Here is a 288,358-nt window from a genome sequence, read left to right as displayed (position 1 = left end):
TGGGAGCCTGTGTCATTTTGCTGTACACTTCTTCACTAATAACATTTACAGCTGCCCCAGTTTCCACTAGGAATTCAGCCGACACTCCATTTCCTTGGAGCAATAAGACTGGGCAGTGTTCTTTGGGGTTCGGGTTCCCCAGCGTATACAGATACCCTTTTCTTTGGTTCTTCCACCGGGGAGTGTTTGGAACTGCATCTTCTGCTTGGTTCGTCTTCAGACGAGTAGCTGGAGCCACTGTCTGATGCAGATTGCTCTACCAGATACCCCACATAGAATTTTGGCCATCGCTGTGGACGTGAGCCGGATGAGTGATGCGAGCGCCATTCCTGCGTGAATTTATCCTGAAAACGTCCTTCATCTTTGTGTCGTCCATGTGGAGGCTCACATGGCGCTGTCGCTTCCAGCTGGATTCTGCTTGTCTTTTCCTTTGGTTGTGGTGTCACAGGATTCACTCCTTCACCCCCTGCCTGTCTCCGGGACATGCAACATATCACCTTGAAATGATTCTCTCCCCCACATGCTGAACATTGATGACCCAAAGCAGGGCACGTGCCCTCATGGGGGAACTCATATCCGCACTGAAAGCAGAATGAGTCGTTGGTGTCATGTTATCAGCATTTATAACACGCACAGTCACCGAAGGGTATCATGGCGCAAGGACAACACACAGAAAACTGATGAGTAGCAGCGGTCTAGAAAAGCAGGGTTTTCAGAAGACGCCAGAATTGGAAGGGATTATCAACACGTCTAAGGGCCACAGGTAGCTCATTCCACAATTCGGCGGCAGCAATAGAGAAGGCTCATCCACCAATCCTAGAAAAATGGAATAGTCACAAGGAGAGCGTGACCTGGGACATAAGGTAGAACATTTTCACGAAGGTAGTCAGCTCCTTGACCGTAGAAGGCTCTGTGTACCAAGCAGAGGGACATAAAGTCAATCCTCTTGGTAACAGAGAGCCAGTGTAGGGAGTGAAGAACTGGGCTAATGGGAGCATTATAGGAGGGTGGATGTAGCCACACTGGCAGCAAAATTCTGGAAACGCTGCAACCGGCTTATCAACCCCAGAGGTTGGGCCAAAAACAGGGCATTACAATAGTCAATCCGACGAAATACAGCCAAAGTGGCAGACACAGACGGGCAGGTAGTTAGGGCAGAATCCCCCAAAGTACCGTAATAGGAAGTGGCCGGTTTTACAAACAGCACTCACTTGAGTAGACATAGAAAGTGAGACAGACAAATAGACTCCGAGATTTTTCACCAGAGATACTGGAGCAGGAACAGAACCCAGAGCAGTGGGCCATAGAGATTAGTACCAAAGTGCAGTATCAGTTGAGGACCCTACCACCAGGGCCTCTGTCTTGTCCCCGTTGAGCATTAGTCAATTTCTAACCATCCACTCCCCCACGTCCGCCATGCAATCATGCAAGCATACCGACACCTCAGGCTGGTCAAGGTCTAGATGGACCACAATTGGTTCCATGTGTTAATATCCCCGCAAAAATATCGCAATACAAAAATACTGCCATATTTTTGCAGCGATATTGAGGCATAGACCCTGCGGGGGACACCCCCTCAATCCCCGCATTATTTTTAAATGTGCGGGGAACACCCAGCAACCCACGCTCACAAAAATTATCCCCCCCAAAAATATCGCCTATGGCGAGACAGACAACCATATATACAGCAATATTTTTGGTGGGGATAATATGTAGGGATACCCCAGAATCTGGGTATCATCGGCATAAGAATAGCACCGGAAGCCGTGGGAGCGGATGAGACACATCAAAGGCTGAACGTAGATGTTAAACAACATCGGGACCAGGTGGATCCCTGGGGAACACTACAGAAAAGTATTAGAGAAGAAGAGCCAGATGGAGGAAGCAAAAGAGATTGGGCCGTGTCTGTAAGAAAATGGGAAAACCAGGCCAGGACAGGGCCGGAGAGACCGACAGACACCAAGCGGGACAAAAGGGTGGAGTGGTCAGCAGTACGAAAGCTGCAGAAAGATCTAACAGTCATCACAACGTGTAAATACCCAAAGGTATATACAGACTCTCATTACATTCAATTGTTTTACTATGCAAACAACAATCTATTTTCACAAAGATCAATTTTAATTGATCATCACAATTCTTTATTTTATTTTTATAAAATACATAACATACAAAAACAATGTGTGCAACGTGTCATATCATTTAACAAATATATGGCTAAATCAACGATATAACAATATATTTTAATCATATCAACACACACAACATACTATGTTCAACCATTCTGACTCATCCACACCAAACTCATTCATTCCCATTCAACTGCTTCCATACCGTGCAAAGACTGCAATAAGAACAATTTACTCAGAAATGGGTCACACAATTTGACCTCAAGTGCAAAAATCTTTTTTGTAACCATGAATGCACCAGTAATTTACAATCACGGCATGTATCACTTTATGGTTTTGATACAATAATTATCCAGAAGCGTTGTATAACTGTCCAAATTGTTGATCAAATGGAATTTAAACTAGTCAGATGTTGACTCGAGTTTCAGCTGAGTATTCAGCGTGGTTTTCATACCGCAGCCATCATCAGGACATACATAGAATACATTTCTGATCACATATGTGTGTGTTCACAGTTTTGACCAGAGCCTGTCTGCATTGTCTGTGTCCTCTAATTCTTGAATATTCAGCTGTCAATGGGTGAGATCCCAACCGTGCCAGTATTGAAATTGATGGCCCTCCCAGCAAAAAGTATGCTTTTTGTTTCTAATGAGGCAGTCTCCCCAATTGGCGACTTTGTAGTCCTTGGCCACATCTGTATTCTGCTCCGTATCAACCGCAGATCAATCTCTTCTAGTGTTTGGCCGTTCCAGAAAAGGAAAGTTCATTTCACATCCTTTCCCATCATATATGTCTCCGTGTCTTTGCATATGAACAAGCTGATATTAATCTCTGTGAGTACGGAAGTGTTGTTTTTCTTACTCCTGCATCCCCTTGGTAATGCGACACCACGCTTTGGTACACCTACTCCCGAGGTGCAAAACTGCGGCCACAAACAGTGAAAGAGATTGGGCCCTGTGTGTAAGAAAAGAGGAAAACCAGGCCAGGACAGGGCCAGAGAGATCGGCAGACAACATGCGGGACAAAAGAGTGGAGTGGTCAGCAGTACTTAATTAGTGTCACAACCCTCGCCCAAAACCCCCTCTGGCAAACCCATTGGCCAGGTGGAGTCAGGCCTCGGGCCTCTAGAGCCTGGTATCCTCTTCAAAAGCCCTCATGGGGCCAGTCCTGGCGCCTATGGCGGCAGGCTCATACACCATAAAAAACAATGTGCTTGGGAACTACTTTATTGTCTTGTCAGCCAACATGGAGGCATCCACATAGCTTGGCTCCTAAGAACCAAGCTATGCGGTTTAGTGTTTTGGGTGTGGTAGCCTAGGCACTACTTTACCTGGACTATTTTGTTGGGGCTACTTAAACCACACCCGAGCAAGACAACACGCTTCACGTTACTTTGCAGCTTGCAACGTGATGCTCACCGTGTCCAGCTATTCCCTCGAACCTCGGAGAAGCAGAACCTGCAAGGAGACAAAAGGAACATCATTAGCAGCAGCATCTTACCTGCAGTCTTCATCTTTAAACACTTGCACCTACTGAGAACAGCTTCCTCGAATCTGCACACCTCCCAGATAGAACGACCTGAAAGAGGACGATAGAGGCAACATTAAAGAAAGCAGTAGAGACATTTACAAATTACGAACTGTTCAAAAGGCTTACCTGGCTAGTCGCCTCTCGGCTGGCACCACTCCAGCTGACACCACTCCGGACATTCCACTCGCACTGAAGAGCACCACGACCTACAAGGAAGGAAAACACAGGTTAGCAGCGCTGCGCATAGTGCTTACTTACCGCATCCTAGCGCTTTAATGCGCCATCATTTACCAGCGGGGCTCAACGAAGCCAGTTTGCCACGCTGAAGCTCTGCATACCTAAGGGAGACAAAAGAGACATTTTAAACAAAGAAAGGCATGCAGGGTAGCAACAAAACTAAAGACCAGCAATAAAACCTACCTGAACAATATGAAACGGGCCGGCGTCAGTGAAGTAACTGGACTGCACTCGCCCATGAAAGACAAATTGCCCCTGCAAGGAAGGCAGGACGGAGAGCACACCTAATTCTACCACAAGGTGAGGAGAGGACGCCAGGGGGACTGAAATCATACAGGGGTGGAGGGAGGATACTTACCCCAGTAGATCAGTCTTGAACACAGTCCTCCTGTATTTTCAGTCAGAACCTTCCCCGCAGACCACATCAGGGCAAAGCTGAGAAGCATACCAGCGAGTAACCCGGCTGGGTGGCGTCCCCGTGGATACCAGGTGAGCGTAACAGAAAGCTGCCGAAAGATCTAACAGTATCAGAGCTCCCACTCCACCCCGATCAACCAACATTGTGAGATCGTCGACCACAGATACCAGGACACTCTCGGTCCCCCTGAAAGACCAAAGAAATATCGAGGCTTAGTACCACACAATGAAATATGCCAATCACAGGTCGAAAGATACAAGTATCTTTATTTCTGTAAAGATTCAAAGCAAAACAGAGAGCTATCTGGCTCCCAACACCTTGCAGTGTGTACCAGCAAACACAGTGAGGGGCGAGAGTGCTGGACATCTTAATGTGGGTTCTTTTATACATTATTTCAAACATTGTCCAGCCCCTCTCTAAACTAATAATTTACATGCTAGGGTTCATGCCCCGTTCACATGACGAATATGACAATATTGTTTAACATATTTAACAAGATTGCTTGTCCATGAAGATAAAATGGCAGTGTTGGGTCTCTTGCTCATAGTAAGCTTAGCTTCAAGAAAGAACACAATATATTACAACCAAAGCACATGGTTTGAGTTTGCTCTACATTGTTCCGTTGTTTATATGAGGATGAGGCTTGAGAGCGCAAACAACACTTGGATTGCAATTCATATGAGTCACAAGGTTTCTTTGTACAGAACAAACATTCTACTCTCGCAGCCGAAATGTTGACGTAACTCAAAGGTCATTCGGCTCGGCTGTAGTTGAAAACACAGTCCACCATTTTAGGACACAAAGCAAGAGTTAAAATCAAAATGGGGGATAGTTCTTAAAATGGCGGTGAAGTCGATTCGAATCGGAGGATTTCAAACGTGGTTTTCTGCACAACGTGAAAGGGATTAGGCCAATATTCATAACAAGGCGGTATTATACAAATACAGTTTAACAAACCCTCCTTCTGGCCTAAGCCAAGAGCATTACCCAAACATTCCCTTTATTCAAAAACCCACGCCTCAATGTCCGTACATCCTGAATCACATTCTTCAGCAATATCAATCATCATGAGTTCCTTGATGGCAATATCCTCCATTACCAAAGCATTAGTAGTTTTTTTGGGCGTATGTACCTTAGGTCCCAGTGTACCTATCATTTGTACACAACATCCTTCTAACATCGAACATATGTCAGGGATACATTGTACACAGCAACAACAAAACAGTAGAATGCCAAGAACTATCGTTAAGACTGCAGAGATTCTCCAACCCCATGTTCGCAACAAGTCCCAAAACCAAGCACTAAGATCACAGTTTCCCTCAAGGACATGTACTTCAGTACTCAAGGTATGTAGATTTTGTATTGCCTTGAACATGGTAGGGGAGGAGTCAGGTGCAAAAACACAATATGCGGATCCCACCAATTTACATACCCCACCACGCTCAGCTAGGATGACGTCTAACACCATCCTGTTTTGGAGGGCCACTAATCTAATTGCCTTCTGCTCCAGCGTCATGTTGTACATAATATCAGTGGTCCTATTGATGGTCTTTTCCAGTACCCTTGCTAGTCTTCTAATATCCTCAGAATTCATTATTTGTCCCCAAAATGGCACAAAGGATTTTGCAATATAAAAGGTCTGTCCTCAGTGGTTAGATTTTCAATGTTAGTACAACCCTCGAATGTACCCATTGACTGAGAACCTTCACTTTGTACACAGAAAGAAACAAAATTGGGGCTATGATTAATAGTATAGGAAGGAGGCATGGCATTCCGGTTGCCTACAGGAGCCATCTTGAAAGAGATCAGTGATTGAAAAGGTCTAGAGAGTCTATCAGAAGGCCTAATAAAAGCAAATTAAGTTTGCTCCTATTCGCAAAGAGACAACATCCCAGAGGTGTTAGGACTCACTTTTCAAATTCATTTAGATTAGTCCTATCGAATTTCCAGAAATACTATTATTCCAACGACCAAAGAATAGTGCCCTAAGCGAGGCATAGCATGCCATAGTTAAAGGAAGAGGATGAATATACCAGCACAGTCCCTATTCCCCATGTTGTGGCAAGTGTGAACACACCCAGCAATTTGTTTTGTTCAGAATTGCATGGGTCGCATTCATGATCATTAAGAGAGTGTTATTATGATAACCATGTCTATGTTGGGAGTCTTGAGAAGGGAGAGTGTGCAGATGCACGAAAGGTGGAGACACAGTGGGGATTATTTCAGTGGGTAACAAAGCCTCAAGTGGATGCACTTTTTCTATGTACGAGCACCCAAGCGTAAATATAACTATTAAACAGACCAGTATTATCGTTAAAAAAACAGTGGGTCCTCATTGACCATGATCTTCGATTAACACTTTCTTTATCAGCCACAAGACCAATAGCTTGCTCCGCACAAGTGGATTTAGGAAGGGACATTGTTTCTCAGAGTCCGTTTAGAAACCTCTCTGTTAGGCTCTTTTAGTTCATCCGTCGGTGGCTCCTGACCATGTGGCCTATCATGCTTGAAGGTAACTTTGCCGGTCCCTGCCTCTTATTTATTTGTCAGCGAAAGAGTGACAAGGGACTGGCTCAACACTGATTCTTTGTGGGCACAGCTAATGCTGTGCTGTATGTTCGGTGTCTCGGAGGCAGATCGTACCTCAAGACTCCAAGTACGGTGTTATCTGTGAACAGAGTGTTGTCGCTTCCTGAGGGAAGTGATGAAGCGGAAGCAAGATTGCTCACTGATGAAGAAATGTCCAAAGAAGAACTTGAAGGCAAAGCAGCAGTCTCCCCAGGCCTCACAGACTCAGGAAGGATTTCCATAGACAAAACACGCTCGTGGTGAGCATCAAAGTGAACAATCACCTTCTCTTCCCCTTTGCCGTTGGGCAGAGGAAAAGGTATCTTCTTGATGTGCGTTGTGTATATCCAGTGTTGTTTCCCTTCCACTCGTACAGCAGTCTGTGTGACCAAGAGGACTTGGTGCGGTCCTCTCCAGTGAGGTGCGAGACAGGAGGCTCTTTCAAACGATTTAATGAGCACCCAATCGCCAGGTCGGAGTCGATTACCTCGATCCTCGTATTTTACTGGGAGGGCTTCTCGCACCTTTTGATAAATCAATTTCAAGTTTTGAGTTAACTGGTCACAGTACTCAGAAAGGAGCATATGCTCTACATCTTGTAGCTAGCAGCTTGGGTTTAGGTACATTCCAAATATTGGCTGGTCTCCCCATGATTATCTCATAAGGAGAGAGCTCTGTCTTTGACTGTGTGGTCATCCGCCTGGACAGTAAAGCCATCGGTAAGGCATCTGGCCATTTCAAATTGCTGTTTGCACAAATTTTGGCCATCTTATTTTTCAGTATGCCGTTATGGCATTCTACAAGTCCGGCACTCTGAGCGTGTCTGGCCGAATGGAACCGTTTATCGATCTGTAATCCTCCGCCTTAAAATGTGGACCATTGTCCGACCAAATGACTCTCGACAAACCAAACCTAGGAAAATATTCCTTGAAATGGTTTTTGCCGTCGTCATTGCTGTGGCATCTTTTAGAGGAAAAGCTTCGACCCATTTACTGAAAGCGCAAATAACTACTAGAACATACTAACAATTCTGACAATGCTCCATTTCAATAAAGTCCTAGTGTACAACCTCAAAAGGCATAGAGGGGGACCAAAACTACCCTTCGGTTCAGTGTACCTTTCCCAACATTATGCTGTAAGCATACCATGCAATTTTGGACAAAACGCTCAGCAGTTTTCAGATATTTACATTAACCCAGGCAGGTTCTAACCATTTACAAATCTTTCTTGCACATATTTGAGTTGGACCATGAGCAATCGTAACCATAGCGGTGACATAAGCATCAGGCAGCATCCATTTTTGTTTTCCATTATCTATCCAACAACCTTCATCGTCTAAACTTGCTGAACCCTCAGTCCACTGTTTAAGTTCGTCTGGAGTGGCATCAGCCTGAATGTCTTTTATGTAACCACTTCCTAAGTCTATCACACAAGTGTTACTGACCTCTTTCGTTTTATGCATTTTGGAATGCAAATCGGTGGCAGTCTGTTTCAGCAAAAGAGTTTCCTTTCCCCACATCATCTGCTTCTTTCTAGTGAGCTGTGCTGTGCACTTCATTATTGCTAACTGAGTAAGAAGCGCAAGTGCTGAAAGTAGTCGAACTATCAAAGAACCATGTAGTATCTTAGTTCCATGCGAGGTCAAGAAACCTCTCTCTGCCCATAATCAACCGAAGTTGTGAACCACCCCAAAGGCATACTGACTGTCCGTAAATATATTCACACTAAGCCCTTTGGAAAGTTCACAAGCTCGAGTCAATGCAATAATCTCTGCGGCCTGCGCAGAGTTATGTGGAATTCTTTTGGTTTCCACAATAGTGCTTAATGTAGTGATTGCGTAAGCAGCAGTGGATGTACCATCGGAAGTTTGAAGCAGGAGCCATCGCAAAACAGCTCCACTTTTGGATCTTTTAACGGTGTATCACTTAAATCAATTCTGCCCTTAGTTTCTTGTTCTGTAGTATAGAGGCAGTCATGCACAATTTCACAATTTTTGTCAATTTCTTGCGGAAGAGGCAGGATTTAATGAGCAAAATCTCTTAATTTGGATATGTGGTGCAAATACAATCAGCTTGTATCTTGTTAGTCGTGCTGATGTGAGATGTTGTGTCTGCGTTCTGTTTAATAGAACATCTACAGAGTAAGGTACCATCACGGTTAAGGAGTGACCCAGAAACATACCCTCACTTTGTCTTACAGATGCAGCAGCAACAGCTCTCAAACATTGGTTTTATCATTATTGAAAAGTTAGGGGTCCACTGTCTACAGTATGAAGCCATGCCTATCAAGGCTCTGACCTCTTTCTGTGTATTTCAGATAGACATGCTAGAGATGCTTCGTATCCATTCAGGTGTCAGTCTTCTCCCCTCCTTTGACAGTATTGAAACTTTTTCAATGAAGCCTTACGCACATGTTCCGCTAAATGTATAAGCAGCTACACGGTGCCATCCTTGCAAACAACTTCAGCTAAAAGAAGATCATCAACATACTGCAACAACGTGCAGGTGGAAGGCAACTCAAGCATATCAAGCTGTTCCTTCAATCCTCTACTATAAATGCTTGGACTCTCAGTGTACCTTTGTGGCACACAAGCAAATGTAAACGAGTGTCCTCCTAGGTGAACGCGAACAAATATTTACTGTCAACATGTACAGGAATACTAAAGAAAGTGTTCTTTAGATCCACAACACTAAAATGAGTAGCTGAAGCCGGAATCATTGTCAATATAGTATTTCCATCAGGCATCAGGCACAATTGGGAAGTGTGGAGTAACAATCTCATTGATAGCGCGCAAATCAATAATGAAATGGAAAGGAATTGCATTATCCCCTTTCTTATACACCGGTAGAATCGGGCTATTGCACAAACTTCCTGCAATTTCCTCAATTACTCCTCGATGTACAAAATCAGAAACTATACTCTTTAAAGCTTGTTCACCGTCAACTAAAATCTTATATTGCGGAATAGAGGGTAGTTTAACATCTGTTTCAACACAATTTTAACAGGCGCAATTTGTAAAATACCATAGTCATTATCATGAACCACCCATAAACATGCCGGAACCTTTTCCAAATCAGTCGGTAAAGGCCCAGTCAAGAATTGTGAAGCAGGAGTTTGTTGAGGTGAAATCTTTAAATGCACTCCATCTGGAGAACAGTAAATTACAGTATTCAATACTTTCAACAGATTCAACCCACCAAATTCTCAACACAATTCATCATCAAAAGAAATGGACATGCATCAGTGAATGGTCCCAGTGAAATTGGTACCGGCTGAGAGACCGGACTAACCACTGGCATACCAGAGACCCCTACAGAAATGTTGTTCTGCCCTGACAGTCGAATATCTGGAACCCGCGAATGATCAACGGAACACTTCTGGGCTGCTGTATTTATCAAAAATAGATGTTTCCTATTCCCCACTTTCATCTCAACGTAGGACCCTTTCTGATCGACGGGAATAGGTACTAGTTCCAGACTCTGCTTCGGCTGTCCTAATGGAACAGTACATCATCAAATGCAAGATCCTCAGAAAAATAAACAGTCGAAGTATTATCAAAAATGTTCTCATTATTAGCATTATGCTGCTGACTATCCTGTGAAAATGACTGTTGATTCTGAGCGAACTGACTTCTACCAGCACCCCCTATCCCAGGACGGCCTCTGGATCATCTACCCATGGTACTACACATGTTATTCGATCGCTGCGGAAGGATCGGGCATTGTGCTCGCCAATGCCCTTCCTGTCTGCAATAGGCACATAGATTCATGTGTACAGGACCCATTTGCGCATTACTCTGTGGTGCGAATTGACATCTAAACTGTGTATTCCCACCTCTGGTTCCTCTTACTATGTGCTGCAACAATACTTTGTCTTCAAGTCTCCCTTCTTCTTCTCTATCTTCCCTTCTTCAGTATTAACCCTATTCTCATAATACTGAGCCATATGCAATACTTCGGATTGCGATTTTGCTTGCCAGGTGCTTTCGAAAGTCATAATTTGTGATTAGATATCAGGCAACAATCCATGCACAAATCTTTCCTGACTCGGTACTTAAGTCATGACCACTGAAATCTGAAAACACTTGTTCAAACCAATAAAACAATTTGGTAGCACCTTCAGATTTCCCCGGGATGCAAGCTGTAAGCTTGTCCCAAACTATCCTTCTCTTTGGAACCAAAATTTCAATTTAGGTGTGGCTGAATTGTATAAACAATTTCTGATTGATAAGGTCAACACAGCCAAACACCAAACGATAATCATTCAGCAGAGATATGACAAAGTTTCAGCTGTCCCTGCGTTGACTTTTTATCGGCAGAAAGCCACACCAATTCTATTATATGCTGAAGCCAGACCCATCTTGACCAAAGAGTTCTGGTCCTTGTTAGAGGGTAAATTCTGGCGTGGAGCTCTCAACTTACCAAACTGCACTCCGCTTCCATTAATACGCTATGAAATTGGTCTTATTTTGTCATACAGTAGTTACACCAAGCACATAATAGCGGTATTTAGAAGGTGCATATTGGCTATTGGTATGAGTTCTGTTTTGGGTTTTCTGGCAGATTACGTGTTTTCGTCAAATGACTCAATTCATAAGTAAATGGCGATCTCATGTGGTTCAGGCGATGGCTTGGATAGATGTTTCTTTAACAGTTTTGCTTTAAATTCCAATGCAAGTAAAAACTAGACTGTTTGCCATGCACTGGGCTAATACGTGTGAACAGTGCGCAAAATATTGTGACTGTGATCCAGAAGTGTATTGATCCAAAAAACACAGTATACCAGAAGCCTATTTGATACAATCTCTGTCTACTGCTCATAGAAATAACTTTCTACAGCTAAGACTAAATCTGTGGCCCACAAGACAGGTCCTGATGTGCAGAAAGATCATTAATGAATCCTTGTATCTATGTCGCTTTTGCCTAGAGTATACAAAAAGAGAAGATTTACAGCATCTACTGACTGAGTGCAAGGCACTATTACCGCAGCGCAAACAGCACTTTAAAGCAATTCTTGATCAATATGAAGTCAAAACTTCTACTACTTTGTGGCAAATGATCTACTCTGGCTATTCTGTTAAAGTGAGAATTCTAGCCTTGGTGCTGTTGTATGGTCTCAAACTTCGGGAGAATACTGGGACACTTGCTGAAGAAGCTTAAACGTTGTCATGAAGGATTCAAATCTTTGCTTACTTTCTTTTCTTTTTCTTTCTTTTATATATAGGTGAATGTATATATACTGTGTTATTTACAGTGTTTGTAATCATAATTGATAATAACTATTATCTATTAATATTGTAAAGTTTAGTTTTTCAGCTACATCAATAAAAAAAATAGTAACTATTCTGTCTGGAAGTGTCAATATCACCTGCGGCGGTTTCTCACCAGCATTCCTTTCTCCATCTATCCATACCAGGTTAACCCATGTGTCAGCCAGCCCTGCCTGATCATCTACAGTTCTAATCTGCTTCCATAAATCAGCAGGTAGGATCACAGGGGACATCAAATCTATACCCCCCATCGTGAAAACTGATGAATGCAAGACAGATTCAATTTCTTTATAAAATCCTGTTGGATTTTTCCTAATATCTAGAATCGTCTGTCTGATGGTATTCACTTCCTGTCTAGAAAATGGGACATGAACAAACTGGGAGACATAATGAGCTTCAATAGTAGTGGCTGCTACGCCTGTTGCGGTATTAGCTGGAATTTCTACTTTAGGAACAAATGTTGGAGGAACCTCCCTCATTGGCAATTGAGAAGTAGGCAATTCTGAATGTTCATTAAGCAACACAGCTAAATCAAGTGACAAAGTAGTCAAAGAAGTATCGGGCGAAAATGCTCTCTTATAAATGACCATCAAATTCTGTGGGACAACAAACCTTTTTCTTCATAAACTCATCCTGCAGATACTATACCATTACCTGTAACCCTTTCCTTTGCATAGACGGAGCATACTGACTAACCATGTCATGCACTTCAATGGGAGAAATTGAAACATCTGAAATCCATCTAAGAGCGTCTCTTATGCAAATGTGCATTTCTTCACTCATTGGTTTCAATGAAGGAAGAAATCGCTTCTGTACATATGAGGCTTCCAATCTATTACAATCTATTTCATCATTCCGTAAATGATCTAACTCCCTCTTAAACTCAAATACCCTCTCAACATGCTCATGTACTTTCTCCGCAGTGTCCCTTGAGCGAGCTAGTACATTCAAATCCCTCAACCCCTGTGGCACATTCATGTCCGTCAAACCACTCCAAATATCAGCCAAATGCATTTCTATCCCTTCTATCAAAATATTCTTTTAAGGAATACTTCCTTGGTCAGAAATCACAGTTAAGACATCTATTTTTCACCTTCTTCTATATATTTATTAGCCCATACAGACAATTCTCTTTTCCTAGCTTTAGATACTGTAAGACGAGTCACTATTCTTGAATCGACACTTGCCCTTCAATCGCTACAAGTGGAGCAGAACTACTTGGAAAAGAAAGTTCAGACAAATCTTGTTCAATAGACAGTGGAAACACTACCGTTGGCGGTAAAGATGAAATTAAGGGAACAGCAAATGTCGGTAAGGATGAGCATGCAGAAGGGGAGCCAACAACAGGAAGAGGAGCAACAACTGGAGGAGGAGCAACAAAAGGAGGAAAAGGAACAACAAAGGGAGGAGGTGCAACAGCGTGAAGAGGTAAAACAACAGGGAGAGTCACATAAGGAGGTGGTGCAGTGGCAACAGTCCTACGCTCATTCAATAGATTATAGATCAGCTCGTCTGAGGTATGAAAATCCTGAGATGGATATATTTTCAGTACTCCAAGTTGAAAAGCTCTATCAATGCTTCTAATAGAATTACAACTGTTTCTGTTGATCATACAGTAATGCTTTTTCACTATTAGACATATGGCGACGTGCGTGTTTCTCTTCACTCTTAAATTGCTGCATAGCTTCCTTTCTCCAATCCTTAATTACATCAAATTCTGCTGGCCTAGCTTTTTGCTTCAACAATATAGACTCTAAATATTCTATACGGGAAATTTCAAAACTACCATGGACTGGCCACTGAAATGTGGAAGCATGTCTAGTTTGTCTGTGCCAAATATCGTTAAATACAATACTATTTAGGCCCTACTTACAGGACATTAAACAAGCCGGTGAGCCAACGGGTGGTGCCGGTTGGCCACGTCCCAAAGATTGTCTGTCTCTGCGGAATAAACTCCTGAAAGATGCAGACAATTTCCCAGGCATGTCAGATTACTGGTATTACCTGGCGTCGTTTGTACTCATGAGGACAAATCTGCAACCAATATCAGGATTCTTAGGACTCAGGGAACGACTCACCTGATTTCAAAGCCTAAGGAGGTCCGATCGGATTATAAAGGATACTCGTGATTGGCGATTTTGGCAAAGAGCCCGCCTCGATATAGGGACCCTCGCCAAAATGCCCTTCAAACCGCTTACTCACCGTCCAGGGATTGGATCGTGCAGTACTGTCGAGGTGTCGCGTCTCATACAAAGGGGCCCCCTTTTTCCGCTCTCCGATCCCGGTTCGATAGCCGCGTCTTCTTTTCAGCGAGGTGACATCAATCTTGAGGGTGCCTATTCGGGTGCCATCTGAAAGACCAAAGAGATATTGAGGCTTAGTACCACAAAATGAATCACGGGTCGAAATATACAAGTATCTTTATTTCTCTACAGATTCAAAGCAAAAGAGATAGCATATCTGGCTCCCAACACCCTGCAGTGTGTACCAGCAGACACAGTCAGGGGTGAGAGTGCTGGTCATCTTAATGCAGGTTCTTTTATACATTATTTCAAACATTGTCCAGCCCCTCTCTAAACTAATAATTTACATGCTAGGGTTCGTGCCCAGTTCACATGACGAATATGACAATATTGTTTAACATATTTAACAAGTTTGCTTGTCCATGAAGATACAATGGCAGTGTTGGGTCTCTGACTCATAGTAAGCCTAGTTTCAAGAAAGAACACAATATATTACAACCAAAGCACACGGTTTGAGTTTGCTCTACATTTTTTCGTTGTTTATATGAGGATGAGGCATGTGAGCGCAGACAAGACTTGGATTGCAGTTCATACGAGTCACAAGGCTTCTTTGCACAGAACAAACATTCTGCTCTCAGCAGCCAAAATGTTTACGTAACTCAAAGGTCATTCGGCTCGGCTGTAGTTGAAAACACAGTCCACCATTTTAGTACACAAAGCAAGAGTTAAAATGGTGGATAGTTCTTCAAATGTCAGCAAAGTCGATTCTGATTGGAGCATTTCAAATGCGGTTTTCTGCACAACGCGAATGGGCTTAGGCCAATATTCATAACAAAGCAGTATTATACGAATACAGTATAACACCCCGACCCTGTCGGAAACCAGACTGGAAGGGGTCCAAAAAAAAAATTACAAGACTCAAGGAATGAAGATAGAAGAGGAGATACAAGTGATTCTAATAGTTTCATGAGAAACGGGAGAGGGAAAATAAGACGATATTTAGGCAGAATAGTTGCATCAAGTGATGTTTTTGTTCAAAAGAGGGATGACAGTGGCCTGTTTAAGTACTTTGGGAATAGAGCCCTGTTGACAGAAGGAATTAACCGCTGTTGTAACCCAAGGAACAATGTCCGGCAAGATGTCCTTAAGTACGGTAAGGTGAATCGGATCGGAGGGGGAAGCCGATTGGGAAGCCGATTTCAGTTGGCTAACTGCCCTAAGGACTTCCTCTGGGGGAAAAACAGGGAAATGCGACCACACCTGGTGTGTTGATGTGTCGATGATGTCACTACCTGGTGGATGGCTTCCGATGGAGTGGTGGGCACTGTTATGTTGCTCCTGGCCTCGACCTGGAGATCCAGTGCTTTGTCAGACCTGGCTAGCCGTAGAAACTCATCTAGGAACTGCTGTTTTTGAAGAAGACACTTGCGAAAACACAGAGGACTCACATCCCGCAATGATTTGGGATCGCAGGGCTTCGCAATGTTTCATGCAGACTCTCAAGTGCATTAGAAAAGTGTCCATGGTTCACCTTTAATTTATCTAGTCATGTGAAACTTATGGCACTCATAGTCCACATTAGTGTGTGGGGTGAAATATTCAGTGAGCGCCGCCTTCAGACCAGCATAGCTCCATGAGGCGGCTGGCCCAGCCATCATGCTAGCAATACCGGACGGCTACCAACTCCTAAGAGTTGACAGACCTCACACCAAAGGAGGTGGCCTAGCCATTATCCACAAATCCTCTCTACCCATCAAATTAGCCACTAACGTACTATTTCAATCATGTGAACTCCTTACCGCTAAACTTCACCTCTCGTGCAACCGCACCCTCACCATGCACGTCATCTATAGACCCCCAGGACTACTAGGATCCTTTGAAGATGACCTAACCAGTATCCTAACCAATAACACTAAAGACCATGCTCAAATCCTTCTACTGGGAGACTTTAACTTGGGCTTCAATGACTGTAACGACAAACACGCCCTATCCGTCGCTACAATCTTGAATGACCATGCCCTAACTCAAAAAGTCTGCTCCCCCACTCACGTCAAAGGTAGGACCTTAGACTGGGTTGCTGATCGGAACTGCAACATTAGCATCATCAACATTCTGCCACAATCTTGGACCGACCACTACTTAATTGTATTCAACGCCTCTCTTGACCTCATCCGACCCAAACCTATACTCATGGCCCCGCCTCTCCCCACCAGAAGTAAAAAAGATATCACAGCAGAAAGACTCCTACCTCACCTTCTCCCCACACTCGACAATCTAGACACTACTAGAGACCCTACTCTGCTTGCGGAAATATACAACAACACGATGACTAAGGCACTAGATTTGATTGCTCCCACCAAAACTCGCAAAAGTAAACAACTCTGTCACCTGAACAACTGGTTCACACCACAGCTGAAAGACCTCAGAATCCAAAAAAGAAAGCTACAATCAATCTGGCAACACTCACCCACGGTGGAGAACAAAATCAAATTAGCCACATTTGCCAAACAGTACAAAAAGGAAATTATAACCACCAAAAGGAACACCTTTAACAACAGAATATTTAAAGCTAAATCAGACACCAAGGAACTATTCTCTATCCTCCGGGAAATGGAATCACCCATACCCCCGACTGATAACTTCCCAAAAAACAAACTCTGGTGCACTAACATACAAAATGCCCTCGCGGGCAAAATTAGCCTGCTCCAAACAAAAATCGCAAATAAAAAAGCCGCCCTGCTCCTGCAAACCGAACCCATACCTCACTCAGAGCCGCCCTTAAACCAGCCTAACACCCCTCACCCATTCAGCTTCAGACAAGTAACCACACTAGAGACAGAAAAAATCATACTATCTTTAAAACCATCCAATTGCAAAGGAGACAACTGCCCTCCCCAAATCATAAAAGATGCAGCTAGAGACCTAGCCCCCTTCATCTCCAAACTCATCAATGCATCCTTGAAGTCAAACCTAGTGCCCAATAACCTAAAACACTCCTGGGTGCTCCCCCTCCTAAAAAAACAAACACTTGACCCTGCTATACCGACAAACTACAGACCCATCACCACCGTCCCATTTTTGCTTAAAATCATTGACAGAGCAGCGTATCTGCAAATACAGGACTACTTAGAAGCCAACAATTTACTAGGCTCTCGGCAATCAGGCTTCCGTCCCCTTCATGGAACTGAGACAGCCCTGATTGACCTCAAGACCCAAATTGACGAGCTGAAGGACAATGGCAAATCAGCTATGCTACTCCTCCTTGACCTCTCTGCGGCCTTCGACTTGGTAGATCATGCAGTTTTATGCAATCACCTCAGTTCTGCCGCTCATTTTTCAAGTGATGCCATAGCCTGGGTACATTCCTTCCTAGCAAACCGGACAATGAGAGTATTTTCCCCCCTAGCAGCTGCTGATCCCACACATGTTTCATGCGGTGTCCCCCAAGGATCATGTGTATCTCCAACGTTGTATAACATCTTCACTAAGCCTCTGTTCGACAAGTTGGATAGACTGGGTGTCATCTACACTAATTACGCTGATGACACGCAGATCCTTATTCCTCTCTCAGGCAACTTCTTGGCGGACACAGCCTTAGTGAACAAGATATATCTCCTCATTCAGGCATGGATGGCAACTCACGGCCTCTGCCTGAACGACGACAAAACTGAGCTATTGATCCTCGGCTCAGAGCTGGCCATCAAAAAATTGGACCCTAATTATGCCTCATTTAACATAGACAATAATATCATTAAAGTGATGCCTGCAGTTAAGACTCTCGGGGTCTATCTTGACTCAGCGCTCAACTTCAAGAAACAAACTAACTCACTAGCATCCTCCACTGCATACACCTGTAAACTGATCCGAGCATGCAGACCATTCCTAACGGAAGCTAGTTGCATTACCCTAGCGAACGCACTCATCATATCCAAGCTGGATTACTGCAATGCCCTATACACTGGCTCTAACAAATACATCCATGACAAGCTCCAAACGCTCCAAAACAATGCTATCAGAGCAGCCTTAAACATTCCTAACAGAGTTCATATCTCCACCGCTAGGAAAAATATTCACTGGCTAAAAATCAAAGACAGGATTGCGCTCAAGACCTTATCCCTTACCTCCAAATGCCTCAACAACATAGCGCCCCCCTACCTGGTAAACAGAATCAACAAGAGAATCTCAAACCGACCCACCAGAATGACGAATTCCTACACATTAGTGGTGCCCAGATATAAAAAGAGCACAGCGGGCGGCTCCAGCTTCCCGGTCATAGCTGCTCAAACCTGGAACAAACTCCCCTTTGACCTCAGAATAGACCAACCCTACACTAGCTTCAGGCGTAAAGCCCTCACCTGGATTCGATCCCTCGACACTTAGCCCGTCCACCTTACCGCCACTTTTCCCAGAGACTGCGGATGTGCATAACCAGATTACAGGTCGCTAGACTACCTGCTCTATCTACATTTCTGTATTTTGTACTGCCTGTATATGCTTTCCTCTCATCTGTACAACCTTTTCTTGTATTGTAACTAAGTTCTCAAGTATCCTTGTACTGCCTGCGCCCAGTTACCCTCGCGGGTTTGGTTTCTCTGCGCTATACCAAATAAACAAACAAACAAACATAGGAGTGTGTGACATCTGCCAGGAGCTCATCAACGATGTCCCTCACGTTAGGCCTGATGGCCAGCGATAGCAGACTGTGCTTTTTGTCATCATCCATTGGGCATAGGGCCCTTATATATATATATATATATATATATATATATATATCAAAATCTTTGCTACATCTGGGCCCCAGATGGCTGGTCTCCTTAACATCAAAATGGCCAGGTAGTTGCATTGCCAGATTATCTTGCAATCCCGGTGGTAGGCTTCCCTACGTGTGGCAAGTGCACTGGTGGGCACCACAATGTCATTGTGCTCCGACATGATGATGTGGGCTCCCTAGCCTGTCCACATAATTGTGTGTGGTCCTGAAACACTTGCCAGCAAGCACTCACCAGTTGGTAGGCTGCCCACCTCCCAGGCGTGACGGCAGGGCTGTCTCAGTGGAGCGGGGTCATGGCCCCCTTTACTGTTATTCAGTGCTGGTATTAGGTATGGGAGGCAGACAGGCCTCCTCACTCCCAGCGGCACTCCAGCACTCTTTCATGTGCCTCTGAACCACTCACTGTAGTGCCATACCTTTCTGCACACAGTTCCTTACAATATCATGAAATGCCACTCACACGCTCACCCATGCTGCTTCCACTGGCCCGCCTTACAGCATTAGGCTGCTGCATCACGTTGCTACAGAGACTGCCGGCAGGACACGATTGGGTCTCCTGCCGTTCATCGCCAGTGATGGGGCTCACTTGCACGAGACTCCGTTATGCGTCAGCCTTCCCTGTACCCAAACGGCACCCAGTTAAATGAGGCAAGGACTCACAGAGGATCGCTCGAACACGTCTTTATTCATTATCTTCTCAAAACTTTCTAACACCTCCTTTTCCACCCACTCTGCTCCCCGTGCCTTCCGGCTCCCTGCACGCCCCACGTGATCCAAGTCACATGGTCCTTGCAACACTAGAGGGATCATGGACCATGGTGCTTGGCTCAGATCCAGTGGTAGAGCCAGGGAGGTGGCAGAGGGTTGGCCCACCCTTCCCTGCTCTCCCCTTGGTGCCCAGTGCGCCTCCAGCCTCCCACTGGTGCCCTATCATCCCCTCCTGGAACCAAAAGCTTCCTCCACCACTGCTGACAGCCTTCAGCTTTCTTTAATATCTAAGGTTAGTCTCTCTTGTCATCGTTGATGTATCAGGACTTCATTGCCCTCTTTTAAACTAGACTGCTTCTTGTGCCTTCATTCATCCATGTAGGATTTTGCTTTTCTTTTGCCATCTGGGGATCGGCTCCTAATTCATGCTCCCAGGGACTGCTACATTGTCCTGACATGAGTGCAGCCGGGCTTCTATGCATGTTTTACTCATCGATGCTGAAATATTGAGCAGTATTCTGTAAAGGGCTCCGTGCACCGAGATACTTCCTACCTCAGAGTGTTGGATCATTTCTTAATGGTGGCCATGTAGCATTCGACTATTCCATTTGCCTGGGGCCACAGTGGTGTTATATTTTGATGCACAGAGCCCATGTAGTTTGCCCAATTCCAGACATAATTTCTGTTGAAGGTCAGGTTGTTATTTGACTATATTTATTTCAGGGTTCCACATTCACTAAATATGTCATCCAAGGGAGCTACTGCAGAGGAGTAATCCCTGGATGACATTATACATATTCCCAGGAATCGAGAGTATTCACCAAACATGACAAGGATGCATTCCCTGAGAGTAGTGGCCCATAAAAGTCAGGATCTTCTGTCATACCCATTGAGACACACCACTAATGATTACTAAAACACAATGAGGCTCTCCAGAAAACTACACTCCTTCTCATCCTTCTTTTTCTTGCATCTCAGTAAGCATGGAAAGGAGGGTGCTCAGTGATGCTCTAGCTCTAACGCAGAGAGGAAGATATGAGGAGAGAGTGTGAGAGGAAGTGACTGAAAGAAAGACCCAGGCCCATGATAAGCTAGGTACAGCTAAAGTTGTTTGAATCCTTTGATCCTTTTTTTAGATCGAGCTTCAAGAACATGGTAGTTTTGTTCGACAAATGATCATATCTTCAATATAGGGCCTTGGTTGTCATTATCGTTCTTTGCTCTTTTTGTTAACCTTATGTCTATGCATAGGTGTAGTCATCCTGCTGCATTCGGCATTACAACTAGTGTTGATATCCAGAGTGCTTCTTTGATGATGTCATGATTTAGGACGGATGACAGTTCTTCTTACACTGCTTTTTGTAGTTGTGCCCTATTTTCCATGGTTCCTGTAGGCAGGCCTTTCAACTTTCATAATATTGTGGTTGTTTGTCTTTTAGTTTTCCTAATCCCTGGAAATTCAAATTATCGTGTCAATCAGGAATGTCTATGGATATCCTTATACGAGTGGATGGTCTCTGGTGATGTCTCTGTGCTGAAGGTTTGGCATTCTTCCATGTGTCTGCAGTGCGGCCAGGTGTGGCATTCGTACTGTGCTCTTGCTCTGGAGTGTGGGTGATTGTGTGGGTTTCTGCCTCTAAAGATGGCCTGGAAGTGGTTTTGTCTCCCATATGTGTTGATGACTTCCAAAACAATGCTGTCACGTCACATCGCAAAACTAAAGAGGCGATGACTGGAATATTTAGAATGAATCTTAACCTCTGGCACTGCTCTGGGTAACCGTCCAGACCACCGTTCTTCTGCTGCCAAGTCATTACAAAAGGGGAAAGACCATATGTAAAAGTGGCAGTCCAGCCCGAACTGCTAGGTCACATCCCTTCTGCACGAGACCACAAGCATCCCCAGACATGTTTCAGCCTAGTTGAGTGTCATCAGTGAGGAGTAGCTTGGGTCTCTAGGCCTGGCAGGCACGGGGCCCACGTCAGAGGTGATGGCTGGAAGGTTTAGAATGAATCTTAACCTCTGGCATCGCTCTCCTGCAGTAACATCTTTTGTTTACAGGTTACCTAGCGCCCCACCAGAGCAGCTGGTCTGGGATGGTGAGGTGATGTCAGTGGGTCAGTTCCTGGTCTGGAGTATTTATAATACTGAGCATTCCCGGGCCAGGGAATAAAAACGGGGGCTACATGTGGCCAAGTCTCTGTCCAGTCTCCACGTACCAAAGTCCTATATTTAAGCAACCTTAGCGGTGTGATTGTTGGGGAACAGTCGTTGCTTAGCAGTGACCCTCCTAGGACACCTTGTGCAGGTTATAAGGAAATCTTGTGTTGCGTCCAGGTCCCTCTGCGAGCTTGTGCAGGCTGAAAGGGGCGGGTCTGTTCATGTTTTGAAATATGATATGATATGATGGGTCATTTATAACGCCCCTGTACACAAGTGTTTCCAGAAGCGACAAGACAAGGGGGGAGGACAGAAGGAGGACACAAACAACCATCTTACTAGGCCTTGTGTCATTCAGATCGCGCAAGTGCAGGGAAACTGGCGCAATCTTTCACATTACATGTCAAATGGTACCTCTGGGAGGTATTCCTGCTCCCACTAGCTGGGAGACAATAAGGGCCTGATTCACAAAACGTTTTCCTATGGGATTGCACCATTATAAAACACTACCATGAATCAGGCCCTACGTTTACTGGAAAAGCTGGGATTTTTGGAGTAATAAAATGGCTGCAGACACGAAACACATTTTTAAAAAGTGAACACACACCCTGAAGCGTGTGTTCACTAACAATCTCTGGTGTAAAATAGTGAGAGATTGAAAGTCTACTTTTCAAGTTTGAACACTTCACTAGAGCCAACTCAGCCTTTCATCCTTCCCTCCTCAATAGAGTACCATGAAAACTGCAAATAATAACTAATACATATTACAGCGCTTAGAAACAGATAAAGCAGTATATAAAAACCTGACATCATTATAAGGCAGAATGCCTGGATTTACTCTTCATTTTGCATAAATGAATCTGTCTGGTTATGGCTGTGAGCAATGCCATTTCTAACTGAATAATATTGATAGTGGTAGTTGCAATTTAAGTTGGGGGACACTTCACGAAGCCTAAATTGGCAATACTTTGATCTGTTCTGAATAGATGCAACATAACAAAAACCTTTTGACAACAATATTGCTCTTCTAGTGGGTGTTCAAGAATTGTTGCCATTGTAAGAAACCACCCATCCCACACACCTAATTCACGATCCCAGAGCACAACAGCCTTACTGCCTCCGCCATGTTGCAATCGGCATTGGTACGTTTGATTGTTATGAGTGGAAGAATCAAGACAGGGGTACGCACCCTCTGGCTTTCTAGATGTTTTTGACTACAACTCCTATCAACCCTTCCTAGAAACATGAGGGCTCATGGGAGTCATAGTCCGAGATGACTGGTTTGCAGACCTGTAGGCTACAATATGAATTGCGTTCCTTAAACTCCGAAAATTGTATAGAAGTAAGTTAGCCACCCAGGTGGCGGCAGATACGAACCCCTCTCATGGGTCATTTCACAGAAAGTCAACTTTATAGTCTTTCACTTTGAGTCTTGGGAGGATAGCTCAGGGGCAACGTGCTTGCCTTGAAAGCAAGATAACCCAGAGCAACACAAGTTCGATTCCCAGGTTCGCGTGTTATAAATAACCTGTCATATAAAACTTCTGGTAAAAGCATCCATACCTTGCATAGGGTTTTCAGATTTGTATTTTGACTTCAGGACATTCTAGAGAAGACATTTGCCTCCAGCTGCCAGGTTTAAACTGTCATATGTTCCCTGCTTTCAGGAGTATTTGTGGTCTCTTAGATCAGACAGCAATTTCTATTGTTCCTTCTGCCAATGAACTTTAAAATGCCCGGTGGTATTTTTTTTACCAATCGTTTCACTCTGCACCATCTGATGAAGAGGTCTGTGGGACTTTGAAAGCTAATGCATTGTTCCATCTCTGCATAGTATTTCCAGTTAGTCCAATAAAAGGTATTAACACCGCCATCTTGTGTGAATTTAAAACTGGACTAAATGTCACCAGACCATTCTATGTAACCCAAAGCTCAATGACTGAGCCTTTGGCACATCAGGGAAACCGCTTGAGAGAAAGCAGGGCCCAGCTTGAAGAACGCAGGGCCACTTCAAATTCTGTCATCAACTAAAGACCGTCCTCTGCCCTTAATCCTTCTAGGATTCTCGCTTTGACACAAAGGTGCTGGAAAAGGAGCCTGCATTTTGGGCTTGGTTTTTGTATAAAAACACTGGCTGCTGTGTTTCCGTTTACACTCTATTCGAAGCAGTAACAGGAAGATGCATACATGGGAGGGGTGGGGGGACATAAGGAGGGTACCGGGTGCTACCTCCTTGCTAATGAAAAACAAAAGACAGCATTGCTGTAATCAAGGATTTTTCTTGCAATATTCTGAATGAAGCATTTGGACGTAGAGTGCCTGCTCATAGCTAATTATAATTTGTTTCTTATATAGCGCTTTAATGATGGCCTATTTTCATACATTACTATTATTACCCAATCAAAATTGGTACTCATTTATCAGCCTCAGAAGGATGAAAGGTTGAGTTGGTCTTGACGGGATTTGAACCTGTGACCTGCAGATCAAACACAGAGCACAGCAGCAACTGTTTTACCCGCTGAGCCATTTTACCAGCTTAAACCTCTGAAAGTTACCTCCATTCAGCGATCCCGGTCGTGGGATACAGGATCTACCAGCGACCAGCCCACAAGTGCCTATAGTAATGCCCGCTCCTGCGGAGGAGCTGGACTCCATCCCCTACACCCACCCTCACAACTCACGACACCAGAACTGGGAAGCGTCTAACATTTAGCCGTGAAAGTGTCCTGGTTTATCTATGTTCACTAATCCCATTCACTTCCATACGAATTGTTTCTCGATACTCTGCAGTGGCTGCAAGCAGTGTATGCAACATGGGTAATTCCTGAACAACCCCATTTCCATCCAGGATGGGGCAGACAAGCCTCCTCCTTTTCCCCTGGTGTTTCAACCTTTGCTTGCCCCCAACCTGGCCGACCTACTACACCCCTAAACTGACCGCTTTCATCTCTATGCTGAGGGCATATTTTATGTTGGCGACCAACCCACTCTGGATAACAACATTACAGAAAGTTGGATTACAGATCAAAATTGGACGAGCTCCTACAAGCTCAGCTTCAATGCTAACAAAACAGAAATCATCAATCTTGCACCTTCACCAATCTCTCCCACCCTATTCGCACAGCCCTCTTAGCCGCGGCAGCGCACCGGCTCCAACCCTCTAAGCAACAAACGTAGACGTTCTACTGATTCCAATGTCTCCGACTTGCACAAGTTCAATTCACTCCAGCTCTCTTCTCCAACAATATTTCCTAACAAGACATGTCCCAGGTCTAGGAATGAACCTAAAAGTCGTCTTAGTTTGAGTGTAAGTCCAGGGGCAACTTCACCAGTGCCATGGCTAGTAACTCAGCCTACACAAATACCAGACCAGTTAACCAAAACCAAAGCAAATAGGGCTGACAGGCCCATAATCAACAAAGACCACCTCTCCTGAGCCCTGAAGTCTTTACAGTGCCTACTGGTAAAACAGAGGATGTACCTCAAAAGACTGTGCGCAAGTCATAAACATCTGTGGACCAAATGTCCAGAATGCATCAAAAATCTCCTCACTGACTGCCGACCCATGAGGACGGTAAGATCAAACAAGACCGTGACGCTACAAACTAGCATACCAACAAAAACATCAAGGACTGGCGCAAGACTTCTGTCGGTTCAAGGTCCATGGCTCCAGAAGAAAGTCCCTCAGGGCCTCAGTGAGAACAGGAACCTCCCAAGTCGCTGAAAAGCAAGCTGCTGGTGTGAACCTTGCCCCAGGTGCAGGTGTTTCCACGTCCGCCTGCAGGCGGGTGGTGTTAAACCCGCCAGGCCAGACCTGGCAAGAGTGACACCTCCCGCCTGCAGAACTCGAGATCCGCCGGTATGGAAACAACAGTGGCAGCGGGTTTACCGCCACCGTTATTTCAGGACCGCCAGACTCGTAATGAGGCCCATTGAGTGTTAGCCACACTAGGAGCTCCGAGCAAGCACACCTCATCTCCCTCTTCCACAGCCTACTGCAATAGCGAGTCTGATTAGTCAGCATCCCGAGAGATGCAGTGTGTCAGATCGCCCACATGTGTGTGAAACATGCGTTCACATGCTTACACCGGAGAACAGTAGGAATGCACCCAGCTTCTTCTTGTGTATGTGACGCCAACGTCCACACAGTGTCAATGGCTTCTCTCAGAATTGTCTATTTTCAAGCGCCTGTTTCTTTCCATGTTACCGGAAAGCAGAAAGCTGGTGTTTTACAGGCATAAAAGCACATGTTTAAAGTGTCAAACCTCAGTGTGCACCATGTAGCCTGCAGACGACGTGTGCGCTCTTTCATCTGTTATTACAAGTTGGTAGGCACGCCACTCTCCACAATCAACAACGTGACCTTTTATCTGCTCTTGCGTCGTGGTGCAGGTGTTACTGTTCTCCCCCTGAACCTCCACAGGGTTGCTGGTGGCTGCAACTCGCACAGCCAAAAGGCAAGAGAAGGGGTTCAGCCAGGTACTGCATGTGCCCTGTGGCAGCCGTAACACCACGTGTTCAATCTGTGCCCACACATTGACCTGAACACAAACACTGGTACTGGCTCGTCGGGGCATGGGCAGGCGCAGCCAATGGAAATGCTACAACCTTGATGAAAATGGATGAGCTGAGCCAATGCTCCTCTTTTCACAGGGCCGACCTGTTGACTTGGAGCCAATCAGCCCCCAGCCATCAAGGTTGCTGTACCATGGCAGAGACTGCGGAAATGCTGAGTCTGACTGATAGTGAAAGTAAAGTTTCCAAGAAGATTGTGGTGGCCTCAAGGAGCACAGGACACTGGATTGTGGTTGAGACGTTTATTTATACAGACAGGGCCTGGGTCCACAGTTCAGTCTCAATGGATCAGTATAGTTGATTTCACTGCACAGAGAGAAACAAATAAATAAATAATAACAAATGAGGTAGCCGTTCCATGAGGGGTGTTGGTGCACCTCCGGAGATACTGGACATGCCCTTGTGGCATGGCACAGGTATTGAGGGGGACCTGTGGCCTAATTCCCACCATGCTGGAAGCGCATTCAGCAGATTCTGAGTTCTGCATGAAGACCTTGGCATTGATGCAGCATCCTCTAAGCGTGTGACAGGCGTGGGGCTGATGATTTCACAGAAGGAGCCCAGGCTTTAAGACAACTCCCAAGATAGCAAGGTTCATTGGCACCATTGGTCGAGTTTGGCATCTCTGGGACACCGTCAAGCCTTGACCCTTGGTGGGCGTTATGGGTTGAACGCCAAGAGCATATGACCCTCTGGGTAATGCGCATACAATGTGTGGGGATGCAGAATAACTCCAACACCAAATAATCGAACCAGCTCAGGAAGATGGCAAAGGTTGCTGTTTTAATATCAATTATCTAAAACAGGGAGGTTTCGACGGACATCAACGGACATTCGCTGGAGCTCTCAATATATTTCACATAAAAACAGCCTTTTATACAAAAAAACATCAGAAGTGACGTCATACACGTGGCAAATGAGAAAAACCAATGAGGGGTTGTGATAGGCTCAAGGGGAACATCTAAGTATACTTTCTATAAGGGGTGAGTTTGTGATTGGCTATATACTGTCAGGTGGACAAGGTATGCCTACCTCTGAAACATGTCATCTTCAACACTATTAAAAACACAGTATATCATTGGCTCTCAAACTATAAGGCACTTCATTATACATCCCTCTATAATTGGTTGGCATGCTTGTGCTTTGTCTGGAACTTTCGGTTCACTTAGCAGCACCTAAGCTCAGACCCAGGTGCTAGGAGGTGGACTTGACTTTACCTCCCCACCCAATTAGCCCAACATCTCTCATCACCCATGCCTTCTGCCATGAAGATTGTCTTTGAACTTGGCCTTGCAAAGTATTCTTGTCTCTGGGAATATAAGGGAGTGTGAGCACTCACTACCGCTGTTCTCGGAATACAAGCTCAACTCTATTTCCATCCTTGCCTCACATGAATGGAGACCACGATTTGGTCCATTTTGCAGCATTTAAATGTCTTAAATGAATAAAACTTGACAAGCTTAGTGTTCCTTGTTTGCACCTTAGCAAGGGATGATTCAGCTTCTCACGTTCAACACCTCGAGAGAATTGATAACAGAACTTGGCTGCTTCAGCTTTGATACCAGGCCAGACAGTCTTGACCTGTGTGTCCATGATCCCAGCTTAGTCTAACTGCAATACAGTTTTCGGCCCTTCTTTCCCTGGGTCCGGGCTCACTAAAATTCATGACACCAATGCCCAGTTTATATATAATGGCAGCTTTGTATGCAGTCTATTCACTGCATATAGCCAGCTTCTATGATCACTTAGTCTACTTGCGTTACAGCTTCTGTACAGTCATTGAGAGACGACATTTGCTTCAGTACGTCACACATGTGCAATCTTCTTCTCGCATATGAGCGTTTACTCGATTCTTAACTTCGTCATCAGTTTCTGTAAAATAGATAAGTTCTTATCAGTCAGTATCCTGAGAGCATCACGCTTGTCTTCTTGTGACATCACTGGCTCCTCTTTCACTCTTTCTTATATTCGTTCAGGGAGTTCCTCCCTCAGATCATCATCTCTTCGGGGATATATTTGATAAGGTTTTCTCAGTCTGTGTCTTCTTTCAAATACTTGCTGTGGTATGGTCACAACAGCTGGTGTCAAGCATGGCACAATCTCAGGCTTCCAACATACAGGAGGTAGAGGGGCGGGACTTCCTGCAGAGGCATGCAGCTGCTCCTCTACAGCATTGAAATGTATTTCGATGCCACTGGAGAGATGAATGACGAGGTAAAGAGGTTCACGCTGTTATATTCTGCTGGCCCTGCAGTGCACAACACTTTTAAGACCCTTCACGCAATCGATACATCTTAAGCTGCTGCAATGGATGCTTCCAATGGGTATTTCAGTCCAATGGTTAATGTTGACTACGAAAATGTCATTCTTAGAGATGCAAAACAAAAGGAAGATGAAACGCTTGATGCATTTAATGTAAGACTTTGTCACGTCTGTGCTAGATAATAGAGTATAAAGTTCGGGCCCAGGTCACACAGGGTTGTTTCTCTGTCAAGCTGAGGAAACAAATTTTACATGAACTTGGCACCGCTCTAGCACAGATCTTGGAACTAGGGAGACTGCATGAACCAGAGGAATTAGAATGTACGCCACCCTAAAAGTAGTCAAGATGGAAGAGGCATTTGCCTTGAGTAAACAATGGGCCAAAGGGTAGTACACCAAAGAGTGAGATGAACTCTGACAACGCACCGATTTGTCTTTCCTGTGGAAGTACATTGCCTTACACAGGTGATTGCCCAGCAAAACGACACAAATGCAGCAGGTGTGGGCAAAGGAATCATTTTGCAAGGGTGTGTCATGCGCAATTACCAGTTCTACAACATAGAGGATGACCAAAGCCATGTCAACAATTCCGGAATAGGAAACAGAAGGTGGTACAGGTGGATCCTGCAGGACAGGAAAAGGACAAGAAAGGAGGTGTGCAAGAAGATAGTGAGGTTTTATTCATCTCGAGTGAGCTGGATTCATGGGATGGACTCCCCAGTGCTTATTGGCAGGGGTGCATCTGTCAGTGTGATGGCTGCATCCCATTACAAGGCGCTAAGCAGACCTGGGGGGCACTCAAGTGTGCATATTCTCATTCTGGGCACTAACCCTCTTCTTTAAGATGGAGTATTTGTGACGACAGTGCGACATGAGGATTGACATATCCAAGTGCATTTTTATGTATCTGCTGAGGATAACCTACTTGGCTGTGCCGGCACGGAAACACTCAAACTCATGAACTTTGCATTGGGGGTCTACGTGGAGGATGTCCAGGCTCTGATTGAGAGGTTTGGCTGTGTGTTTACAGGCATTGAATGCATGAAGGGTGATCATGTTTGCTTGCACATGGATGAGAGGGTTCAGCCATGCCCATAAAGCTCAGAAGGTTTCCATTTCACCTGAGTGCAAATGTGGAAGGAGAACTTGGGAAGCTGAAGGAATGGCACATAATTGTACGGGTTGATGGCCCCACCCAGTGGGTGTTCCCAATTGTGGTTGCACGTAAACCAAAGCTACCTGACTCTGTGTGAATCTGTGTGGATATGCGTGAACCCAATATGGTGATCAAATGCAAAGAAAAATCACCCAGACGATTGACAATGGTGTTTCAAACTTGCAAAGGCCAGCATTCTTTTCAAAGTTGGATGTAAGGGCTGGATACAATAAGCTGGTTTCTCACCAGCAGTCAAGATATGTGACGACATTCACGACACACAACGGGATGTATCATTACATATGCTTGAGCTTTGGGGTATCCTCTTTAGTGGATGTTTTTCAGAATGCAATTAGAGATGCCCTTGCTGACATACAGGGCCCTATAAGCATAAGTGATGATATGCTGGGCTATGCGAGGAGTGAAGTTCAACACTCAGAAAACTTGGAGAAAGTGTTGGATCCGGTCACTAGGGTTTACACTCCACAAAGAGAATTATGTGTTCTTGCAGAGAAAGTTGGAATTTTGTGTGTGCATTTTTCAGGAAGATGGTATCTGTATGCACAAGAAAGTGGCTGACATTCAGAATGCCCAAGCACCAGTGAATGTGTCTGAGGTAAGGAGTTGTCTGGGCATGGTCCCATACTGTGGACATTTTATTAAAGAACTTGCGACCGTATTGTACCCCTTGAGGAATCTTATGAAGAAGGAAACACAGCGGAAGTGGACCCCACTTGAAGAAAGTTCTTTTATGGACATAAAAGTTGTGCTTACTGCTGATGGAACCATGGAATTTTTCTTACCGTGATCACTGCTCAGAATTGGTGGTGGATGCTAGTCCATTTGGCCTGGGGTCAGTTTTGTTGAAGTCTGTCGCTGGGGGCAGAGTGAGACCAGCTGTATATGCCAGCAGAGTGCTCTGCCACAAAGCAGCAGTATTCTCAAATAGAGCTGGACGCTCTGGAGATTCTGTGGGGTTGTCACCACTATCATCTGAACACACATTTCTCCTTCACATCATGTCGGGGCGGCTACACGGCCCCCGATAATTGAGAAGTGGCTATTGGCGTTACAAGTGTATGATGTAACCCTGTCATATCACCCAGCTGGGGATAATGTTACAGATCACTTGTGAGGGCATCCTTCCCCACGTTGCCAGGAATCAGCAGTTAAGGAATGCAACAGTGAGGTCTATGGATGCCGAGGGACAGAACCGGCTGTTCCAAAGACCATGACAATAGGGGAAATCCTAGAAATGTCGGGGGGGGGGGTGAATGTTTTGGAATAATCAGAAAAGCGATCATGAATGGGGAGTGCAAAGAAGTACTCACCCATTTGGATACGCTTACTCAACAAGCAAGTGTTGCCCGTGAGCTACTATGGAAGGTCAAACACGAGCTGACAGTAGCTTCAAATGGTCTGTTGCTGAGAGGGTTGCGAATGGTCATTCCAAGAAAGCTTGTCCCGAAGATGATTAAACTCGCTCATCATGGGCATCAGGGAACAGCAAAGACAAAGGCTTGTATTCAACTGAAGGTTTGGGTTCCTGTCCTCGAAGAGAAGGTGGAGGAGTATTTCAAAATCTGTGTGTGGTGCCAGGCTGCATCCCCCTCTTCAATACTGCCTCATCGCAATGTAGGAAGGCAATCTCTACTGCAATACTTCATTGATAGCCTTGGTCACTCCTGGGGGCAAGTCCGTCCAGCAGCTGAGGCCTTGGAAGGCAAGGGAATCCATGCTGTGCTGCAACCCAGTAACTGCACCCCTGTGCTTGAATCATTTGGCCACAGGCGGCACTCCATGACCCGGTGGAAACTTTACCATTTCTTCACACATACTCACCCCATGCGAGGACGGAGGTCCGAACTGCAGCATTAAACTCTGAGGGGTAGGATAACAATGCTAGACTGGTCATCATTTAAACTGATTTTTCCTAACTAAGCATAAGCGCTTAAGGATCCTTGCACCGTGGTGAGACCCTCCATGAGTGTGCCAAAGATGCACACGCGGTGCGTGATCTGTCCGCTTCCCTCTTCATCACCAACCTTCAGTGACCTTCAAGGGTGGAATTATTTTGGTGCCATAGCCAGAACTAACTACTACCAGCTAACATCCCTTATTCTTTTCTTCCAAATACAGGTGGAAAATGCTTTCCCTACTCTAATCAAATCTCAATTACTATTGTGTAAAATTGACGCATCCTTTGTCCTGGGTGCCATGCCAAAGAAAATCCCAAAGACATATTATCTGTAAATGTTATGAAATACTCTTGATAACACCGTTTGTCCTTTCATGATTCAATGTCTCGAAGGGTTACCCGCTCTGCGACCTTATAGATAGTGCTTGGAATGGAAAAAGTCCAAGACAGGCACGTGCTCTGGCAAAGCACCTGCACAACGCTACCTGTGCTCTTCTGCTGCAGCAGGACAGAGCAAGGATACTTTTTCTTTTTGATAAGACTGAAGCACAGAGGCAAGATGCCAGCTGTACAAACGGCACTTTCGCCTTCATCCTACAGTCGTCACCAATTTAAAGATGAGTGCATAAATTCGAGAACCCAGACATTCCATGGCCTGTGAATGTATTCTATAGTCTAGCGCTATGTTTTCGAGCAAATGTATGTCACCTTATGGGACTTTTCCATCGCAGGCTTTCATTGGTGAGGACACCTCCATCTGCTTCTTTCAGTCTTCTGTAGGTTTCCACAAAAAACATATATATATATATATATATATCCCCTTTCTCCCCACCGTGTACACGGTGCCGTCCTGAGCCGCACTCCTGGAGTTGTATGCCAAAATTCAAGTAAGTGTTTGTGTTCTCACAAAACTGGCTGCAACATCTTGCGATTAATAAATATCTTCTTTATTAGTTACAAAAATTAAAATTCCATGTGGAAACCTCCAGCCCTCGCCCAGCAGCACAAAGGAAAAACCCCGGTGATGACGCATTCGCTACGGCTTGTAGCTTGATCACATGAATTCTACTCGATTAGGCACAGCTTTTGAATCTTTTCCCACTAAGAAGCATATATTACATGGCCACAGTAGTGGCCATGTAGTTATGGTTAAGTTGCTGTTTCCATCGGAAGAGCACTTTTTGGCTGGCTTATAACTTCGCTCCCCCTGGACGAATCATCACCAAACTTTGCAAGAAAAGGATATGGCCCACTCTGAATTCTTTTGCAAAGTTTGGTGAGGATTCGTCCAGGGGGGGAAAAGCTATAAGGGGGGTCCCAAAACTTTTTTTTCCCCCATAGACTGAATGGGTAAACATTTTTGCTTGCTCCTACAGCCCAAACCGCTGGACGGATTTTCACCAAATTTGGACCAGGAGCAGCGGCTTGGTCCCGAAAGCGTGCTTTTGCAAATTTGGTGAAAATCCGTCCAGTAGATTTTTAAAAAATGACCAAAAAGTAGGTAAAAAAAATTAGTGATATCTGTGTTCGCTTCGCGGACACACTTCCCTGTTTGATCCGCGGACAGTGGGCCTCATTACACGGTAGGCAGTGAGCCATGGCGCTATTAGCGCCATGGCTCATGCCGGTAAAATACCGGCACCGCCTTGGCGGAAAGGGGATTTACCGCCCCATCCCAAGGTTGGAGGGGCGGTAAATCCCCCTTCCGCCATTGCCCTTCCCCATTCCCATTTCTGCCCCATAGGGCTCAATGGGAATGGGGAAGGCGCTAATTACGGCACCGCAATTTTGCGGTGCCGTAATTAGCTCCGAGGTCCCTTAGCGGGTTGGTATTTAACGCCTGCAAAAAGCAGGCGTTAAAACTCCAACCCGCTAAGGGACCTCGTAGTAAGGCGGCAGGGATTTACCGGTACCGGTATTTTACCGGTGCCGGTAAATCCCTACCGCCTACCGTGTAATGAGGCCCAGTGTCCTGATTGGCCAATCCGCTTGCGTGATGTCTGCAGGCATGCGATGTGTTCGCTGATTGGATGGTGTTAAGCGTGAAGCGCGTCAGATTTTCGGTAGCGCCCGCCATCTTGGATTCGTGGACGTCCGCGGACAGCGCAGTGAAAGTTTGTTCTAAATGTGTATTTAGTAGAGTGTGTTGGTGTGTAGGAGTGTTTGGGGAGGATGGAAGGGTATGAGATAGGTTAAATGTTGTGCTTTTTTATGTGGTAGAGGTTCTTTTTGTGTTTGATTTGTCTGCGGACATCACGGGTGTTCTGAAATGTTCTAAATAAACTGAATGGGGGGTGTTCTGAGGACTCAATATGTGTCCGTTTTGTTCGCAAGTAAGCTGAAACTGTTCTAAGAACACTTGCGGTGTCCTGAAATGTTCGCAAATAAACAAAATGGGGGTGTTCTGGGGACGCTGTCCGTATTGTTCTGTGGCAAGTTGAACGTTTTCTAAGAACACTCGGGGTGTCCTGAAATGTTCGCAAATAAACAAAATTGGGGTGTTCTGGGACGCTGTCCGTATTGTTCTGTGGCAAGTTGAATGTGTTCTAAGAACACTCGGGGAGTCCTGAAATGTTCGCAAATAAACAAAATGGGGGTGTTCTGATGACGCTGTCTGTATTGTTCGTTGTCAAGTTGAAAGTGTTCTAAGAACTCTCGCGTTGTCCTGAAATGTTTGCAGGGGGTGTCCTGAAGACGCTGTTCGTATTGTTCGATGGCAAGTTGAAAGTGTTCTAAGAACACTCGGGGTGTCCTGAAATGTTCGCAAATAAACAAAATGGGGGTGTTCTGAGGACGCTGTCCGTATTGTTCGTTGTTAAGTTGAAAGTGTTCTAGGAACTCTTGCGTTGTCCTGAAATGTTCATACGTAAACAAAATGGGGGTGTGTTCCAAGAACACACGCGTTGACCTGAAGTGTTCTAAGAACTCTCGCGGTGTCCTGAAATGTTCATAGGTGTGTCCTGAAGACGCTCTAAGAACACTCGGGGTGTCCTGAAATGTTCGCAAATAAACAAAATGGGGGTGTTCTGGGGACAATGTCCGTATTGTTCTGTGGCAAGTTGAATGTGTTCTAAGAACACTCGGGGTGTCCTGAAATGTTTGCAAATAAACAAAATGGGGGTGTTCTGATGACGCTGTCCGTATTGTTCGTTGTCAAGTTGAAAGTGTTCTAAGAACTCTCGCGTTGTCCTGAAATGTTCGTAGGGGGTGTCCTGAAGACGCTGTCCGTATTGTTGGATGGCAAGTTGAAAGTGTTCTAAGAACTGTTTCGGTGTCCTGAAATGTTCGCAAATAAACAAAATGGGGGTGTGTTCTAAGAACACACGCGTTGTCCTGAAATGTTCGTAGGGGGTGTCCTGAAGATGCTGTCCGTATTGTTTGATGGAAAGTTGAAAGTGTTCTAAGAACACTCGGGGTGTCCTGAAATGTTCGCAAATAAACAAAATGGGGGTGTTCTGAGGATGCTGTCCATATTGTTCGTTGTCAAGTTGAAAGTGTTCTAAGAACTCTTGCGTTGTCCTGAAATGTTCGTAGGGGGTGTTCTGAAGACGCTGTCTGTATTGTTCGCTGGCAAATTGAAAGTGTTCTAAGAACACTGGTAATGTCAGCGGACATTAAAAGTTTGCATAGGCCATAGTTCAAATGTTTTACTCTATGGGTGTGATATGCTGCGGTGGTTGTGGCCAGGGCATAGCGTGTTGGGTGCATGGCCATTTGGCCATGCACCCAACACTCTATGCCCTGGCCACAACCACCGCAGCATATCACACTTTTTTTTTTTTTTAAATGTATTTTATTTTATAACCACACAGTGCAACAGAACATAAATAGAACAAATCAAGCCACAACAAAGGCCAAACAACAGATATGAAAAAGAAAAGAAAGAAAAAACAGAACAGAATTAACTTAACAATCCCCTTCCCTCCCCCCTATGAGCCTGTAGGGTGTCCACCATCATTGTCCGTTCCGTGTGGTGGGGTTCCGTCGCTCTCAGATCCAGCCGAGGTCGACCCCGTACTAAACAGTTCCGCCAATAGCACCTTCCATGCCGTGAGGGAGCTCACCTCTTCCTCCCCTCCCACCCTGCTGGCCTCCCACCATGCTGTCGTCTCGGCAGCAGCCCATTTCTGGAGGTCACGCCACCATACCTCCACCCGTGGCCTCTGGCAATTCTTCCATCCCATGGCTATTCTGCGTTTGGCAAGTGTGTAAGCCAAATCTTTAAGCTTCTCCACGTGCCGAAGCTTGCGCGCCCTGGGGTACCCCCCAAGCAAACAGGCCCAGGCCGAATCTATCTTAAGTACAATGCCCCTCCCTGCCAGCTTCTGCGCCACTTCACTCCAGTAGGTTGCAATCACTGGGCAGGCCCAGAACATGTGAATCATATCAGCGTTCTCTGTGTTACACTTGGGACACGCCTGGCGCCCAGCGTCTCGAAATCTGGAAATTCTCAGGGGGGTCATGTATGCCCTATGCGTGATATATAGTTGTATCTGTTTAAACCTGGCATTCCTCGATACTTTTTTGTGGTACCCCAGGGCGCGCTCCCACTGCCCATCCGCCATCGGGGCCCCCATCTCTGTTTCCCATTCCAACCTCAGGTACCCCAAATCCTTCCCAACCTTTGCCATCAGCATCTCGTACAGCCTGGAGACCTCGTGCCCGCCCTCGGATGCGTCATACATAATCTCCAGCGACGCATCCGGCTCGTCAGCCAATACGGTCTCGGGCCAAGTGCTCCGGACCTCCCTGACCACTCTATGGAACGTCATGTATTGCCCCGCATGCAGCCCCGCCTCCGCCTCCAGATCTGCGAACTCCGCCAAGGCCCCATCCTGCCAAATGTCCCCCAAAGTGACCAGCCCCACTGCCTCCCAGTATGTTCGCAGGATGGCCCTAAGCTGTCCGTCTTCCCCTGCCAAGGCCACCAGCGGCAGCTGCGGCATGCACGGCAGGGGATCCCCCATCATCCGGCAGGCTCTTCGCCACATGTTCCTGCCCAACGCTAGCATCTTAGGACGCCCCCTCATCCATGTGCTGGATACCCAAATAATCTCTCGCAGGTAGAAGGGGGAGCAGTCCTTTCCCAACAGTCTATGTTCCGGGGTTTCGTCGTCCGAAAGCCACTTGGCCACGTACTGCAGCTGCGCTGCCACGTAGTAGGCCTCAAAGTTCGGCAGCCTCACGCCGCCTTTCTCATAAGCCTTCTGCAATTTCCACAATGCGACCCTGTTACGCGTGCCCTGCCATAAGAAATCTCTACATGCCCCATGTAGTCTAACAAAAAACCCCTTGGGTATCATGTGTGGAATGTTATTGAAATAATGCAGCAGCCTAGGTAGCACGACCATTTTAAGCATAGCACCCCGGCCCATCATCGCTAAGGGTAGTTTCTCCCAAAACCTCATGCATTTCTCGATCCTCCCCACTGCCAATTCTGTATTGTGCCTGTGTTCCTCCCCGGTCGTGTGATATACGTCTATGCCTAGGTACCGAAAGGTGCTTGTCGCCCATGGGATTGGCAATACTGGCAACCTCTCAGCCGGTATCCCCACATAGCCGCCCAGCGGGAACAGGGTGGATTTCCGAGGGTTGACCGCTATACCAGAAAGCCAAGCAAACCTCTCCATCACCTCCAAGACATATTGCAGGTTCTCTTCAGGGTATTGGAGGTACAACAGCATATCGTCGGCATACAGGGATATCAGATGGCTCTCCCCCCCCACCTCTATGCCCACCGGGTCATACTGTTGCCGGAGGTAAATTGCCAAGGGCTCAAGGGCCAGGATGTACAACATTGGGGACCAAGGACATCCCTGCCTGGTGCCTCTACCTAACTGCCACCTATCCGACACTACTGCCCCCGTACGAACTCTGGCTAGAGGCGCGCTATATAATAATTCGGCCCACCTCCTGTACCCTGGCCCCATTCCGAAGTGATCCAGTGCCGCCAACAGCCACGGCCAACGAACAGAGTCGAACGCCTTGACCGCATCCAGCGCCACTATCGCCATTTCGCCGTCTTTGCTACATCCCCATTCGACCACTCTGTGTAGGCTTCTATGGTTGTGGGTAATGTTCCTGTCCGGGACATAGCCCGTCTGGTCAGGGTGAATCAGCTTGCCTATCACTCTCCTCATTCTAGCCGCCAAGACAGCTGTTAGGATCTTGCTGTCCTGGTTCAGCATTGACAAGGGTCGATAGGAGCCGCAACCGTGTCCCGGTGTATTGTGCTTGGGGAGTGGCACTATGACCGCTTCCCTGAGTGATTCTGGTAGCTGTCCCAGCTCAAACGCCTCATTAAACATGTCCAGCATGGGTGGGAGTACCTCCTCCCCATACGCCTTATAAAACTCGCTGGGGAACCCGTCCGCCCCCGGGGCCTTGCAAGTGGGCAGCTGTCGCACTATTTCTCTGAGCTCTTCCAGAGTGATCGGAGCATCCATCTCCTCTCGCTCTTCATCGCTGATTCTGGGCAGGCCTATATCCCCGAGTACTTCCTCATCTCCTCTCGGCTCCCCCCTTCCCGATCTTCATACAGTGTTTGGTAGTATTCTGCAAATGCCCCATTTACCCCTTCTTGCGTATCGATCCCCGCACCCCCTTCAGTGATGACCGATCGGATCGGAGCCCTAGGGGTTTCGCTCTTATATAGCCAAGCGAGGAGCCTGCCTGTCTTGTCCCCACCCGCATGCAACCTCTCAATGTACTTCGTATAATTCAGGTTACAAAGTCTGTCCCAATGCCCAGTGCACCGCTGCTGCAGCTCAGTAACTACTTCCACATCGGTCCCACCCTTCTCCAATTCTTTTTCCAGCTCGATCTCGGCCTCTCGCAGGTCGGTCAGGATTCCGCCCATTAATCCCTTAGACTTCGCGATAGCAACTCCCCTCATCACCACCTTAAAAGCCTCCCACAAAGTACCAGCCGATTTGACACTCCCTGTGTTCGACTCAAAGTACGCGACTATCTCCTCCCTCATGTCCTCCTTGAATACCGGATCCCGTAGCGCTTCCGCCTGAAGGCGCCATGTTGGAATCCGTGCACGTGGGGGGCGCAGCCGCCAATGCATGATTAGGGGCGAGTGGTCCGAGAGGACCCTCGCCCTGTAGTCAATCTGTTCACACTCCGTAAGAATGTCTGGAGTGGCAAAAAAGTAGTCGAGCCTCGTGTGCAGTTGGTGCGGAGCCGAATAGTGCGAATACTGCCTCCCACCCGGGTGTCTCGCTCTCCACACGTCTACCAGGCCTAGATCCACTAGCAGCGACTGCAACACCTTGGCCGCTGGGCTGGGCCTAACCATTTTGTCATCCGACCTGTCCTCCCTGGGGTTAAGCACACAATTAAAGTCTCCAACCCAGATTACTGTGCTCCCCATCCCTTCACCGAGTCTCGCGCACAGTGTCTTGAAGTAAGTCGCTGTGTCCTGGTTGGGCGCATAAGTGTTTATGATACAGACAACTCTACCTTCCACAATCCCCCGAACCATAGCCAGCCGCCCGTCCGACTCCACAACCTCCCCCAAGAGCTTGAACGGGACATGTGGTGCAACCCAAACCAGCACACCCCTGGCATACGCAGAGAATGTGGATCCAACCACTGTCCCCCTCCATTTTCTCCGCACCATTTCAAGTTTATCCCGTGTCAAATGCGTCTCCTGTAACAAGGCCACGTCTATCCTCTGCCTCTTCAAATACAACATGACCTTATTACGCTTCAGGTAGCTATTCAACCCTCTAACATTCCATGTCAATACCTTAAGGTCTCCCATGATTTATCCGTAGCTCCCACTTCCCCCTCTGGTCTGATCGCCTCCCCCCAGTCCCGACTACATCCCTTCTCAGTTTCTTCCCCAGGCTCACATAACAACTAACACCCCCCACCCCCCTAACCCAACCAACCGCCCAGCTCCATCCCTGGATCTCAGGCATCCCCGTGTTCGGTTCTCTACGGAGCCCCCGCAGAGAACCCGACAGGGTGTCACACCCCACACAGTGACTAACCTAACCACACATTGGGGTACGAATAAAACGGCCCTCGGATGCCCCCTACACATGTATATCCGCGCTCGCGGACCATGTTCGCAACAGTTAAAAAATGCATCCCCATCACAAAGTGGCAAAGACTATATTCCAGTCCAAATGTTCAAAGTCCGCCAGGCCCACTGTTTCACTTAACTCTCCCTGCTCCGTCCGCCATCTGCTCATCAGGCTCCTGAGGGCAGTTCTGCGCATCGAGCCATTCCATGGCCTCCTCAGGGGTGTCGAAAAACAGCGTCTTAGCCTTGAAGAAGACCTTAAGTTTGGCTGGGTAGAGTAACATATACTTGAAACCGGCCGTCCGCAGGCGCCTTTTGACCGCCCCAAAGTTCATCCGACTGCGCTGCACTTGTAGAGTGTAGTCGGGGTAAGCAGAGATGGTTGCCTCCCCTCGCCGTATGGTGCCCCCTTTACGAAAATGTTCCAGAATCTTCTCCCGGTCTTTGTAGTTGAGGATCTTGGCGATCACGGGCCTGGGCGGATTACCCGGCGGTGGCCTTCTGATCAGGGCCCTGTGTGCCCTCTCCACTGCAAATCCCTGCGTTAGGGCACCTCCGGTGATCTCCTGCAGCAGCAAAGTCTCAATAAAATCTGTGGGATTCTGGCCCTCAGCTCCCTCCGGTAGGCCCACAATCCGGATGTTGTTTCTGCGGGCCCGACCTTCTGCCTCTTCAGCCCTGCTTTCCAGGTTGCCTACCCTCTGCACCAGGGCATGGATCTCTCGTTTGTGCGCGGTGCATTCCGCCACAGTCGGGCCCATCTCCTTCTCCAGGGTCTCTGTGCGCTCGGCCAGGGTTCGCACATCTTGCCTCAGGAGGTTCACGTCTTCCTGTACCGCCCCGACCTGAAGTTCCATCGCAGTTTTCAGTTCGGCCACCGCAAGTTGGAGTTTGGTCTCCAATGTCGCCTTCAGATCTGCGATCGCTGCCAGGACCTCCTGGTTCGTTCCTCCTGCGGCCATCTCCTTGGGCTGGGCCTTTTCTTTGCTCCTGGTCCCCTCGGTGCCAGGCGATGTCTTGGCAAATTCGTCGAGCGTGGGCTGTTTATTCTTCGCCCTCAGGAGCTTGCTCGTCATATCTTCGATCAGGAGCGTCCCTTCGATCTCGCTTAGGCCCCAGGCCTGGGGGCACTAAGTCCCCCCGTCGCCACACAGTTTCGGCTACCTCCAGTCAAGCTTGCTTTCGCTGGATCGCGCTGAACGTGAACTGAGGGAATCGCCTCCAGAATCCGGTCCCCGATCCTTTGTCCCAACATCAAGCGACGGCAGCCATTTTGTCTGCCGGCGAAGCTCCGGCCCAAAAACTTCACGCGGCTCCTGAGTACACAAGCGCTGCACAATCCCGTATGAGAATGCATCCACATGTGCAGCCGAGCTTCGCATTTACAGTCATCACCGTCTATGCCACATCGTAGCGGCCGTTGCGCGGATTCAGCCGGATAATGTTCGGATCAGCGGGAGCTCCCGTTCAGGCACGTCCTTTCACATGGCGTCCAAGCCACGCCCCCCCCGCATATCACACTTATAGTTGCTTATAACTTTGGGTCAAAAACAAATTTATAAGGAACAAAGTTATAAGATACTATCAATGTGATATGCTGCAATGGTTGTGGCCATGGCATAGAGTGTGTAATATACTTACTGTTTGGTTTAGTAACTGGAGTACATGTATTTCTTGTTAATTTCTGTGATAAATGAAACTAGCATGTTAGTATTAGTATTTTGTAATGACTTATTACATTGTATAATCAACATTTTTCTTTTTGGACCCTCATATTTAGTAGATTACAAACCAGAGTACTGTTTGCTCAGTTTCTGTGTTTGTTGCTAAAATCATTGGGTCTGTGGGAGAAAAAAAAATCCATGTTGGATTAAAAAAAAATATTCACACAATAGAAGACTCAGGTTGATCGATTCAAAAACCTTCCAAACTGGATTCTGAAAATTAAGGAAAATTATGAGAAAGATCAGAACAGAAGAGAAACACGGGAGATTTGAAACACTATCCTTTTTTAAAAAAAACAAAGGAATATCAGTACACAATAGAAATATATCTATCTGTACCTCCTTTTTATACCCTGTGGATAGAGAAACCGAATAAAATCATTTATTCATCTATGAAGCAGTCTTTTTAAAGTAATTCCAAGTATTTCTCTAGAGGACGAACTAAAAATAAAAAATTAAACATTTTGTGAAAATATCCCTACAGAATCGATCAACCTGAGTCTTCTATTGTGTGAATACGTAAGGGTACACTCAGGCTTGAGACCCTTTTCTTGGTCCTTTTGTGTCAAGGGATTAAAAAAAAAAAACTTTTTCTGTTATGCTACTGTTTGTTTGTTTGTTTTCAGTGTTCATTTGTTGTTTCTGGCTAATGCTTTGTACATTGGGTTGTTGCATTTTTTTTGGAGTAGTAACATATTATTTATTTGTTTGGATATTATGAAATTTTGGAGCAGATAGATACCAGTAGGCGTATTCTAACTGTCTATTTTTTTTTATATATTTTAGTGGTATTGATTTATCTGTTTGGATATTGTTAAATTTTGGGACAGTTAGATACCAATTGGCATATTCTAACTGTCTATTTTTTGCTCTAATTTAGTGGTATTCATTTATCTGATTAATTGTTGTAGAATCTTTGGGCAGTTAGATAGCTTTTGGAATATTCCAACAGTTTATATTTTTTACTACATGTTTAGTCATCAAATTTTGGTTTTAAGAACATTAAATAAGCGTTTGTAATATTTGCTGGTAATCTCTGCTTTAGAGTAATGGTACTATCATTACATTCAAACCAGCCACATTTCTTTTTTATATATGCAGTGTAGTGCCCTGAATTGGTTGTGGCTCCTGCGTGGTAGATTATACCTATTGTTGTGAAGGTTTTCTTACCAAGTGATATTTGACCATGTGTGAATCCTGTCAGCTTGGAGTTGTTTTTGGTACCATCTGCATTGTAACGTAGAAGCATTAGTATTACGTATTTGCTATGTGTTTGTATTACTAATGTGGAGCGACTATCTGAATTGCAGGTAGAACATAATCTACCATGGTTTGCATTTTGTACAAGTTGCTGAAATGGAATGGATTCACAATTAGGTATTGATATATATACGAAGTGTTCATTGGGGATTTCTTCTTGTGTCACATTGTTGCAGAGAGTGCATGTATGTTTCCACATGTATGAAATCTGGCCGATTTCATTTATAGGTATGTTTTTGTTTTCCAGTACTTGTAGTAAGTAAATTAGAAATTCTTGTGGATCTTCCTGTGAGTTTATAGTGAATTTCACCATTCCAGCACAGTAGTCCAAGTGTTGGCTTATTCCATAAACACTATACGTGTTGTCAGGATTGTTTGCTGCATTTCTGTGAAGTACTAACATTTGCAAACACAATGGGTCTGTACTGTGTAAATAAATGTTCTCAACAATTGGTTGTAATTGAAATAGAATATTCATTGCTACATTTGCGTAGAAACTTACACCAACTATATTTGAGAGTTTAAATGGACCAGGTAGTTCTGTATCTGACTGCTTTTTTTGGAGTTTGTCTTCTTTCTTTGAAGAAGTTCCTGGTTTACTTTCCCTAATTGATTCTTTTTTGCTTGTGGTACTTGATGAAGTATTACTTTCTTTTACTCTCTTTGGAGGATTTGCAGTGACATCCTGTTGCTTTTCTGTTTGATTTATTTTTCTTTTATAATGTTTTACTTTTTGTGGAACAGAATATGTGTTTAGATGGGGAGTGTATAGTGAGCAAAGTCTATTATATTCTAAAATGCAAGGAATATCAGCGTTTATCTTACTTGCATCAAAGTTGATTAGAAATAGACCGTCAAGTGTATGTAAGCGTGATAGTGCTACGTAGCTCATGCCTTCTTTAAAGACTGTGTTACCAATATCTATCATTGCTTTTTCTAGGGTAAGACCTTGTGATTTATGAATCGTGACTGCGTATGCAAGAGTTAGAGAAAATTGTTCTCTGCCTACATACATATCTTTGAAGAGAAGGAATCTAGCTGTTGAGCGACCTATCCTTTTTCCTTCTGAAAGTTTGTGAAAGAGTATATTGACATACTGAATTTTGTTGTTGCGTGGGTATGTTTGAAAGCCAACAACTGTACCCAGTGCTCCATTAACTAGTCCTTGGTCCACGTCAAGGTTACGTTTAAGCATTACTCTGCAATTTAAGGATAATTTCAATATCTTTTCTAAGCCTGCTGTGTTTGAGATTGATTTTCCTAAACTATTTAGTCTTGTTGTGGCTTGGTCACACATGGGTAGTGTCATACCATGTACATCCAGTTTGTCTGTGGTGCTAATTTCCATTATTGGTTGCATTTCTTTACTTAACATTATTTCATTGAATTTGAAACAGCTTCCAAGAGTTGGCATTAAGGCCATACAATTGACATTTTTGTGGGCTAATTGTTCCATAACATCTGTAGCACATGCATTATCGCCATAAAGTGCATTAATTTGACGGGTTTTCAATATTGTTTCTGCTTCTTTAGAGAGTATACCAATTCTGATACTTTTTAAGATGTTGGCATAAATGAGATCTGCAGATGGACGCATGTTTTCTGTTAATTCTCTGTATTGGAAATGTTGCCAAAGGTTGACATTTCCAATGCTGCCAACAGTTATACGGCAGAGTTTGTGTCCTAATGTTTTAAAAATAGGCTCACCTTTTACTGGTGTCAATTGAAGAAGATCTCCGAAAACAATAATGTGTTTTCCTGCAAAGAGCTCTTCATAGTTTGTTTTCTGTACTTCTTGTAATCTGAGGTGAAACAAAGCCAACACTAGGTTGGAGACCATGCTCACTTCATCTATTAGTAGCATTTTCATTTGTTTCAATACTCTGCGTAGTTCCATTGCAGCTTCTGCAGAAAGATTGTAATAGTCTAATTTGTTCTGGTTTTCTACTGGCAATAGTAGTAATCGGTGTAAAGTAACACCACCTATGTTTTAGGCCGCTAAGCCTGTGGGGGCAGTGACAACAGCTGACAGTTTGTTGTTTGCCAATTGTTGAAGGAATTTACTGATGATTTTGATTAGGAATGTTTTGCCAGAACCAGCTTCACCACTGACGTACAGTAGTATAGGTTTATGATTATGGCAGGAACATTCTTTATTTTCATGTTGTACACCATGTGCAATTTGTTTTGTTATTTCTTCAAAAATGTTATGTTGTTTGTTGTTTAGTTTTGATTGTAGTATAGTTAAGTCTTCTTTATCTTCATACTGACACATGGTGTTTTCTACTTCTATCATAGCTAATTCTGCCTCATTTATTATTAGTGGTTCTCCCAGTGGTTCTTGGCTTCCTGTTACAGAAGGTTGACTACTGTCAGGAGTGTCTTTATCTAGTTCGGCCTGGAGTTCTTCCTCGTGTTGCTGTTCATTGTGCAACATTGTTTTGTAGTGTGTAAAGTTTACATCAGTTATAGTGCTTTCGTTTGCTTTGAAAGCATCTTCATATGAGTCATAGTATTCTAGTATTTCTTCTTCTTTTCTCCATGGTTTAAAGACTTGTAGAAGGGACATGTAATGTATTTCTTTATGTTGAGGAGTCTTCAATGACAATTTGATATGATTAATTAAATTTGGTTTAGTGAGTTTAACTAAGCTGCCTTAACAGTTTGTCACTCTGTATTTACCTTTTGTTTCATCAGGTTTTATATTATTTTTGTATGTGTAGTTTTGGGCTATGTGGCATAGATACATGGTTTCCAAAGTATTACTTCTGTTTGGGTAGTATGTGTCCAATAAATCGTGTTTTAAAATGTCTTGACTGTTGGGATCATGTTTGGCTATTGTTTCTATATCTTCGTATGTTTTTAGAACTCTTTTTCTAGATTTAGCTGGACCAAGACATAGCCATACTATATTTTCAGATTTACCATACAATGCAGTACCAGTTAAACGATCAGCTGCTTCATATGTTCCACATTCTCTATGGGAGAGCATTTTTATGCCCAAGCTGTATAATATCTGAGACACTTTTATCTGATGACAGGTCATTCCAGAGGTCTTGGAGCTCTGTCTTTTCTGCTTTGGTTAAGTATGCTGTGACATATCATGCAACTGCAGTAGAATTGTCTGCAATGTACTGCACATCTATGTTTGCATTCCAAAGTGGGCAATGATTGCATTATAATCATTGATATATTTTTCTTCTTCTTTTCTTTTTATGTAATATGTATTTTTAGGTGACTTACCTTTAACACTATGTCTAACTGAAGACATGAGGTTGTTCACTTGACCTGTATTTGTAACTGGTCTAGGGAAACCAAATCGGCATTTGGTGTAGTATTTCCCTTTGTTTTTGTATTTGCGACAATATTTGCCACATCTATGTCTTTGAAATTGTAAATTGTGTGCATCACTATTTGTGGATTCTGTGGAATTTCACAAGTGACATATTTTTCAATAAACTCTAAAACAGTGGCATCACTGTCTTGACCAAATTTAGGAGCATCTTTAATCCATAAAAGCATGTGTATATGTGGTGCTCCTCTGGCTTGGTATTCTTTTCTCCAAAAGAAGTGTTGCACTTCTCCAAGGGGAGGAATAGTTTTATTACAAATAAAATGTGGCATAGCAATGAAGCGATGGTAAAAATATCTTGAAACATTAACAGGATCCAAAGAACAAAGTTCTCCTGGTGTTAGCATATCTATGTTTGTTTTGTTTTTATTTGATATGCGTAGGAAATCATGTAAATCTTCCCATGCATATTCTGCACAACTTAATGTAACAAACCAAATGGTTGGGCCAAGGTTTCTGATCACACAACGTACATCTCTGTGACGTCGAAACCAGTACTTTTTGGTACCACAGATATTTGCTAATAGATTTGTAATATTTGATTGTAAAACCTCATCCTTTTGTTGCACTTTTTGTAATAATTGTGTAGCTGTCATATTTTGAAAGTGGGATCCTGATTTTAATATGTGTGCAACTCCGTAACATAAAGTTGCTAGTTCACTTTCAAAGAGTAGGTGGAATATGTATTCCACATTTTGTCTAAATCTGGGATCTTCAGAATACATCCGTAATGAGCGGTATTCTGAAGCTGATATTTGAATAGGTCTACCATCATACCTTCCTCCTTTGCCAGTAGGAAAGAGTAGAGAAAAAGCATGTGCTTCTATACTTTTTCCCATATGCTGATTGGTGATCCTTTTGTTTGACGCATTTGGTATGTTTTCAGTGCATCTTCTATGGTGCCATTAGAGTGCAAAGGGTGATTGTATAATGGTCTTAAGTATTTGATATTGTAGCAGGATCTAGGAGCTCAAATTGACCAGCTTCTTGTGTTTCTTGAATTATTTCAGTTGCATCTTTCAAGTTTTCTTCAATATTAATTTCTTTGTAATATTCATTATTCTCTTTAAGATATTGTAAGGCTTGTCTAACTTTATGTAAATCTACCAGCTGTTGCCATATTTTTTTGTCCTTTGTAGGTACTCCATTTACTAAGATAATTAAAGATTGCTGCATTGGACGTTGCACTCCTAGAGTATGCACATTTTCTTTTAGATCTAATGGTAAATAAACTACTTTTCCACTAATGCCTTTTACCAATTCAGAGGGAGGTAATTTTACTGTTTTTGGTTGAAGGCGTATTATTGCTTGAAATGGGTGTACTGTTTGAATTATGATGCTCTCATATAAGTTAAGTTGTTGTAGGGGTTTTGGTAGTGGGTATAATTCCAAATTATTTGTGATAGCATGTGAAGGAGTTTGGTTGTTGTCAAATTTTGTAGTGCAGTAACTGCAAAGTATTAAGGGGGCACTTATTTCGTATTTGTTTTCTGCTAGAAGGTAGAGAGCTAATTCAAACCATTTAGAATCTTCATTGTCTTCTATTTTATATGACAGGTCTACAGTTTTCGTGTTACGTTTATAAAAAGTTCTGTGGCAACATACACATACATGGTTTGGTACTTCAGCTGATGTACTTTTAAATTTTAGTATTTCTTTTTTGAATGTGTTTAGCAAAAGGTTGCCATGTGTAGAATTGTTGCTAATTTGGTTCAAAGCTATTTCATTCTGTAAATGGCTTTCACTTCCAAAATATTTTTTCTGGATATAGTCAATTTCTTGAAGTAGGTCTTTTGCTGTACCATGTAGAAGAATGTTATTTAAATTTGCTAGTGCTAAAGCAGGACTTTTAGCATAGTACAGTTTATAGACTAGATTTCTTATAGCTGAATGATGTGTTGATATTCTTTTGATATCATGGAAGGTGGTTTCACAAGTAGGTCCTGTAATGCAGGCCAATGAATGTCCTTGTAGTCCTGTGTATTTGCGCACTGGACAGGTATCCATATTTTGCAGTAGTTTAATTTTGATTTTGTCTCTGCATTTTACATATTGATTGAGGAATTGGCGTAAAGACTTGAAAAATTGTTTCGGAATGTTACATATTGACGTGCATGGCCATTTGTACACGAGACGTTCTGATTCAGTTGAATAGAGGGGTAATTCTAAGTTTTCAGGACATATTTTTGTAAGGAGTACTTCTTGTTCCATTATGGTATTATTAACTTTTTCAAAACCTCGACCACTGCTATGTATGGCAATTGTATTTGTTTGTTTTTGTTTGTACGCTTCTTCATTAAAGTATGGTTCTGTGCTCGTAGTGTGACTCCATTCACCTCCGCAGATACTTAAGAAGTTCTTTCTGTTGACATTTCGTTTATTGAGAAGTCTTTTTTGTAATTTGTTATTAGTTTTGTTAGTGGTTTCATTTTGTTTAACACTAAAATGAATAACTTTTTTTTAGAAGAATTGCACTATCAAAGCTTCTAAAATTAATTTCCTACGATAGGTTTTAAGCATTGAACCTGATTTCTCTCCTGTTTTTATAAGATTTTGAAGGACTTTGTGACGGAACATTTTGGCTAAAATACTTTTCTTGGTATGCTTACTTTGCACTATATTAAAATTTAAAGAAGTAGTTTATCTGTAGTGATCGCTGATTTTCTGTTAATTGTTTTTTGGTTTGTTTTACATTTTGATAGAGAAGGCAAAGTTTTTGTACTTGAAACTTCGTGTGTCTCACTAAATGACTTTATTAGCTGTTTTGTTTGAACTTTTTTTACACATTCTGCTAGAGATGGATGGTTATGTTGGACACTTTTATTTTCCTTTGCTCTACTTCTGTATTGCTTTCTACGGACTTGACTTTTGGTAGGCAATCTTTAGGGTCTGTTGAAAAAAATAAAGAAGGTATGGGTTGGGGTGTTCTGCAATGTATGTGTGCTGTGTGCATGAGTGTTTGAGTAAGATGATGTATGTAATGGTGTCTGATTTTGCATTGGGAACTACAACTAGTAGGGATGTGTATTCTTCAATTAACATGTTACTAAACTCAGGTTCAGATGAAAGAAAAAAATAAGCTAGTGGTGTGGAGAAGTACAAATAGTAAATCTAATGTATACAATAAAAACAGTTGTTTGTTCTATAATATGAAAATTCTACTGGTTGAGTTGGGTAATTTGTGTGTCCAAAAGTAGGAATTTGTACACCATTCTGGCTGTAAATCGCTGTTTAAGACATGGGGCTTTTTGGACAGAATGGTGCACAATCTCTATTTTTAGGCACATAAATAGCATGAATTAACTTTACAGTATGTTTGAGTAATAATACAAATATTATGGTGATATTCTACTTACTTTTTTCTAAAATGAGCAGTTTAATTCTTAGTTCTTCTTTGTTCTTGAAATTCGGCTGCTTCTTTTCAGGAGAATGGTCTTCACTGCAATTGTAAAAGAAACAAATTAGTAATTTTGTTTGTATATAGCATTGTTTTTAATTTAGATATTGATTTTTTTAATTTAAATCCTCAGCGCCTTCCTTAAAACCATTAAAACTATCTTAATCACATAAGATACGTCGCACCAGTTCAATACATATGAAATGTTCTTAATGAACAAATTGTATTGCAATGAGTAACTGTAACAAACAACATATCTCTAGTATATCTTGTGAAATTCATAATGTACCACTGAATACCACCATTTCTGTAACTAAGCTGTTCTAGGTAATAGTGCCTTAATGTCATATTTAAATTAAAGTAATCAAATAAATAAATAAATAAATAAATATAATTGTATAAGTATTATTTTTTAAGATTAGAACATAGAGTGTGCATGCATGCAATTTTGTTTCAATATATGTAGTCTATACATTTAATTTAAAAAATGTTAGTTTAACATGATTTGATAGTGTGTGTATGAAGAAAGTAAATAGTATAAAGGTTTATAAGTGATAGTTGATTTTAGGAAATTGGAAAAAAAACAGTAGATTAATTTTACAGATTACACAAGCTAAAAGTCAGTTTGAAAATGTGTTCATGTACTGTACAGAAAATATGCATACCTGTTGTTTGTGTTCATGCATATGGATATGCATAGAGCTGCAAGTAGAAATCCTGGAGACTTGTACAGTATTTCTTTTAGATGCTGCTTGCCAATGATATGACACTTGTACTCAGAGAGATTCACAGTACATTTGCAGTGCTGGTCTATGATGATGCAGTTAGATGTAGAGGTCTTGAATGTGATTGGTGCATGGTCATGTGATTTCTTAGCTACATCCAATGAGGGAATGGCGCAGAGAGTGAAGTGGAAATGGAAGAAGGGCTGTTCATGTTACGATATGTTCGAGGACATGACGGTAGTTCGCGGACATCAGGAGTTACAATCAGGGATTTTTGGGTTCAGAAGTCATGCAAATGAGAATGAGCAGTGAAAGGGACTGGTCAGGAAAGTTTAGTGGGTGTGTTGTGCCAGGAGAGAGTTTCTCACATACTCTTTTTGCTGAGAGAACAAGAGATAGCTATGGCTGTTTGTTTCAGAAAACAGATTGTTTGGATTTTGGGAGATTCGTGGATACATTGGTTGAAGGTGCATGCAGAAAGCTGTGGAGTAGCTGTAGATCTTGGATTTCCACATGTGGAAGTACACTGGCATGGAGTACGTGGAATGAAGTGGTTGGACTTGCTACCTCTCTGTGCTACTTTAGAAACAAAGCAACATCCAGACATGATTGTAATTCATTGTGGAGGGAACAGTTTAGGACATTTGTCTGGAATTTCTTTGCAATTTGCTATGAAAGAAGGACTTGGGAAAGTCATGGACATGTTTCCTAATTCTCAAGTAATATTTTCACGGATTGCACAGAGACAAATGTGGCTTTGTTCTAATAAAAACCTATAAAATTCAGTAAAAAAAATGTGTTACAGGGACGTTATGGTTAAGTTGCACTAATAAAAACCTATGAAATTCAATTCAAAAACTTTGTTAAAGGGACGTTATGGTTAAGTTGCGCTACTAAAAACCTATGAAATTCAGTCAAAAAACTTTGTTAAAGGGATGTTATGGTTAAGTTGCGCTACTAAACACCTATGAAATTCAATGAAAAAACGTTGTCAAAGGGACGTTATGGTTACAGTTAAAACAGAAAAAACCTCAGATATTCCTCAGTTATGGTAAGCTAAGCAACCATAACTCGCGCCACCACCGTGCACTGCTAAGACTAACACCCAGGACATCAAAGATGACATGACAAATGTCATTGATAACATAACTGATGACATCACATGTCTGGCTCACTCTTTTTTCTTTTGCTGACATACCTAGGCCACATGGTTTTCTTCAGTAACAGTCAGAAACTAAACATTGTATTTTATTTGTAGACGTATCCTTCAAGTAGGTTCTTACAGTAATTCCCTTAGAGTCCAGTCACATCATTTGAAACATATACATACGGGAAGACACAAGCTTGAAAGACAGCAATCCTTTTTGTGCATAAAGATAATCAATAGACTTATGAGCACTTTCTGATAGTTCTGTTGTTTTTTTTATGGCTGTACTTTCCCTGTATATGGTCATATTTGTATACATTGTACTCACACTACTTTCCTTAGGGTCCAATCACATCAAGTGATACATATACCTAGGGTAAATAGCAGCTTTGAAACAGAGCAATCATTTATTTGCATGAAAATAATCAGTTAAGTTATGAATTGTTTCTGCTACTACTTGTGCTTTTTTGCTAACTTCGCTTTCCCTGTATATACCCGTATTGGTATGTGTTCTTGTGTCTTTGTGTTTTGTCTATAGTAATGCAATTATGTAACACATGTTTTTATTAGCTACTTATTACATATTTCACAGTACACAAAAATCTATTAAGAAAACAATTATCATTTAATTATTCAACATATTAACATTACGAATATTATACCTTCATCTTGTACGCTGCACACAATGTTATGTTTCTGTATGAGTAGCTTAGTATATTAGATAGAACCCCATAATAGAATGCTATTTATATCAATGCATCGTTCAATGCACTAATTAGGGTATGATATTTATTGCAATGATCCTTGACACTTGTTTCACAACATTATAATAAGAATCCCTTGTACACATATTTCATGAAAAGTACATACACATGTGATTTCATCAGTGATGTCATCAATGACATTTGTGATGTCATCTTTGATGTCCTTGGTGTTAGTCTTAGCAGTGCACGGTGGTGGCGCGAGTTATGGTTGCTTAGCTTACCATAACTGGCGAATTTCAAGGGTTTTTCGGTTTTACTTGGAACCATAACGTCCCTTTGACAATGTTTTTTCACTGAATTTCATAGGTTTTTAGTAGCGCAACTTAACCATAACGTCCTTTTAACAAAGTTTTTTCACTGAATATATATATATATATATATAGAGATATATATATATATATATATATATATATATATATATTACAGGGCCTGCAGTAGCGGCCCTGTCGGTATGGTTAAGTTGCTCAACCCATAGGAAGAGCACCTTTTCGGTGGCTTAAAACCTCACCCCCTCAGCACCCCCCCTGACAAATCCTAACCAAACCTTGCACCCTAGGAATGATTCTGCGAAGTTTGGTACATTTTCGTCAGGGGGAGGAGTTATAGAGGGGGTCCTAAAATTTGTGGAAATCCTCATAGACGCAATGGAAAAAAATGTTGCTCCCGCCTACAGCCCAAACCGCTCGATGGATATTCACCGAATCTGCGCCATGAGCGGCGGCCTGGTCCTAGAAACGTGCTGTTGTACATTTGGTGTAAATCCGTCCGGTAGTTTTTTTAACAAAACGGCCAAAAAGTAGGTCAAATAAATTATTGATATCTGGGTCCTGTCTGCGGACTCACTTCCCTATTGCAGGGTCGGACTGGGACAGGAAATAGGCCCGGTCACCCAAAAAAAGTGGCCCATCCTCGCCTCAAAAAAGTGGGCCACTCCTCGCCTCACGACCCTTGACCTCTGACATCACCGGAAGTTATGTAATTTGACCCCCCGCCAAGTGATATCCCGCGAAGCGATGAAACATGACCTTTCACCCCTTGACAAAACAGGAAGTGGCATCAAATAGCATTGTTCTTAAGTACACTAAATGACTGGGAATCCAAGCAGACGTCAAAGCCAAATGATAATATTTTCTTGTATAGCACTTACGCTTAAGCTCTTTTTTTATAGAGCAAATATGCATACAATATCACCCAACCTGTGTTGGTACTCATTTATCGACCTAAGAAGGATGAAAGGCTTTTTGAAGAAAAAAAAAGAATTTGGAAAAAAAATAAAGAAATTTCAATTCTTTTTTCTTCCAAACTGGCCCAGGCATGGCCAGAAACCAGCCCTCACTTCCCAGGGACGATTTCGGCCCGGCCACGGGCCGAAAGGCCGAAGTGCCAATCCGACCCTGCCCTATTGGGTCCACGGACACGCCTGTGGACCAATCAGGGCCCGGCGTGATGTCCGGGGACATCTGACCCGCCTGCTGATTGGATGGTGAAAAATGTGAGCTACATCAGACATTTTGAAACGGTCGCCATGTTGGATTCACAGACAGCCGCCGTTGTTCGCGGACATCGCAGTCAAAACATATAAGAAATACAACATTGCACTTGTCAAACTAATGAAACAATCTCCGAGGAGGAGGGAGGTGATTAGGATGGCACATGGCCATAAAAAGCCAAAAAAACAGTGTTTTTCCATATCCCAAGTCCGGATGTTCGGGGACAGTCCTGTGATGTTCATGGACATCCATCCTTTTTCTGAATTACATGGTTGGTGAAAAGCAGTAATTTGGATGGCTTATAATGTTGGCACCACTCAAAGGAACTGCATGAAATGTTGCAATATCATTCTAGACTAGACCCTGAATGGTGCTGTTTTGCCAAGAAGGATCAAAATTCGAGGGGGAGTGGGGCAAGATATTCAATAGCCTTATACATTTGGTGCCATTTGATGAAAAAGCACAACGATTGTCAGTGGGAGTTTGTCAAGAGAGGGAAATGTTAGAGGGGGGTCTCAACGTTCTTAGATGGTCTATAACTTTGTTGCCATTTGACAAATGTGCACAAATATTTTCAGAAAGATGATAGACCCAACCTTGAATGTTTGGCAAAGTCTGAATGGGTTTGTCAAGTGGGAGCTACGTTATGTGACTATTGTATGTACATATATTTTGCCACTTAAAAAAAAATAAAACATGGACCCATTTGCAGCAAACCCGTGCAAGGAGCAATGGCAAGGACCTGAGCATGGTTTTGCAAATGCGTCCATGTTTTATTTTTAGAAAAGTGTCATAACGTAGATACAAAAAATAGTTATATACTTTTGGTGACTGAGGTATAGCCGGTGGCCATGGGCAGTGGACAGATTGTCCGATCATGGCCAAGTGCCATGGCCCGGACAAGCTGGCTACTGCCTATGACCATGAGGGACCAGCAATGGGGTTAAAGTGGGCATGGCCACAAGGGACCAGCTATGGAATCAGGTTTTTCAAAATCGGGATAGGTTTGAATGAGGAAAGAATTTCTGCTCATGGCTACAGCCCAATGTGCTGGGCAGGATTGCAGCAAAAATTTGCGAGGAGCATTAGCAAGGACCTCATAGCATGGTTTTGTAAATCTGTCATGTGTTTTATTTTTTCTGAAGTGTCAACATGTAATTTTATAAATTGTGATATAACTTTGGTGCATGGACAGTGGGCCTGGCCCTTGGCAAGGACAAATGCCTACTCTAGTTTACTTATTGGGGCATGCAGCATCGCCAAAGCCCTAGGTTTAAATGAGAGAGAAAAATCTGCTTGCCGCTGCAGCCCGAAGTGCTGGACGGGATTTCAGCAAACATGCACAAGGAGCATCAGCAAGGACTAAAGGCACGCCCCTGCACGCTGACATCAGAAAAAATACATCCCGCTAGGGAAAAAGACCCAAAGCACACTTTCAAGGATAACAAGTATTTATATCTACAAAATACTAGTGCATCAGCAAAGAACTTTGCTGCCGCCGAAAGTTCTGTTCTCCGTAGGCATGTGCAGCACATTATAAGCACAAACAGCATTTCTGATGACATCATACCATACAGTGCAATTCTACCATCCCTATAGGATGGGCACTACACATGCAGGGTCTGCTCCATATGGGATACCAGGCCATTGGTCCATCTTCATCTGTCCATCTTCATCCAAGTGGGCCCAGCGGGGCTCATCATTCGCAGTGACGTTGGCCTAACAATTAATAGACTACTAACACAAACAATGTTATTTTATTGTAGTAACTGTGCACCGGGCAGATAGAGATAAGTTCGGAGGGAGGGCTGAGGCCACACTAACTCGCATGCTCCACTCATTTCCCAGACAGCCCAGCAACTCTCAAGGTCCTCCACCTCGTTTTTGGCTATAATTTGTTGCCACCCTGCACCTCGCTGCACAAATCACATGACCCATTTGTGAAGGCGCGATGGCCTTGTCCTCTGATCTTAGCAATTGATCGAGGGGTGTAAACATCTTATGTTCGGTGGTCTGGGTTTGGACGATACAGTGGCATGGAGGGGTCTCAGGATAAAAGCATGGCAGAACTGTATTTTATGTGGGGTGACGGTTGTTGGAGGCAGTAGGGCCTTGCTATCTTTCCCGTGGGATGGTACTGCCAAGAGGCGTAGCGATCCCTTCTCATGACCTTGGAGGGCGCATTCTTCCCCGGGCGCGAGGGCCTGTAACCTTTAGAACAGTGGAGGATCTCATAGACTTTGTGAGACCTGGCTGGGGTGGGGCTGATGTTGGCATTCATGCAAGGGATCTAATACTGACACACATAATGGTGTTCGCTGCACTGGGGCCTAGGTCCCGAGATGGCTGCCGTTATGTAAGGTGGAGTTCACACCCAACTACCACTTAACAATCTTCTACAAATCTTTTGCATTTTCTTTTCCCTTACAAAACAGTGCACACAGTGCTCTATAAATGCACATATGCATTGTGCAGTGGGAGAAGTGCATAAATAGAAGGAGCAGTATGGATGGGCAAGTGCTCATGTGAACCAAGGAGGGAAATGCCAAGGGATGCCAAGGTGGGACGCCACTGGGTAACTACTGGAGCAGAGGAGTCACAAAGGTGGGCTGCATCTTAACCGTTACATCCCTTTAACAACGTTTTTTCTGTCAATATAGTAGGCTTTTATAAGTCAAAATGTTTCATGGTGTTAAATCACTGTATATAAGTTATTAATAATTCCTCTTTTCATATATATGAAAGAACTATAAACCTCCTTTAAAAACATATTTTTTGCAACACATACTTATGTCTGTCGTTATCAGCAGTGCATGCTGGGGATGTAAATCATTGTTGAATTGCCTACAATATAAGGCTCCACCCCAGCCAAACAAAACCACCCCTATTATTCACTGCACCTGCCCTGCATCCTAGCTCAGTGTCCACCATACCCTAATAATGTAACCAATGGCCAGTTCTCATGCCTTGTAGCCATGGCAAGTCTCCAAATCCATGGGGCATAGGCTTGGACTGTGCTGCATTCCCCAATAAGCAAATCAGAGTACACATTTATGTTTGCCGAGGGCCAGGCCCACTACCCAGACACCAAATTTATATCAATAGTTTTTCTACTTACATTCTGACACATTGGAAAAATAAAACACAAGACATATTTCCAAAAACATGCTTTCAGGTCCTTGCTAATGCTTGTCGCGCAGGTTTGTTATATTTTAGTTCACCACTTCAGGGTGTAACCACAAGCAGAATATTTTTTCCCATTCAAACCTACTGCTTCGGCCATGCCGCATGCCCCAATAACCAAATTACAGTACACATTTCTCCTGGATGACGGCCAGGCTCTTTCCAAGACATCAACGTTATATCGCTGTGTTGTGTACTTACATTTTACACTTTTCAAAAAAATAAAACACAGGAAATATTTGGAAATCCATGCTGTCAAGTTCTTGCTGACCCTCCTCGGGCATATTTGCTGCAATCCCATCCAGCAGTTCAACCTGTACCCACGAGCAGATTTATTTTCCCATTCAAACATATCCCAATTCCAAAAAACGTTACCACATAGCCTGTCCCTTGTGGCCATGCCCACTTCAATCCCATTGCTGGTCCCTCGTGGTCATGGCCAGTAGCCAGATTGTTTGGGTCATGGCCTAAGGCGATGCCCCAGACAATCTGGCCACTGGCCATGGCCACCGGCTATACCTCTGTCACCAATGTTATATCACTATCATTTGTACTTACATTATGACACTTTGCAAAAAGTAAAACACGGACACATTTGCAAAACCATGCGTTAAGGTCCTCACCAAGGCTCCTTACACGAGTTTGCTGCAAATCCAACCATGTTTTATTTTTTCAAAAGTGTCAAAATGCACGTACACACAATAGTCATATAACGTAGCCCCCACTTGACAAAATCCATTCAGATTTTACACAAACATTCAAGGTTGGGTCTATAATCTTTCTGAAAATGTTTGTCTACATTTGTTTAACGGCAACAGAGTTAAAAGCCAGCTAAAAATGTTGAGACCCCCTCTAATTTTGCACCTCTTGACTAAATCCCACCAAACATTGCAAAAACATTCATATCTATGTATACAATCGTTTTGCAAACTGACGGTTCAAATGGCACCACATTTATTAGCCTTTAAAATATTTTACGACCCCCCCTCTAATTTTGTACCCTCTTGACAAAACAGCACAACACTTTGCAGAACCATTCAGAGTCAGATCAAAAATAAAATTCCATAATTTCAAGCAGTTTCATTGAGTGGCAACAAAGTTATAAGCCATCCAAACAATGATTTTCACCAACCGTGTAATGCACAAGTAAGCATAGATGCCTCAGAGTTTTTTGACTTTTTATGTCCATATTCCATCCCATGCCCAATAGCCCTCAAGTCCACAGAAATTGTTTCTTTAATTTGGCAAGTGCAATGTTGTGTTAATATGTTCTTACTGTGTTGTTCTCGGACAACGGGCGCTGTCCGCGAATCCAACATGGTGAGTGATTCTAAAAAATAGGACACACCTCACGCTTTTGACCATCCAATCAGCGGGCGCGTCCGATGTCCGCAGACATCACGCCATCCCATGGACCAATCGGAGGCCCGTCCGCAGACCAAACAGGGAAGTGAGTCTGGGGACCAGACCCAGATATCACACATTTTTGTATCTACTTTTTGATCGTTTTAAAAAAAAAACTACTGGATGGAGTTTTGCAACACATTTACAATTTCGGGACCAAGCCGCCGCCCCTGACTCAAATTTGGTTAAAATCATTAAGCGGTTTGGGCTGTAGGCATGAGCAAAATGTTTTTTCTATTGCGTCTATGGGAAAAACCACCCATTTTGGGGCCCCCCTGTAACATTGGCCCCCTCTGCACGAAACCCTCACAAAACCTCACCAAATTCGCTAAATCAATCTGACAGGCCATATACTTTTGTTGCAAAGTTTGGTGAGGATTCATCCAGGAGGGGGCAAAGTTATAAGCCGCCCAAAAAGTGCTCTTCCTATGGGTTGAGCAACTTAACCATAACTACAGGGCTGCTACTGCAGGCCATGTAATAAATATATATATAATTCTCTTAGGGTGTCTGTGCAGTGGCAACAGAGCATGTGCGCAACTAGTCTTATCCTGATGTCCTGCTAAAATTCGGTGCAGCGTTCTGAACACCGATGCAGTGACTCATTTTAAGGACATTCTGTCCTCCCATTAAACCCCTTTGGCACTCTGAATGAGTATGTATATATTGCAAGTGTTCAATTTACAAACATTTTAATGTTAGTGTGAGTGTTGTGAAAAATGAAATGATCTCCATGCCCAGTGTTGATTATGTAATTAGCGATTAAATCATTCAACCCTTCTATCATATATATATCTGTGAAATATAAAGCTCTGTATGTTATGTTCCCAAAATGCTCTTTGATTTTATGCAAAACACCCAGAAACCTTCAATGTATTCTTTTGAACCATTACCATTTCTCAAAGAGAAATAGGAGTACAATAGGCATGTACCAAGCTGTACACCTTGGAATGATAACTATGTATTAGAAGATCATTTATCTGGCTATCCTAGGTTTTGATAATCTGATGAACATTGTAAAATGTTAAAAATACTCGTTTACAATATTAGTACAATAAAATAATGTTCTTTTTTGCTTTCTTAGTAGCTGATTTTGCACACACAAAAAGAGACCCCCACCATCAAGATATATGTTTTTATTTTTCCTCTGGCTGCACAGCTGTCAGCAACAGCTGTAGTGTCTCTAGCAGACGAGCACCTGACAATGCGACTCTCTCCGGAGATAGAGGAAGAGATACAGTGAAAGAGGGACTGCGAGATAAAGAGCACAGAGCAAGAGGGAGAGAGTGATACAGAGGGTGGTAGATTGACATACAACATGCCGGGCACAGCTCGGGCTTCTTTACTTCTGTGCGCAAAAGTGACGTATTCCTCCGAACACCTTCTATCCTCATGCAGGCAATGGGCCTCATTACACGGATGGCGGTAATGGTTAACGGCCACCGTTAATGGTAACGGTGACCGTTAACCATTACCGCCTTACTACGAGGTCCCTTAGCGGGTTGGTGCTTTAACGCCTGCTTTTTGCAGGCGTTAAAAACCAACCCGCTAAGGGCCCTCGGAGCTAATTACGGCACCGCAAAATTGCGGTGGCGTAATTAACGCCTTCCCCATTCCCATAGAGCCCTATGGGGCAGAAATGGGAATGGGGAAGGGCAATGGCGGAAGGGGGATTTACCGCCCCTCCAACCTTGGAATGGGGCGGTAAATCCCCTTACCGCCAAGGCGGTGCCAGTATTTTACCGGCATGAGCCATGGCGCTAATAGCGTCATGGCTCACCGCCTACCGTGTAATGAGGCCCAATTGTCTGTTTCACAGTAAGAGGTTGTGCGCATGCGAATTCAGCCGGCAGGGGTTTCAATGCCAACTTGATGTCAGCCAACAGGACACTAACAAGCAATGGGCCGCTTTCTTCACCGTCGAGCTCACCATCTCTAGAAAACAACACGAAGCCAGAAACCTGGACATCACCAGGTTTCAAACAAAGAGCCACATAAAAGTCAAGATCAGGAAGGAGATCTTCTCCACCAACGCACCGGGAATGTGGAACAACAGTGTGTTGCCGTCAGGCCTTGACTCTGATGACATTCGCCTGATCCCCTCTCCTAGAGTTCAGGAAAGGGCTGAAGACGCAGCACGTCACAGAACACCGTGCAGACGAATGTGTTTGTTTATTTATTGGAACACTTGTATACCGCGCCACATGCCCGCAGGCCTCAGGGCGCACCTCCCCGATAATCTTCAGAACCTCCCCCTCTGTACCCGGACCACCTGCCTGTGACCCACTGCCCCTCTCTTTATATCCCTCTCACTGAACTCCCAATAGCCTGGTCCTCTAATATCCATATTTGTGCATTGCAATACTACGTCCCCTTGTTTAAAGCGTTCCATTGCTTCCCAGAGAGTCTTGCCCCGTATAAAACTCAACACATAGAAGCATGCACACAGTGCAGCCACCATCGCTGGGCCTGAGCTTCTAGGGATGGATACGAGAGGGTAGCTGCATGCACACACCTGTACTCACTGCAGCGGACACGCCTACAAGAGGGCGCTCCCGCTAGAATAGACAATCTGTCACTGGGACTCTAAGTCGTGGTAATATTGTATTCTAGTTGTCATTTCTATAGCGCCTTTAACCATTATTATAGCCGGTATATATTGCCCATGTATGCTAGGTGGCACACAGTTCACATGCGTGTCAAGAATGTTCCTGCATCTCATAGCTGCTGATTATTTGAGGGATTAGTAACTGGTGGGGGCTGTGGGGAGGAGGTGGCTGCCTCGCAGCCAATGAGGAGGCTCAAAACGGGGGCATTACCAGCGGTAATCCCTCTGCTCCGAGCAGCCTTATGGCTGGAGTCCGCCATGTTCACCCGCCGGGGAATGAGGTAAGAGGTGTCCCACTTCCCCTCTGCTCTCCCTCCTCCACCATCCACAGAATTCCCTCCCCACCCCCCATCCCAACTTACCTTCATTGAAGTCCATTTCGGGAGCGGACGCGCTGGGAACACTTCTGTCCCAAGCGCATGCGCTCCGATCTGTGACAGGCCATCAGGGAAAGGAAGAAGGGACTATGTGTAGTCTCCTTTCCATGGCGGCCAGTTTTTTTGTTTACTTTTTTAATGGGTGCCATGGAAAGAGAAAAGCGACTTTGTTTTCCCTTCCCCAGGCAGCCATTTTTTAAAACATTTTTTTTTTCTGTTCCGAAACGCCAGAGCATTTCGGAACAGAAAATAATTACTTTTAGTACGCTGGTCTTATAGCAATAGGCCCCTCCCAGCAGGGGCAGTACCACTTCATGTAATGCCCCAGGGCCTTTGTTAAGGCCCTCGTTTCGCTCGGGCCTGTAACTATATCCCCCGGGGCATTACCTGAAGTGGTGAGGCCCCCCCTGCTCGGAGCCTAGCTGGACCTACCCTGCCAGTCTAGTAGTTCAGCAAGCCTGGATTTGGAACTTGCTGATGGATTATAATGCTTTATTAAATTGCCCCGAGCTGGTAAAATGTACGCATACCTGTTTCAAATACTGTTGCTCAAATGTGCAATGATTGCTCATGTTGCAGGCCGAATGGCGTGCCAGTGTGCGCGCGCTCATCTGTGTCCCGGGATATGGAGATGAAGGTGAACAATCCCAGGTGGTCTGCGGGGTCTTCCCTCCAAAGGAAGGCTATGCCTAGAAGTCCCAAAGCTTGGAAAGAAACACACTCTGGATCAATATAGATCTAAATATGCTCTCAGAATCTGGAAACGAGGTGCACAAGAGGGGGGACTGGCCCCGTACCCTCTGCACTCGCAGAAAAACCTCAAAATTCATCTCATCTTGTATGAGTGTCAGTGGCTCGGGTGAGCCGTCCTCTTGTGTGATTGGTCGCAGTAAAGCAATAGCACGAACATGGAGTTGCTTTGCTAGTCGTACCTACTAACTTTATCTGCAAAAACATTGGTGTTCTAAGACCCCCCAACTGAGTAGGATATAGTCACTATCCCGTGACCCATTCTCCATTAGTATTTTGTTTTTTGTAATATATATAGCCAAATGTTACATGTTACATTTCTGATTGTGCACTTTCTTTTGGTTTCTTTGAGATTCATCGATTACAAATGGACTGGCCTAAAGACTTGCCTAACAACTGGCCTAACAACTGAACAGCCATGGAAGTGATGTTGCAGGGCACAGCTGATCTGTGGAATGCTGTCAGGCCTCAGAGATGGGCATGAACAGCCCCCCCACCCCCACGAGAAAGTACACAGTGATGGCTGCTGGCTCAAGTCCTAAGGCTGCTTTAGGCTGCCTCGCAGAAACAGCCTGCCAGTTACGAAATGTACCTTCGTTCCCCCTGTTCGGCAAAATGACCTGTTTGTTGTGATATGTGTTATGATACGTGCTGTTAATGGGTGGAGAATAAGATTTAGCTGTTCCTTGCACATAAGGATGAGCCAGGCTTGGGAGGGGCAGAACCGATTGCTGCCCTCCCAAGCACTGGTGTGTGTTAGCATTACAGCGCTTTTCACCCCACTTCTGGTCTCTTGTGTCTTATGTGTGTCTGAGTGCCGAGTGCCTGGAATGCACGTGGGGAGCAGGACGAGCCTGTAACACCAAGTATCTTTTAATGTCATTATTATAGAATATTGACCCATTGAGGGGGGTCTCTTTGCAAAGAGATGAAGAAGGTTGTGCAGCAGATGGGATCAGCTATGGCTGGGGTAAGCAGGAAGGGGCTTGGAAAAGGCCAAAAGGTCAGCAGTTTTCCTCTTCCGAGTGAAGAGGAGTTTTCAAACTCAAGATGGAGGACAACAAAACATCCACCTGAGCAAGGCTTTGAAGGGAGATCCCAGCGCAGGAGGGATCAGAGGCTCTGGACCCTCTGATATTGCACAGGAACCCATGTGCCCAGCTCCACCTCCTCACCCCTAAAACACTACCCCAGGAGATAACAAGGTGCAAGGAAGGCGAGTGGGCTAGGGACATCTGGGCGGGACAGGAGTGGGCTTCTTCCCTCAATCCAGGCAGGGAGGGCTGGGACAGATAACTGCGCAGTGGGATGCCTGTGGGGCTGGAAAAGCAGTGACGAGTAATCAGTCACTGGATTTTCCCAGAGCAGTACCCAATGCCCAGGTGCCCAGACTCTTCCACAAACCCGCAAGCTCACCAAGGCGGATGGTCTAGAGCATGGCCAACACTTGTGGAGGGACTCTAGCAAAGAGCAGACTGGACTAGGACAGTGACACGTGAACTTATCTGCGGGGATGAGTCACGGAGACGAGCTTGGGCGAGAGACCAATGATGAGTGACATTGCAAGGCAGAGGACATGGGCATGAGGCATTCTCTGTAGGCAGCGGTTCATGCAGGCGGGCTTCGTCTTCTGATGAGAGCTGAGCTGGAGTGCAGAAGAATGAGACATGGTTGGGTCTGGTCAGGGGTCTTGCTAGGTCTGTAAACGATCTGGGGCTACGCTAATGTCAGTACTGTCAGGACTGGGGGCTAGCTAGCCTTTTTGGGTGTAGCTTCTACCCGGGACTACAACCAAAAGACCCAGGGCTATAGCCCTCTCAGCCCCCACGCCCCTAGCAAAGCCTCTGGGTCTGGCACACTGTAATGAGCGCAGAGGCCTTTGGAGCAGAGGTCTGCAGGAGACCCTGGCCGATTCCTGACCAGGGAGCTCATCCGGCGGGTTTTTAGTGATGGGCCGGGTGCTTATGCTGGAAGAGAGCAGTTTGTTGATGACACAAAGTTTGATTACAGAGAACTCTTAATTGTGCTTCTTTTGTGACTTGGACCCAAAGGAGGACAGAGAGGGGTGGCTTGTAACACATTCTGAAGCCCGCTGAAACCGGGCCATGTGTGTTTAAAGTCTCCGTCACTGGTGGGTGAGCGGGTGAGCACCCAGAGTGAGATGCTGCTGCTGTAGTGAAGTGCAGGAGTGATCAGAGTTGACAATGCAAACTTAATGTGCTGGGAACTGTTTGTGGTGGAAGAAGCAGAAACCGATGTCTGGTGTGATGTGGGGAGTGATGGGAGGATGCCAAGCTTCTTGCCAGTGGGCGATGGAGTAGAACAAGGCCGGATGCAGGTTGGTCACATGGCAGAAACATCTTAAAATCTGTATTACCTAAAGGCAAGAGAAACTTACCAATTATGGGCGACGAGAAAAAAACGTGAACCTGGGAAGCATGTTCTTACGTGGGTGTATGCATGCATGTATGTACGAACGAATACGTGTATGTATGCATGTATGTATGTTTATATGCATGTATGTATGCATGTATGCATGCGTGTATGCATGCATGTATGCATGTGTCTAGGGGGGTTATAAAGAACAGCACTATCAGGGGAGTGATGGAGCTCTCTGCCTATGGTGTGGGGGGCGTATTCGTATCGCACGCAACTTGTAGCTGTCTGAAACAGACCGAATGGCCTCCAGTGAGACGGCAGCACGCAACTTCTCATTGATACGCCCCGGTTAGATATGGATACAGTACATTTTTTGCAAATGTATCAAAGACCTTGCGTGCAGTATTTTATCGGCAGCTGCAGGGCGTAAAGGGGTATTTGCAGGCTTTTAAAGGGCCATCATCAAAAGAGGGTTTTGGGGGGATTTTGTAAAACACATAGAGAGCCCCGTCGTGCTGTAAACTGCAGGGCTCCGCTTTTAAGAAGCAGTGAAAGGGGGATTTTATTTAAGCACACTGGCATTCCGCAAACGGCCGGGCGACGTGCCCTGGAACCACTGGCGTAACAGGGGGCCCCCGCAGCCCCCGCGGTGCACGGGGCCCCGCGACCACATGTCCTGGGAGGGGACCCCACTTGGAGGCCAAAAAAAAAAAAGTTTTCCATTTTCTTTTTTTAAATGTTTCTTTTTGAATTCACTTTGCATTTATAAAGAAATAATTTCTGTAACAAAAATAATGTCTTTATGAAGGCAGAGTGAATACAAAAAGAAACATACTTTTTGAAGTCCGGGGGCTAGCCCACCCCATAACGTGAAGACCCTAGGCTGTGATGGGGTGGGGGAAGCCCTATGACTTCAAAAATAAATTGTTTATTTTTTAAGTCACTCTGCCTTCATTAAGAAATTATTTCCGTTATGGTTCAGTCCTTAACAGAAATCATTTCTTTATGAAGTCAGACTGACTTCAAAAAGGAACCATTTATTTTTGAAGTAGTATGGCTCCTCTCAACCCTATGGCATTTGCGTGTGTGAGTGTATGGTGAAAGAGTGCACACAAATGTTTGGGTGGCTGGGTATGCGTGTGTTCGTGTGGCTGCCTGGGTGTGCCTGTATGGTGAAAGGGTGCACACTTAAATGTATAGGTGGCTGCCTGTGTGAGTGTATGGTGAAAGGGTGCATACTAATGTATGGGTGGCTGGGTGTGTGTGTACATACGGTGAAAGGATGCACACTTAAATGTATGGGTGACTGCCTGGGTGTGCCTGTATGGTGCAAGAGTGCACACTTAAATGTATGGATGGCTGGGTGTGCATGTGTATATATGAATGGTGTGTGTGCTTGTGTTCAGGGGCGCAACGAAACCTACATTTCAGGGAGGCTGATCCTTCAAATGTTGGGAGAGGCGCTAACATCACATGTGGTGGGGAGGAGCAAACTGTGCATTATTTGTGTGGGGGCATCTAACTTCTTTATGCATTTCAATTACACTATTCTAGTGCAGTTTCAATGTTACATGCAGTTAACTCTCTCCTTTAGGTCTGAAAGCACCCACTTATGGGCTGCTGCGAGAATGAGCGGTCTCCTGTTCCCTCTCAACTCTTCCAATTACTCCCCTGGCATGCAAGTACTAAACCCACATCACAATTTCAAGTGCCTAAAGAATGTGTCATGTGAATGCAGGTACTAACAGTGAAATGCTGTACATTAGTAATTGCTGGGCAGGGCCATTGTTAACAGCGAAATCCCGGTGCCGTTTAACATCTGTGTCCTTTTCTGTCCGGCAACTGCCCTGTAGGTCAGCCAGGTCAAGTCAACATAGCCCACAATTTCAGTGTGGGGGGGGAGTGCTGAAGCCCAGTCAGCTCAATGGTGTTGCTCCACTACTTGTGCTTAATGCCTTGATTAATTATTGGTAATCTTCTGTACACCTAGCCCTGTTCTTCCTCATCCCAGTACTTGTGAATGAGGCAGTACTTGTGTATGAGGCAAGATGCCTCATACACAAGTACTGGGATGAGGTAGAGGTACATGAAGGTAATGCCTGACTTAGCTACCTGCTCAGGATAGCTCAGGGGCAATGTGCTTGCCTTGGAAGCAAGACGACAAGGAACACCAAATGTTTGATTCCCGGGTCTGCGCTTAGAAACCTCTGGGTATTAAGCGCGTTATAAATATCCTATCATATCATATCAATCTCAATTACTCCTAGTCCCACTCTTCCTATCCCAGTACTTACCTATGAAGCAAGGAGCCTCATACCTAAGCATTGGGACAAAGAAGAGGGACGTGGAGGTAATTCTGGGCCAATGAGCTGATTTTGGAAGTTGGGGTAGGGAATGGGAGAGATAGGGGATGTGTGGGTTGTGGGATTGTGTAATAAATCATAATGGTCATCCATGTCCATGCTAAACAGGCATGATATGTGGTAATGGGGCTAGAGAGGCATTTTGGTGCAGCCAGTCTAGTCATTCCTCAGTTTGGCATGACTTTTTTAACTGGGCATTTCTGATAAAGCAGTCCCGCTAAACGTAATTACCTGGCTAGACTGGCATTTGGGATCTGCCAGTCTAGCCGTTTCTTACTGCGGCACTGTATATTTTTCTGGGCATCTTTGATAAAATTATATGATATGATAACCCATATATAACGCACCTGTACACAAGTGTTTTTAGGGAAGGAAAACAGAGGGAGGACAAGACAAATGATCTTACTAAGCCTTGTGTAATTTAGATTGTGAAAGTGCGAGAACGACAAGTTCAAGGGCAAAAAGGAGGAGGGGGAGTACAAGGGAGATGGGAGGGGAAAACACAGCAGCAATGCTCTAAGTAAGTGCAGCCAGGGTAGCACGTCTCTGGGTAGTGCAAGGAGAACAAGGAACTGTAGGGTTACAGTTACAGCCCCTAACTGTGTGGTAAGCCGGGAGGAAGTGCAAGGGTAACTGATCAAGAAAGAGCCTGGACTCAGTGAGAATCAAAGTAGCCAAGTAACCAGTTGGTACAGCAGACAGATAGGTCAGGTAGTCAGCAGGGGAGGGAGAGAGAGAAAGCAGAGGTCAACAGGAACATTTTGAGCTGCTTCCGGAACTTCAGGTTGTCCGGCTGAAGTTTGGGAGGGGCAGGGATGCCATTCCAGAGGGAGGCACCTGCAGAGGAGAGAGATCTACTCCCCACTCTCTGCCTGGAGAAGCATCTAACCCTTAGGGCTCGAGAAGAAAGGTATTTTGGAAGAGAGCGTTGGATGTATTGTGTATCCCAGCCCCAGAAAGCCTTGTGCACAATGCAAAGGGTCTTGAACTTGATCCTTGCAGCCACCGGGAGCCAGTGGAGAGATTTCATGGCTGGAGAGAAATGATCCGTGGGCTTGAGGCCAAGGATAAGTCTCGCAGTCCTGATCTGGATTAGTTGCAGAGGGCGGAGAGTAGAGGAAGGCAGATTGAGAAAGTGGCTGTTGCAGTAGTCCAGCCTAGAGAGAACCAGGGCTCTGGAGACAGTAAGCTTCTGGGGGAAAGTGAGAAAGGGAAGAGTTCCTTTGAGGAGGTGCAGCTGGTAGTGGGACCTCTTGGCGACGTCCGAGATTTGAGGAGAGAAAGAGAGAGTGAAGTTGAAGATGACACCAGGAATGAGCGAGAGAGGAAAGTAGACTGAGGGGAGCCTGAAGGAAAGCTTAGTGTCATCCGCATAACACTAAAAGTTAGAGGAGAAGGTGGAGATCAGGTGGGCTGAAGAGGCCAAGTAGAGGTTTAAAAACCAGGGTGAGAGGACATAGCCATGGGGAACGCCACAAGTAGAGAGAGGTGGTGGAGTGAAAGGGACCACGTTGGACCTGGGAGGGGAGGTCCAAGAGGAAGGAGGTCAGCCACTCCAGGGCATGATCCATGATGCCCAGGTTATCACAGAGTGAATTGATCAAGATGATGTGGTTGACCATGTTGAAAGCAGAGGAAAGTTCAAGGAGGATGAGGACAGAAGGAATGCTGGAATCAAGGTTAGAAATCAGCTCTTCACAGTTGTTCAGGAGAGCAGTTTCTGTGTCTCTGGCAGCTCTTAAGATAGAGTGGTGGTCATGGAGACAACCAACAGATTCAGTGGGGAGAGTAAGCTGGGAGCTTTTCCAAGAGTTTGGGAGAGGGGAAAGTTCCAGTGGCAAAAGAATGATTGCTGAAATTGGCAAAGGCTGCAGCAAGGGTGTCAATATGGTCTCTGATGGTTCTGGAGGAGCGGGCAAGCACCTGTTTTGACGACACCTCCATAGATGGGACTTGTCTAGAAACCTCATCAGGTGTTAGAGAGAAAGATGAGAAAGGAGGAGGACAGGGAGAGATGGCCAAAGGGGGGCCGAGGGAGAGGAAGAGGAGATAGTGGACAAGATGGCCTGTGTTTTAGTGGAGAAGCAAGAGGCCAAAGCCGTGTAGAGGGCCTGTTGAGGGAACAGGAGAGGTAGAGACCACAAAAGGATTGACCAGTTCCTTGCAGATTTTAAAGAGTTTGGCTGTGTTGTTAGAGGCAGCAGAGACGCAGGCTTGAATATGTGCTCTCTTCTTGATGAATCTAATTGCTTCGAATGGCATTTTGGGGCAACCAGTCTATGTATGTCTAAATGTCGCCTGGCATGCTTTACTGTAATGTTATTACGTGTCTACACTGGTCTACATTGTGCAGCCTGTTGGACATGTTTTCATTGTGGCATGGCATTTTTAATAGCAAAGCATTCATGTTCCTGTGCACTGTTGGTGACTTGCATGTATTGGATTGCCGTTAACCTACAAAACAATTGCAAACACTGTGGCTTTTTAGCCAATTTTTCTCAGAAAGTGTTCGTACGTATTGAGCAAGCGTGGTAATCTAGGCCGGCCCAGTGTGTGGCATGACCCGTGATTTGTTGCAGAGTTGGGGGGGCCCCCTCAGCATGGCTCGCAGGGGGGCCCCCAAATCTTTTGTTACGCCACTGCCTGGAACCTTCATTATCCGGGCAGCTCGCCAAGTAAGGGCGCCTGAAAGGGACACCACTGAGCCATGGTTGGGGGAAAGCGGGCTCCATTTACTGTAAGCGCCGGCCGCTGGTTTTGCAACTCTAGACCTGAACGCGCCTCACAGCGCCACTTCCGCATTTGCAAGCAGCATATTTTAAACCTGGGGTTTGTACTTCTTAGCGTCGCAGCTGCTATTTTTGGGTCATTTTGTGGTCGTGTCTGCTGGGAGATAAGGCCGTGAGGTGAAACTTTCTCATCCGAGAGCGCAGCTAGAGAACAAGCATTGGCAAAGCCAGCTCTTCTGGCTTTTATATTGGCATGGGATAGGCATTTGCCAGGCACTGCCTTAATGGTGCTGCCTGACCATAAAATGGCAACAGCTGGAAAATGATGTGATTACCTGTTCATGTGATAGCACTGCCTGAAAAACAGGGCCTTATAATACCTAGGCATGAGCCAAACTGTTGGCTTTGTTGATGGTTCTTTTTAAGAGGACTTCAGTGCAAGGAACCACTAGAAAACAAGTGGCTGAATACCCATTCTTTTTACGCCAATAGAGAATATACAGCTACAATGAAGCCATTACTTCACAGGCTTAGAAATAACACTGGCAGGTCAAAGTTTGCCAAAGCAAGCCAGAATTGAAAAGGGTGAATTGAAAACCTACTTCTTCGCGTGATGACCTGCTGAGGTTCAATGCCCGCACACCACCTTTGGTAGCTCCCACATCTGAGTGAGCAGGAGGGAGTGAATGTGTGAGTGGGTGTGCGAGTCAGCGATGTCTTTGTGTGAAGTGCGTATGCATGATATAAATGAGTGGCAGTACTTGCGAGTGCGTACGTGAATTACTGAGTGAATGAATGTGTGAATCTGCTAGTGTGCGAGCGAGTAGGTGCATGTGTGTGGGTGGGTTTGCGTGTGTTTGTGTGTGCATGTCTGTGTGCGTGAGAGATAGAGAGAGAGAGAGAGAGAGAGAGAGAGAGAGGGGGAGAGAGAGAGAGAGAGAGAGAGAGAGAGAGAGGGAGAATAGGCCCGGCTCCAGGAATTTTCATCTGGGTGGGCCAGGATTGTGATCAGGGGGGCCCACATTCCATTGGGCGTGGGTCTAGGTATACCCTAAACAAAGTGTTGGCATTGATCCTGATTTCCCAGATCAGTGATCCAGGCAAAACATTTTTTCCCAGATCTGCAAAAATACATTTGCACCCCTCTATAAATAACTGTACAAAAAGAGAAGCAAGGAAAATAGTATTGCCACATCAATCTACCGATCTTCCCTTCCCATATGCTCTCCCCTTTCTGTTATATCTGATCCTCCTTCACCTTTCACCGTCCAGTCACCTTCCTTCGGCTGACCTAACCACTGTTCCCATTACTGTTACTCCTCCCCCCACCTATTCACACGAGCACCCAGCATGCCTTTCCTGGCCTGGCTTGGGAAAATTGAGGGTGATGCCTCCTCCTCCTCCTCCTCTGAGAGTGCTGAGCAGTGAGGCCCCCAGTCTTTGTACCATCTCAGATGGTGTCCGCCCAACAATACCTTCCAGAACATTGTGGCTTCTCCCAGCAGGCCCCAGAGGAGATGCTTGTGGTCCCTCCATCTTGTTGTGAAAGATAGACACCCTCACCCAGAATACTGAAGCAAGGAATAGGAGATTTGTTTCCTAATAAATTACATTTTTTTTTCAAATTTCTTTAAATTACAAGAACAGAGCATCCCATGTCCAATCAATACAGGCAGTCTTGTTCATCTTAACAATATTTCGAACACAACAACATATCCTCCAATAACATACACATATATACAATACTCCCTTCAACCACCCATTCCACAACCTCACCCTCCCTCCTTTCCAACTGAGCCCCTCGAGTAGTCCCATTCTGAATGTCTCCCATCAATGCTTCATGTTCAAAATTACATTTTAAACACAAAATGTTCTTGTTTGTTGCATTTTTACAGCATATTTTAATTGAGTTGAGAGTGCAAGAGAGTGCTAGCGCTCTAAGGGCTGCATCAGGAGGCAGACAGTGCTGGTTGACGGGTTTGCGGCCTCCTGGTATCTCTCCTGGTGGGGCGTGCCCCTGCACATCATTGTCTGGAACATACTGTTTACATATTGGTTATCATATGCAATTGTCCATAATGATCTTTGTTTGATGTGTTTACTTTGATTTGCTGTTGAATGACACAATTGTGTTCAATAAATGTGGCCTGGATATTTTCAAAGTTAGATGTGTGTGTCTCCTAATCCCTGTGCTGCCCATTTATTAAACCATGAGTGAGGTGTTTTGGAATAGCTCATAATGTGAACTGAATTACTTCTAGGGGCACTTAATTTTAATAGGTAAGGCATAGTGAAATTTAAAAATATGCCCAGGATCACATATGTTGGTCAAGTGGTAAAGCCATCATTTGAGCCAAGCCTGACATTTAGATACTTGAGCACACATCTTCCGAGCTCAAGTTGGAACAAACATGTGTTGAAGTTTGGCTTTGAATACCTAAAATAATACTAAATTATATACAGATTACTTTAAAATATTCACAAGTCACATGATAAACCAACCTGACAATGTATTCATCATTGTAGAAACATGTTGTAGAAAAGATTAAGGGGGGCATTTTGTTTTGAATCTTAAATTGCACAGATCAGAATTCTCCTGTTTGCACTTTTTGGCAAAAGGGGCCATTCATTAATTTTAATTGTTTCCACCAAGTACTGAAAAAGTAAAGAGTTAAACACTGGTGAAAATTGCATTTGCTCTTTACTTTACCACTATGTGTCTGAAAAAGTGTAAATCACTTCCACAATTAACGATTGTGGGAGCCATCCACAATGGATTCCTATGGACTCTACCCACATTTTCCAGGTGTAAAATTCAGGCAGGTCCCATAGGAATCTGTTGGTTTTTCGCCAATGTAAAAATACATGCTGGTGGAATACCAATCTGATTTGGTAGGGGGACCTTGTTAAGTCCGATCTGCTCTCCAACTTTACCTGTCATATCATATAAAATCCTGCAGCTCATAAAAAGTGGAGCTACATACATTTAGTGCCACTTCTTCCTCTCCGCTTGACCTGGAAAATAATCTCCTATGACTGTAGCTTTATTTTCCCCATCCTGAATGGAAGCCCACAAGTGCCAGCATAGCAATTAATGAGAACAAAAAATCTCAAACAGACACAAAGTGAAATGAAATGCATGACAAGGTTACTGTTTCACACAGCTTGTTCTGTAACCCCTTACTTACTAATCACCCAACAATCACACTTAAATAGCTTCCTAAAGCCCTATATAATTGTTTTAAGTGCCACAGCAATGGTCTCTGCCTGTTTACCTTTTCTCATCTGTAATCACTTCCTGTTGTAAATAATCTGCCTCTGAGACGTGTTAAAAAGATAAGATCTCTTGGACAGGGCCCTGGCTGTTTGTATTTGAGGGGAGAGAGTAGTGCAGGGGAGCAGGGGGGATGGGGGGGCATGGGCATTTGTCCCTTGTCCAAATGTTAAATCCACCTCTTATTGCACTCTTTAGAAAATATTTAAATAATGCTTTTTAGTTATGAAAGATGTACATATTTTATACTTAGCCCGCAACATTATAGAAAACGCTCTTCTTTTTGTTATTTTACGGGTGTTCATGTTTCACTTTCTGGCACTGCCTAAACACCCAGCACCCAAGATTTACACAACACACATGACATATTCTGTTTGCATACAAACTCTGTAAAGTTACTCAAACAGAATGTGGTTATCAAGTTAGTACTTATCAATTGGAATCATGAAACTTTCTATCAGAGTAGACTAGGCTTCCAAACAAAGATACATTCTATTTAGGTCAGAGCCCCACTGGTTAGTATGCATGAGACGATCTGAAACTGGTCAATACTTGCGCGGAGTCCCGTGGTGAGTCCCAGTCTGCCCAGAATCACTGCCGAGAGGATCGTCTGCAACGTTGTTTTTGATTTGTGTTTGGTTGCTGACTGGCCCTTTAACTCAGAGACTCTTGTCAGAGACTCCACCTTAAAAGGTGTTCACGGGTGCAGAGCGCCGCGCGGAGTCCCGTGGTGAGTCCCAGTCTGCCACAGTCCGCCACGCAGCAAGGAGCAGTGACGAAAGGTTCATGGCAGCTGTCGGTCCACAGACGCATCAAAAGACCTTACATGAACGCAGAATCAACCATATGGATAAATCGACTGCTGCGTCAGCTGATGTAAGTGGAGGAACCCAGTTACAGGGAACAAAACGTAGTCCACTGAAATTGAACTGGTGTGTGCCCGCCTTAGCGAATTTAGCAAAAGTGCGTGTGCACATGAACGATTTCTTGAGTGAACAGGCTTCAAGACTTGAAAACCCGACATCAATGTCGGCCGAAACTGCAATTAGAAAAAAAATCAGTGTTGCAGTACAGGCCGAAAGATCAAAGCTAGAACGAGATGATAATGGCATAAAAGATACTACCATTGCCCCCTTAAATCTTGAAAAAGCAATTGAAGAGGATACAGCCTCCTTTCAATCCCCCTTTGACGTTACAGATTTGGAACTATTAGAAATACAAGTTCCATCCGGATCAATTGATCACAATGAGCTTGTTTTCGTTCCCACTCTACCATCGGTGAACTTCAAAACAAAAACGTCAGATTTATGTCCAATGCAAGGAGCAACTACCGAAGATATGATATCTGTTCATCATCAAAGACAAATTGAACTAGACCGAAAGATACATTCAGAACGAAGTCGGATATTAACCAAGGCGTTGCCGGGAATAGTCGCTTCTATGATAGACACGCGGCCCGAAAACTTTTCAATGAAAACAAACAAGTTGCAAATGGGTAATCAGCCATTAAATAGAAGCCGCAGTGCTGGTGCCGTCAGAAACAATACACACTCCTTTCTGGATACCTCTTTGGTTACAAGAATTCAGCAACAAAACATAGTCAGTACCATTTCGACTCAAACAGACTTAATAACTAACAAAGGGCACATGACAAAGGATGCAAAACGGCTCCCACAAGTAGATGTGACCTGGCGGACGACAAAAATGCAGAACTCCATCATGCCAGCTGCGAGAATGCAAGGAGTGGATCTCAATGGTCGGGAGGCACGTTTGACTGAGCGACTTCATGCCGATTACCAAATAATTAAGGAAAAACTGATCAATAATTTTGCCTACTTCCCATTGGAAAAGACACTACTACAAGGGAAACAGACCTCTGTTGAAAGAAATATAGCAAATTCGTCTGATCTCTCAATGCAACTCATTAATTGCGAAAGGACAAGTACACCACACTTGAAAGGCACGACTCCATCCATTAACCTCTTTACACCAAATGTGAAAATAGGGTAATCAAATTCCCACAAAGGGATCGGCCACTCAAGATGTGACAAAGGAATACCAAAATAACATTATGATGACTTTGGATAATCACAATCAACAATTTGCAAAAAGCTCACAAACACAAGAGACCTAGCTTGATCTTCCCAACGAAGCAGATATATCTGTAGCAGCAGGGATCCAAATTCACAATAATGTGCTAGCAGCAACATCATTAGCACTTATTCCTTTTGTGAAACTCTATGAAACTTTAAATGAATCACTAAACGGTCAAGGAGCCTAGTTATCCACTTTAAACACAAAAATGCAACATATAGAACAAACAAATGATGCTCTACAGAAAAGACTAGACAAAGAAGCTGAACTTACAACACAATGCCAATACCGTTTAGGAGACCTGGCAATAAATAGAACATGCCGACAATGCAGTCCTAATGAATGCAGTATTAGAATGCATGAAATGGCTCAGACACAAGGAGAAGTTCAGACTGGACAAAGTAACAGAAACGCCAATAGTGATACCAGGCAGTCTAAACATAGACTTGACGAACCAAGAGCCCCACGCAAACACACAAAAGGCAGCTAATTAAATGATTATTGACAAGCTACCAGAAAAGAAATCGGCTGATGTGGAAAAGTCTGCCAAAGGAACTGCCGAAAAATCATCACTTCCAGAAAAAGTGTGCACCATAACAAATGGACAAAGGGTTAGGATGTGTTCAGTGACTCAAACCAATGGAAACGCTAGGCAAAATAGTAACAAGGAAGCTGACCCCCAAAAAGAAACGGAAAAGAATACAAATTCCAGACATCCAACTGAGGAAGTTAACAACCCAAAGACGAACACTTTTGGAATTTTCTTTGGGACAGCAAAAACTCTGAAGCGTAATGAGAAATCATCCAGAGTCACAACAACAGAAATCAATCGAAAGCTCTCCAAATGTGATCAAAAGAGAAATACTACAAAGACTAAACTATTTGTTAGGAACTTATCAACTCCACAAAAGTTAGGACTATTTAAATGAACCCAAGGACAAAAAAACAGTAGAGCTGCCATAGACATTTACAAATCCTGATCACAAGACACAAGAAAGAGACAAATCCTCTAAAAAGTATACATCAAATCCAAACAAAAGGCTGAGGCTGGACTCAGATGATCACAAAAATGTCTCGCAAGATGTGTTGGTGGACCTATGCGACTTGTCGACATATTCCATCGACTCAGAGAACAACACGTCAGCAATAATTTGCCCAAATCTGGAAATGAGGACTAGCAAAAGTAAAAATCCCGTCCAGAAAATGCATAAAAGTAGCAAACAATTGATACATCAGGCCTCACCCTTATCTGAAAAAAAGACAACTCAGTTCAAGTCATACAACCAAAATGGAACCTGTTTTGGTACTAGTCCAATCATACCAAGATCTTCAGTTACAAAAGATAGTGCTTTGAATAAAATACGCTTGAGTTTAAACCCTAAAATTTCGACAGAACAACGGCAAATCAACCCGCAACAAAATTCATAAATCAGCCAGTGCGGACCGTGGAAAACTGCCCTACCAATTGGAAGATACTAGTAGAGAATATTTTCCCGGATGGTAGCGATGTGAACCTTAATAGAAGAAACGTGATGCGGTTACTGCACAATATTCCATCTTTACGTACAATCACTTCTGAAGACATAGTGATTGTAGAATATATAACAGAAGACACCTCAGACAAAGTGTTTCTTCACATCAGGTCACATGCTGTAGAAAAAACTATTCTGGCAGCGAAGGATGAGCTTCTAACGTATGGCTTCGACCTATACGTTGCGAAGGATCCACAAAAATCTTGAGGTGAAAGTCTGACACCCTCAAGCGAAAACAAATCAACAAATGAAATAAGACGTGAAACCTTGAGGCGATTGTTCAATATAAATTCAGCAGAGACAACAGAAGAACCTCAGCATTCAGGCCGAACTGCCACTAAAAAAGACCTTTGGACATGAAAGCGCTCATCAGGCTTAACTAGCACAGGTCAGCAGAGAGGTCGTGTGTGGATTGATCTCATGGAACACAAAAGGCTTCCAGCACTTGTTACAAGATTTTCCCCTACCATTGACAAACAATTTCGCAGTATGCCTACAAGAAACATGGCTTCGGGAGACACCGGTAAAAGATGGCTACTCAATCTTGCTAAATGTAGCAAGGAAAAACAGGCATGGACGCCCTTTTTCGGGTCCGCTGACAATGGTAAACAATGTTTATGGATGCAATATAATACAAACACACATCCCTAATCTCTTCGTACAAGGAACTGTGCTACAAATGCAAGACATCCATTTCGATCAATTAAAACATCTGCTTTTGACCAACACATATTGGAATCCTCTAATGATTTCAACAACTTGATACACAAACTCAATAATTTCAATAATTGATCTTTGTCTGACAACACTTATGAACCTTGAAGTAATAATCTGTGGAGATCTGAATTTTTCTTGGTTTGAGAACACAAAGGAAAACACAAACACAGGCTCAATGACGTCTGACCAGAAAGTTTCAAGAGGTGATATTTGGATGCAAGCTCCGAAAGCCTGAAATTATGAGATGTTAAAGGCAATGTCAAAGGAGATATCTGGCCAGATACACGTGGCACCGATATAAGAGTCACGAAATACTAGTATATATCTGGATACAAACTTCAATGTGGCCAAAAATAAAAAATCTCAAGATCCACAGAACACCTAGCAGTGACCATGATCCACTGGAACTTACATGGTCTATAACTGGAGTTTCTATAGGAGCGAAACATAGCTGTCGGATAGAGATCAATCAAGGATCAAACAGATTAAGAATAAATGATTTCCAAATGAAAATGTTAAGACAAAACAAAAAAGATGGGTCTCAGTCCCCAACCACTAAACTAAATTATGCACCATTACTTTTGCAATTCAAAACAAAAATTGTTCAGAGGAATATCTATTCATAAACAAAGAAGTACGACTTTAGTGCGTCAGTATATCAAGAAAAAAAAGGATTTCACAAAGATATAAGACAGCTGAAAAAGACGCTGGGGAGAAACTGTGAACGTGCCATCAAACAGCGAAAGCTGAGATATCGAAACTGGCTTAAATCCTTTCGATTACTAAGAGATCAAGAACGTGCAGAACATATTTTGAAAATTATATCTCAACATAGAACAAGAGAAATCTGGAGAATCCTAAATAACGGCACGTAAAATCAAAACGCACGACTTTCTAATGGAATAACCAATTTGGTATGGGAACAACACTTCGGGAAAGTATTTAATCATACAAGAACCTTGCAGGGGCAAGCAACCTTGTTGAGCACATAGACGTGGGATGTATGCAAATCAGCTGAAGATATCGCACTCGCGATTTAACAACTAAAAAATTCCCAAGCGGCAGGACCTGATGGCCTAACAAATGTTATGCTGAAGGCCAAAAAAGAGTTATGGGCAAAATTCATCTAAGACCTCTTTTTGTTAATATAAACATGAAAGCAGATTCCTCATTCCTGGCAAACAGCAATAATAGTCCCGATATTTAAGAAGGGCAATAGGGATGATCCTACCAACTATCGCCCTATTGCCCTTCTGGATATCATCAGTAAGATTTTTGCCACCTTTCTGCAATGCAAATTGACAATATGGGCGAGTGACAGTGGTTTGATGGACAGTCGGCAAACAGGTTTTAGTAAAGGAGTGGGTACCGAGGTAGATTTAATAATATTAAATTTGCTAAAGCTTGAAGCAATCAAAAGGAAAAATAATCTGTTTATAGCTTTTATTGACATGCCGCAAGCATTCAACACCGTCAACCGGGAAAAACTTTGGGGAAAGTTATTGGCATGGTCATGTCTGCCATCAATATTCCATCCATTGATGGCGTTGCATAAAAAGATGACAATTACAGTCAGAACTAATGAAAAAGGTGATCTAACAAATGAAGTGGAGACAACCAAGGGAGTAAAACAGGGATGCCCCTCGGTGGCGCTACTCTTCAAACTATTAATCTCAGACGTCTCAGTAGCACTAAAAGAGGTTCACTGTTTTCCGCCAAAGTTAAAAGGCCAGCCGATTAGCTGGACCATATATGCAGATGAGATTGTGCTGGTAGATTCAACACAGTTCGGTCTACAAAGGCTTTTAACAAGGCTTAGAATAAACCTGAAGGAGTATGATCTGGTGATAAATGGCAGAAAGTCAAAGAGCCTCTCAATTGGTGCAACAAGACGAAAAAGAAAAGACAAACATTTCAAGTGGACAGTTGCTGGTGAAATAATAGAGACAGTTCCTGCAATTCGATACCTGGGTGGTCAAATTAACAATTCGATAAGAGAACGGGATTGGATAACAGAACTAAAACCGCGAATGACGACATTATCACTGCAAGCAACAAGGCTGCATGCTGAATATGGAAAATGTATGTTAATTCCAATAAGGACCTTCTATATACAGAAAGTCATTCCCTCAATCACATTTGGCACAGAGGCAGTATGGAACCTTGACTACTGAATTTGGTCATCTCTAGAGGGACAGTTTTGGAGAAGAGTACCGAGAGTGCCTTCCAATATTTCCACAGTAATGATAAGACATGAACCTGGTCTCGATCCACTGTATAGGATCGTGCAATGGAAATCAATCTCTGTCTTACGAAAATGCATTTATCTGATATAGCTCCTGCCTATCAGATATTAGCACCATCCTTCAAATACCCGCATTCGGGGATTTTGTTGACCTGGGCTAACAAAATAAAGAAGATCTTCAAATGCACTGACATAGAATAGCAAACTGTCATGTCCACCCCACAATTGGCGAAAAAAAAAAAAATCTGAATGCGGAATTGGATAAAGAACCATGAATTATGCAACACTTTGGCGACATCACTGTATACTGGTGTGGCAGCAAACAGTCTCGATCTTATGCCGAAATACCTTAATAGATTTCCATCGAGATTCCATCGTAATCATTTTTTGAGGTTTCAGCTAAATCTGTATAAAACAAAAGAGATGTTGTGGATCACACAAAACAAAGAAACAAATGACAATCAGTGTATATTCTACAAGAAGGCAATTGAGACATCGAAACATCTGATAACTGAATGCCATGAATTAGTCAATGAACGAGCACTTTATTTGGGGAAATTTGCACCCCTTAATGACCACATGGAAAACTGGTGGTTCAAGATGTTGTCAGGAAACAATGTATCTCAAACTTGTGCAGTGGTTGATTTCTTAGAAAAGATCTTGGTGACCAAAGATACCATTGTTTAATAAATTAATCAATGGCAATTGACTTGGGACCCTTTGGTTTGGTGCCGGGGCTCATCTATAAATTGTAAAATTCAGTGAGACTATAAAGATGGTACTCAGACAATGAATACGTTATAGAACTGAAAAGGATTGTTCACCAATTTGTAGTTAAAGTTTGTATGAGCTAAATGATACAAATTAAAATACTTGCTAAAATAGCCTTATCATTTTCAGGTAGGGCCTTGTTGGAACAGCTCAGTGAGGTGCAGCTTGATTCCCTAGGCGTAGCAAGCAAGACACCCACATCTGGGCATATACACATTTACTTAGGGAGACAAACGAAAGCCAACATGCATTGGCAAAGCCAACAGCTTGGGCTTTTGATTCGGCATGGATAGGCATTTGCCAGGCACTGCCATAAGGGTACCACCTGGCCATAAGATGGAAACAGCTGGAAAATGGTGGCAGTAACTGGGCATATGAAGGCATTGCCTGGCAAATGTCTGCTAATACCTATACGCAAGCCAAAACTGCTGGCTTTGTAATTGCTTGTTTAAGACAGGACTTCAGTGCAAGTCACAGAGGCATTGACAAATATATTGCTTATAAAATCAACTGGCTAAAGACACACATTAAGAGAATTGTACTACACCAGAAGCTCATTTACAGAGGCAATTAAGTACTTAAACACTCAAAAGAATGCTTAGTTGTAACACGGGCAGGCCCCATACAGAAACACGTTTGGTGTTACTTTGGGATAGAGCTTGCTCAAAGAGTTCTAGAAAGGTTAGGTTTTGGTGACGAGGCATTAACATAGACATGGCTAGTCGTTAGGTGGGTAAATGACCAGACACACCCATAGGATGTGTGTTTCTCCTCACATTTTATTACCAGACCTATCTGTGTTCCACAGCATGCGTCCTGGCTGTACCTAATAGTTTAAAAGTCTCTGAATCAATTGGAACCAGCATCATTGGTCTGGCCAACCTTACATACCATTGTTTGCATATCAGCCTTATTTATTTATTTATTTTGCTTTTTTAAAGCGCTCACACACAGCCAGTGAGCATCGAGGCGCTGTTACAGGAATTTTTTTTTTTTTTTTTGTTAGTTGTGCAATTGTTTTTTTTTTTGTCTTGGCCCTTTCACTAATGTCAGAAGCCCGTCCCAAACTGCTAGACCCCAGGGACTAAAAATTCATATGGTTGCTTGTGTTCCAGTGCAGATGAAATACAGCACAGCAATTGAGAATGAACTGCACCTTTTGGTGGCAGCACCAAAAGTAATTTGCTACGGGCTTGTCCCCTTCTCTAATCGTGCATACATACTACAGAATTATGGCATGGAATGTTGCACAAAGCAACGGTAGTGGCAATGTTTAATTCAAAGCCTTGCCTTTATCACTTTTTGATTTCACTACACTCTCCCCTCCAGAATTACATTTTTGTTACTACCGTCCATATCTTTTCACTTAAACTCAAGTAGTTAACACAGCAGAATATATACTTTGAATGTAATTTGTAAGGGCCTCCAGTCAGCTGACGCACGTTCTGCAGAAATCTGTTCAAGCAACTTTACCTGTCATTTATTGTTTGATATGGTTAACCATTTGATTAAGCATGATGTGAAAAACCCCCATGTTCCCACAAAAAATAAACATACTTTAAATTACAGAAACCAAAATTGTGATTTAAGTTTTGAGAAAATAGTTGTAGGCAGCCTGCTTGAATAAGTGTGCTACCTCACTTAAAGGTGTGAATGGCCCTCCATCTCCCTGGTCATTTGTACTTTTATGGCTGTGGGGCATAAATCATTGTCTAGGGCAGGAAATCAAATCCTGGCCAGGCCTCCTGCAATACTGTCACGATTGTCGGTTATGTCTTCTTCTTCTGATGAGATGACAAGTTCTCCCCCTCCCCCCAACTCCTCACCTTCCTCTTTCTGCTTAATCCTTCCGTCCTTATGTCGTGGAGGCTTCTCTTTTTTCTTGTGAAGATAAGGACGCCCTCGATAGGATGCCACCGTGCCACTAAGATAGGGGCAACGGGGGTTATCCTACCGAGAACGCCTCACAGGGGGAAAAAAGCCGGAAGGCACAAAAAACCCCTAGACGTAGTATTGCAGGTGTAGGATCCCAGAAGATGAGTTAGCTGAAGAGAGTGCAATCCGATGAGCAGGCACCGAATCTGGAATAAGGTAGATCCAACGGACTCAGGGGATAATCACAGGCAGTCCAGTAGGCAGGCAAAAGGTCTGGCAACAGGAATGTTCAATGAGATACTAAGGATGGTCACAGGCAGTCCAGTAGGCAGGCAAAAGGTCTGGCAACAGGCAGGATCAAGTAGATACCGGGGAAAAACACAGGCAGTCCGGTAGGCAGGCAGGGGTCTGGCAACCGGTAGATACAACTTGGAAAAAAGGGGAAAAAATAAGCAAGGATAAAAGGAAGGAAAAGGAAAATAAGGAGAAAAAGGCTAGACAAGGACGAGACCAAGCACTGGGCAGGGTGGAAAGCAGCTGAGTGGAAAACAGCGAAACTAAATGCAGAAAGTCAAGAATAACACCGGGAGATGGAGCGGCAGCAACACAGGAGGAAACCCGGAAACGTTGCAACGCGTATGCGACCCGGAAGTGAGGATCTTTATACTTCCGGGTCACGGATGCGTACAACGACTAGAGCGGTAAACGGAAGATGAGGAGCGGAGTGCTACGGCGGACAGAACCGCCAGCGATTCCACTTCCGCCAACCCTGCCGCGGCATGACAGTATGCCCCCTCCTATGGAGACCTCCCCCCGGTTTCCCCGGATGAGAGCGAAAAAACTTGCGGACCAACAGTGGGGCATGTACCTGAGAGGCTGGTTCCCAAGAGTTTTCCGACCAGTGATACCCCTTCCACCGTATAAGGAATTCCAATCTTCCCAGGCGATACCGGGAGTCACAGATTTGGGCTACCTCAAATTCCTCCTGGGTCGAAGTAGCAGGCAAGGGGGTTTTCTTCCTTTTGCGAGACCAGATGTCTGCTAGAAAAGGTTTGAGTTGTGAGGCATGAAACACTGGGTGGACTCTTTGAAGGCTTTTGGGTAATTTTAGACGAAAGGCCACCGGGTTGATGACTTGTGTAACTTCGTATGGGCCCAGAAATTTAGGGGAGAGTTTGGAAGGGTGTGCCCATCGTGGTAGAAACCTTGTGGACAACATGACCTGAGATCCTACCCCCCAGTCAGGCACCGCTTTTCGATGTTTGTCGGCCTGGTCCTTATATCTCATTTGAGCCTTGCTAAGATTGTGTTTAGCCTGTAGGTGGACGTCTTTCAACAAGGCGAGAGTGGAGTCAACCGTGGGTAAAGAGGTAGAGACATTAGAGACCGGTAGTATAGCCCGGGGATGGTAGCCATAGTTACAGAAAAAAGGGGTGAAACCGAGAGTAGATTGGAAAGAGTTATTGTAGGAGAACTCTGCCAGGGGTAATAGAGAAACCCAGTTGTCCTGTTGAAGGTTCACATAACATCGTAGGTACTGTTCTAGGGTGGCATTTAAACGTTCCGTCTGTCCGTTTGACTGAGGGTGGAAACCTGATGTTAGAGCTCTCTCTATACTCAAACGGTTGCAGAGATGTTTCCAGAAACGAGAAGTGTACTGACTACCTCGATCTGAGATGATCTTCTTTGGTATTCCATGGAGACGAAAGACATCTTTGATGAATGTCTCGGTCATGGCTGCTGCTGTTGGTACCCCTGGTAATGGGGAGAAGTGAGCCATTTTTGTGAAGTAATCGATCACCACCATGATGCATGTGCTTCCTTCAGAAGGAGGTAAGTCCACGATGAAATCAGTAGATACAACTTCCCAAGGACTGTCGGGAACAGGATTAGGCCTCAAAAGGCCCAAAGGTCTTAGACGAGAACTCTTGCTGCGAAGACAGGTCACACAGGATTGTACGTAACTGGCCACGTCTTGGTGCATCACTGGCCAATAATAGTGCCTCTGTAGAAATTCCAATGTGCCCTTAATACCTCGATGACCCGCCCACTTGGAGTCGTGACACCATTTTAATGCCAATCTCTGAAATTCTGAAGTGGGTAAATATAATTTTCCTTTCACAAAGTAGAGTCCTTCCTTGACTTCATAGACGAGGTCTTGTGGGTGATTCTCCGACTCAAAACCCCCCTTTGAAGCTTCTTTCACTTGTCTCAAGAAAGTGGACAGAACACCTATTCTCCTCGTCAAGGGGAACATAAGATCCGGCGTCCTGTCGGATTCGGTCACATAGTCTCCTCTGCGAGACAAAGCATCCGCGACTATATTCTGTGGCCCTGGGATGTAGGTAATGTTGAAATCGAACTGGGCAAAGAAGTGAGCCCAGCGGGCCTGTCTTGTGTTGTAGCACTCGAATTGTCGCAGAACTTGTAGATTTCTGTGATCTGTTCTGATGGAGAATGGGTGTTTACCTCCTTGTAGGAGATGACGCCACTCTAAACAGGCTGACTTCATGGCCAATAATTCACGCTCTATGACTGAGTAGTTCCTTTGGCTGTCATTTAGTGTCTTGGAGAAATAGGAGACCGGATGTTCCTCACCTTGATGTTCCTGCAAAAGAACTGCCCCCATAGCTGATGAAGATGCATCTGTCTCGACGATGAAAGGCCGGTCTTGATCTGGCTGCTGAAGGATGGGGGCGGTACAGAAGGCTTCCTTGAGATCGTGAAAGCTATCCTCAGCTTCGCTGGACCAAAAGAATGGTTTGGAGCTCTTCTTAAGTAGCGTGGTGATAGGTACAATCCGGTGGGAAAAGTTGGATGTAAATTTCCGGTAAAAGTTTGTCAGACCTAAAAATCTTTGTACCTCCTTGATGGATTTAGGTGAAGGCCATTCCAAAATGGCAGAAACTTTGCGGGGATCCATGGCGACACCCTGACTTGATAATATGAAACCCAAATATGGGATTGATCTTGCAGAAAAAACACACTTGTCTATTTTGACTGAGAGGTGATTTTCTCTTAGTCTCTGGAAGACCTCTTTGACATGGGCAACATGTTCCTCCGGAGTTCTTGAATAAACCAGTATGTCATCGAGATAGACAATCGTGGTCTGACACAGCAGGTCCGAAAAAAGCCGGTCCATAAAGCGCTGGAACACAGATGGGGCATTTACAAGCCCAAAGGGCATCACTTGGTACTCGTACAACCCATAAGGGGTCCTAAACGCGGTCTTCCATTCATCCCCTTGATGGATTCGGAGGAGATGGTATGCGTTCCGAAGATCCAATTTTGTGAAGATTGTGGCGCCATGAACAGCTTGAATAATTTCGGTGATAAGAGGCATGGGATATCTGTCCTTTATGGTCACCTTGTTTAGACCCCTGTAGTCAATACAGGGTCTCAGTTCTTGTGTGTCCTTCTTCGGGATGAAAAACAGTGAAGCTCCAGCTGGTGACTTTGAAGGTCTTATAAGTCCGTTGGCCAGGTTGTTATCCAAATATTCCCGGAGGAAGTGTTTTTCTCTGAGGGATAAAGGGAACATCCTACCAAACGGTACCAGTGCATCAGGAACAAGATCCAGACAACAGTCTTCTGGTCTGTGTGGAGGAAGATCACTAGGCGTCTTTTCTGTTACCACCTCTGTATATTCTTGTAGATGGCGTGGAAGACAATGGATGAGTCTGGAGTCGTAAACATTGGTAGTTTGTACTGTCTCAAACTTAGGTTCCGGCAGACATTCGGATCTACAAAAGGTGGACCGAAAACAGAGTACGTTCTTTGCCCAATCAATGTGAGGGTTGTGCTTTCGTAGCCAGCTTATCCCTAGTATGATAGGAAAATGGGCTGCTCGGATTATGTCAAACGAGATCCTTTCGGTATGTTGCTGGATACATAGTTGTAATTCCTCAGTGGTATGCGTGATCATGCCGGAAATCAAAGGTTCCCCATCCACTCCTTCGACTTTCTGATCCTCCTGTTTGGCCAGACGAGTTATACCCTTTTGCTTAGCCCACAAGGTATCTATGAAGTTGCCGGCTGCACCACAGTCTAGTAAAGCCTGAGTTGGGACTTCGGTCCTGCCTACAGTAAGTGTGACTGACAGAACCATCAACCTAGAATCCTCTAGTAAACCAGAAGAGGCTATTGACAAAGTTGCATAAGGACTAGGAATGGCCCCTCGGGAGTGCGTCCCCATACTCACTGAGGGCGCTCGTTTCCCGAACGCCTCGGAGGAACGTTAGGACAGTTCCGTAACAGATGGTCAGAGGCTCCACAATACATGCACATGTTGCCATCCCGTCGTCTCTTCCGTTCTTCAGGGGTGAGTGGTGCACGAGCAGTACCGATCTGCATTGGTTCTTCTTTGCCTTGGCGTGAAGGTGGTTGAGAAGATGGTATCTGGGCTTCTAAGGGAGGGAGACTGTAGAGTTTGTTCTTCTTTCTTTCTGACCGTCGTTCCGAGAGTCGGAAATCGATCCGAAGAGTGGCCGTGATGAGATCTGAAAAGGAGGATGGACGGTCGATACGAGCTAGTTCGTCCTTGAGTTCCTCTCTCAACCCTCGACGGAAGATGGCATATTGGGCTTGTTCCTGCCAGCCAGCTTCGGCGGCTATCTGTTTGAACGTAGTGATATAGGAGAGAAGATCTGTGTTTCCCTGGCGGATATCTAAGAGGTCCTCCGAGGCCATAAAAGTACTTTCTGTGCGTAGAAATGTTTGCTGCAGCAGGGTCTTGAAATCATTGTAGTTCTGCAGCACAGGATCTGGCTGATTAACCAAAGGGGTGGCCCATGCCAGGGCATTACCCGTCATATGGGTAATCATGAATCCTACTTTGACATCTGATGTGAAGGTCTGCGGACGGAAGGAAAAGTGAAGATGGCAGGCATCTAAGAACTCCTTGACTCGTTTCGGTGATCCATCAAACTTGCCTGAAACCAAAGGGTATGAAGGTAGGTCTGCAGAGGGTCGCTCCCGTTCATTCATTCTTAGTTGCAATGCTGCGTTGGTTGTCTTGAGATTCTGGACCTCCAAATTAAGGTTTTGGACTGCGGCAACTAGTTCCTGAACTTGTTGGGGGGTAGCCATCCCAGTTTCTTGTTGGCGTTGCAAACTGTCACGATTGTCGGTTATGTCTTCTTCTTCTGATGAGATGACAAGTTCTCCCCCTTCCCCCAACTCCTCACCTTCCTCTTTCTGCTTAATCCTTCCGTCCTTATGTCGTGGAGGCTTCTCTTTTTTCTTGTGAAGATAAGGACGCCCTCGATAGGATGCCACCGTGCCACTAAGATAGGGGCAACGGGGGTTATCCTACCGAGAACGCCTCACAGGGGGAAAAAAGCCGGAAGGCACAAAAAACCCCTAGACGTAGTATTGCAGGTGTAGGATCCCAGAAGATGAGTTAGCTGAAGAGAGTGCAATCCGATGAGCAGGCACCGAATCTGGAATAAGGTAGATCCAACGGACTCAGGGGATAATCACAGGCAGTCCAGTAGGCAGGCAAAAGGTCTGGCAACAGGTATGTTCAATGAGATACTAAGGATGGTCACAGGCAGTCCAGTAGGCAGGCAAAAGGTCTGGCAACAGGCAGGATCAAGTAGATACCGGGGAAAAACACAGGCAGTCCGGTAGGCAGGCAGGGGTCTGGCAACCGGTAGATACAACTTGGAAAAAAGGGGAAAAAATAAGCAAGGATAAAAGGAAGGAAAAGGAAAATAAGGAGAAAAAGGCTAGACAAGGACGAGACCAAGCACTGGGCAGGGTGGAAAGCAGCTGAGTGGAAAACAGCGAAACTAAATGCAGAAAGTCAAGAATAACACCGGGAGATGGAGCGGCAGCAACACAGGAGGAAACCCGGAAACGTTGCAACGCGTATGCGACCCGGAAGTGAGGATCTTTATACTTCCGGGTCACGGATGCGTACAACGACTAGAGCGGTAAACGGAAGATGAGGAGCAGAGTGCTACGGCGGACAGAACCGCCAGCGATTCCACTTCCGCCAACCCTGCCGCGGCATGACAGTATGCCCCCTCCTATGGAGACCTCCCCCCGGTTTCCCCGGATGAGAGCGAAAAAACTTGCGGACCAACAGTGGGGCATGTACCTGAGAGGCTGGTTCCCAAGAGTTTTCCGACCAGTGATACCCCTTCCACCGTATAAGGAATTCCAATCTTCCCAGGCGATACCGGGAGTCACAGATTTGGGCTACCTCAAATTCCTCCTGGGTCGAAGTAGCAGGCAAGGGGGTTTTCTTCCTTTTGCGAGACCAGATGTCTGCTAGAAAAGGTTTGAGTTGTGAGGCATGAAACACTGGGTGGACTCTTTGAAGGCTTTTGGGTAATTTTAGACGAAAGGCCACCGGGTTGATGACTTGTGTAACTTCGTATGGGCCCAGAAATTTAGGGGAGAGTTTGGAAGGGTGTGCCCATCGTGGTAGAAACCTTGTGGACAACATGACCTGAGATCCTACCCCCCAGTCAGGCACCGCTTTTCGATGTTTGTCGGCCTGGTCCTTATATCTCATTTGAGCCTTGCTAAGATTGTGTTTAGCCTGTAGGTGGACGTCTTTCAACAAGGCGAGAGTGGAGTCAACCGTGGGTAAAGAGGTAGAGACATTAGAGACCGGTAGTATAGCCCGGGGATGGTAGCCATAGTTACAGAAAAAAGGGGTGAAACCGAGAGTAGATTGGAAAGAGTTATTGTAGGAGAACTCTGCCAGGGGTAATAGAGAAACCCAGTTGTCCTGTTGAAGGTTCACATAACATCGTAGGTACTGTTCTAGGGTGGCATTTAAACGTTCCGTCTGTCCGTTTGACTGAGGGTGGAAACCTGATGTTAGAGCTCTCTCTATACTCAAACGGTTGCAGAGATGTTTCCAGAAACGAGAAGTGTACTGACTACCTCGATCTGAGATGATCTTCTTTGGTATTCCATGGAGACGAAAGACATCTTTGATGAATGTCTCGGTCATGGCTGCTGCTGTTGGTACCCCTGGTAATGGGGAGAAGTGAGCCATTTTTGTGAAGTAATCGATCACCACCATGATGCATGTGCTTCCTTCAGAAGGAGGTAAGTCCACGATGAAATCAGTAGATACAACTTCCCAAGGACTGTCGGGAACAGGATTAGGCCTCAAAAGGCCCAAAGGTCTTAGACGAGAACTCTTGCTGCGAAGACAGGTCACACAGGATTGTACGTAACTGGCCACGTCTTGGTGCATCACTGGCCAATAATAGTGCCTCTGTAGAAATTCCAATGTGCCCTTAATACCTCGATGACCCGCCCACTTGGAGTCGTGACACCATTTTAATGCCAATCTCTGAAATTCTGAAGTGGGTAAATATAATTTTCCTTTCACAAAGTAGAGTCCTTCCTTGACTTCATAGACGAGGTCTTGTGGGTGATTCTCCGACTCAAAACCCCCCTTTGAAGCTTCTTTCACTTGTCTCAAGAAAGTGGACAGAACACCTATTCTCCTCGTCAAGGGGAACATAAGATCCGGCGTCCTGTCGGATTCGGTCACATAGTCTCCTCTGCGAGACAAAGCATCCGCGACTATATTCTGTGGCCCTGGGATGTAGGTAATGTTGAAATCGAACTGGGCAAAGAAGTGAGCCCAGCGGGCCTGTCTTGTGTTGTAGCACTCGAATTGTCGCAGAACTTGTAGATTTCTGTGATCTGTTCTGATGGAGAATGGGTGTTTACCTCCTTGTAGGAGATGACGCCACTCTAAACAGGCTGACTTCATGGCCAATAATTCACGCTCTATGACTGAGTAGTTCCTTTGGCTGTCATTTAGTGTCTTGGAGAAATAGGAGACCGGATGTTCCTCACCTTGATGTTCCTGCAAAAGAACTGCCCCCATAGCTGATGAAGATGCATCTGTCTCGACGATGAAAGGCCGGTCTTGATCTGGCTGCTGAAGGATGGGGGCGGTACAGAAGGCTTCCTTGAGATCGTGAAAGCTATCCTCAGCTTCGCTGGACCAAAAGAATGGTTTGGAGCTCTTCTTAAGTAGCGTGGTGATAGGTACAATCCGGTGGGAAAAGTTGGATGTAAATTTCCGGTAAAAGTTTGTCAGACCTAAAAATCTTTGTACCTCCTTGATGGATTTAGGTGAAGGCCATTCCAAAATGGCAGAAACTTTGCGGGGATCCATGGCGACACCCTGACTTGATAATATGAAACCCAAATATGGGATTGATCTTGCAGAAAAAACACACTTGTCTATTTTGACTGAGAGGTGATTTTCTCTTAGTCTCTGGAAGACCTCTTTGACATGGGCAACATGTTCCTCCGGAGTTCTTGAATAAACCAGTATGTCATCGAGATAGACAATCGTGGTCTGACACAGCAGGTCCGAAAAAAGCCGGTCCATAAAGCGCTGGAACACAGATGGGGCATTCACAAGCCCAAAGGGCATCACTTGGTACTCGTACAACCCATAAGGGGTCCTAAACGCGGTCTTCCATTCATCCCCTTGATGGATTCGGAGGAGATGGTATGCGTTCCGAAGATCCAATTTTGTGAAGATTGTGGCGCCATGAACAGCTTGAATAATTTCGGTGATAAGAGGCATGGGATATCTGTCCTTTATGGTCACCTTGTTTAGACCCCTGTAGTCAATACAGGGTCTCAGTTCTTGTGTGTCCTTCTTCGGGATGAAAAACAGTGAAGCTCCAGCTGGTGACTTTGAAGGTCTTATAAGTCCGTTGGCCAGGTTGTTATCCAAATATTCCCGGAGGAAGTGTTTTTCTCTGAGGGATAAAGGGAACATCCTACCAAACGGTACCAGTGCATCAGGAACAAGATCCAGACAACAGTCTTCTGGTCTGTGTGGAGGAAGATCACTAGGCGTCTTTTCTGTTACCACCTCTGTATATTCTTGTAGATGGCGTGGAAGACAATGGATGAGTCTGGAGTCGTAAACATTGGTAGTTTGTACTGTCTCAAACTTAGGTTCCGGCAGACATTCGGATCTACAAAAGGTGGACCGAAAACAGAGTACGTTCTTTGCCCAATCAATGTGAGGGTTGTGCTTTCGTAGCCAGCTTATCCCTAGAATGATAGGAAAATGGGCTGCTCGGATTATGTCAAACGAGATCCTTTCGGTATGTTGCTGGATACATAGTTGTAATTCCTCAGTGGTATGCGTGATCATGCCGGAAATCAAAGGTTCCCCATCCACTCCTTCGACTTTCTGATCCTCCTGTTTGGCCAGACGAGTTATACCCTTTTGCTTAGCCCACAAGGTATCTATGAAGTTGCCGGCTGCACCACAGTCTAGTAAAGCCTGAGTTGGGACTTCGGTCCTGCCTACAGTAAGTGTGACTGACAGAACCATCAACCTAGAATCCTCTAGTAAACCAGAAGAGGCTATTGACAAAGTTGCATAAGGACTAGGAATGGCCCCTCGGGAGTGCGTCCCCATACTCACTGAGGGCGCTCGTTTCCCGAACGCCTCGGAGGAACGTTAGGACAGTTCCGTAACAGATGGTCAGAGGCTCCACAATACATGCACATGTTGCCATCCCGTCGTCTCTTCCGTTCTTCAGGGGTGAGTGGTGCACGAGCAGTACCGATCTGCATTGGTTCTTCTTTGCCTTGGCGTGAAGGTGGTTGAGAAGATGGTATCTGGGCTTCTAAGGGAGGGAGACTGTAGAGTTTGTTCTTCTTTCTTTCTGACCGTCGTTCCGAGAGTCGGAAATCGATCCGAAGAGTGGCCGTGATGAGATCTGAAAAGGAGGATGGACGGTCGATACGAGCTAGTTCGTCCTTGAGTTCCTCTCTCAACCCTCGACGGAAGATGGCATATTGGGCTTGTTCCTGCCAGCCAGCTTCGGCGGCTATCTGTTTGAACGTAGTGATATAGGAGAGAAGATCTGTGTTTCCCTGGCGGATATCTAAGAGGTCCTCCGAGGCCATAAAAGTACTTTCTGTGCGTAGAAATGTTTGCTGCAGCAGGGTCTTGAAATCATTGTAGTTCTGCAGCACAGGATCTGGCTGATTAACCAAAGGGGTGGCCCATGCCAGGGCATTACCCGTCATATGGGTAATCATGAATCCTACTTTGACATGATCTGATGTGAAGGTCTGCGGACGGAAGGAAAAGTGAAGATGGCAGGCATCTAAGAACTCCTTGACTCGTTTCGGTGATCCATCAAACTTGCCTGAAACCAAAGGGTATGTAGGTAGGTCTGCAGAGGGTCGCTCCCGTTCATTCATTCTTAGTTGCAATGCTGCGTTGGTTGTCTTGAGATTCTGGACCTCCAAATTAAGGTTTTGGACTGCGGCAACTAGTTCCTGAACTTGTTGGGGGGTAGCCATCCCAGTTTCTTGTTGGCGTTGCAAACTGTCACGATTGTCGGTTATGTCTTCTTCTTCTGATGAGATGACAAGTTCTCCCCCTCCCCCCCAACTCCTCACCTTCCTCTTTCTGCTTAATCCTTCCGTCCTTATGTCGTGGAGGCTTCTCTTTTTTCTTGTGAAGATAAGGACGCCCTCGATAGGATGCCACTGTGCCACTAAGATAGGGGCAACGGGGGTTATCCTACCGAGAACGCCTCACAGGGGGAAAAAAGCCGGAAGGCACAAAAAACCCCTAGACGTAGTATTGCAGGTGTAGGATCCCAGAAGATGAGTTAGCTGAAGAGAGTGCAATCCGATGAGCAGGCACCGAATCTGGAATAAGGTAGATCCAACGGACTCAGGGGATAATCACAGGCAGTCCAGTAGGCAGGCAAAAGGTCTGGCAACAGGTATGTTCAATGAGATACTAAGGATCGTCACAGGCAGTCCAGTAGGCAGGCAAAAGGTCTGGCAACAGGCAGGATCAAGTAGATACCGGGGAAAAACACAGGCAGTCCGGTAGGCAGGCAGGGGTCTGGCAACCGGTAGATACAACTTGGAAAAAAGGGGAAAAAATAAGCAAGGATAAAAGGAAGGAAAAGGAAAATAAGGAGAAAAAGGCTAGACAAGGACGAGACCAAGCACTGGGCAGGGTGGAAAGCAGCTGAGTGGAAAACAGCGAAACTAAATGCAGAAAGTCAAGAATAACACCGGGAGATGGAGCGGCAGCAACACAGGAGGAAACCCGGAAACGTTGCAACGCGTATGTGACCCGGAAGTGAGGATCTTTATACTTCCGGGTCACGGATGCGTACAACGACTAGAGCGGTAAACGGAAGATGAGGAGCGGAGTGCTACGGCGGACAGAACCGCCAGCGATTCCACTTCCGCCAACCCTGCCGCGGCATGACAAATACAGCCTCTCAGAATGATGTTTCTGGGGTTGCTGCTGAATGTTTACAGTGACATACACCCCCACTCCCTTGGTTACCAGTTGTGTATACCACCACTGACATGGCCTTCTTTCTAGGGGGGCCAGAGATTGGCTCTGGGGTAGGGGGGGGGGCTGGCCTCCATTCCCCCGCTGATGGAATGAAGGAATGCATGAGTTGGTGAGTGAATAGAAATTTGTGAGTGAATGTGGTAATGTGTAAGTCAGTAAATGTGTGTGTGTTTGAGTCAGTATGTGAATGGGTGAATGGGAGTTAATGAGTGAATATTTCATTGAGTACAAGAATCTGAATCAGTAAATGGATAAGTGTGTGATCAAGCGGGCACTGGAGTGCTAACCTATGCAGAGAGTGAGTGAGGTAATGCATGATTGTTTAGTGACTGACTAAATGTTTGTGAGAGAAAGGGAATGAGTACAGTGAAGCGTTGATCAGTGAAAGAATAAATGTATGAGTGAGCAAATGAGTGAGCAAATAAATAGTTGATTGAGGGAATGCGCGAGTGACTTTGAACAAATGAATGAGTACACCTGAAACAGAATGTTTACGCAGCGCAGTGTGAACTGCTGAGTGAGTGGGTGAGATAGTGAGTGGGTTTTGTCGTAGCAACCCCCGTCCACAGATCCGCCTCTCGGCCCATTGATGCCCTCTCAGGGCAGCTCTGTTGCTTCTGGGATATGTTTCCTTTCCTTCATAATTCGTGCCTGCGGATCACTGGGAACTCAGCACAGTGAATTAACCCTTGGGGGGGAGGTGGGGAGGGTGAGTGGCAGAGAGAGATGGACCCCAGGACGTCAATTTGCAAGATTTCTCTTTACTTTCTGGTGCTTGTAATTTAACTTTAAATGTGCAAATCTTTATATGACTTTAAATGTAAAACTTTGCAGAAATTCTCCATCTATGGCGTATGGAGTCGTGCCCACCTGTTGTAGAATTTCTGTTCGCACAGGGGTTTACTGACGAACACCTTACACCAGAACAACCAATGAACCGTACAAATGATGTCAATGGCTCTGTTTTTAGACTCGGCCGGGAATAGGCCCCCAGTCTGCCTCGTACACCCCAGCCTTTCAGAGGGACCGATCTACTGTGCGAGGCTCCCAAGTTCTCTACAGGCCAGTGTGCGTGTGGGGAAGGATAACACCAGCCTGTAGCCTGTAGGGCTTCTTGCCACTTAGAAAAGGTGAGGCATTAATGCCTGTACAGCTCCCTGTGCAGTGCTGATTCACTTTACAAAGATTGTAACCAAACCTCTGTGCACAAGACTCTGACCCGTATTATGGAAAGTTTCCTATACAATAATTTCCTGTTGATTTTCTTATAAGGATCTTATCACAATCATGTAAGATCTTGCATGAATCCTGCTTCAGACATAGATTTTAGAAGAATTCAATAAGTGTTTCACTTTCTTATAAGTTCTATGCAAAACAAAGGGGGTTCTGGCAGTCTCTCTACCGGCACAAACACAGCCCATTGACCTGTTCTTGGGTGGATGGCCCCTGGGAGTCTCAACCAAGTCTTTAGCTCAATGTCCCTTTCACAGAGGAGAAATATCCCTGCATATCAGTCTTTGTCCTGCCCAGGAGCAGTCCAGCACCGAAATGCTAGGCAATTCTCCTCTGAACAAGAGTACCAACAGCAACACCATACACGTGTTTCAGCCTTGTTGGGCATCATCAGTGAGGTGGAGCTGTGCCTCCCTGAGAACAGTAAGCAAGGGGTCCACGTCTGGATTCCCCTGGTAATTTAGGGTGAGACCCAAAATTACTTAATATGCAAAAGTTCTTATGCAGTTCATATTATTGTTCCCCAAACCCCACTAATGTCTCTCAAGTTCTTATAAGTTGCTTGTAAGCATTAAGGAAGGCATTTTTTTTAGGGTGTTGCACTTGTGAAAAATATGAACCATCGCAACATATGAAAATGATATTGCCAACAAGTAAGTTCACCCCCCGCCCCCTGTGGCCAACTTAATAAGTGTAGGAAAGTGCTTTATTTCAGTCATTGTTGCGGAAGTGGCAAAAGAAATAGAAAACAATTTCACTACAATTTTCACCCTGTGACGTAAGACCTTATCAGCAGTCGCATTTGTGCTGAATCAACTTCTGGAGCACCGTTGGTCCAGGGATGAATATCTGTTTCTAAACCATCAATCAGCCCCACACCTCTAGTACACCAGAAGGGATCCAAACAGATTGGAAACACAAGCAAATAATAAACCTCCTTGTCCAATTTTGGTAACGTGGACAGAACGGCAGGCTTATCTCTGCAAGGCCGTGGATCATTGGTTAGTTGCAACACAGCAAAAATACAATTATTACCCAATAATAAAAGGGACTGTGCACTGAGGGATTTTTATAAAAAATATCTACTTTATTATTATTACAACAGACAGTTCTGCACTGTGGAGGGTTTTGACCCATGTGGAATCATTAGACGGGGTAAATGTGGGGATTAAGCTGTCGCTGCCCATCATTTTACCCCAGAACAAAAATAAATCATTGGAGTGGGTAAAGATGGGGATGCGCTGTCGCCGCCCATCATTTCATCCCAGAATCCAGGAGAGCTGCGCAGTTGTGCGCACACCAAAATGGTTGCCTAACTTGCCACCCACCAGTGTAAAGAAAGGTCTTTGTTAACAAAATCCACTGTTACTGATGTCAAAAAGTTGCTGAAATCGTGACTCATTGGACCACTTTAAAGATTCAACCCTTTTGTGGGGTTCCACATAACCATCTTACTGTAAGGAGCCCCATCAAAACAATGTTAAGCAAGGATTTACTACTATGTAAGAACCATTCCTGTTTAGAATGCATTAATCCAAGAAAGATCCCAAAATTGCATGCAGTACCAACAAAATCCTCAAGGCGGCACTGGCGGTCTAAACTCTGACAGGAGAGCTGTCTTGCAAAACTGTCTAGTGCAAAGAAAGGGGTCTCATTTAATCAAAAGTTCAAAGGGGTTGCCTGTCCTGAGAACTCTTGACACTTCAGAACTCAACACAAGAAGCCAGGAAATCACAGGGTTCTGTTAATTAAATGCAAAGTGGCTCCCTGGCCTCCTGATATCAGCTTCCCAGAGACCACACAATGGCCCCTCTCCTCTGAAAGGAATATGTTGATTTTTACTGTTTCCTGTCAACAAAGGCCTGCCTGCCCGGAGGACACATGTGACTGAACCACCCAAGTCTTGGAGGCGGACTCCAACACTCTGAGAACTGAATTGAAAGTAAAATATATATTTTACAAAAACACTGATAACTCTTTGTAATCAAATGACAGAAATGTATAACTTTGAGAGACTTAATTTAAAAAATGTACCTTTAATTCAAGCCCAAACTCCAAATTGTGGGATATTCTGGGACAAAACCCTGCTGTTTATTAATATTACAGACTCCCTGTTTCAGCTAGACAAACGAAAATGCATTGGTATGTGGGTAGATATGTGAGGAACAGTTGTATAAAATTTAATGAAGATCCAATGTTGTTTAGCACATTAAAAAGTGCTAAAAGTTGCCATTTTTGAATGCAAGCTCTTAGAAACAGCAGATTTGGGACAGAGTATACCTCATGTGATATGTGACATGGGTATGTAATTTCAAACAACTGTGTAACTGTGAAATATGTATTTTGATCATATATAGATTTGGGTGCACAGATGACAGGGGAGTTTTTTCAAGAGATCATAAATGGCTGACATCACTCTGACACAACTTAGCTCCCCCAATCAGGGGAGAAATGAAAGCTGGACCAATGATAAGTGGAGAGGGGCTGGCTAGTGATGCTGCTCACACACACCCATTTTAAAAACACATAAAAGCAGAGAGACAGGACAGATAGGGACCTTCATTTTCCACTTGCAGCTGGAAGCTCTGCCAAAATTCCATACTTTACCTCCATCATTCTCCAGAGAAAGCTGTGCAGAAAGACCCAGAGAAAGCAGAGCAGTATCCAAAACCAGAGAGAGCTGAACCGGAGTCCAGTCCAAAACCTGACCAGATCCGTGGCGAGGCATATTTCTAAATATAGTGTGAGTACATAGTAGAACTGTGCAGAACCAATCTCTTAGTTAAAATAATATAATTCAATTCTATTTTAATCTAAGTAGAACTGCCTCCTAACTGCCACCTGTCATTTGTAAAGCTGTCACCTGTCATTTTCTAGTTGCAAGCTGCACTTGTCTTTTTGAACTTTAAAATTTCAAATCTGAAAAACGACCTTTATTCAATCGCTCATATCTCCGCGACCGTTTGTGCTAGAGACTTGCAGTAACTTTCATCTGGAAGCTGAGATCCTAGGCTTTCAGAGGACCCCAAAACGATATTGAAAATTTCTCCACTTGCAAAAAGATAGCTGCTTTTGCTTTCCTCTGAAAAAAAATCGTTTGCCTCATAAAAACTATCCCTGCATCACTGCTAGAGTGAGCCTGAGCTAATATTAACTTGATTTCACTCACCCTGAACCTCCTAGAGGGAATTAAAAGCAATTTAGCATATTTTTCACTTAATTGCCAGCACATATAAAAGCATTTGGGCCTGTGTTTTCAACGTCTGTAGTCTAAGTTGCTTGGTGAACTGAATCACATTTGATTGCATTTCTGAGAACTGTGTGCCTTCCTTCCATTTCCTTGCATTGCATAAAAGGGGGGGGTAAATTGTCCAAGAAAGTGATTACATTGTCTTTTGCTGAAATCCTATCAAGTTATTTTCTGTACTGCATTTCATTCCACATTGCATCCATTGGAAACCATAAAAGTACTGTTGCTATCTTATCCATTTCATGTCAACTCCTTAGTGATTATAAAGAAGTGTGCTAGTGCCAGACTATCCATTATTGATTACATATCAGATTAAGTGTGATATCCAATTATTAATTTATTATAAAGTGTGATAGATATATATTGCTTTACTTCTCAAATAAGCCTTTTAACTTGCAAAACAGAACTACTTCTTGGCTCAGTGGGGTCAGGGGGATTCTGAGAGAGGGGTGTTATATAGGGGTAGTCATCCAGAACGCATGAACTGGACATAAAGTTATATCAATAAGGGTTTTCATTCAGTATTATAGACTAGGCGTTGACTTAGCCGTAGTGTTGAATTGAATCCTCTTACAGCACACTATAAAATACAACCCACCCTGTAAAGGAACAAAGAGTACAGACAGTTTTACGAAGGAAAGGGATGCACTCTGGATACTGACAGGAGGGTAGTCAGTAAAGCAATCAGTCTTAACTGTTCAAAGTTATCTGGTTTCAGAGCAAGGGGTTGTAAAAGTCATTAGGGGCCTTCGGAGAAGGACTGGGGGACAGAACCACAATGTACCGGGTGCTTGAGATGATCTTGATGCTTGACAGCGTCAAGTTGATTCCAAGACACTTTTCAGCTCCTGCAACAGAGTTCAAGATGGGAGACAGCTGTGGGTATCAGCTGGCAGGCAGTTCGGCAAGCAAGGCTGGACAGGCGGATGCAGGCTGGCCTATACGGCGGCTCGGGATCAAGAATCGTCTCTGTGCTGGTAGGCAGATCTGGATCGCTGGTCGAAGCATCTCAGATGGCTTAAGTGACTGCAGCATGACAACAGTCCATGGTGCTGCCAGTCACAGTTCAAGGGCATCTACTGGCTCGAAAATGTCCTTAAAAGATGGATGTTGGTTGATGCTTGGTGTGGCACTCCGCCTAGCTTCTTCGCAGGGCTTGAGCCATCCTTTAATGCTGACGGCCCAAAGCTGAGGACAGTGTTTGCAAGCAACGGCCTTGTCCTTTGTTCAGAAACTCTCTGGGACTTCCCACCTAGGAAGCTTGCTGGCAGAACCTAGCAGGGCACGCTGTGTGATGGCTGGTTACCGGTTCTGTAGCTGCTGGACGGGTCCTCTGAGTCCGGTATCTCCCTCTGTTCCCTGGGAGATGTTCATGGGAGGGATTTTGTTCCCCTCTTGGAAATCCTGGCCTTCCTTCACTGGCGGAAGCTGTAAGGCAGACTGGGCCCAAATTAGTCCTTCTTCTTACTCCTTTTGAAGTCGTCGGATGATCTGCTAAGTGAGGGCCTCAGCCCTCTTTTAAAGCCAAATGGGCCCCAGTGATTGGTGCAGGCTACGCCTACCTTAATGAACTAATCCTGGGTCCCCACCAACATTCTTCTGTTATGCTTGAGGTCAAAAGCAGAGTGCTTTGCAACAGGAAAGGTAATGGGTGACAACATGTACTACTAAGTCCCACCCATCTTCCTTTCTGTGGCGAGAACAGACTTTCTGCCTCCATCAATTCACATACTTCTTCCCTCTGAAAGGGGGTCTCCCTGCAGGGGTTGCCTACTGTAAACAGTTGTACCAGACATGCCATTCACTGCCCTTCACACAGCGGGGTGGGAGCCAGCTTCAAGTTTACACATTGGGCCTCATTACAACTCTGGCGCTAAACCATGGTTCTATTAGCACCATGGTCCATGGCGGAATGGGGAATTACCATCCCATTCCGAGGTTGGTGGGGCGGTAATTCCCCATGCCGCCATGGCCCTTCCCCATTCCCATTTTTGCCCCATAGAGCTCAATGGGATTGGGGAAGGCGCTAATTACGGTACCGCAAATTGCGGTACTGTAATTAGCACCAAGGTCCCTTTGCGGGTCCCTACATTAACGGCTGGTAAAACCAGCCGTTAAGGTCGGGTCCCGCAAAGGGACCTCGTAATTAGGCGCTAAGTGTTTAACGGCACCGCAGCCTTTTACGGCACCGTTAAACACTTAGCGCCTGGGTCATAATGAGGCCCATTGAGTATCAAAGAGGTGTTGGTGTTCCCTGTCCCTTGTGTTCAGTGAACAAGCCCCTTCACAGACCTGCTTCAATTAACTCTCATCTGTATGCGCTGCCACCACACAGAACTACAATAGAATAGGGCGGATCCATGGAGCCTTTGATAGTTTAATTAGGCTGGCCATGGCTAGAGGAAGGTGTTACCTTCCCCCTTCTTGAGATGTTTTGAGGTACCCGTGGCTGTCACATTTCAGCTGAACATGACAGGGAGGACTGCGCCTGTAGGCTGTGACCCCCGGAGTACACTTGACTATGCGTTTGTTGTGCGGCGAGCATAGGAAAATGTGTGTGGATTAGCTCACACATTTTCTTAGGTTGATCTCCCATCATTCTATTTTTTACAAAATTTCAAAAGAGCCCAGCGGATGGTCGAATTCCTCCCACCATTAACCCACTGTGATATCTTCAAAGACATTATGTTGCAGATATACATAAGATCATTGCTTCTAAATTCTTCTTAATGCTGCAGACTCAATGCCGTCTGCGCAGGTGCAGAATGTTATTGAAATGCTGTTTTCAAGTGTTTGCAGGAATGGCCGATTCAGGAGGAGGTGAGAGATGAAATGCGGAAGTTCAAATGTACTTCAATGTCCTATTTCCATGTTTAACCAGATCCAGGGCGGGGCTTGGCGAGTGTCACATATAAACGCCATGTGTATCTGTGCAGCCACATCTCATGTATAACCAGGCCAGGTAACGTGTTTCAGACTAAACCCGGATCATGAAAAGGTGCAATGCATGCAGCAACTGGGCAGAGGCAGGGTGCATAAGGCAGTGGGGACTATTTAGAATATTAGAGTAAACTTAACAACAAAGCAGATCTGCTGTATTCATCTTCTGCTCCCTGCACCCAGTTCCATTTACTGATGCATGTATAGATGTGCCACATTGCTTCCATTTTCTAAGTAAAGTTTAAAATTGGTTCAAATATTTCCATGTCAGTAGGGTGTGCCCAGGTTCGCTCACATCAAGCTGCACTATTGACCATACACTAGTGCGACTGACCTACTCATGAGTCAATGATGGAATAAGAACATGCAGCGATGAGTACTGTCACTGCTACCTTCCACATGTCATTTTGCCATCTAAGGTGCACTGATGTCTTCTGTAGTCTATTAGGCCTCTAAGATTACAGTGATGCTTGCCAGAGTCATCTCCACATCTAGGGTTGCAGTGATGCTTGCCAGAGTCATCCCAGCATCTAAGGATAGAGTGATCCTTGCCAGAGTCATCTCAGCATCTAAGGTTAGAGTGATCCTTGCCAGAGTCATCTCAGCATCTAAGGTCAGTGTGATGCTTGCCAGAGTCAACACAGCATCTAAGGTTAGAGTCATGCTTGCCGGAGTCAACTCGGCATATACGGTTAGAGTGATGCTTGCCGGAGTCAACTGAGCATGTAAGGCACAGTCATGCTTACCAGAGTCCAGTCAGCATGTAAGGTACAGCCATGCTTACCAGAGTCAACTCAGCATCTAAGGTAAGAGTGATGCTTGCCAGAGTCATCCCAGCATCTAAGGATAGAGTGATCCTTGCCAGAGTCAACAGAGCATCTAAGGTTACAATGATGCTTGCCAGAGTCAACTCAGCATCTAAGGAACAGACATGCTTACCAGAGTCAATCCAGCAACAAATGTATCGTCATGCTTTCCAGAGTCAACTCAGCATCTACGGTTAGAGTGATGCTTGCCAGAGTCAACTCAGCATCTCAGGTAAGAGTGATGCTTGCCGGAGTCAACTCAGCATCTAAGGTAAGATTGATGCTTGCCAGAGTCAACTCAGCATCTAAGGTAAGATTGATGCTTGCCGGAGTCAACTCAGCATCTAAGGTAAGATTGATGCTTGCCGGAGTCAACTCAGCATCTAAGGTAAAGTCATGCTTACCAGAGTCAATTCAGCATCTAAGACACAGTCATGCTTGCTAGAGTCAACTCAGCATCTAAGGTAAGAGTGATGCTTGCCAGAGTCAACTTTACATCTAAGGTTGCAGTCATGCTTGCCAGAGTCAACTCTGCATATAAGGTAAGAGTGAGGCTTGCCAGAGTCTACTCAGCATGTACGGTTAGAGTATTGCCTCCCAGAATCAACTCAGCATCGAAGGTAAGAGTGATGCTTGCCAGAGTCTACTCATCATTTAAGGTTGCAGTGGTGCTTGCTAGAGTCAACCCAGCATCTAAGGTACAGTCATGCTTTCCAGAGTCAACTCAACATCTAACAAACAGTCATGCTTATCAGAGTCAACTCAGCATCTAAGGTTACAGTGGTGCTTGCTAGAGTCAGCTCAGCATCTAAGGTACTGTCATACTTTACAAGAGTCAATTCATCATCTAAGGTTGCAGTCATGCTTGCCAGAGTCAACTCAGCATCTAAGGTACAGTCATGCTTGCCAGAGTCAATTCATCATCTAAGGTTGCAGTCATGCTTGCCAGAGACAACTCAGCATCTAAGGTACAGTCATGCTTGCCAGAGTCAACTCAGCATCCAAGGTTAGAGTGATGTCGCCCTGAGTCAATTCATCATCTAATGTTGCAGTCATGCTTACCTGAGTCCACTCAGCATCTAATGTGCAGTCTTGCTGGCCAGAGTCAACTCCTCAGGATCTAATGCACAGTCATGCTTGCCAGAGCCAACTCAGCATCTAAGGTTAGAGTGATGCTTGCCAGAGCCAACTCAGCATCTAAGGTTAGGGTGTTGCTTGCCAGAGCCAACTCAGCATCTAAGGTTAGAGTGATGCTTGCCAGAGCCAACTCAGCATCTAAGGTTAGAGTCATGCTTGCCAGAGCCAACTCAGCATCTAAGGTTAGAGTCATGCTTGCCAGAGTCAACTCAGCATCTACGGTTACAGTGGTGCTTGCCAGAGTCCACTCAGCATCTACGGTTACAGTGGTGCTTGCCAGAGTCAATTTGGCAATAAGCTTCTAGTGCTTTGCCGTTCTTCTCCTGAGTCTGTATTCCTTTTTGAGAGCATACATTGACATTATGAAGAAGGCTACATAGTGCCCAGATGATTCCCAGGCGGAGCTTTTACCTCGAGGAAAAGACATCTATGTAATGATGGTGATGCAGAATGTGGTGTCAGCAGGAAATTACCTGGTAACACAGCCAGGGCTCTCTCTGGTCCAGGGCTCTCTCTGGTCCAGAGCTCTCTCTGGTCCAAGGCTCTGTCTGGTCCAGGGCTCTCTCTCGTCCAGAGCTCTCTCTGGTCCAGGACTCTCTCTGGTCCAGGGCTCTCTCTGGTCCTGGTCTCTCTCCGTACCAAAGCTCTCTCTGGTCCAGAGCTCTCTCTGGTCCAGAGCGCTCTCTGGTCCAAGGCTCTCTCTGGTCCAGGGCTCTCTCTGGTCCAGAGCTCTCTCTGGTCCAGGACTCTCTCTGGTCCAGGGCTCTCTCTGGTCCTGGGGTCTCTCTGTACCAAAGCTCTCTCTGGTCCAGAGCTCTCTCTGGTCCAAGGTTCTCTCTGACCCAGGGCTCTCTCTGGTTCAGGGCTCCCTGTGACCCAGGGCACTCTCTGGTCCAGGGCTCTCTCTGGTCCAGGGCTCTCTCTGGTCCCGGGCTCTCTCTGGTCCAGAGCTCTCTCTGGTCCCTGGCTCTCTCTGTTCCAGAGCTCTCTCTGGTCCAGTGCTCTCTCTGGTCCCGGGCTCTCTCTGGTCCAGAGCTCTCTCTGGTCCCTGGCTCACTCTGGTCCAGGGATCTCTCTGGTCCAGGGCTCTCTCTGGTCCAGGGCTGTTTCTGACCCAGGGCTCTCTCTGGTCCAGCACTCTCTCTGGTCCCGGGCTCTCTCTGGTCCAGAGCTCTCTCTGGTCCCTGGCTCTCCCTGGTCCAGGACTCTCTCTGGTTCAGGGCTCTTTCTGGTCCAGCGCTCTCTCTGGTCTCATACCCTCTCTGGTCCAGGGCTCTCTCTGGTCCAGGGCTCTCTCTGTTCCAGGTGGTTTTTTAGCAGATCTATAGGCGGAGACAGGGCTCAGAATCGTTCTTGACTCTTGCATGGTAGCGGTGGCTAAGAACTCAAGGTCCAAGTTCAACAGACTGAGGGACACCACATACAGTTTAACGTAATATTATCAGATAAATTAAGAGCAACGTGCAGTCAGAGTTACCATGGTTTGAAAACCAACAACTCCAAAATGGCTGACTACGAATATAGCCTAGGCGGGGTATGTGAGGTGGTTCGATGTTAAACTATCATTTTTAGAGAATCACAAATGATGAGAGACTTGGATCATAAGATCTCAAGCAAGGCTAAGATAATGCAAGTCCCCACTGCGGTGAGAAACACAGTCAGGTTGGTCCAACAGCCAGGGGGAAATAAGGCAAGACGAGGAAGCTGCTAAGACAAACCCACCCAGTCCCACCCAGACAAATGTTCGGAAACATCTGTGCCACCTCTGCTGCGAAACACCACCTTTGCCCTCCCCGATTGTCTAGAAGTGGTGACTCTCATTTTGTCTTCTCCTTGCAAGGAGAGTTGGGCACTCGCCTCCAGCTTAAGGGTGTTTTTGAAGGACAGCCCAAAAGTATGTGAGAAAGTGACATCACCCCCAAATGCATTACAGCAACAGCAATTTCAACTTGTGTTTATTTATTAATCTGTTCACAGTATGAACACATCAGGTGTTAATCAGGGACGCATGTTGGGTTAAAACGATGTCCGGCGTTTGCGGCCATTTTGTAGGCTCTGAGGTGGTAGACCACAGTTGCACTCTGTCAATTTCTTAGGAACCTGAGCAACGTTCTCAGTTCTGGGTCTTAACGTTCAGTCTCCCTGGGCTATCCCCACTCTCTTTCCCTTCAGGGAAACGCCGGGGGTCCTTTTGGCTGATGTCCCTCCTGCCATCTTTAAGAAGGTATCTTTTCTTCAACACTTCTTCTAAGAACATCTCAATCGTGTAATTCTTCTTTGACCCCTCATTTTAGGACATGTAAAATCGGTTCCCTTTGCTTCTTTATTGTCCCTGAACTAAAAAGACGATAAACCTGATTATGTGAGCCAGCGAAAGGCTCTCAGGTGGTTCCAACGGTGCCAGATAATTTCACCACTCAGGCCGTCCTACACCCAATCCTCACTCTGCTTTCATGGTGTGTTGCCCTCTGCCAGCCTGGTTGCCTAATACCTGCAGGGAACTGTGCCCCCTATAATGGGGTATTCTGCTTCCAGGTCATCTAAGCTCTAACTGTCTCTTCCATGCACCCAGATCCTAGCGGTCGCACGCAGAAGAAATCTGTCCAGTCCGTTTACCCTCAGAATGTCACTCAGAATGTGGACTACCTCCATTTGAAAGTGCCGAAGAACCACCCAATTGTTCATTGTTCTGAGCTGTATTAGAGATCTCAGACACTTAATTTCATTTGCAGAGAAAGAAGTGAGCTGACAATGCGAGATGGGTCCTAGCGCACCCTGGCAATGACTCCCTTTGCCCATGTCTGCATCAATTGTGGATACGTAATTTCTGATCTGAAAATTAAAATGTTATTGTACGTGGCAATGTGTCACGTCTTGGATCTGCCTCTAATTGTGCTTGGAAACCATTGTCTTCCTACAGCACCTAATCGGCCGTAAGAATATCGGGCCACCTCAGTGAGAATTCTGACTCACCTCACAAAGCCGCTCCAGAGCCAGACTTAATGAAAGTACGCCTGCTTGTTGTGGCCTTTGCTTGGCTGTGAAACTGGCCTGCACCCCCAGTGCCGCATCCTCTTCTGTTTTAGTGCGCAGGACAGCAGTATTGAATATCAAGTTGGTCGTCAACCTAGGGTCTGAAGGTTGGTGGAAATTAGGAGTAAAATGGTGAAGACGCCATCCCTCGTATCACCAAGCCCCCATGGAAGCACACTTTCCAAAAAGGACTCCACATGGGAGATGGTATGTTCTCCGATGAAGGGAGGCTGGTTGCATACCTCATAATGCCCTGACTATGATTTCACACATGTATGGCTCTCATTCAGGGGTAGCCATATCAGCCAGTTTTAGGCATATTCTCAGGAAGATAGTGGTCCTTTATGCATCCATAGGAGACATGTTACCAACCACAAGCTGGTCACAACAGACAGATTGCCCAAGGAATCCATCCTCTCAATAGTTCCACCAAAACATTTGACTACCAAACTTCCTCTAGCTATTCGATGGCTAGACTTTCTCCAGACATTTGATGACCAAACTCCTTGAGAAATCCGATAGCCAGACTTCCTCCTGACATCCGATAACCAGGCTTCCTCCAGAGATCCGATGAATAGACTTTCTCAAGACATCCGATAACCAGGTTTCCTCCAGAGATCCGATTACTAGACGTCCTCCAGACATCTGATGACCAGACTTCCTCCAGACATCTGATGACCAGACTTCCTCCACATCTCCGACAACCATACTTCCTCCAGATATCCGATGGCCAGAATTTCTCCAGATACGCAATGACCATGCTTCTTCTAGATATCTGATGAGCAGCCTTCCCCTAGACATCCGATGACCAAACTTCCTTCAGATATCTGAGGACAGAAATCCGATAACCAAGCCTCGTCCAGACATCTGATGAATAGATTTCCTCCAGACATCCAATGACCAGACTTCCTCCAGACATCCGATGACCAGACTTTCTCCAGATATGCAATGACCAAGCTTCTTCCAGACATCCGGTGACCAGAATTCCTTCAGATATCTGGTGACCAGGCTTCCTTCAGATATCTGATGACCAGACTTCCTCCAGATATCCGATGACTAAACTTCCTCCAGAAATCCGATGACTAAACTTCCTCCAGAAATCCGATAACTAGACTTCCTCCAGAAATCTGATAACTAGACTTCCTCCAGACATCCAATGACTAGATTTCCTCCAGACATCCAATGACCAGATTTCCTCCAGACATCTGTTGACAAGACTTCTTACACCATATCGACGATTCCCAAGAAGCAGAATGGAAGTCCACTTGCAGAGGCCCTGTAGCGTGTCTGCACTGCGATCGGAAGCACCTGGCTGGATCTGAGACTCTGGAGGGGATCTTTCAGGGAAGCATCTGTCTCAGGAATGGTGCCACCAGGGAGCAATGATCCTCAGAGCTTAAGGGAAGGTCTTTCAGGTCTACTGTTCTTGAGACCCGCTTCCAGCGCAGAGAGCAAAGGAACCAAGCTGCAGGATTTCTGTGTCTCCCATGTAAAAAAAGTCTTGTGGGGAGTATTGACACACCTACAAACATAGAGATAGGCTGTGTTTGGGGAATTGTTCTAGTCCCATGAGTGAGTGAGTCAAAATATGTAGTTAGGCACTCCCCTGCAGTTCATCATGGTTGCAGTGTCAGTCAGGTCAAGGAAGTGTGCCTTCAGTTTTTTCTCCTCATCCAATTTTGTTCTGCTTACCTTGTAGTCTCTCAGTCACAAACGAAACAAAACAGAGAGGTCATGTTTTGCTTTATAGCAAATCTATTGACTCTTTGAAATGTTCTGTATAATTTTATTTCATCCCACCCCCGACACACATTCGCTCTGCAGCTCAGGTTGAAGACTTGTTGGCCATGCAGCCTGCAAATCGTACATTTGTGCCAACTCAACTTTTGTTGCAAAAAAAGGAAAAGAGAAGAGTGATACATCAGCAGACTATGTGCTTTCAAGATGGCCCAAAGCAGGGCATTCTAACCCTGTATCTGCCCTTGGCATATTACAGTATAATTGTCTGTAGCAGGGGTGTTTAACCTTTGGCTCTCTAGATATTTTGGACTACAACTGCCATCAGCACTAGCCAGAATATTCGATAGTGAGGGACCATGGGAGTAGTAGTCCTAAGAGAGCCTCAGGTTGCAGATGCATGCCTGGTTTATGTGGTCTGGTGTATGCTATGTGTCTCGTTGCACCAGGCAAACCTTAAAAGAAGTCCATGGTAAAACATACTTATAATGATTGCAATGTTTAGTTCTTGCATAGTGCTTCATGCTGGACTCTTCCCTCTTCGAAGCTCTGTAATAGTAGGTGCTATTATTAGTACCCCAATTAACAGTACTCAGTTTATTAACCCTGGAAGCCTGAAAGGCTGAGTGAGCCCTGCCAGGGACTTGAACTTGTGAAATGCTGACTGACTTGATGTGAGCGGCGAGCACCTGACCTGTGAGCTGTCCACTCAGGTACAGGCTTAAGCCAATCGCCTTAGCTGCTGGCAATGGTTTGGAAATATTTCCACCTGGGGAAAGCTGGCACCTGGGCCTGTGGGAGGGGCAGGTGGAGTTTGTGATCTGTGGAGGAAGTAAATTTAAAGATTAGGCGATACGACCAAAACTGAGGATGGTGAGAACTTTCTGGGGGAGGGGTTGAGGCATCGGCATCGGTTCTCTGCATGCATTCGCCTTCTATTTGCCGAATGGAAGAGATCATGTGAGATATGTGGTGAATGTACGCATGTACTTGACCGCACGCAATACCGAGTCACACAACACCATTAGCCAAACCCAAGGAATTTAGGTCAAGGCCAACCTTGCTAATAAGGTACCGCAGAAATTTGTGCAACCACAGAAATAAATCCTCTCAGAACCATAAACAACAGCAATATGATAAAAAGTGAAGCTGGCGGCCATCTTGTATTGTAGCGACTGCCTTGAAATTTGTCTCACTTTAAGGATCCCTGAAGCAGTTGGACGTGGTCTACTGTGGCGGGAATCTAGTGGCTTCTTGAGCACAGTTTCTGTGGAGTAGACACAGCAGACATTGGGACATCAATGGTTAAATCTCTATATGAGTGGATAAATGAATAAGAGCGTTCATGATGTGCCTTTTTCAGAGCATCCAGTCTGCGGACATCAGCACTCAAACAGAGGGTGAGCAAGGCACGTAAAGAGACATTTTTTAAGGCAGGGCGAAAAGAGGTCAGCACAGGAGCACCCTGGATATATGGGGTAAGCTTTTCCAAAGCAACCCCTGATGTTGGTTGTGGATAAGTGCGTGGCAGATAATCCAGGACAGTACGTCCTATCTGCATGCGTCCCTGGTGTAGGTGGCAGCCGGGCCGGAATAGCAGAGTTTCAAGGTGCTTGGGCAAGAAGGCAGGGTGAGTGATGGGAAATGGGTAGGGGAGGAGGTAAAGGGACTTGGAGTGATGGGCAGAGGTCTTGGGGTACCGGTAGTTCCGTTTATGGTCCCTCAGAATTGGAAAGACAAGAGTCAGGAGATGGGGAGCTACTGAGGGTCCCCCTGATTAGTGACCAGGGGACAAGGAGGTGGTCTGGGGGAGGGGGGAGAGGATTGCTCAGAGGGGTTGTTGTGCAATATTCCTGGGGAAAGAAGAGAACTGCAGTGAGCTGATTGCGAACAGGCTCTGTAGGATCCTTCCACAGTAGGGAACCCTACAGTCTGAAACTTCTAACTGGGCATATGGACAACTAGGGGATTGGCTTGAGCTGATAAATAGTTCATGTATCGAAGGGGTAAACCTTTTGGCGAGGAAGAGAATCTATCCTCTTATTGGCCACGAGCAATGCAGCAATCTTCGAAGGCAAGAACCATGATCTCACCTTCGTAGGCCGACCACCAGCCTGACGGTTGCATTCAGAGGCACTTCTAGTCTGTGAAGGGTCCTGGGATACAACCCCTTGCAATAATCTAATGTCACGGGGAATTATTCAGAGCACCCAGCATGAAAAACATATCCTTCTTCTGCAGGCACAGAAATAAAGGCTTCAAACACTGAAGAACTTAATGTTGCGACTACGTGAGAGGACATCAAATGTCTCCCGGCAGTGCTACTGCCAGAAAGCATGGTGGGACCATTTGAGCAGATCATCTCTTCCTGGAGCAGATCTCAGAGTTCAAGTCTCATCCAAGTAAATCTGGTGTTAAAATGGAGCCAATTATGATTCAGCCAGTCCCCATTAGCATGGAAGCAATGGCCCAAATTACTGACCTGGTCATTTAAGACTGGGCATCATCGTCCGTGCAAGGATGGGTGTCCAGGCAAAATGAGGGAATCACACAGAGGAGCGGACAGATAAACACCTTAAATGAAATAGGTGCTAGGGGGATCCCTGCGGTAGCTCACATGCAATAGATTCCCACTGGGGGCAGTAAGGGATCACGCGTAAAGGCACACATAATAGGTGATGGTGGGAACCCTGTGGTAGCTCACATGCAATAGATTCCCACTGGGGGCAGTAAGGGATCACGCATACAGGCTGCACTCTGGTTTCGGAGAAAAGTCCAGAACCACTTAATTTCAACATCATTCACTCCTGCAACCTCTGCCAAATGAGAGAGCAAGACGTCAAAGTGTATGGTATCGAAGGCCACAGAGAGGTCTAATAATCCCAGGAGAGAAGCATGGTCCCTATTGGCTGCGGCCAGAACACTACCCATAACACTGATCACAGCAGACTCTGTCCCCTGAGGAGGTTTCAACCCAGACTGCGCAGGACTCAGGAGAAGGTGCACTCCCCACCCTGCCTGAGATTAGGTGATCTGCTCCCCACTGTCTTCTCCCCTGGTCACCTGTAGATCCCTAGCTGCCAATTGTCCACCCTCTGCCTTCCCTGGAAGCTCCCCACTCACTTTTCCTCTGCCTCCCTCGCTGTGTTCTCCCCCATATGATTGTAACGCGCTCCACTGCTTCCCGAAGCTAGATTTGTGCTCAATAAATACCTTATTAATAAATAATAATAAAAGGTGTCTTTCTCGATGGTGCTGAAATGCCCACCTGACCATCCCTCCAGGAGTTTTGCTAAGGAGTTACAGACTGGCGATAAGTTGGTATTCACTGAGCATCTCAGAAACCAACAGACATTTTTGAGCAATGGATTAATTATGCATCCCTCAAAACATAAACACTCCCTTCATTTAGGGAGCAATTCAGCATATCAATGGCAAAATGTCTATATGCCCAGCAGAGGCCTGAACAGTCCATGTAGTCATAGGATCTTTAGCGGATCCTGAGGGATTGTTGGCCTTGATTCATCCCAGGAATTGTCTTCCAAAATCTGGGGAGAAGGAAACGTTGGAAGGTGAGCCGCCTATGGAGATAGAAACTAATGAAGGGTTTGGTAGAGGTGAGACTTAGCAGTCGTGTCAATGCTCCTTATTTCTACGACCTTATCCCTGAAGACGGAATACAGTTTGTTGCACAGCTCAAGGGAGGGGAAGGGGGAGGGGGATTTTCAAGGCACTCCGTTGAGGATAAACTCTGGGAGTGATGGTGGTGTGCCCAGAGCTTTGCCTTGGCTTCCAGATCTCCTGGTGACTAGAGCTGTTCCTGTGATTTCTCTACATCTTTAAGGTCCTCCTACACTAATGTTTTCCCTCACGTAGTTCGGATGAGCGTCAGGTGCTGACGTCACTTTCTACAGAGCCCAACCAGGTTTCATACCATTTAGAAGGCCAGATAAGTTGCTGATTAAATCAGGAGAAAAATCTCTATACATAAAACTCTTAGGTTATCAGTGTTAGATTACCCTCTGTTATCCAAATGGTAAAATACACCTCTGTGTGCCCTTTCACTTTAACAACAGCTATCATTTTAACAAACAGAATGAGCACGGTTCTGTGCGGTCACCTTCACCTTCCACTATTGCAAACTTTTGGAGTAATTTCAAGTTACTTCTTTCTACCCCCAATTCTCTTCACACAGTGCACGGCAGTTCCAGTGTCAATGAATAGTTAATTACCTGCTCAACGTTTCAGTCTATAAAGATGGAAACGCTGTAGAACAAATGCCTCCTGACGAGCTGACGAATGACTCCTCACGATTTAAAACCAAAAGTAGGTGCTGTAATTATGCTACTACACAATCTTATGCCATCACTGGGACTCTGCAATGCAACAATGTTGACAATTACAGGTATACAAAGACACACCATGGAGGCCTGTGTGAGCAATGGAACTTAGATACTGTTCTTAAACTGTGCATACCTCTCATTCTATCTGATACAAATATGCTTTTCAAAATCAAAAGAGGACAGTTTCCTATACGTTTAGCCTTTTCAATGACCATTAATAAGTCACAGGAAACCTGTATTCAGTCACGGGCAACTATATGTTGCTCTCTCAAGAGTGTAATCATTTGGTTCATTAAGTGTTGTATCTGAGAAGAACGAGATTGTTAATTGTGTTTACAATAAAACATATGAGTGAATAAATAAATAAAAATGTGATGATATTTAATTGATAACCTTTAAGATATGCTAGAACGCTGTATGTTATGCCGGATACAGCTAGTAATGTATATTGCATTTAAGGATGGCTAACCATTTCATTCTTGGTTTTATGGGATTGACTGGAGGAAGCAGGCAGAAAGATAGGGAGTGGTCATACCAAGCTTGGGGAGACAAATTAAGGTCCATGACATCCATCATATGCTCTTTGATGTGGGTGGGGGTATTAAGGTATTAGGCATTGATTAATGATTTAGAATCCTATAGAAGTTTAGACTGCAAGATGCTTCCAGTCAATGAAGATGAATTAAAAACACCCCTCCCCATCCTCTGTGGTCTCCCTATCCTGATCGATCAATAACCACCAAGAAGTATATGCTCTGTTCTACCCATCACAGCTTCTGACATCCGCAATTCAGCCAGAACCAATATGTTCAGCTCGTAATCGTAGATTCCCATCATAATATCACTGAAATGTTATGTGGAGGTCCTGCAAATAATACATCTACACTTTTTAGGGGTTGACAAATTACTGGCCTTTTAGAAGATTTTGTCAAAGCCCAGGTCCCAAACGTCTCAAAGTGCCATATGCATTAATAAAGTTTCTAATATACGTAACCAGACACTGGCTTGTAGCCGGGGAGGGATATATGTCACTTAGATGGGGAGCAAGGGATTCATAGCTGCACCCTGTCTATCTGTAGAGCCTGTGCTCACCTAGAGTGATACAAATACATTTTTTGACGTTTGTACTGGATAATGTACTTATTCTTCTTGATCTTTCAGCTGCCTTTCACACTCTTCACCCTCCGACTCATCTGTCCTCTCTTGGTTCTTCCGGTTTGGTCTTGAAAGGGTTTCACTCATATCTCTAGTATTGATCCGATTCTGTCTCCTGGGCTGAGCAACGTTCCTCTCCTTGCCCACTACTCTATGGTGTTCCCCAGGGTTCTGTTTTTGGGCCCTTCTCTCTCTACATGATCCCTCTGTCTACCATGATCAGACCATTTCATCTTTCTTGTCACTTCAATGCCAAAGACTCTCTTACTTCTCCTCGCTTTCTGATTTCCTTCCCTCTGTTCTCTCCTCCTAAACACCTAGCCATTCAATTCTGGATGTCCTTCAACTTTCCGCTTCAACATTCGGTATTTTCCACTTCCGCTCCCTCTCCTCCCTGTTCCTTTACAGCTCACATCCAGAGACATCATTTCATCAAAATGCCAGGGGTAGCAGAAGTGACATCACACGACCCTTGACTGATGACACCACAGGAAGGGATGCTGTCAAACTAGAAATTATATCGTGCCTCCTATTGCTATGAATATATGTATATTGGCCTACGCCAAGCTGCTAACAAGCTGCTTATAAACTACATGTGAATAAACTCGCATTGCAAGGTCCTGACCTTAGAAACCATGTAAACTGTCATTTTGGGTCAAGCCGCCATTTTAGGTTTTCTTGCTCTATAAAGTCACCATGTGAGCTAAAATGGTAGCCTATGTTATTCAGAACAGAACTCGATTGTCATGACCTCTGTACAGCTAATGTATAACTTGCCTGCAGGCCACTTGTTAGGGTCATGAGCTGAGACCTTGTCCTTCTGCTGACCTGTGTGCAATAGATTACCTGTATCACCGAAACTGATCTACAATTGAATGAGAACACCTGCTTAACTATATTGTATAAACTAAGTCCCGCATTGTAATGTTAGGCCTAGAGCATACATTATTACCATTTCTTCTTGTTAATGTATAAACCTAAGATGAACTAGATTTGACCTGGCAAGGGACCCTAGAGCAGTAACTTATTTATGGAATGGTTAACCTGCAGAAAGGCTGGACAACAGGCTGGAGAAATGTATAAAAGCCTGACTGTTTCAATGAATATTTGCACTCACTGAGCACACCGAACCACGCCGGAGTTCGCTGTGTTGTACTGAGGGTCGATAGCTATCTGAATTTTGTTCTGTTCTTTTGTAACTGGATTCAGTATAAAATAAAGTACTTTGTATGTTCCTTTGTAACCTGTGTTTGGTGTGTTTCATTTTTGGTTACCCTGCCTCATATTATTTCCTTGTTTTCACAGTTGGCGCCTGGAATAGGGACCCTCAAGATTGATGCCGGATTTTTGAAGGTTGACGCACGCTATCGGACCGGGATCGGACGGTGTGACATAACGGGCCCGACTGAACGAGACGCAACACCTCAACAGCGCTGCACGATCCGTTCCCTAGACGATAGCTGTGTGGTCTGAGACGGCATCTTGACGAGGGTCCATTTTTTGAGGCGGGCATATTTGCCGAAATCACCATACACAAGGTAACATTTGTTAGGTAAGTCCTTTGTAAACCGATCGGTCCTCCTTAGGTTTGGTCAGGTGAGTCGTTACCCGACTCTTAATTCAACCCTGACAATTTGAATTTGGCGCATTGTATCTGCAGACACAATTATTGACCAGGTAACACCGAGTATTTGAGAAATGCCTGGGAAATTGTCTAGCTGCTTTAGGGCATTATTCCGCAGCGATAGACAATCTTTGGAATTTAGCCGTCCGGCACCACAGGAGGGGTCACCGGCAAGTACTATGTACTGTAAGCATGGCATTGGAAGTGTAGTATTTAATACAATTTGGCACAGACAAACCAGACATGCCTCCGAACTTCAGTGGCCAGTCAATGGTAGTTTTGAGATCCCTCGTATTGAATATTTAGAGTCAGTCTTGTTAAAAAAGAAGGCCAGACCTGCAGCATTTGATGTTTTGCAAAATAGGAAAAGAGAAGCGTTGCAGCAGCTTAAAAGTAGGGAAAAACATGTGCGCCGTCATAAAACAAATGCTGAAAAGGCGTTGTTATATGATCAGGACAAACAGTCTGAGTCGGTTAGGAATATGGACAGGGCTTTCTCACTCGGTATTCAGAAAATCTATCCTTCTAAAGATCTTCATGTTTCTGATGAGTTTATCGACAAATTGTTAAATGAACGAAGGCCTGGTGCCTCTGCACCACCTCTGTATGTTCCTCTTCCTCCTGCTGTACCTCTTCCTGCTGTTATTCCTGCTCTTCCTGCTCAACCTGTTGTTCCTATTCCTCCGGTTGTTGTTCCTCCACCTGCTCCTCTGCCTCTTCCCATTGCACCAGTAATAGTACCTCCATTGAATTTGCCTGCACCCTCACTCCCAAGTAGTTCTGTACCGCTTGTAGTTGATCAGGGTGCGGGGTCGAGGATTGTTACTCGTAATACTGTTCCTACAGAAAAGAAACAGGATTTGTTTGCATGGGCTAAGCATTGTATGGAGAGAGATGATCGAGCTAATGTTCTTGCCACACTTTCTAATATGGATAATTTTCCTGAGAAAAATGTTTTCATTGAAGGTTTAGGGATTCATTTATGTGTAATGTGGGGTAAATTAAATAATTCAGACCTCCCACAAGGGTTGAGGGACCTGAATACTTTAGCGTTTTTAAGAGACACTGTGGAGAAGGTACATGAGCATGTTGAGAGGATATTTGAGTATAGAAAGGAGTTGGAAAGGTTACGGAATGAGGATGACGAAGAAGAAAGTATGTATGAACAGAAACAATTTCTTCGGTGTCGTAAATCGACATCTGAGGAGGCGCGAATTTGTACAAAAGATGCGATTAGATGGATTTCAGACATATTGATAACTCCAGTTGAGGTATATGACACATACAGGAAAGTGATACAGGTGATGGTAGAGTACCTGCAGGATGAATGTTTAAAGAGAAAGGTTAGTTGTCCCACAGAGTTATTGAGCATTTATAAGAGAGCTTTTTCACTTGACACTTCTTCAACTGCTTTAGCGCTCGACTTAGCTCTGTTGCTTATTAAGCGTTCGGAGTTGCCTACATCTCAGTTGCCTATGAGAGAGGTTCCTCCGACATTTGTCCCAAAGGTTGAGATTCCTGCTAATGCTGCAGCAGGTACACCTGCTGTGGACATTCCTGCACATTATGTATCGCAGTTTGTTCACGTCCCGTTTTCACGACAGAATGTGAATACTATTAGACAAACTATTCCTGACATTAGGAAAAATCCGACAGGGTTCTATAAAGAGATAGAGTCCGTTTTGCAGTCCTCAGTGTTTACCCTAGGCGACATTGATTTGTTATTCCCTGTACTCCTGCCTGTAGATTTGTGGAAACAAGTTAGAACTATAGACGATGTACCAGGGTTGGGAGATACATGGGCTAACATAGTTAGGCTTGATGGGGAAAGGCCAGCTGGTGAGAGACCACCTCAGGTGATACTAACTTTGCCTGACAGAATCATTGCAAAACTGAAAACTATAATCCCCGAAAAGAGAATTATTTGGGACAAGCTTACGGCCTGGGTCCAAGGAAAATCTGAGGGTGCTACCGAGTTCTTTAATCGGTTCGAACAGGTATTCTCGGATTTCAGTGGACAAGACTTAGGCACAGAGTCTGGGAAAAGATTATTTGTGGACAAATTTGTACGTGGATTGCTGCGTGACATCCAGTCACAAATGATGTCTTCTGAGAGCGCTTGGCAGGCGAAATCCCAATCAGAAGTACTGCACATGGCTCAGTACTACGAGAACCGTGTCAATAATGAAAAAGATAGAGTCGAGAAGAGAAAAGGTGATTTGAAGACTAAAGTATTGTCACAGAAAATTGTTAGAGGCCCCAGAGGGGGTAGTTCGCAGATTAGAGGTCAGTATGTTCCACAAGGGAATGTGCCCTTGGGTCATGTGAATATTAACCAGTGTGCCTATTGTCGCCAGGAGGGTCATTGGCGTGCACAATGCCCCGTCCTTCGACAGAGGTTGAATAACACATTTGGAAATATGGGTAGACGATCCAGAGGTCGCCCGGGTGTAGGGGGCCCTGGTAGAGGCCAGTTTTCGCAGGATCCCCAACAACCTTTTTCACAGGATAATCAGACTTCGAGTGTGGATACTAGAAACATATTTGATCATCCTTCTGCTGCATATCTATCTGAAGAGCTTCCTTTTGATGATATTTTGTTTCGTTAGGATTGCCCGAAGCAGGGTTTGGAACCTACACCTATTCCCGTTAATCAGAAAGGTCCCTACGTTGAAATGGTAGTGGGAAATAGGAAACATCAATTTTTGATAGACACTGGAGCACAGAAGTGCTCCATTGATCATTCTCGGGTTCCAAACATTCCACTGTCAGGGCAAACCAATGTTTCTGTAGGGTTTTCTGGAACACCAGTTGTTTGTCCGGTTTCTTCACCGGTACCTATTTCTTTGGTTCCCTTTACGGACCACTGTCCATTTCTCTTGACTTCGAATTGTGGAGAGAATTTGCTGGGGTTGAATCTGTTGAAGGAATTAAATGCGGTAATTCATTGTTCTTCTGATGGAGTGCGTGTGACGATTTCACCACAGCAATGTTCTGTTTCGCAATTCTTGACTAGACCTTTTCCGCCAGAATTCAGTAATGTACCAGAGTGTTTGTGGGCAGTTGATGACAATGATGTCGGTGTTTTGCAGATTGAGCCTGTTAAAATAGTTTTGAAACATGGAATTAAGCTGCCCCGTATTCCACAGTATAAGATCTCAGTTGAAGGCGAGCGAGCTTTGAAGAGCATTGTTTCCGATTTTGTGCATCGTGGGGTGATTGAGGAGATTGCAGGAAGTTTGTGCAATAGTCCGATTTTACACGTGTACAAAAAAGGTGATAATGCAATTCCATTTCGTTTTATAATTGATTTACGTGGCATTAATAAAGTCGTCGCTCCGCAATTTCCAATTGTGCCTGATGTGACGACAATATTAACCATGATTCCAGCTACGGCTACTCACTTCAGTGTTGTGGACCTAAAGAATGCTTTCTTCAGCATTCCTATACATGAGGATAGTAGATACTTGTTCGCGTTCACCTTAGGGGGGCGCTCATTCACATTTACTCGTGCACCTCAAGGTTATACTGAGAGTCCTAGTATTTATAGTAGGGCTTTGAAAGAGCAGCTTGATACCCTTGGATTGCCCCCTACTTGTATGTTGCTTCAATATGTTGATGATTTGCTTTTAGCCACTGACTCTGAGAGCTTTTGTAAAGAGGGCATTGTGTTGTTGCTCATCCATCTAGCTAAGCATGGTCACAAAGCTTTGCTTAAAAAGTTTCAATATTGTTGCCAGGAGGTCGCCTATTTAGGCTATCTCCTGTCAAAGGAGGGAAGAAGATTGACACCTGAAAGAATAAAACACATTTCTGGCATGTCTGTCCCAAATACACAAAAGGAAGTTAGAGCCTTGATAGGTATGGCTGCTTACTGTAGGTTATGGATCCTAAACTTCTCACTAGTGATAAAACCGATGTTGGCCTTGACGAAGAAGGGTATTTCTTCGCCATTGCCATGGAATACGGAGCATCAACATTCATTCGAGTTGCTCAAGACTGCATTATGTTCGGCGCCAGTTTTGGGCACACCGAACTATGAGAAGGCCTTTGTGTTGTTTGTGCATGAATGTGATGGATGTGCTTTGGCTGTATTAACTCAGGAACATGGAGGGAAGAATAGGCCATGCGGTTACTACTCTTCCGCCCTTGATCCTGTTGCATGCGCTTTGCCAAGATGTTTGCGCGCTGTCGCTGCTGCTGCTGCGTCTGTAAAACAGAGTGAGGGAATGGTACTAGGCCATGATTTAACCCTGAGGGTGCCTCACTCTGTAGATATTCTATTGAACAAAACCCAAACGCAACACCTCACTTCCGCACGACTGACAAGATATGAATTAATCTTGTTTGCTCCCCACATTCAAATTAGGAGGTGCTGCGTTCTTAATCCAGCTGAACTCCTACCTTTCCCGCAAAATACTGTTTGCGGTGACAAAGAGTCACATGACTGCCTGTATACTACTGAACAAGATACAAAAGGCAGAGTTGATTTGAGGGACACTCCTTTGGATAACCCACAAGGGGAGCTGTTTTGTGATGGGTCCTGCTTCAAACTACTGGATGGTACATCCACTGCTGCTTATGCAGTCACTACATTGAGTACGGTTGTGGAGACCAAGAGAATTACGCATAACTCTGCGCAGGCCGCAGAGATTATAGCATTGACTCGAGCTTGTGAGCTTTCCGAAGGGCTAACAGTAAACATATATACTGATAGCCAGTATGCCTTTGGGGTGGCTCACAACTTTGGGAGACTTCGGTCAGAGAGAGGGTTTTTAACTTCGCATGGCACCAAGATCCAACATGGCTCCCTGATAGTACAATTGCTTTCAGCGCTTGCGCTCCCTAGTCAGTTAGCAATCATTAAGTGCACAGCACATCGCAAGATTATAGATGATGTAGGGAAAGGGAATGCTTTCGCTGATCAAATAGCTAGACAAACTGCCTCTGATCTCTTCACGGAGATGTATGTTTCAAGGGAGACTGTAGATGCCTATGCAATGGATGAGGGTGTTGGGTCTGTACGGGATATCCAAGCCGATGCCACATTAGAAGAATCCAAGAGGTGGGCTGAGGGCTTGGGGAAACTCGATGATGATGGGTGTTGGGTGGACATGGTTGAAGGCAAATGGTTGCTTCCTAATGCCTATATAGTAATGATGGTTACCATGGCACACGGTCCCACACATGTGTGCGCTCAACAGATCACGAGAATGTTAGAGAAAGTCTGGGTAAATGATAAGATTTCAAAAATTGCCCAGCATTATGTCCAAAATTGCATGATTTGCCTACAACACAATGTGGGAAAGGGGACAGCAACTCCAAGAGGTAGCTTTGGGCCTCCTTCTGTCCCGTTTGAAGTGATTCACTTTGACTTTATTGAAATGGAGCGATGTAACCATCTAAAATATGTCCTTGTGGTCATTTGCGCCTTTAGTAAGTGGGTCGAGGCTTTCCCTGTTAAAGACGCTACAGCCATGACCACTGCAAAGACCATGTTAAAGGAATTCTTCCCACGGTTCGGTTTGCCGAGAGTTATCTGGTCGGATAAAGGTCCGCATTTTATCGCTGCTGTAATTCTACAGATATGTACGCCATTGCAAATTGACAAACGATTCCATTCGGCCAGACATGCTCAGAGCGCCGGATTAGTGGAAAGACACAATGGTATCATAAAAAACAAGCTCGCTAAGACGTGTGCCGGCACCAAACTAAAATGGCCAGACGCCTTACCGATCATGTTACTTTCAATGCGGACAACCCCTCAAACTAAGACTGGGCTCTCTCCCTTTGAGGTGGTAATGGGGAGACCTGCTAATATTTGGGGTTTGCCTAAAAGCTGCGCATTGCGCGATGTAGAAAATGTACTTCTCTCCGACTACTGTAACCAGTTAACTAAAAACCTGTATTTCATTTATCACCAGGTGTTTTCAGCTTTACCTGTACGGTTCACGGGCCCAGGACACGATATACAGCCTGGAAGTTGGGTCCTAGTGAAGGCCTACGAAAGGTATTCCTGTCTCGCTCCTCGTTGGAAGGGACACTACCAGGTGCTGTTGGTCACTCGGACAGCAGTGCGGGTGGCTGGAAAGAAACACTGGATCCACACGACGCATGCCAAGAAACTTCCTCACCCGACGCCACACGTTACAGAAGAAGCAGAACCCCTCGCTGATGCTACAGTCCCTGATCTTGGAGTAGCAAACAGCTCTGTGAGTGCGTCGGAGAATTTCTCTGAGCCCGTGGAGCTTGGGGAACAGTCCATTTCGTCTCTGCACTCTTTTGAAAAATCACTTCCGGAAAATACTGTTTCAAGCTCTGCGACTTCCGTCGCCTCCGATACGTCGCTTCCCTCAGGAAGTGACGACACCTTATATTCGGACCAAACAATCTTGGGTACCACCAGGTACAACCTTCGACGAAGAAAATAGAACTACGGCACGGGTTTTTCCGTGCATTTGAGAAAGAGAAGTGATCGAAAGTTTTCCTTTGTATAAGAATGTTTCTGTTCAACAAAAGGGAAAAAAAGGGATTCTGCTGGCTAGGGTTGGGAAGGACTAAGAAATCGCGCGACCGTAGCGTCGCCAGCAACGAACATTGGGGTCGTCGATTGAGGAACTACAATGCCTGCCACCTCCACTGCTGCTCCCCACACTGGACTTGTGAATAAGGGGGTGACCAACTTGGACAATGAACAATGTGCCTGGGCCCCGAAAACGTACTGCTGTGTTTTGATAACGATAATTGTTATTTTTGCAATTACTGCTGTAGGACTTTGGTACTTTGAAGAAATCTATCCTCTAAAACCTTTACCACCGACCGAGATTGTACCGACTGCTTTGACTCCCTCTGTACACCTTCACACTCTGTCGCCTAGAGACTCCCAACATAGACAAAAGTATCATAATAACACTCTTATGATAGTGATGAATGCAACGCATGCCATTTTTAATAAGAGTAATTGTTGGATTTGCACTCATTTACCGCAACATGGGAACAAGGGACTGGGATGGTATATTCACCCTTTACCTTTAACGACTGCTTACTATGCCTCTCTTAGAGCACTATTCTTTGGCCGTTGGAATGATAGCATCTCAGGGAACTTTGATGGAACTAATTTGAATGATTTCAAGAAACGTGAATTAACTCCCCTGGGATGCTCGCTTTTTGCAAATAAAAGTAAACCTAATGTCGCTTCTATTAGGCCGTCTGATAAACTGTCTCTTCCTTTTCAAACTTTAATTTCCCTTAAAATGGCTCCAATAGGCAATAAGGACGCTGTGCCTCCTTCTTACTCTATAAATCATAGCCCTGACTCGGTCCCCTTTTGTGTACAAAGAAATGGCACTCGGCCAATGGGAGATTTTGAAGGTTGTATGAACATTGTAAATTTGACTGGAGAAAACAGGCCTCTGTATGTAGGGGGGCCTGTTTATTTTGTTTGTGGTAGAATAGCATTTCCCTGATTGCCCAAGGATTGGCAGGGAACCTGTTATTTAGGAATCCTGTTACCCGGGGTATTTGTAGCTAGTACATTGGAGGTTTCTAAGGCTCGCCCACGGCGGGACAAGAATGGAGATACCCCTGGGCAAGTATTGGGAGATATAGCAAAATCAGTTGTGCCCTTTTGGGGACAAATAACAAACTCTGAGAAGATTAGGGGATTAGCAAGGGTACTGGAGAGAACGATCAACCGGACCACGGACATACTCTACAATATGACACTAGAACAAAAAGCAATAAGATTGGTAGCACTCCAAAATCGGATGGCATTAGATGTCATTCTGGCAGAATGAGGTGGAGTATGCAAATTAGTGGGGTCCGCTTGCTGTGTTTTCGTTCCAGATTGCTCGCCGACAATTTTTAAGGCAATACAGAATCTGCACATTCTTAGTTCAGAAGTGCATGTTCCCGAGGGAAATTGGGATCTTAGCGCTTGGTTCTGGGACTTCTTGCGGTCTTGTGGTTGCAAAGTGCTTTCAGTCTTGCTGATTATTTTGGGAATTCTGCTATTTCTTTGTTGTTGTATCCAATGTCTACCAAGTATATGTTCAATGCTAGGGGGATGTTGCGCTCAGGCGATAGGTACAATAGGACATAAAGTGTATGCCCCGGATAAAACCTCTAAGGAGTATGTACTGAAAGAGATCTTAGTAAAAGATCTAATGGCGATAGATATTTCTGACAGCTATTCAGGGTGTATGGACGATGACACATGGAGTTATTTGCAGGGAGATCAGAAGTAGTTTAGCACTTGGCATAGGCCAAAAGGAGGGTTTGTCAAACTAGAAATTATATTGTGCCTCCTATTGCTATGAATATATGTATATTGGCCTACGCCAAGCTGCTAACAAGCTGCTTATAAACTACATGTGAATAAACTCGCATTGCAAGGTCCTGACCTTAGAAACCATGTAAACTGTCATTTTGGGTCAAGCCACCATTTTAGGTTTTCTTGCTCTATAAAGTCACCATGTGAGCTAAAATGGTAGCCTATGTTATTCAGAACAGAACTCGATTGTCATGATCTCTGTACAGCTAATGTATAACTTACCTGCAGGCCAATGTTAGGGTCATGAGCTGAGACCTTGTCCTTCTGCTGACCTGTGTGCAATGGATTACCTGTATCACCGAAACTGATCTATAATTGAATGAGAACACCTGCTTAACTATATTGTATAAACTAAGTCCCGCATTGTAATGTTAGGCCTAGAGCATACATTATTACCATTTCTTCTTGTTAATGTATAAACCTAAGATGAACTAGATTTAACCTGGCAAGGGACCCTAGAGCAGTAACTTATTTATGGAATTGTTAACCTGCAGAAAGGCTGGACACCAGGCTGGAGAAATGTATAAAAGCCTGACTGTTTCAATGAATATTTGCACTCACTGAGCACACCGAACCACGCCGGAGTTTGCTGTGTTGTACTGAGGGTCGATAGCTATCTGAATTTTGTTCTGTTCTTTTGTAACTGGATTCAGTATACAATAAAGTACTTTGTATGTTCCTTTGTAACCTGTGTTTGGTGTGTTTCCTTTTTGGTTACCCTGCCTCATATTATTTCCTTGTTTTCACAATGCCATTTGACCCCGCCCCAAGTGACATCTCGGAAAGTGATTGCACACAACCTTTCACCCCTTGACAAAACAGGAAGTGGCATCACATAGCATTGTTCCTCAGTACACTAAGAAAAATATGGCTACGCTATCACTGTAATATGCAGTGCTTAAAGTGGGCCGGGGCCTGCCGGGCCCCGGCAGTCTCCAAAAAGTGGGACTGAGCCGGGGCCCTGCCGGGGCCCCCGTCCTACAGCAACATTGGCGGGAATCGCGGGATGCATTATCCCGTCGCGGCCGCAACCGCGACGGGAGATGCGCCTGCAATGAAGTCAGGCAAGCTGACAGAAGTGGCAACCAGCCACAGCGACGCTGTGACTGGCTGCCACTTCCGTCAGTCATAGTAACTGCACCTGGTGACCCCTCGCGCAAGAGGTCACCAGAGGCAGTTACTGTCCCTTTGTTTCCCCAGGTCGCCGAGGCGTCTTTGACCCTCGGCGAACCTGGGGATTCCTCGACATATTTCGAGGTTTATAAAAGATGGCTTGAAAAGTACACATTTCAAGCCATTTTTTATAAAGCTTTGCCGACGGACAATTTTGTCCGTAGTCAAAGCTTTATAAAAGATGGCTTGAATTGTGTACTTTCAAAGCCATCTTTTATAAACCTGAAATGTTTAAAAAAGATGGCCTGAAAACTAGGCAAACCGTAGGGTATGCACGCAAATATATATAAATGTTATATATTTGTGTGCGTACCTTACTATGGTTTGTGTACTTTGCAAGCCATCTTTTATAAACGTAGAAATATGTTACATATTTCTATGTTTAGAAAAGATGGCTTGCAAAGTACACAAACCATAGTAAGGTACGCACACAAATATATAACATTTATATATATTTGTGTGTATACCCTACGATTTGCGTACTTTTTAGGCCACGCCCCTCCCACAAGCCACGCCCCCAAATGAGGGCCCCCCTCGATTTCTTACCCCACTTAAAGCCCTGGTAATATGATATACATTTTTAAAAAAGCAATATTTGGTGGCAGTTCCCGCGAATTGTCAGGCACCGCCTAAGTGCAGGTGTGACCCATGGAACTAATAGAATGGCAGAACAGACACAAGTGAACTTTGTATCTATAGCAAGCTATGTCATGACAGACAGGAAACTCTATTTAAATTGTGTGTTAAATGTATTAATCCATATTTTATGAAAATCAATGTTATGAAGGAAAGAACATTGACTTGGAAATGGCTCAGTGCAAGATCCAGTCCCTCGCTCGGGACGTTAGATATCCTTGAGAGATATGATGTGCCTTGCAGGTCAGAATGTGCAACCCCTGGAAGATAGCTCAAGGTGTTAATGTTCCTCCTGCTGCAGCGACCAGTGTGTAACATTCAGAACATAGTGCTTTCCACTAAAGCAACAAACGAGATGAGGTTCCACTCACCCTTGCAATCTACACCCACCCCCACAAAAGAAATGAGATTACACACTCAAGCCTGGGGCTCAAACATTTGAAATCATTTGAAAACGCCTGCTTTCAGAAAGGTGAAAGACACGTTTCAACGGAGCAAAGTTTGTCCTGCCGTCAGCACTTTGCAGTAGCCAGCGAGCTGTCAATGCATCCAAAAGCTTCTTATGTGGTTCATAGCCTGCAAGCATAATGTCGGCCAAGCTAGAGACTGCAGCATAGGTGTCGCGAGGAGGGGAGCCTCAGGTTGGCAACAAAGCATTGAGTGTTTCTGATCTGGGATTGTATATCGCTCTACGGGAAGCACTGGGGGCCAGACAAGCTCACGGCCCTTCCTTCTTTTGCACCCCTGTGTGCCCAGCTTGGGAAGCGTCGAAGTGTTTGGCAAGAGCATCCTTTGTGCCCGTGCAATGGGTGCTGCCAGTTTGTTTTTACTGTAAATGCCCGTTTTTGTATAGAGTGGTTAATGCTGACTCGCCTTCAATCCCATGCCCTCTAGAAAGCGCCCAGAGGATTCCCGAACTAGCCGCGAGCGCTGGCGGGCTCCTAGTCACGACACCCGCTACGCCACTGCCCGCTGCCGGCACCCTCCGAGCATCCTTTTTTAAAAACATTTTAATATTGGGGTCGCAGGCCGACCACATGGGTCGCGGCTAGCGGCCACAGGGGTCGCTGCTGTGACCCCTGGCGACCCGATATGACGTCCCTGCTCACATCGCCAAAACCACCCGCATCTATCACTTCCACGTGTATGGTCTTCGACACGCCCGTCCCTGTCTTTCATTTCACGCCACCAAACGTATCCCCCCTCCTTCATTACTGCTCTGCACTTCTAATTAGCCTTCCTTCCCCTCATCTGACACCTCTGTGCCCTACATATCACTCTGCAACGAGCCTTCTCACCCTTCTACCCTGTCACTCCTCCATCGCTTCCTCCCTTTGTTCTGCTCCCTTCTTGCCGTTTGATGTGCTACTGTGCTTGTATCATCTTTGAATGTTTGCACGATCTTGTCCGTCTTATGTATGTTTCCAGGTCTCTGCCTTCGCTCTCAATCTCTGCGCCACCTTTCTGTTCCTAGACCTGTGTGCGCCCTCTCTCGCTCTCCTTCTTCTGCTCTGCTCGCTCCGAAACCGTGGAATTCTCTGCCCTTGGTCCCCACTCTTCCTCCTGATTCCGCATCTTTCCAACCCGTCTAAAGAAACATGTTCTTCCCCTTCTGTCTGACCCCTAATTCTCCTGTTCTCCTCATCCTTGTCAAGCAAAGTGTATTGTCATGTTACCTTTATAGTTGTACCGTTGTTTAGCAGTGTCTGTGAAGCGCTTTGAAGAATGCACTCTATAAATACCAAGTATCAATGTCCCCCTGGCTTAGACAAGCCTTGAATTGATGCTAGTTTCAGCTGGACCGACCCTGGAAGGGATGACGAGCCGGCTACACTAGGGTATTGCCAAAGTGCGATGGCGGACCAACAGATTCAGAGGATAATGAATACATAAACACATAGATTTAAATGAAACTGATCAGAATAATTCATTCTGAAAAATACTCAAAAAAGGTGTGCTTTCGAGAGACATCACAAGGAAAGCCCTCGTCAGCAACTACCCCACTTTCTCCCTCCCAAATTCCTCGCCATTGCATACTTAACCAATGCAACAGGCCGCGGCTTGCATTAACTGAGTGGGTGATGGTGTCCCCGAACACCTTTTCCCAACTGCCTGCACACCTGAGTAGACATTCAGGGGCTCCTAGGCCTTTGGCAGTGTGCTTCAGGGTGGCAAAGATGCCGGGCGCGTCACAGTACCAGTGGGTGCCCATATTGGTGGCAGTGATTAGGCAATAAAGGATGGGGATTGCCATAAAGACTACATGGTCAACTTCAGAACTTTTGGGGATTCCACCCCTACTCTCTGCCAGCCCAGGTATCTCTGGAACCCGTGACCCCAAGGGCCCTAGCGAGTCGGGGATACATGCTTGCCTCCTAAGGGGCCCTAGAAATAAAGATACAGACACCAGGGTGATACATATCTGTTATTAAATTTATAGTGTGTGTGTGTGTTCATTTCTCTGTGTGTAGGTGTTTGATGTGGAATAGTCCATCCGGCCCACTATTGGGATGCATGGAATGTGTAAGAAAGAAAAGAGAAAACAAAAGACAAAGGAATAGATCCCCCCTGCACAAGAATGGGCTGGGCAGGGGAGCAAGGAATCCTGGGGGGGGGGGGATTTGAAAGTAAGAACAATTGAAGAGACAGAAACAAGTGAAAGAAGTAGTCACAGGAGAAAAGAAGACCTACCCAGCAGAGAAGGAGAAAAATACTTATCTCAGGGCCTCTGCCTCGAGGGGCACCCCAGGCATCTGGGTGTGGTTCGGGGTGTGAGGCCAGCTCTCAGAAAGCAAGTCAGGGGGCAGAGCTGCTTGGCAGGAGCAACTCAGGCCGCACCGGGGCCGTGTCGGATGAAGGCCCACGCAGGGGCCAGGCTGGACATGGCCAGGAATCACAACAGGCCCGTGCCGCGTGCATGGAGCAGCCGGCCCGAAAAAGAAGAGCCGAGCCAGGCTGCCCGTCCGGGGCCCAGTCGGTCTGCCTTGTAGCCAGCGAGACGGGCCATTATTGAAAGTCCTAGCGGGACGTGTACTGTTTAGATATATATTTTTGTAGTTTTAATTAATGGTATTATATATATATGTATAGATGTATTGTTTGTTGGAGAAAGATATGTTTTAGTAAATTGAAATAAAAAGTTAATGTATTAATGAATCTAATTAAAATGGTATTAAAGTATTTGGGAAAGGTTTCTGGATTGGAGTTGATACATGTTCAACTGTGTATAGATGAAAAGTGACGGGAAAACAGACTGTACAATACAATACAATAGGTCCCTTCTTTGTTGGATATATTTAATTAATAAATGTTCAGTAGGGAGAAGTAGAATGGGGAATTATATGGAAAGAGAGTGTTATGTAGGATAAACGTTAAGCGAGTGTCGGTTGTTGTAGTGAATAGATAGCTGGTGGTGGGGGGAGGTAGCCCGGCGTGAGATAGCAGAATAGTAAGGCGGCCAGCCTGAGGCCACCTGGGGACATGGGACCACCCGCAGAGGCCATCCTCTGGCCTCACACTCTGTGTGGGTGGTATCTGAGTTTAGGTAGGGGGGTCTGGTGTGTCAGATTTACCCTAAGGGTCCCGAGACCCCTCCAAGGAAGGGTGATCCGACGTACCAGGTCCCTATTTAGATGGTGTTCACACCAGGGAATCCTAGAACATAGAAAAGAGAAAGGTATGGTAAGGATAAGTGTTGTTATGAATAAAGAGGGGTCCCCATTGGGATCTCTGCTAAGTTCACTCTGGTGCCTGCATTCCTTAGTGATCTAAGAACTCAAGGTGCAGCCCATCTCCTGTGAACAGCAATTTTATTTTGCGGTGCAGAGATCCTCCCTATCCAGCTGGCCTGGGGGGGTGCTGGTGCCCATGGAGACTGCCCCTGCTTTGCTACATCTTGCTTGTTGCTGGAACCTCCTTTGGGAGGACCTAGCTTAGTGCAGCGCACTACCTCCGAGAAATGGGCTGTGGATCAAGCTGCACACTGCACCCTTTTTCCTTTGGGAGAATGTGCGACTGCGCCCAGACCAGTGAAGGCCAAGTGCTCGAGGCTTTCCAGGGTTCCGCCACGGTGAGCAGAGTTCCCTTTTGTAGCTCACACTATATTGTGATCTTCTGACCTCAGGCTATGAGTCTGGTCCTGCAGTCCATGTCCCTGGTGCATGATATGATATGACATTTATAACGCGCCTATACACAAGTGTTTCAAGGCTCAACGAGGCAAGGGAGGGGGAATAGAGGGAAGACAGACAGCGATCCTACTAGGCCAAGTGTCAATCAGATCGCGCAAGTGCAAGCATGTTCCTACTCTTACCTCTTCACCACCTGGCATGCATCATTCAATCATGCAACGCTCTTACGTAAAGGCACCTCACCCAAGGACTGCCTCCTCTTCTGTCATTGCCTTCTTTTCAAGTGATTATTGCTCAAAATGACACTAAATAAAAACTACAAATACTGTGCGCAGGCGCAGTTCACCTCACGCAAGTGAATATGGAACATGAAAGTAGATTGTCAACAAGGCGCTGGATGAGGCGCGTGGAGACTTGGTGCCTCAATAGTGAGGCAGACTACCCCACGCTGTGAAGAAGAGATAGAGGGCCTGGGTGGAGGAGAGGCGGACACTGCCAGCCTCAATAACTACCCCTTGTGATGCACACGGTGCGCCCTCACCTGGAGTACCGCTTCCTCCCGTACTTGAGGTGGAGGGGTCAGTCTCTCTGTAACTATGAGTAACTATGGTAGCGAAAGTGAGACAGTGAGGGTGGCTTGAGCCCGCTTCTCTGGGGATAACCCTTCTCACAAGACCAGCAAACAAACAGTTAACTGCCAAGACTCGAGGACCAGGGACTCAGAGCTCAGAGAGTTTGTTGCAGTTCCTTACCCAGCACCTTTCCTGCTGCACCTCAGGAGACAGGTGCCCTCCTGGTGATCGGAAAATATTTCCCTTTGAATGTAATTTAGCTACAGGGGCCAGCATGCTGATGTGACATGTAGAAGCGAGCGTGCAGCGTGCAAAGCAAGGCAGGAATGTGGCGTGAAGCCACCGGCAATCAATCCCGCATGCCTGCATGCTTCAGCAGCCAGGGGAAAAGGCCTTGCTGAGCGTCAGGCTTGCACCCCACCCACCATGATTTCATCCGACACTCGATTCCCCACCTCTCTCGTCAGCTTTGGCAATCAGGGGGTGGGGGTGGGCAGAGATGTAGGGTTTATGCCCCCCAGTCAGGTCTGCCTATTGGCACCAGCCCCCACATGTGCTAGTGGCCCTAAGGATTGTGGTCAGACAGTCGTTCTGGGAACATGTGGCATGCATGCAGAGTTCAGATGCCGCGGCATGTATGCAGAGCTCAGATGCCACGGCATGCATGCAGAGCTCAGATTTCGCGGCATGCATGCAGAGCTCAGATGTCGCGGCATGCATGCAGAGTTCAGATGTTGTGGTATGCATGCAGAGCTCAGATGTGGCATGCATGCAGAGCTCCTATGCCGTGGCATGCATTCAGAGCTGAGATGCCAGCATGCAGGCAGAGCTCAGATGCCGTGACATGGCGAGAAATACAGAAAGAGTTGGAAATTCAGGAGGCTTGGCCGCAGGGCTATTTCGTCTGAAACGCCACTTGCTTGACAACCCCCCTTCCCACCAATGACATGTTTCAACCCAAAGAGTTGCTGCTGGTAACCCGATGTACTATTAACCTTGGGAGTTCTCCTTTTTATTAAAAACTGCTGGGGTTTTGGTGCTGGCATTGATGCACAGACCTATGAGGGTGGGTCTTGCTCATAAACCACCATAAAAAAGGTCAATTTTAAAGACTCTACGTCTCTACACACTGTGGTCAGTGACTTTAGAGGCCCTGCGGTCAGTGTCTACCTCCCTAGACACAGTGGTCAGTAGCTGAAGTCTAAAGTTCGTCAAAGTTCGTTGTCTTGTATGGGCAGAAAAATTGGGCAAACAAGGTCACCCATTAAAAGTGTTGATAGGTCCATGTGAAATAGTGGTATTCTACAGAAAAGAAAGTTAAACAAAGTCTACGGACACATGAATTGTGTGACTTCTATTAGGGTTATCCTCTAGGAGGACTGTAGACAATATAGCGCTCATGGTGTCATATAACAGTAGCGTGCCCCCTCGCACCGCAAAGCTTCCCCCCAACACCATGACATCAAAGCAACATAATGAAATCTGGCTTCATGGACATATATTTAAAGTCCTCCGACGCATTGAATAGACAAAGCGGAGTAGGCAGCAATGTTGCCACCCCTCATTTATTTTCATTATCTCTTGTATGTGGGCATTGCCTAAACATGCGCGCGCTCAGACATTTCTCTGCCTCAAAGGCGGGTTTTGCTCCTCTTCTGCACAATCACTGCTCAGCGTAAATATGTAGTTATCAATATGCATTTACTGGCGCTGCAGCCAATGGGAATATCCCAAGACCCTGAGGGCGTCCCACACATCAGTAAAGAGCACGCAGTTCTTGAATAGCCTGTGACAAAAAGACATTTTCACTGTTCACAAGTCACGAGCGTTTGATTTGCCAATGCCACACTATACCCCAGTAAACCATGAGCGGGGCTTTTATTTCAATAGTGCATGCACACTGCTAATTGAGCCTCGGCTAGGGACTCCCACTCAGTGCAGGTAAGGCGCAGTGACCCTTATTCACAGAGTGTTTTCCAGTGGGGGTTTGCCGTTATAAAAAGCTTCCGTGAATTAGGCCACAAGTGTCTTGTGCAGGATTTACACACCTTTGTTAAGCGGCGAAGCTAGGATTTTAGCTCAGTCATCAATTTAGGCACCTGGACACATTTCGTCCCAGCTCTGATTCTTTCAAGTGTGTGTTACAGGTGCTTGTGGTCATTGTTTCACACAGCACACTCCTTATTATGCACCCCTCTGCTGTCTAAACACCCACGACAGCACCTCGTAGGACAGTAGCTACTCCTGCTGACCCACTCACTGCTCTGTCTTCAGCCATCTACCGATAATCACGTCCTTTTAAAACGTGCTGATGGAGCATTGTGGAACCCAGCCAGTGCTTAGACTGCCCACCGCATCGCACGAGAGATGATGCAGAGTAGGTAGTGGAGGACGCGGCGAGTGCTGTGCCTGCACAAGTGGACAGGCACGCATGAGGACATTCTGGCAAGGAGTGGGAACGTTGCAGGCGCTTCCCCACTCTCTACTGCCTCGTCTATGCCTGCATCCCCTGTCCTGCATATGTCATGCAAAGAAACAGTTGTCACAGAGTCAGGGGCGGAGCCAGCTACAACATTTTGGGGCGGGGCTGGATGTCAGTTTTGAAAGCTGATAGTGAGCACGGCCAGGAGACCTATTGCACTGTTGACCCCCATCCGTCTCCCCCTGAGCCCAGGAGTCTGAATAGATACATACCTTCCTGTACCCCATTAGATGCATCTTTCCCCCCAACTCACCAGGGGCGGAGCCAGGATTGTGTGACAAATGAGTCCTCGCGCTAATGAGCGGGAACCCGAAGAGGCAACTGGGCTTGTTCTGCCCCCGGCTGAATCTGCAGGAGCTACCGAGCATAGCGAGAGAGAGCAGACCATTCAAGGTGCCTTTGGAGGGGTTCTCCCCCTTTTACCCCCAAGAACAATATTTAAATAACGGGTTTATTTATTTTTATTTTAGACAAGCGAGAGGTACAAGTGGAGCCTAACAAAGAGTGGTGTGGGGTCTCAGTGGAAGAGCATGGTATTCAGTTGTCAACAGAATTATTTAGATTTGTTAAGCACGCTCAGATCTGATGGAAGTGAGTTCCAAATTTTGGCAGCCAGCACAGGGTTGATCTTCCCAGACGGTTAACACGTTTGAAGGTGGGATTTCTGACCAATGCAAGTGTAGAAGACTGTAAGATCCTTGGGGGTTCATAAATAGACACAAGGGGCCTTATTATAAGTTTGCCGGTCCAGAAACAAGGGGGCCGGTAAGTTCACCGGCACCCTTGTTTCCGGACTGGCAAACTATGAGTCCGCCTGCTGGAGCCGCTGTGCCTGACAGGTTTGACCCTGCCGGGCGCCGCGGCCACGGTAGTCAGACCGGTCACAGAAGCACCAGCACCGATAGCAAAGGTTCTGGTGCTTCTGTGTACCCACTCTCATAGAGTGGGACTCTATGGGATGGGGACTTTCATTTTACCGGCGCCTGACTTCCCGGGCCGACGGACTTGGAATCTCCCGGTGGCAACCCGCCAGTAGCACCGATAGGGCTACCGCCAGACTCGTAATGAGGCCCAAGATCTTTAAAGTAGACTGGTTACCATGTAAGGCTTTTTTAACAAGAGTTGCTGTCTTGAATTGTAGTCGGGCAATAATGGAGAGCCAGTGGAAGTCTAGTCGACAGTGCAAGATATGGTCTCTTCTGGATTTTTCCTTGACAATGCGAACTGCATTGTTTTGTATTACCTGCATTGCCTGTATGTTTTTTTGTGGGCCCCGATCAGGAGGGAATTCCCCTAGTCCAGCCTGGACAAAATTATTGCAAGAGCAACAGATGCACAATTGGACTCCGAGAGGAACGGTTGTATGTTTTTCAGTAGTCAGAGGTAGTAGGAGCAGTTTCTCACAGTCTGATTCACGTGTGTGTCAGCGTTTAGTAGGGAGTCTTAACTCTCTTAGAAAATAATCCAGCAGTCGTGTATGGCAAAAGATAAGTACCTAGGGTCAAGTTTGGAGCTTGCATGTGCTGTACCAAATGTCAACAACTCCATTTTATTGTCATTTGGGCACATCCAGTTTGAGTTCATCCACGCCTCAATGTGATCATATGAGATTTGCAAAGTGGATGAGTCAAGATCGTAATCTCCAGAGAGCTCAAGGACTAACTGTCTATCATCAACATCATTTTAAAAAAACACATTGAGGTTATCCAAGAGGTCGCACAATGGCCTGATGTACAAGTTAAGAAGTAGTGGGGACCTACAGGCTCCCTGTAGGACGCCACAGTTTATGGGTACAGACGGTGAAGTCGCATCTCCCTAGCAGACGCTGAATGTGCGCTGCGAGAGAAATGACTGTACCCCTTTGATCTTATACCTGCTACATAGTCCTATTTCTCCAAGTATGAGGAGCAGGCGGTCATGGTCTAAAAGGTCAGATGCCGCCGATAAATCCAGTAGTACGAGTAGGCCAGCATTGCCTTTATCTACGACGCCCAACATATGGGATTATAGGTCTAAGAGTGCAGTCTCTGTGCTGTAGTGCGCACGAAAACCAGATTGTCTACAGTGAAAGATGCTGTGTGCTTCAACGAAAGACTGGATTTGTGTGGTAGTACTTTTGTCCAGTATTTTTAGCAATAAATTGCAATTTGTAATGGGATGTAGATTGCTTGGTTCTTTAGGGTGGCCTGGTTTCTTAACCGAGGGTGTGACGGTGACCTTGTTCACAGTTTCCGGGACCTGGTTGTTAGAAAAGGAGGAGTTGACAAATCTGACAAGGAAAGGGGCAAAGATTTCTTTATGTTCCAGGATGAGGTTAGGGGGAATCACATTGTGCGGGCTTTGCGAGGGCCTTAGGGAGGACAGCATATTCATCATGTCTGAGATAGTAATGGGGGAACATTTGAATTTGGCAGACTCCTCTTTCTGTACTAATTTGTGGGGGGAGTGGAGGGGTGATTGTGTTCTTATTTAATTCGAGTTTAATCTTAGAGTGTGTCTTGTCAACATTTGCCTGAAAGGCCAGTTGTATATTGATTCAGTCTTTATCTGTTGGGGCCACAAGTGTAGATGAAGTGCCCGGCTTTTCCAAGGATTTGATGATTTCAAAGAGCTTTTGGTGTTATCATTGGACCTCTCGATTTGCTTGTTAAAGATGTTTTTCTCAGTGTCACAGAGAGCTAGTTTACATTTTTTGTCTAATGCTTTCCAAGTATTTTTTTTTTGCTTCAGATGGGCATTTTAGCCATTTTGATTCTGCTTGTCTTTTGAATTGTTTCATTGGTTAAAATGGTGAATTTTCCAGTACACGAGTTGTGGTACATTAGGTAAAAAGCCACAGAGTTTACAATTGGTTTTGTAGGGTAAGACATGAAAAGAGTCCATTAGAAGCCCAGTCACCAACAATGCACAGGAGTATTTTCATACACACTTTCATGATGCCTTTGCCCACCGCAAGTGTAAACAAACATGTTCATACTGATTGATTGTGCCAAAACCTGTCCATTCCTGTGCTCCTATATATATCAGTATTCCCATTTAAGAAATTACTCATTTTTGCTTTGCCCATAATAACCATAATGATACTATAACAAAACATATTCATGCTGGCTCTGCCAATATTGTCGTATCCCCATTTAAGAACATGCTCCTTTTGGCTTTGCCTTAATGCCAGTAAAAAAAAATGCCATACAACAGAAAGAAAACATTTGCTCTCTTTCTAGCTGTTAAGATAGCTCAGCAGGTTGAACCCTTGCTGCTGCAGTCTGAGAGTGATCTGCAGGTTGCAGGTTCAAATTCCGGCAAGGCAGCGCAGCCTTTTTTCCTTCCGAGGCAGATAAACGAGTACCAACTTCAGTTGAGTGATCATGTTATATAAATATGCTCTCTATAGAGTGCTTTGGACAAAGGATCTATGACAAATCATTACCATTACACACATTTCCCCATATAAGAATACTCATCGTGTTTTTTTCTGCCCCCTAAAACTAGTAAAAATGTCATGCCACAGTAAGAAAGAATTGCCTTGCGGGTTGCACAAATGCCCCTCGCCTATGTAAGAACACATAGATGTTGCTTTTGACCTTAACACCGTAAAACAATGCCATGCCACAGTAAGGAAACATACCCTACACTCCCCCATGTAAGAACACTCATCATGTTGGCCTTGCTCCTAATGCGAGCCCAGAATTCCATGGCACTGTAGGACCGAGGCAGCCTCATCTCAGTCCCCTCCACCCACTCCAACCCCTCATTCACATAATAACACTCAAGTTAGCTTTGCCTTGCCCAAAGACAGCAGTAAAACATGCCATGATCTTGGCAAAAAATGTTCTTGCTCCAATGCCCTCTCCCTGGGCCCCTGCTTCACAGATACACTCAAACACAGATACACTCACACAGATACAGGAGATACACACACACACACACACACACACACACACACACACACACACACACATATAGATACACTCACATACAGACACAGGAGATACACACACAGAGACACACATACAGATACACACACATACAAACACACTCACACAGATACCGGAGTTACATACACACAGACACACATACAGATACACACACATACAAACACACTCACACAGATACCGGAGTTACATACACATAGACACACATACAGATACACACACATACAAACACACTCACACAGATACCGGAGTTACATACACATAGACACACATACAGATACGTACGCATATAGATACATTCACACAGAAACAGGAGATACACAAACACAGACACACATACAGATACACAAACATACAGATACACAAATATACAGATACACTCACAGAGATACAGGAGATACACACACATACACACACATACAGATACATTCACATACAGATACAGAAGATAGATATATACACCCACACACAGATACACTCACACACAGATACACTCACACAGACGCAGGAGATACACACACACACACACACACACACACACACATACAGATACACACACATAGAGATACACTCACAGACATATACATTCACATACAGATAAACTCACACAGATACAGGAGATAGATATACACACACACACACACACAAACACACAGACACACACACACAGGCATACCCACATATAAATACACTCAAACACAGATACACTCAAATATATAGCAGAGATACACACACACACACACATACAGATACACTCACACAGATACAGGAGATACATACACACAGACACACATACAGATACACTCACACAGATACAGGAGATACATACACACAGACACACATACAGATACACTCACACAGATACAGATACACACACATACAGATACACTAACACACAGATACAATCAAATACAGATACACTCACACAGATACAGGAGATAGATATATGTACACACACACACAGATACACTCACACACAGATACGCTCACACAGACACAGGAAATACACACACACCGACAAACACATACAGATAAACTCACACAAATTCAGGAGATACACAAACACAGACACACATACAGATACACAAACATACAGATACACACATATACAGATACACACACACACAGATACACTCACACACAGATACGCTCACACAGATACAGGAGATACACACACATACACACACATACAGATACACTCACACAGATACAGGAGATACACACACACACAGGTACACTCACACACAGATACATTCACATACAGATACAGAATATAGATATATAAACCCACACACAGATACACTCACACACAGATACACTCACACAGACACAGGAGATACACACACACACACATACAGATACACACACATAGAGATACACTCACAGACATATACATTCACATACAGATACACTCACACAGATACAGGAGATAGATATACACACACACACACACACACACACACACACACACACACACACAAACACACAGACACACACACACAGACATACACACATATAGATACACTCAAACACAGATACACTCAAATAGATAGCAGAGATACACACACACACACACATACAGATACGCACGCATACAGATACATTCACATACAGACACACTCACACAGATAACAGGAGATACATACACACAGACACACATACAGATACACTCACACAGATACAGGAGATACACACACAGACACGCCTACAAATACACACACATACAGATACACTCACACAGATACAGATACACACAGATACGCTCACACAGATACAGGAGATACACACTCACACATACAGATACACACACATACAGATACACACATACAGAAACACTCACACACAGATACATTCACATACAGATACAGATACACTCACACAGATACAGGAGATACACACACAAACATACACATACAGATACACTCACACACAGATACACTCACACAGACACAGGAGATACACACTCACACATATAGATACACTCAAACACAGATACACTCAAATATATAGCAGAGATACACACACACACACACATACAGATACACTCACACAGATACAGGAGATACATACACACAGACACACATACAGATACACTCACACAGATACAGATACACACACATACAGATACACTGACACACAGATACACACATACAGAAACACTCACACACAGATACATTCACATACAGATACAGATACACTCACACAGATACAGGAGATACACACACATACATACACATACAGATACACTCACACACAGATACACTCACACAGACACAGGAGATACACACTCACACATATAGATACACTCAAACACAGATACACTCAAATATATAGCAGAGATACACACACACACACACATACAGATACACTCACACAGATACAGGAGATACATACACACAGACACACATACAGATACACTCACACAGATACAGGAGATACATACACACAGACACACATACAGATACACTCACACAGATACAGATACACACACATACAGATACACTGACACACAGATACAATCAAATACAGATACACTCACACAGATACAGGAGATAGATATATGTACACACACACACACAGATACACTCACACACAGATACGCTCACACAGACACAGGAGATACACACACACCGACAAACACATACAGATACACTCACACAAATTCAGGAGATACACAAACACAGACACACATACAGATACACAAACATACAGATACACAAATATACAGATACACACACACACAGATACACTCACACACAGATACGCTCACACAGATACAGGAGATACACACACATACACACACATACACACACATACAGATACACTCACACAGATACAGGAGATACACACACACACACACACGTACAGATACACACACATACAGATACACTCACACACAGATACATTCACATACAGATGCAGAAGATAGATATATAAACCCACACACAGATACACTCACACACAGATACACTCACACAGACACAGGAGATACACACACACACACATACAGATACACACACATAGAGATACACTCACAGACATATACATTCACATACAGATACACTCACACAGATACAGGAGATAGATATACACACACACACACACAAACATACAGACACACACACACAGACATACACACATATAGATACACTCAAACACAGATACACTCAAATAGATAGCAGAGATACACACACACACACACACATACAGATACACTCACATACAGACCAGTGGATACATACACACAGACACACATACAGATACGCACGCATACAGATACATTCACATACAGATACACTCACACAGATAACAGGAGATACATACACACAGACACACATACAGATACACTCACACAGATACAGGAGATACACACACAGACACGCCTACAAATACACACACATACAGATACACTCACACAGATACAGATACACACACATACAGATACACTGACACACAGATACACTCACACAGATAACAGGAGATACATACACACAGACACACATACAGATACACTCACACAGATACAGGAGATACACACACAGACACGCCTACAAATACACACACATACAGATACACTCACACAGATACAGATACACACACATACAGATACACTGACACACAGATACACTCACACACAGATACGCTCACACAGATACAGGAGATACACACTCACACATACAGATACACACACATACAGATACACACATACAGAAACACTGACACAGATACATTCACATACAGATACAGATACACTCACACAGATACAGGAGATACACACACATACATACACATACAGATACACTCACACACAGATACACTCACACAGACACAGGAGATAAATATATACACACACACACACAAACTCACAGACACAAAGACAGATATACACACATATAGATACACTCACATACAGATAAACTCACATACAGACACAGGAGATACACACACAGAGACACACATACACATACACTCACATACAAATACACTCACACAGATACCAGAGTTACATACACACAGACACACATACAGATACACATGCATACAGATACACAAACATAGATACACTCACACACAGACACACACACACAGATAGGAGATACACATACACACACATACAGATACACTCACATACAAATACACTCACACAGATACCAGAGTTACATACACACAGAGACACATACAGATACACACACATCCAGATACATTGACATACATATACACTCACACAGATACAGGAGATACATACACACACACAGACACACACACAGATACACTCACACAGATACAGGCGATACATACACACACACAGACACACACACAGATACACTCACACAGATAAAGGAGATACACACACAGACACACATACAGACACACAAACATACAGATACACAAACATACAGATACACTCACACACAGATACACTCACATAGATACAGGAGATAAACATACACATACAGGTACACAAACATACAGATACACAAACATACAGATACACTCACACACAGACACACTCACAAAGATACAGGAGATATATATATATATACAAACACAGAGACACACACATACAGATACACGTACACAGACACAGGAGATACATGCACAGATACACTCAGACACAGATACACTCACATAGATACAGGAGACACACACACACAGACACACAGACAGATGCATACACTTACAGATACAAACGCATACAGATACACTCACACAGATACAGGAGATAGATATACAAACACAGAGACACACACATACAGAGACACACGCATACAGATACACTCACATACAGATACACTCACACAGATACAGGAGATACACATACAGACACACATACAGATTCACAGACATATAGATACACTTACAGATACACTTACACAGATGCAGGAGATACACACACACAGATACACTCACACACAGATACACTCACACATATACAGGAGATACACACACACACAGGTACACACACATTCAGATGCATTTGCATACATATACACTCACACAGATACAGGAGATAGATATACAAACACAGAGACACATACAGATACACTCACACAGATACAGGGGATACACACACATACAGATACACACACATTCAGATGCATTTGCATACATATACACTCACACAGATACAGGAGATAGATATACAAACACAGAGACACACACATACAGATACACTCACACAGATACAGGGGATACACACACATACAGATACACACACATTCAGATGCATTTGCATACATATACACTCACACAGATACAGGAGATAGATATACAAACACAGAGACACACACATACAGATACACTCACATACAGATACACTCACACAGATACAGGAGACACATACACACAGACACACATACAGATTCACAGACATATAGATACACTCACAGATACACTTACACATATGCAGGAGATACACACACACACACAGAGATACACTCACACACAGATAAACTCACACATATACAGGAGATACACACACACAGAGATACACACACACACATACAGATACATCCAAATACAGATACACTGACACAGATACATGAGATACACATACAGACACACATACAGATACATACACATATAGATACACACACATGCAGATAGACTCACACACAGATACACTCACACAGATACAGGATATGCACACACACACACACACACAGATATACACACACACATTCATACACATTCAGGCACCCATACAACTTAAGTCTTTCACACGAGCACCCAGAATATTCACACTCAATTTCTTCTCAAGCACATGTGCATTCTCACCCATGTACAACCTTCACACTGCATTCATTCATATGCATGTGCTTACAGACACCCCCTCGCACTCAAACATACATACACGCACATACACGCACTTTCACACTCCCTGACATGCATGCAGGCACACATGCATAAATGTATGCAATCCATGCAACACATGCATACACATAAACATGTTTTTCTTACCTGTTTCTCTCTGGACCAGCTCAGGCCCTACCCTGTCTATGCATCTGCATCTCGCAGGCTATTGAGGAATGTGACAGCTTCTTGCGTCTGAGCACGGACTGGTTGTCACAGAAGAGAGATGACTGCTGCCTCAAAGTGGGAGGGCTTTATCCCTCCCAAGCCCATCTCTGGCCCGCCCATGCACACAGTCCTGGTTTCTGAGTAATCCTTACTCTGAGGACCATTACACGCTACATTAGTGAGGAGCTGGTTATGGCTCATGGAGCAGAGTGACTGCTTTACCAAGATGCAAGGAGCGATTCAAGTTGATTGCAATGATCAGGAACATGCTTATAGTATGTACTAGCTGGGGTACCCAGCCTTGCCCGTGTCCTGATTGAGTGGTGTCTCATGCACCCTGGAGGATGTTGTCTTGTCCTCTTGTCGGCAGGTCTTGCTTCAGTTTGCTATGGTGTCTCATTTGCCCTGGAGAAAGTTGGTCTTGTCCCCTGGTCTGCAAGTCGTGCTGCTGTTTGTTGGTGTGTTTCAAAAGCTCTTGATATTGATTTTCACTTTTGTGAGAAACCGGAAGGTGTCTCACCCGCTAGTCCCCGGGAATCTGTCATCCAGGTGCCCAGGACACGGGCATCACTATTGGATCCAGTTCCTGGGGGTGCACCAGCGCGGAAGGATCACCTGGATGGGAGGTCCTCAGGGAGTGGATGTAGGACACTGACGGGTGAGGGATGTAGGACACTGACGGGTGAAGCGCAGTACCCCCTTCCTTATAATACCTTTTCCCCATCCTACCCCATAGGATATTCAGAAGCTACCCCCCCCTTCCGACACAAATACTTTCTTACTGCATTAAAGACAAGGGACTAACACCAGGGCCGTTTACCTGACGTTTCCCAACACAAGGGTCAGGCAGAGTCAGGCAATTGACAATAACTACACACACCTGAAAGCCCTTTCCCTTCCTCACAGGGATAAAAGGTGGAGCATGAGAGCACACTTTGAGCAAGGTAAAACGCACGAGGAGGTGGCTGTTCCAGAACAGCAGTTTAAGAGGAGGAGAAAGGCGGTGAGACTGAAAAGGACAACAACGTGGGACGTGCCCTTGCCCTTTTCGACCCAGACCTGTGAAGCCTCCAAAAGAGGAATTATAAGACCGGGAATTACAGCTAGAGTGTGGTGTAACAGATGTGAACGGTGTACGGAGCACTCCCACATTGATAACCAAGGTGGGGGAGGCGCTTGCTACGGTGGTACCATCCTGGACTCTAGAGACAAGAAATGACAAGGAGTTCAGCGCAGCCAGTGAGTCGGAGGGAGAACAGAAAATAGACCAGGCTGTGTTGAGCGATGTTTACAAACGGCAACATGATTTGAACAAAGGAAATATCTGTTACTGAACTTTTAAAACCCAGGAAATACCAGCTGCAGAGTGGTCTGGCGCCACGTGGGTGTTTATTTGAAAGACATTGGTTAGTCTTCTTTTGTTAAAATTACAGATACCCGGAGGCCCTAGGAGAGCCCCACATAGGAGGTCAAAGTGGTCATACAAGGGTCGAGTAAAACCCTTTGTACAGTCGAAAGTCTTTGACCCTTAATCACGAGGAAAGCTAAGGGAAGTGAATCCCACATTGTGAGAAAGCAAAACAGGGTGAAGCAAGATAACTATGTGAATATTGTGTTGACAAGAGTGAACCCGGCTGAAGGATGTCCACAGTGAAAGGTTGTTTAAAAGGACATTGAGACTCGTGAATACTACAGGTGAAGGGATTTTGAATAAAAGGCCATAGTGAACCCGACCGAGGGAGGCTAACATTTAAGAGGATCGGAGCCTTGTTAAGGGGGATCCAGAGGTGAAGATTTATCACCCAACATAAAAAATACGGAAAGGAACTTTTGTTTTATTATTGTTGACTTATCAGGCCCTCGCGGCAAGAGACTTTGTTGAAAAAGAGACTTGACCGCTGAAGGTCCTGATATCGCTGAAAGGAACTGTAACCTTGTGCTGTAGAAGCCCAGAATAGTCCCGCCTTGTCCTTTGCTAAAAACGTGGGGAAGGGAGACCCATGCTATAACATCCTGACTAATCATTTTGTAAACACTTCTTTCTTTTCTACTGAATATTATCCCACACTATTTTTGTAATTTAGCGGTAAGGATTGGCGATAGGTTTTTAGTATAGGCCCTTTTTATTTGACAAGATGCCACTAGGGCTGCCTTATTATTATTTGATGGTCGTAGCTTGCTCCCATCTTAGATGTAGGTTTAGATTAGGTGTTTTTCTCACCCATTTGTACAGTTTAATAAACCCCCTTGAACTGTGATCACTTGTGTCTGTCTTTACTGTTGCCACCATGCGTTCCTTACACTTTGCATCAGGTGGATCTTTTCCAAGTGATGTTCGTTTTGTGCGGCATGTTTCAGTCACTCAATGGCTTCAGCGCATTTGTGAAAATTGTATCCACTTTAAAAATGCTTTAATAAACACTTTATGCAGTAGTAGTAATACATTTAAAAGGAATAACCGACACAATTGAACATTTTGCTTCAGACACTCCAAAATGTTGCCTCCTTCTAGGACCTACTGTAGTGAATTGGGGTGAGTATCAGTGAATGAGGCTGTCTATGGAGTGAATTTTTTGCATCCAAACATAGACTACGATCTTGCCTCAGACAAAAGAGGAATACATGCACAATTTGGTAGACGTGGGGATTTGTATAGCCGAACAAACATACACACATACATATATTCCCCTTTATATATCATAAAGATAAGGATGAGGGGTCTACAACCTTTGGCTCTCCAGATGTTTTGGACTGCATTTCCCATAATTGCTAGCCAGCATAATCGATGAGGAGGGAACATGAATATTGTAGTCCAAAACATCTGGCTAGCCAAAGGTTGCAGACCTCGAAATGATCACAGAATACAGGCAAAATGTATACAAAAAGGAACGTCTCTCTGGTGAAAGCACTGCAAATAGTGAACTCCATTAAAGAAACCAAGTCGAGAAGGAACGAGTTTCCAGTATCTGCACATTCAATGGAGGTACACGCCATTGCTCTCAGGTGCAATGTCGACTTCAGTAGGCCAGAACGTTGCACACCTAAAAGTCGCGATGCCAGATAATCAGAAAGAAGTATTGGCAATGCCAAAATTTTGGGCTTTTGTGTAGGCATGGAAAAGGCACTGCCAGGCACTGCCGTAGTGGGATTAACTGGCCATTGTTGGTGCTAGGTGCAAAATGGTGCGAGTACCTGGGCATCTAACAGCAGCGCCTGGCGAACACCTAATACTTGTACACAAGCCAAAACTGTTGGCTTTGTCAATGCTTGTTTGGAATAGGACTTCAGTGAAGGAGGACATGCCTAGTGCTTATAAATCAAGTGGCTGAAGGCAGACTTGGATAAGACATGTGTATTACAGCAGTAACGGCTAGATTAAAGCAAGCTCAAAGAGTTCCCATGAGGATGTGTTTTGGGTGGGGAGGGGCAGAAGCTGGGTGGGAATAGGCATAGGGAACAACATTGCCATGGGCCAGTCAATGGGTGGCAAATAACCAACCAAACCTACCGACTGTGTGTCCCTCTTCCTATGCCATTTCTTCTTAGCTGTACTCTAATGCAATAGTTTCCGCTTATAGGTGGTGCTTTAGTGCCACCAAATAGCCCAAACTAATAAATGTGCATCACCGCTGTGGCAGCAGAACTCACATAGCCAATGATTGTGCATGTCCTGCTCAATCTAGAAAATGCACCAATTGGGGACGTTAGGACCACTTCACGAATGTGTGCCACCAAATAAGACAGAAATTCATTGCAGCAAAGTCAAACTATGACCCCGGTGAAGACTCAAGAAGAGAGCCGCACCATCCATCAGCACCAAACACATCAAAGGAATGACCTGTCCAGTAAAAATAGGCGTCAATGAAATAAAGTTAACCCCAACCCAGGGTCTGACCTCACAGTCCTTCCCCTATCCACCGACAAAGACAAGGAATCAATTAGTGCAAGGAGAGCAATCTTTCAACCGACATCATACAGGGGCATGCCATTCATCCTTGCAGGATACAAGTCGCGCCACGCATGATCAAGTCAAACTGAACATAGTTCTTCAAACCTGCAGCGAAGAGCAAGTGTGCAGATACATAGTTGGTCACTGCAAAGATGTGTTCACAGGCAAACCAAGAACTGCACCCAAACAACGGAACTTTGGCAGAGAGCGATATCAGTCAAGCACAAGAAAGGTCCAAAGACAGCCATTGCCTGACAAGCCCTCTAACACTTATGCTGTAACCACAGTGCCATTGGACTGGTGGGGGCTTCTGAGTGATTCAGCCCATGTTTTCTCATCAAAACGTCTACCAATAAGCTTTTTGCATTGACGTAAGGCTGAACAGGGATATGGAAATAGGCAGCAATCCTCCAGCTAGCATGTCCAAACTCATACTCATGCTTCAAGATGGCAGGTTATTTTCCAAGGTGGACATGAGAGACACTTACCACCAGATCAAGTTACAGAACGACTCGCAAAAGGCTTTCATCACACCATTCGGCACTTTCAGGTGTACACGCCTAGCTTTCAGACTCTCCTGGGCCACCACCATATTCCAGTGGGTGATGGACTCTTTACTCCAAGACGTTAGAAACTCAGCCTACTTTCAGAATGTGGGATATTTTGACCCATTCCAATGTGCCCCACTACAGGACTTTACTGAAATGGTGAAGGAAACAGCCCAAAATGGATGCGCTGACTCCTGTGCGCGCCAAAATCTTGAAACCGCATTTTGTAATAACTAGAAAATGGCTGCACCGCCCTGCCAAACCCATTTCAGGTGGGGTAAAACAAGAGTAATCACTGTAGGAATGTGCCAGTGTGCTCTGCAACATTCAACATGGAGCAAAGGAAAGAAGCAGCAGTACTTTGCTGTAAACCCAAAATGCCTCTTTAAAACGTCAGCTTTTCAACCATAAAATGTGCTGTTTTGGCGCTAGATCCATTCATTTCTACTGAATCATTGAGATTAAAAGGGCCCTGCTATGCCCAGGATCATCCAGTGTGGCTCAGAGGAACTGGGCCTCATTGACTGACCTGGCAACAGTATCTTTGTAAAAGCAAACCAGGGACTGTGTTTTCCTTTTTCCATGGGGGGGGGGTGCGGCTAAAACTTTGCAACAAGTATCAGAATTAGCTATGCAGAGAGAAACTCTAAACAAAGGCATGATACAGGTATCCATGCTGCAAACCATTCCAGCACTCACGGGAAGAACTTATGCTGACTAAAAGGTGTACTTGCTGCAGATCAAAATCGGATTTAAAGAAACCAGTTTAATGTGCTTTTTCATGAATGAAAGGCAAAATCGCCTGTTTTTAAAGTATGTTCTTGTGTAAAGGCTTAATTCTTTAAGAATGTCAAAACGTTGCTAATGTTAAAAATGTACCTATAACCTGTGCTAATTTTATATGTTTAATTGAAATATTTAAAAGGTGAACTTAAAGATAAACCCAGTATGAGTTAATCAACTATTTGAAAAAACAACCCTGCTCTGACAGTTCTGAGTCCTGAGAAAGGTTGACACCTCCACTGCTGGCAGGAAAGGCTAATTGCTGGTGGGAGGCCTCGCATACTCATTACAAAGGGACGTCATTAGCCATTCGTCCGTTCCCCAGGCGAAGACAATGGCAGGCTTGGACACTCAGCCCTCTTGGGGAGGGGAAGGAAGTTCCACTCTCCACGGAGAGGCCCCTTATTGAACTTCAAAGGATTTGCCATTTGCTCACACTTGGGAAGAAAGAAAAAAAATGACATGTGACTTTTGAGTTTAAAATGCTTTTTGCCACTGAACTTCAAGATATTTAACTTAGCAGCAAGAATAAGAAAAAGAGTGAAAAGTACTTACATCTAAATCTGAAGTTCTGCTATTCATTTAAAAAACTTTGTAGAATGTCTTACTGTGTAAGGAACAGAAGTTATAAAGAATGACAAATTGCGCAGAATCTATTAATGTTGCAAATATAATATTGTGTACCCATATTCTAGGGTTGATTGCGCATATATTAACAGAATTGGGAAATGTTAGGCCAAACCTTTTATGGTTAAAATTGCCAAAATTCAACAGAAAGACTAAACCAGGTCCCACCGACTTGGAAGTTGGATTTAAATGTGACCCACGAAATATGTAATTTATGTAACCGATTTTCTTAGTGGGCATAACTACATCAATATGTATTTGTGGGAAAGTTAGATTTTGGTCCCAATAGCTATGGGAGGTTTCCAGATCATATCATAAAACATGACAGCCTTTCTGTCATCCAACCAGCAAAGAGCGAGGCGGGAACTGTGCTCTTGCCCAATCATAGCATTGTGGGTGTGGGTAGTAAGTCTGCCCCTACCATAAACTTGAGCGATGTCATTTGGCATGATAAATAAGGGATCCTCACAACACACAGACACACACTGATTCCTGACTCCATCCGGATTTCCGCGTGGCACCTTGTTCCTGAATGCTCCATTTTGTTCCTGATTCCAGATTTCTTTGCAAAGCCAAGGCCTCTGCATTGCTAAACTCATTTTCAGCTAGGCCCAAATTCTGAAACCATCCCAAAACCTAAGGGAAGCAATTTGATCCAGTCAGGCTTGATACCACTAAATGCTTGCCTGCTCCAAACTCGCCATCCCACTGATCTCCAGTAACCACTGCAGTCCAGTCTGAGGTGTCAGTCCAGGTGACCAGAACCGCCCTGCTGACCAATTCCGCCAGATGTGCCCTGCTGTCCTTTAGATCCACTCGGTGTGATGACCAGAGCCCCTGACGGTTCAAAATCTTAAATTAAAGTGGACTGTAAGTATTAATATGAATCATAGTAAACCATAGCATATTTTGCCTTGTATTGTCCTATCGCAGTCTCTCAACCATCTTGTTTTTACCTTAAGAAACTATGATATTGTCAGAACCATTCTTGCAACCCTGTCTGTGATTCTTAGTGTTAGCACCGATTATTTTCTCATTTTTGTTATACTAGACCATGAGCCATTAGTGATTTTGATTAAATAAAATAATTCCCATAAAGAAAACGGGGCATCCACCACATGAAGGGTTACAAGCGGCCGTGTAACTGTGGAGATTCACGGGTGGCATTCTCTTTTACTTAACCATTAATCTAGTTAAGTAAAATCAACCTGTCATTTTAAAACCGATTTTCTGCTTTTCTCTGTTCTATTTTTCTAAGAACACCTCTCATTCAACATTGCATAACTTCCTCCATTTAATAGCTAGAGACTTCATTTCAACTCTGACTTAAACATAACACATTTAGCTACATCCCCACACAACATAGTGCATTTCACCCGTTTATCTTAAAAACCGTTTAGTGAATTTTAGCCGGTAATTCACATTTCTGAAAAGTTTACACGTGTGATTTTCAATTTCAATTATTTCCAAACTTCCATTTAGATTCACAGTGTTTATTGTTGCCCATACTAAAGCTTATGATTGTTGATTCACAGTGTTTATTGTTGCCCATACTAAAGCTTATGATTGTTGATTCACAGTGTTTATTGTTGCCCATACTAAAGCTTATGATTGTTGGCATCTTTCCCATGTTGCTCCCGTTGGAATTTATATTGATTTAAGGCCGTTTGCACATTTTTCATTGTTTTGCTCAGCCATTTTTGAATGTCATTTTAAAAGTGTGAGATTTCCACACCGTTTTTCTCTCTTGTTTGGGGAGGGAAGGTTGTAATCAAATCCTGTACACTGATCTTTATTCCTGAACACCTGCCGCTTACTTACATCTGTGTAACATTGCTTAATTTTGAGTTGAGAAAGTTGCAGAGGGAAATCTTAACTTAAGCGCTATCTTTTAAACAAGCCAAAACTATTCTTTTCTCTGTGTTTTATATTCTGTGTTGCTAAAAAGTGAATTCTATTGCCTTACCTACTTTCCTATTTGCATGGTCACCACATTGGTGATTGCTGCCCCATATATTAAAACATACTTTTCATTTGAATTTTAAATAAATAAATAAATGAATATTATATTTACCAACCAGCCTGATTCCTGGTCCATTGTGACCTGGGGGTATTTTGTGAAGGGGTGTGATATAAGTGGTATATCACTCCGAATACTGAACCTATAGACACAATAAAATAAGTATATCATTTGTGCATTGCATGCTAAGCTGAGACCCGGGTGTATTGCCTGATTGAAATCTTTATCAAGAACCACATACAGGTATATGACCAGAATGAGCAGAGACACAACAGACGCAAAGCCATCCTCCAAAGACTGCACTCTGCAGGCACTCACCTACAGAAAGAGGAACCCATACACCAAGCAGACTGCGTCAAATACCTGCAGGAACTAGTAAAGCGCATTGTGGATGTTCCATCCCCAGCAGAAAGAAGTACTCAAGCCCTTCTTTGGGTTGGCCAAGTAGTTTGCAAAGTTTGTCCCATCAGTCTCAGAAAGTACGGAATCTCTGAGGTCACATTTCACGAATGGGGCTGCATTCAATGGACCTCCCTTCAGAAGGCAGCACTCAAATATGTCCAAGAGCACTCATCCTCAATGCACTGTGTTTAAAAATGTTCAACACCACACACACCATCATCTCTGCTGTCACAAGCGCATATGGACTAAGGGCCACACTTAACACAGAAGAAGCACAACATTGAAATTGATGTAGCTTTCACTTGCAAAACACTTTTTGACTCCGAACACAACTATTCAGTGATTGAGAAGGAGATGTTGGCATGTCCAGTGGCATTTGAATACCTCAGATCCTGCATATGGGTAAAGGAGTTTCATGTGCCCACAGACCATGCGCCCATCAAGCATGTGCTGTGCCCAGGGGGAACAACATCCTCCACACCAACGCTAGCCAGGTTAGCAGCAAAGTTACAAGAATATACCTTCATCATACAGCACATGCCTGGATAGAAGAATAACTAAGCTGACTGCATGTCATGAGTACCACTAGAAAATGTCACCTCAGTGCCTTTCCTCCAAGAGGAGTCTATAGTTGTGACACTCCCAGATGTGTGCAGCAAAGGACTGCGAAGCTTCCAGTGAAGCAAGCTAGTCCTAATACTTGATGAGAAATTTGAGCAATAAAACTATGAAGAAAGTTGAATAATATGTTATCATGGTTTGACCCAAAGAGCGATCCCTCTCACAGATACTGCAGCCCTACCGACAATAGTGCCCAAAATCTCCTTAGTAAATTCCATTCCATTTAGAGGCGACAAAGCGATTCTGCCCACTGAGATGCAACCCACGATAATACACAGAACAGAGCAAGGTCACTTAGGACTCACCCTTTCCAAAGTAAGGATCCATGAAGCCTGTTGATGGCCTCAAGTCGACTAAAATGTCCACATTGCCATAGAGGCATGCTACAAAATGTAGGGACAATGTCAGCCCCATTGTAAAAAGTGGGTTTAAACTTTATTGGCCCACTTGAGATATTGAAAGATGAACATAGTTATGGCCTAGTAATGGTCGACTACTTGTCAAAGTGGATCAAGCTCTTCTGTGTGCTAATAATCACCACATCTGCTGGCTTTTTGACATTCAAGAATGTATTCATAAAGGAAGGTTTTCCCAAGCAAATGGTCACTGACAATGGCAGGAAATTAGTCCCTGTGAAATAAAAACCTTTCTAGAACACAATGGAATAACGCAGCACAAAGATACCTTCTACCATCTGCAAGTTAACGGTCAGGTTGAAAGGGCCAACAGATGTATAAAAAAGCAGTTTACAAATGACAGCAGCATCTCACCGCTATGGAGGCCATTACTGCACACCATCTCAATCCTAATTCAACAACAGGCATCTTCCTTTTAAAGCTCATGGGAGGTTACAGAGCCTTCTCAACCCTCATACCTGAACGGATTTCTGACATAAAAGAATAAACATTTACTTCAAAGCAAGACATTCTCTGGAGAGTTCTAGAGAAATAAGACAAACAAAAGACACAATACGGCAGTTCGAAGGCCATATGAAACTAGAGAGGGTGGCGTGGTGATGATAAAGCTTTCACACAATGAAAGTAACACAATAGCCAAATGTAGTCGTCCCAAGAAAGTGATATAGAGAAGCACCCACATTCTCATTGTCCACACCCAGATGGGGAGCATGCAGAGAGTGCCACTGTACAGTAGGAGTGGACAAGAAAGAAGCGATCCTCGAGTAGCAGAAGCCCAGCACTCACTGCCACTCATGGCAAGAGAGCCCTGTGACAAAGACATCGGGTGCGAAGACACAAAAAAACAAGCCCCAATCATCAATCAGACCACTTCAGAGGTGAAAGTGGTGAACATGCCTTTGATCTAGGGCAGCAGATGGAAACAATCATTTTCAAAGGCTCAGCCCGAGATCTCAAAGATGTGACCCCCGCCCCCCCATTGTCTCTGAGAATGTCTACACAACACTATTTCATGAAAGGAAGCTTTCTGCCAAAAACAGACATTTTGAAATGCGTTGCTTAGTCGAAAAGCATATCATTTGTGCATTGCATGCTAAGCTGAGACACGGGTGTATTGCCTGATTGAAATCCTTAAGAAGAACCACATACAGGTATATGACCAGAATGAGCAGAGACACAACAGACGCAAAGCCATCCTCCAAAGACTGCACTCTGCAGGCACTCACCTACAGAAAGAGGAACCCATAAACCAAGCAGACTGCGTCAAATACCTGCAGGAACTAGTAAAGCGCGTTGTGGATGTTCCACAATTTACTCCACTGCTTTGGTGGGAGAGGGCTGATTGCTAAAGTCTACCCACTCCTGCTTGAACCCCCCTCCCACTCTATCCTACCTGCAGGGGTCTGTCTACGACTGGTGGGACACAGACGCCCCTCACTGACATATGAAAACCATCTCAATTCTCCTTGTTCCTAGTTTTCAAGACCACAGAGACCTCTTCCACGGGCAGTTATTACACATCTGGAAGAGCTCCTTATTTTAAAGGGAAGAGCAATCTGGCTGCATTGTACAGCTTGTGAAAGAAAGGGTTTGGCAACAGCAGGAAAGTAATACGCATTCAATTCTCTGTGATGCTTAGAGCTGCCCTTCTGAGACATGACCTGCATGAGAGAGGTCGGTGGGGTAAACATATTTCCTGCCATGGCAGTGTAATGAGCAGGTTATTCTTCATATGAGAGTACAATCACTCCCTGTGCATAATGTAGCAGGCAGTGACCAGCATAAAGTCTGATCCTTAGTGTGCTCAATAAGGAGGCCTTGTGCCAACTGCCCATTGTGCCTTACCAGCAAAATCCAACATCAGAAGTACCATGACTGTATGGTTGGTTTCCTAACTACGGAGACCCTGGAGATCCTGGCATGCCAAGCACTTGTCACTTTATCTGCCAGGCGGAGGCATGCCAAAGTGATAGCACCTCAATGTTAGGTTGCTGAGAGTGCACTCACGAGACCTCAATGTTAATTCTGCCTTCCCCAAATGACCACATTGGGCGATCTTTGGTACATGTACTCTCCCTGTGCCTCACTTTTCCCTTCTGTTGACATTGGGAGTGCACTGCAATGCACTAAACTGAGATTGCAAGCACTATATAAAAAAAAATGAAATCTTCGATTGATGGACTGTTCAGTTTCACACCTGCATCTGACCTAGATTTTAAATATCCAAGCAGCTGAACCTCTAGAGGCTGGGCTGGTGCTTAGCAAGGACCCATTCCTGCAAGATATGGAATAGGCCGACACAGGCGACGCTTCCCAGCTTCTCCACCAGAAAGGATTTGGGGGCCATCTTCAGCGAGGCAGCAGAAGACCTCGGGCTACTAGCAGGCTCGGGGGTTCTTGTGCCAGCCAGAGGTGATCTCCCCTTCTCACCATCACTACAGCGTAATCCAAGGGAAAGCATTTGCCCACCAGGTGGTACCAAAAAAGGATACAGCCCATGACCTTTGACCCTCAGAATGATATTACAAATGTAAATCAAACAACCTTTGACCTCGACGAAAACACAGTAAATGGAGAGAAATATAAGTGTGAAAAACTAATTAAATTACTTCGGTATCAAAGAAGTAGGTTAAAGGTAAACATAGGGGTCAAAATGGAGAGACTAGGGGTGGCTGCAGAAGCCTGTGTGGTCCCTAAGTGGCCCCCATCCTGACTCTGTGCTGTGTGGCTCCTGCCCGTTGGTTCCTTGCAGCTGCCAATGGGGGGGGGGGTGGAGGGAGTGTGTGCAAGTTCGTGCGGGTGCTAATGACTCAGGAGATGGCGTGTCGTCTGAAGGCTGACAAGCTCAGTAGCACATGCTTTGCCTGGGAAGCCATAGGGGTCGCCACTGCGACCGCAGTAGAGCCGTGCGTGACGCCCACACCGTGTATGGACAGCACTGGGTGCAGTCTGAAGGCAGAACGCCTTTCACAGCCCGGCCACCGACCTCGGCTCTAAGCACATACATTATTACAGTGTGAAACATTGAAGGCGGTGGATTCAGAATATTGCGCTCAGCTGAGATCAAATCCGAAGGACAAACACGTCGCTGGCCCAGTGCAGAGCAGGGCAGTTGCATTCCTCCTGGTTGCAGCGGGTGGCGTTTAGGAGCCGATTCACAAAATCTGTTCTGGCTCAAGTCAAAGACGCAGGCGATGCAGAAAGGACGCCTGAATGCGGCGACCCCAGGAGCGCGCGCATCCTTTGCCAATCCCCATGGCCAGCGTGCACACCTGGTGCGGGCGCATGCATTCAAATGGTCACTCCCGTTCACAAATGGGACGAGCCTTCAAAGGCATGGATTCGGCATGTATTCCCCTGAGGCTGTTCGCTTGAGGTGCAGAGAATGTGCAATGCACAGAAGGATCCGTGAGCGCAAGCAGCTGCAACATGACCAGCTCCTGCCCAACACACATTTGTACCTCTTTGGAACCAGTAGACATGTATTTTGTATTCTCACACAATTCATCATGACAGACACTGTTAATGCCTGCCACGTTGAACAGAGTTTTTGAAGTGCAGTGTGCTTGCTGAAAGCCAACACATGCATTAGTGTGTGCATGCAGGCACGAGACTGATGTGTTCATGGGAGCTGTGGAGCGCAGCATTGGGGCTGCGCAAGAATCAAGCATTTGAAAAAAGGACGTCCTCCGCTCTTTTATCCCCAGTCCCATTGAATCAGGACTTTGGGGTATTTAGGCGCTCGCTCTGAAACTATTTTGGTGGTGATTTGGTGCTCCATAATAGCACAGCAAGACAGCGTAGCATAACATGTACCGAATACAATATGTCTGTCTCTCAACCAGTTAGACAGGTGCAACCAAAGCTCAATCCCTCTGACCTCCGGCCTCCAACATTTAAACTTCTAGAGATGTGATGCTTCTTGTTTATAACACATAATATAACAATACAAATAATAGCAGAGCCATTGCAATGATTGCTAAGCTAGTATTGCTAATGCAATGCCTTTCCATTTAAAATAATAATAAAAATATTTATATCATTGAGTTTCAAAGCTGTTTAATTAGAGACAAGTAGCCCACTACTGTAAGAGATAACGGCCACGCGTGTGCGCAGACCAGCCTCAATCACCCCACAGCTTCCAAAACGGTGAAGACCACCACCTCCTTCTTCAACCCCTGCAAAATAATACCACCACCTCCTTCTTCATCCCCTCTAAAAAAGACCACCACTTCCTTATTCATCCCCTGTAAAGAAGACCACCAGCTCCTTCTTCATCCCCTGTAAAGAAGACCACCAGCTCCTTCTTCATCCCCTGTAAAGAAGACCACCACCTCCTTCTTCATCCCCTCTAAAGAAGACCACCACTGCCTTGTTTATCCCCTCTAAAGAATGTTAGGGAGAATTCTCTGTAAAGGCTAATTTCCCAAACCTAGTCAGTCCCCCAGCAGCTTTGCTGGATTTTTGGGGTTTATTTTTTTCTCCTGCTAAGAGCGAGACTCTTTTTCCCCCACTCTTAGGCATGATTTGAGAGTGTCCTTTGACTTTGTAATGTGTTTTATGGGCTATGGGGTCTTTTACTCCATAGGGCTTCATGTGGTTTTGGTAAGTGTGTTACACAGCACCCTCAGTGCAGTAACACAGGGGTGTCATAGTGACCCCCAAACATAGACTCCATACCCTGGGACTGACTACTGTCTCCCAGGGCATGTAAAGTCACCATTGACTTTACTAGTCTCAAATTGTGAACAGAACCAGTACAAACCATCATATTGTGCAATTACTGGTAGGGGTAATTAGATTGCTCCTGGGTCTGTTTTCCAAGGGAGCACTATCCAGTCCCCCCTTGTCGAGTTTCTGGCTAGTGGCAGTGGTTACCATGCAAAATATTCCACCCGAATATTTCCTATGGGATTTTCCCATTCATTTTAAACGCACCACTTTTTTGGTGATACCGCCAGGTTATTTATTTAATATTTATTCCCCGGTTGGGTCTTTTTGCCAGGACTCGGTTTTAAAATGGCGTTTGTGTTTGCCTCTGTAAACTCCAACCCAAGTCGAGCCCTTTGTTCCACTTTTGGCGGGCTTCTACACAGAAGCCTCCAAAAGTGGTACCACTCTGTCTGGGTCTACAGGATGTGTGGGAGGGGGGAATAGGCTCCCTGGACTGAGTTGCCTCGGCAACTCAAGTCGCACTCTTGTGTGATTGGCCCAGTGGTGAGCCACCCGGCTCACCACTTAGCATGTTTGAGTGACAGCTAGGCTGATGAATGGGGGTTTTCAAAATAAAAGCAGGGCTTTGGGGACTGGAACTTGAGAAGTCGGCACAGGACCTAAAGAATCCGAAGAGGGAGAAGCTGAGCCGACCTGCAACGATGACACCACTGGTGGAACACTGCTGAACCAACTCACCACTTCCCAACGACAGACAAGATCTTCTTACAGGAGAGTCTTCTTCCTTTGAGCTGGTGAGGTTAACCAGTTCGCCCTTTTTCGCCTTCCTGGATCGTCTTGTGGTCGAATCGCCCGTGCCAAGCACCCCGGCGGCCGGATAGCCACGCTTCACCACTATCCAAATAAAAGGGTAGTACCTTTTAACTGGGAAATTCCGCAGCTGGTTTCTTCCCTGGCAGTGCAACAACCTCCAGCTTTCCTCCACGTCAAGATCTTCTCTTCCCCTGGATGAAGCACCAACTTGCACCCGCTGCCAGGAATAATTGCCCCCGCTGGAGCTTTCTCACCATTTCAGGTACTGTGTCCCGCCTGGTCTCCCTTGCAACAGACTGTCCAACGTGTCCTGTAAATCCTTGACTCTCTATCCTGGGGCGACCTGGGACCTGTTAACTAACTTTTCTGAACTGATCTAACTCCTTTTTGACTATCTGCAAAGACTTTTTAAGAGTACTTCAACTGTGTGATCTTGGCCACATTCCGCCTTGCTCTCTCCAAGAGTGGGCCTGGCCTATGAACTTTTTGCTCTACAGTAGACCCTGCCTTTCTTGACTTGCTGTGGTTCAGTTAAAAGTGTTGATATTGTGGGCTTTACTATTTCTGCCTTTTCTCTCCCTTTTTAAATAATTATTGGAATGCCGTCTTGGTTAAGCGCGCACCTCTGTGTTGATAATAAGTGGTGTTCTTTTCCTAAGACTTGTCAAATAATTAATCAGGGAGGTGTATATATTTCTAGTGACTGGGTTTGAACTTTCTTGACATATTAGTTCCAGTGTATTTTTACAAGTGTGTTTTTAAATAAATAATTATATACTTTTATACCAAAGCTCTGGTCAGTGTTTGCTTGTGCTACTGTATTTTTGTACCTAATGTGTATACTCTATATGCTGCCTAACTCTTCTTGAGAGAAGTCTGACTGCTCAGCCACAGCTACCAGGTAAATCTGGGTGGTACAGACTGCTACCAATTGGGTTTACTGCTAACACCTGTAGTCTTATGCTTTTTGCAGTGTTCCCTAAGGGAACTGCACAGGATTCTGCCTAAAAAGAAGACCACCATCTCCTTCTTTATCCCCTGCAAAGAAGACCACCACCTCCTTCTTCATCCCCTCTAAAGAAGACCAACACCGCCTTCATTATCCCCTCTAAAGAAGACCACCACAGCCTTCTTCAGCCCCTGTAAAGAAGACCACCACCTCCTTCTTCATCCCCTGTAAAGAAGACCAACACCTCCTTCTTCATCCCCTGTTAAAATGACCACCACCTCCTTCTTCATCCCCTGTAAAGATGACCACCACTTCCTTCTTCATCCCCTGTAAAGAAGACCACCACCTCCTTCTTCATCCCCTGTAAAGAAGACCACCACCTCCTTCTTCATCCCCTGTTAAGATGACCACCACCTCCTTCTTTATCCCCTCTAATGAAGACCACCACCTCCTTCTTCATCCCCTGTAAAGAAGACCACCACCTCCTTCTCTATCCCCTCTAAAGAATACCACCACCTCCATCATCCCCTGTAAAGAAGACCACCACCTCCTTCTTCATCCTGTTAAAATGACCACCACCTCCTTCTTCATCCCCTGTAAAGATGACCACCACTTCCTTCTTCATCCCCTGTAAAGAGGACCACCACCTCCTTCTTCATCCCCTGTAAAGAAGACCACCACCTCCTTCTTCATCCCCTGTTAAGATGACCACCACCTCCTTCTTTATCACCTCTAATGAAGACCACCACCTCCTTCTTCATCCCCTGCAAAGAAGACCACCACCTCCTTCTTCATACCTTCTAAAGAAGACCAACACTGCCTTCATTATCCCCTCTAAAGAAGACCACCACAGCCTTCTTCAGCCCCTGTAAAGAAGACCACCACCTCCTTCTTCATCCCCTGTAAAGAAGACCAACACCTCCTTCTTCATCCTGTTAAAATGACCACCACCTCCTTCTTCATCCCCTGTAAAGATGACCACCACTTCCTTCTTCATCCCATGTAAAGAAGACCACCACCTCCTTCTTCATCCCCTGTAAAGAAGACCACCACCTCCTTCTTCATCCCCTGTTAAGATGACCACCACCTCCTTCTTTATCCCCACTAATGAAGACCACCACCTCCTTCTTCATCCCCTGTAAAGAAGACCACCACCTCCTTCTCTATCCCCTCTAAAGAAGACCACCACCTCCATCATCCCCTGTAAAGAAGACCACCACCTCCTTCTTCATCCTGTTAAAATGACCACCACCTCCTTCTTCATCCCCTGTAAAGATGACCACCACTTCCTTATTCATCCCCTGTAAAGAAGACCACCACCTCCTTCTTCATCCCCTGTTAAGATGACCACCACCTCCTTCTTTATCCCCTCTAATGAAGACCACCACCTCCTTCTTCATCCCCTGTAAAGAAGACCACCACCTCCTTCTCTACCCCCTCTAAAGAAGACCACCACCTCCTTCTTTATCCCCTCTAAAGAAAACTCCACCTCCTCCTTCTTTATCTGCTCTACAGAAGACCACCACCTCCTTCTTTATCCCCTCTAAAGACCACCACCTCCTTCTTCATCCCCTGTTAAGATGACCACCACCTCATTCTTCATCCCCTCTAAAGAAGACCACCACCTCCTTCTTCATCCCCTCTAAAGAAGACCACCACCTCCTTCTTTATCCCCTCTAAAGAAGACCACCACCTCCTTCTTTATCCCCTCTAAAGAAGAACACCACCTCCTTCTTTATCACCTCTAATGAAGACCACCACCTCCTTCTTCATTCCCTGTAAAGAAGACCACCACCCCCTTCTTTATCTCCTCTAAAGAAGACCACCACCTCCTTCTTTATCCCCTCTAAAGAAGACCACCACCGCCTTCCTCAACCCCTGTAAAGAAGACCACCGCCTCCTTCTTCATCCCCTGTAAAAAAGACCACCACCTCCTTCTTCATCCCCTGTTAAGATGACCGCCACCTCCTTCTTTATCCCCTCTAATGACGACCACCACCTCCTTCTTCATCCCCTGTAAAGAAGACCACCACCTCCTTCTTTATCCCCTCTAAAGAAAACTCCACCTCTTCCTTCTTTATCCGCTCTACAGAAGACCACCACCTCCTTCTTTATCCCCTCTAAAGAAGACCACCACCTCCTTCTCTATCCCCTCTAAAGAAGACCACCACCTCATTCTCTATCCCCTCTAAAGAAGACCACCACCTCCTTCTCTATCCCCTCTAAAGAAGACCACCACCTCATTCTCTATCCCCTCTAAAGAAGACCACCACCTCCTTCTTCATTCCCTGTAAAGAAGACCACCACCCCCTTCTTTATCCCCTCTAAAGAAGACCACTACCTCCTTCTTTATCCCCTCTAAAGAAGACCACCACCGCCTTCCTCAACCCCTGTAAAGAAGACCACCGCCTCCTTCTTCATCCCCTGTAAAGAAGACCACCACCTCCTTCTTCATCCCCTGTAAAGAAGACCACCACCTCCTTCTTCACCCCATGTTAAGAAGCCCACCACCTCCTTCTTTATCCCCTGTAAAGATGACCACCACCTACTTCTTCATTCCCTGTAAAGAAGACCCCCACCCCCTTCTTCATCTCCTGGAGTAGGCTTTTGGAACTGTGCAAGGGCGCTGCAATGGTTCCAGTCATCCATCTCAAATGCTCCAACTAAGTCTGAGATCTTCCTTCTCAGAGTTTGTAAATGCTCTTTGTGGTGGACCCCGGGGGTCAGCCCTGTAGCTGATTCTCTTCAATGTCCTCGCCCCCAAATGTGTACGATGGCTGTGGCGTCATCCACCACATGTGCACGATGGCTGTGGCGTCAGCCGCCACATGTGCACGATGGCTGAGGCGTCAGCCGCCACATGTGCACGATGGATGTGGCGTCAGCCGCCACATGTGCACGATGGCTGTGGCGTCAGCTGCCATATTTGCACGAAGGACGCAGAGAATGTCCAACAGAGCATGTCATTGGAAGGAAACACGCTAGCACCTTCACAAGTTCGCACACACACTCTCAAAAACGCAACGCTTTCGCATACACACACTCCCTGCCACACACATTTTCTGGCACACATACTCTCTGGTTTACACACACTCTAGCTCACACACACACACACACACACTGCACAGAAACAGCAAGGTCAGCAACTGTGCGCGCTTTCCTCACTAGCACAACACAAAAAGGTACAGAGCGGGAAACTGAGTGGGGAGTGACAGTACAGCCTCCCCTCATACTTATGATACGTTTGGTGGTGGCAGGGCCGGTGCAATCTTTGCTTATCAGGGGAAGAGGAAGCTCCCCGCACACACAGGCATAGCGTGGGCAAGGCCCGTGCAAGTGTGCCTCGCTAATTGAACAGGTGCAGTTTAAGCAGGGCAATGGAGGCTTTCCTAACAACACACGAAGCATGGACAGGACTATACACATCTTAAATAACAAGCAAGTACATTATAGGTGGGAATAGTGTTGTACCAGCATTTCAACATTAGGTGACACGCATGGCAACTTCTCAGGATTGAATGCTGTGCACTTACCAAGAACGTGCACGTGTCCGCCGTGCGTGTCTTACACCGGATACTCATACCCTGGCAATCCCGTAGCCCTGGGGCTCAGCACGGCTGGGAAAGCTATCCTAGAAAAGGTGCACATGTGTTTTGCATTTAGACATGGCATTTAGTTTCGACACCAATTCAGAAACTTTTCAGCACTAACAAATGCTATGCATGAACGCCTCTGCAGTGCCCAAAACACGTGGCATTCATTCAGTCGTTATAGAATCACATGACTATATATATATATATATATATATATATATATATATATATATATATATATCTCATTAGGCTTCAGAGGAAAGGGCGCAACACGGGAAGCACGGCTGCAGGCCAGGCCAGATGCTCACAGACCTGAAATGGGGGCAATTCTTCAGAGGCATCAGATCTCCCTCCTTCCCATTCCAATAGTTTGAGGGCAAAGGCATTTGGCTCCCTGTTGCTGTATCTGAATAAGACCCCTCCACGACCCCCTCTGCCCCGTTCTCATTCCTCTGCTGTCATCTGTGTTGTGTGTGCTGGCTGGCACCCTCTGCTGGCTGGCACCTTAGGCAGCAGCTTCGTTGGCATATTGCTGGCACTTTCCTTGCAGTACGGATGGGAGGGTGAGCCCACAGGCCTGCTCATGCTCGTCTTAGTCCCTCAAGCTCCTATTCGTCCCATTCTCTCTCATTCGCTTCGTCATCCCAGTCCCTCGAGTTCTTTTTCCCTGTCCCTCATGCTCTTCCTTGTCATTACCTCATGTTATTCCTCATTCCAGTTCCTCATGCTCTTCCTCATCACAGTCCCTCATGCTCTTCCTCATCACAATTCCTCATGCTCGTCCTCATTCCAGTTCCTCATGCTCTTCCTCATCACAGTCTCTCATGCTCTTCCTCATCACAATTCCTCATGCTCTTCCTCATTCCAGTTCCTCATGCTCTTCCTCATTACAGTCCCTCATGCTCTTCTTTCTCACAGTTCCTCATGCTTTTCATTCCAGTTCCTCATGCTCTTTTTCATTCCAGTTCCTCATGCTTTTCATTCCAGTTCCTCACGCTCTTTTTCATTCCAGTCCCTCGTGCTCTTTTTCATTCCAGTTCCTCATGCTTTTCATTCCAGTTCCTCATGCTTTTCATTCCAGTTCCTCATGCTCTTCCTCATTACAGTCCCTCATGCTCTTCTTTCTCACAGTTCCTCATGCTTTTCATTCCAGTTCCTCGTGCTCTTCCTCATCCACATCCTGCTCCTTTATCTCACTTCCGTATTGTCTTTCTTGACACAGTTCCTTCTGCTCATTCTTGACCCAGTCTCTCTTTGCAGTCCCTCATGCTCATCCTCATCACAGTCCCTCATCCGCTTCATTATTACAGTCCCTCATGCGCTTCCTTATCCCAGTTCCTCATTCCTTTCATTATCACAGTCCCTCATGCTCCTCCTCATCCCAGTCCTTCATGTTCCTCCTCATCCCAGTCCTTCATGCTCTTCCTCACCACAGTTCCTTATGCTCTTCCTTTTTCCAGTTCCTCGTACTCTTCTTCATCACAGTTCCTCATGCTCTTCTTCGTCACAGTACCTCATGCTCTTCCTCATCCACATCCTTCTCCTTCATCTCACTTCCTCACTGGGAAGTTGTGTCATTTGACTCTACCCCCAGATGACATCACAGCGATGGCACACAACGTTTCACCCCTTGACAAAACAGGAAGTGGCATCACATGGCATTGTTCCTCGGTACACTAAGAACAATGTGGTTACGATATCACTGTAATATGATGTACATTTCATAAAAGAATGGATCTCCACATGTAGCGTTCATATCAGTGTGTATAGGGCTATATTACCAAATGAATGCAGATGCACTTACCTCGGCTTGCCTACAGTTACTGTCATCTCGAGGTTCCGGACAAGGCAATGCAAGCTGCCCCTGCTTGGAGTTGGTGTGCTCCCGCCGCCCTGCTCCCAGTCCGTACCACAGGATGCAGAAACCTGGCATAGAAGAAAATGGCAGCGCTTGGTCAGGGTGCACAATTGCACTTAAAGTAATGCAACGTGCACCTCACTAAATAAAAGAGGGAAAGCAGCATGCAGCAAAAGTGACAGCTTGTAGTAAAAGTGACAGCTTGTAGCAAAAGCGACAGCATGCCGCAAAAGCGACAGCATGCAGCATAAGCGACAGCAAATCTTGACTATCTGTAATTCCCTTGGGTTTGGTAGGGATTTTGAAAAAAAATGCTGTCAAGAAAATATTGAAATCAAGTTTATAGAGGCAATATAATCTATCAAATTTTAAATCTAAGTTCATACACAAACTGAAAGGGAATGCATACATGGTTCATTAACAGGCAGACCAAGAGGGTGACACCACGACATTGTTCTCGTATTTGCCGCTGACCGTATATGTTATACCATACATGTTTGAGCTATATGGTCAGTGGCATACATGGTTGAGTAGACCTTGCTAGTATTCAAACCTATGACTTGCAGAACACACATAGACCCCAGCAGTGAGCACTTAACCCACTGAGCTATCTCTCCGGTAAGGACATTGGAAAGCAATGAATCGTTTTATGATGCGCAAATTCCATAGCTGTAACTGGGGTACTCATGAGAAAGCTCCACGGTTACATCATGTAGTGGTCATTCCAGGTTAACACAATAACAGCCCTATTAGACAGGCCCGGGAAGCCGCAGATCTTCAGCGTTTTGTCCTTTGCGAAGCTGAAACACGCAAAGCCACTGGATTGGGCAATCAAGTCCTGGTTAGGTTCTAAACAGACATCAATCTCTCAGTTGCCTGTTTTATAATCATCGTGAGCATTACACATTTCCATTTCCAGGGACTGTAAAATAACGTTTTAAAGGAGGCTTCTCCCATCTCTTGATCAGTGAGAAAAAACAAATTAAATTATAGCAAACAAAACAAAAACATCCTGCCTCGTGGCCTGGCCAAAAACAAAGCCAGGTCACAAGGCTGAATAATAAACCTACCGGACTCCAGAGGAAAGTTCCCAAGAACAAAACCCAGAGCAGCGCCGGAAAACCCCCAGAAGTCTCTCATTGCAGTCCCTCGTGCTCATCCTCATCACAGTCCTTCACCCTCTTCATTATCACAGTCCCTCATGCTCCTCATCACACCAGTCTCTCATTCTCTTTCTCATCCCCATCTCTCATGCTCGTCCTCATCCCAAACCTCACGCTCTTCCTTAACCCATTCTCTCATGTTCTTCTTCTTCCCATTCCATCATGCTCTTCTTCATCGCAGTCCTTTGTGTTCTTCATTGTCAGAGTCGCTCATGTTTGTCCCCATTCCAGTACTTCATGCTGTTCCTTGTTGCTGTACTTCTTCCTGATCCAGGTCCCTCTTGCTAATCCTCATCCCAGGTCCGCTTCCTCATTCTGTCCCCCATGCCCTTCCTCATCACAGTCCCTCATGCTCTTCCTCATCACAGTCCCTCATGCTCTTCCTCATCACAGTCCCTAGTGCTCTTCATTGTCACAGTCCCTCATGCCCTTTCTCATGCTACGCTCTCATGCTCATCCTCATTGCAGCCCCCTCACGCTCTTCTTTGTCACAGTCCCTCATGTTCTACTTCATCCTAGTTCATCATGCTTTTCATCGTCACGGTCCCTCATGCCTTTTCTCATGCTACACTGTCATGCTCTTCCTCATCGCAGTCCTCTTACAGGGCCAGTATGTGTATTGGGGGTCTTTGGTAGGTCTGGCAGGGACGTGGGGGGGACATATCATTGCCATTGTATGGGAGGGTGGCCTTGTGTGGGTGAAGCTGAGGGATGACATTGTTGTGTTGTGGTGGCAGTGATGGCACGGCAGGCATGCATGCAGTATGTTGTGGCAGGGTGCTGTGTGTCTGAGTGGGGGGAGACACTTCTACACTTGGCAGTACAGTGTGCCTCTGCAGTGTTCAGCATGTATTACAGGCATAGGTCATTGTGAGGGGGGCAGGGTGTATGGCCACAACAGCGCCATGGGTGTTGGTTCAGGTGTGGGTGTGTGTCACTGCAATGTGTGATTTGTGGGAAGGGGTCAGTGCAATTCCCATCTCAGTGGTTTGGTGGTACAGTGGTGAGTGCAGGGTGGCCAGGGGGGTTGTTCAGTATATTGAGGCTACGTGTACTCACCGGCCTCGTCAGGTGTTCCGGCTCCAGCCTCTGCATCGCCAACCCCTTCAATGGCCTCCATGTGCAGCAGACTGCTGCACTTCTCCTCCCAGGGCATGAGTCGGATTGGCGAGGAGGTTCCGGACCATCAGGCGGTGGGACGACCTCTGCCTAATGGTCCAGAAGCTCCTGTGGCTATGCTTTGTCTGCAGTGTTTAGACAGGAGCTTCCGGACCATCAGGCGGAGGTCGTCACACTGCTTGTGGCAATCTCTGACTGTGCATAGGGTTGTCCCCACTGCTGACACCTTCTGTGCCACTTCATCCCATATGGCCTTTTTCCTCTGCAGTGTTTGGCAGTGCCGGTCTGTGGAGAACAACTCCCCTGCATCCAAGACAATGGTCTCTGCAAGCATGAGCAGCTCCGCCTCAGAGAAGCGTAGTTTGTGCTGCCGGGTCTCACGGATGCGAGATGTCATGGTCCACTATGGATTTCTGCAGACAGGAGGGTGGATGTAGACTGGATGCTGCAGATTGCAATGGATTATGTTTTTATGATGGCCGCCGGCCTGTTTCCTGTTCCGGCGATCACTTTATTTCCGGTCATGCTAATTCAGGTGACGCTGTTTCCGGTGCCACTGGGTCCAGCATCGCAATACCGGATCCAGGGGCACCGGCACCAAGGTTGATGGTGCAGACGGTTTTGGCCCCTTTACACAGTGTTTCTGTGATGCCAGTGCCACAGTTTCCGGCATGCCGAAATGCGCGTGCCCGATTATCCGTGATCGTCCATTGTTTCCGGGACCACGGGTTGCTGGGTAAAGGCGGGACCGGCATCACGGAAACTGCGATTTCTTCCCGCCAAACTTGTAATGAGGACTAATGTCCTTAAGGAGGAGACAGATGTCAGCAGTGTTTGATAGCGAGTTTACCTAGGAAGATTACATTGCACACCTCTGCTGTAGATATGGATATGAATACCATTTGGGAACAAAAAGCGTTCACAAATTGCAGCTCCTCAAGAGATGTTTGTCAGTTCCCCTGCCCATGCTCTGAATGATGAGTAGGAAAGACATCTCAAACTATAAGCACTCGCATATTAGGACACTGAACGTTCGGGCACACCCAGATGATGACAGCCCAACATACATGTTGGGCATGTGAGACACATCTCGCATGGACTGGGATTATGGGTATCAGAAAGGGATGCAGTGCAAGAAACGTATCCCAGTAGCTGATCTTTAACACAAAAAGGCACATAGATGGATTCAATGAGGCAGTCGAGTGGAACATGCAAATGTCCAGAATAAAATTGACTTCATACCCCTTTTTCGTAAGATGCCTTTTTTATGTAAAGCAGAAACTTCATCCCCCGCTTCTCGAGTAAAGGAAATTCGTTATCACACAATATCCCCACATCCTGTTTTGATTTAGAATTAATGTATTCTTGATCTATTCTACTGTTCCCATCATTTGAATCTATCTAAGGATGAGAAACATGAGTCTGCCCCTTGGCTCTCGGGATCTCCATCACCAGGTAAAGGTGGAGGGGAAGAAGGACCACTTAGGAGAGTCCTCGTCTGATCCCCACGCCTTTATTTACATAAACTATGGACAGAGAATGTGGACGCTCTCACCATCCAAACAGATGGCCACGGAGTGACGGTGGCTGTTGCCAGGGGAACCGGCGATGCGCCCCCCACTAGCACCATTAGGGTACATTGAGCATCTGGCCACCCAATGCAGTACGAGAGGTTTTTATGGCTAAAAATGCATTCTTACACTCTAGGTCTGATGAAGGCTCGTTTATACCGGCAGACCGAAGAGTGTGAACACGCTCTAAGGAAAACATTGGTACCGCCAGCCTCCACAAATAAACACATGGGGCGACACATTTCAGCATGCAGCCCTAGATTAAGAAGAGGTCAGGTAAATACCTCCCTCTAACTTTGACGGAAATAGTACGCAATGTTCAGGCTGCAATACCACTGGTTTACAGATCACTGTAACACACGAAGGCCCCCCATACATGCGTCGCAGCAAAACACATGTTCAAACATGTGAATTATAAACATGGCATTATTATGTATGGGCTTGATGGGCAGAAAGTGCTGCCCACACATGAGTCGATCATCAGCAATGCCTACTGGGGAGATAAAGATGTCAGGCACATAATTGCAATTGGAGTTAAATAGAGAAAAGGTTTTAACATTTACCCCTGAAATAAACCATTGTTACACTCATGACTGCCCCAAGTTCTGCCCACCGGAAGTGCCAGCCCATCACCTGCGCCACCTCCTCACCTGACCCCTCCAGGGCTCTTTTTGTTATTCTTACCCAGAGTCTCTTTGTGACCAGTCTGCCATTGCCCCCCCACCCACTTCCCTGTAGCTCCGCGTGCGCTCTCTGTGAGGGACTCGAGGCCCAGCACGAGCTCCTCTCGGGCTCTCGCATTTAAACTCACCCAGTTATAGCTTTCACCCATTCAACAATGATATCCAAGACTTCCTCTTCAACATAAACACATGCCACTCAATACTGTTCCGATTCACCAAACCCGCACCGGTGAAACCCGCAGCGCATTGTGTTCCACCGCCCCCGGGCCACCACTCATACAAAACCTAGTCCTCTTGTAGGGTTTGTTGAGATAACACAGTCCTCTCTTTTTTCCAATCCTGAAATCTTGCAGTCATGTTGGACTCCCCCGCCTTCACCCACTGAAGCTACTCAGGCGCTCTGTCGCACGGGTCTCTTGTGCCTTCGCCAAATATTACACCCTCACGGCACTGCATCTCCCTTTGCATCTCTCGCCTTGCATGTGGTGACCTTGTGCTCCCATGCCAGCCTCTACGCCATCCGGCAGCCCATCACCAATGCATCCAGGACATTGGCACCTGAATGATTCGGGACAGGGAGGTTTCATCTCTGGATTTTTCCATCCGAGAAATCATCGCATTCTTTTCATTGAGTTTTGCAGCAAATGTATGTGGGGGTGGGGTTAGGGTAATAAAAAAGGTAGATGGGTTTGGGGGAGGAGCTGTGGGGAAGTCTCCCCCACATACATTTGTGTGTAGCAGTGTGTCTGTTGTGCTGAGGGTGCTGCAGGAGGCTCTCTTCCCTTTCGCTGCTTCTGGTGGTGGGCCCAAGCAGATAAAACCACACCGGCAGCGCAGAGCGTGTGCGGTGTGAAGCAGTGTGTCTGTTGTGCTGAGGGTGCTGCAGGAGGCTCTCTTCCCTTTCGCTGCTTCTGGAGGCGGGACCAAGCAAGCAGAACCACACCGGCAGCACGGAGCGCGCGCAGTGTGTCTGGTGTCTCCAGGGTCGGAAGGACGTCAAGACGGCAGTATGCTGCATAATCTAGCACCAGCATTGAAGAATTCACCGCAGAGCAGGACACAGAGTCGCAGTGAGCTGGGTAAAAAGGGTGAGCGGCCTGTAAAACTGATATTGGGCCGGCTACACACTACTGCGGAATTCTCTCACTTTGCTCACTACATTGGCCAGAGCCTTTGTTAACATATGTTCCTCCCCCATTGAGCACGCTGAGGATCGTATACTATCACCTGGGTTGGGAGAAAACAGTTGCACAAGGAAGGTATACTTCTAACCTGCAGAATGAATAAATAAAAGCAACACGCATATAGTATGGTATGGTATCGTATGGTATGGTGTTGTTTATTTATATAGCGGCTATACACAGGCAAGTGTTTAAAAGCGCTCATGGGTTGCACAGCAACACTCACCGGAAAAGCAAACGTTTGTGCAACTTGACACACAGGAAACCTGACGCGGTGGCACCTCCATGCCCCAAGAAAGGGAAAAAGGACTGATCGGGCTTGCCAGACTCCTCACAACCAAAAATGACCACCTACCTGCCACCTACCTGGACTTAGCGTGCCCTGAGACCTAAGCTGCTCAGAGGAGCATAGCGGCAACAGAGATTGAAGGAGCTATTGGCGACACACACTCCAACCCGATAAACCTGTCATCCCGTTCCTTCCCCATTGATAATAGCGATTCATTACTGAACCACTGCATAAAACTCTGTAGAAACTCTATAGGCATAGGGAAAGGCAATCACAATAACGTGATAGGCTACGCACAACATTTAGAGACGTTGAACTCTTCCTCTGAATTCACTTCTAGTGACTCTGACTCTGACTCTGATAGCCCTCAGTATAACTCTATCAGGTACAATCTACCCCTGTGAAGAGGTGCCTGCTTGATAAAATTCAAAACCTAGGATCAGAAATTGACGCTTTGTTTCACTTGTGCATAAGCATAGCCGAGGATCATAGAGGAGTACGAGAAATGATGGGGAAAGTGCTGGAAGCAACCACCTAAAGGAGCATTGATGACTACAATGAATCACAGAAGTTGAAAGGATATTGTGACACTGGAACTGCCCCCTCTGTCTAGTTCCGCGCACTGGGTAATTGTGTCATTCACCTCGCCGTTTTATCTGCTAATATGTGCAAGACTTTAAAGACTTGGGATTTGAACTTGTAGTGTTCCGTCCATTGGTGAGGTATGAACATTACTGGGTATGAGGGGATACAGGTAATTCATACGATCAGTTTGCTGGAATTGGCTACAGGTTGGATGTGCAGAGGATGGAGGGATGCTGGTCTCCAGTGGGTGGCCACTATTAAAGTCCATAAAAGGAGTTGACTACCTTTAAGGTGAATTCCTGGAACACTAGGGGATTCAATTCCTTTCTTAGTAATCAACGTGGCTTCCAGAGGATAACAGGTTCACAGGTATTCCTCTTGCAGGAAACCTGGCTGACTGTCTCATTTGATCTGGATGGCTACATTGTGATTTCTAAGACGGGGATAGGAGCGAGGTCAGCATATGAAGTAACTACATTATGCAAAGGTAACTAGAAGCACAAGAACTATTTACATGCACTCTTATTATGCAACCATATCTACTATCTCAACGGGTAGATCTCTGTCTTCGGCTGGGGCCTCCCTCCCTGCCACTCTAAAACTGGAGGAGAACCATCTCCGGTTCCGGAAGCACCTCAAGACCTTCCTCTTTGCTTCTGCCTTCACCCTCCCTCTCCTCTGCTGATCTTTTCTCTCTTGGCACCGTGCACATGGCCACCCTCTGTCCTCCAGGCCCAAGTACCTGCTCACCCTGCCACCCTCCTACACTGTCTCTGGGTCACCCATTGCCCTGGGGTTTGTATCTGTTCCCATTCAGCCCCCCCTTTTTCTTCCTGCACTTATCAGACCTACCCTGTCTGCTGCCTTAAACCCAGCACTTGCCACTTGCTGGCTGCACTACCATTGTTTGTTGCCTTTATTATTTATTTTCCATTATTTATGACTATTTATCTTTCTCCTTTGGTCCCCCCTTCCCTGCACTTTTCCCCTCCCCCTCTCCCATGCACTTGCGTGTTCTCAAAGTCACTGGGCCTAGTAAAATCATTGTTTTGTTCTCCCGTTCCCCTCCCTTGCGTTGTCACGCTCTGAAACACTTGTGTACGAGCGCGATAGAAATAAAATATCATATCATAACGCTCATCCTATTTTCATATGCAATTTATTACACAGCCCTGTCATATGATGTAATTTATTGTAACATGCAACGACTGTAACCTAACCTGTCATATGATGTAACCTAATGTAACGTGCAACTACTGTAACCTAAAATAATAGGCAACTACGGTAACCGCCACTCTTATGTAACCAGCGCCTAGATGCCCCCGGGCTATGGGCACTTAACAAATGCCAAAGTAAATAAATAGATAAATAAATATGATACTCCTGGACATAAAAATATGATCTGTGCAATGATATCAAAGAATCTGTTTGACTTTGGCTCGATGCTGTTAATAACGTTGTATGATCATCCTGGTGAGGACCTTACAAAGTCCCTTAGGTACGCAGCTACAAAGACACTCAGATACTGGTGTAATCAACACCTCCGAGCGGGTGTGATTCTATCTGGCGACTTCTATGTAGATTGCAAACAATTGGGCGAGTCTGCCTTGGGTGATGGCAAAAGGCAGGCTGCACACATTAAGGGACAGGTATGGCAGAACCTTTTACTGGATTTTGACCTGCATATGGTCACACTGAATAGTATGCAACCGATCCAGACCTGGTCAAATGGTGTATATAGCAGCTGTATAGATTTTATCTTTGTAAATTCCATTATGCTGAAAAAACAGAATGTTAGCCCCATTGATATAAGTGATCATGCTGCTTTGAGTATACAATGTCAGCTTCCCTCACATGGGCAAGGGGTATGTCTGCGAGAAAACCCTACTGCAAATGTTCAAGGAACAGACTTCAGTGGTCCATAAACAATATTCACAAATTCAATTCTAATCTCAGATTTGACATCACAACCAATCCCGATTTACTCAAGCATCCTGATTGGGAACTGAAAAATGTCTTAATTAGACATGCCATAACTGTCCAAAAACAAGTCAGTAGAGGAAGACAAGCGGGAGGAACTGGAGTCCTGCTTGACATAGAGATAGCTAAAAGAAAGAAGCAACTGAACTCGGAGATACGGAAATCATCAGAAGCAATAAAATATCCTACGAAGGGAAAAAGAAACTTAACGTATCGCCGAAAACTAAATATAAGAGCTGACTGCGCGAGAATTAATGTAGTGAACACTTAGTCAACTGGCGATTTATAGTAAACTTGCTCAGGACTAAGGACTCTAAGAAGATCTGGTTTCTTGAGTGAAGGGGTGTTGCTAGGTCTGGAAAAGATCCAGGGCTACACTAATGCTACGACTGTTGGGATTCAGGGCTAGCTAGACTTTTGGTTGTAGCTCCTGAAATTCTATCCGGGGCTACAACCAAAAGACTATAGCCCCTTTGATCCCCCTAGCAACGCCTCTGCTTTTGCACACTTTTAGATCTGCAAAAATGAGTCTGGTCATGTGTGGTGTCACTGAGAACTTATTGTGAGCCAAAGCTACTTCCCAGATTTGCCTGCTCGGCGTATCGAAGATAGGTTCTCTGGTGTGGTTCCACGTAAGCCAGGCTAATATAGCCTCAATAATTATTAAGTTACAATCTTCAAGGGCCATTGGGCCGGATGGGCTGAGCAATGACATACATAAAATGATCCACAGAACTGGGCTGTATTCCTGAGGGGTCTGTTCTTACATGTGTGCGAGATGGGGTGTCTACGTTCTACATGGCTGGAGTCTATACTTATACCAGTACACAAGAAAGGGACATTTATTGCCCTAATAATTATGGACTCCTAGCAATGTTAGACAGCATCTCCAAGATATTCTCACGCCTATTACTGGAGTTACTCACCACGTGGACTGATACTAACGCCATACTAGATATCACACAAACAGGCTTCAGAAAAGGCAGATGTACAAATGATTCCAGCTGGGTGCTTCTTACCATTATTTCTGACACACTTCTCATGAATCCAGATTCTACATGTGTTTCAAGGACTACAGCTCTGCAGGGCGACTATGGACTAAATAGAGGGACGGGGCCTGGATCCATCAATGCAGCATTTTATTGAGTAGCTGCACTGTGAGACAATAGTTAGGGCAAGGACCACACAAGAAGGGAGACTTACTGAAGCATTCCCTACCAACAGAGGTCTGAAGCAGGGCTCTGTACTCGCACCACTATAGTACAACATGCATCTTTCGGGTTTCGTTAAGGCTCTAAAAGCTGCATGTAACTTTCCCCCCAAGCACAGCGGTAGAAAGCTACACTGTATCACGTATGCCAATGACGCAGTCATCTTTTACCAGACCCCAATGGGACTGCAACGCTCACTTGACGCATTAAAGGAATATGCGGAACTAAATGGCCTCCGCATAAATATTAGCAAGACTTAGATCATGGTCACTGGAAAAGGGACACAACGGGGGTCTGTCCACACTTGGTGATTGGGCAGGTAGCGTTTGAAACAAGTTCAAGTTCATGAATATCTTGGGATGAACATAACTTCAAACGCTAGCAGCACATGTCATGCCAATGCGACTATCACATCGGCTTGGACTAAGTGGCTATCAGAAAAAAATGTTATCGACAGGCAAGGGGGAAGGTCTATGGAAGCCAAGTTCATGGGCTATATAGAGTGTCAGTGGTCTCAGGTATATTGTCTGCCCTGGAGACCTTCCATAGGGTGGCAGGGACATTACTTAGATCTACGATGGGTTTAGCTATTCTTGGGTTCCCGTGGAAGCCATCCACTTAGAGCTAGGCTTAACATCTCTCCAAACACTATGGAAGCTGGCTGTATGTAAACTATGGGCCAGCATACATTTCAGCTGCCAAAAGAAAGAAAGTTTATAGGGCCCAATGAAACAACACAGCCTGATCTGAACACGCAGAACAAGATTCAGAGATAGGCAAAGACTAGTGCAGAAACACTGTACAAACATTGGCATGAAAGGACTGCCGGGGGCAATGGGTGAAGGATTTGCTCCTGATTTCGAAGGGTAATCGAAGGATTTTAACTGCATACAGTCTAGCAAACATTGCACAAATATGCCCAGTACTCGTCCCAGGGACTGAACACCAATAAACCACAGGAATACTTAATTAAACTAAACATACCTCCACCTGTACGCTTTACATTGATCCTACGACTAGAAATACTGCTAATATATGCAAATACAGGGGCATGGCAGGATATTGCTACGGATAAGCACTTATGTCACTTTTGTGAACGATCAGTAGAAATATCTCGGCATCTGCTGACACAATGCAAGACATTTTTCGTCTCCCCCGCACCCATTACAGTACACATAGAAAATCCAAAGATGAAAGTCACTGATTGTATTGGGAGTGCACGAGGACTACCTAGATTTGGTTTTTTGACAATGCAAGACATTTGTCAGACCACATGAAAAGGGCTACCACGAAATTCGTAACTATACATCTGATCCGTTTTGGAGCACCATGTGCGCAGCAAATTCAATGGTAGGGTCGACAGCTGCATACCATATATGGTTGCTAGTGGAAGAAAGATTGGATAATCTAAGTGGGGAGTCTACTGTAAGTAGCAGGAACTGTGGAAGTCTAGTCCTATAACTGTTATCTGAGGAATGGCAAAATATCAATGGGAATACCATTCAATTTTGTATATTACTGTACTATATTAGTGATGAATTGCAGTTTTTTAGTGTTTTTCTTTCAACCTGATGTGAACACAACATGCACTATGTGCAGTCATGGGAGATTATTTTATTAAGTGCTTCCCTATTTAAACCTTGTAATATGTTATGATGTTTCAGTGTAAAGGTCAATGTGACCAATGACACTCAATTAGAAAAAAGACAAAAAAGAAAAAATGTCAAAAGAAAAACAAAATTCGACAAATTCTGCGATGCAAAAAACTCGACGGGATCACATCGAACCGAATAATTTGCATCTCAAGAAGTGGGTTGCGTCTTCGATGCCGGCGTTGGATAGAGCATCACACACACTCTGTACGCACTCACACAGCCTACCACACCACACTGCCACTCTTCCTCTCTGCCAAGACCCTGCACAAGCACCCCACCATTGCTGGTGCTGCATTCCCCAACCCAGACGACTTTGCACCCCTCTACCCTGAAACCCCTTCCATCCACAACCACACCTCGCCAAGGCCTCTCCTCTCGCACTCCACACCACCTCCGCTGTACCCTGCTCACATGCCACCCTCCCACATGCACACGTGTGTGGTTTTATCATAAAGCTGTGTCGGCTTCCATTTTTTTGAGGGCATGAATTCTTCAGAACGTGTTTTATTACTTATTTTGTCATAGGAATTCGTTTTAACCATGATGTTGCAGACCCCCAGCTGGTTAGATACTGTACACTGGAATGCCTGATAGAGTATATAATGAGATTGTGTTCTGTTATTTATTTATTTATTTATTTATTTAAATTCTTAATAACGCGCCAACACGCCCGGAAGGCCTCAGGTCGTACACAAAAGAGACAGGACAGTAGACAAGTGATCAGCGAAACATACAGAGAGATCTATGTATTTATTTTAATTCTTAATAACGCGCCAACATGCAAATGAAGGCGCAATATATGGAAGGGCTGTGTATTAAGGTCTGTGCATGCTCATTGCATTAAATGCGCCTGAGAAACACTCTTACTTTAATGCAGCGCCAACCAAATAAGAGCCCAGTTTGATGCTCCTCGTAATTTTGCAGCGGGCCTGGTACATTTGCACCCGGGCGTAGCCAGATTCCCACCGCTACATTTTTATCATTTGCACGGCAGAGTGCAAAAGGGCAGGGCAAAAGGCAGCGTCCACGCGTGTATGCTGCATTGTGCCCTGCACGTGTGCACTCCGCCGTGCCAATGGATACGCTGCACGTCATGTACGCAGGGCAGGCCGTGTTTACAATGGATCCCTAGAAAGTCGGCATTGGGTTCCATAGGGATCCCCAGTATTTGCACTGGCATGAAAAGGCTGCAGTATTTGATAGCGGAGAGGAGGGGAGTGCTGGAAACCGAATCTGCGCTCCGCCGCTCCGCTCTGCCGTACGAATTGAGTAAAATGGGGCGCACCGGTAATTGAAAGCATAAAAAGTCCTACACGGGTCTTTTATGCTTTAATAAATCCCCTTAAGTGCCAGGCTATTATTGTAGGGGAGGACTGGTCCAAGAGACCCCCCTCGCCTACGCTTTCTCCCCAGGTGAGGACTATGGGTCCTTTGGGCGTCCCCTCATGCCACCCGGGCCCAGGTGGTGGAGGGTTCACCCACTGGAGACATTGCCCGCACGTATTAATTGCCCACACGTATTAAAATTTAGCTAGGCCTAGGAACCATTTTGTCTGGTAAAGATGGTGTGAGCTCAGCGCACTGTAGCGCGGCCCCCACCCTTGGAGGGTTTCAGTCATCCTTGTTGCCGCAGTACCCTGGCAGATCCGCTGCGAGCACGTTCCCACGAACGAGACGGACATGAGCTAGTATAATACATTAACATTGTAACAGTTCACCTCCCGCAGTGTATTATCGCTCCCAGCATGACCCGGCCAGCAGGCCTAGGCAAATGAAAAGAACAGTAAAATGGTCGTCAGATGACAGACAATCTTTGTATATTAATGTTGAGACTACTTGCAAAGGATGCGTTTCTTCCATAAAATCCCTTATATTACAAAAGCCTGTACGATGTGTAATTACAAGAGATCATGCTCCCATGATATAAGCGATGGTGAGCATATACCATTGCAGTTGGATACTAATAATAACGGCACGCACCAGGAATCTGTCTGTTACGTGTATGACTGGAAAACGTACACCCCATGGGCTCGTGCCATAACTGAACTAACGCTGCTAGAAAACACAAGAAAACGAATGTAAACCATACAAAGGGAACCATGTGAAGAATGCATGAGAAGGTGCATGTCTAGGCCCCACATGCGCCACCACCATCACGAACAAGCGGCGGGTTACTTTCTATGTTCTCCACCAACCCTAACTCTACCTCACTTACTGCAAATATATATATATGCATATAACTAAATACTGCACGTGTTAAAACATAATGTATGAATAAGGTACTCAGACTGGGTATAATCAAGACACATCCAGCAAAGTTTAAATACATGTTTTGTAATGTTTTTAAGTATTATAGAGTGTTCAAATGTTTGTGATGTCTTTACCTAAATTGGCAACACACGAGGGAGATACCTTTGTGAAATACGCGCAAGGCCATTCCCCCTCCCACCCCGCGAGGGCTGCCAAGGCATGAGAGCAGAGACCGCGCCGCGCTGCTTTACCTCCCCCAACCAGACTGGAGCCGCTTCAAAGACTTGTAACCCCCTCTGTAGCACCCAAGGCCGCCACCCGCCACCTGCATTATTTACAGCGCAGCAGTAAACCTCTGCCTGAACACACGCACCCCCTCGTAAACCTCGCAACCCACCGGACCATCCTAGACTTATGGCCCTGTGCAATCAGGACACCCAACACTTTGACAACACACAGCGAAACATACATTACAACTTCTAACAAGGCAGTAAGACATGTACCGCCCGTCCCAGGCCCTGAAGCTTAGCCCCTCAACCTATGGCCCAGGTCAACAGGACACTGGTAACCATGTCTTGACGTATTACCTCCAGACCCCTTACAAGGTACATTCCTCCTGTGTTGCATTAACCTGTAGTATAACCTATTGGAAGATTTACTAAAGAAGATAATACTGAAACGAGTGAATGACTGCGGTGTGCATGGCCTAGGGCAAATAAGTCAGGAAAGGACATTCATCTCTGACATTGGCCGCGATGGCACGACAACACCAGTCGGATGAACTCCGCCACCCTGCCAGGCCCAGCCCAACTCACGAGGCTGACCAGTGACGTCTTCCAGCCAAAGCCAACCACATCACAGCAGCACCTATAGTTAGTCGTCGCCACCCAATCCCCTTGAACTTGTGCCCCCTATAGTATGTAGGTTCTTATGACGTTTTTTGTAAATATATACGCCTGTCTTTGCTATTGTCAGACAGAGCGCTCTCGGAGTTTTGCAGAGTTCTTTGCATGCCCTATTCTGATTGATAAACTCCCATTTACGCTCACCCACACTCTATCTTGGCCTTATTCCCATCTTGGGAGAGTCCTTCATTGTCTCTCATTGCGGGGAGGATCGTGCTGTGTGGGGACGCTTGCCTTCAGTGGTGACCCCGATAGCGTGATATTATTTCTTCCTAAAACTCGTTATAACCGTCCCCTTTTGGCACGAGAATCTCTGGTCGAAAAGGGATACGCACGGTGAGCCGGCTCCGGGAGGCTGCCCGCCAACGGCGACCGGTACACTAAGAAGTGCGCACTCAATAGAGAAAGGGTACGGGATCCCGGTTGAAAAATCCCCTTTGAGTACCTCTCGCCGGAGTCGGGGCTGACTGTTGAGCTGACGGCGACACTGCCTGGACGGACCCAGTTTCGGAGACTATCGGTTCAAGACGGGCACGTGAGTACTGAGTGTGAGCGATTGTAAAGGGAGCGGGGAGAGAAGTGTAGGACAGGGAACGAAAAGGGGGTACGAAGATATACTAAAGATCATTCTAAAATTTCCTTTCTTTTTCTTTGCATATGGCCATTAGGATTACGAGGTGAATAAGAGATAGAAGTGACGGGAACCTAGCTCCGAAAGGGGGTGGAAGGCGGCGCCGCATAGTGCTATATTGACTAGTGCTGGGAATATATGACGAAGTGAAATATAAGATAAAAGTGTTCAGCAAAAGGGGGCACTGAGAATATATTAGTGATCGCTACTACTTCTTTCTTTTCTTTTTCTTTAAGGGTAGGGGGAGAATAAAAACCAATATTAGTACGAAATTGGGAAGAACGTAAGAGAAAAGGGGGCCTACTAGGAGGGGGAGAGCAGGTGAAAACATATAAATATATGCATATGCGCATTCATCTATCTAAGTAAAACAGACAGTAACAGCCGGCTAGGGAGGAAAGGGAGGGCAGCGTGAATGGTGTACTGAGTGTTACCAAGAGGTGTGTGCATCTCGTATGTGTCAGGGGACAATTTGAGGTTGCAAATGTGTACAACAGCTATAAATGCATAATTGTCAAATGGTCATGGTAAGTGTGACCGGATGAAACTTTTTTGAAGGTAACGGTGATACAGTGACGTGAGTGGGTACCTTTTTGATTTCCGGGTTGCTATTGTTAAAATAAATGATGGGTTGCTCTTGTATGTGTCCCCCAAAGAAAACAAAGTAGAAATTGTGTACAGTCAGTTTCGTATTGAATAGTCGAGGGAGGGAGAGCCCAACCGAGCATAACAGTGAATGTGAAGTAGAACACGAAAAATAATATTGATACTACATTCACATTGGAGTTGCAGACACATAGAGACATATAAGCACTAGGAGGACACACAGAAATGGGGGCTGAAACACCCTTATCGCATATTTGTAAAAGTCTTCCAGGGTACGCGGAGCGGATTAAGAAATATCACGACCAATGGGTAACTGAGTTGAAGGGAGAGGGGCTACCCCAGATATGGCCAGAGGGAGGGTCATTTGACAAAAGCGTTCTAGATATGGTGATGACATGCATTTTCTTGAAGTACCGAGGGAAGCAGCTGCAGAATAGGAGGGAAATATTAGATCTTTGGCGGTTATTTGAAGAAGTACCACCGCCTAAAGCACCAGCACCAAATCCTGATCTCCCATCCACTACAGACAATCCACTGATGATACATAAAGATATCAAAGAAGTGCCAAGTGTAGCGCCACCAGTAGAAGTAATAAGTTTATATCCGATATTAAAGAAACCTGTACCTGCAGAAGGATACAGTGATCCAACGTATGTACCTCCCCCGACAACTACTACACCCCACCGGCCCACAGCACCCCCACCATATGAAAGTACAAGGGAGCGAGGCCAGGCGAATACACAAAGGGGGGACATAGAGAAACTCACAGATGATTTACAATCAAGACTCTCAATAGCAAAAGATGAGCTTTCAAGAATAAAAGACATGTGCGGACAAACAGCACTTAATGCGACTAGATCAGGGCGCACGTCTAGAGCGCCAGGCGAGACAAGAAGAGCTGAAGAGGGGTGGAAGAAAGGTGAGATACTGTTCAGAATTGAGGAAGAACCAACCCGAATAATTGAAATAGAGACACGTGAGGGAGATCCTGACAATGATGAAAGGCCTATGGGGGATAGAGAGGAATTACTATGCGACATTGGGGACGAGTTAGAAGAAAATGACAGGTTGAGCATGGCTGTGGGAGGGGGAAGCGAAGGAGGGGATGGCACATGTTCAGTGAGAACACTGGACGACGAGTGGTCGGGACGACTAAGGAACAGAGTGGGAAACATGGCATCACTAGAAGCATCAGCATCCAAATCGGGTCCGGGAGCTATACAGAAAGGAAAGCTACAGCTTCCATTGATACACAGAGGAGGAGGGAGACCTAACTATATCCCATGGGCACAAATGGACAAAGCTAACTTATTAAAGCTATTGCCCCCGTTATCAGGAGGGGCAAGTAAGTGGATATACGCCTTTGAAAAACATACTGCTGGGGTCCCCCTAGCTGTAGGAGATGTGAAAAGTCTGCTCGTATCAGCGGTGGGCGATCAGGCTGAAAGAGTATGGGTTAAAGCCGGTTTCCCAGGAGTTACGTTAGATTGTGACCGCCATGATGGGGCCTCCTTTAACACGGTGCGGGCTAGGGTGTGGGACGCCTTGCGCGAAACATTCCCAGATACGCCGGACTTGCAGTCGGTGATGCAATGCACCATGAATGAGGGGGAGGAGGCTATGGATTACATTTTTCGGGTTCAAGAGATGTGGAGAGCGGAGATGGGCACGCCCTGGTATCAATCGACATCTTTATTTTACTTCATTATAAAAAGAGGGCTCCCCAAGGAAGTGCAGAAAGCGCTCGACAAAATTGCAGGCGTTGAAGCGAAGGGATGGCCAGAAATCCAAAGCATAATAATACACCATTGTAAAAGAATAAAGGAGAGAGAGAAGGAGGTGGCACAGAAAAGGTTGGCAGACGAGGCAAAGTTAGTACAGACAATATTGGTGAAGGTCGCAGCAGCAGTAGCTGCACTCCCACACAGCAGGGAGGGAGACGATGAGGAGGAGGGGCCGATAGCAATACAAGGAAGGATGGCAGCTAATTGGGCGGGAGCAGGACAGCGGCAGTGGAATGAGCAAGAGCAAGGTGGAGGTCCGCAGTGGCAAGAGTGGACCCCTCGAGGGGGACGAGGTGGGTACAGGGGCCGAAGAGGAGGCGGAACGGGGTATGGGGGAATGGGAGGAAATGGATGGCAGGGCCCTAGAGGTGCACAAGGAAGTTGCTGGAACTGCGGGCGATGGGGGCACTATTCAAGAGAGTGCAGAAGCAGACCCAATAACGGGTTCCAAGAGGTAGAACAATATGGCCATCCCCACCCAGGAAGCCCATATGGCCTCCCAATGGGGCAACAACAATTAAGAAACCCAAGCCAAGGTAATGCCGGCCAGCAACAGGGACCCCAATATAGAACACAGAACCACCCACAAAACATGCAAAACAACAACAGTATGCAATACACACCAGGCAACCCTTTCGCGACAACAGCAAACGGGGCCCCCCGCACCAGCACCTTACAACGGCATGTCAGTGGTCTCAGGTAACGTATTCAATGAAGGGGGGGCGATGAGACACCCCGAATAGGACAGCCCACAGAGAACACTTGCGTGTCCAGTTCTATCTACCACCCACAGTGCAGCAGAGGAACCATTGGTAGGGGCGCAGATAGGAGACAGGCAATTTGTATTCATGGTTGATTCGGGAGCGGAGAAATCATGTGTCAGGGAGGGCCGGTTCCCGTTATCTAACAGGAAGTTAGAGACGCAGGGGTTCTCTGGGGCTGTAATTGAAGTTCCTTACACAGAAGTTTTGGATGTAACCGTAGGGGGCAAGACTGTAAAGGCCCCCTTACTGTATTATGAACAATCCCCGATAAATTTGCTGGGGAGGGACCTTATGAGTAAACTTAACATGACCATATCATTTAACGAAGGAGGAATAGTGTGTTCTACACCCGGGATATGCCCCTTGCGTGCAATGCTCGTAGTGCAAGCCTACACAACCACACAGGAAATACGAGGGCTGCCACAAAATGAAGAGATGTTCATTGAAGGGCTAAAAACTTTGACCCTTATAGTTCCAGAGCTAAAAAGCATGGATTGGAGGATTCCAGCAGAATTCCTCTTCCGCCCCATAGTGTGCCCAAATGCAGCACCAGGATCAGTGGTATCGTTGGATTTGCACGCTGTGCAGGTATCAACGAAACGGATCGCTGTGATTGGAATGGACAGAGAAGGATGTGAGTGGCGCACCGTGCTATGCACAAACGCCAACCTCGCCCTACGCGAGGTAACAGATGAGGATCTCTTTCTAGACACAGAAGCAGATGGTGAGATAGTAATGGAAATAGCGATGCCCTGCGACATTTTGATCCAAGCCAGAGAGATCCCCGCCCAATTGATGGCAGTGGTAGGAACACCACCGTCATTTTTTGATGACGACATGAGGTTAGTACCAAACAATTTATGGACAACAGGCCCCCATGATGTAGGGCTGTTGCATGGAGTACAACCTGTGATAATAAAACTAAAACAAGGAGCTATCTTACCCCGAGTTAAACAGTATCCATTGTCCCGTGAGGCTGAAGAAGGGATAAAAGAAACGATAAATGCATTACTAGCACAAGGGATAATAGTGCCTTCAAACTCCCCATGTAACACATGTATCTATCCAATCAAAAAAGCGAAAGGGGGGTCTTGGAGGATGATACAGGACTTACGCCCCCTCAATGATGTAATACAGAAAGAGTTCCCTCTAGTCCCGAACCCTGCATCAATACTATGCAGTATCCCAAAAGCAGCATCACATTTTACAGTAGTGGACTTGAAAAACGCATTTTTCTCAATACCCCTGGCGGAAGAGAGTAGATATCTTACAGCGTTCACACTGGGGGGAAGAAGATATGAACACTGCAGACTGCCACAGGGATACTGTGAGAGCCCGAGCATATTTAACCGCATATTGCATGAAGACTTGGGAAACCTATCAGTAGAGAGTACGATTATTCAGTACGTAGATGATTTATTGGTGTGTGCACAAGACGAAACAACATGTAGAAAAGATTCAACAACGCTCCTGACTTTACTGGCCAACAAAGGATACAAGGTAGACAAGGAGAAGCTACAGTACTGCCTGACTGAGGTCCTATACCTGGGACAGCTCATATCAAAGGATGGAAAGAGAATAATTCCTGACAGGGTGGAGGCAATAAGGTCAGTAGGAGAGCCCACAACAGTAAAGGACATGCAGAAATTTTTGGGGATGTGCAATTATTGCCGAGCATGGATACTAGACTATGCAGCATACACCAGGCCCCTCCTACAAGCACTCAAAGAAGCACAACAGGAGAATGGAAAAATAAAATGGTCAGAAGAAATGAGCATATCGTTTCAATTACTGAAAGAACTAATCTCAAGCGCTCCAGTACTAGCAAACCCTGATTATGGACACAAATTTTATCTATTTTCCCATTGCAAAGGAACACTTATGACAGCAGTACTGACACAAAAAACCTCCTTAGGACACAAGCCCCTGGCGTACTATAGTGGTACTTTGGATGCCGTGATGCAGGGTCATTTCGCGTGCGAACAATCGCTCGCAGCAGCCGCATTCGCGATTGAGAAAAGTGCCACAATAGTAATGGGATGCCCTGTAACATTGTTTGTGGAACACTCATTATTTGCAATACTTGAAAGATCAAAAAGCACGCTGACCACACAGCGGGCAACAGCATATGAGATCATATTGTCCAGCGCCAACATCCACATAGTGAGATGTAAAACAGTGAACCCCGCCACATTTATTACAGAAGCGTGCACATTGGAGGATATGCAAAATCACGACTGCGCAACCCACACAGGAGATGGAGGGGAAGACACAGTGGTGTGTGAAAACGCTCTCAGCGAGGGGGAAGTGTACTTTGTGGATGGATCTGCATCAATTGATATGGACACGGGAGAAAAACACGTTGGCATGGCGGTAGTGATATTAGAGGAAGGTGAGTTTGAAACATTAGTACAGTACCGCCTCCCGTCGCATTACTCTGCACAGGCAGCAGAACTGATTGCGCTCATAGAAGCACTACATGCAGCAAAAGGATGTGCAGTAACAATATACACAGACTCAGCTTACATGACGACAACAGTACATGGAGGTCTAGCAAGATGGGGCCGTAGGGGATTCAGAAGGGCAGACGGAACACCAGTGCAGCATGCAGAATTGTTAAAAGAATTAATAGAGGCCCTACAAAACCCTACTGCTGTAGCAATAGTGAAGTGCCAGGCCCATACATCCAATACAGACGTTGTGTCTTTAGGGAACGCGGCAGCGGACGCTGCCGCCAAGGAGGCTTCCTATTTTCAGAAATACGACACAGGTGAGTTCATGATCAAGAACACAACAACCGAAGAACTGCCAGAAGGGTACAACATGATGTCCCTATCACAAATACTAGAATTGCAGGAAGGAGCTAGTGCAGAAGAAAAACTAACGTGGACGAAACGGGGATGCAGCCAATCAGGAACAGACCTATTATGGCGGCAAAATAACTCAGGGAAAGTGGTAATGCCACTACAGTTACTAGAAGTAGCATTTCAACAGCTACACTTCCCCGCACACAACACTAAACAGCACATCGCAGCAGAAATACAGGAAGAATGGTTTGTGCCCTGTCTCCAGGAGCATGTGTCTCGATTGGCAATGGAATGTACAACATGCCAAATATACAACTCAGGAATGACATTACGCACGCTCCGGGGAACAATTCCCAAACCCATTGGCCCCTTCAGAGAACTGCATATAGATTATGCAGACATGGGGGAAAGGTGTAATGGCGCACGGTACATGATCGTGGTTGTGTGCCCGTTTTCAAGGTGGGTGGAAGCAGGACCCTGTGCGCGACCTGATGCCAAAAGCGCCGCCAAGTTCCTAGTAAGGGAAGTGTTCCCGCGCTGGGGAATTTGTGACGTGATTCGCTCAGATAACGGCTCTCACTTTGTGAATGAACTCTTCAAGGAAGTGACCACATTACTGGGTATAAAACACAAATTATGTTCGATTTATCATCCCCAAAGTAATGGCGTAGTGGAAAAGATGAACGGCCTGTTAAAGGGCAGGTTATCAAAACTATGCTTCTCATTGAAGAAAAATTGGATTTACTGCCTACCACTAGCGCTATTTGAACTCAGAAATCAGCCAAGCAAAGACCACCATTTGTCCCCGCACGAGATCGTGACTGGGAGAAGAATGAACACAGCACACTCTCCACTGCGCGAACACTCAGATGCTCACAGAAGCGCCGCGATATTGGGAGACGAGTTCACAGACTATCTAAAAAAATTAACAAGGGCAGCGCGCGCAATATCAAAGCAACTCTCCCCACCCTTCACTAGAGAAGAGGGAAACATAACAGGACCTGTCACTGAACCAGAGCAACAGCTACAGCTGATGCCAGGGGACTCAATTTATGTCAGAAGTTTTGTGCGTCGGTGGAATGCACCACGATTCAATGGCCCATACGAAGTAATATTGTGCACGCCCACAGCAGTGAAGGTAAAGGGCTTGCGGTACTGGGTACACTTGACCGACGTACGAAAAGCATACAGCAATGTACACGAGGAGATAGATGAGGAGGCACAGACAACAGCAAACGATGCAAATGAGTAGGATGCCTGAATATTGACTTGCGTGAGTGTGTGATTTAGCACTGGACTTGAATGGAATAATGTCAGCGCTGTAATTGGATGAATTAAAGACTGACAAGGATATTACAAAAATGCGTGTGTGGGATTTGCTTTTTGTATTATCTTGTTGAGTGTTATGTAATTAATGAAATAATAATATTATAGCCTGTATATACCCTTGTCTGTGAATACCCCTCCCCCACATCCCCACCCGCTTCCATTCCCCGTCAAATGTATTGGCACGGATGGTGCCAGCAAAACGTTTACATGCATGCACTTAATGCACTTTTATATCTCAAACAGGAGCTTCCATGGCATCTAACGGGCAGCCTGCAACGGATAGAATTAGTAGAATGAGAGAATTAGTATATGAGAGATGTAGATATTCGTATGAGTGTGGATTATCAATATGCATTACATTGTTTTTTATGATAATGTTCGGCTTGGTTACATATTGGTTTATAGCGTTCATCTCTATCGAGATGTACGAGGGGGGAGGGAGTAACAACACTACTGGACCAATTAACAGTACCACCGGGCCCAATGCAACTGCAGGGGTCGATACCAAGGAAGGTGATTTTTTGATATGGGACGGAACTAAACTTGTGTGGGGGTATCATACCACACCATCCAGTGTTGTGCCCTCACAAAGAGAAAAGCCACAGGGTGGAATGCAGAGCAATACAGTGTCTCCACCAGGGGTATCCACTTACAATGCCCACAGTCTCAATGACCGAAACCCGTCTGCCATATCATGGTTGTATAACACCCCCACCAGCCAGCTTGCCCCCACCCCAGAAAACAATCTGCCAGATAACGTCAGGAAAGAAAACGATAAGCTACTAGCAATGCACGAAATATTATATGATGAATGGGCCCAGGGGGGCGGGAATGAGAGAGGGGGGTCTAGTTTATCCACTGCACAGGGGGGTGGGAAGTACATGAGTACCAAGAACAACAGACGAAAGAGAGAAGCAGGGAGGAGGAAGTACGATGAGTACTATGGGCTAGGTCTAGATGAGATGGAAGACCCACGACACCCCCATCAAACAAATAAGTGGTATGCAGACATGAGTGCCACAGCTAAACAGACAACAAACGAGAGCTGTTATGTCTGTTCCCTCATCCCCCATGCATCAGGTACACCCAAAGTGTTGTTACCCAAAGAGTTGCCTATTGTGGATGCCCAATGTCTCCTTCATCTTACACTGTGCAGGATTAAGAACACCTTCCAGGCACACGAAGTGACTTTTCAAATGCTGCAGAACGAGAAAACGTGTTACTCAAAAACGGCAGGAGTGGTATGTTTGAAAGAACCATTTTTTGTAATAAAAGGGACACTTTTTTCCGACAACAAGCAGAAGGATGAAGAAGTACTGTGCAAAGCGGAAGCACTAAGAGGTGTGGCGCCGGATAAATTGCAGTGGATAGAGGAAACATGTACACCAGTATGGAGAGAACACATTTCAAAACTAACCTGGGTAACTGCCATTGAAAAACCATTCAAACTACAAAGCGAAATGGACTACAGACTGTGCTTTAAAGGAGAAGGGAGAGCCCCCATGGGAACAAACAAGAACTGCAACAGGACCCTCACCATCCCAGACCTAAGGAAAGGGACAGCGGCCCTGATGGACACGTACTGGGTGTGCGGCAAACAGGCATATCTACACCTCCCCCAGTCATGGAGTGGCAGCTGCTCAATGGCCACTCTACACTCAGCCCTAATGGTGATACCAGAAAGCCACGTCGATGGGACACAGGAACGTATGCAGAGTGTGGCTCAACCAACTGCAGAGACACAAATATATGTCCTGTCTTCTGGAAGCAAGGGAGAAGTGCTGACCCGTAACAAACGAGCATCAAATTACATATCAAAGGCATCATCAGAACTATTGGCTCAGATCCCAGACAAATATCGATTATTCAGCTCAGCAGAAAGATTTTTTGCCTCACTCGTCTCAAGTGTCCAAGCAAGGGCAAACGCAAAATGGCTCCAGATAACACGCTGGGAACTAATTCAGCTGGCAAACGACACTGAAGAAGGATTCAACATAATAAAAGTGGAACTAAGAGCTTTACGACTAATGACCATGCAAAACAGGTATGTTCTGGACCTGTTGACGGCGATGGACGGTGGTGTTTGCCGAAAAATAGGAAGTGCCTGCTGCACTTTCGTACCTTCTGAAGACGCAGAGAATGGCTCCCTGTCCCATGTGATCGAAGCAGTCCACAACCTAGGAGAAAAAATGAAAATGGAAGGCGGAGCAGAAGCGAGTACATGGTTCGACAACCTCTTCTCCTGGGTTCCCTCATGGCTTGGAACAACTGTGAAATTTTTAATACCAGCTGTTGTGTTCCTCCTCCTACTTTTTTGCCTGTGCCAGGTGGGTCTTCGAGTTTGTGCTAACGCAGTACCAAATGGTGCAATGATGATGGTGACAATGGGCAACTCACACGGTACAATAAAAATGATGCAAGAAGCACAAGTACAAACAGGGATAGATAACTCGCCCAGATACCAACTGGTGCCTATATACCACGATAAAGATATTGTAGATAAGTTGTGGCACACCACCATCAAAGAGCCCCGTATACTAGAATGGTATGAGGAAGTTTGGGTAGATTTGGAAGGAGATGGTGGGTGCATATATCTAACGTGTACCCCAGATGAATATGCCCGGAGAGGTGAGAGTTTAAGGGGGGTGTGCAGAGCATGGATGCCCATCAAAGGGACTCCCGCATGGGATGAGGCGGTGATGGACGAGGCAGAATGTAGGAGAATAGAAGATTTAAAGAATTCGTTACTTTAGTAACGAAAGGGGGGAAATGTAGGGGAGGACTGGTCCAAGAGACCCCCCTCGCCTACGCTTTCTCCCCAGGTGAGGACTATGGGTCCTTTGGGCGTCCCCTCATGCCACCCAGGCCCAGGTGGTGGAGGGTTCACCCACTGGAGACATTGCCCGCACGTATTAATTGCCCACACGTATTAAAATTTAGCTAGGCCTAGGAACCATTTTGTCTGGTAAAGATGGTGTGAGCTCAGCGCACTGTAGCGCGGCCCCCACCCTTGGAGGGTTTCAGTCATCCTTGTTGCCGCAGTACCCTGGCAGATCCGCTGCGAGCACGTTCCCACGAACGAGACGGACATGAGCTAGTATAATACATTAACATTGTAACAGTTCACCTCCCGCAGTGTATTATCGCTCCCAGCATGACCCGGCCAGCAGGCCTAGGCAAATGAAAAGAACAGTAAAATGGTCGTTAGATGACAGACAATCTTTGTATATTAATGTTGAGACTACTTGCAAAGGATGCGTTTCTTCCATAAAATCCCTTATATTACAAAAGCCTGTAAGATGTAGAATTACAAGAGATCATGCCCCCATGATATAAGCGATGGTGAGCATATACCATTGCAGTTGGATACTAATAATAACGGCACGCACCAGGAATCTGTCTGTTACGTGTATGACTGGAAAACGTACACCCCATGGGCTCGTGCCATAACTGAACTAACGCTGCTAGAAAACACAAGAAAACGAATGTAAACCATACAAAGGGAACCATGTGAAGAATGCATGAGAAGGTGCATGTCTAGGCCCCACATGCGCCACCACCATCACGAACAAGCGGCGGGTTACTTTCTATGTTCTCCACCAACCCTAACTCTACCTCACTTACTGCAAATATATATATATGCATATAACTAAATACTGCACGTGTTAAAACATAATGTATGAATAAGGTACTCAGACTGGGTATAATCAAGACACATCCAGCAAAGTTTAAATACATGTTTTGTAATGTTTTTAAGTATTATAGAGTGTTCAAATGTTTGTGATGTCTTTACCTAAATTGGCAACACACGAGGGAGATACCTTTGTGAAATACGCGCAAGGCCATTCCCCCTCCCACCCCGCGAGGGCTGCCAAGGCATGAGAGCAGAGACCGCGCCGCGCTGCTTTACCTCCCCCAACCAGACTGGAACCGCTTCAAAGACTTGTAACCCCCTCTGTAGCACCCAAGGCCGCCACCTGCATTATTTACAGCGCAGCAGTAAACCTCTGCCTGAACACACGCACCCCCTCGTAAACCTCGCAACCCACCGGACCATCCTAGACTTATGGCCCTGTGCAATCAGGACACCCAACACTTTGACAACACACAGCGAAACATACATTACAACTTCTAACAAGGCAGTAAGACATGTACCGCCCGTCCCAGGCCCTGAAGCTTAGCCCCTCGACCTATGGCCCAGGTCAACAGGACACTGGTAACCATGTCTTGACGTATTACCTCCAGACCCCTTACAAGGTACATTCCTCCTGTGTTGCATTAACCTGTAGTATAACCTATTGGAAGATTTACTAAAGAAGATAATACTGAAACGAGTGAATGACTGCGGTGTGCATGGCCTAGGGCAAATAAGTCAGGAAAGGACATTCATCTCTGACATTGGCCGCGATGGCACGACAACACCAGCCGGATGAACTCCGCCACCCTGCCAGGCCCAGCCCAACCCACGAGGCTGACCAGTGACGTCTTCCAGCCAAAGCCAACCACATCACAGCAGCACCTATAGCTAGTCATCGCCACCCAATCCCCTTGAACTTGTGCCCCCTATAGTGTGTAGGTTCTGATGACGTTTTTTGTAAATATATACGCCTGTCTTTGCTATTGTCAGACAGAGCGCTCTCGGAGTTTGCAGAGTCCTTTGCATGCCCTATTCTGATTGATAAACTCCCATTTACGCTCACCCGCACTCTGTCTTGGCCTTATTCCCATTTTGGGAGAGTCCTTCATTGTCTCTCATTGCGGGGAGGATCGTGCTGTGTGGGGACGCTTGCCTTCATTATTGAAGTCTATGTAAAAAGGACGAGTATACTCGTCCTTGGCACTTAAAATTAGGGGTACGCCTGGGGCAAAAGGAGCCCCGTAGTAAGTCATAGTATGGCTTTGACATAAGAATGACTATGCATTGTGTAAGGATGTTATATATGTGATCTTGTTCTCTCTAGGATAGGGGGCTCCGGCAGGAATCTCAGGGCCCCTGGAGGCTCGCCAGCTACTAGGGTGCAGGTCTCCAGCTCGTGAGCCCTCTCACCTACTTGTGAATTGTGCGAGGGGCCATCTACTGAGGGTGAACAAGACACATGGCCTGTTCTATGGGACAGTGCCGAATAATGAGGTTTTAGCTCTCTGTGGCAATGAGAGGAGAAATATCCATTTGCATAGCATTCTGGTTCGATCCAAGAGGAGAGACTAGTACCGAATGCCAGGTAATTCTCCTCTGAACAAGAGTAGCAATGCCCCCTCCTTGGATACGGGCCTCTGGCTCGTTTAGCCTCATCAGCGAGTGTCACCCTATACACAAAGAGCAAGAGACCCACTCCTGGAGTACCCTCACTCAATTAGGGTGAAATCTCTGTCCTATTGTTACCCTTGGCCCCGAACAGAGGGGAGTGGTAGTGTACGGCAGTGCAGGGGGGCCTGTACACAAGAGGTGCAGTGGTGCACATGCAGGGTCAAGGGCAAGAAGGGGAAGGGCACGACTGGTGATAAGAACAGGGCGGGTGCATGCAAGGAGCAGTGTCTTGGCTGCATGGTGCCCTAGATCAAGGTGCCCTAGAACAAGGTGCCCTAGATCAAGGTGCCCTAGGTCAAGGCGCCCTTTGTCAAGGTGACGTAGGCCAAGGTGCTCTAGGTCAAGTTGCACTGGGTCAAGGTGCACTAGGTGAAGGTGCCCTAGGTCAAGGTGCCCTAGGTCAAGGCGCCCTTTGTCAAGGTGACGTAGGCCAAGGTGCTCTAGGTCAAGTTGCACAGGGTCAAGGTGCACTAGGTCAAGGTGCCCTAGATTAAGGTGCCCTAGGTCAAGGGGCCCTAGATGAAGGTGCTCTAGGTCAAGGTGACATAGGACAAGGTGTCCTAGAACAAGGTGCCCTAGATTAAGGTGCCCTAGGTCAAGGTGCCCTAGATGAAGGTGCTCTAGGTCAAGGTGACGTAGGACAAGGTGTCCTAGAACAAGGTGCCCTTTCTCAAGGTGACGTAGGCCAAGGTGCTCTAGGTCAAGTTGCACAGGATCAAGGTGCACTAGGTCAAGGTGTCCTAGATGAAGGTGCCCTAGGTCAAGGTGCACTAGGTCAAAGTGCCCTAGGTCAAGGTGCTCTAGGTCAAGGTGAAGGTGCCCCAGATGAAGGTGCCCTAGGTCAAGGTGCCCTAGGTCAAGGCGCCCTTTGTCAAGGTGATGTAGGCCAAGGTGCTCTAGGTCAAGTTGCACAGGGTCAAGGTGCACTAGGTCAAGGTGCCCTAGATTAAGGTGCCCTAGGTCAAGGTGCCCTAGATGAAGATGCTCTAGGTCAAGGTGACGTAGGACAAGGTGTCCTAGAACAAGGTGCCCTAGATTAAGGTGCCCTAGGTCAAGGTGCCCTAGATGAAGGTGCTCTAGGTCAAGGTGACGTAGGACAAGGTGTCCTAGAACAAGGTGCCCTAGATCAAGGTGCCCTAGGTCAAGGCACCCTAGAACAAGGTGTCCTAGAACAAGGTGCCCTAGATCAAGGTGCCCTAGATCAAGGTGCCCTAGGTCAAGGCACCCTTTGTCAAGGTGACGTAGGCCAAGGTGCTCTAGGTCAAGTTGCACAGGGTCGAGGTGCACTAGGTCAAGGTGCCCTAGATGAAGGTGCCCTAGGTCAAGGTGCACTAGGTCAAGATGCCCTAGGTCAAGGCACCCTAAGTCAATGTTTCATAGATCAAAGTGCCCTTGGTCAAGGTGTCCTAGATCAAGGTGTCCTAGATCAAGGTTTCCTAGATCAATGGGTATGCACAACGGAGAATGAAAAAGTAGTGAAGTTGCGATAGGAGAGAAACATTTTCACTTACAGTGCTTCGAATGTACAATGCTAAGAAAGCAAGCACTATATTAAAAAATAATGTATTTTTTAAATATTTATTTTTATAGCAGTTTGATTTGCTGGACAAGTAGAGAGTTTGCCTGTGCTCAAATATTATTATGAAACTTAAGACGCAGCTGGATATCAATTATTGGATTGCTCACTTTTTTGTTTACATTGATAAAATGTACTTTTTCCTTTATTTATTTATTTATTAAGAATTCTTATAAAGCGCTTAATGCCCACAGGCCTCAAAGCGCTACTAAGAAAACACGACATACAGAACAATACAAAAAACATGAAAAACAACGAAAAAGGGACAAAAATAACATAAAAAAGAAGCAGGAGAATCAAAGTTCAGCGTTTTAGGCAACACTCCAACTCAGACTACAAGCCCCAGATTAGAAGAAGCCCTGGGGAAATACTTGCACTGTCTTAGATAGAAGGGTAAGGTGTGGCACCACACCCCACGAGGATACAATCCCCGTTCCCCTGGACACACCAATCCTCCAATTCAATCATGCGCAAAAACCTCGGGTCAGGGCAACGAACCGCCGCAGGTCAGGATCTTTCACGAAGCCAAGCAAGAACTTTATTTCGAAGGGCGTCTCTAGGTTAATTCTTGGAGGGTTTTGTGACATTTGTGATAATAATATTTCTGTGGTCCAGAACCAGAGCTTTGATGGCGTCATCTTTAGGGGTTGGCATATTGGGTTTTCTAAAATGAAAGCTTCTTGATTTGGCCGGACTAAGCTTAAAGAATTCACCTTAAAAAATTCCCCAGTACCTTCCAGACATGATTTCCCCGACACCACCGAAGGCTCAGGGACATTTTCATAAACTTCGCACACAAAAAAAACGGATTAACAGTTCTGCTCTTCAGTTCTTTTTTGCACAGAACATGTAGTGTTTATTGCTGGAGTCAATTGTGAATGAAGAAAAATCGCTAAGTAGCTTTTACCTAAAGTTTGGAATATTAGTCCCCCTAGACCACAAGAGGGTCAACCTGCCAAAGTGAACCACTTCCGGCTCTTGGATATCACAGAACATCTTTGTCAGGGAATGATCGTACAGCCGCCCACTCAGTGATAACGCCTTCACTGAGTGCACAGATCCGTGTACAGCATGGTTGCCCAACTGCAGGCCTCCAGGGCCAGAAACATGGAGGATGTTCAGGATACCCCTCATTAATATTTATGAGACAAATCTGCATGCAATGATTCTCAAGGTATGCAAGAACATCATTGCAATATGTCCAATACATTTGCTATATGCTTGCAATGGCTAGCTCACAATAACAGCACTGCCACCACACCAAAGGGTGTGCTAGGGGGTCTATATATGGGGTCTGTGACCACACAATGGGGCGGCTTTGAAAAAAGCCTTGTTTGAGGATGAAATGCTGGTCGGTGAGCATCTTGAATGCAGACATGATTCCTGAACATTTATGAATAATTCTATAGTTTTATTTGAAAGTGTTTGACACTTCATTCCTTTTCTGTAAAGCAAGGCATGGCTGCCATTATAAGCTCTGTCCTGCTCTGAGGGTCCCAAGTGGGCGCTGGGGGCCTCATCGCATGGCCATGGTTTCCTAGACAGTGCATGTAAACACTCGGTAATTCATAGAATTTCGCAGAAAAGTGTCGCAAGCGGCTGGCGCAGAGTGTCCGCGTGCGATTGTCTGCGCCAGGCACGTGCGCTAAAAACGATTTCCGCGCACAGCGTATTCATGGATTTTAGGCTCCCAAACCAGCCGTGGCGCAGAGAATCGCAGCGACCCTGCAGCAGCGCCAGTAACGCCCCCAAGAACGCCCTCGCGCAAGGAAAAGCCATCCAAATCGCTAAATCATCGCAAAGGGCTGCGCTAACCCTGGACCAGTTCACCGGGCTGGCAAACAGCAAACGCCAAGCGGGGAACGTGTATTGCAGGGGTGCGCGGGAAGTTCCACACGCGATAGTCCCAGTGCGAGCAGGGTACGTGTATTTCAGGGGTGCGCGGGAAGTTACACACGCGATTACAGCAGGGTACGTGTATTTCAGGGGTGCGCGGGAAGTTCCACATGCGATTGGCCCAGTGCGAGCAAGGCATGTGTATTACAGGGGTGCGCGGGAAGTTCCACACGCGATTTCAGCAGGGTACGTGTATTTCAGGGGTGCGCGGGAAGTTCCACACGCGATTGGCCCAGTGCGAGCAGGGTACGTGTATTTCAGGGGTGCGCGGGAAGTTCCACACGCGATTGGCCCAGTGCGAGCAGGGTACGTGTATTTCAGGGGTGCGCGGGAAGTAACACACGCGATTGGGCCAGTGCGAGCAAGGCATGTGTATTACAGGGGTGCGCGGGAAGTTCCACACGCGATTTCAGCAGGGTACGTGTATTTCAGGGGTGCGCGGGAAGTTCCACACGCGATTGGCCCAGTGTGAGCAGGGTACGTGTATTTCAGGGGTGCGCGGGAAGTTACACACGCGATTTCAGCAGGGTACGTGTATTTCAGGGGTGCGCGGGAAGTTCCACACGCGATTGGCTCAGTGCGAGCAGGGTACGTGTATTTCAGGGGTGCGCGGGAAGTTACACACGCGATTGGCCCAGTGCGAGCAGGGTACGTGTATTTCAGGGGTGCGTGGGAAGTTACACACGCGATTGGCCCAGTGTGAGCAGGGTACGTGTATTTCAGGGGTGCGCGGGAAGTTACACACGCGATTTCAGCAGGGTACGTGTATTTCAGGGGTGCGCGGGAAGTTCCACACGCGATTGGCCCAGTGCGAGCAGGGTACGTGTATTTCAGGGGTGCGCGGGAAGTTACACACGCGATTGGCCCAGTGCGAGCAGGGTACGTGTATTTCAGGGGTGCGCGGGAAGTTACACACGCGATTGGGCCAGTGCGAGCAAGGCATGTGTATTACAGGGGTGCGCGGGAAGTTCCACACGCGAGAGTCCCAGTGCGAGCAGGGTACGTGTATTTCAGGGGTGCGCGGGAAGTCCCACACGCCATTTCAGCAGGGTACGTGTATTTCAGGGGTTCTGGGGAGTACCACACGTGAATTGGCCGTGTGGGCCCTCCCAGGTGTACGCTCCACAACCTCCACGGACCCTGCAGGCAGCCCACACCACGGGGGACTACCCTGCACCCATGCTCATGTCCCGCAGGCAGCCCATCCACCATGGGCATGCCCCTCAGCCAACCCACATGTCACCTTGCACTACTGATCAACAATGCATGTCTACCACCACCCCCACCCCCCTGCCACCATGGGCATCCTCCACCAGGCCCCCACTCATGTCTCCCACCACCCCCACCCCCCAGCAGTGCAGGGGCAGCCTTCACCAGGCCCCCACTCATGTCTACCACCACCCCCACCCCCCAGCAGTGCAGGGGCAGCCTCCACCAGGCCCCCACTCATGTCTCCCACCACCCCCACACCCCAGCAGTGCAGGGGCAGCCTCCACCAGGCCCCCACTCATGTCTCCCACCACCCCCACCCCCCAGCCACCAGGGTCACCCTCCACCAGGCCCCCACTCATGTCTCCCACCACCCCCACCCCCCAGCAGTGCAGGGGCAGCCTCCACCAGGCCCCCACTCATGTCTACCACCACCCCCACACCCCAGCAGTGCAGGGCAAGCCTCCACCAGGCCCCCACTCATGTCACCCACCACCCCCACCCCCCTGCCACCATGGGCAGACCACACCAGGCCCCCACTCATGTCTCCCACCACCCCCACCCCCCAGGGTCACCCTCCACCAGGCCCCCACTCATGTCTCCCACCACCCCAACCCCCCTGCCACCATGGGCATCCTCCACCAGGCCCCCACTCATGTCTCCCACCACCCCCACCCCCCTGCCACCATGGGCAGACTACACCAGGCCCCCACTCATGTCTCCCACCACCCCCACACCCCAGCAGTGCAGGGGCAGCCTCCACCAGGCCCCCACCCATGTCTCCCACCACCCCCACCCCCCAGCAGTGCAGGGGCAGCCTCCACCAGGCCCCCACTCATGTCTCCCACCACCCCCACCCCCCTGCCACCATGGGCAGACTCCACCAGGCCCCCACTCATGTCTCCCACCACCCCCACCCCCCTGCCACCATGGGCAGACTACACCAGGCCCCCACTCATGTCACCCACCACCCCCACCCCCCTGCCACCATGGGCAGACTCCACCAGGCCCCCACTCATGTCTCCCACCACCCCCACCCCCCAGCATTGCAGGGGCAGCCTCCACCAGGCCCCCACTCATGTCTACCACCACCCCCACACCCCAGCAGTGCAGGGCCAGCCTCCACCAGGCCCCCACTCATGTCACCCACCACCCCCACCCCCACCCCCCTGCCACCATGGGCAGACTACACCAGGCCCCCACTCATGTCTCCCACCACCCCCACCCCCCAGGGTCACCCTCACCCAGGCCCCCACTCATGTCTCCCACCACCCCACCCCCCTGCCACCATGGGCAGACTCCACCAGGCCCCCACTCATGTCTCCCACCACCCCCACCCCCCAGCCACCAGGGTCACCCTCCACCAGGCCCCCACTCATGTCACCCACCACCCCCACCCCCCTGCCACCATGGGCAGACTCCACCAGGCCCCCACTCATGTCACCCACCACCCCCACCCCCCAGCAGTGCAGGGGCAGCCTCCAGCAGGCCCCCACTCATGTCCCCCTGCACCCCCACCCCCCTGCCACCATGGGCATCCTCCACCAGGCCCCCACTCATGTCACCCACCACCCCCACCCCCCAGCAGTGCAGGGGCAGCCTCCAGCAGGCCCCCACTCATGTCCCCCTGCACCCCCACCCCCCTGCCACCATGGGCATCCTCCACCAGGCCCCCACTCATGTCTCCCACCACCCCACCCCCCTGCCACCATGGGCATCCTCCACCAGGCCCCCACTCATGTCTCCCACCACCCCCACCCCCCTGCCACCATGGGCAGACTACACCAGGCCCCCACTCATGTCTCCCACCACACCCACACCCCAGCAGTGCAGGGGCAGCCTCCACCAGGCCCCCACCCATGTCCCCCTGCACCCCCACCCCCCTGCCACCAGGGTCACCCTCCACCAGGCCCCCACTCATGTCACCCACCACCCCCACCCCCCTGCCACCATGGGCAGACTCCACCAGGCCCCCACTCATGTCTCCCACCACCCCCACCCCCCAGCCACCAGGGTCACCCTCCACCAGGCCCCCACTCATGTCTCCCACCACCCCCACCCCCCTGCCACCATGGGCAGACTACACCAGGCCCCCACTCATGTCACCCACCACCCCCACCCCCTGCCACCATGGGCAGACTCCACCAGGCCCCCACTCATGTCTCCCACCACCCCCACCCCCCAGCAGTGCAGGGGCAGCCTCCACCAGGCCCCCACTCATGTCTACCACCACCCCCACACCCCAGCAGTGCAGGGCCAGCCTCCACCAGGCCCCCACTCATGTCACCCACCACCCCCACCCCCCTGCCACCATGGGCAGACTACACCAGGCCCCCACTCATGTCTCCCACCACCCCCACCCCCCAGGGTCACCCTCCACCAGGCCCCCACTCATGTCTCCCACCACCCCCACCCCCCTGCCACCATGGGCAGACTCCACCAGGCCCCCACTCATGTCTCCCACCACCCCCACCCCCCAGCCACCAGGGTCACCCTCCACCAGGCCCCCACTCATGTCACCCACCACCCCCACCCCCCTGCCACCATGGGCAGACTCCACCAGGCCCCCACTCATGTCACCCACCACCCCCACCCCCCAGCAGTGCAGGGGCAGCCTCCAGCAGGCCCCCACTCATGTCCCCCTGCACCCCCACCCCCCTGCCACCATGGGCATCCTCCACCAGGCCCCCACTCATGTCACCCACCACCCCCACCCCCCTGCCACCATGGGCAGACTCCACCAGGCCCCCACTCATGTCACCCACCACCCCCACCCCCCTGCCACCATGGGCAGACTCCACCAGGCCCCCACTCATGTCTCCCACCACCCCCACCCCCCAGCCACCAGGGTCACCCTCCACCAGGCCCCCACTCATGTCTCCCACCACCCCCACCCCCCTGCCACCATGGGCAGACTACACCAGGCCCCCACTCATGTCACCCACCACCCCCACCCCCTGCCACCATGGGCAGACTCCACCAGGCCCCCACTCATGTCTCCCACCACCCCCACCCCCCAGCAGTGCAGGGGCAGCCTCCACCAGGCCCCCACTCATGTCTACCACCACCCCCACACCCCAGCAGTGCAGGGCCAGCCTCCACCAGGCCCCCACTCATGTCACCCACCACCCCCACCCCCCTGCCACCATGGGCAGACTACACCAGGCCCCCACTCATGTCTCCCACCACCCCCACCCCCCAGGGTCACCCTCCACCAGGCCCCCACTCATGTCTCCCACCACCCCCACCCCCCTGCCACCATGGGCAGACTCCACCAGGCCCCCACTCATGTCTCCCACCACCCCCACCCCCCAGCCACCAGGGTCACCCTCCACCAGGCCCCCACTCATGTCACCCACCACCCCCACCCCCCTGCCACCATGGGCAGACTCCACCAGGCCCCCACTCATGTCACCCACCACCCCCACCCCCCAGCAGTGCAGGGGCAGCCTCCAGCAGGCCCCCACTCATGTCCCCCTGCACCCCCACCCCCCTGCCACCATGGGCATCCTCCACCAGGCCCCCACTCATGTCACCCACCACCCCCACCCCCCAGCAGTGCAGGGGCAGCCTCCAGCAGGCCCCCACTCATGTCCCCCTGCACCCCCACCCCCCTGCCACCATGGGCATCCTCCACCAGGCCCCCACTCATGTCTCCCACCACCCCCATCCCCCTGCCACCATGGGCATCCTCCACCAGGCCCCCACTCATGTCTCCCACCACCCCCACCCCCCTGCCACCATGGGCAGACTACACCAGGCCCCCACTCATGTCTCCCACCACCCCCACACCCCAGCAGTGCAGGGGCAGCCTCCACCAGGCCCCCACCCATGTCCCCCTGCACCCCCACCCCCCTGCCACCAGGGTCACCCTCCACCAGGCCCCCACTCATGTCACCCACCACCCCCACCCCCCTGCCACCATGGGCAGACTCCACCAGGCCCCCACTCATGTCTCCCACCACCCCCACCCCCCAGCCACCAGGGTCACCCTCCACCAGGCCCCCACTCATGTCACCCACCACCCCCACCCCCCTGCCACCATGGGCAGACTCCACCAGGCCCCCACTCATGTCTCCCACCACCCCCACCCCCATGCCACCATGGGCAGACTACACCAGGCCCCCACTCATGTCACCCACCACCCCCACCCCCCTGCCACCATGGGCAGACTCCACCAGGCCCCCACTCATGTCTCCCACCACCCCCACCCCCCAGCCACCAGGGTCACCCTCCACCAGGCCCCCACTCATGTCTCCCACCACCCCCACCCCCCTGCCACCATGGGCATCCTCCACCAGGCCCCCACTCATGTCTCCCACCACCCCCACCCCCCTGCCACCATGGGCAGACTACACCAGGCCCCCACTCATGTCTCCCACCACCCCCACACCCCAGCAGTGCAGGGGCAGCCTCCACCAGGCCCCCACCCATGTCCCCCTGCACCCCCACCCCCCTGCCACAAGGGTCACCCTCCACCAGGCCCCCACTCATGTCACCCACCACCCTCACCCCCCTGCCACCATGGGCAGACTCCACCAGGCCCCCACTCATGTCTCCCACCAGCCCCACCCCCCAGGGTCACCCTCCACCAGGCCCCCACTCATGTCTCCCACCTCCCCCACCCCCCTGCCACCATGGGCATCCTCCACCAGGCCCCCACTCATGTCTCCCACCACCCCCACCCCCCTGCCACCATGGGCAGACTACACCAGGCCCCCACTCATGTCTCCCACCACCCCCACACCCCAGCAGTGCAGGGGCAGCCTCCACCAGGCCCCCACCCATGTCTCCCACCACCCCCACCCCCCAGCAGTGCAGGGGCAGCCTCCACCAGGCCCCCACTCATGTCTCCCAACACCCCCACCCCCCTGCCACCATGGGCAGACTCCACCAGGCCCCCACTCATGTCTCCCACCACCCCCACCCCCCTGCCACCATGGGCAGACTACACCAGGCCCCCACTCATGTCACCCACCACCCCCACCCCCCTGCCACCATGGGCAGACTCCACCAGGCCCCCACTCATGTCTCCCACCACCCCCACCCCCCAGCCACCAGGGTCACCCTCCACCAGGCCCCCACTCATGTCTCCCACCACCCCCACCCCCCAGCCACCAGGGTCACCCTCCACCAGGCCCCCACTCATGTCACCCACCACCCCCACCCCCCAGCAGTGCAGGGGCAGCCTCCAGCAGGCCCCCACTCATGTCCCCCTGCACCCCCACCCCCCTGCCACCATGGGCATCCTCCACCAGGCCCCCACTCATGTCACCCACCACCCCCACCCCCCCGCAGTGCAGGGGCAGCCTCCAGCAGGCCCCCACTCATGTCCCCCTGCACCTCCACCCCCCTGCCACCATGGGCATCCTCCACCAGGCCCCCACTCATGTCTCCCACCACCCCCACCCCCCAGGGTCACCCTCCACTAGGCCCCCACTCATGTCTCCCACCACCCCCACCCCCCTGCCACCATGGGCATCCTCCACCAGGCCCCCACTCATGTCTCCCACCACCCCCACCCCCCTGCCACCATGGGCAGACTACACCAGGCCCCCACTCATGTCTCCCACCACCCCCACACCCCAGCAGTGCAGGGGCAGCCTCCACCAGGCCCCCACCCATGTCTCCCACCACCCCCACCCCCCAGCAGTGCAGGGGCAGCCTCCACCAGGCCCCCACTCATGTCTCCCAACACCCCCACCCCCTGCCACCATGGGCAGACTCCACCAGGCCCCCACTCATGTCTCCCACCACCCCCAACCCCCTGCCAGCATGGGCAGACTACACCAGGACCCCACTCATGTCACCCACCACCCCCACCCCCCTGCCACCATGGGCAGACTCCACCAGGCCCCCACTCATGTCTCCCACCACCCCCACCCCCCAGCCACCAGGGTCACCCTCCACCAGGCCCCCACTCATGTCTCCCACCACCCCCACCCCCCAGCCACCAGGGTCACCCTCCACCAGGCCCCCACTCATGTCAACCACCACCCCCACCCCCCAGCAGTGCAGGGGCAGCCTCCAGCAGGCCCCCACTCATGTCCCCCTGCACCCCCACCCCCCTGCCACCATGGGCATCCTCCACCAGGCCCCCACTCATGTCACCCACCACCCCCACCCCCCAGCAGTGCAGGGGCAGCCTCCAGCAGGCCCCCACTCATGTCACCCACCACCCCCACCCCCCAGCAGTGCAGGGGCAGCCTCCAGCAGGCCCCCACTCATGTCCCCCTGCACCCCCACCCCCCTGCCACCATGGGCATCCTCCACCAGGCCCCCACTCATGTCACCCACCACCCCCACCCCCCAGCAGTGCAGGGGCAGCCTCCAGCAGGCCCCCACTCATGTCCCCCTGCACCCCCATCCCCCGGCCACCATGGGCATCCTTCACCAGGCCCCCACTCATGTCTCCCACCACCCCTACCCCCCAGGGTCACCCTCCACCATGCCCCCACTCATGTCTCCCACCACCCCCACCCCCCTGCCACCACGGGCATCCTCCACCAGGTCCCCACTCATGTCTCCCACCACCCCCACCCCCCTGCCACCATGGGCAGACTACACCAGGCCCCCACTCATGTCTCCCACCACCCCCACACCCCAGCAGTGCAGGGGCAGCCTCCACCAGGCCCCCACCCATGTCCCCCTGCACCCCACCCCCCTGCCACCAGGGTCACCCTCCACCAGGCCCCCACTCATGTCACCCACCACCCCCACCCCCCTGCCACCATGGGCAGACTCCACCAGGCCCCCACTCATGTCTCCCACCACCCCCACCCCCCAGCCACCAGGGTCACCCTCCACCAGGCCCCCACTCATGTCACCCACCACCCCCACCCCCCTGCCACCATGGGCAGACTCCACCAGGCCCCCACTCATGTCTCCCACCACCCCCACCCCCCTGCCACCATGGGCAGACTACACCAGGCCCCCACTCATGTCACCCACCACCCCCACCCCCCTGCCACCATGGGCAGACTCCACCAGGCCCCCACTCATGTCTCCCACCACCCCCACCCCCCAGCCACCAGGGTCACCCTCCACCAGGCCCCCACTCATGTCTCCCACCACCCCCACCCCCCTGCCACCATGGGCAGCCCCCACCAGGTCCTCACAATCCCCAATCATGTGCGTAATGGTCAGCCTCCACAGCCAAAAAGCCCTACCAAGTAACCCATTCACCCACATGGAAATGGAAATCACATGTTACACCCCCAATGTCCATCAAGCTAATGAACCCATGTCCATCACACACAATGGTTGCAATTGAATGGGAAAACACACAACATGACATGCATGAAACCAAAGAGATGAAACCACACAGTGAAGTATGCTAACAAAATTGTATTGAAAAAAATTAAATAATGCTAAAGGAAGAAAAATAACTACAATGTGAGTGTGAAAAAAAAGAACTGCATGTCCGTATAAAAACACAAAACTGCAAATCAGAATCCAAAAAAATTATGTCCAAAGTCAAATGTAAAAAAATCTACATGCAAAAAATAAATATGTACAAAACTAACAAGGGTCCATGAGCCCAACTGAACAAAGGAAACCTACTAAAAAACCTACCTAAAAATCATCTATATACAAAAAGTGGAGCAGTGTCCGTCGACTCCAAATCATAATAAGAAAGAAAGGAAACCTAAAACTAAAGAACTATATACAAAGGCGGCGGACAAGTCCAGCGGCTCACTCCGTGGTGTCCCGGGCCAGGGCATCATCAAACTCCTGTTCGATGTCCCGGAGGCGGTCCAGTTCCATGGCCCCGAGGGTCCGCAGGGACGACGCCGTGTCCTCCTCCAACCCCCTGCGGATTGCCTCGAGGCACTCGGCCCACCTCAGGGCCCTCCGCATGGAGTTCTCCGCCCTGATCATTGTGAGCCGTGCCTCTTCCGCCTGCCGCCGCTCCGCACCTATGGCGTGGCCCAACCGCTGCCACACGGAAGACACTCTCTGTCCTGGGTCCCCCTGCCCTCCGGCCGATGCCTGCCCCTCCGATGTCGAAAGCCCCGAGCCTTCATGTCTCCCACCATGTTGCTGCTGCTGCTGCTCTGCCTCTGCCCGTGCACTGCCTCCTGCTGCCTGCACATCCTCCGCCGGCTGGGGTGCACTCGTTGATGTGGCCACCCCTGCTGGACCTCCGACTCCCGACTGTGGCAGGGATGCCTCCTCCACCAGCCTGGCCGCACCGTCAGAGGCAGCTCCACAGGGCACCCAGGTGACTGATGGGTGGGAAGATGGCACAGAGGACGACTGGCGCGTAGGGGGTCCAGTTGAGGAGGAGGTCGGAGCAAGCCCCATCAGACGGAGGAATCCGGCCTGGGTGACCTGTCCCAGCAGGCTGACGTGGTCAACGAGCCATTCGAGATGACGTGCAGTCTCTCCATGAAAAGACTGCAGGTCACCTCGCATGGCCCGTTGACGCAACGCCACACCAGCCAGGACAGGCTCAACCCGGACCTGGATGGCCACGTCCGCAGGCAGAGGAAGGCCAGTTGACGTCAGCTCATCCCCTGCCTGAAAACGGGTCTGGACGTAGGCATCCCTGCTGGTGCAAGATGATGCAGGGACAGGATCGGGGACAGGATTGCACACAGGCACCTCCGCGGCCGCCTGTGCTGCCTCCTGTCCCTGGTCCTGCACTGCACCACTAGCACCAGTGGGATCCCCACCTCCAGACCCCGTCTCTGGTGCTTGCACGGCCCCCTCCTCCACCAAACCCCCCACCAACCTGGATGACTCCGTGCCATCTTCCCCTGTTGGGCCCTGTGGGGTCCCAGCTGCCCCTTCTGCTGCCGAGGAGTCCAACTGCAACCTCCGCCTCTTGGACCTCCTCCCGGCAGCTGCGGCCTGGGACGCGGCACCGGACTCCTCACTCCCCGACGAGATGACAACACGAGAGGGGAGCCGGGCCTTGCGTCTCCGGCTGGCGGTCGGATCCCCGCCGCTGTGCTCCACAGCACCTTCTCCGCCCTCTTCATCAGTTGACGCTGCAGACAGGGAGAAACAAAACACAGGCATCAGGGCACTGTACAATGGACACATACACGCATGACAGTTGCACATGAGTGGCATTGGCAAACCTCAGACATGTCATCACAAACCCCAACACACATGTCATTGCAACTCGCACACATGAGCCATACCACAGCCATATCGCAACTGCCACCACCATCCATACACATACAACAGCATCAGCAGCCAAAGGGGAGCCAGACATCACATGCAACACAGGAAGTGCACCACACATGTACACACACCACCACACTTGCATGCATGTCTACACCTCTGCCAAGTGTCGCACTGTTCAGACGGGCATCCATGTCACATCTGCCAATCAGGCTTCCACATACCGCTGTCACATGCATCCATGTAGCATCACTGTTGCACCCTTGACAAATACACACACATGCACATGTACACAGTGCTCATACATGCAGGCCAAAACAACTTACATGCCTGACATCACGGACATGTCTACTTACATGCACATTCATCCAAACATGTGTGCACGCACAACTGCATTTGCCATGCAAGCCCACACACAAGCACCATCCATGTCTCACACATTACAGCCCTCGCATGTGTCAGACCCACGGCCCTGTACACCCCCACCCATACTCGACCCCATACAAACAGATGTGCAACCGGCACAATGCCGAATAATCACCACACGCACTGCTCACAATCAGGATGCATGTACACTCACCGCTCGACTCCAGACGGGTCTGCTTCTCTAGGACCTGGACGTGGAGCGCTGGGGATATGCGTTCCAGGACCCCCATCTGTTCTTCCGACAAGTGGCCCCGGCGCCCCTTGGCATCCGCTGCCTTCAAGAGGCGCCGGGCCTTGTTCAGGGTCCTGGACCTGAAGTCCTCCCAGCGCTTCCTGACATGTTGGAAGTCCCGGACTGCCACCCCCTCCGCGTTGATGGCAGTCACGATGTCAGTCCATATCCGAGTCCGTCCTTCCTTGTCGGCGCGGGAACTTCCGAAGAGGGCATCATACTGCCCCAGGACTTGCTCCACCAGGACACCAACTTCGGTGGCACTGAAGCTGGTGCCCCTCTGCCTCTCTGGCCGGGGGTTGCCAGTGGTCACAGATGGTGTTTGCCCCGACATGACAACCCCAGAGGCAGGAGTGGGTGGGCAACTGGGTCCTGGGGCTGGGCTGTGGAGCGATGGAATTCCAGTCGGGAGTCTTCGGTTCCAGCAGGGGTGGTCACAGCAACAGCACCCCTGGCTGATGTGCAGGCAGCAAATGGCAGTGCACGTGGGCAGCAGGCAGTCAGGCAGCAGCAGATGGCAGGTGGGAGCGTGCTCGGGGCTCTGGGGGGCAGTAGTTCGGCCTTCTGGGCAGGAGCGTGGTCTTCCGTGTGCTTACGCGTGGCCAGCTTGGTACGGAGTGATTTGGCACGTGAAAATCCTGCACGTCAGCGTGAAAACCGAGGAAAGGCCCTTAGCGCGTAAGCGCGTCAGCACGCATACGCGATTCTATTGGACCAAAGGCCCTCAGCGCGTAAGCGCATCTGTGACGTGACCCGCACGGGTGTTTCCCACACAGCACGTGATGACAGAGCACACGTGGAAAGACTGCACGTCAGAGTGTCATCGCGTGTAATTGGACAGCACGTCAGTGTGTCATCGCGTGTAATTGGACTAAAGTGCGCGTACACGCGATTGGCCTATGTACGTGTATATCAGGTGTGCGCGGACACTTACACACGCAAGTACGTCAGCGCACCTGTATCCCGGTGTGCGCGTGAATTTCCACACGCTATTGGACTGGGTACTGGATTTCAGGGGTGCGCGGGTCACACGCTCGCCTACAACACGCGCAACGCATAAATTTGCGCGCTAAAATAATAACAAGCTCACACCCAGGATGAACATACCGTTCCTAGCAGCAGTGGCCGTGGCCTACCAAAGGAGGAGGAGGAGGATAGTCAGGGCCAGAATATTCACACCCAGAACCAGCCTTTTCGGGATGCCTGATGACCAGGTGCATGGGAGGTACAGGTTTCCACCACACATCATACTGGACCTCGTGAGTGAGTGGGAGGATGACCTCACATCACCCACCCTGTGCTCCCAAGCACTCAGCCCCCTGGAGAAGGTCCTCAATGTACTGCACTTCTTAGCCACTGGATCATTTCAGCGGACAAGTGCCATTGTGGGTGGGGTATCACAGGCCACCCAGTCACGCTGCCTACACCAGGTCTTGAACATCATCACTGCACGCCCATCAGTCCGCAGGCACATATACCTGCCCAGAACACCTGCAGAAAGGCATGCTGCCGCCCTGGATTTCTACGCTGTGGCACGATTCCCCAAAGTGCTAGGTGCCATCGACTGCACCCATGTGGCTCTACGTCCCCCCAGGGCATCTGAGCACATCTATAGGAACCGCAAGCACTGGCATTCCATCAACGTGCAGGTAGTATGTAATGCCAAGGGAATCATCACCTCAGTATATGCCAACTATCCCGGGTCAACCCACGACAGCTTCATTTACCGAATGTCCACCCTAAACCGGGACCTAGAAGCTGGGCGGCATGGCGATACATGGCTGCTTGGTGAGTATGAATGCCACTGCACATGCATGCATGTCAGATACTGAGCAAGGTCACAACCCCACCAATGATACCAATCACCACCTCCACAGGGGACAGTGCCTACCCTCTCAGCCCCCACATGATGACGCCAATTCAGAACCCCACCACGCCACCCCAGGTAAGATACAACGCAGCCCACATTACAACCCGGGGCATAGTGGAGCGCACATTCGGAGTGCTGAAGTCACGCTTTCGCTCCCTTGACCGTTCTGGCGGGCAGCTGTTGTACGCTCCCCCAGTAGTGTGCAGGATCATAGTGGCAGCATGTGTCCTGCACAACGTTGCAACACGCCGGGGCCTGGCCGTGGACATGGTGGTGCCCCCCCATCCCCAACCACATGCACAGCCGCTGCGCATGGGAGGGGAAAGGGCACGGGGGAGGCAGCCCGTACACAGCTAGTGGCTAATTACTTCACATAGAAATCACACCCCTGTGGAGTGCACACTGCCCTGGCACATTCCATCTGACAATCAATGATGACTCAACCTGACACTGATCCTGAATGTCTGGAGAAAGAACCGTGAAAACCATATCAGCCTGAGATTGTTCACCTGGAAGTGTCACAATGTGTGCATCCCGGGAGGATAGCTCAGCGGCAGCGTGCGCGTCTTGGAAGCAAGACGACACGGAGCAACAACAGGTTCGATCCCCGGGTCCGCGCTTAGAAACCTTTGGGTGTTTAAGCGCGTTATAAATACGTAACTAAGAAAGAAAAAAACAATTCCTGTAACAGCGCCTCGATGCCTGCGGGCTGTGTGAGCGCTTTATAAATGTGAAATAAATAAATAAATCACTACCCACACAGACACCACCAATGCAGTTTGTTGAAGTTACACATTCAAGCAGCTAAAATGAACACCCTCTTGCAAAATGCAACAAGAGGACAGTGCCATGTCAGCCAACCCAACCCGAGCACCGCCACACCACACACCGTGCCATGTCATGCTATTTGCAGGTAAACAAAGTAATCCACACAACATGACACTAGGGTCACAATGTACAGTGTCCCTATTAGAAACTTGCAACACCTGAAATGCTCACAGTAATGCCGGACCAACAACAAAGTTGAGCACGTACTACCATTAACATGACATCACTAATGTTAAATATTAGTAGTCTCACCACCTGGAAATGCCTGCACTCCCACCACTACCAACTGTGCAGTGTTGGCGCCATGTAGAGTTGTAGGTGCACTGCTGCCAGGGACCACTTCTCCAGACTAGAGGTCCCTGTGTCGACATGAGGAAGGGACCTGCAAATTGGGAGGTAGACACAGAAGATGAGTTACACATCAATGCAACATGCAGTGTACAACACAACAGCAATATGCACTAGGAATGTATACACAGTATTGACTACAGACTGCCCACACAGCTCATGGGAGTCCAACGTCACTGTGTAATTCACTGTCACTTGGGCACACCCTTTGCAAGCCCATGGAAACGGGAAGCAGGAGGGGTGTGTGTGACTCAAACCCAAGCATCGGAACCAAATACATTACAAGCCTGCATGTGCCCAGCCACAATGCAGCGTATGCCCACAGGAACCACGGAAGCCAACAAATCGTCCCAAAAAAATTGGGAATAAAATAAATAAAAATAAAAATAAAAATAAAAATAAAATCAAAAATGGCCATTGAAGGGCCCGGGGGGGTTGGGGAGGCCACCCAGGAGGTCCGAGGACAGGATGCACACCAGAACCCACCTGCGTGGATCCTGGGAAAATAAAACACCTCCATGGGCTCATGGCCCACACGGCTACCCTATTGTGGGAGTATCACTGCTGTCGCTATTATCACCCTGTGCAGCTGCATCCGGAGGTGGTTGCACTATGGGAGGCAGCCCACGCAAGGCCCTAGTCTGCTCCTCCATGGCTGCAAGCATGCGGGTGTGGTAGGTCTGGTTCTGGAGGATGAGTGTGCGGAGGTCCCCATGCAACAACTCACAGGATGCCCGGACCTCCGCCCTCGTTGCCTGCATCTCAGCTGAGAGCGTACGGGTGAGACGCTCCAGCTGCTGTTCTGTCCTTTGGTGGGTTGAAGCCTCAAGCTCAACAAGAGTCGTCCTGAGGTGAAGGAGCTCCTGCCTCAGGGCTTCCCTGTGGCCCTGGGACTCAATGGAGATGGCCTCCTGCAGAGTCGCCAGTGCCGCCCGCCTGTCCCTGTTGGACCCCAACATGTCCTCCCTGTGTGACTGGCAGATGGAGTCGGTTGCCTGCTCTAGTCGCTCCATCAGCCTTTCAGGGGGGACAATGGAAGTGGCCACCCTATCCATGGCCTGAGCCATCATCTCGGATGATGCTGCCTGTTGGGTTGCCATACCGTAAATGGATTGCTCCCATGCGGTATTGTCAGGTGGCGTACAGCCACCACGTCGGCGGGCACCACACCTGTCTGGGGCAAGGCGAACTGCGCCTTGCTGTGCCGGCACTGCCTGAGGCTGCAGGACTGCATTCCCCCTCTGATCTGCTGGCCCAGGAACAGGATCAGATGTCGCGGAGTGTGACCCTGCATCCGTAACCACCAAAGGCGTAGCTGCCAACACTGACATCCCCATTGAGGGTTCTGACCCTGGTGCAGGTGGGTGAGACAGAACAGAATCCCTCCCTGGAACACTCACCTGCGACGGCACGTAGGTCTCATCCGAATCAACACCTGAGTACAGCTCGGGGGAGGTGCAGCCAGAGACACCCCTTGAGAGCACGACCTGCAGCACTTGTGGGTTCTCACCCACCACCACACCACGTCCCTCACTGGTGGTTGGTCGGCCCTCGGACCCCTCCTGGGTCTGCACCATCTCCACAACCCCAGCAGTATCAGGTGCGTCTTCCCCTGCAAAGACATGAAAACAAAGAAATGGAAACAGGCATTAGCACCATGGCACACAATGAGGGCTGAGAAGCAAGAGAAACAGTACTTGTTTGACACATGTCCCACATGACTAAAACCCTCCCATGCATGCACCCTCACTGCGTATGAAGGGCAGGCAAATGGCACACACTGATGACACCAAGATGGAAGATTAACACATTTTCTGCATGCTGCCTGGCAGTGGCATCACACATTGCCCTGTGATTGGCAGGTGAAACACACATGCCATCACACAGATGGCATGTACCATTGCTATTGAGTGAAGATGGAGAGGAGGGCAGCACCTATTCATTCAGTCCAGTTCCCGCATGTAATAGCTTTACTAATTCAAACAGGTCAGATTCTTCACCTGGAGCTGCCAGTCCAAAATGGTGCAATTGCACAGGGACATGTCTGAACAAATGATATCCAGGTAACAAAGTCACTCCACTTTACCATAGCCATGTCAGACATGTGACTAGAGGACTGCGACATGCCTAGTAAAAGTGGTGGAATGCAAACAATCTGACTAAATGAACAGTGAAAAATCAGGCAACAATGTTGTGGCAGGGTGACACTTCAAGGGCAACTGGCGTGCAATTGGGCTACATGTCTACTGTTGGCAGAAGGGATACTGCTATGGCCAAATGCAGCTGCGCAGGACGTATTGCATGAAGCACATGGCTGACCCATACGACTCAGGTGCACACACTCTCACCTGTCACACAAACACAAGCCCTCACACACACCATGCACATGGATGACACACACATGCATGTGCACTCACCGGACAATGCCTCGTAATCAGCCAAATCTCCCACGCCTTGGATCTGTTCCTCCGTGACGTAGGTCCCAGCGACTGACTCATGTGGAGTGAGTTCCATGTCTACTACTGGAGACCCACCTCCAGTCACTAGAGTTGCGGCATGACTTGAGGCCAGCTTACTCTTTGCCCTGCGCTTTAGGTCATTCCAGCGCTTATAGCAATCATTGGCTGTGCGCCTCACGATTCCAAGGGCACTTACGATGTCCGCAACGGTCTGCCAGTGTGCCTGGCGTTGTGCAGGTGTGGTCTTGGATCCTGCAACAATGACCATCTCGTTGTCATGTGCGGACACATACTCGACAAGTGCATTCAGTTCGTCATCCGTGAAGCTGGGCTTCCTGGATGGGCCGGACTGTGTAGCCGTGTCTGGGGCATCAGCCTGTGCCGGACGAGCACTCTTCCTCTTCCGCTTGGAAGGTGGTGGTGATCCTGAGTGTCCTGCGCCGCTCTGGACACTAGGGGCAGGAGCCCTGGTGGACTCTGTATCAGGAGTGTGGGATTGCACACTCAGCATGGGAGTTGGTGCAGGCATTGGCTCTAGTGTGATGGTGTCAGGGGGAATGTCAGCAGCATGGACTAGGACCGACACTGTCCGGGCTGGGTGTGTGAGGGCTGGGGTGGATGAGCCGCAGCTGCCCCTGCAGCCTCTCCGCCCTGCCTACTTGGTGCAGCAGATGACCTTGCTGCCACAGATGCACGTGGCATGGTGACATCAACGTGCACCAGCGCACGTGTCATAGGCCTGCTGACCTGGAAGTCAGCCATGGAGTCAGCCAGGTCTGGTGCCACAATGGGCTGGTCCAACAAGGGCTGAGCATGGATGGTGTCAGCCACATCAGCCTCAACGGGAGGGGGGGGGGGATTATGGGTGCCCTTGACTGGTCCTCCACACATGGGGGGACAGGCTCACCCTGCAAGTAACGACCACGTCCCCTACCGGATCCACCACGGCCACCACTTGTGGCTCTTCCACCTTTGCCACCCTTACGGAATCCTCGCCTCCCAGCCATGGCACTGAGGTTAATGTGCGTATGGGAGTGGGTGTAAAATATTATCCTGGGCAATTGGGGGTCAAAGGGGTTGGGTACCAGATGGTAATTGTACCCTAGTGCTCTTGCAAGGCTGATTGTAACCCCTGGGGAAAGATGACGGGTCACGCTACGCACAGGAGCCCCAAAAAAGGGAGATGACGTGCACGCAACCCCTCCTAGACCACGTGTGCAGAAAGAAAAACCTGCACTACGCTGTGGCACCCAGTAACACAAGAATGAACGTATGCGTGTCACACGCAGCCTAGAATGACCTCTGAAGGGGTAGGCTACACACGGGGCAAGCACAGATGTTAGATACGTGCGTGACTCACCGTCTGCCAGATAAAAGACCGTGAAAAAGGAGCGCGTTTGGTTGGCAACACCCCCTCCAAAAGAAGATTTGTACGCTGTCTGAGGAGACAGGACAACAGTAGTAGGGAACACTGTTTGAGGGAACAGGCCCAGGTAAAACAGTTAAAGTGAAAAAAGAGAAAAAGCTGTCAGAGGTAACAGGGAATACGAACTTGAAACGCCGTGAAGTAAATCGCGTGTGAAACGACAAGAAGTACAGAATTCACCCACTCGCTCTCCACGAAAAGCACGTACAAGGAAATGGTGTTCTACGCGTACCTTTTATAAAGGCCCACACGTCCAGCGTCACTTACGCGGCGTGTACGCGCTAGGCCCATTTCCACCAATTACACGCTTTGTCACTTCTGCGTGTAGGGCCATTTCCACCAATCACACGCGATGACACACTGACGTGCAGTCCAATTACATGCGATGAGACTCTGCCGTGCTGTCCAATTACACGCGATGAGACTCTGACGTGCAGTCTTTCCACGTGTGCTCTGTCATCACTTGCTGTGTGGGAAACACCCGTGCGGGTCACGTCACAGATGCGCTTACGCGCTGAGGGCCTTTGGTCCAATAGAATCGCGTATGCGTGCTGACGCGCTTACGCGCTAAGGGCCTTTCCTCGGTTTTCACGCTGACGTGCAGGATTTTCACGTGCCAAATCACTCCGTACCAAGCTGGCCACGCGTAAGCACACGGAAGACCACGCTCCTGCCCAGAAGGCCGAACAACTGCCCCCCAGAGCCCCGAGCACGCTCCCACCTGCCATCTGCTGCTGCCTGACTGCCTGCTGTCCACGTGCACTGCCATTTGCTGCCTGCACATCAGCCAGGGGTGCTGTTGCTGTGACCACCCCTGCTGGAACCGAAGACTCCCGACTGGAATTCCATCGCTCCACAGCCCAGCCCCAGGACCCAGTTGCCCACCCACTCCTGCCTCTGGGGTTGTCATGTCGGGGCAAACACCATCTGTGACCACTGGCAACCCCCGGCCAGAGAGGCAGAGGGGCACCAGCTTCAGTGCCACCGAAGTTGGTGTCCTGGTGGAGCAAGTCCTGGGGCAGTATGATGCCCTCTTCGGAAGTTCCCGCGCCGACAAGGAAGGACGGACTCGGATCTGGACTGACATCGTGACTGCCATCAACGCGGAGGGGGTGGCAGTCCGGGACTTCCAACATGTCAGGAAGCGCTGGGAGGACTTCAGGTCCATGACCCTGAACAAGGCCCGGCGCCTCTTGAAGGCAGCGGATGCCAAGGGGCGCCGGGGCCACTTGTCGGAAGAACAGATGGGGGTCCTGGAACGCATATCCCCAGCGCTCCACGTCCAGGTCCTAGAGAAGCAGACCCGTCTGGAGTCGAGCGGTGAGTGTACATGCATCCTGATTGTGAGCAGTGCGTGTGGTGATTATTCGGCATTGTGCCGGTTGCACATCTGTTTGTATTGTATTGTATTGACATGGATGGTGCTTGTGTGTGTGGGCTTGCATGGCAAATGCAGTTGTGCGTGCACACATGTTTGGATGAATGTGCATGTAAGTAGACATGTCCGTGATGTCAGGCATGTATGTTGTTTTGGCCTGCATGTATGAGCACTGTGTACATGTGCATGTGTGTGTATTTGTCAAGGGTGCAACAGTGATGCTACATGGATGCATGTGACAGCGGTATGTGGAAGCCTGATTGGCAGATGTGACATGGATGCCCGTCTGAACAGTGCGACACTTGGCAGAGGTGTAGACATGCATGCAAGTGTGGTGGTGTGTGTACATGTGTGGTGCACTTCCTGTGTTGCATGTGATGTCTGGCTCCCCTTTGGCTGCTGATGCTGTTGTATGTGTATGGATGGTGGTGGCAGTTGCGATATGGCTGTGGTATGGCTCATGTGTGCGAGTTGCAATGACATGTGTGTTGGGGATTGTGATGACATGTCTGAGGTTTGCCAATGCCACTCATGTGCAACTGTCATGCGTGTATGTGTCCATTGTACAGTGCCCTGATGCCTGTGTTTTGTTTCTCCCTGTCTGCAGCGTCAACTGATGAAGAGGGCGGAGAAGGTGCTGTGGAGCACAGCGGCGGGGATCCGACCGCCAGCCGGAGACGCAAGGCCCGGCTCCCCTCTCGTGTTGTCATCTCGTCGGGGAGTGAGGAGTCCGGTGCCGCGTCCCAGGCCGCAGCTGCCGGGAGGAGGTCCAAGAGGCGGAGGTTGCAGTTGGACTCCTCGGCAGCAGAAGGGGCAGCTGGGACCCCACAGGGCCCAACAGGGGAAGATGGCACGGAGTCATCCAGGTTGGTGGGGGGTTTGGTGGAGGAGGGGGCCGTGCAAGCACCAGAGACGGGGTCTGGAGGTGGGGATCCCACTGGTGCTAGTGGTGCAGTGCAGGACCAGGGACAGGAGGCAGCACAGGCGGCCACTGAGGTGCCTGTGTGCAATCCTGTCCCCGATCCTGTCCCTGCATCATCTTGCACCAGCAGGGATGCCTACGTCCAGACCCGTTTTCAGGCAGGGGATGAGCTGACGTCAACTGGCCTTCCTCTGCCTGCGGACGTGGCCATCCAGGTCCGGGTTGAGCCTGTCCTGGCTGGTGTGGCGTTGCGTCAACGGGCCATGCGAGGTGACCTGCAGTCTTTTCATGGAGAGACTGCACGTCATCTCGAATGGCTCGTTGACCACGTCAGCCTGCTGGGACAGGTCACCCAGGCCGGATTCCTCCGTCTGATGGGGCTTGCTCCGACCCCCTCCTCAACTGGACCCCCTACGCGCCAGTCGTCCTCTGTGCCATCTTCCCACCCATCAGTCACCTGGGTGCCCTGTGGAGCTGCCTATGACGGTGCGGCCAGGCTGGTGGAGGAGGCATCCCTGCCACAGTCGGGAGTCGGAGGTCCAGCAGGGGTGGCCACATCAACGAGTGCACCCCAGCCGGCGGAGGATGTGCAGGCAGCAGGAGGCAGTGCACGGGCAGAGGCAGAGCAGCAGCAACATGGTGGGAGACATGAAGGCTCGGGGCTTTCGACATCGGAGGGGCAGGCATCGGCCGGAGGGCAGGGGGACCCAGGACAGAGAGTGTCTTCCGTGTGGCAGCGGTTGGGCCACGTCATAGGTGCGGAGCGGCGGCGGGCGGAAGAGGCGCGGCTCACAATGGTCAGGGCGGAGAACTCCATGCGGAGGGCCCTGAGGCGGGCCGAGTGCCTCGAGGCAATCCGCAGGGGGTTGGAGGAGGACACGGCATCGTCCCTGCGGACCCTCGGGGCCATGGAACTGGACCGCCTCCGGGACATCGAACAGGAGTTCGATGATGCCCTGGCCCGGGACACCACGGAGTGAGCCGCTGGACTTGCCCGCCGCCTTTGTATATAGTTCTTTAGTTTTAGGTTTCCTTTCTTTCTTATTATGATTTGGAGTCGACGGACACTGCTCCACTTTTTGTATATAGTTGATTTTTAGGTAGGTTTTTTAGTAGGTTTCCTTTGTTCAGTTGGGCTCATGGACCCTTGTTAGTTTTGTACATATTTATTTTTTGCATGGAGATTTTTTTACATTTGACTTTGGACATAATAATTTTTTAATTCTGATTTGCAGTTTTGTGTTTTTATACGGACATGCAGCTATTTTTTTTCACATTCACATTGTAGTTATTTTTCTTTCTTTAGCATTCTTTAATTTTTTCAAATACAATTTTGTTTGCATACTTCACTGTGTGGTATCATCTCATTGGTTTCATGCATGTCATGTTGTGTGTTTTCCCATTCTATTGCAACCATTGTGTGTGACGGACATGGGTTCATTAGCTTGATGAACATTGGGGGTGTAACATGTGATTTCCATTTCCATGTGGGTGAATGGGTTACTTGGTATGGCTTTTTGGCTGTGGAGGCTGACCATTACGCACATGATTGGGGATTGTGAGGACCTGGTGGGGGCTGCCCATGGTGGCAGGGGGGTGGGGGTGGTGGGAGACATGAGTGGGGGCCTGGTGGAGGGTGACCCTGGTGGCTGGGGGGTGGGGGTGGTGGGAGACATGAGTGGGGGCCTGGTGGAGTCTGCCCATGGTGGCAGGGGGGTGGGGGTGGTGTTAGACATGAGTGGGGGCCTGGTGGAGGGTGACCCTGGTGGCTGGGGGGTGGGGGTGGTGGGAGACATGAGTGGGGGCCTGGTGGAGGCTGCCCCTGCACTGCTGGGGGGTGGGGGTGGTGGGAGACATGGGTGGGGGCCTGGTGGAGGCTGCCCCTGCACTGCTGGGGGGTGGGGGTGGTGGGAGACATGAGTGGGGGCCTGGTGGAGGGTGACCCTGGTGGCTGGGGGTGGTGGGAGACATGAGAGGGGGCCTGGTGTAGTCTGCCAATCGCGTGTGTAACTTCCCGCGCACCCCTGAAATACACGTACCCTGCTGAAATCGCGTGTGGAACTTCCCGCGCACCCCTGAAATACACGTACCCTGCTGAAATCGCGTGTGGAACTTCCCGCGCACCCCTGAAATACACGTACCCTGCTGAAATCGCGTGTGTAACTTCCCGCGCACCCCTGAAATACACGTACCCTGCTCGCACTGGGCCAATCGCGTGTGGAACTTCCCGCGCACCCCTGAAATACACGTACCCTGCTGAAATCGCGTGTGTAACTTCCCGCGCACCCCTGAAATACATGTACCCTGCTCGCACTGGGCCAATCGCGTGTGGAACTTCCCGCGCACCCCTGAAATCCACGTACCCTGCTGTAATCGCGTGTGTAACTTCCCGCGCACCCCTGAAATACACGTACCCTGCTCGCACTGGCCCAATCGCGTGTGGAACTTCCCGCGCACCCCTGAAATACACGTACCCTGCTGTAATCGCGTGTGGAACTTCCCGCGCACCCCTGAAATACACGTAACCTGCTGAAATCGCGTGTGGAAATTCCCGCGCACCCCGGTATACACGCACACGTATTTTTTGTCAGCGGGTGTCCGTGTTTGTGGGTACCCCTTTGCACGTCATTTGTCCTGGAGGGCCACAGTATAGGACATTCATCATGGCAGTATATAGGTGCTATTTGTTGGCGCACCTTTTGGCGCACATTTCTTACAGCCGCAGAGACGCTACCGCCTGCTTTCTTGTAGCGGTCGTGTTTGTACCTGTGCGCTGGTTTGAGCGTGCGCTTTTTTGGCCTATTCTATTCCATGAATACGTGTTGTAGGCGAGCGTGTGGGCGTTCCGCGCACTTGTGCCCTGTACTTGCCCCCGTGACGCCCACGTTTTGGCAAGTTGTTCCCCATTCCGAGTGTTACGCCCGTGTTCCGCCTACTTTTGTTGCGTGCGCCGCGCTATGTACGAATTTCGCTGTGGCCTGTGCGATTTTCGCTGTGACCTGGCGCACGCTGTTAGATGGCCTCTGCGCCAACGTGCGCCGCGCTATTTTTTATCGCACATCCGCTGGTTTTCTCGCGCACGGACTTCCATGAATCGATGTGCGCTGCTTTTCGTGCGATTTTCGCACTTGCACTGCGATTTTCGCTATTCCACTGCGATTCGCACGTTTTTGGCCACTTGCGCCGCGCTAATTATTCCATGAATCGGCCTGTCAGTGTGCACTGTCTGTAATATCGATGTACTTTGTCCAGCGCCATGTGTTCATACGGTGCAATGTTTATAAATAATTAAAAGCAATACATGGAGTAAGTTGGCATTGGTTGGTAATGAGTGGTACCTTAATAGCACTGGACGCAGCAGGAGTCAGGTGGGTTTGCATTGACTGACCCACATACTACTAAATCATCTTTTAGGGGCATTTTAGTATTTTTGGTCTCTGTCAATTCTCGAAGCTGCCAGAGGAATTCACACGGCAAATATTTTGGGCATCATTACAAGTGTGGTGGTGAAACAGTGAGCATTTCTGAAAAGTGCCTATTTTACCGCTCTGTTTTTTTATTGCTTTTGGAACCATGCCATATTACCGCATTCAGACATACTGCAATTCCCCAATGAAGTCCAATGGAACTTCCTAATCAGGAATGATTCAAACCTGTAATGGGGCGGGCGTTTTTATGTTACCATCTGCGGTAATGGTAATAGATTCTGTGGTATGTAAGGGAGGCATGGTATCTCAAGTATGACCTTTGGGGTTTTGAAAAACTCCTACTTTGCCCTATAGCTATGATGGGAGTAATCTCTACCATCAAATAATAAAGAAAACACAATCCTAGTTAGTCTTTGTCAAAGCAAAATGGCCTATACTAACAAAACCTAATGCCTGCCCCATCTCTTATACAAAAGTTGTGTAAAGGGGAATGTGTATGCAAAGGAAAGTTTGTGTTAAAACATAAAGGATCAAAGTGGCTGAGTCAGCTCTTCTCCTAACGTCGGAAAGCACAGAATAAGGCGGCCCCATGAACAGGATGACACACTCTGGCTCAGGTTATCAATAAAAGGCAGTTCAACACGTGGATCGAGGCCTGCTTGGCCTTTCCACGTTAAAGTCACTTCTAACATTCCAAAGGTTCTTTCTATTACACCAAAAGTTCATGTAGGTCTCCCTCAGTCGGGCTCGGACCTCTCAAAGCATTAATAGTTCATGTAGGCCTCCCTCAGTGGGGCTCAGACCTCACAACCAAAAAGTACCTGATTCGATGTAGATCTCCCTCAGCCGGGCTGGGACCTCACAATCACAGCACTTGCAGGGGTTCCCTTCCCCAAGCTTCCTTCACATTTGTCAGGGGTTCCTTTCCCCTAACTTATTTCACCGTCCAGGTCTCCCTCAGTCATACTCGGACCTTTCACCGATGTCGAAGACTTTCGACTGTGCGAGGCTTTTAGTGTAGACCTCTGCAGGACCACTTCGGCTTTCACTTCAGCTCTCCCTTTATGTCATTTTCCCCAGTGTCTCTTGGTCTTGATAGTTCCGTACACAAGCACAAAAAGTTCAAAGAAATCTTTCTCATAAAGCCTTCACCTTTTCACTTGCCCTTTTGCCGGGGTTTTTCTTGACCATTGCGCATTTCAGAGTTTGTTCACTTTGCCTCTTTATAACAAGACATCAAACATTTTGCAGAGACTTTCAAGTGGGTTACTTCCTTTCGCCGGACCACTACGCTACACTCTATCATAAGATTTGAAGTTATTGATAAGTTCACTACTGATTTGCTTTCTTCCATGGCTCATCAGCATGCGCACAACCGTCTATTGTTAGATACACTGTTGCGGCTACAATCTTTCCTTGACACAAACCAGCCTTTCATGTCTTTCACTAACTCACTGGTCATGTGCGTTCCTTTCTGGTCTCTGCTGCTTTGATTCATGAGTCAAGATTAATACTGCAGGCTTGGCCTTGCCTCCCCAAATATGTTGTTCACCCGGGAGGGTCACTGGCGTCCTTGAAACACAATGCAGGTTTCTTCTTGTCTGAGATTTTGCTTTCTCTGCGTATACTTCATGGTTTTCAGGAGGCAACAACCTCCTGCAGAGATCTTCAGGGCTTTCCAGCCCTTTTCTCTAGTCCCTCGATCAGTCGTCCTGCTCCAGTGGGATCGCTTTTGACCCGAAAGATCTGCTCCTTCTTGTGTTCCACCTTGCTCAGAGTGAATCTCTATGGTCTGCCTTTTATCCATGTGGGGAGAGCGAATGGGTACCAGATACGTGTGATTAAAGGCAAGTGCCTGACTTTGCCTGACCCAATTAGCGGGACACGTCCAATAAGATATGTAAGTGATAGCCTCTTTGCTCCCACTCACCCTCTTCCTCAGTCCAGTGTTTGTGTAGGAATTGGGGGAGGGGGGAATTGGGACATTGGAGAATCCTATAAAATAGGATGGGGTATGTGTATGGGAAAGGGGGGAATACCGCATCTCACCATCGGTTGCCTCACCCCCACTCCCTGAAGACCCCCCATCCAGGTGATCCTCCTGCACTGGTCTACCCCCAGGGTCTGGATCCAAAGGTGATGGCCGTGCCCTGGCCACCTGAGCGAGAGATCCCCTGGGGAATAGCAAGTGAGACACCCTTTGTTTTCTCACAGGTATTAGCATGTTAATACTGCTACACTCATAATGGGGCCCATTGTAGCCATTAGATACGCTGTGTTGTATTCCCGTCAACATCAATAGTTGAGGCATGTGCCTGTGTCTCTCCGCAAGAGGATGGTCTGGAATATATACTCCCGATGCCCACAGTGATAGATAAAGTGTTAGTGTGAGCAGTGCCAATATAATGAAAACCTAATGTCAGATCAAGCGGCATATGCCTGGTGGAAAATGTACCCACACATATTTCAATATCTCATGGAACCCCAACACGGCATCAGGATCTCTTCAAAAGTCACTGAAATCCTCAAATATCAAGAGAAAAGGGTTTCCTGCACCAAGCTTTTTTTTGTCAAAGAGAGGGAATATGAGGATTGATGGGTCTGATCATGGGAGTCACGAGGCTCCAGGTGCCTTGCACAGGATCCCTATCAAACCCATCCATAAATAGTCCCCTGTGAGGGATCTTGCAGCTCCATAAATTAATCTGTTGCCTAAAGTTCTGTTGTTGGGGGAATCATTTTCTCTGTTCGTTCGTTTGTTTGTTTGTTTGTTTGTTTGTTTGTTTGTTTGTTTGTTCGTTCGTTCGTTCGTTCGTTCGTTCGTTCGTTCGTTCGTTCGTTCGTTCGTTCGTTCGTTCGTTCGTACATGAGCTTTGAGGGACGTGTGACATGGTGACTTATGAGGATACTGGATCTGTTGGTTCCACAATCAATGAAGAGAGTAGAAAGGGAGAAGGTGAAGAGCAATGCAATGGCAGAGATTAGGAACGGTGGGAAGTAGAAACTCTACATTTGGTGAACTTCAGGAGATGCCCTACTCCTCTTGAAGACCACCAAATACCTCTTTAGGGGTATATAAAGTTGTAGTTCTCAGTTTTGAAGACATGATTCATCATTGCCAAGTACAACACATCGCCAGTGTCCAGGCCAGCGGAGGAGAGCCAGGAGACGATCTTCAAGCAATAGTGTATAGCCGTCACATAGAAGGAAGACGTGGACTGCAACAGAAGGAAATACTAAAAGCAGAACAGAGGCAGGATATAAGGAGTCAGCAGCGCTCAGCAATCCAGCTTACTGCACACCACCCAAGGATAATCTTGCAACCCTACCAAACATCTGAACCAGATCGAGAGGTCACCCAAGCAGAACTGCTCCACATCAGTCCAAAGAGTTAGACATAGAGGCACAGGGATCCATACGGTCACAGGTATCCATACTCTCAAAGGGCCTTCCCTCTCCAATAAGGCAAGAGGAAGATTTCTTCAAGTTATCCGGGAGAATAGCTCAGGGGCAACGCGTTTGCTTCGGAAGCAAGACAACGCACAGCAACACAGGTTTGAATCCCTGTCTCGCGCTTAGATACTGGTCTCCGGTATGAAGTGTGTGATAAAAGAACATTTATAAAGTTATGAAGAAGCCTAAAGACCCACCTCTTACACCTTGAATATGGACTAGTGCCTAACCACCATCAAACCATTCTTTACACTTGCATTGAATTCACCAAGACATCCGATGCAGATGACTGACTCCTTCCCAACATTCCATATCTAGAAGACTTCACCATAGACCTCTCCACACTGTGTACTTTCCACTGGTGCACTACGCCGGGGACGATGGACTTCAGCAGATTTGATCAATCCACACACCTTTCTGACTATGTTGGTGTTGCGCTGCCAATCTATTTTATTTTCCTGATGTTCTCCACCCCCATTTACTTCAGCGCTCTGTTTCTGCACCAAGGAGGAGCACTGTGCTTTACAAAACAAATAAATAAATATTAGCACTTCAGAATTGGGTAGAGCCTGCTTGATGTCTGAGTGAGCAACTTCAAGTGTCAGCAACACCATGGCCCCTGGCGATGAGCAGCAGCTGGATCAGGGCCAATGTGGCAGAGCCACCGGCCTAGGCTGCAGTCTTGATTGTCCTGGTAATGGGGCTACAGTGTATGGTGCAATGGGGCGGATAGTAGTAACCAAGAACTGATCCAGAGGATTTAGGACACAGCATCCATAGAAAACCGTATTACAGAATTGCTGCATCAGCAGAAGAGCAGTTGGCACTAGGGCACAAACTGCTCAAGTGCAAAAAATCTATTCTTTTAATTCCTGTTTGCGCCAGGGCAAGGGATTGGGATCAGGGTAAACATTGCTCTAGTGCAAAAGTGCGCCCTTATGCTTTTGCACTAAGGCAATGGTTGCCCTAATGCTGACTGCACTTCCACTGGTACAAAGATTCTATAAGATCACCCCAAAGCTTCCAGTTGTCCACCTTTCCTTTCCTTTTGTTTTGTTTTGTGGGGTACTGTCCTTCCCTGGAGTTGGTGCAAGGTAGAGCTCCACAAAGGACAGTGTCGACTTCTGCCTACTTCTATTCATTAGCATAATTTTAGGAGGGTAAGGGTGTTTGCCCACCTCAACTTTCGTTGCACAACATGTTGTCCCCCTCCTTGGGCAGTGGCCCCTTTCGTAGATGTCATTTCGCCCTAACATTTTCAGCAAAGTTACTCCACTGCCGCTAATGCTGGTTCCAGATTAGCGTAAGCAGCTGGCAATGTCACTCAGAATGTCTTGGGAAGACTCAGGTGGCAGAGAAGTGCAACTGACAACAGACTTGTGAACACACTGACAAATCACAGATTAGATGGCTGTCGCCGTGCGTTTTTTTGACCTTGCCATCTGTCAGAGATGCCACCAACTTGTAAGTATCACAACAAGCAGACGCTCCATTGGCGCGGAGCACTGCGCGCGGCGAGCCGGCTGTCGATGAGTGCGACGCAGCACAGTCTGCGGTATCCCAAGGGCTTCATCCCAGTTCATTATATATTGCCTGTGTGAGGGATGGCTCCCGCGCCATTGTCCTCAGCCCCGAAGGACGGGGGCATCTTTGGCACATGCAGTAGATCTGTTGATAGCGTTCCCTCTAATTATTTTTCCCTAAGTGCAGAAATGGTTAGCTTATGCGCTCACCTTATTTTCCATGTGCGCAACTGACTAATGAGCTACGCCACTTGGTGGGCATGCGTATTTAGTGAACTATCATCTCTGAAGAGAGTTTGGAAGGGAATTGCAACCGCTGCAATTCTTTGCAAATCAGTGTAAAAGGTGCATTTTTACAGCACTTTTTCCAAAGCTATAGGATAAAACTACTAATATTTTATATGTGGTTATGAAGAGTGTTCATCAACCACTCCAAGACTTCAAGATGTGCCACAGCACCTAGCAAAAGTACTCTTGTGCAGAGAATAATAACATGCATAGTCACAAAATGTATTGCACGCTCAGTTTAAAGAAGGTTTAGTTGTACTTATTCATTTATCAACAATCCTCAGAAACAATGCAGAGCGTTTTTGATGCCACTGGAACAAAACACAAACGTTTATTACTAAAATCAAATATCGCTTATCATTACTGATGCGGTTTGCAAAAAATTCTGAAAAGATAAAATATTTGCAAATGGTATAATGGTAACTAAAAGGAATGTGGCATAAAACAGGGCAATAGAAACTCATGTACTGCTTTCCTGAAGAAATGCAAGGCCCAGGAGAGCATGCCTTTCATAATTATAAAAATAAATAATGTATGGATGATAATTGCATCAGAATCACTGCACCACAGAATATGATGATCGAAATTCGTGGGCCTCTGCTTGCTACCCACATTACATTGTCCTGAGAACGGAGCTTTGAGAACACTTACTCAGAATCAGCTGCAGAGCTAAGAGGCATATGCATCACCCATTTTACTCCTTTAAAAACATGCAAATGTGCCCAACAAAAGTGGGAAACAGTGAACACGTAGGCGCATTCTCCCTGCTTCTACCCACGAAGATCCACTGATATTTCCAAATCAGTGACCAGCAGCGCAGGGGCACAAGAAGGACCTCTAATAATATTACTGCACAATCCCAAGAGGAACTTTAAGGGGAAAGACCATATTTTAATAAGCATAAAGTATCCATATGGGCAAAGCTAATGACTTGTTTACTCCCTGAAAAATCATTTGATTTCAAGTAGGGAGTAACATCTTAGTAGCGCCCTGATGTAACCCTGACGTAGGAACTGAAATGGCAGGGCACATAGTACAGCCCATAGTTTTGCCCACCCTTCCTCAGCAGAGCAAAAACAAAATTCATCAAGAGCCTTCCTGAGGTTAGTAGCAGTAATGCTCAGAGGTGCAAAAGATTGAGTGCCTTCTTCTGTAACGAGGGACTTCTCTTCTGCAATTCACTGTTGTCAGTTAAACAAGGTGCACGGGGGTGCTGGAGGCCAGAACATTAGAACACATATTGAAAACCCTCAGCAGCTGAGCATAGGAAGGAAAAGGAGGCGTGGTTTCCTGTTACTACAGTGTGCTATCCTTTAGCAATTAAACAACACATTTCCTTCATCCCAATACTGCCAAATGGCTTGCCTTGGTTTTTGAAAGTTGGTGATTTGTTCTTCACCCTCAAGGAGTATTCTCCTGTGGCCTCCCCCCGCCCCCTCCCTCAGTTCCTCTCTCTGGCTCCTGCGGTAGCCTCCAATACTAGTTGAAAGGGTGCCCTAAAAATTGAGGGGTTGTAGCAGAAAAACATTCACTGGTATATGTGCATACCAACAATACACTGCAAGCAACACATATTTAAAGCCTGGCCATGATACTAATGGGTGTTTAAGAAATGGCCATGTACCTGCATGTACGCAATTATTTTGCATGCATACAAGATTGCTTGCAACATACCCCACCCTAATATTTATGAGAAGGATTATACAATTGCTCAGTGAAAATGGTTTTGTGTAGCTGAGCGTTACCATATTATTTGTTAAGGTCTATGCTCAATGGAACTCTGAAAACCTGGAAAGGTTGCAGACTGTGTGAAAAGCATTGTAGTTGTCTGAATATCTGTTGCCCTACTACTATGCAGGAGTAATACCAGGCATAGTCCATACCCATAATCCCTTGCAGGCCAAGTGAATGATATTACAACGTTTGTCTCCACTTATAGTGTAATGTTAGCAATGCTAAAATATGACATTTACCTACACACAAGCCTTACAGGGCAAATTAAAATTTGAATGTTATAATGATTTGGGTCAAGGGTATGGCTTCAAAGCGCTTGTGTGACATATGTACAAAGAACATGAAGCATAATGAGGTTCCCCTTCCAAGTAGCCTGCTTATTTACAGTCTGTATCCAACATTTGAGCTGACGGTTGGGTTACATAGCGTGGAGAAGCTTTTGCTTAGGCCCCACAAGGAATAGAAATGCTGGTGCTTGAATCTTATTCATATTAAAGCAAACAAGCATATGTAGGTACAAGTCTGGTAAACCTTGGCAGAGCGAAGGTAAGCACAGTCAAGTGTGTCTGGTAATATCTAAAAGTGGCCTTGTGCTGAAATTAGAATCAGAATGTCTAAGAGAGGTAGAGTCAAGTACAGGAGTCATGGGTGTGGAAGGAAGGTTATTAAGGCAATGTGTGCAGGTATATCTTAGATCTTCTGCTCATGGAGCCGTGTTTTCATATTTGTTATTCTGTTTTTAGAGTGTCTAGGTATTTGCGGTCACCCTTGCATCGTAGGGTAATGTAAATAAGCTAGACCAGAACATCAAAACGAGTTCATATAATTTTCTTCATTAAGAGAGAAAGCAAATGCCAGGCAGCTGCTCTGGCTTGTGCCTTATTAATTCTTTGGAAGTTGGGAATTGTCTGTGTGCGCTGCTAGAACTCCTCTGAGTGGCACCCAGAAGGAAGCTATGCATGCACCCATGTGCACGGCTTAGAGGGAACATTAGTGATGGCCTGCTTTACGCTTGACCTCCAGATGGTACACCCATGCTGTTCAATGCTTGGAATGGCGGCTCCCACTTCCACTGCTTCTACAAGGCTTGGAGTGTCTTGAGGGACCGGCAGATGCAAAAGCTTAAGCGTGAGATTGCAAACGTCATCCAAGTGGAAGAGAACTTTGAGAATGTGTGGCTCATCTCTGGGGTCGCTGCCACTGGTGGCTGTGTCTGAGTAGAATCTCCTTATTATACCAAAGAGCTTCACGTTGCCAGGGCGGAGTCTATGACAAGAGGCGAGTCTCTAAAACTGTTAGATGGACCATTGTCCAGAGCATATACCTTCTTCAACCAAGCCCCTTCCTTAGCTGTCCCAAAACCTTGCAACTCTTTCCCCTGGAAGCTCAGTGTTTTCTAAACTTGATGAGTTTCAAAACTGGTTAAATCATGGACTTTTTAAGGTGTCTTTTCCATCTTTCTGCATCTATTCCACCATTTTGGAAATCAATGCAGCACAATATTCTTCGATAATAAGACCATTTTTGATGCCTGTCTCTACTGATAGATTTTTCATTGTATTTCACTTTTGTTTTTCTTTGGTACAATTTTAATATTGTATTTGTTTCTATGGAGTATGCTTTGTACAGCACTCCAGGTCAGGAGCTCTTTATAAATCGCTCAAATAATACAATTAACTTTCCAGTAACTCAGCCCCAGGTTTCTGGTTGGATTTGTTTGCCGCTGAAGAGGCGGCAGATCATTTGAAAGCTTTGCAAAACTCTACAGACTTCAGTCGAGCCGATACAGGCCGTACAGGGAGGCGGCAGGGACGTCATTTCACCAAAATGCCAGGGGTATCGGAAGTGACTTCACATGATCTTTGACCTCTGATGACATCACAGGAAGTGATGTAATTTGACCCCACCTTGAAGTGACATCACAGGAAGCGATCCCTTGCGGAAGTAAACTAATGCTGTCCTTCCTGGTCCAGGATAATGAGATAAACCACAAACACTAGAGTGACCTGCGAAGCTGGGGCCACATGCCCTGCCTCATTTTCACCTCGACCTTCACATAGAGCGGGGTGGCCAGCTCTCCGGATAAGTGTTTGCTAGACTTCACTTCACAAGTTTGAATCTTGGCAGAGCTGACTCTGTCCCTCATCCCTTTGGCGTAAAGCGCTACATAAATTACAAATAAAATACCAAAAATCCCTCTCAGGTTGATAAATTGAGCACCGTAAAATTAGGTAATAATAAAATATTTCATGACAACGCTTAGAGCGGGAGGAATCCAGCAAGAAACACTGTATACAAGTCTTATTATTATCAGTACCCAGGAAGTACATAGGGCCTCATTACAAGGTTGCCGGTTCGTAAACAACGGTGCCGGTAAGCTTGTCAGTACCGTTGTTTCCAGACCGGCAAACTACGAGTTCTGTGAGCGGGTGCATTTCCACCCGCCAAGTCTGACCTGGCAGGCAGAATGGCACCCGCTCGCAGACCTTGACGGATGCACCGTCACCATTCTTGAGTGGTGGCGGTGCATCCGTCCTCTCCATTCCCATTCAGTCCCCATTGCCGGGCGCCGAAAAAAAATGACTCTGCCGGGCTCATAATGATGCCCATAGAGTCCTCCTCAAGCTACATTTCTACACCAATAGTTGACCAGCAATGGGCAGGTGCTCCTGCAAGACTTCCAAAGGGTTTTTAAGAATGGAAAGGCAGCGGTAGCAGCACGAGACCACAGTGTTGGTGCCGGGGGCAGTGAAAGCAGAAGCGGCCATGGCGGTGAGGCCCTTCTGTGTTGCACTCGCAAACCATGGCAGTATGAACGTGGCAGACAACAATGATTGCAAGCACGTGCCATGTGTCTCCTAGATGCCAGTGGCATGGCTGCCTGGATATGCGACACTGTGCTTTGAGCTCTGAAAGGCTGGAGAGGTGTGTGTTTAGCACTTAATGAAGAGTACCTCAGCTGCCACCGAGCCAGTGCACACTTGCAAATGGTGTTTAGCGAAGCTGTTGCCTTCACTGACAACATAAATACATCTTATTATTGGCCCCACATAGGTATACTCATTCGCTAGGATGGTTCAACCCCTTATACAGTGCCACTGTGCCTCGGACAGTCTTTCAGAAGGAAGTAGATTAGACACAAACAAGGGACTGGATCGTTTGGCAGCCTTTGGCATGGCCATAGTGTTCCGAATCCAGGTGTTCCCGGAGTCTTGCTAATTATTTTAGATTGGGATGTCAACATTACCACCAACGACGCTCCTGACCATTAAAAGGAGTCAAGGAGTGGTGGTCTGAGGGGCCAGTACTGCCTACACGCTCAGATCCCTGTGCAGGGGTGCACAAATCAGAGAGAGAGAGAGAGCAAGAAGGAGTCACACTTCAGCTTCCTTTCTTCCGAGAGAGTCTGGAAGGCAGGCCCAATGTGTAGCAGGCAGAGAGAGGACTCCCCTGGGGGGGGGGGGGAGACGGGGGCTAGGGGGTAGGAAGACAAGCCACTCTCAGGTTCCACATCAGGACTGCAACCCAACCCTAGGGGTACAGCCAATCCCCATCCCAACTACCTTAGGAACCACTCCTCAGTTCCCGAACACCAGAGAGAGACTGAAAGGCAGGGATGAAGCCCTCTAAAATACAGAGCCTGGGCCAGAATGCTGGTGGAGTTAGGAGGAAGAGTTCATTCTGTGCTGGCAGGACACATGCACAAACAGTGTGAAGAAGGGTTTTTTGTGATTAGTGAGAACATTGTCATTTTCTCAACTCCCGTTGTGATGAAACTCTAGCAATGGGAGTTGCAAAAATGATAGCTTTTCTCTCCCTGTCCCTCTGGCTACCTCCCCATCCCTTGCTGCCTCCCAGGGACCACCAGAAGAACCCCCCATCCATTTCATCACCCCACTCCACCCCACACCATCTCTTTGCTCTCCTTTCTGAGGGACACCCCCCAAATCCCCCACCACTCCCATTTCTCACATCGCTCTACCCCATCCTCTTCCACTCGGCAGTCTGCCTCGCCCTCCCCAACTCATCGCTCTACCCTCCACACTTACCACCCCTCCTCCTTCCACCGCTGGCTAGACACATCCTGTCTCCTTTCACTTGCCATGAATTGGGCACCGAACATCTCGCACCAGTTTATGTGCGAAATGTCCTCTGCTCAATGCAAGGGGTTAAGGAAGAAGGAGCGGGAGGCAGGTCACTGGAGGAGAACCCTGGAGTCTGGTGCGAGCAGGAGACAAGAGACTGCAGGAGACCCTGGAGGAGCGGAATTAAGAGACCCAGTAGCCTGGGAGGAGAATAACCCAGAAAGTTGTAGAAGAAAGGAAACAGGAATTCTCAACCTAGGTTCAAAGACTGTAGAACCTCATAGCCGTCAGCATTAGGCATGCACCCGCCCAATTGGAATCGTACCAAAATGTCGCCCTCATTTGTGCTCCCCCGCAGTCACTGCTATTTTGGAGGCGCACAAAATGAGCGCGACATTTACTGCGCCAAAGCAGAGCGGGGGTTGCAGGGGTGTCCCCCACTCTACTTGGCCGCCATAACGGGAGTCTGGAGTTGCAGGGGTGTCCGCCTCTTACAATTTTTTTAAGCGGGGGACATGTAAGAAAAAATAAAGAAAAAAAAGAAAAGCACCCGGTAGCGTCAGCTCTAACCCACGTTAGTGGGAGGAGGAGCTGACGACGCAGGGATAGCAGGGTGCAGGCGGCACACACAGAAGAGTCCTGCCATAAAGGTAAATGGGGGGGAGTTGGGAAGGGTAATGCAGGCCAGGGGAAGCGAGCACAGTGATCTATATTCGGCTGTGGCAGTTACGGGCGGCGCAGTGATCACATAGCTCTGCCCGATGGGATTCAGAAGGAGCTCAAGACCCTCCTCTTCAAGGAGCCGCTTCTTCACGCACCCTAGACGCCCCCCGATTTCCCTTACCGGAAACGCGCTTCAGCTCCAATTATTGCCCATGCTGCTTAGCTATCTTCCAACGTGTTGATTGCCAACACAGTATCATTTATTCAGCGTATTACAATAAATAGTATTAAAAAGTTCCTATACTTATGTTGCAGAGAAACACATATTATCCTTGTGCCATTTATTCACAGTGGATCATGTCATTTATGCGTTTTGACCAAATAATAGTGTTTATTGTAATTCAAGGGGATTGCCATCATATGTATTTGTGTTTGTATGTTGGTTTGGGTCACGTTGTGCGTTTATGATTAAGCTTGGGAGTTGTGTTCTTTGTTGGTATAGGGGCAGCTCGCTCTGTGTCTTTCCCCTTGTGTCCCCATTGTGCTTAATTATGTGTCACACATCCCTGTTGCAGAATCACCCCCTTAGCCTCCATTCCAATGAACCCATCATGGGACAGTGCTCTGCTGCTTGTTGCCAGCTAGCTTTGATCCCTCGTCAATAAATACCTGTAATAAAATACATGAATAAAATAGAACACAGTGACCAAGAGGGCTCAGGGCAGGCCGCTCCACGAGGCTTGGAAGAGAAAGACCCAGGGGGTGAAAAGAAGAAAGACCCAGGGGGTGAAAAGAAGAAAGACCCAGATGGTTCGGAAGAGATACCAGACCACAGGAGAGGGGCATGAAAAGAGAAGATATGGAGACCTTGGTTGAAGAGTTTGTTGAATGAGGATCAGGGAAGATAAACCTGGAAAGAGAGAGGAGTTGGCAGAGAGAGGAAATGGAACCATGTTGAGGAACATCAAGCAGGAGGAAGTGACATGAGGAAGTGGAGTAACATCAAGCAGGAGGAAGTGACGTGGGGAAGTGGGGAAATATCAAGCAGGAGGAAGTGACGTGGGGAAGTGGAGGGACATCAAGGAGGAGGAAGTGACATGGGGAAGTGGGGAAATATCAAGCAGGAGGAAGTGACATGGAGAAGTGGAGGAACATAAAGCAGGAGGAAGTGACGTGGGGAAGTGGAGGAACATCAAACAGGAGGAAGTGACGTGGGGAAGTGGAGGAACATCAAGCAGGAGGAAGTGACATGAGGAAGTGGGGAAATATCAAGCAGGAGGAAGTGACATGGGGAAGTGGGGAAATATCAAGCAGGAGGAAGTGACATGGGGAAGTGGGGAAATATCAAGCAGGAGGAAGTGACGTGGGGAAGTGGGGAACATCAAACAGGAGGAAGTGACATGAGGAAGTGGAGGAACAAAAAGCAGGAGGAAGTGACGTGGGGAAGTGGAGGAACATCAAACAGGAGGAAGTGACGTGGGGAAGTGGAGGAACATCAAGCAGGAGGAAGTGACGTGGGGAAGTGGAGGAACATCAAACAGGAGGAAGTGACGTGGGGAAGTGGAGGAACATCAAGCAGGAGGAAGTGACATGAGGAAGTGGGTAAATATCAAGCAGGAGGAAGTGACGTGGGGAAGTGGGGAAATATCAAGCAGGAGGAAGTGACATGGAGAAGTGGAGGAACATAAAGCAGGAGGAAGTGACGTGGGGAAGTGGAGGAACATCAAACAGGAGGAAGTGACGTGGGGAAGTGGAGGAACATCAAGCAGGAGGAAGTGACATGAGGAAGTGGGGAAATATCAAGCAGGAGGAAACGACATGAGGAAGTGGGGAAATATCAAGCAGGAGGAAGTGACATAGGGAAGTGGGGAAATATCAAGCAGGAGGAAGTGACATGGGGAAGTGGGGAAATATCAAGCAGGAGGAAGTGACATGGGGAAGTGGGGAAATATCAAGCAGGAGGAAGTGACGTGGGGAAGTGGGGAAATATCAAGCAGGAGGAAGTGACGTGGGGAAGTGGGGAAATATCAAGCAGGAGGAAGTGACATGGGGAAGTGGGGAAATATCAAGCAGGAGGAAGTGACATGGGGAAGTGGGGAAATATCAAGCAGGAGGAAGTGACATGGGGAAGTGGGGAAATATCAAGCAGGAGGAAGTGACGTGGGGAAGTGGGGAAATATCAAGCAGGAGGAAGTGACGTGGGGAAGTGGGGAAATATCAAGCAGGAGGAAGTGACATTGGGAAGTGGGGAAATATCAAGCAGGAGGAAGTGACATGGGGAAGTGGGGAAATATCAAGCAGGAGGAAGTGACATGGGGAAGTGGGGAAATATCAAGCAGGAGGAAGTGACATGGGGAAGTGAGGGAATATCAAGGAGGGCGAAGCAGGGGTAAGAGAGAGCAGTGTAGGTAGGGAGAGCGGAAAGCAGAAAGAGGAACACGTATCATTGGGAGAGAGATGAAAGATCTGGAGTGAAGTAGAGAAGATGGATCTCCTCTGAGGGGCGAGGAAACGAGGCGGGCTCGAGGAACTTGGAAGGAAGGGTGAGAGAGTCCCGTAGAAAAAGGACTGGGAGAGGGGCTCGTAGGGGGTGACAGGATAGGAGCAGGTGGAGGGAACTGTAAGCGAGGGAAGAGGTGGGAATCCTGGCAAGACTCTGAGGTGGAAGCCTGGCTGAAAGGCCAGCTTCTCACCATCGCCCTTGCTCAGTCCATTAACAGTCACACGTCTGGAGCTGACCCTGGAAGGAGGCTCGCCTTTTGGAAGCCAGAAGAGGGGTGGCGGAAGCCCTTGCAGCTCAGACTGAGAACACGCCTGGAGAGTCAGTGCCCAAGAACTCAAGAAAACAGGGAGAACTTGTTATTTTGACACTCTTTAAGCTCCCTGAGAGCCCCGTTCTTTCTACGTTTCCTGAAACACTACCCTCGTCTTGGTGAATTGTCATCCTGATAACTATGGTTTAGTTAAAAGACGTCCAGTTTAATATGTTATCCCTAAATTGTACACTGCCCCGAATCAAGCTTTTGTTAATCCCATCCTTGTGTCCTTTAGAAATAGGTTTCAAAAAGATGTACTTGGCCACTTGTATGCTTTCCCACAATGAACCCTTTAAGTGCAAGGTTCGTCCTGAATTCCCATAGGAAATCATTGTAGGCTCTGCCCGCAGTTAAGTGGCAGGCACTGCCCCTGTGCGGTTCGGTTGGGGTTTGCGCATTGATGTGGCAGATTTAGTGCTGTCTCCTGGCAGCACTCCTGACATGTAGGAACATAGTGATAGTAGAGTGTTGTGTCATGGCAGCAATGAGCACACTGAAAGAAAGAGTTGCCAGGGAAGATAAGACATGGCTACACAATGCCTTAAAGCTACCATGGAGCGGGGCGGAGTGTAGCGGAGCGGGGCGGGGCGGAGCGGGGCGGGGTGTAGCGGAGTGGGGCGGGGCGGAGCGGGGCGGGGCAGGGCAAGAGTCCGGACCACAGCAGCCTGCAATCACAGGCCATGTTCTTGTGCTCCGGAGCTGCCTCTGATTCTTGGGCATGCATATTCATTCACATGCCATGCATGGCTTTGGAACTTCACTGGGACCCTCGCCCGACGTCCCCTTGAAGTGATGTAGACCCCTCCTTGGGTCTACAAGGCTGCTTTGGACTGTTGGTGGTGAAGTAAAAAAATGTGATTTTAATGCTGGGTAGAGTAAATAGGCAACTGAGTTACTACAGTAAATATTGTTTTATTTTGTAGCATTGAAATATTGTTGTCCTCATGAGTATTTTAATTGCAAACTTTGTAGAACTGATATAAGTTTAGCGTGAGCGTGCGTTTGGTACCATGCTAAAGTAAACGGGTTCTCTTTAAGAAAGTGAAAGCATTTTCCCATGTGTTGTCTTTTCCTTTCTTCTGTTAAATAGGATGTTGCACCAAAAAAAAAAGTTTTCAAAGAGGGAGGTCTCTTGTTGAAAGCAATCTTGCCCAGGTATTGATTGCATTTTTGTTTCCCTGTCTGCTTTTGAAGACTGAATGTTCAGAACACAGTCAATAATAGTAGTCATTGGCTCGAGAGTTCGGCAAGATGGCGGCTTCAATGTGAAGCTCTGTGAGGAAGGAGCCACTACGGCCAAGTTATGCCCAACGTGAGCATCTGACGCCTGCCTCCCATGTGGATTCTATCAGCCCTTCTCCCAAAGTATGAGCCCACCTAAGTTGGGGGTCCGGAGGTGCCCGCTAATTTGCAAGACAATGCAGCAAGACATGAGAGCTGTGGCAGATGGGAAGAACACAGCCTCATGGCGTAGAGCAGCGCACGAGGCACACCCGTGGCTGTGGATATCAGTCTGTGCCCGTGCGGTTCCATAAATGGAAAGAGGAAGGCCTGTAACCTGGCGCATGGATATGACGACGGCGGCCGGGTGATAGATCCTGAGGCGACACAGGTAATGCCGTGACCAGGCAGACATGGCTCTGTGATACTATTATTCCCCAGTTAGTGGTCAATCTTTGCTGCAGACTGAGAGCGACCGGTGGAGGAGGCAGTGACCCTGGATGGGTCTCCTGTGATCGCGGAGGCCTGCTCCTGGAGGTGAAGGCTCCCTATTCATCTGTTGCGGTCCAGAGTTGTCCCAGTGAGTTTTGGAAGCACTCTCCCCTTCAAATGCTATAACCGGGACCCTGCCTGGTGTGTGCCCTTCTGCAGACGCCTGGAGAGCAGGGTATATAATGGAATGGAGCATCTGGGAGATGGATGGTGCTGTGGGCTGGTGACATGGTGCAATTTGGGACAATTTCCAACTACCTTGCATGGCACCTGGAAGGCTTCTTTGCTGTCTATAGACATCAGGTCGCTTTGTTATAGGGATGTCCAGTAAGAGGACACTCCTCTCATTATGGTGCCACAAGGTAGTGCAAGTTGGATCAAGCACCTAATTATATGCTCTTCGACATGGATGCTATTAGGCCTTTGCCTATAGACCTTTAGATGACTGACATGATGGATGGATATTTCTTCAGCAACTGAGTATCTGTGGGAAACCAGCTGCACTTGCACAAAAAAAAAAAAAAGATGGTCCCCTTTGGCAGAGGCAGGATATGTCCACACCATTACCGGGTCAGGGCACAACTGAATCAGGAAGGCACAAGATGCGCGTGCATAGCGTAGCAACCCCCGGCACTACCACCTACAACGAAATGGATACCGCTGCTCAATTTCAAGCGATCATGGCAGAAATTAAGACTTGAAACCAGCGCACTCAGGAGACAAATCTGCCAGTCCAAGATGTGGTGAAAAAGCAAAAAGACGTAAATAGCCATTTTAAAATTCATTTAGAAAGGACCATGGATAATGAATAGCTTATCAGTGTGGATGACTAGGAAAATCGCTCTCGTCCGAATAATATCCGGCTGGTCGGACTACCTGAGGAGGCAGAAGGGTGTGATCGGGAAAGCTTTCTGTACTCGCTGTGTCGATCTGCACTTCCCCTTGAGAACCCTAAGGAACTCATTATTGAGCGCACCCACAGAGAGTCCATCCCGAAACCAGCAACGGGTAAGCACCCTAGAATTATCACGGTGCATTTTCTGAATTTTCAACATAAAGTAACTCTGTTCAAAGCCTATACACAACACAATAGCATTCTGTTTGATGGTGCAAGTGCGAATTTTCAATGACTTTTCGGCAGAAGTAGCGAAATGACAGAAGGAATTTAACCCAATATTTAATGATCTGAAAGGGTCCACGCATTGTTAAGTACATGCAGCGGTACTACTTGAAGTGCCCAGAATCATGGTGTTTTCAACTGGATTTGACACCCTGCCGACAAAGCAATTCCTGGCCCGATTTGGAACCGCTGGCCTCCACCTCCAAAGAGGAAAAGCATGAACATGACCACCCGGAATCGAGAGTTCGGTGGCAGAAGAAGGGTAGGCGTCACAGGGGCCGGCCACAATTTTCTGAAAGTGAGAAGCACAACAAGGCACCTGAGTGATTGTCTTTGCAGGATACTTTGTGGTCCTATGTGCCCTCTTTGGTTAACTGGCATTGCCTAAGAGGACATGGAAGTGCAGGGATGCACCATGGCCCATGTATTTGGGCTGAGGATGCTGTACTTATATAAGCAAAGGGCCAATATGCATTCATAATGTTGTTAATAGTGACTAAACTTACCCCCTTAGATGAAGCTATGGGATGACTTTGGTCTTTGGATGTAATTGGTTGCAGGACACTGGCAGGCCTTTATAGGTCTGGCTTGTGTATCCCGCTTTGATTTAAGGAAGTTCTTATTGGGGATCTGGCTTGGGGACTCAATATTCAATTGTTTTCTGTATTTATTTCTGTGGGAGGGGCTTTTCTGTTGGTTCAATGCAACGTGGGGAGGCTCGGGGTGTAAGCATGGGTTGGTTATATAGGAGGAATGCCGGCAATGCTTTCGAGGGAATGTCCCCGTGTTTCAGCAAGTTGTTGAATGCTCTTGGTGTGATGTGTGCTCTTCTAGTTGACAGCCTCTTATGCAGCGCAGCTCGCAAACACTTAAACCTGTGTTATGGCAAATATTAGATTTATCCAGCTGAACATACAGGGCCTGGGAGACCCAATGAAATGAGGCTGCTTGCTCTGCCTCTTGTGCCATGAGATGGAAATGTAGTTTTTCTTCAAGAGACCCAAGAGGGTCTCTTGAAGAAACCCTAAACAGGGTGTAATCTGAGAAATTGGCACACGGATGGGTTGGCCAATCTTTCCACTCATCCTTTCCTCCCAAAAATACAGGTCTCTATTTTAATCCACAAGCATCTGCACTTCTCTCCATTAGACACTATAGAGGACTCAGATGGATATTATTTGCTTGTGAAGGGAGTGCTAGTCCAGCATTGTGTCACCCTCCTGAATATTTTCTGACCCGATGGAAGATATTGTAAGGTTCTACTCACAAGTTCTTCTGACATGTGCTGCTCATATGGGCCCACTTATGTTTCTGGGGGGCTTAATGTAACCTTGTCAAGGATCTTCGATAGGCAGCCGCCTACACCTGCTCACGACACCTCTCCTAAGAAAACCAGGGTCCTTCGACTTTTGTTGGATGAGCTCAGATTGTGCGATGTGTGGAGATTGGCTCAACTTGAACTGAGACAGGCAGAGGGGAAATGGTGGATAGACTATGATCCTATGATCCACCATTGTCCGAGCTCAGTATGAAGCCTCTGCAGCAATTGTGACTGCGAAGATATCTTACCTGGCGCAAAAAATTGAGCTATCTCTTAGTCAGCCTGAAGCCCTTTTTGCTGTGGTGAAATCATTGTCATCTTCGGCTAAAGTTGTGCCTACAGTGACCCCATCCCACGAACTCTGTGACTCGCTGTCACAGTCTTTTACCACCAAAATTGAGACCGTTCGAGCAGTATGTGGGTGGCAGCGGTGGCATCTGTTCCTGTGACTGAACCATTAGCTCCAAGTGGCTTGAATGCATCTGGAGGATGGTCTCTGTTTCCTCTATTTACTGACTCAGTGATATCCACAGCCATCCATAAAATTAAGTCAGTGGCTCCGTCAGATGTGGTCCCACTAGCAGTGATGAAGGATATTTCTTCTCAGTTACTGAGGGAGATCACAACAACCATTAATGTCTCCTGCCAGTCAGGTTGCATCACCCTAGAGCTTAAGGTTGCAACTGTGATTCCCCTTTTAAAAAAAGCCATTGTTGGATCCTACACTTCCTGCTAATTTCCACCCCATTTAACTCTTACCTTTTTTCATGAAGCTTTCGGAGTCCTTGATGTCCCCACTCTTGTCCTCTTTCATGGAGTCCTCTGAACTGTTCGACCCCGCCGGAGTACAGAAAGTGTTTTGGTTTTGGTCCAGGATGATATGGCCAGGCTGGTAGATGCAGGGGAGGTTGATTTTACTTAATCTCTCAGCGGCTTTTGATACAGTGGACCATCCAACCCTGCTGGCCTGCCTGGCTCAGGCTGGAATATTGGGTCAAGTACTAGCCTGGTTTACTTCCTTCCTGGCAGACAGAGCTAAAGCCCTTTCAGTCCCTCCTTTCTTCTCTGGTTCTTGCCCGCTTGGCTGTGGGGTGCCGCAGGGCTCCGCCTTGTCTCCCATTCTTTTTAACATTTACATTTGCCCATTAGTGTGTCTCATCCGCTTCTTTGGCACCAGGTGCTACTCATATGCCGATGACACTCAGATCCTGATCCGTTTAGATCTTGAGCAGGCTGAGGTGTCAGTGTGCTTGCATCAGTGCCTGTCTGCCGTGGCAGACTGGATGAACCCCCATTGGCTGAAGCTAAATGGAGACAAGACGGTGGTGCTGGTGATGGGCTCGCCCTCTGATCCTTCCCTTTGGGTGTCCTCATTCTGGCCATCTTCTCTTGGCCCTCTTCCTGTCCTGGTTGTTAAAGTAAAGAATTTAGGAGTGGTCATTTCTGCTACTCTTTCTATGGATGCACAAGTATTGGCGGTTTGTCTAGCCAGCCATTTTCATCTCAAGATACTGGGAAAGGTGCTTCCCTTTTTTACCCCGGAACCTGCGGCCGCCGGTGGTAACTGCCATGGTTTTGAGCCGCCTGGACTATTCTATTCTAATGCATTATACTTGGCCTAGCCTAAGGGCATTGTCCAGCGGCTGCAGCACCTTCAAAATCTGGCCGCTCGGGTGGCAACGGGATCCCATTTTGGGGCTCATATCTCTTGCCAGTTTTGCGCTCCTTGCATTGGCTGCCTGTGGCTCAGTGCATTGGGTTTAAGGAGCTCTGCCTTGTCCATCGTACATTGCAAAAACAAGGGGCAGAATATCTACAGGCTAAATTCACCCGTTATCTTCCTAATCAGTCATTACAATCAGCTTTGGCAGGTCTGCTGTGCGTACCACCCTTCTGCCGCTCTCGTATTGGAGGCCAGGCTTTCTCAGTGGCTGCAGCCCAATTATGGAATCACTTCCCATTAGCATTGAAAAACCTGTCAAATCATTTGACGTTTAGAAAGGCCTAAAAAACCTATTTGTTTCAGATGACTCTTTAGTTTTAGATGGGCTTGTGGATCAATTACCGCCCTCTACAGCCCAATGATACCTTTGGGTGTCCGTGCGCTTTACACATTTTCTGAACATAACATAACATGAGTGCTCCACCGCAGCAGCGAAATGTCTCTTTTTATTTGAAATATCATGGAGATATGCACAGTTGGACTATTGGCTATTGGTACATCTATGCTCTATTTGGTTGAGCTGTGTGAAATTCGCATCATTACAATATCTGATCATGCCCCAGTGGTGCTCCAAATCTCCCTCCCGACAGAGGGAGACAGGCTCCACAATGGAGGCTAAATCTGGCAACTTTGCAGTATCCCAACTTTGTGGCTTACCTAGTGGAGCATTCTGATATCTTCTGGGAGGATCTGGGATTTCACAGCAGTGCGTTGCTAGGATGCATACAAAGCTTTTTTAAGGGGACAGTGTATCATTAAATGGGCAGACAAGGTAGCTCCTCGGCTCGCAGTTGTCTTTAACAAGGCAAAAGAGGTGGGTTCCCTTCCCGGGTCCATGATCGTGGCAAATATTGTAGTTTCCCCCAAACCGGGTAAGGATCTCACAGAATTAGGCACATATAGGCCGATATCGCTTATTAATACAGATGCAAAAATATTGTCGAAGTGCATGGCGCGATGCCTCAAACGTATTCTCCCTAAGCTGGTCCATCTGGACCAGATGGGTTTCATCCATAATGGAGACGTGTGACAATATTTATTTATTTATTAATGATAATATGATTCAATTATTGAACATGATAACTAGAGGGGCTGATCTGGGGGACGTCGTATTATCCCTCGATGCAGAGAAGGCATTCGATAAAGTTAAATGGGATTATTTGTTGACAGTGTTGTGTGTTTTTGGCATGGTGGGGCTTCTTTACCACAGTCCTCGGGCATCAGTGGTTACTAATGGCTTCACTTTGGCCCTGTTTACCTCATACTTTGGCACACATCAAGGTGGCCCGCTGCCGCAGCTCTTATATGCATTTGGCTATCAAGCTATGTTAGGCAGAAACCTGTGCAGTTCCCTTAGGGACCACTGCAAAAAGTTTAAGACCACAGGAGTAAGCAGTAAACCCAGTTGGTGGCAGTCTGAACCACCCAGATTTACCTGGTAGCTGTGGCTGAGCAGTCAGACTTCTCTCAAGAAGAGTTAGGCAGTATATAGAGTATACACAATAGGGCTAAAAATACAGTAGAACAAGCAAACACGGACCAGAGCTTTGGTATTAAAAGTATGTAATTATTTATTTAAAACACACTTATGAAAATACACTGGCACTAATATATCAAGCAAGTTCAAACACAGTCACTATAAGTATATACACCTCCCTAGTTAATTATTCGACAAGTCTAGGTTAACACACCACTTGTTAGCAAAACAGAGGTGAGCGTATAACCTTAGATGGCACTCCAATAATTTGTTAAAAAGGGAGAGAAAAGACAGAGCATTGAAATAACACAGTACCAACACTTTTAAGTAACCACAGCAAGTCAAGGAAGGCAGGGTCTACTGTAGAGCCAAAGATCATAGGCCAGGCCCACTCTTGGAGAGAAGAAGGCTGAATATGCCCAAGATCACACAGTGGAAATGCACTCAAAGTCTTTGCAGAAAATGTCAAAAGAGGTTGGATCAGTTCAGAAAGGCAAAGTTAGCAGATCTGAGGTCAACCCAGTTGAAAAGTCAAGGATTTACGGGACACCTTGGACAATCCGTTGCAAGGGAGACCAGGTGGGACACAGTACCTGAAATGTTGAGAAAGCTCCGGCGGTGGCAGTTGTTCCTGGCAGCGGGTGCAAGTCGTGGCTTTGACCAGAGGAAGAGATGATCTTGACGAGGAAGAAAGCTGGAAGTCATTGCACTGCCAGGGATGAAACCAGCCGCGGAGTTCCCGATTAAAAGGTACAACCCTTTTATTGGCGGTCAGTGGTGAAGCGTGGCTATCCGGCCGCCGGGGTGCTTGGCACGGGCGATTCGACCATGAGACGTCCAAGAAGGCGAAAAAGGCAAACTGGTTGGTCCCACCAGATCAAAGGGAAGAAGACTCTCCTGGAAGAAGATCTCCTCTGTCGTCGGGGAAGTGGTGAGTTCGTACAGCAGGGCTCCACCGGTGGTGTCGTCGTTGTAGATGGCTCAGCTTCTCCCCTCTTCGAATTATTTAAGTCCTGTGGTGACTTCTGAGGTTCCATCCCCAAAGCCCTGCTTTTATGCAGAAAAAACCCCATTCAACAGCCTAGCTGTCACTCAAACATGCTAAGTGGTGAGCCGGGCGGCTCAACACTGGGCCAATCACACAAGAGTGCGACTTGAGTTGCTGAGGCAACTCAGTCCAGGGTGCCTAATCCCCCTCCCACACATCCTGTTGACCCCAGACAGAGTGGCACCATTTGGAGGGCTTCTGTGCAGAAGCCCACCAAAAAGTGGAACAAAGGGCTCGACTTGGGTTAGAGTTTCAGAGGCGAACACAAACGCCATTTTAAAACCGAGTCCTGGCAAAAAGACCCAACCGGGGAATTAATATTAAATAAATAACCCAGCGGTATCTTTAACATTGCACCAAAAAGTGGTGCGTTTAAAATCAGCCAGAAACTCGACAAGGGGGGACTAGACAGTGCCCCCTTGGAAAACAGACCCAGGGGCAATCTAATTACCCCTACCAGTACTTCCACAATATGATGGTGTGTACTGGTTCTGGTCGCAATTTGGGATTAGTAAAGCCAATAGTGACTTTACATGCCCTGGGAGACAGTAGTCAGTCCCAGGGTATGGAGTCTATGGTGGGGTGTCACTATGACACCCCTGTGCTACTGCACGGAGGGTGCTGTGTAACACACATACCAAAAACACATTAAGCCCTATGGAGTAAAAGACCCCATAGCCCATAAAACACATTCAAAGTCAAAGGACATTCTCAAATCATGCCTAAGAGTGGGAGAAAAAGAGTCTCACTCTTAGCAGGAGAAAAAAATAAACCCCAAAAATCCAGCAACGCTGCTGGGGGACTCACTAGGTTTGGGAAATTAGCCTTAACAGAGAATTCTCCATAACACTCGCCTCCCCAGACTAAGGGACAGGAGGATTTAATCCACTCCTGGATGAATCTCATACCTCTAGTCGATGACATACATCCTAGAGAGACCATCAGCATTTTGGTGGTGACACCCTGACCTGTGTTCAATGGTAGAGTCAAAGGTTTTCCTTTGTAAGCTATATGACCTACCAACCCTTTGAGGAACATCATTCTTTTTAAAACTATAGGGGATCTGGTTGACCAGTCCCTCAGAAGTTGGTACAACTTCTGAACCTGTGTTAGGCTTTTTCAAGGGGCCCTTATAAAGTATTCCCTTAGATCTAGAGGGGCCTCCAGAGGTCCTCACCACCTCTCTGTTGGGAGAAGGTTGGCTTTTAGGCCTCTTGGTTGGAGGGGGTGGAGATAAGCAAGGTACATGCTCTCCTTCCTCTTAGATCTAGCCTTACCTACTTCAGGAGCTTCACTCCCAAGACTAGGATTTGAGTTGGAGTCTTCAGTAGAAGGTCCAACAGTCTGAAGCTTTTTGGCCTTAGACTTTTCTTTTCTGGTTTTCCACCAGCACTGAGAATCACCAGTTCTCTTAGGCCTAGGTAGGGGTCCAGTTGGTCTATCGACCTTTTCCTCAGGAGCAGGGGGAGTCAGAGACTCTAAAACTGGGGGAATAATGATGGAGCTTGGTTCGGGCTCCCATTTCCCTAACATTTTAGCCTGAAATTTGCCTGGGTCAGAGGTCAATTTACCAACACCAGGACTTGTAGTGGGGTTCTCTGTAGAGGTTCCCACAGGCTTAGAGTGGTTCCAATAGGTGGCCTCTCTAGCCAATTTGGTTTGCTTCTGAGTCTCCATACTGGGAGGCCTGGGGGTACTGGATACTACTCCTAGAGTTCTTAGATCATTCCCCAACAGGACTCTCCCAGGACCCTAAGTCTGAACACTGACAGGGATCATCACTGTCATGTTGTTACACTGTATGAGGGCTGGTAGAATTGGAACCATTTGGGCAGGACCTCCAGAAAAATTCGTGGGACCTTTGGGTGCCTTAGCAACATCATCAGGCCTGAAAAAGCTCTCATCCACTACTGTTCTGCTGGCCCGAGAGTCTCGCCTGGCAGGAGTATCCTGACCATTGACAAGAACACTGTCCATGTAATAAACTTTAGAGTTTTCTGGTATGGAGTCATACACACTCCTATTCTGATTACTAACCAGACCCATGGACCCTAATGATGCACTTGCTTGAAGACCCAAAGGTTCTTCAGCAAAGACTTCAAAGTGAGCACTAGCCATTTGGACTTCCTCCTCAGGAGTGAAGGCTAAGGAGACTGTGCTGATCCCTGTAGGTTTACCCTTGCATTTTGGATCTCCTTTTATATGGTCAGTTGCCCCACAGAGATAGCCTGTTCCAAATGCTCTCTGGAATGGGGGCTTTGGCTGACCTCTTTCTGGCTGGACACCAGATGACTCACTAGCCCTATTAGGTTTACCTTGGGGCTTACCCTGGTTATTTTGTTGTTTGGGGCCCTCTTTGGGTTGGGAGGTATTAGAAGTCTCTTGGTTCCCTTTTGGTGGCTGCTTCCCCTCATCCTTTTTCTGAGTTGCCCCAGGGTCCTTATGAGTAGCCCTGTTGGCAACCCACAAGTCAGCAGCCTTAGCTAGCTTCCTGGAATCTAATTCCTTTGAATCAGCCAAGTGCTGTCTGAGCTCAGGAGAGCAGGCATCATAAATTGACTGCAACATAACAAGATTCTTAACTCCCTCATAAGTGTTCACCCTGTATCCCTTAATCCATCCCTCTAAGTTTTTCAAACACTCATTCACCCAGGTAGCCCAAGGGGTACCATCATTCTTTTTGAGGGTCCTAAACCTCTTAAGGTACTGGGAAGGGGTCTTCCCAAATCTAGCTATTAAAGCTAGCTTCACACATTTATAATCCTTCTTATCCACCTCCCCCAACTCCATTACCACATCAGATGCAACATGGGGGAGCCTAGAGAACAACCAAGGAAGTAACTCATTCCCTGAGATGTCCTGGAGCCCATGATTATACTCAAACATAGCCAACCAATCTAACACATCCAACTTAGGCTCATACATACCCACAATCTCTTTAGGCATCCGGGGTCTTTTGGGACTGGAACTCCTAGAGGATCCGGGGAGAGAAGCATTTTCAACAGACAATTTCTTCATCTCTAGCTCATGCTTGAGCTCCATTTCTCTGAGCCTTAGTTCTTGGTGCCGTTGTTCCGTTTGAGAATTAAGTCTTTTAAACTCCAATTCAAGCTTCATTTTCTTTAGTTCAATACATTGAGGACTAAGTGTGGGACCTGGCAAAGGTCCAGTAGGTACAGCTGGTAGAGCAGACTGAGGCCCATGGGGGACAACTACAACAGCCTCACCCTCCTCTTCTGACTCTGCCTCAAGATTATCAATACTTTGATCAATATCAATATCGTCACTTTTGTCTACATTTGCTGGGAGAGTAGGCTCCTCTGAACCACTACCCAGACTTTGGTTTGCTTACAATCTTTCTATTGGCTCAATTTTCTTGCCTTTAGTCAGGAGATTCTTATGCTTACAGAGGACTCTTAAACAATCAGCAGTTTTTGTAACAAGGGACTCTTGTCTATAACTTTCCATAGTTGACAGGTTAGAAAATAAACTTTTTAGTGCTAAGCTTTGTGGTTAGTTGCACTAAGGTATTTAAAAGCACACTAAAATGTATAATCAATACAAATCCCACTGCTGTACACCAGTGTTAGGCAGAAACCTGTGCAGTTCCCTTAGGGACCACTGCACAAAGTGTAAGACCACAGGAGTAAGCAGTAAACCCAATTGGTAGAAGTCTGCACCACCCAGATTTACCTGATAGCTGTGGCTGAGCAGTCAGACTTCTCTCAAGAAGAGTTAGGCAGTATATAGAGTATACACAATAGGGCTAAAAATACAGTAGAACAAGCAAACACTGACCAGAGCTTTGGGATTAAAAGTATATAATTATTTATTTAAAACACACTTATGAAAATACACTGGCACTAATATATCAAACAAGTTCAAACACAGTCACTATAAGTATATGCAAATTAACAAGGGGGGTCCTGGGGCAGGACAAAGACTGATATGTTTGGGATATTTCTTCTCTGTGAAAGATAGTGAGCTAAAGACTCTGGGTAAGTCCCTCGTAACCAGGACTAATGTCTGGCAGAGGGACTCCCAGGACCCCCCTTGTTAAAACTATAAGTATATACACCTCCCTAGTTAATTATTCGACAAGTCTAGGTTAACACACCACTTGTTAGCAAAACAGAGGTGAGCGTATAACCTTAGATGGCACTCCAATAATTTGTTAAAAAGGGAGAGAAAAGACAGAGCATGGAAATAACACAGTACCAACACTTTTAAGTAACCACAGCAAGTCAAGGAAGGCAGGGTCTACTGTAGAGCCAAAGATCATAGGCCAGGCCCACTCTTGGAGAGAACAAGGCTGAATATGCCCAAGATCACACAGTGGAAATGCACTCAAAGTCTTTGCAGAAAATGTCAAAAGAGGTGGGATCAGTTCAGAAAGGCAAAGTTAGCAGATCTGAGGTCAACCCAGTTGAAAAGTCAAGGATTTACGGGACACCTTGGACAATCCGTTGCAAGGGAGACCAGGTGGGACACAGTACCTGAAATGTTGAGAAAGCTCCGGCGGTGGCAGTTGTTCCTGGCAGCGGGTGCAAGTCGTGGCTTTGACCAGAGGAAGAGATGATCTTGACGAGGAAGAAAGCTGGAAGTCGCTGCACTGCCAGGGATGAAACCAGCCGCGGAGTTCCCGATTTGAAAGGTACGACCCTTTTATTGGCGGTCAGTGGTGAAGCGTGGCTATCCGGCCGCCGGGGTGCTTGGCACGGGCGATTCGACCATGAGACGTCCAGGAAGGCGAAAAAGGCAAACTGGTTGGTCCCACCAGATCAAAGGGAAGAAGACTCTCCTGGAAGAAGATCTCCTCTGTCGTCGGGGAAGTGGTGAGTTCGTACAGCAGGGCTCCACTGGTGGTGTCGTCGTTGTAGATGGCTCAGCTTCTCTCCTCTTCAAATTATTTAAGTCCTGTGGTGACTTCTGAGGTTCCATCCCCAAAGCCCTGCTTTTATGCAGAAAAAACCCCATTCAACAGCCTAGCTGTCACTCAAACATGCTAAGTGTTGAGCCGGGCGGCTCACCACTGGGCCAATCACACAAGAGTGCGACTTGAGTTGCCGAGGCAACTCAGTCCAGGGTGCCTAATCCCCGTCCCACACATCCTGTAGACCCCAGACAGAGTGGCACCATTTGGAGGGCTTCTGTGCAGAAGCCCGCCAAAAGGTGGAACAAAGGGCTCGACTTGGGTTAGAGTTTCTGAGGCGAACACAAACGCCATTTTAAAACCGAGTCCTGGCAAAAAGACCCAAGCGGGGAATTAATATTAAATAAATAACCCGGCGGTATCTTTAACATTGCACCAAAAAGTGGTGCATTTAAAATCCGATGGAATATTTCGCGTGGTATCCACTGCCACCAGCCAGAAACTCGACAAGGGGGGACTGGACAGTGCCCCCTTGGAAAACAGACCCAGGGGCAATCGAATTACCCCTACCAGTACTTCCACAATATGATGGTTTGCACTGGTTCTGTTCACAATTTGGGACTAGTAAAGCCAATGGTGACTTTACATGCCCTGGGAGACAGTAGTCAGTCCCAAGGTATGGAGTCTATGTTTGGGGGTCACTATGACACCCCTGTGTTACTGCACTGAGGGTGCTGTGTAACACACATACCAAAAACACATGAAGCCCTATGGAGTAAAAGACCCCATAGCCCATAAAACACTTTCACAGTCAAAGGACATTCTCAAATCATGCCTAAGAGTGGGAGAAAAAGAGTCTCACTCTTAGCAGGAGAAAAAAAATAAACCCCAAAAATCCAGCAAAGCTGCTGGGGGACTCACTAGGTTTGGGAAATTAGCCTTAACAGAGAATTCTCCCTAACAAGCTACTTGCGGCCTGGGTTAGAATGGATAGAGCAGTAAAAGGTATGTCTCGAGAAGGGATAGAACATTGTATATCTTTATATGCGGATGATATATTTCCGTACCTCGCAGACTGGTGGCATAGTTTGCTTTGGATCCAATCAATTTTGCAAGAATTTTGACTGCTCAATATTATAGGGTCAATTATGAGAAGTCAGAGATACTACAACTACGTAGTGGCATACCATGGGATCCTGGGGGGTGACCCGATTCCGGCTGCAGAAGCATGCTTTGGGGATTCATGTTAGTGCTAGAATGGAAGACCAGGTTCACAATAATTACCCCACGCTGCTATCTAAAATTCAAGCGGACCTGATTAGAGGGAATGACCTGCCTCTATCATTGTCGGGGAGAATAAATGCAGTAAAAATGAACACCCTCCCTAAATTGATATATCTGGCCCAGATGATTCTGGCCCAATGCTGTTACATATGAGACAGGAATTGGACAGGCAAATAGGGAAATTAATCTGGAGACATAAGAGGGTGAGGTTAAAAATGCAGTGGTTATATGTGGCCAAACAAGATGGGGTCTTGCCCTTCTTTCGTGGCAGGCTTACTTTCTGGTGGCACAGGCGTGTTGGGTCAAGCAGTGGTTCAATCTAGATGAGGAAGCCAGCAGGCATCGAGCTGAACTGGCTAGTCTCCAACCCTTCACGCCTCAGGAGGCTGCCACCATCCCATGGAACCACCTCCCAGGCCACATTAAGAGTCACCTCATTGTTGGATCTTCATTGCGGCATTGGTCGCAATTGCTGAAGAAAGTGTGGGTGGACACTGGAATACTACCACCATGGCTTAGCCTTCGAGCGCTGCTTTTGGGGTACCCAAAAGAGAGGCAGCTGTGGGCTGGGTCAGAGGCCGGCCGTCAAGTGCACTTTATGGACCTCTTTGAGAATGCTGCTCCACTACCCTTTGCGGAGGTTATAGCGATACTGGGTCTAAAACGGACGACCTGGCTAGAGCACTGGGCAGTGATCTCACGGATTAGGGCCCGGAAAACGGAGGCAACTTTCTCTCAAAGACAAGTAGACTGCGATCTAGAATTGGAAGTTAATAGGCCTCATTAGGAGTTTGCCGTCTGGAAACATGGGTGCCGGGTGCAGCGGCCATGGTTGGCAGACCGGTCACGGCATAACCGGCACTGTTAGCAATGGTGCTGGTGCTTCCATGTCCTCACTCCGATAGAATCCTACGGGACTCTATTGGAAAGGAGACTTACATTTTACTTGCGCCAGACTTCCTGGGCCGCCGTAGTTGTAATCTCCTGGTGGCACCTCAAAGTCAGGTGCCGGTAAAATATTCTGGGCCTGGTCGCAACCCACCGGTAGCACGCTGGGTCATATGTTCTGGTCATGCTCGGTGGCCCGGCGGTTCTGGACATCGATCATTGAACAGTTGTGCAGGATTCCGGAGGAGTCCTCGGTGATGAGCCTTGCGGCCATGTTGTTCGGAGCTGATGTGGATGACTGGCATGAGCACAATTGCACTATTAGGTTATTGCATATAATGTTGTTTGCAGCGAGAAAGGCCCTCCTTGTTAATTGGTAATCCATGGAGGGACCTAGTGTGAGTTTGTGGGAAGGATTGGTAGACTACTCCTTACCATGACCCCAGATAGACTTGCTGCCACACTGTGTATGCAACATTTATGATAACTCCTGTACTTGATGCAACTTCATCTGTAACCAGCTAAGCTTTTAGGTAACCAACGCCATGATACCCCTGGGTTTGTGTGTTACAAATGCAATAAATAAATAAATAAATCTAACCTTTGTGGGTGTGAGAGGCAGGCATTGGTACATCAGTCAGAGACGGATGGGCCAGAGAGACAGTAGGAGTTGTTCAAACAATTCCTCTAAAGGGGACGCAGAGTGTTGGGAAAGCTGACCTTCTGCCCGGTGCACCTATGGAGTGGTGCTCATGCTTCCACCGTGCGTTGGTGCAATATCTGAACGAGCTATCAAACTCCGAACAGCCTTGTGTTACTTTATGTTATTGTATCTTTTTTCCTCTCCCAAGGAGCAATGAATATGTTTGCTTAGTTTTGTTATTTGATGGGTGGTTTGGTTTGGTGGAGAGGGGAGGAACAGGGCTTGTCAAGAGGATACCCGGGGAGCCAGGAGCCTGAGACACTTTTTGATAGGATGTTGGTCTATTAGCCTTACAGCTGTCTGAGGCAACTTTGTGTTATTGACGAAGGGCCAGTGCTTCCTAGAGGGTGAGTCTGCGGTACATTGGCGGGGCCTTGGATAGTTGAGCGCATCTGAAGTTCCAGTAGACGAAAGGAACAATAGTGATATGCATTGTATAATGGCTTTTGGTGAGCAAAACACTCATCTGAAGTCTCAGGATTATGTCTTTGAAATGTACTTGTATCAAACACAGGGTGTTCCATCAGAGTCATATCTTATTTCATTGTTTCAATCTTGCAGTGCAGGCCGTGTGCAGTAATTAATACACAGATCTGCATTATTTATACTGTGCTGCATCCAAGGGTGCCCAATTTAAGCAGGATGCATAGATTAGTCGACATGAGCCTAGCCTTTCAAAAAATATGCCAGAATTCAATTAATATTAAAAAAGCTCATAGCTGTTATCTGCAAAACATTACAGACAACACTGAAGAAGCATACCGGTTTTGTTCTTCCTGTCTGTAAGATGTATGATCAGTGTCTTAATAAAAGGCCTTGTGTTAATTAGAAAAAACATATTTTCTTTAAGAAATACAAACATATATGTAATAATATAAAAAAGTATCTGATTTTATTATATTTAAAAAATACCTTTTTGTTTCATATATCATGTCTTCAAAATCATAGGGATAGCCTCGTCTACGTCTTCCTCTTGTCTCTTCTGAAACCACCACTTTCGCGATGAGTGGAAAAACTCAAGGATTTTCATGGGCCTGTGGTGAGACTCTCGGTGCAGACACACTTCCCTTTCTCTGGGCACTGGCACAAGACAGGATACAGGTAAAGCCCTGCAGCAACCACAAAGCAGGGGGTGTCGTTCTCAGGGTTTAGGGGGCTGGAAGTCATGGCAGCAGCAACATTGGTCTTGAGATTCCTCAACCAAAGAACTAGACACCCCCTGAGAGCAGACGTCTGGACAATGTACGTTCTGGAAGGTTCTAGGGCTTTAGACAAGGCAAGGAAAAAAACGGAATGAAAGACATATTCCAACTCTAGGATTTTTTAAATAAACTAGAAGTTCTTTCTAGTTCTTCACAGGATTCACTGTCCTTCAATCTAAAGACTTTGTCTTTCGTTTCTTCTGGCATGTTTTAATATCCTTGATCTTCTCTGTACTACACTAGTGTCTAGGAAAAAGCAGCATGTTCACGATTGTGTACATGGACCTTTGAGTGAGGAGCATGAACATAAGAAAAAGTGGTTGGTGCAAGGCTCCCCTACTCACAGAGCCCTTGAAAATATTGTGTGCGACAAAATGCCTACCAGAGATTTCAAGGCCCTGAAAGAATGTTGCCACACTGCTGATTTGGAGGTTTTCCATAACATGTGCCTAAAGTACTGGCCTAAAAGGGTCAATTTCAGCATAAGGTACATGGAAGCCAGAACAAGGCTGGATGTACTTGCACCCAATGAGAACATCTGTGGGGAACATCCCAAAATTGCAGGCACTTTCGATATTCTTTGTTAAACTATGGCTTTTACAAAAAGAACAAAACAATGGGTGGTAAAGCCAATATTACAGCAGTTGGAATTTGACTTTGATGAAAATCTTACGTTGACGCAGCTGGCCATGCAAATGCATTGACTGGCACCAGATTATGTTTCCAGGGCCCAGTCTATGCCACGGAACATTGCTAATGTGGTTTGTCCAAAACCTGAACTTGTTGACAAGTTGACTTCAATATTCAAATGAACTGTTGTGGTCTTTACTATTTCATCCAAACCAAGTTTCAATCCTTTACTATATGCTGAGAAACTGTATTGATATATAAACAATTTATTGGTACAAAAGTAGAACTTCAAATATTTATGAAATTTTCTATTTTAGATCTATTTACAGTTTTTTATTAAATGTTAGTCGACATTTATTACTGAACGTGTTTTTATGAGCGTTTCAGTATTTATTTGCCTCAATAGTATCAACTGATTTTATAACAATACATGAGAATTTCCACATTTTATGTCTGTACTGTTTTTGCAAAATCATTCAAAAGTATTTTTGTTATTAAAATTCTATATGCATATGGTTAGTTTATTTTATTTTTTCATTTGTATTTAGTCATTTTAAATTGCTGAACTATAGAAAAAGCACATAGATGGAAAGGACAGTGTGGCCAAACTGGATTCATTATAGTCATCCAAGTGACAGATGTGACTAAAACATTTTGGGGAAAATGTATAAATTCAGGTTACAAAAACAGAATAAGATTATTTTATCTACATTTAAATATTTAAACATAAATAATTACATGTTACACCTTATACCCAAGAGTTAACTTATAATGGTTTTAAATGGGGGCTATTACAATATTGTTGAAGATGGTGATTCTGCAGTGGCAAGAAATGGAAAATCCTACCTCCTTAAACTCCATAACAACTATACTTAATATGATACCAATCACCATGATCACATTAGGATTTATCATGCAGACAGGACATGGATTTACAGCAAAAGAAGAATTAATTGTGTGGTTGATGGTAATTATGCATCATGGCAGTCCTTGCACAACTCAGAGCAAATACTCTAACAATATATGGATTTAATCATGCAACAAACAGGTCTGTCAATGTAAAGTATGAAGCAGATTACTTTTGGTGGAATTGCAAAGGCATGGAGGCATTGAATTGGTACAAACTGTTCCACAATTCTTCAATATGTCTATGGCAAAAAAAGCTTCATTGTTTTTCTATATAGTGATCTCAATTCATATGTGTCAGTCTCTATTTATACTCCCACCTCTTTTTCTCCATCAATATCCATGCATCTGTATGCGGTGCTGTACACATCCCTTTATACCTGTCCTTGTCGATCACTGTTTGCTTGTCTCTGCCTAATATTGTGAGGCAGGCATAGTATCAAGAGATGGCACGGACAACAAACATAACAGTTTCAAAAACCTTTATTAAAGTATAAGGATTGACATAACTCCTTACTAGGGAACATGATTGTCTAAAAGTCTAAAGACAAAAGTCTGTCTGTGTCACAACCTATGCTTGCCCTCACATTCAACACCTCAATGTAGTGTAGGGATATTCTAACTCAAAGTAGTGTTTTGAAGTAAAAGACTGGAGCAATCTCCAGCTCCCTTTTCCACGTTCAGGATACAGTTCAAAGAGACAATGTTCTCAAGAGGCTAGAGCTCCACTTAACCAAGCTTCAAGTTCTGATGTGCATTAAACAAAGTTCCCAAGGAGCTCTGAGCTCTTTTCCAAGTGGGATGCACAATGATCCCCGTTCCAATGGCACTCAGGGCTTTTCCCTAAGCTTCCTGTCTTGGTTCATAACACAAATGTCAAAGAGTTCAGGCGGTCCCTTTCCCAAACTTTAGCCTCCTCAAGGATGGGCTGTGACCTCCCTGGTCTAGGTGCAGTTAATGAGCCACACGGCCCACCCATTACAGGTCGAGCAACCAGTAGTCCTTGCCCCACTTCCTGCCACCTTGACAATTCTTTTAAGCTCAAAAGTTCACAATCCCTTGTAAAATAGAAGTCTCTCTCTGTTGCCTTAATGTGGGTTGGTTGGTTTAACATAAATCTGCTCATTCTGTATTTTGCTCCCACTTTGCTGGCTCCTCTCGGATTCACGTTTACACTGCCAGCGTCTTAATAGTTTGTTTTAATTGGAGGCTTTAGAAGACGTGCCAGTTGCATGCTATCACTCCCGAACTTCAAGACTTTTAGTCTATTTCATTAGGAGGCTTTCAGAGACGTGCCGACTCCATTGTAATGTCTTCACTTTGCTTACGCGCACCGGGTTCCAGCTAACTCTTTGAAACTCAGCGTTCGTTGATTTCTTGTTTGTAGTCAACAGCTTTATGGAACTTGAGGTCAGGGTCTTATCGCCTGCCGCTCAGACACACTTGAAGGACTGCTCCATTCAGGGGAACAAGCACTTCTTGGCCATTTAAAAGTGACCGCCCAATTTCATGACTCCCTTCTTGCTCCCGCATTCTGGCCTCCTGTAGACCCAGCTCCCTCGCCATGCATCAACACTTCACTGCACAGGGTCTTCCTCTAGTATCTCGGTGTCCCGTTCTCCTCTGGTTTTCCATGAGCTTTGCTGCACTCTCGCCTGCTTCATTCTTCTTCTTGAAATTTGACCCTGTCCTTTAATACACCTGTGCCTCTTCGATTGGTTTCAAGTGTGCACAATTCTCCCTGTTTGCCTGACCACAATCGGGCCAATTATTGGGACATGCCTGGCCTATGACTCCCAGGCTCCCTCTTCTTTGTCGCAGTTCTATAACGGCACTCTTCATAGGTAACCTGCATTACTTTCAGGGTGATCTTCTTCTTCCCATCACCATCACTATAACGGCACTCTTCATAGGTAACCTGCATTACTTTCAGGGTGATCTTCTTCTTCCCATCACCATCACTATAATGGCACTCTTCATAGGTAACCTTCATTACTTTCAGGGTGATCTTCTTCTTCCCATCACCATCACTATAACGGCACTCTTCATAGGTAACCTTCATTACTTTCAGGGTGATCTTCTTCTTCCCATCACCATCACTATAACGGCACTCTTCATAGGTAACCTTCATTACTTTCAGGGTGATCTTCTTCTTCCCATCACCATCACTATAACGGCACTCTTCATAGGTAACCTTCATTACTTTCAGGGTGATCTTCTTCTTCCCATCACCATCACTATAACGGCACTCTTCATAGGTAACCTTCATTACTTTCAGGGTGATCTTCTTCTTCCCATCACCATCACTATAACGGCACTCTTCATAGGTAACCTGCATTACTTTCAGGGTGATCTTCTTCTTCCCATCACCATCACTATAACGGCACTCTTCATAGGTAACCTTCATTACTTTCAGGGTGATCTTCTTCTTCCCATCACCATCACTATAACGGCACTCTTCATAGGTAACCTTCATTACTTTCAGGGTGATCTTCTTCTTCCCATCACCATCACTATAACGGCACTCTTCATAGGTAACCTTCATTACTCTCAGGGTGATCTTCTTCTTCCCATCACCATCACTATAACTGCACTCGTCATAGGTAACCTTCATTACTTTCAGGGTGATCTTCATCTTCCCATCACCATCACTATAACGGCACTCTTCATAGGCAACCTTCATTACTTTCAGGGTGATCTTCTTCTTCCCATCACCATCACTATAACGGCACTCTTCATAGGTAACCTTCATTACTTTCAGGGTGATCTTCTTCTTCCCATCACCATCACTATAACGGCACTCTTCATAGGTAACCTTCATTACTTTCAGGGTGATCTTCTTCTTCGCATCACCATCACTATAACGGCACTCTTCATAGGTAACCTGCATTACTTTCAGGGTGATCTTCTTCTTCCCATCACCATCACTATAACAGCACTCTTCATAGGTAACCTGTATTTCTTTCAGGGTGATCTTCTTCTTCCCATCACTATAATGGCATTCTTCATAAGTAACCTGCATTATTAATGGGATGATCTTCTTCTTCCCAGTACTGGCCTTCACTTTAGGGGAAGGAGTACGATAAGAATGACAATATCCTACAAATGCTGAGGGAGGGTAAATGATATCACTGTCAGAAAAGGGGGGATACCGTCTCTCGCCCTCTGGCACTCTTGCCCCAATTCCCAAGGACCCTCCACCCAGGTGATCCTCCCTCGCGAGTCCACCACAAGGTTCCGCATCCAAGAGCGATGGCCCTTTCCAGGCCACCTGAACAGAAGATCCATGGGAATTAGATGTGAGGGTACCTCCAGGTTTCTCACAATATATAGACATACATTTTCATCTATGCGTTTGTCTTTGTCTATCCATTTCTCTATACATTTTACATAATCTATCTCTTTATAAATGTCAATGTACATATCCATCAGTGTCTATCTATATACCTTGATCCATATGCGTGTCTCGATGGCTGTATCCATCTCTCCCTGCAAATATAACTATATTTATGTGTTTTCATATATAAATGCATACTTTGATCAATATCTATCCATCATCATTTATTCTTCTCCATGCGTGCATATTCCTATATGCTTCTATCGATTGGTATGTCTACATCGATCTCAAAATGTATCTCTGTCTGCAAATGTATCTATCCATCACTCTCTAAGCATCAGTCTATATCGGTATACATTTCTTTTCTGGTGATCTAATAACGTTTTTGGTCCTTTCTGTAGCTCTATAGACCATTCTCCAACAGAAACAAGCAGCCCACACTCTCTCTCGATTTGTCTGTCTGCCCCTTCCATGCACGTGTTCCCTTTTCCCTTTCCCATGCACTTGCACGTTCTAAATGTCACTGGGCCTAGTAAGATCGTTGTTTTGTTGTTTTGTTTTTCCCCTGTTCCGCTCCCTTGCCTAGTCATGCTCTGAAACACCTGTGTATGAGCGCAATACAAATAAAATATATATCATATTGTCATTTTATTATTTTCATAGCACAGCTTGCAATTGAAACTGGATGATACTATTGTTCATTTTGTGGTATTTGTTCCCAAAAACGAAACCTTCCTTTGACAATGTGACCACACAATACAGGGTATCTTTGTCATTTGTCCCTGAATCCTTCGTATGAAAATTTTCAAGGACACAATGTGGTGAGTAACCTCGAAGAAATGATAAGATTCACTATAATGAAATGTAACATACGAAAGTTAGGTTTCTATTCATAAGAGCTTTCCAGCGAGATGGTCATTCAACTTTACATTGCTAGAATGGAAAATCAGCAAAGGATGTAAGTAAACTTTTATATAATATTTATACAATTGTATGCCTCATGATTAACGATGTGACGCATTGATATTCAAGTTGACGCAAAGAGTATACATCATTAATTTCAATTTTGATGAAAATGTAATTTTTAATTAGCATGTTGATTTATTGTCTAACTTATTTTTCCAATTGGGTTCTGATATACATTTTTGTCTTGCCAAATGTACATAGTTACGTCATTCGGCTGTGCGTGTGCCATAGATAACATCTCCCTGTGGATAGGTCCTTTAACTAGAAGTGGAAGATAACCATCAGTAATGGAACAGTAATGAACATATTCTCGAACGATCGTGAGGCACCAGTTTGGCCATTTGTGGTGCCAGTGAATATGCGTCGAGAGCAAAGTGATGCAGTTAGACATGGAAGGAAACTTTTTACTGTCACAAACGCAGCGTCATCTGATTCCATACAAAAAAAGAAAACACAATTGCATTGGATTTTGCCACACTTCAATTACAGAACCATTAAGGCAATGCGAAACCTTTGAATGGAATGTGACGGTCGAACTATGCCTTGGAGTAAACAATGTTTACTTGCAATCATTATACTCTGAAATGTATTCACTTGAATTCAAAACATAACAATTTGGTAAAATCGTGACTATTGGTATTTTCTTGATATATTAACTTTAATTAAAAGATATAACAATTTGGTAAAATCCTGACTATTGGTATTTTCTTAAAAATGTAAATAGTTTTCTTCTTCTCATGAAAACAAAGTTAACTTCTATGCTGCATGTGTGTGTGTGTGTGTTTGTTGATCTTCCTGGTTTTGCGTTAGGGAACGTGATGACGTAGGTTTTGACAGGGTATGCTGTGCACTAACGTCATGAGAAGAGGCGGAGCCTATCGGTTTGACATGGTGCGATCAACTTGAGGGGCAGGTGATCTAATTTACTGTCACAAGGGCACTTGAGTTTATGGCAATGAACCAATGAATAAGATTAGCACAAGATGGCGGTGTCTGACCCATGACTTTCACATGTGTAAATGTGAGAAAACCGAAGGTAAAATGCATTTGAATTTTCTTTTGTATCGATCAATATATATGCTCTTAAACACATGCCCGATCCATAGATCCAGGCTCAATCTCTCTAGGACGTTGACCATCCCATTTCGCTAATATTATGTATGACCATGAGCAGGCGGGCAAAGTCTCTTCGGGGGAAGGCAGGCCAGAAATGTTAGTGTTCTCCATGGATGAGATAGTGGCCTGTGTGAAAGTTGTACCTTCTGGAAAAGCAGCTGGTCATGATGGGCTGAGACAGACTATTTAAAATGGTGTCAAGACCTATGGGCCCCCGTTTGTGCTAAACTTTTCAATGCTATTGCATTGACCGGCAAAATCCCCAATTCCTGCAACAAAGCCATAATAGTCTACATTTTTTAAAAGGGATTGGCGAACAACCCTTACTGTTACCGGCACATTACCCTACTTGATATTTCCAGTAATAATACATTGCAAATACCTGAAAACCAGACTGGGGGATTGGGCTGGTTCTAATAACATTTTGCAACCCTTGCAGGCAGGGTTCAGGGAAGGCTTTTCTACGATGGACCACTGTTTTCCTTTAAATGTTTTAATAGAAAAATACTTTACGGTTAGAGGGGGAAGACGATACGTAGCGTTCCTGGACCTTGAAAAAGCCTTTGACTCAGTGGATAGGGAGGTTTTGTGGAAAACGTTGAAGGCCATGATGGTACCCAGCGGTTTGCTAGAGATGATGATAAATGGTTGAATGCATACTCATGCAGTGGGCAGCAAGGCTGGGAGCTGCTCCACAGATTTTATGACTAATCACGGGGTAAAGCAGGGATGCTCGCTAGCCGCCCATTTATTAATATAACTTTTTTTGCTGATTTCAACCCTTTAGTATTGGGGTCCAAAGTTTGCCCCCTGCTTTTTGCATCTTTACTATACGCTGATGATGCTGTTTAAATTGATTTGACACCAGGTGGTCTGCACCAAAGTTTAAAATATGTAGAAAATTATTTTAATAGTAATAAGCTGAAGTTAAACATGAACAAAATTAAAATTGTGGATTTTGAGAGCGGGGGAAAGAAAATTACCTAACCTTGGGCCTTAGATGTTATGAAGACTGAGGTGGTGGATTCCTTTTGTTATTTATGTGTTATGTTTGCAAAAGATGCCAAGTGGTCGAAACATCTAAATATGCTTTGTAAGAAAGCTACGATAAGGTTGGGGGGACTTTTAAGGTTCTACCATAGAGTTGGTGGACGTATTCTGCAAAAGTGTCTAGAGGTATATAAAATCAAGGTTATATACGGGAGTGAAATCTGGGGGTACTCCAAATGTGCAAGGTTGGAGACTTTACAGAATAACATTTTGAAAAAACGCCTTGGCCTCCGCAAGGCCCACCTAATAGTGCACTGCGACTTGAACTTGGAATGCCAAACTGGAAACTCAGGCAAGGTTAAAGTTCAGTTCCTTTTTCATGAAATATATATATGGGGGAAGCTGTGACCCAGATTTTACCTACGCGCTTAGTGATTTTGCAAGGTCTCGCCTCTGCAGGGGGTGGCATAATGAAGGCTGTAAATTGTTCAATGTGAATATGTTGTCGCAATATAACTTTACTGCCCAGAAGGCAACATTGAGACTCCGAGCCCTCAGTGCCGATCGAGAGGAGGATTGGAAAACCGCATCTACTTTGAATTCTTTGAGTCTCTTCTCCACATTGAGACTTGACAATCTGATAGGAGGAGAAGTACGTAAATTGTCATCACTGGAAATTCGGAGGACAGTTATGATGAAACGTGTGAATATACTCCCTCGGAATGCTCGCATTAAATGGGGGCCGGGGACTTTGTCTAATATCTCTTTTTGCAATATGCCCACCCAGGAAGACTTATATACTTTTTTATTGACTTTTAGGTTTTTAACTCACTTATGTAAGAAATTGTTAAAAACGTATTTTATCAAGACTAATATCTGGCACTACGGGGAGGCTTTGAGGTATATTATGAATCATAACGCTGTCGATTTCATCCACAATTTGTGTGATTATGTCAAGTGTGTCATGTCACATCGTGCTGGAATCATGTATGTCTAGGCAGTTTTTATGGAGTCTACCCAGAATTAGTCTGGGATAAAGGATGTGCTATGAATTTTATGATATGGACGGAGGGTGGGGAGTTTTAGAATTCGGGGTTTGAGTTTATTTGATGTTTATATTGAGTTATTTGTGCTGCTTGTTTTTATTGTTAATGGAGAAATCCAATCTCATAACTTTGAATTTGAATGGGAACAACGTTCATTTATGTGAAGATTTATGCTAAATAAAACTAATACACTGTGGGCAGAATTACACCGTCTCGTGTTTGACGGGTTTCCTTCCTCCACCTGATTCTATCTGTTATATGCTTCAAAGGGACGAAGAAATGGAATGTATGCTTGAGTTACTTACTGGTATGGTTGCTTTGCCTGGATTACTTACCAGCAAGGTGGTCAGGCTTTGATTACTTACCAGTGTGGTGGTTTTACCTGCATTCATTACTTACTGACATGGTGGTTATGCCTAGATTACTTACCAGTGTGGAGGTTTTCTCTGGATTACTTCTCAGCATGGTGGTTATGCATGGATTACTTTCTGCTGTGGTCGTTTTGCCTGGATTACTTATCAGCATTGTGGTTGGCTTCAATTATCTACTAGTGTGGTAGTTATGCCTGCATTTATTACTTACTAACGTCTTGGTTATGCCATAATTACTTACCGGCATGGTGATTATGCATGGGCATCTGATCAGTGTGGTGGTTATGCCTGCATTACTTACTGGTGTGGTGGTTATTCCAGTATTGCATAGCTGCATGGTACTTATGCCTGGATTTCTTACCAGCGTGGTAGTCTTGCTTGGGTATTTTACCAGTATGGAGGGCATGCTTGGATTACTTAGCAGCATGGTGGTTAATCCTGACCAGTGTGATGGTAATGCCTGGGTTGCGTAACGGCATGATAGTTATGCCTGGGTTTCTTGCCAGCGTGATCGTTTGCTTGGGTAATTTGCAATTGTGGTGGTTATTCCTGGAATACTTACTGGCATGGTATCTGACTGGTATGGTAGTTATGCCCGGATGACTTACTGCCATGGTGGATATGTGTGGGTATTTGACCAGTGTGGTGGGCATGCCTGGATTACTTACTGGCGTGGTGGTAATGCGTGGTTTCTGACAGGTGTGATGGTTATGCCTGGATGACTTACTGCCATGGTGGATATGTGTGGGTATCGGACCAGTGTGTTGGGCATGCCTGGATTACTTACTGGCGTGGTGGTTATGCGTGGTATCTGACTGGTATGGTAGTCATGCCCAGATGACTTACTGCCGTGGTGGATATGTGTGGGTATCTGACCAGTGTGGTGGGCATGCCTGGATTACTTACTGGCGTGGTGGTTAGGCATGGGTATCTGACCAGTGTGGTGGGCATGCCTGGATTACTTACTGGCGTGGTGGTTATGTGTGGGTATCTGACCAGTGTGGTGGGCATGCCTGGATTACTTGCTGGCGTGGTGGTTATGTGTGGGTATCTGACCAGTGTGGTGGGCATGCCTGGATTACCTACTGGCGTAGTGGTTAGGCATGGGTATCTGACTGGTATGGTAGTCATGCCAGATGACTTACTGGCGTGGTGGTTATGTGTGGGTATCTGACCACTGTGGTGGGCATGCCTGGATTATTTACTGGCGTGGTGGTTATGCGTGGTATCTGACTGGTATGGTAGTCATGCCCAGATGACTTACTGCCGTGGTGGATATGTGTGGGTATCTGACCAGTATGGTGGGCATGCCTGGATTACTTACTGGCGTGGTGGTTAGGCATGGGTATCTGACCAGTGTGGTGGGCATGCCTGGATTACTTACTGGCGTGGTGATATGTGTGGGTATCTGACCAGTGTGGTGGGCATGCCTGGATTACTTGCTGGCGTGGTGGTTATGTGTGGGTATATGACCAGTGTGGTGGGCATGCCTGGATTACTTACTGGCGTGGTGGTTAGGCATGGGTATCTGACTGGTATGGTAGTCATGCCAGATGACTTACTGGCGTGGTGGTTATGTGTGGGTATCTGACCACTGTGGTGGGCATGCCTGGATTACTTACTGGCGTGGTGGTTATGCGTGGTATCTGACTGGTATGGTAGTCATGCCCAGATGACTTACTGCCGTGGTGGATATGTGTGGGTATCTGACCAGTATGGTGGGCATGCCTGGATTACTTACTGGCGTGGTGGTTAGGCATGGGTATCTGACCAGTGTGGTGGGCATGCCTGGATTACTTACTGGCGTGGTGATATGTGTGGGTATCTGACCAGTGTGGTGGGCATGCATGGATTACTTGCTGGCGTGGTGGTTATGTGTGGGTATATGACCAGTGTGGTGGGCATGCCTGGATTACTTACTGGCGTGGTGGTTAGGCATGGGTATCTGACTGGTATGGTAGTCATGCCCAGATGACTTACTGCTGTGGTGGTTATGTGTGGGTATCTGACCAGTGTGGTGGGCATGCCTGGATTACTTACTGGCGTGGTGGTTATGAGTGGTATCTGACTGGTATGGTAGTCATGCCCAGATGACTTACTGGCGTGGTGGTTATGTGTGGGTATCTGACCACTGTGGTGGGCATGCCTGGATTACTTACTGGCGTGGTGGTTAGGCATGGGTATCTGACCGGTGTTGCAGTTAGGCCTGGATTTCGAACCACCGTGGTAGTCTTACTTCATTGATTCATCTTCAGTCTTCATTACTCCTAATCCTACTTGTACCCCAAAGACTTGCCTTCAAAGGACTTTGCATTGTTTTCAAACACATCCACCACAAAACTACATCTTACCTTCACGACAAACTCAAACCCATCACGCACACAAACACCAGACAAGCAAGCAAGCATATGCTACACACTCCACTCTGCAAACTCACATGCACAAAAAATCAAGCATTTACCCACCGGGCACCAAGAGAATGTAATACCCTACCTCTTCACATACGCACTGCACCCCCCATTACCACTTTCAGAAAGAGCCTCAAAACATACCTGTTTCCCCACACATAACCCTGCTCCTCCACTCCCTACCTCTTGTCTACCATATATTTTTTATCCTGTCCTGAAAGCATTTTGTAACTTCTGTTTCTCCTACCACCTTTTTGACCTTTGAACTGTCTAAGGCTTTCCTGGACGCTGTGGGTGGTAGGGCCAGCGCTGAAGAACAATTGAAATAAAATGTATTCTATCTGTCTCACGATACTGATGTCTGCACAATTGGGGGTACAATCAACCCGACAGTGGTAATGGTTTGGGGGCATTATGGGTCGTGTGTGTGTTCTTTGTAACACACCACTCGGAGGTGGCTCAGATTTCACAGAGTTGCTGCCGGGTGACGGGACGAGGAAGAGCAGCACTTGGAGTAATAACGATACCTGCTAAGTCATGTTGGCATTTTTAAACTGGAGGTGAAATTGGCAGTGCTGGCCCTTTAACACCAGTCCTGGGCACTGGACCAGGCCCTGACCCCCAGGCACGGGTCCCTAGCCAGCCTCAGTGACCTCGGAAAGCAGAGGTGTAAAAATAGAAATGCACCCGTTGAGAATTAGGAGACGCCAAGAATTATGCGCAGAATGCAGATACCGATCTGCGTACATGAGCAATCATGCAACTGTGTATTTTTGCAACACAAAGGCAGTACAAAGTTCCTTTTGTGCTGCAAACATCACTTTGCACTGAAAAAATACACTTTGCACAGTTTCATGAATCACGGCTTATGTCGGCAGTTCAAAGTCACTTTGAACCATGCAAAAAAGTCCAGCCTCGACTGCCTGCTATTGCCCTCTGCCCCCCGCTCCAACACCTTGAACTGGGGGCCTCCAGTGTCGCCTTCATCCTTTCCTTTCGCCAATATTTGCAGTTGCACCCACTCTTGCTGTCTTTTGCTGTGCTGTGAACTGTGCACTGCCGACTCCTCCGATGATGGCGCCTCTTTGTAAGGACGTTCCTGGAGAAAACGCATGGGGAGTAGATTTTGCGGTCAGCGTGCAGGGAGCATTAGCGCTCTGCTTCGTTGCGACAGTTTTGTGTATATAATTTGGGCATTCTTTGCACAGTTATTTATGTTTGTGATTGCTAAAAGCGCTCCCTGTTGGCTGCAAAAAAACGTGGACTAAAGCGATCCATATGCCAGCTCTGGCCTATCAATGCGCTTAAAAGAGCAGATGGTTCCTGCCGCCTGGGCACCTGCTTCTGGGCATCTGCTGTAATTTCCAGTTCTGTGCATTCGTGCATGCTCTAAAATGCTCCTTCCATCGCAGAGCCATTCGCGTTGTGGCAGTGTCCATTAAGCAGGGCATCAGAGTGGCTTTCCCTGGAAAGGGCCTGGTGTCTCAGCGTCGGCGAGTGCCGGGTAGAAGCTTAGTCAATACTCAATAGTCCTTTATCTGCCCCATCTGCAGCAAAGGCATCAATGGTTGCTAAGCTGCTTGCTAGCCATGGCCTGTCTCCTGGAGCCCTTATCACTCTTGGAATTTCTCAAATTCTCTGCTTCTGTTCGAAGCGCGTTTCCCTGGCAATCCAGGAGATATGCGTATGCAGCAAGTGCAGACGTCAGGCAATGCTTGAGGCAGGGGACCAGAGGCTCCCACACAAGACGATGCGTCACGTGCATGATGGTCGCCTAGTAGATCGTCTGTTTATAATGAGCACCTGCGTAGTCGCGGTGTGCCGGAGAGACGACAATGGAGAGAGGTAAGTGTAGGGTAAGGCATTTCTTTATTTAAGTAGCCCCTGCCCCGGCCCGACTCATCCGACCTTCCCTCTCTGCTCCCTCATTAACTGACATCCCACGAGCCGCATTCTGTGCCCTAACCCCCTGCATCCAACACCCTACCCCAACAATTACAAAGAGGCCCTCCTTACATGGGCCAACCAGGAATAAATACAACACTTTGCAAATGATAAAACAGCAAAAACGAGTTTAAAATAACATAACACAACTATATACAATGTTTCACAAATTATCCACCATGTGGAGAAATACGGCTAAAACCATCGACCTATAGGAACTGCTAGCCTCTAGCCCACAACATAGGCATCCCACTTGCAAGGAGTTCTCCTCTTCCTTCCACACCTGTGAGGCACCACTGTTAAGTCCTCTTGTACGCCCTCCCCGGTACACTTCCCAACATCACCAGAACCAGCATCACTCTCAGGGGCTTTAGCCCCCCATAATGCAATATCTTTCTGAGATGATACCTCCCCCCTTCCAGCACAGCAGCACTCTCTCTCACAGCCAAGACTTTATTGGGTGCACAAAGCTTCTAACCATCGCATGACACTCCCACCTTGGGATTGCGCACGAGCACCATGTCACCAACCTTAAAACAATTCTCTGCCAATCTGTGACGCAAATCATACTCCTCCTTACAGCGCTTCTGAGCATCAACCACTCTGGTCATCACATTCCTACGGTTCACTTCCACAGCCCTGGCAATACCAAACCACGCAGGACAAAAACTGGTACCTACATTTCTGCCCTTGAGAGATACAAATGGTGACACTCCCATAACAGAATGTGGCATGGTGTGATAATTCCATAACATCTGCCTCACAATTTCATGCCAAGGATTGCCCTCCTTGATGAACAATTGTATACCACCCTTGATTACGCTATTCACCCTCTCCACCAGGCCATTGGCCTGGGGTGGTACATGGGTGTCCTGGACTGCTTGATAGCATACTTTAAAAAAAACTCTTGCATTCTTCCCGAGGTGAACTGAGCACCATTATCAGTAACCACTTGTTGTGAAAAACCTTCTCTGAAAAACACTTCCTCTAGGAAACCAATCATATCTGCAGTTGTTGCTTCTCTTACCTCCTTTCACTCCACCATTTTGATTGATAGTCAACCATGACAAAAGCATATCTCGACCCAACCCAGACAATCCATAGGCCCCATGACATCTACAGCAACTTTGCTCCAAGGCTGATCCAGAACAGGAACAGGACATAATGGAACACCTCTGCACTTTTTACTCTTATCCGACATCAGACACTCTTAACAATCCCTGTTCTTACGATCCATAATACCACCTCTCAGTCCACTCGTGGGAATAACTTTCTCTCCACGCCTCAATCTCCCCTCTATGATACACAATTCATTTTTCACCATGCATCCATCTCTTTGCCAAGCATACGTCTACTTGGCTAGCCACTAATTGTCTGTTTGGTCAAACACTGGAATACTTCATCCCCTCTCTCAGCCTCTAGCCATGTACTCCCATCAATACCCGGCAACTCCACACTGGCCACCACCATTTCCTCACTGGTACTTTCTGGTACTATCACACGACCCGTCAGTGTCACCGCATGGTGACATCACCGGTAGCCTCAATAAACAGTCAGCAGCTGCATTGTTCTCCCCTGGTAGATATGACACACTGATGTTGTAAGCTTGGAGACCCAATACCCACATAGATATTTACGGCAAAGCGTTTACCAGACCCATAGAAAAGAATAATTGTACCAAGGGCCTATGATCTGATCTCACGGTGAAGTCCTCTCCCTGTAACAATAATTTTAAATAACCAAGTCGCCAAAACTTCTCTTTTAATGACAGAGTAGTTGCAATCAACCTCCTTTAATGGTTTTGAAGCAAAGTCCCCTATGTTCTCTCCCTCCACGCCAACTTGGGTCAGTGTAGCACTTGGGCCTAAACCACTGGCATTAACTGTCACAATCATTTTCTTTTCATTTCTCAAAACAGCCCAGATTCCGCAATACACACTTTAATGTCCTGAAATTCCTTGTGCATGCATTATCCCAGTGAAACTGCACACCCTTTTTTAGCAATGCTTTCAGTGGCATCACTTGGTAGCAACATTTTTTACAAATGTATGATAGTATTCTGCTAGACCTAAAAATCAGCATACTTGTTCTTTATTCTTTGGAGTGGGTGCTTTGGAAATGGCTGCCACCAAACCTTCCCTTGGTCTGACACCAGCAGCCGAGAGATTCTGCCCCAAATAATCCACTTCAGTCAAACCCAATTTAGACTTGTCACACTGTACTGTCAAACCATTACTCTTAAGGCACCCAATGACCTCCTGTAAACACTTGTCATGGTGAACCATATTTTCTCTGTATAGTAAAATGTCATCCTGGAACACAAGAACATTAGTTAGGCTTCCCAATCTCTGCTGCATAATCGGTTGGAAAACAGCTGCAGCAGGCGGCAATCCAAATGGCATCTGACAAACCTCATATGCTCTAAAGAGGGTAATAAATGAGTTCAGATGCACACAATCCTGCATCAATGCTATTTGATGATATGCTGATGATAGGTCAGTTACACTGAATACCTTTGCAGCACCCAGCATGGCTAGCATCTGTGATATTTTCAGAAGAGGGTGACTCTCCACCCATATGGACTTGTTAAGGTCTCTAAGGTCTAGACACATGCGGATGCTGCCATTCAGTTTAGACACAATCACAATGGGTGCAAGCCATTCAGATCCCTCATTTTGTGCGATGACCCCCACATTCAACAACATGTCAATTTTCATTTTTAGGGCATCCCTCACTTTCCACATTACTGGGTGCATCTCATGCACTCCTGTAAGGGCATTCTCCTTCAGGATGATGCAATGTTGGCACCCTTTAAGTTTCCCCAAATTATCTGAGAATACTTCTGGAAATCTCTCCATCCACTTATCTGTCAGTACTACAAGTGATACTGGGGTGAACTCAAAGGCTTCTATGCAGATGCAGAGTTTATCTTGTTCTTCCCATCCTAGCAAAGATGAGCCTTTTATGGCCACATATATCCAAGCTTCACATTTGTGTAATTAGAATTCAATATGTGGATTTAATCCGCCTAGAATTCCAATCCTAATGTCTCCATATGCTACGGGATCGATGTCAGGTGGTTCCAAGTGCTTAGGATCCTTGCCTAGACTTCTGTAAGTGTTGATCTATATTATCTTCCATCAAGGACCACTGTTGACCTTCGTACTCATTGGGGGTGCCATCTAACAGAAATGTCTTGATTGGTCCTCTGTGAGATAAAGTAAGCGCTAGAAGCTCGAATATATGGGTGTTGGGCACAGGACCCATTTCAGCACTACCCATGGATTTGACAGCATTGTCACATCCTTTGTTCATGCGCAAATCTCTGAAGCCTCTGGCATAGTGCCCTTTCCTCTCGCATTTCGTGCAGTGTACAGATCTAGCTGGGCAAAATTGGCTATTTACATAATGGCTAAAACTGCTACATCGGAAGCATTTCTGTTCACTCTGTTTTTCCACCCTCTTTCTTTCCGGAACAGCTTGTTTAATAGCCAACACTTCATGCGTCTCCATTTTTTCTAACTTCATTTCCTTCACATATATGGCGGTTTCCTCAATGTTGCGAGCAATGGTAACTGCAACTTCCAAGGAGGGGTCTTTTGCTAACAGTCGTCCTTGAATTTTCAGGGATCAGTTAGTGCAGCGCACTAACTGATCCCTGATCAATTAATCAGATATTTCCCCAAATGAGCATGTATTGCTCAGTGTTCTGAGTGCAGGCACATCCTTTTCCACAGGTTCGCGAGGACCCAGCACTCTTTGAAAGACTTTGTGATGTACAAATACGATATTGCCCTTCGGGCCTAAATGTTTTTGCAATTTGTTATATTTCTTACTGTAATCGTCCATGTCCCCTGCTTCTTTCACCGCAATATCAGGTAAGCCATCTTAAATGGCCTGCCCCTTAGATCCTAAGTTATGGAGTAAAATGGCCTCTTTACTAAATGCTGAAAACCTTTCCCATCTTTTAGTCACAAGATAGGCATCAAAAAGTATTTTCTAATTCTTCCATAGTATGGGAGGTTTGCCAGCTTCTTCTAGAAAAGTGGGGGGCGGGGCCATGCTTCCAGGAGCCATGGCTCTGTGAAATTGGGGCTAGATTCAATTAAACAAAGTAAATGAAATTCCCAGCAATTGGCTTGAGGTAGTGCTTGTAGGGAGTCACTGCCGAGCTGCACAAGAAGAAATTGAGTGGTCAACCCTTTCTTTAAACTCATCTCATGCAATGTTTCGCTTTTTGAGAACTGTTCAGCTCAGGCCCCCGTGCAGCCCTTTCCCATCATGGATCCACCCTGAATGCCAGCGTTCTGGAGAGCGCCCGCAGAGGATACAGGGCTGCCGGCCTCGGATGCCCACAACGCTGGTGAGCGGCTGTATTCTGCAGCTGCAGTCATTGGTTCACCAGCTCGTTGCAATTGTGGAGAGACGACACTGGAGAGAGGTAAGTGTAGGGGTATACACTTCTTTAATTAAGCAGCCCCTAACCCGGCCTGACTCATCCGTCCTTCCTGCTCCGCTCCCTCATCAACTGACACCAGCCCAGAGCAGACAACAATAGTGCAAGCCACTAACTCATGTTAGCTTCGCTCCTCAGATTTTCCTGACAGATGCAGCCTAAATATTTGATTTTAGGGGTGAACATTAGGTCTGAGCCCAGGAAACATGGTGGGCCTGAGTGCTTACTACGCTCAAGAAGGTGTTTAGGCCCAAACAGTGCTACTTCCATTTTGCTGGCATTAAGTAGGAGCCAGTTAGAAGACATCCATCCGCTGACTTCTTCCAAACATCGTTAAACAGTCTGAAACGCCTCTTCCACACTGCAGCAGAGTACAGGGTGGGGGGACATGAGGAGCAGAGGAGGTGCTGCACGTAGTATGAGGTAAGGAGGAGGAGAGAAGGATAAAGTGGAAAGAGGAAGATTGAAGGCAATGCTGGTGAAGATTGGAGTACTTGAGGAGGTGGTAAAGAACAGAGTAGCAGAGGAGGCGAAGAGACAACCAGAGGAGAAGCTGGTACAAAGAGGAGCAATGGAGACGGGCAAGGAAAAGAGCAAGAGGAGATGCTGATTACCCCAGAGAGCGTTGTGAAATGAGGAACTGAAGAGGAGGAGAAGCATGGGAAAGACCAGAAGAGCAACGAGAGGGAAACACCTATCGCACGCCTATTGTCACAAGTTTCTCCCTTTCTCACCTGTTTCTCCTTTCTTGTGACTTTCTTGGACGTAGCTTCCTTCTTTCTTGCTTCCGGTTCTTGTATAAGCCTGGATGCGGGTCTTCGGAGTCCAGTGTGAGGTCTGTAGCCTTCCACTAGGAAGCATTCAGTATCCGGACGAGGAACCAGGAAGAAGACGAGTCAGCTCGAAAGGAGTCGGCGCTCCGACTCCGATTACGAGGTAATTCCAGGAATGAAACCACAAAAAGAAGGTAAGGGGAAGGGAATGAATTAGTACCAAGAAGGAAGGAATTAAGGTATCAAGGAGAGCACGAAGCGAACTTCAGAAATGCACGTCCAACTACACCAAGCAGTAGCATTGAGATGCGCGGCACCGCGGAGGCGTGGCCTTTTTCTAGGAAGCCGAACATTGCATGGAAAGGCTGGTGTGCCACGCTTCGGAAGTGCCGGCCATGTTGGTAGAACCGCAAAGTTTACACCGTGGTGCATCAGGGACCAAGAAGTCCAGAATGGGCGAATTCGGTGGTTCATGACAGCATGCCTCCTCCTAAGCACGGCACCTCCGGGTTTGCCTGGGTGGATCCGATGATATCTTTGTAATAAACGAGGGGCATTCATGTTTGAAACTGGTTCCCAGGTGCGCTCACTGGGAGGGTATACTTTCCATTCAACCAGTTACTGGAGTTGGCCACGTCTGTATCTGGAATCACATATCCTGGAGACCTCGAACTCAAGTTGTTTATTGACAAGTACTGGAGGGGGTCTTGGAGCAGTTCGGTTGGATTGCACAAAAGGTTTTAGTAAGGAAGTGTGGAAAACTGGATGAATCCTTTTCCAAGAATCTGGAAGCTGGAGTCAGTAGGCTACTGGATTAATGATTTATTTTATGGAGAAGGGTCCATAATACTTGGAGGCGAGTTTATTTGGTCGTAGATGTCGATGAAGAAGTTTCGAGGACAACCAAACCTTGTCTCCCACCGCGTAAGGAGGGCTTGGTCTTCTTTTGGTGTCTGCATAACGTTTGACGTCTTTCCTGGCCTTTTCCAGTCGTTTTTTAGCATCTTTATGGACGTTGATTAGTGTTTCGATCCAGAAATCAACCGCAGGGACTGGGGTTGGATGAGGGAGGATAGACGGTAGAACTGAGGGATGAAATTCCTGGCTACAGAAGAACGGGCAGGTTTTGATGGCTGAATGATCCGAATTGTTGTAAGCGAACTCAGCTACAGGAATCAGAAGTGACCAAACATCCTGGACTTTGGTGGAGAAACAGCGAAGAGACTGCTCTAGGGTCTGGTTGACTCATTCTGTTGCTCCATTGGTTTGTGGGTGGTATCCTGATGACAACGAACGCTGAATCCCCAATATTTGACATAGTTGTTTCCAAAATTGGGAAATGTATTGGGGGCCTCTGTCAGGGATGATTTTGGAAGGTAGTCCATGAAGCCTAAATATTTGTTCCAGGAAAATCCCAGCCAATTCAGATGAAGATGGTAGCTTGAACAAGGGTGTAAAGTGAGCCATATGTGTAAACAGATCGATTGTAACCATTATGGTTGTGTATCCTCTGGATGGGGGTAATTGCACGATAAAATCTGTGGCAATGATTTCCCAAGGTCGTGTTGACATTGCTGGTTGGTGTAAGATACCTGCTGGTCTTCTGCTATCATGTTTATTCTGGTTACAGACTGCAGAGGATTGGACATAGGTTCTTACATCGTTTTTCATCCGTGGCCACCAGAACTCTCTCTGTAAAAGATGGAGGGTGGTGGTGATGCCTCAATGTCCTGAATGGAGGGTATCATGGCATAGTCTTGTGATCTTACGTCTGAGTTCTTGTGTGGGTACTGCCAGCCGGTTTTCCTTGAAAAGATATCCGTCTTTCAGCTGGAGGTTCCTAGGATTGTTCCTTTCGTATTCCTTCCAGAGTTCGGAAGAAAGTGTTCCTCCAGGAGAGAAATAGCTTGAGCTACAATTACAGAGTCAGGAAACATCTTGGGAAAGGTCCGTGCTTCGAGAGGCTCGTAGTCAGGACATCTGGACAAGGCATCAGTTATGATGTTATGTGTTCCGGGGAAGTGAAGGATTTGAAATTGGTATTGGGCAAAAAAGAAGGGCCAACGGGCCTGACGGCTGTTTCTGCACTCCAGGGATTGTAACACTTGTAAGTTCTGATGGTCCGTACGAACCTGTATTGGGTGTTTGCCTCCCAAAAGGAGATGACGCCAGTCAGTGAAGGCTTGTCGGATGGCTAGCAACTCCTTCTCCAGGAGGGAATAATGAGTTTCACTGGGAGTCAAGGTACGGGATAAATAGGCAATGTGATGTTCCATTTTGTCATCAAGTTCTTGTTTCAAGACTGCTCCGATGGCATAGTCAGAATCATCAGTCTCAACTAGGAAGGGTCGATCTATATCAGGTTGAGCTAGGATGGGAGCTCGAGTGAATTCCAATTTCAATTGTTGAAATGCCGACTCCTGAGCTGAGGACCATTGAAACGGAGTGTCTTTCCTTAAGAGTGTTACAATAGGGTCTACTTTGGTGTAAGGCGCTTTATAAATCAATAAATACAAATACAAAAAATACAATGTCAGAAAACGTGGGTATGAATTTCCTGTAAAAGTTAGCAAGTCCCAGGAAGGATTGAATGTGTTTCACAGTAGTGGGAACAGGCCAAGACAGAATGGAATCAACCTAGCCTTGGAAGGATCCATTCCGATACCTTTGGAACTAAGAACGAACCCAAGATAATGAACGGTTGACACATGGAAAAGACATTTTTCCGGTTTGGCCAAGAGCTTATGTTCACGTAAACGTTGTAAAACTGCCTTAACGTGTTCTTGATGGTTCTGAGATTCCTTAGAGTAAATCAGTATATCGTCTAGGTATACAATGACGAAAAGGGACAACATGTATGAAAAAACCTGATCCATGAAGCGTTGGAATACTGCGGCGGCATTAGCGAGACCAAAGTGCATTACCAGATACTCAAAGTGGCCAAAGGGAGTTCTGAAGGCTGTTTTCCACTCATTGCCTTCCTTTATGCAAATGAGATGGTAGGCACCCCTGAGATCGAGTTTAGTGAAGATGACCGCACCCCTCACTGCCTCTAGGATATCCGAAATAAGAGGTAATGGATAGCGGTCCTTGAGGGTGCATTGGTTGAGGCCACAGTAATCCAAACATGGTCGAAGCTACTTGGAGTCTTTTTTAGGGACGAAGAAGAGAGAAGCACCAGCTGGAGACTTGTATGGTCGAATAATTCCATTTGTTAAATTGGTATCCAAATATTCTCGGAGGGCTCTCTCTTCCGGTTCAGACAAAATGAGCATTCTTCCAAAGGGAATCACCGCTGAAGGCTCTGTGTCAATGGCACAATCCTCAGGTCTGTGAGTTGGAAGAGATTGAACAATGGCTGTTGAAAACACATCTGAGTATGTTTGGTATGCTTGAGGAATTTGGATGATGTTGGAGACAGTTACTGATGGTTGTTTAGGTTCCTGGAGGTCTTCCGAAGGACTTGGCAATGTGGCAAGTGATAAACAATGGGACATGCAATCTTCTGAACCGAGAAACAAGGATCCCGCTGCCCAATTGATGTAGGGATTGTGCTTCTGTAACCAAGGCATGCCCAAATCCAAGGGGTAATGAGCCAATTTAATGATGTAAAATGTGAGGATTTCCTGATGATTGTTTATTGACAGCAGTAAGTCCTTGGTTTGGTGGGTTATGGGTCCAGAAGACAAGGGTCTGCTGTCAATGGCTTCGACCGGTTGTATTACCTCTTTGGTTTCTCATGGGATGTGATGTTTGACAACCCAATCATGGTCTATGAAAACGCCCATGGCACCACAGTCGACTAAATCCAAGATGGGGTAGGATTCCTTTTTGGAAAGGATAAGACTGTTTGCAGGATCACAAGAGTGTTCTGTCCTGGAGATTTCAAGGAGGGAATAGATGAGGAGCAAACATCTTTCTACCGAAGCTGTGCTTCGCCTAGGATGGAGAGCTGGCGTTTCCCGAATGCCGAGGTGGAGCTATTGGACATTCTCTTACAAGGTGTTTATCAGAGGCGCAATACATGTATAGTCCGGTATTGATCCTACGGATCCTTTCCTGGGGAGAAATAGGTCCTTGTTGCATTGGTTCAGGTTCAGAGGCTTGCGTAGCAGTTGCTTCTTTTGGGCCGGGATAGTTTGTGGCTGGCTTAGGAGATGTTGATTTAGATTTCCTCTTTTCCGCCTTCCTTTCCTGAATCCGGAAATCAATCTGTAGAGAGAGGTCCATAAGGGCTTGAAAGGAGCTTGGGCGAGCTACTCTAGCCAATTTGTCCTTTATCTCATCATTTAAACCTCTTCGAAAGAGAGTAAAGCTGGCTTCCGGGGACCAGTCAGCCTCTTTGACTAACTGTTTGAAGCGTGTCACATACGTGAGCATATCCTGGGTCCCTTGTTGGTATTCGAGCAATCTTTCCTGAGCACTGTAAACGAGCTCAGGGCGATCAAACATGGCCTTAGGGGCTTCCACAAACCCATCGTAATCATCCAGGAGAGCATCACCAGTGTTGACTAAGGGAGTGGCCCAGGTTAAGGCATTGCCCGTGAGATGAGATATCATGAATCCAACCTTAGCTCGTGGGGTGGAAAAATAGTAGGAATCTAGGAAGGCACGTAGATTTTTTGATGATCTGTCGTATTTGTCCACTACTCCCCCTAACAGGACACTTTCTCTGGCAGCAGAATCTCTGGACAAAACCAACTGCTTTAATGCAGCATTCTCAGCCTTAAGGTTTTGAGCTTCAGTGGTTAGTTCTTGCATGCCTCTCATGAGGTCCTGGAGTGCGGCTTCCATATCTGCCTTTGTATCCGGTTTGAGGCGTCTCAATCTGTCTTTCTTGGACGTAGCTTCCTTCTTTCTTACTGTCCTGGACTTGTATAAGCCTGGACGCAGGTCTTCGGAGTCCAGCGTGAGGTTTGTAGCCTTCCACTAGGAAGCGTTGAGTATCCGGACTAGGAACCAGGAAGAAGACGAGTCAGCTCGAAAGGAGTCGGGGCTCCGACTCCGAGCACGAGGTAATTCCAGGAATGAAAGCACGAAAAGAAGGTACATCAGACTCAGCTCACATCAGGTCCAGGCTCAGTCTCTCCACCACTTAAAGTCAAGCAGAGCGTGCTTCCTGGCAAGAAGATTGGAATCAAGTGGTACTGCTGGCCAAGGTTCTCAGAGACCTCCTCCATTGACAGCAGCTCACCCGGAAAAACGTATAAAGGATAACAGTAGCATAGCACAGGATCGCCACAACCTGGAAGTGACTGTGATTGAACAAAATGGTTTGAAAGACATACATGTTGTTGAGGATTGAGAATTCAGAGACTTGGAAAGAATTCCCATTCTGACCCTTGCTTTAGAACAATTACTTTGGCCCACATGTGAACCCATCTAAGGAGGCAGTGATAGAATTAGACTGTAGGAGAATGGGATGTGCGAGGAGCACTACCCTCACAGAAGAAGTTACCCCACTGTAGATTGGCTTTGATTAGCGGTCGTACCTTCCCTCACTCGTTCAAAGCCTAATCTTAGAAATCCTGAATAAATGTTACACTTGTAAATTCTAAGCTGGTCGGGTCTTATTACCCCATAAGAGCCTGCTGACAGCACATATTACTAGTAGTTAATTGCCTGCTCCCAATGATTGCCCTAGACTTTGATCAGATCACCTAGCACTGATGATTCCATCTGATCTTTCATTAGGTGGCCAGGCAGGGATGGTGGTTCAATATTATGGCCGCTCCCCTTTCCCTCTTGCCCTTAGGCAGCCATCTCTTCGCTTTCACAGTTTCTGTCTGTCGAATTGGCATCACCCAGAGTTTACCCTTTTTTAGCAGAAAGAATGGATATTTTAAATACCTTATCTTGCGAAAAAGACTGCACACCTCCAGGGCCCGCTTGGACGCATTTCGAGTCTGCCACACAATCATGCGCTAACGGATTCTAGTACCCCACGATCACTGTGCTAGAAACTGCCCTCACAGAAATGTTCTTAGCCTCACGGTGCGGGTTGGGGGGGTTATTTCCTCTTTTCCCAATCAGCATTTGCTTGATCCAATAAAAATGATTGCACGCGCACCCCAACTACCACAATCATACACCCCAACTACCACAATCACACACCCAAACTACCACAATCACACACCCCAACTACCAAAATCACACACCCCAACTACCACAATCACACATCCAAACTACCACAATCACACACCCCAACCACCACAATCACACACCCCAACTACCACAATCACACACCCCAACTACCACAATCACACACCCAAACTACCACAATCACACACCCCAACTACCACAATCACACACCCCAACTACCACAATCACACACTCTTCCCTTGCTGTTCTTTGTACCTTTCCAGTTGTGTGTCTGTTTGTGTCCGCCCTACTCCTGCCCCTCCTGCAGTGTTTTCCCCTTTCCCCCCGCAAACTCATATCGGCAGGCGAAAGGTGGGGGTAACCCAGGAGGGGGCACAACAGGACTTATCCAGACCAGCCTCAGCACAGTTAGACTACTAGGATGGTGATGGATGTTACATAACTGAACTAGAAAAACCTGTTAATCTAAGATTCCGTCTCCATGTCTGCCCTCGGAGCGCTGGGGTTTCCCACCCTCCTATTCTCAAGAATCTACCTGCCCCAAGGTGGTCCCCCCTTTAATGGCTACCCTAACTTCTGGTCTTTCAGCCTAACTAACACCATCAAGGATTAAACAAGTGTGTCTCAAACTGTGCTGCCATTGTTCTCAACAAAGGACAAGTCTTCATTGGACACGTGGTCACCTGCCTAAAACAAAGGCATTCGCATAGCCAGGCTTCGGTGTCCAAGACTTCAAAACCAGCTCTGGTGGCAGGCTTGACCAGACGGTGCCAGGTGGTGTAGATCCAAATGGAAGAGGTTTCCAGAGGATGGCGCGCTCAGTTTGGTGCCTACAATGAAGGACTCTCCATCACTGGTCCAAAGGCACTATGGGTGTCCATACCACTACATTAAAGTTTAGCACGCTCGCCCAGGGAGTGGACGAGGATCCCAGACGCTAAGGGCAGACATCTAACCTTCAATAAAAGGCATATCCACATCCAGGATTGCTCCAGGATTCAGGGTTTCTGCTTTAATAAGGGATCTGGTCCTTTTTAAATACCACTGCACAAAATATAGTGACCAGTGGAATATTCTGCAGAGACAAGAGCCTCCCACTTGCCTGCTTCCTGTTTGGCAAACCGTTTAACTCTCCATTGTCATATATGAACCCCTTAACTGCCAGGCTATTATGCAAGTCTATGCAAAAAGGACAAGCATACTCGTCCTTGGCACTTAAGATGGCGTAACATTTGCTAAGCGTTGACTAAAGTAGATGATACTGTAGACTGAGCCTGCAGGCACAGGCAGATCTGGCTATCTATTGCCCAGACCATTTAGTCAGCGAGCCGGAGCACACAGGGGGGCTAACGAGAGTTAAGTGCATGTAAGAGGCTTGTAGTGCCAGCAACTTGGGGAAAGTAGAGGGGCCAGGTGTCACGCTAGGACACCAGGAACAATTTCATATCCCAAAAGCAAAGCATTGAGTGAGCGAGCACGAACCCTGAGATACTAGCCATAACTAAAACTGGTACTAGCCATAACTAAAACTGGTACTAACAATAGCTAAAACCGGTCCTAACCTTAGCTAAAATCGGTCCTAACCCTAACTAAAACCGGTCCTAACCATAGCTAAAACTGGTCCTAAGCCTAACTAAAACTGGTCCTAACCATAACTAAAACCGGTCCTAACCCTAACTAAAACCCGTCCTAACCATAGCTAAAACCGGTCCTAACCATAGCTAAAACTGGTCCTAACCCTAACAAAAACTGGTCCTAAGCATAGCTAAAACTGGTCCTAACCCTAACTAAAACTGGTCCTAACCATAACTAAAACCTGTCCTAACCCTAACTAAAACCCGTCCTAACCATAGCTAAAAGTGGTCCTAAGCATAACTAAAACCGTTCCTAACCCTAACTAAAACCCGTCCTAACCATAGCTAAAACCGGTCCTAAACATAGCTAAAACTGGTCCTAACCCTGACAAAAACCGGTCCTAAGCATAGCTAAAACTGGTCCTAACCCTAACTAAAACCCGTCCTAACCATAGCTAAAACTGGTCCTAACCATAACTAAAACCGGTCCTAATCATAACTAAAACCGGTCTAACCATAACTAAAACCGGTCCTAACCATAGCTAACCATAACTAAAACCGGTCCTAACCATAACTAAACCAGTCCTAACCATAACTAAAACCGGTCTAACCATAACTAAAACCGGTCCTAACCATAACTAAAACCGGTCTAACCATAACTAAAACCGGTCCTACCCATAGCTAACCATAACTAAAACCGGTCCTAACCATAGCTAAAACCAGTCCTAACAATAACTAAAACCGGTCCTAACCATAACTAAAACCGGTCTAACCATAACTAAAACCGGTCCTAACCATAGCTAACCATAACTAAAACCAGTCCTAACCATAGCTAAAAGCGGTAAAGGATGGCCACTGTCAAATTGGTGGTTGCTGCCTTGAAAGGTTCCCGGCCAATGGAAAGGTGAAGTACTCTCACCCAAGTTTGGGCTAAAATATTCCAGCTGGTTCAACAGAATCCCCTGAAATAAGAACATTTGTGGGATATGAATATGGGGTTAAACAGGTGGGGGTATGGAGCAGCAGGGGGATTAGAATGGGGGTGGAACTAGCAGAAGAAAGGGGATCAGAATAGGGGCGCAGGGGCATGGAAATAGGCAGGGATGTGGCATCAGAATAAGGGGAATACAGGGATTAAAATGGGTAGGGATTAAGGTAATCAGAATAAGGGAAATAGAGGGATGCAAAAAGATGTGGGTTGGGGGATCGGAAGGGGGGAATAAGGAAAAGGGAAAAGACAGGGGTGTGGGATCAGAATTGGGGGAAGAGGGATTAGAATGGGTGGGGAAAGGGGTATAAGAATGGGGGAATAGAGTGCTGGGAAAAATTGAGGCGAAGGGGATCAGAATAAGGGCAATAGAGGGATGGGAAAAGATGAGGGTTAGGGAATCGGAATGGGGGAATAAGGAAATGGGAAAAGGCAGGGGTGGGGGATCCGAATTGGGGGAAATTAAGTATTTGAGCGGGTGGAGATAAGAGGATTAGAATGTGGGAATAGATGGATGGGAAACGGTGAGGCTAAGGGGATGTGAACAAGGGGGAATAAAGGGATGGGAAAAGGCAGGGATGTGGGATCCGAATAGGGGAAAAGTAGAATGGGTGGGGATAAGGGGATAAGAATAGGGCGAATAGAGGGATGGGAACAGGTGGGGTTAAGGGGATAGGAACAGGGAGAATAGGGGGATGGGAAAAGGTAGGATGTGGCATTGCAAAAGGGGGAATAGATTGGAATGGGGAATGGAAAAGGTGGGGATCGGAATACGGGAAGTAGGTGTAGTAGCGGAACTTGGACAGGAGCCCATTACCGTATGGGCAAAGTCCATGCAGTCACAGGAAGTCTGAACAGGTTCAGGAATTCTGCCCCTGCACGGACATTTCCCAAGCCAGGAAGGATCATGTATTTCTGTACGTATGCATGCGTGTATACATGTATGACATTCTTATAGGGCTTTAAACTTAGCTGGAAGCATTGCATCATGAAGTCTGAAATCAAAGGACACCCTGGCACATGTTTTGTGTGGGCTACCTTCATCTCCACAGCTGTCACAGTGAGGACGTCAGTGGCATTGATTCTCCACAGCCATCACAGTGAGGCCGTCAGTGGCATTCATTCTCCACAGCCATCACAGTGAGGCCGTCAGTGGCATTGATTCTCCACAGCCATCACAGTGAGGCCGTCAGTGGCATTGATTCTCCACAGCCATCACAGTGAGGCCGTCAGTGGAATTGATTCTCCACAGCTATCACAATCAGGCCGTCAGTGGCATTCATTCTCCACAGCCATCTCAATGAGGCTGTCAGTGGCATTCATTCTCCACAGCCATCACAATAAGGCTGTCATTGGCATTCATTCGCCACAGCCATCTCAATGAGGCTGTCAGTGGCATTCATTCTCCACAGCCATCACAATAAGGCTGTCAGTGGCATTCATTCTCCACAGCTATCGCAGTGAGGTCGACAGTGCCATTCATTCTCCACAGCGATCACAGTGAGGCCGTCAGTGGCATTGATTCTCCACAGCCATCACAGTGAGGCCGTCAGTGGAATTGATTCTCCACAGCTATCACAATCAGGCCGTCAGTGGCATTCATTCTCCACAGCCATCTCAATGAGGCTGTCAGTGGCATTCATTCTCCACAGCCATCACAATAAGGCTGTCAGTGGCATTCATTCTCCACAGCCATCACAATAAGGCTGTCATTGGCATTCATTCGCCGCAGCCATCTCAATGAGGCTGTCAGTGGCATTCATTCTCCACAGCCATCACAATAAGGCTGTCAGTGGCATTCATTCTCCACAGCTATCACAATAAGGCTGTCATTGGCATTCATTCTCCACAGCCATTACTTTAAGGCTGTCAGTGGCATTCATTCTCCGCAGCCATTCCTTTAAGGCCGTCAATGGTATTCATTCTCCACAGCAGTCACAATAAGGCTGACAGTGGAATTCATTCTCCACAGCCATCACAACGAGGCTGTCAGTGGCATTCATTCTCCACAGCGATCGCAGTGAGGTCGACAGTGCCATTCATTCTCCACAGCGATCACAATGAGGACGTCAGTGGCATTCATTCTCCACAGCCATCACAATGAGGCCGTCAGTGGCATTCACTTAATCAATTTCTTTAGGGAGAAAGGCTAAGTTCAGTCTGCCCACAATTATGCCTGTGGTGCATGTGTTGGACCTATGCCTGGAGCAGGTCTGTTAACCCAGTGAGCTATTTTTTCTGGGTTAATGTGACTTGCAGAGTGCCACAAAACGTCCTTAATCCCCTCCAAATCTCCAGCTTCACAGCCCTTCCATTGAGGTTTGTGATGTGCTGGGAGATCTCTGATGCTTCACTGGTAGATTCCCTGCTTATCGAACCCTGACCTCGGCCCACCCACGAAACGTTCTTTTATATAGGGGAGAAGGTGTGGGAGTCCAGTGGTCCTGTTTTTAGGAAGATGTCCCTTGGCCGAGTGCATTCAAAGCTCTTACATACTTTAGACGCCTTAAATGTGTTTAAGTGTCAATGGGCCTCATTACGACCCAGGCGGTAAGTTACCGCCTGGGCCGTGACTTTACCACCATGGCGTAAACTACGTTTACGCCATGGTGGTTGGCGGACTTACCGCCCCATTCCGAGGTCGGCGGGGCGGTAAGTCCCCAATCCCCATTTACCCTTCCCCATTCCCATTTTTGCCCCATAGGGCATAATGGGAGTGGGGAAGGCGTTAATTACGCCACCGTAAATTACGGTGGCGTAATTAACATCAGGTTCCCTTACCGCCATGGTTTTTTACACCCGCTAGAAGCAGGTGTAAAATCCGCCATGGCGGAAAGGGAACTCGTGATTGGCGGTAAGGGGTCGGCGCAGCTAACGCTGGCGCTAACCCCTTACCGCCAGGGTCGTAATGAGGCCCAATATAACTCTCTGAAGGTACCGAGAACTCTCATCAAGCCGGAAGTGGGCAGGGGCTCAACAGGAAATCAGAAGGTTCAACTTTACATGCCGAGGTACTCAGAGACATTTTTATGGGAGGGCAAAAGGGGTACTTGCCCTGGGCACCCACTTTGGAGGGGGCCCCACAATGCTTCCTGCAGCAAAGAAGTTGTTCAACAGACTTAAATAGCACAGGTCAGGATAGTTTATGGCATGCTGCTGAGGCTCTAAACCTATTGCCTGTCGGTTGTTGACAAGTACATTCTGCCTTGAACAATTCATCATGTAATGCTTTCTGCTTCACTGTGGTATACATAGGCTGTGTGTTCACTACTGCACAACTCCTGTAGCATTATTTTCTTCCTGTGGGAATTATGTTGATCATGTGCAATACCCAAAGCTGAAATGCGTATTGATAAATTGAGTGCCACAATGGTACAGAAATTTGCTGAGTGTGTTAAGCACTCATTGCAGAGATGTGTGTTGTGAGAAACCAGAAAGTGTCTCACCCGCTAGTCCCCAGGGGATCTCTCTCAGGTGACCAGGGCACGGACATCACCTTTGGATCCAGACCCTGGGGTGGACCAGTGCGGGAGGATCACCTGGGTGAGGGGTCTTCGGGAAGTGGGACACCTGATGGTGAGATGTGGTATCCCCCACCATAACACCTTTACTCCATCCTACAAGGTAGGATACCTGGGAACTGTAAACACCCCCCTTCCCTACAAGAACACTTTCATACAAACAGCCCACTCAGGGAGAAAACAGACTCATACCCGAGCATTGTACCTGACATGTCCCAAGACTATCAACAGGCAAAGTCAGGCAATTACTGTTAACAACTCACACCTGACTTCCAATAAGCTTCCCCATGCTGATAAAGGGTGGGGCACGAGAGCACACTCTGAGCGAGGCAAAGCACACAAAGGAACAGCGTTTTCCAGGTGGCAGCCGCACGAGGGAAGAAAGGCTGCAACCCGAGAAGGGAGAGCAGCACCAGAAAAATCAGCACAGCCAGTGAGTTGGGAAGACCGATGCAAGACCAGTCTGTGTTGAAGTCAAGGTTGCAAGCGTCAACATTGTATGAAGAGCAAAAAATATGAACACGTGCGATGAGAGATGTGAGTAAAGCTCAAATGCTGATGAATGTATGAACTTTAATATGAATCAGAGAAGGTACGAGGCAAAGTAACAGAGTGGTCCAGCACCGCCGGTGTGCTCATTCGAAGGTCTCTGTGTGATGTACCCAGCCAAGAAGTTTCAGAAACAAAAGCAAAAAAGTGAAACTTATGGATGAAGTGAATGGAAGTGGGCCTGCAATAGTTTAACAAATATCCATCGCACAGTCAAAAGTCTTTGAATTTTGAAAACAAAAAGAATGCAAAGAAAGTGAGATTATAAGGTCCGAGCCCGATTGAGAGATACCCGTGGTCTGAGCCAAATCGAGAGAGACCCATGGTGAACAATAAAACAGAGAACTTGTGAATGTGAAAATCCTGGTGGGAAAGGAACTTTGGTACTTGTTTGTTACGCCAGGCACTTTGCAATAAGAGACTGTTATTGGGAAAGAGACTTTGGCGCAGAAGACCCAGATACCTATGTTTTTAACTGTGTCCTTGTGGCAGAGAAGTCTGAGTGTGTGCGAAGCTCGAGTGTGCCACCTTGTCCCGTGCTGTAAGCGTGGGAAAGGGAAGCCAACTGCTCAACTATCCTGGCATATTGTTTCTTGAACACTTTTCTTTTTGCATACATTGTTGTCACACACCATTTGAATTTAGAAGTAAGGATTGACAATAGGTTTATTAGTATAGGCCCTTTTATTTTGACAGAGGCTCCACTATGACTGTGATTTATTATTTGACGGTCGTAGCTTGCTCCCATCCTTAGATTTAGGGTTAGATATCCGTTCAATCAACCCATTGAAGTTCAATAAACACCCTTGAACTGTGATTACTTGTGTCTGTCTTCACCGTTTGATACCATCCCTTCCTTGCAGTGTTCGCATGGAAGATTAGAATAGCACATTCCTGCAAGGCTGATGGCGCCTTTCCTATGACTGCCATTTATAATCCTGCCTGCATATGTACTTGGTTTTGCACCTGCACCAGATAGGGGTTGCTATAAGAACTAACATGTCATCCATATGATAAAGGTCTAGAAATTGGTTTCTTCAGATGGGGTGTTATAAAACCTAGGCAATCACCTCCAACGATGATCATAAACTGTTAGTCCAAGAGGTGATTAAGTATCCAAATGCAAGACTGTGGAACAAAAGCGTTCATGCCTATATCCTGGCTTTGCCAGCAGATGATACATTGATCCTGATCAAATCATCTAATATCTGTTCATTTACTGTGCTGTCTTCTGTGAGGTTTGCCTTCTCACATGCTGGTAGCATCATTTAGCCCATGCCATTGAGTGGAAGGGGTGGTAGAAAGAAGAGCGTGCACCAGATGTTGTAGGCCTCGGGCAAGCATATTTTAAGTTCTGCTCATTTGACACAAAAAATGGTTTGCTTTTTTGTAAAAGTCAAAGGTTTTTCTGCACTTTTATAAATTACAAGTTCACTAGCTAGTAGTTAAAACTTTAAAATACAAAAGACAAACCCAGATTAAATCTGTTACATCACATAGATTGGTATGCTGGTACTTATATTACATGGCCTGTGGTAGCGGCCATGTAGTTATGGTTAAGTTGCTAAACCCATAGGAAGAGCACTTTTTGGGCGTCTTATATCTTCGCTCCCCCTGGATGAATCCTCAGCAGACTTTGCAAAAAAAGTATATGGCCCACTCTTTTGCAAAGTTTGGCGAGGTTTGGTCAAGGGGGGCAAAGCTATGGGGGGGGGGGTCCCAAAATTAATTTTTGTCCCATAGACATAATGGGAAAACATTTCTGTCGTGCCTACAGCCCAAACCGCTGGACGAATTTTCACCAAATTTGCGGCAGGAGCGGCGGCTTGGTCCCGAAAGCGGGCTTTTGTTAATTCGGTGTAAATCCGTCCAGTAGTTTTTATTTAAACGACCAAAACGTAAGGCTAAACAATTAGTGGTATTTATGTCCGCTACGCAAACACACTTCCCTGTTCGCTCCGCGGACAGGACTCTGATTGGATAATCAACCTGTGTCGTGTCTGCAGACACGCGTCGTGTTCTCTGATTGGCTGGAATGAGGCGTGAGGTACGTCAAATTGTTTCGATGTGCCCGCCATAGTGGATACGCAGACATGCGCTGGAAGTGAGCATAAATCCAATTTTGGGGAATGTGTTTGTGTGTATGAGTTCTTGGAGAGGGTGGGGCAGTAAGAGATGGGTCAAATGCTGTATTTGGTTAGGTGGGAGAAGGCCGTGATGTGTTTGAGGTGTCTGCGGTCACCACGGTTGTCCGCGGACATACTAAACACTGGGCACACTACTGGCTATTTTAGTTTAGTATGATGTTGGCTTTGGGTCGTTAGAAGAGCATTGGGTGAAGAGCGTATGTATTGAAGAGTTTGGTTGTAATTATTTTTTAGAATGTTAATTGAAGTGCATAGTTTTGAGGTGGATGTATTATGTTTTTGGGTTGTGGTAATTTAGTAGGTGTTTATTCCAATGGGTGTGTTACGCTGCGGTGGTTGTGGCCAGGGCCTAGAGTTTTGGGTGACACCTGCGCTGTCCCAGGACACTTTGAACACCAAGAAAGGGCAAAAGAAATTCCAAAAAGTATGCAGATTGCCAGGGACATAGTGTGGGACATGTGCAATGGTGAACTTTCATAGGAAAATACCTTGGATTGCTGAAAAAACACTTTTTAGGTGTCCGGGGGCCCAGACAGTGTTCGTTGCGCTTAGCGCGGGTGCGGTCACATGATGATGTCGAGGACACATTGGCGAATGGAACGGCTGTCCGTAGGACACCAAATACGCGGGCTCGGGTCTACGCATGCGTATGGGTCTTCAACGGACAGTGTTCCAGTCCCCGAAGTAATTAAAAGTGTGGCACACGTGCGGCAGACAGTTGCGGACAGGCAAGATGTTTGTAGGGGCAAGGGAGTGCTACGCATTCGCACGTGTGTTCTACGGATAGTGTTCAGGTCCCCGACCAAAATAAATGAGCGTCACAACTTTGCGGACAGGCGGACGGGCTATATGTTCTACGGACATATTCATTCTCATTACGGAGAATGCGAACAGGGGGAATGTTCTTAGGGCACTTCATTTTGTATAGCTATGAACATGCGGACATCTTTAGTGTTCTGCGGACACCACCCATTTTGACTATGCCAATTTGAACAGGTATGGTGTCCTTAGGACACCCCCATTTTGATTAATTGCAGACAGGCAGACATCTTGTGTGTCCTAAGGACACCACCATTTTGATTGACAACAATACGAACAGGTATAGTGTCCTTAGGACACCCCCATTTTGGTTAATTGAGGACATCCCGGACAGCCGCGCTGTCCGCGGACACACTAACAGCCTTTTTTTAAAAATAAGACACTGGGATATACTAACAACACACTTAATATTTTATTATTGTATAAAATATAAAAATTAAGAAAGAGAGGGGGAAGCAGAAATACAGGGGAATTAGGGATTTGCACATGATGGATGGTAGGGGAGGAAGGGAGTGAAGTCTCATAGTAAAGTTTTTCTTGCTGGGGAGTTGTTGGGGTTAGTTGAGTGGGACATGGAGAGGGGGTACAGGTACATGTGGGACAGTGATATTGAATTTTTTCTCTTATATGATCCTCCAGAATGTTTTTTAAAACAATAACATTTTTCATTAACAGGTCCATTTTTACCTGCATTCGCTGCAGAGGATTTTCTAACATATCTGTTGTTATATTATTTTGAATGTCTGTATGGTCTGTTTAAAAATAATTGTTAAGTACACATATAGTAATGGTTATTAATTGGCTTGTATAGAGAAGTGTAGTGTCTACCATTAGTATCACTGTCTTCACTCATTTCATCCTGAGGAAAATGTTCTTCCAGCCATTCCAAAGAACTAGACATTTCTGTGTAAAATAAAAAATGTTTTAGGGTACTTAATACAGAAACTTTATGAATATATACAATAAATGCAGTGTACTGTTTCTTACTAAGTTTTGCTGTTGCTGCTGCGTAGGTGTCCTGTTGATTTGTGCTGTCGACTTTCTGTGAGGTAATTATGCTGGAGGCTTATTTATTGTGTTTTGATATATTCCGCTCTGTTGCATATGTTATGTAATTGGACTGTTACTGTCTTATATACACAGTTTCACTTTGTATTTATTATTGAATGTAATTTATTTATGTGCTGCTTTTTGAACATGTTTAGTGTTTTTTTGGATGATATAACAATGTAAGATACCCCCTGAGTTTTTGGATACTGTTGATGTTGTCCGAGTCCATCCGCGAACAGGCGCATGGTCCTCGGATATCAGACCCACTAGCGCAGGTAGGGGGTTCAGTATGTTGTATGTTATGTGTATATAAACTAAGGGCATCCTAGTAAACATTTATCTAATTTACATAATCTATATATCTATATTCAGTGAAAAAACTTTGTTACAGGAACGTTACGGTTAAGTTGTGCTACTAAAAACCTATGAAATTCAGTGAAAAAAACTTTGTTAAAGGGACGTCCGGCTCAAGAAGAAGAGGAAGGTGGAGGCTGTTCCACAAGAGGGAGCCAGCAGATACTGCCCTTGATGATGGAAAGAATGAAGCTAGAATCATTCCCATTTTGCATAACACCCTTCTATAATATTTTGTTTTAAATAATGGTCATGTTTGGTAATATGATTTGTGTACTTTCAAAGTCAGTTTTATAAAATGAGATTATTTTAGTTCATGGTAAGAACTGGAGAAGAAAGCATTCAAATGCAGAAATTGCAGATTTGGCACAAATCCCAGTGTCACCCCTTAACCAATGTGTGATCCTGGGCATCTCATTTAATCTTGCATTGCTTAACCGCATTGTCAGCCCTTCAGAACGATTTCCTTCTCAGGGTATCATCTTCAAAAAAGCCTCACTAATGGCTTCAATGGCTATAGTGTTGCTTCCACTATAAAGGCGAGCATCAATGTATTGCACACCACAGGCACTTGTTCCTTTGATCTCTAATGGCAACACTGTTTGAAAACCATGTCCCATTTCTAATCTCAGTCTGTCTGGATACAGACACTTTCCTGGTGGCTTCTAATCTGCATCCACTATCCATGCTATGGTATGTGTAGCTTTCTCCTTCCTTTCACTTGGTCTGCTCTATCCATGCTTGAGCACGTTTGCATTCTCTATTCTCTGAGGCCGCTCATGTGACTTCTCTGTCTATTCTGGGTTACATGTACCTTTTACATAGGGTCCTGCATTAATACTGCAGTCTGCATACCTTCCTGGATGCTATTGATAAAAAGGCTCCTGTATCTATACTAGAACATAAGTAACCTCTTCGTAGACTGCTAATGTTGGACTTCAAATGATACTGGTTTATCATTCTCATCAGAGCAAGAATTAAGAGGGTAAGGGTCCTGAAAGGGGGGTGACATGCTTATTTTGAATGTTGCGAGGATGCATAACAACCTATAGGTTGTGATCGTGATGAGGGGGGGTGTGACCAGATATGCTTGATCACTTAATTCCTTTGGTTTTTTGGAGGGGGGGGGACAAAGATGTCTGTGCTCAGGGACCCAAAAGTGCTTAAGATGGCCCTGGAGGCACCCACGGTGGGTGTTTGCCGCAGTATAAAAGCCTATTAACAAAACAGAATAGAACATAGCCAGGCCTCAGCCAATGGGCTCCCAAGTAACCAGTGAAATGGGTTCGACTCTCGCAGAATAGCTCCGTAAACGGGGACGGACTCTGGGCGCTACTTTGCTAATTTGGCAAATCTGAAATAGTATTGGCAGATCGGCTTCCCAGAGGCACCGGCCAATGAAATTCACTCTACTCCCAGAAACACAGCGCCCTGCTAACAATGTGCAAGTAGCATATTGCAGTGCCATGAAGCGAACTGATCACCCATGTAGCGCTACACAGCAGATGGCATCTACACATTAAGAAGGTGCTCAGAAACCATGGAAAGAAACTGTCGGTTTTCCCTCTACATGTCGTATGGGGCACTTTAAAGGGAAAATGCTTCACAAACATGAGGTGCCAGGAGCTAGCTCTGCTGTGCAGTCGTTGCTAGGAGAGGACACGGCACCCTCTCCTCACATAACACGTGGCGCTGAAGAGCTCACCTCTGGGCGAGCTGTACATGGGGAACCAGGAGCTGGGGGCTGGATGGGGGTGGGGGAGGATAGATCGGCCTCACTGTGTGGCCTGGTTCCTTCTGATACCTGCTGGTGCGTTCTGAACAGTATGGCGACTAAGGCACGCAGCCCTTCCCTAAAAGTGAGGGCACTCTGCTATCTAAGGCATAGCAATGCTTCAGTAAAAGTGCTGCTACAATCCCATCTAAGAGTACTGCAATCGTTATCTAAAAGTGCTGTCAACGTCCCATGTAAGGTGCGGATGCTGTTCTCTAAAATAACTGTTAACATCCCATGAAAGGTATGGAAACTGTTCTCTAAAAGTGCTGTCAATATCCCATTTAAGGTATGGAAGCTGTTCTCTAAAAGTGCTGTCAACATTCCATGAAAGTTATGGGAACTGTTCTCTAAAAGTGTAAGGTATGGAAGCTGTTCTTTAAAAGTGCTG

Source organism: Ambystoma mexicanum, chromosome 10 (genome assembly GCF_040938575.1).
Source record: "Ambystoma mexicanum isolate Mex_15411 chromosome 10, UKY_AmexF1_1, whole genome shotgun sequence".
Lineage (NCBI taxonomy): Eukaryota > Metazoa > Chordata > Amphibia > Caudata > Ambystomatidae > Ambystoma > Ambystoma mexicanum.
Note: the sequence above shows the minus strand (reverse complement) of the source record.